The sequence below is a fragment of the Pleurodeles waltl genome, chromosome 3_1, assembly GCF_031143425.1.
Source record: "Pleurodeles waltl isolate 20211129_DDA chromosome 3_1, aPleWal1.hap1.20221129, whole genome shotgun sequence".
NCBI lineage: Eukaryota > Metazoa > Chordata > Amphibia > Caudata > Salamandridae > Pleurodeles > Pleurodeles waltl.
This window is the reverse complement of record NC_090440.1, coordinates 526,863,452-527,151,809: the sequence shown is the minus strand read 5'-3', so window position 1 is coordinate 527,151,809 and position 288,358 is coordinate 526,863,452. Positions and strand designations below refer to the sequence as shown.

At 44.6% G+C, this 288,358-nt stretch overlaps 1 protein-coding gene across 2 annotated transcripts; it reads right to left on the bottom strand.

Moving 5' to 3' along the window:
• Positions 1 to 71,402: 71,402 nt before the first annotated feature.
• On the bottom strand, positions 71,403 to 178,472 carry PLEKHO2 (pleckstrin homology domain containing O2). Of its 2 annotated transcripts, none has more exons than XM_069222810.1 (6): positions 177,479 to 178,472; positions 94,810 to 94,953; positions 90,463 to 90,579; positions 88,851 to 88,955; positions 75,845 to 75,946; positions 71,403 to 73,324 (listed from the first exon to the last, which is right to left on the bottom strand). In XM_069222810.1, exons 1-6 carry the CDS (start codon positions 177,485 to 177,487, stop codon positions 72,083 to 72,085), a joined length of 1,719 nt encoding a protein of 572 aa, XP_069078911.1. In that variant the 5' UTR covers positions 177,488 to 178,472; the 3' UTR covers positions 71,403 to 72,082. The 2 variants fall into 2 exon arrangements, with proteins under 2 accessions (XP_069078911.1, XP_069078912.1); XM_069222811.1 differs by lacking the exon at positions 177,479 to 178,472 and adding an exon at positions 175,236 to 175,348 and having other exon boundaries at positions 71,946 to 73,324.
• Positions 178,473 to 288,358: the final 109,886 nt, after the last annotated feature.

Here is a 288,358-nt window from a genome sequence, read left to right as displayed (position 1 = left end):
ACATACCTGGGTGTAGGATTGCTCCTCGTCTCCTGGCACCTCCTATCACACATCCACTCAGGCCTCTGAATCTTTTGCCAGCAACTGATGATGACTTTGCCCCACCTTGATCAGCCCAGGGGAGGAGTTCAAGCTGTACAGTGAGTGATTGTCCCATTGTATACACTCAAATTTTAAGAAGAGTGAACACTGAAGGGAACCAGAACGTAAAGCGTGATAGTAAGGCAAGTTATGTGAGAAATACTACAACCTTATGCATTCTTGAATAATTATTACATTTAACTCAAAATAAGTGTAATCCCTGCAGATTAATGCTATCATGGCTGGCATAATGAATACAGAGACAATGCCCAGCACCTTTTTGGATGTGCCAGGACCACCTACAGAAAGTTGGATACAATGGATAAGATGCTTTGAAAAACATTTGGAAGCTATCAATGGAACCAAATATGATCCAGCTAGGAAACAAGCTATGATGTATAATGTAGATTTTCCTAGTTCTTTGACGGAAAGTCTTAATTTTATGAAAGACACGGAGGGGAGTATTATGCGTTTCTTTTCTTACTTTATTAAATAGCAGCAGTCAAGAAACTACAGTTCCCATAAGGCCAAGTGAAAAGGGCCAATGGGAACTAAAAGGTGTACAACTACAATAAACCAATGAACATGTACATAGGGTATTATGACATCACTTGACTGTGAACAGCCCTCTTTTCTTGCGAGTGGTCAGTCAGAATTAAACAAAGGAAAAATGGCATAAATAATAAGAATAGCCATAATGCAGGCCAACAGTTCAGAACAAAAGTTCAATACTCCAGAATATGGAGAACGGTCGGTGCGAGAAGGATCCATGCCTCGAAGAACACTAGCGGGAGAAAGCGAAGATAGGAGACTGGAGCGCCAGGACACAGCAGAAGTCCTATGATGATGGTGGTATCGCCAGTGCTGAGGCTAGAAGATGGGGGGGGGGAAGATAACAAGAGTTATATCCAAGTGGAGGGATAGTACTCGCCTCAGTGACTTTAATAAAATTAAGACTTTCCATCAAAGAACTAGGAAAATCTACATTTTATGGCAAGACCAGAGGCTCCTATTATGTGAGTTCAAAGCATATTAATTACATTCAATGATACATTATCAACAGGTTTGCAATAAAAAACTCTAAAAACATTATTGTTAGACCAATCTGCAGATTTAAGAATATCCTCGATGCAAGACCCCGCCCAGAAGGCTTTAGAAGCCATAGGTCCCCTAGAGGAATGAGCACCAAACATGGAAGTATCGATGCCCGCAAGGGACATAATCCATTTGACCCAACGTGCTAAAGTAGCTGCAGATACTGGATTAAAAGGTTTCCTGAAAGAAATCAGAAGTAGAGAAGCAGAGGAGGTTCTTAAATCTGCAGTTTTTTGTTCATAAACGTTTAAACATTGTGCAACACATAGTTTAGGGTGATCTGGAAATAAAGGATAAAAAACAGAAGTTAAATTAGTCTTGGTATGGCGAGTCACTGTGAACAAAACACCAGAATGGGTAAACTGACGATTAGAAATATCTAAAGCTCTAATATCCGAAATACGTTTGATAGAAACAAGACATAAAAGCATAGTTAACTTAGCGGACAACATTTTTAGAGTAAGCATACTATTATCAGGCCATGACAATAGAAACTTTAAGACAATATTAACATCCCATAACTGTCTGTATTTTGGCATTGGAGGATTACAAAATGTTTACTCCCTTCAATAAACGACAAACAAGTGGGTGTTCACCAACTGGCTTTACATTATCATATATGTGATTAGAAGAGATCGCAGACCTATATAGGTTAATGGTACGAAAAGCTTTGCCTTTACTAGCTTCAGCCGCCAAAAAATTTGCAATGAAGATTACATCTGCTGAAGAGGGATCGATATGTCTTCCCAAATACCAGCTATGCCATAAGACCCATGCAGATTTGTATGCTTTCTTGGTGCCCGGAGCCCAAGATTGTGATAAATATTGGGAAGCTTCTGTCGAAATGAAAGGGCAAGATTGGGAATACCCGAGATCTTCCATGCTGAAAGGGTAAGCAGGTTTTCTAAGATGAGAAGATGAGGACGATGCATGGGATCTGACAAAAGATTCGGGAAGGATGGAAGGAGGTAAGGAATATCTATTGCCAGTTCCAACAGAGTTGGGAACCAAATTTGGGACTGCCAAAAGGGTGCTATGAGAATCACTGAGGCTTGCTGGCGCCTGATCTCAGCTAGTACCCTGCTGATCATGAGAAAAGGAGGGAAGGCATAGTTAAAAAAACCTGACCAATCCTGAAAGAAAGCGTCGGCTGCTAATGCTAATGGATCCGGAAGCCAACTGTGGAATAAGAGAAGTTGAGTGTTGAGACGGGAAGCAAAAAGATCGATCTGAAATGGACCCCACATATTCTGAATTTACTGAAAAATCTTTGGATGAAGTTTCCAGTCGCTGGCATCTTGGAGATAACGTGAGTGCCAATCTGCGACGGAATTCAGAGTTCCTGGAAGATATTCTGCATGAACCGATAGATAGTTTGAAAGGCAAAATTCACAAAAGCTCTTGGCTAATTCCACAAGAGGTTTGGATTTTGTGCCTCCAAGGTGATTTATATATCTTACTGTCGAAATATTGTCCATTCTGAGTGGAATAGCGCAACGAACCCTGTTCTTTGCCAGGCTTCTGATTGCAAAGGAGCCGGCAAGCATCTCTAAACAATTTATATGCAATTTGGACTCCTATAAAGACCATGAACCTCCAGTCGGGATGGGTCCACAACGGGCCCCCCAACCTGAGCGGCTTGCATCTGATTCTAACACAAGATCTGGGGCTGATGCAAAGATAGTTCTTCCGTTCCATGCGTCCAAATGGTCTATCCACCATTGAAGTTCTGTGCGAGAATCGTGATCTAGAGGAATGGTGTCTGAATACGAAAGACCTTTCCTGAGGTGCCGGATCTTTAGTCTTTGAAGAGCCCTGTATTGGAGGGGACCTGGGAAAATCGCTTGAATGGAGGAAGAGAGAAGACCCACGATATGGGCCAGAGATCTTAGAGAAATTAGAGATTTGCATAGGACCTGTGAAATTTCTGATTTGATCGATTTGATCTTTGAGGAAGGAAGAAGAAGAATGGCTGAGACCGAATTTATTTGATAACCTAAGAATTCTATAACCTGAGTAGGAGTGAGAAGAGACTTCTCGCTGTTGACGATAAATCCTAGATCCGATAGAAGGGAACACGTGAGAGTTAAATGGGACAAAAGCAACTGAGGAGATTGGTTCAATAAGAGTATATCATCCAGATATATGATGAGTCTCACACCTTGAGCTCTGAGAAAAGCCACTACGGGTTTCATTAGTTTGGTGAAGCACCAAGGGGCAGAAGAGAGACCGAAGGGTAGAGAGGTAAAGTGATAGAGATGGTCTAGCCATTGAAATTGAAGAAACCTCCTGGATTCTGGATGAATTAGAACGACCAGATATGCATCTTGAAGGTCCAGACACACCATCCAATCGTTTTGAAGAAGAATGTCTCTGAGGTGGAAGATGGTTTCCATTTTGAAATGTTGGTATTCTACAAAATGATTGAAATGCTTGAGGTTTATAACAGGACGCATCTTCTTGTTTTTCTTTTGAACAAGAAAGATGGAGCTGATAAAACCTGTTGGATCTGGAGTGGTAAGAGTGATGGCCTTTTTCTGAATAAGGGACTGAACTTCTTTTGAAATAAGGTCTGACATTTCTGCAGAGAAATGTCGAATCGGAGGAGGACGAGGTTGAACTGGGGTAGAATAAAGTTCGATGGTGTAACCTTGCACAGTAATGAGAACCCAATGATCTGATGTAATTTCTGACCAATTTGGAAGAAAATGGCGAAGACGCCCACCGATAGGGATATAACCACAAGAAAGGCTTACCTGTCTGGCTGGAGGATCTGGCACCCCTGTAGCCTCTGGAGCGGAACCCTCTGCCTCTCTGAGGGTAAAATTGCGGTCTGTAGTCTTGGTAAGATGAACCATTGAAGGCTCTGGAACCTTGGTTATGGAAGATACGGCCGGCAAATCGGTTCCTCCCTCTGCCGGCCCTGCCAAAAACACGCTGGCTAAACATCTTCTTTAAAGATTGTTGGGCTTTGTCCAACGATGTGAAGGTTGCTACATATTTTACTAGATCCTGGATGAAGGATTCTCTAAACAGTAAACCTTCGGTATGAAAATTCGGTTGAACAGTTGCCAAGTTAACCAGTTTGGAGTCAAGTTTCAATAGAAGACCCTTTCTGCGCTCATGAGTTAAGGCCGCATTGGCATTCCCCAGGAGACAGACAGAGCATTGTACCCACAGTGAAAGTTCCTCCGGATCTATATAAGAACCATCCAGTCTGGCCGCTTCGGCAATATCGAATATACGGGAAAGGGGACCAAGAATATCTAAAAGTTTATCTTGGCAGCCAGACCACGCCTTTTTAACTCCCTTGCGTGGGTCTTTGCCAAGCTTTGTAAAAAAAGGTGAGCAAGGGTTGGTCAATCGAAGGGGTTAAGGAGGACTTATGGGGAAGGGAAAAGCGAGGGCATTCGGATTTTAGTTTCGCTCTGGTTTGCTTTTCTAAGGGACAATTTATTTTATCGGAAATATATTCAGCTACCTAGTCTGCCGGGGCACAGGGTGGAGAATTAAAGAAGGGTCAAACATCGGTAAATCCTCAGGACCCAACAAAGGATGGGATTTGGAATTATCTACAGAGGATAATTTAGGTTTTTTGGAAGGGTGAGGAGAGAGGGAAATGTTGTCATCTTTGTCAGAAACAATAGAGTCTGAATCCGCATCAGGCATGTCATCATCCGTATCCTGAACAGAAGAAATTCTCAAAGGGGGTACAATATTGTTTGATTTCCGTTTATGTTTCAAGTATGATTGGGTATTTTCCACGTTTTTATACTCCTTGGAGGGAGCCTTTTGAGGAACCGCGTCCTCCGCCATATGTGAGGAAACCTCACCATCCTTTTGCGCCAATTTCTGTGATTTTTTATGAGTAGAAGGGGACAGGCGCTGACTGCATTCCCCCGCAGCCTGGGCCGATAGAGTCTTGGATATCATATTTGTAAAAGAAGACTCAAGGTTCTTGGATAATTTGTTTATGGATGAAGCAACAGCCTGCTGTACAGAGGATTTTATAAAAGAATTTAATTATTGTCTGATATCATTCACATCCTCCAAATTAGCTTGTCTGGAAGGAGAAATATCTCTTTCCATAATGAAATCAGCAAACTAGGGGTTAATTATGCTAGGGAAAACCAAACCCCGCCTGTGGGCATGTAATACCAAGTTTTCTCCACACAAGAGTCGCCGGAGTTGTGGCCAGGGAAGAAAGAGGAAGTAGGGTCGAAGGAAATATCTCTCACGTTGCTATGCCGGAAGCGTGTGCTGGAAACGACTCTGCGAGGTGTTGATACAAGGTCCAGGCAAGTATAGTTCTTTGTGTAAATAGCCGGTGCAATTCTTTGAAAATATCTGGCAATAATCCAAATATACGCACCGAGCAACAGAGACGTCCGTTGCTCGAGTGCGCTGTGAGAAATGGCAAAGTTTCCTCAGACGCGCTGAAAAAGAACGCACAAGTCTGAGGAGACGATACCGGGGACATAAGAGAGCGCGCTGAGCGGCGCTCGAGCTAGAATTGCGGCAACCTGCCGACTGGAAGGGAAAAACTAACTTTAAAACACACAATATAGATAATAAAGTGAAAATCAGTACACATAATAAGTTTTAAGCAAATACAAAGATATACACGATAGAGCAAATAATTAAGGTACTTAACTTGACTGCGAGCAGCAAGAAAAGAGGGCTGTTCGCAGTCAAGTGATGTCATAATACCCTATGTACATGTTCATTGGTGTATTGTAGTTGTACACCTTTTAGTTCCCATTGGCCCTTTTCACTTGGCCTTATGGGAACTGTAGTTTCTTGACTGCTGCTATTTAATAAAGTAAGAAAAGAAACGCATAATAGGAGCCTCCGGTCTTGCCATAAAATTGTTTGGGGGTAGAAGGAAGAAGGGTATTTGATCATATAAGCCCTGTTGAAAAAGAGGAGGAGGAGGGTCAAGAATGGGATGTATTAATTGAAGCCAAAACTAGGGTGAAAAATTATTTTGATACAACAATGAGTGTCATTATGGAAAGATACAACTTCTACTACTGCTATCATGCACCTGGAGAATCAATTGATTCTTATGTTGCAACTCTAAGGATGTTTGCCACAACATGTTCATTCAGGGACATGGATAAAATGATCCACAATCAGGTGATAATGTGCACCACTTGTGTCAAAGCACAAGAAAAACTATTGTGTCATCGCGACCTGAGCCTGGAGAAGGTTATATCAACTATAAAGAGTACTGAAAGGTCTGCCAAGGGAGTGAAGTTGCTGCGCAAAGCTGACAACCATCATGCGGATGTCAATCTAGTTTACAAAGATGGGGAAGCATCTACAAATCAATTTAAAAAGAACAACAAAAAGAGCAATTCAAATTCATGCAACTACAAATTGGCATACTATTGTTGTGGGTCCAGCACACATTTGGCATCTAGCAAAGGATGTCTTGCTATAGACATAATTTGCAAGGGATGTGGAAAGACAAGACATTTCCTTAAGGTTTGCAAAACTTCTTACATAAAGAAGGTCTTCAAAGTGTAAGAACCAAAATCAGAAGAATTCTAACATGACAGTGAAATGATGGAAAATGTAGTAGTATCTGTGGCCATCATCAACAAGGAAGACTTACAGAATCAACCTAAATGCAATGTTCATGTGAATGGGGAGAATATGGAGATGCTAGTTGACACTGGATCCAGAATCATTATTTTGTCAAAGGACACCTACAAAAACATAGAATGCAAATCACCATTACATGCAAGTAGAATCATTCCATGAGCCTAAGGAGACCACAAAATACAACTGGAAGGGGTATTTAATGTGGATTTGATTTTTAAGAAGAAAAGTACATCATCAAAGGTATTCGCAGTAGACTACAAAGTCGACATCTTCGATTGGTTAGAGCAACAGAAGATGAGAATGTTGATTAATCCATGCCAACCTCCTTATGTGTTCAGTATCCAAGAAGATAACTTAGAAGCCATTCTCAAAGAATACAAGAAGTTGTTCAATGGAAAACATGGACGCTTAAAGAATTTCAAACATGAAATAATTCTGAAGAAAAACATGCAGCCTGTCAAGCAACGTGTGAGAAACATACTCTTGTCAGTCTGCACTGAAGTCAAAGCTATTTTAAAGGATTGGTGTGAGAATGGAATAATAGAATTAATCAAAGCATCAGAGTGGTTATCACATACTGTCATAGCTAAGAATGGCTAAATCCATCTATGCATTGACCTCCGCCAACTCAACCGCCATGTAGTAGCTGATTGTCAACCATTATCACAAATAAATGAAATGGTACTAACATTGGACCAAGCAAAGATCTTTCCAACTCTTGACTTCTGTTCAGCTTACTATCAGGTACAATTGGAGGAAAGTTCAAAGATTATACAGCCTTCATCACTCCCGAATGAGCTTATCACTTTTGCAGATTACCTTTCGGGCTATATTCTGCGTCTGCTGTCTTCCCACGTATAATGAACCAACTGTTCTTGGACCTGCAAGGTGTAGCGAAACTACAAGATGACATACTAATTTACAGCAAAACAAAGGAAAAACACATGCCTATTTTATGGAAGGGTCTACAAAGAATTCAAGACAGCAGTCTAACTTTACAAAAAGACAAATGTGAATTTTTCAAAGGAACAGTAGAGTACCTTAGTCACCTCATTGACAAACATGGTGTTCAAACAAAGCCATCCTTGATATCTGCAATTTCAAAGTCTCCATCCCCAAATAACAAGGAAGAACTTCATCATTTTTGGGCATGTGTGAATGTCATTCTGAATTCATACAAAATTATGCTATAAAAATTGAACCACTTAAAAAATTGATAAAGAAGAATGCTGAGTTTATATGGGATGGAAAGTGTGAGTAGAGCATGAAGGACATAAAAAAGAACTTGAGTTGGCACCATCCCTGCAGTCCTTCAGCAAGAAATTACAAAGCATAGTAACCACTGACGCTAGCCCGATAGGGTTGGAAGCACTGGAGTATCAGGACTAGTATTAGAAACATCATTCGCCGATAGCTTTGGCACTGGCTCTGCCTCCCGTAGCTCCATCTCATAAATATAGCCCTCATCCCTCGCTCCTAAACTCCTGACCCCTGTCATGAGTTCGAGGCCCTCTTCCACCCGCAGGCTTCTGCCTGCGCCTCATCCCCTGGTGTCTAGTAGGAGAGCTCTGCTTTCCTGCTAGGCTGCCTCTCCCCTCCTTTTTTCTACTCCTCTCTCCGTGTGCTCTCTCTCTCTCTCTCTCTCTGTCTGCCTCCTGTGCCCCTGCTGCCGTTTGCTCTCCTGTGTGCCCTTTCTGACTCGCTTTCACATTTGCCTTTTACTCTTTTCTGCACTTTTTCTGCCTTTCCCTCCACTCTTTCTCTCATTTTTTTTTGTTTCGCCCCCGCTCCAGCCTCCTAGCTGTCCTTTGTCCTTTGCTCTCCCCCTACTTAATGGCAGCTGGGAGCAGCAGGCGCTCCAAAGGCAAGCCCGTCTTTGCCCATCTAGGCCTGGATTGTGCCCAGCGCTGGAACCCCTGGCTTGCGTCCCTCCCTCCGCTGCCACACACGTCTTCATTACGACGACGCCACCCTCCGCACCCTAAACACCGGCCGCTCTTCTGCCTGCCTTCAAGCCTCCCCGCAGACCACCCGTGGACCCTTCTTCTGCTGGAACTTCACCTTAACCAGCCTCCACGCAACGACCTACCCACCAAGGAAGGACGCAACAATCTCAGATGTATCCTTCTCAATGCCTGCTCCATCCACAAACATGCAGTAGAACTATGGAATCTTATCGTTTCAGCTTCCCCAGACGTCGCCCTCCTGACCGAGACCTCTATGAACCCCTCCTCAGGACCTGACATCGCCATAGCCATCCCGGACGGCTACAAGATCACCTGCAGGGACCGCTCCAACAAACCAGGAAGAGGCATTGCCATCGTCCACAAGAACACCCTCAGGATCACGACGACCACCGAACACACCCTCAGCACTGCCGAACACCTGCACTTCCAGATCTACACTGACCCAAACACCACCCTCTGAGGGACCCTCGTCTACAGGCCCCCCAACCCCCAACAACAGTTCAGCGACTCCATCATCGACATCATCAGCACGCACGCTCAAGCATCCACTGACTACATACTCCTTGGGGACTTAAACTTCCACCTCGAGAACACCAACGACAACAACAGCACCACCCTGCTCGACAACCTCTCCAACCTCGGCCTCAAACAGCTCATCATGACACTGAACCACTCCGCAGGACAAAAACATGACCCTATTTTCTCCACTAGCAAACACGTCTCCTTCAGCCACACCACCGAACTCCACTGGACAGATCACTGCTGCATCCACTTCTCCTTCAAGAAACCCACAACACACCATCACCCACAACGGATTCCCCAACGCAGATGGAACAAGGTCACTGAAGAGCAACTTATCACTACCTTCTCCCAGAACCCACCCATCGACACCACCAACATGGACACAGCTGCCCGCAACTTCAGGCAATGGATCTACACCAGTGCCAACACTCTCACCCCGATCAAAAATCCCTCCAGCAGACGCACCGACAGAAAGGCCTTCTGGTTTACCGCCGACCTCCACGAATCTAAGCAGACAAAGACTCGAAAAGAAGTGGCGCCAAGATCAGACACTGGACAACCACACAGCCTTCAAAAACGCCATCCGCAGACACCACCAACTCATCCGAAGCGTCAAGAGAACCGGCTTCAAATAACGCATCAACAACGCACACAGCCACAAGGAGCTTTTCAACATTGTGAAGGAACTCTCCAACCGCAGCTCCAATGCCAACATCCTGTCATCGCAAGACCTCTGCGACTCCCTAGCCTCCTACTTCCACCGCAAGATCGCAGAAATCCACAACAGCTTCAGCAGTCAGTCCTCCCCGGCAACCACCAACACCACAGACTCTCCACCGACCAGCCTCCTGCTCTCCTAGACCCCCGTCAACGACATCACCACCATCAAAATCATGAACACCATTCACTCCGGCTCACCATCCGGCCCCTGCTCTCACCACATCCTCAACAAAACAAGCTCCGTCATCACACCCCAACTCCGGAAGATCATCAACAGCTCCTTCGAGGCCGCCACCTTCTCGGAGAGCTGGAAACACGCCAAGATCAACGTCCTCTTAAAAAAAAACAAGGCAGACCCAAAGTACATCAAGAACTTCCAGCCTATCTTCCTGCTCCCCTTCCGGCAAAAGTAATCGAGAAGGCTGTCAACAGACAACTGACCAGCTTCCTCGAGGAGAACAGCACTCTGGACCCTTCCTAATCTGGATTCCGCAGCAACCACGGTACCGACACTGCCCTCACTGCAGCCACCGATGACATCAGAACCCTACTGGACAATGGCGAAACCGAGGCCCTAACCCTCCTGGACCTCTCAGGCGTGTTCGACACCATCTGCCACCACACCCTACACACACGCCTCAGCAATGCAGGAATCCGCGACAGAGCCCTGGACAGGGTCACCTCCTTTCTCACCAGCAGAACGCAGAGTCTGCCTCCCTCCATTCCGCTCTGAAGCCACCAAAATCATATGCAGTGTACCCCAGGGTACGTCCCTCAGCGCGACCCTCTTCAACATCAACATGGCTCCGCTCACTAACATCGACCGATCTCACAACCTCAACATCATCTCATACGCCAACGACACCCAGCTGATCCTTTCCATCGCCAAGACCAACCTCCATGAAGGAATGCAGGCCGTTGCCGAACGGATGAAGAACAGCTGCCTCAAACTCAATTCCGACAAGACAGAGGTCCTCATCTTCAGCTCCACCCCCTCCGCATGGGATGACTCCTGGTGGCCTGTCACTCTCGGATCCGCTCCGACTCCCACCGACCACGCACGCAACCTAGGATTTATCCTGGAATCTTCACTATCCATGACACAGCAAGTCAACGCCATCGCCTCCTCCTGCTTCAACACCCTCTGCATGCTCTGAAAGATCTATAAATGGATCCCCACGGAAACTAGAAGAACAGTCACTCAAGCCCTCATAAGCAGCAAACTGGACTACGGCAATGCCCTCTACGCAGGAACCACGGCCAAACTCTGGCTGTTCGAGTAGTAGCAGCACCCCCTCTTTCTCCCTCCTCACCAGAGCCTTGAGACCTTCCCGGGTGAGTAGTGCGCTTTACAAATTCCTTGATTGAGTGATAGTAATACTCATCAATGGGTCGAAGTCGAGCTCCAGTGATCTGTAGGAAACACTTAGGTCACATAGACAAATCCTGGCAGGACTAACTTAACCTTTCATCATTCTGAAGCAGATAAAAGGAGTACTATTAACTTATTTAATAACAACACCGAATATCGAATTACAGCAGGCAATTCATTGTGTTGATGCGATTTGTATAAATATTCAATGTATTATTTCCAGCACCAACCTAAGGCATTGACCTGCTGTTGGACACGGGGGGTTGACACCATCCGACTGTCACTGGACTCAAAGGAAATTTACATTGTTACTAAAAGCGAGACTTAGTTTTTCAAAATTCTTACTCAGATGTACATCATCCTTCTTCAGGAGTAACCACCCCCTGACTCCGAGTCCTCCTCCGCGGAAAGATCGGAACACACTGTGACATTTATGGGCATAAAAGACAAACCACAAGCCGCAAGTAACACTGCTGATGCATTTTTGAACTTCGTAAATGCAACACTACTAGAGACCGGCTTGCTTGTCTTCCGCTTGCGTGTGTTTTTTTATTTATAATTCTGGCCCACGCTCTACTTCTAGTTTTGAAGGTCTTTTTTCTTTTTCTCTTTTTCATTTTGTGCAATTCCCCCCGATCATCTTTATTTCTTTATTGATTTCGCCCTTGTGCTCAGGCTTCAAAGCGCGCTTGCGGAAGCAGTCATGGAAGAGAGAAGCGCCTTTTCCGTTCGCGGTATAGTTCCCTTTTCTGCGAAGATGGTTGTTGGGGCCAGTGAGAAGTTCTGTGGTTCAGGAGAAGATCAGCTGACTTCAGTGGTTGGCGACTGTTTACTACAACACCGAAGTTTGTTCCCAAACCTGCCCTAAATCAGTGCTTTAAATGGGCCGGTACTCTCCGGTACTGAGTACCGGCACTTTTTTATTTTGCGAGGGAGAGTACCGGCATATCTCAAGAAAAACGTAATACTTTTAATTGGAGAGTACCGGCACTTCTCAGAAACAAGCAGGTACTCTGGTACAGAGTACCTGCACTTCTATTTTTCCATTTAAAGCACTGATCAGCACCGAAAAACGTCGAGTCCCACGCAGGGAATACGGAACAGGTTCTTTAACCCTGACAGTGCATTGTACAAGGCGCATGAGTCCTCCGCCCTGGGACGAGCATCTGGTTGGCTTCTACAAGTTCTTAGGCTGCTAGGACGGGGTCAAGGCCGGACTTGTGCTCACAACGCAGCCCTGTCCCATTTTGTCAGACCAGCCCCACAGGGTGCATAGGGAGCCTGTCTGACCACTACAATGGGGCTTGGAGGGTTCAAAGAACGTTTGGAAAAAGTATATACATTCAATTGTATTCGTTTTTAAAGCATAGTAAACGATGACCTTCCAGTGCACCAGGATACAGCAATCTTTATTGGGGCTCTTCAATGAGTTCCCTCACCATCATCTACTAACAGTGCGTTTCTCCCATGTATTTCATTTGTTTTATAGCGCCTCGCTTACCATCGTATATAAGGGAGCACTTTACATCACACGCACGGAGACATTGAATCAAATCAGTGTATCGAAAATGTTAGATAAGACAAAGGGGGCTACAAGGTGTAGCATTCACTTCTCATCCATACTGGTAGGCATTTTTTTAAAGAGCTTGGTCTGACAAGCATAAACTCAGGATTCAGAGGGTAACACGGTGGTTAGAGTAGACTACACTAATAACAATTTATTTCTACCCAGTCAACCCCTTTTTAGCAAAATTAGGATAACCAAAGACTGGGAAAAAACATAACTTTCTAACCTGTACCTTGCACGTTCATAGCTCATTGTGCTAGATTATGACTGTGGCTTCTAAACTGCACAGTAACACAAGGATCTCTATGACAAAAGCAGTATCCCCTGAGCTTTGCACATAAAATAATGCTCTGTGATTTGCATAGTACACGTTTTTTTGCAGCAGCACATTAACCCTCTGTGCTGCCTTAGGTGAGTCAAAACCGCCACTAGACAAAACGCCAATCTGTCTCCAGTAGGTACATTAATCATCAGAGTTATCTTGGCACTTTTATTGTGAAAACTGTTGGACACACAAGGAACTCTGCAGTGCTTTTAAAAGTCCTGCAATGCTAGAAAACCGGCCCCCAGTAACAAAAGTGGCCCCTACCGTTCCAGCCTCCCGGGAAAACGACTGACACCCGGTACGGTCTGTCCAGCCTTGGATGGGGTGGGCTCCTGGGTCAGTGCAGGATTCTGATGCCCTCACTCATCATTGCAGTTGCCACCCTGTATCCTAGGATGAACTCCTGCTGGGTTAGGCCAGGAAGTGGGGGAGGGGGGTGTGGGGTCGTACTAGGACAGCACCAAAATAAAAGTGGCCTCTGTTTGCAAATTGTGTAATAAGAAAAGTGACCCACCTTTGTAAATTGAGCAACTCTGAACATTTTAATACGTTTTCTGGGTGGTCTGTGATGGTTGGGCGACCGAACATATTTGTATTCACTGCAATCATTTTTTGTAATATTCAGGAAATAAAAGCATCAGTGAAATTTGTTACGTTCACTCTCTATCAAAAAGATAAAAACATTGTCAGATACCTGCTCTTCTACTCGCAAAGTGCAATTGGTCTGTCAATGCTGCCTTCTATGACACAACAGCATCCACAATGCACCTTTCTCATTACTTTCATTTTATCCCCTCCTTCTTTCCCTCCCAGTCCAAGGTTTCCACCTTCACTGCCTCCCTCAGTGCTTTAAGTGACTATACCATTTAAGTCTGGATTTGAAACTAGGTTTCACACAGTGCTTTTAATCAGGCACGTTAATTAATGAAGATTCTAACTTGAGAGCATAACATTACATACCGATCTCGTTAATAAGTGCATTCATAACCTGAGCAATGTATTGGTAGCATTATATCAAGGGGTTTTGGATCATCTCTTAGGGAGGTGCCCTAAACTAGCTTACTGACAGCCCAACAGATATAACTGGTAAAATACATTGTTGGTCAGTGTTCCTGTTCTGGTTAACTGAGGGCCACCAGGAGATGACAGGTCAAATCGTCTGACTTCAAACTCAGCTTTTCTTTCTTTTTATGACAAAGGGAGTTGGAAAGTGCGATGTCACTTTCAGGTGGGCAGAGTTAAACCCGGGATTTATCTTGCACAAAGAGTGGCATTCCTACCCATGGCAAATTCGACAACACGGTGGAAATACTTCTAAAGTTGAGAGGTCTGCCGCATGGCCCTGCAGGCCTAGCACGTGGTTTGTTTCTATCTCCTATAATGGTGTTTGCAGTTGATGGCTGCCATTTTTAAAGATAGAAAGCAGAGGCACAGCACACTGGTGGATGGCAGAGGTCAGAACTTCTTCCTTTCACCACCCCTAAAAAATAACCCTCTCTCACATAAAGTATTATAAAAGAATTTCAACTCAGCAAAAGGGGCGGGCGGGTGTGGGGGGCGTTAACAATGGCATAATTACCTAGTGTAATTTTGTGAATTAGGTTTTTGGACTGACTGCATATGGGCCAGTTGCTGACCACTTGACTAAGGATAGAGTGGAAGAAGTCATTACCTTCTGTACATGATAGGCTTTGAAAAATTTCAGGCAGTTGATGCAGGGTGGTGTGGCAGTACTAAGGAGACAGGCATACCCAGAGATTGGGTGTCATGGTCTGGAGGTGACTTTATCGTCATAAAACATTGTGAAGGTTGAAGAAGGAAGTAGAGGCAATGGCAGAAGTACAGATTGCTGAGATGGTTGTGGCTGTGGGGAGATTCACCCACTGCCGCCCACATAATATGGCTGCTGATTGCTCCGCATCAACTCCCAAAGTGGAAGGCCGGCATTGAGCGCCGGCATTGAGCACTTCTTTCCCATCCTCTTGCTCCAATCTAGATTAGGACGGTGAGGCCTCAATTCCCCCAAGCCCTCCTCACTGTTGTGCTTTGCTGGAATTGCCGGCACTCTTCACACATGGCACACAGGGGGCTCCATCAGGCTCTGGGCCTCCAATTACACCCAGGTGAGGGACAGTTTAAAAAAAGGGAGAACATTTTACTTGCATCCTTCCACCATTGTCTCACACCTGTTAGACCGTATAGCCCTATGATTCATGTTCTTTATAACAACTGCTGAGATTGGAGAACCTAGCACCCATTATTATTGCGGGAAAGGCAGAGGGGGACCCATGGCATAATCCCCTATGGACCTCCTCGATCAAAGAGATGCTGGCTAGCACAAGTGCGCTACCTTGTCTGATCTCTCCTCACCAGCAATGAAGGGGGCTTCCAGTCATTCCTCTAAGAAGTGAGTAAAGACATAGCAGCTATTGACGCTAATTTCACAAAGGCTTTCACGGAACTGGACCAGTCGAAAATCACCTCGAACTGTAGAGACCACAGTGGCTCATCTTGATCAGGGACAGAATGCTCTTGCGGAGAGGGTTGCAGGTCTTGAGTCTCATCAACAAATTATGCTTGACACATTGGAAAACCATGAGAACCAAGCTTGTTGGAATAATTTACAGATCAGAGGAATAAGTGCCTTCATTGTGTATGCTGAATTACAAAGCTATGTGCAAGCTCTGTTCTGCCATATTCTCCAGGATGCAGAAGAAAAGGAGCTTGTCTTCGATTTCACTCATCATGTCTTCTCTTCTTCTCAACAACGAAATGGGCTCACACCCGATTTACTGACCAGAGTATACTTTTACCGAGACAAAGAGGAAATTCTAAATGCGTCCACGAAGCTAGATACCATCACTTTTCAAGACAATATCCCCACTTTCACCCAAGATATATCCTTTTATATTCTGGCCAGGCAATGCAAATTCAAAGATGTGCTGTCACACTTGTGCAAAAGGAAAATTGCTCTCCGGTGGGGATTCCCACTGTATCTCTTCTACACTATCAACAATAAACAAGTTGCAGCGCAAACAACGGACAAGGCCCAAGTTCTGCTGCCCTTGACTTCCCCATTGCCAAATGAAATTGGAGAACATTCAGTCACCCCAAGTTCTTCCAGGGTGCCTAAATGGCAGCAAATTCCACTGTCGACCACCCACAGGTCATCTAAACAGACCATTTGATGGCACAATCAAGGGCTCAACTTACCACAAGTGGATGGTGATTACCACCTGCTGTATTTTTGCCTCTTATGAGGTTGCCATGATGCCAACTAACCGATTCAATTGGACACTTGAGTCTACTGCCTGAGAACATTAGCGATGTGCAAGCTGGTTGCATGTTAGCCTTCACAAACTTGTTTTTATATCCTTTGAAACTGACTGTGGATTGGTGGGGGGGATGGGATTGTTTTGAGAGTTGCCCCCAACACACTGCTGATGGGCACTTACCAGCCACTTCCATCTGTTTATAATTTTGTTTTGATTTCACTTTCCCACTCCTCGGCCCAGAGTGACTTCAGGAATTGGAGAAACCTATTACACCTGAGTACATACAGCCGGCCATTCACCAATAAAAAGCTAGTAAGGACCCCAGAGTCAGACAGGTTCTCAGTATGTTTTAATAAAGCATATTGTGACTTATTAGTAAAGCGCCTGGCCAAGGTCTTTAATTCCCTCCTAACTACCAAAACAGTGATAGCAACTATGACAGAATCCATTTTTACACTTCTACTAAAGCCAGACAAAGATCCCACAGCCCACTTCTCTTATGGACCCATCGCATTGTTAAATTGAGATGTTAAAATCTTCACTTCCATCCTGGTCACCAGCTTAAACTCAATTTGGCCACTGTTGCTGTCCAGCTAGTAGTCCGGTTTAATGCAAAATAGGCAGGCACAAGACAATGGGGTGTATTTACAAGAAAGTGGCGCATCAGCCCTGATGTGCCACTTTTCTTGCGTTGCACTGCACCCCCCTAACGTCACCATGGTAGCACTGTACTTACTATACAATAAATTATGGCGCTGGTCCAGCAAAGCACAGGGATGCCCATGAGTTAATATGCGACCTTCACTTTAACACCTGCTCTGAGCAGGCATTAAAAATGATGAAAAAATGGCATAGTGAAATCTTGTAAATTTCACTGCCCCTTTCTTTGGGCCTTCCTGTGTGGGAACGCCCCTGTTGCATACATTATACCTGGTGCAGGTATGATGTGGCTCAAGGGGTTACAAAGTGTCACAATGCATGCATTGTGCTACTTTGTAAATATAGTGCATGGTTGGAGGCCTCCTTAACGCTTCCTGAGCGTAAAACAAAATCACACTAGGGTGGAGCAAGGAGGTGCAAAGGACTTGTAAATATGCTCCAATGTTTGCATGGTAGTGAATATAACCAGTGAATGTGATGGACCAACACCACAACCTTCCTTCTCTTGCTAGACATGGAGAAGGCCTTTGATTGAGTAGACTGGCAGTTCCTTTCAGCCATCCTCTCAAAGACTGGGATGATTGCCCACATGACAGTTTTAATACTAGCCAGTTACAATGCCCTGGTGTAATACATCAAAGTCAATGGTGTGGCCACTGTCCACTTTAATATTTGTACATAGGAACGGGCCCTTGACCCACTGCCTGGACACTAACCCAGAGGTCCGGGGGATTGAGGTTAATAGAGAGTACTACAAATTGGCTTTATTTGCGATGTTTTCTGACACGCTGCGGACACCGCTCTCCCACCTCTCTCCCACAATCTAAAAACCAACTTCACCAAAAGATACATTTTTAAATTATGACTTCAGAGACCCCAAACTCCAGCTCTCTATCTGCTCCCAATGGAAAATTACACTTAAAAGATATTTCAAGGCAATCACCACGTTAACCTATGGGAGAGATAGGCCCTGCAATAGTGAAAAACGAATGAAGCAGTATTTCACTATCAGGACATGTAAAACACACCAGTACCTGTTCTACCTACTAAATACACTGCACCCTCCCCAATAGGCTGCCTTGAGCCTACCTTAGGGGTGACTTACATGTAGTAAAAGGAAAGGTTTGGGCCTGGCAAGTGGGTGCTCTTGCATGGTCAAACTGGCAGTTTAAAACTGAACACACAGACACTGCAGTGGCAGGTCTGAGACATGTTTACAGGGCTACTCGTGTGGGTGGCACAATCAGTGCTGCAGGCCCACTAGTAGCGTTTGATTTACAGGCCCTGGGCACACATAGTGCACGTTACTAGGGACTTACTAATACACCAAATATGACAATCATGGGTAAACCAATGCACTCTGTGCTCCCATGTATGTCCCATGGCGATATTTACATCACTATTCTCATTTCTGTTTCTCTCTGTTTTCTCCCTATTGTACCAGAGTTCTAACGCTAGCAAAAACAAAATTCAGCACAGGATCAAAACAGGAGGTCAGAAGCCAAAAAGACAGGGGAAACCACACCAAGAGCTGACAGGTCTAACGTTCACCCACTGTCACCTTGCCTTTTTCTGGGAGCCAGTGGCTAGAGAACTGGCAGTCCACCACTAGGATGCAGATTTACAGACTTTTTGCCACATGACATACACCGATGCACTCTGTCCTCCCATGTATGTCCCATGGCGATATTTCTACCACTTTTCTCATTTCTGTTTCCCTCTGTTTCTCCCTATTGTACCATTGTGTTTTGTTGCTGATGTTCCTTGCTTCCCTTTGGAAGAGAGGTGTTTTGTTTTATTTTTTTTGTTGCCAGACTGTAACTGGATGTAATTTGGCAGGATGGTGCCCCACGTTATCTTACCCCTAACAACTTCTTTTTTTAACTCTTTATTTTTAGATTTTTACAATGAAAATCCAGGGTTTTTGCATTTCAAACAATGAACACAGATATCACATGGGCAATGCAGGGTTTGACGCAGGACCACAAAAAGGCAGCACAGAGAGCATAAAGTAATCTTGTAATGGAAACAGTTCAAATAAGTCCATTTTCAGTATTACCAGAGTCGTTCTCCGAAGAAGAAAGTCCCCCCAACTAGGCCCACTGCAAAACCACCAGCATAAGAATGATTGGGTTCACCTGGTCCCTGTCTCTTTTGACATAAGTCTGGAATGATAACCAAATTATTTCAAATTGTACATCTTATCATTAATTCAAGCCGTTATGCACCTCATAGTGTAAATATGCCACACCTTGGCCCACCACAACGCGAGGCTCGGGGGGGAGGGGATTTTTCAAGGTATGAACGATAGTTAACCTTGCTGCTAGAAGAAGGAAAGTGAGAAGCCTGCCCTTAGGGATGGTGTATGTGTAGACTGAATCCTTAGTCTCACCCAGCAGCAGCACAAACGGGTCCATGGGCAAGACTACAGAGTACACCTGATGGAACACCACAATCCAAAACTGGTTCACCTGTACACATTGCCACCACATATGCAAATGAATGCCCCAAATTAATGCTACAACCTCTCCAACTGACCTCAGATGTTCTGAACATAGCATGAACACATACTGGGATAAAATCTCATCTGGTAAATTTTTTATATGAGTTAGCCTTATCTTGCAAGCAAATGGAAGTCTTGGCTGCTTGGGACCAGAACTGTTGCCAAGCATCATCCGAAAGCCTAGTGCCTAGGCCCTGCTCTTATCACATCTGGTAGGAATGCCTATGTGGTTCAAGGAGATCACACAGGGACACACAAAAGTGGACTATACCCTTCCTCACACACCCCTCAATAAAGGTGTTCAAAGGATGCCTTATTTCTGATACCCTTATCCCAGTAGCAGAGAATTACAGTAGTATGTAGTGGTGTATGGTATTGTGGAAAGCAAACTCGTGGCCTCATCCACATAGCATGATGCAAAGGAGTGGGGATACATCCCAGTTCAAAAAGCACCCAAGGATTAGTTTATGGGAGTTGATGCCAGTCGAGTGTTGATTGTGTCTGGGGTGCATAGATGTCATGTGCAATGTTTGGGAACCCGAGTCCACCATCAAGCATTCTCTTATAAAGTGTGTATTGGGGTACACTGGGACTGGAATTATGCCAAACAAACATGACTAGTTGCTTTTGGGTTTTAACAATTACCTCCCTAGGAGTCCATATGGGCAAGCTGTGACTCAGTACAGCAGTCTGGGTAGATAATTAATTTGTGTTCAATTAATTCGACCTAACCTTGATATCTCAAGCTGGCCCCAATGGCAGAGATCTTTAAAAGGAGCACCAAACACAGGTGGTCATTATAGTCATACAATGTGAAAATGGTGTTAGTAAGGAAAATTCCCAAGTAGCTTAAGGAGGCAACTTTCCATGTCAGTCCAGAAGCAGAGAGACAGTTTTGAGATGCGTTAGTGGTATCCGCTACTCCTATGCCCGTGGACTTCTCATAATTAATGCAAAATCCTGAGATGGCCTCAAACTGTTGTCGTTCAGCCAGGAAATGTGGGAGAGAGGTGTCCACGGCGTGTCAGAAAACATCACAAATAGAGCCAATTTGTAGTACCTTCCATTTACCTCAATTTCCCCGGACCTCTGGGTTAGTGTCCAGGAAGTGGGACAGGGGCCCGTTCATAAGCACAAATATTAATGTGGACAGTGGGCACCAACCACCTGCCAATTCAGAGCAGGAGGGAGTTCTTAATATGTAATTACTCGATAAAAACATGGATCCAGTCTACTAAAAATACCTTGTCTTACCCTGGCATTTCACCTTTATTAGTGGGGAACACAGGTATTGTTATCCAGTAATTACTTATTAAGAATTCCTACTCTGAATTGGCAGGTGGTCGGGTCCGCCCAGGTGGCACTGTTCCTATAAGGGTGGGGAGAGGAAGCCGAGGATGAAGCATGACACTATTACTATTAAGTGATTGAGGCTTCCTCTTCCATAAAAGGAATACTCCCCACCCACACGGCCAGAAAAGAGCACAACTGATCCTCAAAAGGTGGGCTGGTGTTGAGAGAACCAGAATCAGGGTTCCTCTTTTGGAGCAGTCATACTAGATTGTGCTTATTTTTATATTAAAGGGGTGATGTGACTGCTCTCCATCCTCCCCTTCCTCTCCACCTTTGCATGATTGAAAGGCCCACTTATCGAACCTGTGTTGTAGACAAGGGGGTGGCGCAGTGGAGCTGCAGGGTATTAACATGCTCAGTGGGCACTCGGCCAACCTGCCCCCCAATATTTTTAAAATAGTTGTCAGTGATTTCAACTGCAAATTTGAACCATTATCAGATCTTAGGGACGACTCTAGTAATGATGAAGACATTGGTTGGGGGGTTCCAGGAGTGTCATTTCCCTCCATGAAAAAATGGACTGTGAGGTCCTGCAGTTAAATGCCATTACATTGAACAATGGACTCCGAGCATGTGATGGGCGATCCAAATCTAACAAGGGGGGAAGCCATATGTATAATCATTTACATCGCACCAGCTTAATAGGCTATATTTTGTTGCATATTAGGATGTGGCCCTTAATAGTGGCTATGGAGGTAATCCCAAGGCAGGACAGTGACTACAATGCGCTGTGTCTAACTTTGTTGCCGTTAGGAGTCCATCTTAGCAATATCCCCAATGGGGCCCTCAACAGGAGGCTAGTCCCTGCTAATAGGGAGTGAAGGCTGAAATGGAGTGTTGTGGTTTAGTCCGAAGAAACTCTCATAAAGATCTTAGATGTTATGATTGCAGGCCTGGCCAATGTGGGAGAAGCGACAGAGCAAAGAGGTTGTGCAGGCCCTGTACCATCCATTAGTGACATTCACCATGTCATGTTTGACTCTATAAGGTCTCTACTCACTAAGGAATCTGCAAGGGCTTTGCCCAGGGGGATGGTGGCTTTATGGTTCACAACGACTTGCAAGGATGCTAGGTCCAAGCAATTAAGGGCAGTCAAAGCTGGGGAGAAAGTTGCCATCCAAGGAGCTAGAAAATTGTGCAAAGATACTATTTCTCTTGCCAAGCGGAATTGGGAAGCTAACAAATGGGCCTCCATGCTCGCTGCTTTAAGATGTAAAGATTTTTGCAAGTTCTGGCAACTTGTAGGGTGGCGAAGAGGGGCCTCAGGCCACTCTTGATTCAAATATTGCGGGGAGGCCTGGGTTGATCATTTCTCCCTTTTGTATGCTGAGGCAGACGAAGTAGAACCGTTGACACTAGCTATGAGCTCGCCTGCTCAGGACGTGGAGTGTAGGGTCGCTGCATCCGACGAGGTGGCATCAACAGCTATGATGTCCCCTGCCCTTGTCCACCATCTGGCCGACCCTGTCTCAGCCGCTGATGTCCTTTCTGCTCTGGACATGATCGCTTCTAACAAAGCCCGCAGATTAGACAAGGTGTCCGGAGATTTGTTTAAAATGTTTAAGGATATATGGTGCCCCTATTTTCTATTAGTTTTTAATGCTCTACGGGCTGGTGCTCCCATCTCACCTACGTGGGCTGGGGTTTAATTAATCCCGATTTTTATGAAGGGCTGCAGCTCCTCTCCGGCTGGAGAGTCAGAGACTCCTCACAAAAGCTATACTGCCAAATCCTACTTAATAGGTTACATGATTGGATGGCTGACTCGAATGTCCTCACCCCGTTACAAGCAGGGTTCCGTGATGGCATGGGACCATCAATCAGGTCTTCCGATTTAAATTGCTGCACTGAAAGTACAAGACACTGAAGGGCAGCTGGCTCTTTGTAATTTTATAGATATCGAGCTGCCTTTGACCTCGTACCCAGAGAGTCCTTATGGACGGTCTAGGCGGAGTTAACAGTCCCTGCTTTTTTATTAGATATGATTGTCCGACAACATTCGAACACCTGTGTGCAGGTTAGGTGTGGCCCTCAGGGTGGGTTAAGAGAGCCCATTCCTGTCAACCGAGGTGTAAGGCAGGGTTGTGTGTTGGCCTCTACCCTTTTTCTACTTTACATCAACGACTTGGCCTCTCATCTTGTAAAGTGTGAGGACGATGTTCCGTCCCTTGCAGGGCTACAATTCCCGCACTCCTGTTCACGGACAAGACCCTGCTATTGTCCAGATCACCCATGGGCCCCCAGAAACCTTTAGCTGGATTTAGGTCTTTTGTTCAAAGCAGGTCTTTTGTTCAAAGCTCAGTAAAACTAAGTATATGATCCTTAATCCTTCTTCTACTTTGCACTCAAATTCGACCCCTAATGGGGAAAGGCTAGAACAGGGTCAAGTGTTTGATTATTTGAGATTTCAGAGATCTTCTGTCTTTCGGCCCATCTCCCCAACCCTCAAGATATATAAGTGCCAGGCGCTAGGAGCTTCTCTGTATGGTTGCAAACTATGGGGCCATTTAGATGTTAAGTCACTTGATCTAGTTGAAAATAGTTTTTCAAGGAGCCTAAATGATTGTCCCGTTAGTACACCTTTACTTCTGCTACGGCTTGACCATGTCCTGAGGAAAATCAGCAACTTGGTGAGATTGAAACCGTTGCTGTTTTGGTGGAGATTGTGGGCAGCTCCTGAGCTAATTTCACTTCAAAGGGCTTTAATTGAGGCGATGGGGTGGCAGGGGTCAATAAGGTTCCCTGGCTAAAGGCTGAGAGAGGCTGCCTAAGTCAAATATGGCGTGACTGTTTCCCATTTACTCCTGAAGATCCCAGTCTTATCTCTAAGTCTGCCCTAAAAAGACCCTACTGACAACTCGTAGACCAGCGTGATTTGACTCTGTACAGTGTGGGATCCATTACAGCATCCTTTCTGGACTTTAAAATGGGATATTCATTGGAACCCTCTCTGGATGAGTTTGAGCCCCCTCATGGTAGGATGCTGTATATAAGTTCTGCCTTAGGATTTTACACCTTAGTTTCTTCCCTGCTGCCTGGGAGCGCCCTAGTTCTGCTAATGTTAGAATTTGCCCCTTTTGCCCAGATGAGGTGGAGGTGGCTGAGCATGTTTTATTATTCTGCCCAGCATACCATGAGTACGGGAAGAAGTGGATTCTACCAGTGTGCCGCAATCTGGGGTTTAGGGAAAACAAATTTGCTTTCAGAATTCTTAGGATCAACACTAGGAGGTGTATAGTATTTGCCGTTTCTAGGTTTTTGTTGTGTATGTGGAGGTTAAGGGGGGAAAAGGTGGCTTTTGGATGACTTGAATTGTTTTTATGCTTTTTCCTACATTCTTTTTATGGAATTTGTATTTATTGTATGATGCATATTTGTAAGTTTTTTATGTTCTTTTATGGCCTTTGGCCGAAATAACGATTTTTGATTGATTGACTTTGTTGCTCTGTGCTAGGGTGGATCTTCTAGCAAGGTCAGCCCATTTCTTTGTGAAACATATCCACACTTCACATTACGGATATATTATTTTTGGTGCCTACTCATTCTTACATATGGTGAGGTTTCAAGTTACTCATTGTAAAGCTGTTCACTGCGAATTTTCCTAACAGCTATGGATCTATTGATTGCAACCTTCTGGTATCTAAGATAGGCTAGTTGGTTCAGCATGTACAGCTGATATGTGTTCATCATGCAACACAGGCTCAAATCCTGTTGGAGGTCGATAATGTGTACAATTTAGTTGAAATAAAAATAGCTCTGGTTGCTTTAATCGATTTGAAGTAGTTAGTCCGCAGCAATAATTGTCATGCAGGTAACCAGAGAGATGGGCTTGAAAATGATGCAGGTGCATCCCACTGTTAGTGATGCCCCCTGCTGAGAAGTACTGGGTCTCCCCTAGTAAATAAAAAAACTACAGGTGCACCAGTGCTTAATTTGTGCTTGCTGTTTCCGGTGTGGGCCGGCGCTTAGTTTTCTGTCTCAAGCATTTACTGCGACCAAAAAACACGTGGGAAAGACGAAGGAAGAGAAAGAAGAGAAAAACGAAAAAGCGTCAGAAAGGGGAAACGCAGTAAGCTGCAAGAGTGAGCTGAAGGGGCACGGATTGGCTGTAAATGGACTGAAGAGGCCCGAGGTGCCTTCAGGATTATGCTGCATCAGTATTATGTGCTCGCCCTTTTAATTGCAGCAGCCGCGTGTTTAGGAGGAGAGCTTTGAGCACCGGCACCTTTTTATTTACAAATTAAGCACTGAGATGCACTGAATCTAACTTTACCCACCAATTTAAAGTTAAAGCACTGTCAAACTCCTTTATCCTCTTAATAAACAGATCTCATGTTGTCCACAGTGGTATGGCATACTTTTCACGATTACAAGAAGTAATGTGCCAAGGGCTGTAACATTAAAGTCAGAAGGAAGCAAACATTAGGTATGTACTAGAGAAGGCAGTAGCCCTGATCTCATCCGGCACCTCGGTCTTGCAATTGTTCGGACCCTTACATCTAATACCTGGTAGCAGAGGTCGAGCAAACCTCTCCAAGTACGCTGGTGCTGTACTGGTAGATTTTTGTTTCTCTTCCATGGTCTCAGTGAGCAGTCTCTGCTCTCCATCCCTACTCTGACACCCCGTGATCCGGCTGCATCTGTCCCTACCACACCCATTTATTGTGCTTGCTGCATGGCACTTGGAAGATGCATCTGAAACAGAGCAGTCTAGGCGCAACTGGTCCCTCTGGCCTGCTCGTTCCAGGTCCTAATTCACAATTGTATTGTATTGCATTACATCATTTTTAGTTCTTATGTGGAGCGTTAAAGTGCTTATCCACTACACTATGTGTGACTAGAAGTGTGTTATGTTTGCTGCCAGATATGTGGAAAGTTCACTTTCTTGCATGATGACCTCCGATGTGCAGTTATCATGTTATAGGACTCAACGCTTAGTAACATGATGGATGAGGAAATGTGAGAAATAGAGCCACAATGTTGAGTGTGAGGGGCAGATATGAAAGGTAGTAGGGATACTAAGCTTTGTCTCACTTTGTTTTATGAGGCAATCCATTTTAGTGCATTTTCAGGTATTCCGAGATGATGGAGTCGACGTAGTAGCATTTGGTGGTAAACAGTATGAAATGCTGCAGATAAATCCAGAAGCAGTAAGACAGCAACTCCGTTGCTGTCCCCTGTGGGTTAAAAGTCATCCCATATGAATACTAGGACCGACTTTGTGCCTCTATCCGTTCTCAACATGATTGTTGATCCAACATCAAGTATTATTTTCCTCTGTAATATTGGAAAATTGAGTAAAAACTACATTTTCAAATAGTTTACCTAGGAATGGCCCAGTAGATATAGGCAAGAAGTTTGCTGGAATGGATGGATCCAGAATATTCTTTTTCAGGACTGGTCTAAGGTTAGAGGTTTTCAGGTCAGTGAGAAAGATATCACTTCCAATGACGTCTTTATATATGATTCTAGCTACTTCCTCTGGAAAGGTTGTATACAAAGAACATTTTTGAAGAATTTTTGGTGGGCTGGATCTGAAGGTGTTCCAAGTAGTCTGTTTCCATTGATAATGTTGTAGAATTGTTTTTCAGAGAAGCCGTTGAAGGTGGTGAGAGATGGAAGACTGGTGGTGTCCATTTTGTGCTGATTCTTTTATGTGTAGGAGAAGTGTTAGCTGATTTGTCCTTAAAAAATATTTCTATCTTTTGAGTTGTTCCATGGATATTTTGTGTAGAAGCCATGTGACTGAGGACTCTTTTGCATTTTGGCACTCTGGATTGCAGGATTCTGCTAGAATTTTCTTAAGTGCCTTTTGATGGTCAACCAGCATTAATTATGTGTGTGAAGTACTGTTGTCTTTTTGTGATTCTGATGGCTGCTTGTAGGTTCTGTTTTAACGGTGCAAAATTAGTTTGTCATTTTATTGCTTAATTTTCTTCACTTGTCTTGTAGTACGTTGAATTGCGTTCTCATTTTTTGGATCTTGTTATTAAGCTATGTGGCCTTCTTCTTGAGATAAACCCTGGTAGCGGTCTTTAGTGGTATCTGGATCGACTTCATGGCACTTTGCCATGTTTTAGTGATGAAAGTGTGATCCAGTGTTGCTTCTGATAGGTAAATATGTTGAGATGGTTTTTGTTCATGGATCTCGTGTCGAAGAGCAAGCAGTTGACATGCCTGTCTTTGTCCCCTAGTTGCATGGATGCTTCGTGGAGATGAGGCCTAGTGTTGGAGGAGGAAGGAAGGCATGGGGATATGTGTAGGGGTCAATATGGAGGGTGGTCTGTCTGTAACATCAGGTATGATTGAAGGCTGTGCTTGTACTTTAGAGAAGTCTGTTGTAGAATGAGGGGTATGGATTGGAGTTAATGTGGGGGGTAGTCTGGCTGGGGACTAGGGTGGGTTTGGAGGAAGGGCTTGCAAGTTAGAGAATCGAGGGGTTAGAGAGGTGTGTGTGATTGTTATGGAGGCTGTTTGTGGAAGGTGGCTTTGATACAACTGCAGATTGAATGGAGACGTCAGGTCTCAGGGAAGGTGAGAATTGCTCACTCCTTCTCTATATCTTTAAATTCCTTCAGGCAAGTGACATTGTGGGTGCTCGCAGTTTAGGGTGAGCCTTTGGTGATAAATACGAGCAGATCACTAGCTGATGCTCAGGGCACATCCACAATCTCCATTTGCTGTCATTGGCGGGAGTGCTAGGACTACAATTGTGCATTTCCTTAGTACTGTATATATAAATTAGGAGATGCTAGGAGCATCTCAGTATTAAATAATTCGTGGTGTATTCCTATAGATTAGCACTTAGGAAAAACAGGTGTCTGGATCATCTTTGAGATAATGGCAAGCAAAGTGAATTTGGCAAATACCAAGCAAATGGGACTCTGCCAGGATCTTCCACAAGAAAAATATGGTTATCTGGGTTGGCAGAACAGTTGTGAGGCATGGCAGTGGGAGCAGGGTTATCTACTAAAGATGGAAGCTGCAGACGATTCTAGTCTCCAAGCACGTACCACCTCAGTACTGCATCCGCCCCACTGAGAGAACTCAGCAAAACCCTCCCAGAACCAGCCGCAGCAATGGCTATTAATGAAGATGAACAAGTACCTCGACCACAACATTGCTACGGGCCACTTGCCATGCAACGAAAGTCCCATCATAGCTATCTGATGACATTTGTTTCCGGTTGTAGGAGGTCTTGAGCAGCATCCCCGTACTGTTTCTAGTTGTGAAACATACACCGAAACTATCAGAAAAGGCACTCCAGAAAGCAGTTATTGCAGTAAACTGAGCCTGCAAGTTTTTTTCTTTCACGGAAGTGATTTCATCGATGTTGTTTCTATTTTCGATAGCTCTGTTTAAATCAGATAACAGATCTGGAAATTGTTGGAAAAGTGTACATTTCAAGCCTGCTATCTTTCTCAAAATTTCACAATAGAACCACCTTGGCGCTAGCCCAGCACAGCTATGTAGACCAGAGTTTATCGATACCAGTAGCGAACTTCCGGCACAGTGCTCAGTGCTGGAAAGAATCGATGTTCTTTAAAGGTCACGTTGACATGCGACCCTGTGCGTTGACTCTGTATGAACATTGCATTAATAATTTTTTTTAAAAAGGGCAACCATCTGTCCCCGGTAACTCGAGTAGGCCTCTGCGCAGAGGCAGCCTGCTCCACAGTCCCCGTCTGGCCGGTGGCGAGAGGAGCCGGCTGGATTATTTCTTGTTTATTTACTCGGCCCCAGAGAGAGCCTTATCATCCGCTTCACAATAACAGCATCCAGCAGACATCCCGTGTGTCATGTTTCCGCTCGTTCACAATGAATGATAGCCAAAGCAGACGGACCTCCACTTACAGAGCGCCATAGGATGGCCAGGGCTGTGCTGCGCCCCTTCGGATGAGGTAAAGCGCATTCCTGCGGCCTGCAGAGCAGGTACGGGGATCCCAGCCACGGCGCCTGTCGTGTTTGGAGGCTCAGGCGAACACAAGGCCGACACTATACTTTAGGTGCTACATTTTGTGAGTTTATTCCCGAGTTGCATAACCTGCTCTCTCCAGGCTCCCTGGTAGGATGGAGGTGGCCTCTCTTCTTTACGCTCTCTACCTTGTCTTTAGCCAGGGCTTTAAGTAGGCGCGGCTCCACCGCTAGGGCGGAGAGCATCGCCCCCCGCCAGCAGCAGCTGCAAACCTTTTAATACAAACGTTTATTATCGTTTTGTATTAAAAGGGGTAGGGCCACGGACTGTGACGAGCACTGAGGGGGAGCGCATGAATGTTTGGCCCGGCATCTCTGGCAGGCCAAACACACATGCATGGTAGGCTCTATCCAGCCCGGCACTGTGTTGCCGGGCTGGAAAGAGCAAGCACAGGCTCCCAGTCTGCATGGGAGTTCCCTGGCTGGGCGCTCCCAGCTATTCCTAACGCTGCTCTGAGCAGCTTCAGGATTGGCCACAGGGCAGGCGAGGAGCCTGTTCCTGTAGTCAAGGACAGAGGAGCAAAGCAGCGCAGAGCAGCGCAGTGCGGAATTAAGGTAAGTTATTTTTTAAATTATTTAATTTTAATTCTCAACCCCCCCCCCCCCACCATGTGCTGCTCCGCCCGTTTTCCCTCACACAAGCCACCACTGGCTTTAAGTGAGATGAAAAAACTGGAGGGTCCCTCAAAGGGGTGTGGCTGATGTAATTAAGTGCGTGGTTTAAAAACACCTAAACTAAAAATGTTTGCTTCACACATTGTGCGCCTGACTGGTATTTTGCTGCTTCTTTCTGTCATTGCACCCAGATATATAATACAAGTATCATTACACCTATAACAAGACAGGACTATTGTCTTTATCAATGGTTGTTAGTTGCATAACATTTATAAGCAACAACAATGGCTTCTTTGTATACAATATTTAAGATGTTTCAAATCTGAAATGATGAGACTGTGAAAGAACCGTAACTAGCCACTTTGAGGGTACATCAAACACAGTGAAGGATGTCCCTGCTGCTGAGTTAAGATTTTATTTTTCTCCCTGAGGGTGAGGGCAATAATGGAGAGCCTGATAGGGACCTGTCTCAGCACCTGCTTTTTAGAACTGCCAGTGCTGAGCACCGGCAGGACCTGGCCCACATAAATCCCTGTTTATAGCACAGAGTGGCACATTTCTGTTTGGCAATGGTTACAATTTCACTGTAGATCTTTTGACACTCATTAAATCCATCTTCTGAGGGTAAGTGTTAGGAAGGAAGTGAGTGATCTGCTGGCTCTACACACTTGCAACTCAGCTGTGAGTCTCACCTGCAGTTTTCACCAGTATCCTGAGTTTTTGTGTTCAACATGCACAGGGCTTACTGAGAACCACTCAGAGCATGGCTGCATGGTCTGAAGAGGCACACAAATCATGCTTGCCAAAGACATTGGACTACTGTGTCACGGGACACGATCTTGGAGCAGTGCTGGAAATATATATATTTTTCTGATCCATAGTAAAGGGTAGACCTTTTTCCTGTCCATGATAATTGAGATGCCTACCTGCTTCACTCAGGTTAATTTCTACTACCATGATGTTCCCAGAGCCTATGCAGACATTCCAGAGTGAGTTGTGTGTTCACAGGGAGTATATCTGTTGACTCTATGTTAAATGTAAGTGTGTCACTAAGGCCTGTGGGATCCATGTTAAATCACCCCTTTGCTGGTATTATTGAGCTTAGGGTGTATTATCAAACAGTACAGTGTGGCAGGATGTTGAAAGGACAACTTTAATTATGCAACAATGCAATTTTTAGCAGAGTTCTGCTGCTTGTCTCTTCCGGCGCACCAGTATGACTTGATGGAGGGTGTGAGTAGGTGGGGATAGTGGTCTCCTTTATTGTGCAGAGGGAGTCATTCAGGCTCCCAGAGGGACTACTGCTGAAGGTTGATGACTGCCAGGTGCAAGGTTTTCACGTGTGATTGTGCTTATGATTTGGGTCCTGCAGTTTGAGGGACCCTTCATCACTACCTGCTTTGGAAACCATCACCTCAAACAAAAACTGCCTGTGCTCTACAGAGGGCAGATACACAAGAAGAGGGAACCACTTTCAAATGCTTCCAGGACTCTGCAAGTAGAATTAGCCTCCCCTGTCTGCAATTTTACTATATAAGTGAGACTGAAACTTCCTCACTACGATTCAGATTTCTTGCTGACCGATGAAATGGTATTATGCAGAGTAGCAGGGAAATTACTAAGGTCACTGACAGCCTGTCTCCAAGAGATAGCACCTGAAAATCTTTTAAGGAGCTACTGGAGAAGCTGTAGGACTATCTCCATACTGTAGCCTGCCAGGCCTACAGAGAGACAGGAGGGGAGGATACACCTGCAGGAGGAAACTGGCTAGAGGATTCCAGTTGCTACACTTAGAAGTGCAGACTGTGATAGGAGTGATGTAGGAGCTAACTCAGTTACTGGAGTGGACCTTCCTGAATCTCTAGTCACTGTTAAACCACTATCGATTAGCCATGCCTAAGAAGAAGAGGGAGCAACACAGAAGCTGGCCCAAGTGCTGGAGTGGGTTTCCTTGTCTCTGGATCCCTGCTCTGGTGTACTGCACCAGCCAAGGAGAGAGCAAGAGAGTGACCATAACCTCTAAAGACTGCACCAGACACTTGAAGTCCTGGGCTGGCACAGCCAGCAAGTGGAGGATCATCGAAGACTGAAGAATCATGGGCACTGGATGGCGGTCTCTTCACTTGTTAAAGAGGGAAGCATTTGCTTTGGGCTTGTACCTCCTCTGGAGCCTGCATCAGCACCCGCTGACCAGTCACATCTGCAGTAAGCTAACGAACATCATTGAAGGAAGGCGAGGCCAAGGCCCATGAAATTCGTAGTGAGAGTCGAGTGGTGGGAACGTCGCTGCCACTAATTTTAGGTAACTCCTGCACCACTGAATTTGTGCTCACCATGTTTGTGGCCCAATAAGAAACCACAAACAATACCAGGGTCTTTACACTGTCATGACATTTGTTGCCACTGAGTGAAAAACGACACAGTCTCTACCATTGTTGAAGATAAAGAAATTTCTGCCAGTAAAAAGATTTTAGGATGAAAACCCGTAACACCAAGCCAAGCCACTCTCTGGTCATTACTCGAAGTGAAGGGGCATTTCTGTGTGGTGACTATAAGGTATGTTGTTTCACTAGCCATGACACACATCTAGATTTAGGGCTCACAACACCACAGGAACTGAGGAAACTTAATATTTGCAATAGAGAGAAGGTGAGTTACTTGATCACATGTCCTTGTGGCTTTCTGTATGTAGGAATGACGATCAGGAATATTAGGGTTTGCATCACAGAACATTGAAGAACTATACAACGTCAGTGTGCCACTACAAGGTTAACCAGGCATTTTTTCGCACAATGAGTATAATTTTAAATGAACAATTTTGGACAAACCTAGAATACCTCCAACTGTATGTGAAATCACACAGTATATTTTTTTAATTAACAACACTGGATCTTCAGATTGGGCAGTCATGTGCGGGGTCTGAATGACAATTTTCCATGAACCAATCAATTTTGACAGCTAGACTGTCCTTACACGATAATATAATGCTCTTTATTTTTTACATTGAATACCATGGAGTGACATTGTTTGAACACTAGGGGGGTCATTATGACCCCGGCGGATGGCGGAACTCTGGCTGTAGTACCGCCAACAGGTTGGCGGTGTTCTGCTGGCGTATTATGACCATGGTGCATTCGCCACAGTTTTACCGCTGGTCCCACCAGGACACCGTCGGGCTGCAGCCGGGTGGTCGTAATCCACCAGAGCAGCGCTGCAAGCAGCGCTGCTCTGGGGATTATGAGTCCCCAACCGCCAGCCTGTCCATGGCGGCAAACATGTCCATGGTGGTAAGGGGGACTCGGGGTGCCCCTTGGGGCCCCTGCACTGCCCAATGCGCTTGGCATGAGCAATGCAGGGACCCCCAGGCACAGCCCCATTGCGCATTTTACTGCCCGGATTACGGGCAGTGAAATGCACGACGGGTGCTGCTGCATCCCACTGGACATCAACATTGCCGCCGGCTCTATTATGAGCCGGCTTCAATGTTAATGTGACTTTTCTGCTGGGCCAGGGGGTGGAAACTCTGTTTCCATCAGTTGGCCCAGCGGAAAAGTCATAATAGGGTGCCACGCATACCGCCAGCACTTGCGGTATGTTGGCGCCCGCGGCTTCGGCAGTCTTTTGACAAGACTGCCGAAGTCATAATGAGGGCCTAAATTTTATATACACTATTATAGACATTATGCAATTAAGAAACAGTGTCTGATTGCGAATGAGAGGAATATTTCTATGGGTGACAATGATAGACCCTGGCAACTGCAGCATGGTCGGAGATTAATATGGAGCCGATATCTGAATGTGTAATATGCTGTGTAGGAGACTTGGAGATAAACAAATAGTTAACTTGAGCTGGGGAGGAATGTGCAGGGGACAAGAAAGTGTATTCTTGGAGGGTAGGATTACTTAGTCTCCAAGCATCAGATCTCTGTTGTGTAGTAGATGTGAATTGAGAATGCATGCGTGATGGGATAAGCTTAGCTTTAGAGTGTCGATCAATAAATGGGTAAATAACCATATTGCAGTCACCAACTACAATTACAAAAATATCATTAAAATACATCAATTTTGATAATACCCCAGGCCAGAAAGATGTATCTGGTGTAGAGTGTAGTGCTTTACTATGTGAGACATTATTGCTGTCATATGTCTCATAGTTAACAACTGTTGTCATGTATGTGTCTACAGCCGCAGCAAGATCCTCTTGGAAGACAGCTTCAAGTTGAGGCTAGTTACCCGATGAATGCAGGTGAGCATTTATTGTGTTTATACCCTTTGAGCTGGATCACATTTCACCAGTGACAGAGTGCCAGTGAGTGCAACAGAGTGAACATCCACTTCACGATAATAATGGTGCATATGATTCACATGCACATATAATCAAGTACCATGTGAGATACAGTATACCTTTGTTATAGAAATTTTTGTCTCAACATTTCTAGATATTCTACAATGGTGCAGCTTCATCATTTTTTCTACGATCACCACTTTATAATTTTATTTACACCAGTTACATTAGCAGTGTGACTTCTTGTTGGTCTTAGTGAATCCCCATACACCTCAATAAGAGTACTACTAGGGCAGTAACATGATGACCAGATCTCAAGTCTGGGGTTGAAATCTCCTCCCCATCTTGCTTAGTTGTTTTTAATCCTGTCCTTTGGGACAGAATAAAGTAGTGCAGTTTCACCAAGAGATAGTTTTCCCTGACTGTTTTCCCAATTTAAGTCTCCAAAGCTGACACTCATATAGGGACGTTTTTCATCTAGAATGGCTCTTTCTGTGCTCAGGAATCATAGCCCATACCACTGCAAATTGTTGTGGTGTGAGGATGAACCCTATGATAAAGCATGCCACCCAAGGGTGGGTGAGGGTTTTTTGTTCTAAAAACGTTTTACTTTCAGTAACCTCTGTACCTTCAACAATGTAAGAAACAGTACCATTTTTCACTGAGTGACAACAAAATCATGACTTTACAGACTCGCTTTTTTGTGGTTTCACACCTAACTTAAATGACCTCCATTACAGGAGACCTTGCCCTGAGACGTAGCCCACAGGTCCAATCAGAGCACATGAAACCTGCAGACTTTCAACTGGTCTTGGCCATCCAAAAAACAGGAGCGGGGAGTGCACCTGAACATTATAGCATGTGGGCCTCCCCCGCTTTCATTGGTTGTTAAAATGATAGCACTTCTAGTTAACACTCATGGTGGTTAAAGGAGCAGTAGAAAATTCATGAAAGAAACAAGAGTGCCTGTTGTTGGTCACAGATGTTAGGGAGCAGAGTGTGGAAACCTTCACGCTAAGTGGAGGAGTTTCTGGGGAGCTGGGACATGAAAGCTCTTCTTCGGATTTAGAGAAGTACTTTCTTGGACTCAAGATAACATGAGGTGAGTTGGAGAGAGGGTGAGTTCATGTTTGGTGGCCTCTGATGCAATGTACTATTATGTAACATACATTCACACATCACATTCTAATGGATCTAACCAGTGCAACATACGGAACTGAGCAAAAAGGCACCTAAAGTGCAGAAAGCAAAGAATGCCAGAGAATCAAGGGAATTCTTTAATTGTCTTTGGAAGACAACATCTTCACATAGGGGTGACTCAGTGGAGCCTTGCACTGCCAGTCTAACTGAGGGTGAGAGATTGATCAAACAGCCCTTTTGGACCCGCCTTGGTTCCCCCTCAATTTCGAAATGTTTTTGGCTCTTCCCTATCACAGGCATTTAGCCCACCTACACAAGTGAGGTATCATCTTTATCGGGAGACTGAGGAGAATGTTGGGTGGTAGGAAATGTGTGCTGGTGCGATGATCCCACACAGAAATGTGGGGAAAAAGTTTTGCTAAATTTAAGGTTTGCTGAGAATTCTGGGTAAGAAAACAAGGGGGGATCCGCACAAGTCACACCTCCCTGGACTTCCTCGGGGGTCTGGATTAAAAAAATGTCTGGGTTTGGTAGGTTTCCCTAGATGGCTGCTGAGCTCAGGAACAAAAACGCAGGTGCCCCCTCTCCGCAAAAACAGGTATTTTTTATTTGATCATTTTGATGTGTCCACGTAGTGTTTTGGGGCATTTCCTGGGGTTAAATTTTGAGGGTGGCAAAGGATTCTGGGTAACAGAACCTGGTGAGAGCCCCACAAGTCACCCCATTCTGAATTTCCCTAGGTGTCTAGTTTTAAAAAATACACTGGTTTGGTAGGTTTCCCAAGGTGCGGCTGAGCCAGAGGGCAAAATCCACAGCTAGGCACTTTCCAAAAAACACCTCAGTTGTCAATGTAAAAATGTGATGTGTCCATGTTGCGTTTTGGGGCATTTCCTGTTGTGGGCACTAGGCCTACCCACACAAGTGAGGTACCATTTATATCGAGAGACTTGGGGAATGCTGGGAAAGGAAATTTGTGGCTCCTCTCAGATTCCAGAACTTTCTTTCACAGAAATGTGAGGGAAAAGTGTTTTTTTCCCAGAGTTTGAGGTTTGCAAAGGATTCTGGGTAACAGAGCCTGGTGAGAGCCCCACAAGTCACCCCATTCTATTCTGAATTTCCCTAGGGTCTAGTTTTAAAAAATGTATAGGTTTGCTAGGTTTCCCTAGGTGCCAAATGAGCTAGAGGCCAAAATCCACAGCTAGACACTGCAAAAAACAGGCCAGTTTTCTTTGGGAAAATGTGATGTGTCCATGTTATGTTTTGGGGTATTTCCTGTCGCGGGCACTGGGCCTACCCACACAAGTGAGGTACCATTTTTATTGGGAGACTTGGGGAGTGCTGGGTAGAAGGACATTTGTGGCTCCTCTCAGATTCCAGAACTTTCTATCACTGAAAAGGAAAAAGTGTTTTTTTCAGCCAAATTGTGAGGTTTGCATAGGATTAAGGGTAACAGAACCTGATGAGAGCCCCACAAGTCACCCCATCCAGGATTCCTGTAGGTGTCTAGTTTTCACAAATGCACAGGTTTGGTAGGTTTCCCTAGGTGTCGGCCCAGCTAGAAGCCAAAATCCACAGCTAGCCACTTTCCAAAAAACACATCAGATTTCAATGGGGGCATTAGGCCTACCCACACAAGTGAGGTACCATTTTTGTCGGGAGACGTGGGGGAACACAGCATAGAAGAACAAGTGTTATTGCCCCTTGTCTTTCTCTACATTTTTTCCTTCCAAATGTAAGACAGTGTGCAAAAAAAGTTGTCTATTTGAGAAATGCCCTGTAGTTCACATGCTAGTATGGGGACCCCGAGAATTCAGAGACGTCCAAATAACCACTGCTTCTCAACACCTTATCTTATGCCCATTTTGGAAATACAAAGGTTTCCTGGATACCTATTTTTCACTCTTTATGTTTCACCGAATGTATTGCTGTATACAATGTAAACCCACTGCAAGGTGCAGCTCCTTTAATGTCTCTGGATACCCACGGTTCTTGATGAACCTACAAACCCTATATATTCCCGCAACCAGAAGAGTCCAGCAGACATACCGGTATATTGCTTGAAAAAAATCTGCCATAGATGGAAAATGTTATAGAAGAAAACGTGGACAGAAATGGCTCTTATTTTCACCTCCATTTCAATATTGTTTTTTATTTTAGCTGCTACTTTCTGTAGGAAAACCTTGAAGGATCTACACAAATGACCCCCTGCTGAATTCAGAATGTTGTCTACTTTTCAGAAATGGTTAGCTATCTGGGATATATTATTGGTTTCAAACCCATTTCTGTCACTAACTGGAAGGAGGCTGAAAGCACAACAATTAGTAAAAATGGGGTATGTCCCAGTAAAATTCCAAAATTGTGTTAAAAAATGTGTTTTTCTGATTCAAGTTTGCCTGTCCTTAAAGCTGGAAAGATGGTGATTTTTAGCACCGCAAACTCTTTGTTGATGCCATTTAACACAGGCTTTCATCTGCAGCCCTTGTTTCCCATTTTTTAAAGAAAACTACATTTTAGTTGTATTTTGGCTAAGTTCTTGGTCTCCTCCAGGGGAACCGACAAATTGGGTACCTCTAGAATCCCTAGGATGTTGGCAAAAAGGATGCACATTGGGCATGGGTAGCTTATGTGGACAAAACGTTATGAGGCCTAAGCGCGAACTGCCTCAAATAGCCAAAAAAAGGCTTTGCACCTGAGGGAAGTTGGCCTGGCAGCGAAGGGGTTAAGAAATTAGAGAAACCCACCTAGAGAAAAAGTATTTTTTGGCATCTGTCCATTGAATGTCATGTGCTCTGGGCAACATGCAGCGAACAGTGTTGCCCCTTTTGTAGATGTGGGCATGGGATTACTCTGTAATTGAACAGAGTTTCGATACTACACATGCTTCTCATTTACATTTTCTATCAGTAGAAGAGCTATGCAGGAGGCGCCCATTGTACTGAATCCACTCCTTATTCTACCGGTGTAAATAACAGGCTAAACCAATGTGTAAGACTGTAAGTCTCTCAGAAGGGATAATGGTATTAGTTGGCCCAGAAAGGCACCCTGAAGGGCAAGGGAGAAGAAAATAAGTCCTTCCTAACTGATTTTGTCTCTGTTCTCTTGCTTCTCTTCTTGATAAAGTGTCAGAGAGAAGGGATGTGGGAAAGTGCCAGAGTATTTATGAAGCTGACAGTAGCACTTGAATGGAAATATGCACTAGATGCAATGCAAGGAACATGTGGATGCTCGCCTCTGTGGCTAAACTCAACAAGCAACAGGATAGTGTACAGCCGTCCATGTGAAAATAGGACCAGGAACGCCATCAAACAGAATAAACAGACGTACATAGTCGCTCCCCCCCCCCCAAAGCTGAGTGGCTTCATCACCCAGAAGCAGTCCAAGCTATCACATGGCCGCCTTTGACATTTTGATGTATTTAAACCTCCCTCTTCAATTTATCCACATACCACAACCGCTAAACTGGATGTTAGATCTTCCACACAATTGCCTCCTATTATAGCCACTCTGGAGAAGAACAAAGCCACTAGCTACTGGCCATGCGTGAGTTGGACAGACACGTTCAAGCCCACACTTTAGCACCTGTTCAGGTCCAAGGAATATAGAAGCAAATACATGATTACCCAGCTTGCCAGCCTGTTGTAACAGTTAGAGGAAGAATCTGACTTGTGACATCTATGTCGAGTTGTTGGGGCCATGGCACTCTTCGAGGTCAATTCCTAAGCAGATAAACGGAGAGAATGCCTGTAGTTTCGCAGGAGTATAGAAGTAACTTATAGTATTTCAGTGGTAAAACCAAAAGCTCGTGGCTGACAGCTGTTAACCAAGCATGCTGTCAAACAGGCCATAACCAATATGTGCCTTTTATCAGATCAGAAAAACAACACCGACATTTTCAGGTATTCCTCGCATCAGGTTTAGCATCATGAGTGGGGTGAGTATCCTGAATAGGTATATATGTGTACTGAAGAACACATATTGTTATTAACCATATTTTTGAGTATGCGCTGTTAAGAGTACATTAATTTGTTTTTTTTAAAATGAGAAAAAAAAAAACATTATTTTTAAGGAAGATATACCTCTGTTTTTGTTCCTACAGAGTTCCTTATTACATAACAAGAGACAGGTACAAAAGCTTTTTGCCTCATATGGAATGCATGTATGAAATAACTAGGGAGTTCTTTAGCCCTGGAGAAGACCTTTGACCAGTTTTGGCATCGAAGCAGGCCGAAAGATGTTGGCAATTGCAAGTGGTTAGGTGATTAATTAATTTCCACCTTTACACCACGTATTCTGTTTTCAACAGGTACCAAGGAAACCCACCAATAGAGACATTTTCTTTGGGGATACCTATAGTTTATTTGAACTTGCCTTTATTGCATGATCATACATCTTATCATATATATCATATAGATCGGCATACAGAGTGTAGGTATTTCAAATACATGATGAGTACAGATCATGGCTACCAACGAGTCAGTTTGCAGCATAATAGTGAGTGAGTGTGGGAGCTTCCATAAGACCTCCCCATATAGCTTCAACCATATGTGCCATTCTTCAATCAATCTAACATGCACTCAAGGCGCAGTCTTGTGTCATAAACAGCTTTAAGATCAACATTACTATCCTGAAGTACCAGAACTTTTCAAGCATTTAATTAAACAGGTAACAATTAACAATTAACAAAATAAAACGTGGCAGTGGCCGGTCAGCGAGGGTTACCTAAAGTTAGCTTGTGTATAGAGGGAGGGATGTGTGAGATCAGAGGAGAGGGTGTTTGGCAGTAGCAACAACTGCTTTCCCATCATGTGGAGAACTCGGTGGTGATCAGTATGTGTCCCCCGGTGGCCGAAGCCGAAGCTAACGCTGTCCCCTCAGTTGTACCACCTCAGCCCAGGTGGCAGGGGGCTCGCGCCCCGCATGGGAAGTGCCATAGCATCGGTGGAGAGGGGCAAGGAAAGCAGGGCGCGAACATCGCCCACAGGGCATAACCTACAAGTCTCTAATGGATCCTCCCCCATTTCACTTCCACTCATACCAGACCCTGGCCCCCACCATCCGCCTGCACACTCCATAGCGGGTCCAGCCAGCTTCTCCGTCCACTCCCAGGGTCATCTCTGTATTTGTCACCTGCGAGTGTCTAGCGAGCAGGGTCGGTTGTAGCTCCCTTGCCTCTTGTTCATCTAACATATCACTCCATATTTCTAAGTCACGCTCCAAATTTTCATCTGTGCGGACCAGTTTTAGCCTCCTCTCCTCAGATGTCCCCCATTTCGTGTATGTCAGCTTTCCATTTTTACAGAGTGGGAGGACGCGGTTGGGTCCAATGTACCACAATGCGCTGTTTAGAGAACACCAGTCCCAGGGTGGCAAATCTATGTCGTAAATCTATGTCGCAAGTACACCAAGAAGACAGTACTTGATCAAATTCATATGTAGGAATGCCACCCATTCAAACCTGCAACGTGTACACCCAGATAAGAGTGTTGTGCAAATTGTTTGTAGCCTCTGGGGGGTAAGATAAGTATGGTGCAGGTAGTGGGACTGTGTGAGCTTGAACCCGGTGTTGCAAACTACCTCCTGCACCTGCGGAAACACCTGTCACTGCTTAGAATCCGTGAGAGGGAGCAGCAGGTCTCCAGACCACCTATCCCAAATCACAGTCATGTACACTCTGCAATCCGATTTCAGAGCTTTTTATATGTGAGCTATCACTCCATATTTCTAAGTCACGCTCCAAATTTTCATCTGTGCGGACCAGTTTTAGCCTCCTCTCCTCAGATGTCCCCCATTTCGTGTAGGTCAGCTTTCCATTTTTACAGAGTGGGAGGACGCGGTTGGGTCCAATGTACCACAATGTGCTGTTTAGAGAACACCAGTCCCAGGGTGGCAAATCTATGTCGTAAATCTATGTCGCAAGTACACCAAGAAGACAGTACTTGATCAAATTCATATGTAGGAATGCCACCCATTCAAACCTGCAAAGTGTACACCCAGATAAGAGTGTTGTGCAAATTGTTTGTAGCCTCTGGGGGGTAAGATAAGTATGGTGCAGGTAGTGGGACTGTGTGAGCTTGAACCCGGTGTTGCAAACTACCTCCTGCACCTGCGGAAACACCTGTCACTGCTTAGAATCCGTGAGAGGGAGCAGCAGGTCTCCAGACCACCTATCCCAAATCACAGTCATGTACACTCTGCAATCCGATTTCAGAGCTTTTTATATGTGAGATATCATTCCCCTAGGAGTGCCTGGGTCTAACAGAAGCTGCAGTGTATGGGACACCTCTGGTTCCGCAGGAAAGGCAGGCCATATTGCTCAAACAATATGGGAGCTCTTGGTGTACTATAGGAACTGGCAAGGAGGTAGATGGTAGCACTGCCAGGCCCCCTCCACCATGAGGAATACCCCATTTTGATACAGGTCTCCCACCGCCTCACATCACCCAGCGTACTATCGGGACAAGTCTATCACTGCCTGTATTTGCCAAAAGCACAGCAGCCACCTCAGTGGCAGCAGCCACACGTACGGAGTCCTCTGGAATACCAGTTTGATTGCACACTCCCACACCTCAGCAACCTGGTGTACCATAAATGGGTCCTCGACCTGAACTCTATTCCCCTTCATCAGATATCCCAGAAGATCTGCCACTCCTTGTCACCCAACTAGGAGGGTTTTGTCTCCTGTCTGGACCCTTGTACACCACTGCGCAGCATATCGTAGGATCCCCGCAAAGTAATACATCTGTAGGTCCGGAACACCCAGACCCCCAGTTCCATGTCCAGCTTCAGTTATTTTTCTCTACTCCAGCTGTGTGCTCGTATCAGGGGTATTAGGCTATTTAGTTTGGTAGATGTGGCCTGTGAATGTGATACATGGAATTCTGCAATACATAAAGGCAACTGGGGAACAGAACCATGCTACTCAGTGCACGCTCCCCATAATGAAGAGTGGGAGAAGGTTCTAGAATTGGACGGGGGGCCTCAATGCTAGGGTGATCACTACTACCATATTTAAGTCATAATTGGCTGCTTCCGCATGGGCCACCTGCGTGCCCAGATATTGAAAATGGCCACACTCCCAGTCAAGCCCCATCTGGGGCAGGACCGTGGCATCTAACCTCGCCAGGCTCGCCAAAGGAAACAGGAGCCATTTCCGGTGGTTGACGCGTAAGCCGGAGACTTTCTTGAAGGCAGCCATGAATTCCAGCTATGCAGGCATCGAACGCTCCAGATGACTGATGTAAAGTAACGCATCAACCACATAGAGGGAGACAACGAGGGTACGGCTCCCCATATCTATAGCCCATCAGGCTATGTTGCACCTCAGCGGCTGCCAGAAATGTTTCACAGCTAGAGCAAAGAGAACTGGGGACAGTGGGCACCCCTCTCTGGTTACCCTCTCTATGGATATACTTTCATAAACCATGGTGCCACTGCAGACACACGCCCTTGGGTGCGTGTAAATTAGACGGACACACAAGAGAAACCGAGGGCCCTATCCAATCGGTTTCAACACGACCTATGCGTATTTCCACCCTAGGGTGTCGAAAGCTTTTTCAATATCAAGCACGACCACCGCCAACCATGTCTCCGTGAGCACAATTGAGTGGAGTAGGTAGGAGAGTCTCTGAAGATTCATATGAGCCCTTCTTCCTGGCATAAAGCCACATTGGTCCTCGTGAACAAGATGGGTCACAATGTGACCCAGACGCATTGCAAGGACCATAGCCAGTATTTTGACGTCCACTTCAAGCATGGATAGAGGTCTGTACGAGCTGGCATTCTCACGGTATCTGCTCAGTTTTGGAAGCATTACAGTCTGGGCCTCTTGCATAAACTGTGGCAAGGAACCTATGCGTCTGGATTCCTGGAAGGTTTCCAGAAGGCGAGGCAGCAAGAGGTCTGCAAATGCCTGATAGTATTACACTGGCAGTCCTCCTGATGTGCCCGGGGCTCTACAGCGTGCCATAGCTCCAACTGCCTCCTGGATCTCTTCCAACCAGAGGTCCGCTTTGAGATCCTTGCTCTGTGACTCTGTGAGGCATGGGAGCTCTAGGTCCACCAGGAAGTGCAGAAGTGCTGCCGGGGATGCAAATGGGCCTTTACCATAAATGCTTGCCATGTGATCTTGCAGCCGCATGTTTACGGCAGTCTGGATGATCGTTCTTGATATGTCGGTGCACCGGAATGATAGGATCAGGGGGTGGACGCTCCAGCCACAGCAGCCATGCCTGAAGTCTACCCGATTTATCCCACCCACCATGCAGTGACTGCTGGTATTCACGTCTGGTCAAGCAACCAGTTCTATCCCAAATGTCTCCAACTTAGTGCTGTGCCTGTAGTAGAGGTTTCTGGCGCTCCTCTATCCCAGGGCCTGAGCATTGAAGGTCCCCCAGGACCCAACTCCACTTCCAACAGTTCTTTTTCTAAATGTAATCACTCGCCGCCAATTCTGGAGAGGCCTTTCCCATGGGTCATCACCTTTAAAGTGTCCTATTCCAGCTCTCTCTCTCTACTTTGACAGCCAGTTTGTATCGAAGAACCCAGCTGTCACTTCACGGAGTTCCTCTCGGAACAGCGCATTTTTTAGCATCTTGGGCTGTAGTTGCCATAGGGGGACCCATGGATACATCTCCACCCACTCCCCCACTCTAGCAGCACCGGAGCATAGTCCGAGAGGAAACGTTTTATGGTCTGGATACAAGGCACGACCTGCGCCATCTCATATGTTATTAGGAGCCTGTCAAGTCGGCAATAAGCCCAGGAGGCAGTGGTGCAACAGGTGTATTCTTGCACTCCGGGGTGTGTCGCACAGCACACGTCTATAGAATGCAGGTGGATCCTCACCACACTGAGGGCATCTGCCATATGTGGTTTGGTGCGTGGTCACTGAGGTTGTTTGTCAAGACCGCAGTCCAGCACAAAGTTAAAGTCTCCGGCCCACAGCAGGGCTATACCTATGTAAGGAATCGATTCTTTCTCAAGCCCAAGAAAAAAGGCCCCATCATCTACATTCGGGCCATAGACATTCAGCAGGCACACCTCCTCACCATCCAAGAGTCCATGCACCAGGAGGTACCTTCCAATTACGTCTGCCTGAAATACCCGAACCCAGAAGGGCTCTGTGGAGCGACCCAAATAATGACCTCTAGGGCATATGACGAATATGTGGCAGAATACAGTTGGCCTCTCCCTTTCCTGTGTAATTTGTTTACCTCATCATCTAACAAATGTGTTTCCTGGAGCAGACCCACATGTACTACATGTCTGCAGAGGTAAGTCTGTACCCTGTATCGTTTCACATAAGAATTCACCTCTGAACATTCCATGTTATGAATCTAAAGGCAAAGACAGTCCACATCCCAAGTCATATCTCCTTCCCTTTCCAGTACCCCTCTGTCCAAACGTATCCCTGCTGCCACTGTCACATACGAAGTGTAACTACAAATGTAACCCCCCCAATCACTGGGTAGACACAAAAAAACCAACATGTGAATCCTCAATTGTTATCAGCTCCCCCATCTCTCACCCCGCAATTAACAGTAAACTATTTCAAACCCCGATCCAAAATTAAAAGTGAAGAGCAAGTGTATCTCCAGCAGTCTCCAGAAACTAATATCAGCTCTAAAACGCAACAGTCATGCCTCATGCATTCGCACACACATCACGAATATAAGTAGCACTGACAAGGGGTAAGACGCTTGCCCCGCTGTACATATCAAGGCATGCAGCAGCCATCACCACCTCCAGCCGCCATCTCTCTCACTCACTCCTATTGGCTAGGCGCAAGTAGACATTGTCGCCAAACATATCAAACACACCAACTCAGCCAATATCTCACTCACATTAGTCATACTCAACCTCTAAAAAGGGGGGGACTGGTGGCCGGTCTAATAATTTGCATCTGTCTCTCGTCCATTCCTAACAGCACATTACCAACTGTATGAGATAGTCCCACTGGCCTTTTTTTTTACAGTCACAGGCATTATCTCATGTTGTGTGGCCAGTGTCTTGCATCCCCCGGCTGTCTTCTGCCAGGGTTCATCATTGAAGGAGCACTCTGAGGACCCATTGTATGCTAGGATCCCATCTGTGAGGCTGGCACTGCTGTCATCTGAGCTGGAGGCCCTTACCTCCTCCACCAATGCTCTTGCTTCCTCCTTTTCAGATATGTGTTGCTCGAGGTCCATGACATGCTTCCAGATTTCCCCATGCTATGATCCTGAGTGTTCCAAGGCCAGGGTACCACCTCGTCGGACCACCACACATTGGTAGGAGCGGGAGGCCAGGCCACCCCATCCCCTCTTCCCTCACGAGGATCGGGGGTCCATAGTCCTGTGAGGCTGGGTCTAGACATCTGAGGCACAGGGACCCAGCCATCCTCACACACCTCAAGCCAGTCCCAGGCTGCCTTCAGGGTAGTAAAGAAGTGGGCCAGGTCAGCAAGTAGGACTTTCTTCTTGGCTGGGTAGAGCTTCATGTACTGGAGTCCCATGGCCCTTAAGTTTTTGTTTCTCATCTCCTAAAGATGTTCGAAGTTACTACACTAGGCGAGTATAATCAGGGAAAATACGATCATATGATTTTCACACTTAGGGGTCGCCTGTCTATCTCATAGCTCGAAGAATAGGGTCCCTGTTGCTGTAGTTCAGGATATTTGCGACGATTATACAAGGTGTACCCCCCACTGGTGGCTTCAGGTGAGGAGACGATGTGCTCTCAATCAGAAACACTGGAGACAGTGTCGCGGTCATACTTTCATATCTGAGATATCGTTCAAGAAAAAGTTCTGGTGTGGGGCCCTCAACATCTCCCAGAAAGCCACCAAAACAGAGGTTGCACCTCCTGGATTGACCCTCTGCACCTTCTGCACTGCGTTTCAGTGTTTCAGTTTTGCCATTAAGTTGGTGAGGGAAGTTTTCAGACCGGTCACTTCATCCTGCAGTGAGTTTACATGCTGCTCCGTGGCCAGAGGTCTTTCCGCCACTGTGCGGAGATCCACCTTCAGTAATCCAATATATAGGGAGACAGTGTCAATTTTGGCTTCCACAGCAGTGCTCTATGCTTCTTTTGCTGCCAGAATTGGTGCTACGGCGGGATCACCTGGCACATCCTGGTTCACTGACATCTCCTTGCGAGGGGGCTTCCCTTTCTCAAGCATTCCATCGCCCATGTATTGATCTATTTTAGTCTGCTGTGCTCCTCATTGGGGTCTATCTTTTCCCATAATGTGGGGCTTCCGTGAGGGCAGTGTGGGCTGACCAGATAGAGGGGAATCGAGCAGCTCAACTCTGTAGACCTCCCATCCATGATAGCAATTGTTCTGGGTAGTCGGTGGCACAGCCCCTTGGCTGTGGAGGTCAGGGGGTGAGGACTTCAGAGCCTCAGTGTCAATATAGGCAGTCATGCACCAGAAGGGCTCTGCTCCTACCGAAAGTGTACCAGGCCTCATCAGCCTCCACTGTGGCCCTAGAGTGTGTGGTAGGTCTGGAGAGCAATGTTACATGCAATGAAATTGTTAAGGCCACAAGTATAGGCAAGGACACTGTAACTACTGTCAGGGGGTTAGAGGGCTACACAGTGGGCCAGATCCATACCTGCTGCAGAGCATAGGGGTTGCCCATGTATCTCAGTCTCCCCTCAGGAGCTGCAAGGATGTGGAGGGGGAGAGTGTTCCACCGCCGGGTAGACAAGTGTTTAATGTAGATGTCGTGAGTCTAAATAGTGCCCTGCTCCATCCTCTTCAAATCTTTTATCCTGCAGGCACCATTAAGTCATATATGGCCCCAAGGCACCTCGGGCGCATCTCCCAGGGTCCACCTGACCTCTGAACGGGTGCCGTGCGATAGCCACATCAGCAGAAAGGCCCCTAGGTCCTGGGGGAGCAATGCTGCATGCCTCCTCCACAGATTGGATCATGTGAACTGCCCGGGTTGTTTTGCAGTTGTTGCCCATCAGGCAGAGCGGCAGAGCCCAGGATTGTGGTTGAGGGATCCCCGTGTGCCGAGGCTCCAGTCTGCAGCTCACTACCCTGCCGAAGCTGTTTTACACCGACTGAAGTCCTCCCAACCGCAGGAGACAGGCAGGGTGGGTCGGAGCGTCTCCGCTGAAGCAGCAGCCGCAGCTTCAATTGCCCACCAGCAGTGCCACACGCAGCATCGTAGAGTCTCCCACTGCTGCGCTCCCCACAGCATCACTGGGGCCAGGCAGCGTGTCTCGCTAGTGTCTTGTGGTGAATCCAATTTAGTTTTTAATGGAACTCAGAAGATTAGATTAGCGTTTGGTTTGCAGGCCTGTGCCCCCGTCACCTAGTGATTTTTAACCTACTTAGCTTGCTCTGTTTTAATCAATTTATTTTATTATTTCTTTTAAGATGGCTGCCATTTTTTTATAGTTATAGAAATGTTTTGATTTCCATTATCAGTGCCATTCTGTGAAGGCGTCATTATCAGCGCCATGATCAAGTGATGTACGTAGGTATTAACACCATGCCCCTTTCTCACTTACGTGTGACAAGAACATAATGTACACTTGTTGGGGATTGTTTATATAATTGGTGCCACCGGTCTGCCTCCTAAAAATTGTTTGCCAACATACCTGCATCAGGGGTCCTACATAATCTGTATAAATACATTCCACATGGACAAGGTCAGATGCCATCTACACTGCACGGCACCTTGCTGCAGAACTCGGCCTTTGTGTCACAACAGAGTCTGACCTAGAGACCTAATTCCAAGGTAACAAGAGTTGGGGGGAAAGGCGCTTCTTATGGACAAGGTACTGGCAGGTTAGGTTTATCTTACCTAGTTCTCATTAGGTTAGAGATCAAGGGCCAGATGTAGCAAGCCTTTTGCGCCTCGCAAACGGCGAAAAACGCAGTTTGCGAGGCGCAAAAGGCTTGTCGCGATGCACAACCTCAAATTGCGAGTCGGTACCGACTCGCAATTTGAGGCTGCGACTCGCAAATAGGAAGGGGTGTTCCCTTCCTATTTGCGACCGCATCGCCATGCTGAGTTGGTTTGTGACCGCGAATGCGGTGGCAAACCAACTCGCAGTTACCATCCACTTGAAGTGGATGGTAACTCATTCGCAAAAGGGCTTCCCCTTTGTGAATGCCAAAAACAATCTTTTTTCAGAGCAGGCAGTGGTCCTGTGGACCACTGCCTGCTCTGAAAAAAACGAAACTAAATTGTTTCGTTATTTTTTCTTTTTGCAGCTCGTTTTCCTTTAAGGAAAACGGGCTGCAAAAAGAAAAAAAAACTGCTTTATTAAAAAAGCAGTCACGGACATGGTGGTCTGCTGTCTCCAGCAGGCCACCATCCCTGTGAGTCCCTAGACTCGCTATGGGGTCGCAAACTGCGACCCACCTCATAAATATTCATGAGGTGGGTCTTTGCGACCCCATAGCGAGTCGCAAAGGTGTCTGAGACACCTTTCTGCATCTCGTATTGCGAGTTGCAATTTGCGAGTCGCTATGACTCACAAATTGCAAGTCGCAATTTGATACATACCTACATCTGGCCCTAAGTTCTCTTTGCTAGGGATTTTACATCTCATGATTATTGTAAGATGGTGAGGGTTTTGCATTCACAAATCTCATTTTCACAAATATGCTTCTTTTACTCCTTGTTATCCTAATCATTGCAGCTCATGCATTTTACCATAGATTAAAGTATTTTCAATAAACCTATTGAAACTTTCCTGCCTCTTCTTCGTTGCCCGAGTGTGACTGAGACTTGTTGCTAGCGTGAGAAAAGGATAACTTCCATTCCAACAGGACTTTCCTGAGACGTTGCAATCTAGAGTCCATGCATAAGGCTGCCAGAAATCACCTTTCACTGTTTGGGTTTTTGGTGAGGTACTGCTTGTCAGCTGGAAGGGTTGGGCCAACAGTTGAGACTTGTAGGAGTGACTTAGTCTCCTACAAACAAAAGTACTAATATCACTAAACCAGCATTCTCGCCTAGGAATGAGTCCAACTACAATAGTCTCTGTATCTTCGATTGTCATGGTCTCTGCTCCATCAGGAGGCCCCCCAATCAGTCTCCTGCATAGGGTGCGTCAGGTTGAGGCTTCCAGTCGGACGATTGGAGTCAAATGCTAAAGAAATTTACGGATTATTGGCAGGCTAGTAGTGGAGCACACTAAAGTGTTACCGTTGTGGCCACCATCTTGGCCACACCCCAACCTTTAGTTATTTTTAACCCAAAAACTGGACCACTGAAATTGTCCTTTGATAATAGAATATCTAAGAACTCCCAATTTTGGTTGAGTCCACTGGAGTGGTATCATCTTACTCCAGTGAGGCATGCCATGATAAGCTGTGGGTGAGGCAACATTTCAAATATCTCTAGATTAGCCTGTAGGTCAGGACTGTTTCCCCTCCTTATAAAGGAACTTGTTTATATTTAATTCCTTGAGCACTCAAGTACCTTGTGTGCTAGTATAGTGCACAGCTAATGTACTCTCAGAACATTTTTGTTTTTTAGAGGTAAAGGTAGGTTTCGTTTGTCCTTTCATCATATGTAGAATGCTGTCTGTGGTAAATTCAACAGTGTAGTCAGAATGCATTTTCGGACCCCTTTGTGTCAGTTCTACACCAAGCAAATGATCATCGTCATGTATCTTCAGCCACCATGCCACACTTCCATGCATGCTACCATTCTAGGAAGAGCCTGCACTTCACATTTCAAAGCAATGGAAAGAAAGGTGGTGGTGAAACATGCCCCATCAGCCATTAGTATTGGCTTATTATGTGAATCATTCATTATGCCTATACCCCATTCCCACAGTGGTGCAGGTGTGTGCATGGGCCCTAGGAATCCCCCAAAACATGTGACTAATGTCTAGGGCTTTTGTTAGCTGATCTCTCCAATGTATTCTTGAATTACAGTGTGTAAAACAGCCCAGACATCTGACTAGCCATAAGCTCTCTTTCTCTGAGATATTTCTTCTAATGACATAGAGTTGTAATACTCCTTTACCATTCACTTTCCCACCGCCATCTCGTACACTATTCTCCCCATCAACCAGTCTGAGGAAAGTACAATTGTTCAGGATGCCTTTCACTATTACTTAAGATTCAAGAGCTCCTATAGTCTGTCTTTCAACGGACTGCCTGATGGCCACAAGGAGGCTAACACAGATAGTCTTAAATATTTGTCATAGATAAGGGTGCTTGTAGGCGGCATTTTCTTTTAATCTCAGTATTCCATTTCATAGAGATCTCCTAGCCACCATACTAACCTGACCCCAAACACATGTCGTAGCTCACCTCATCAAGGGCCTGAATAAATAGGACCACATCACCCCTACTGTGATGAAATTACACTGGTTCCTCTTGGCAGTCTAAACCATCTTTAAAACGATCTGCATCATCTACAAATACTTCACCACAGGTACACTGACCATCTGCTGACAAGCTTACCATCTCCAGTGACTTTCGGCATGCATGCAGCAAGAACACCAAGACAAGGGATGAAGAAGTGCTTAAAATAAAAAACAAGGCAATGGGACTTCTCCATTTATGTGCACAGGATCAGGAACATCTCCTTATCCACCAGGACTGGCCCAACCCTGCTCCACTATGGGAAAATATAGAAGTAAGGACATGTTAACATTGAATTTCTATGTGTCCTACTTTGAAATAGCATGAACCCTGCCTTGTGGAATACATAGGGGTAACTTCTTAGAATTTAAAAGGGAGGTTTTGACATGTCAATACAGTTTACTTTGATAGGATGAATTGCAGTGTTTCAACAGGTTGTCCCACAAGGGGGAGACCCATTCGAGTGTAGTGTTCGGGAGCTAAGGATTAGCCCCATGCAACTGCCCAGCCTAAAAATTGTCTCCCACAAATTCTGTCCCATGGTTCATTTTGAACATTTGAAGAAGTTCCAGCTTTATGCCTACATGTGACGGTTATGTGAGTATTAATAGGGTTTTGTGCTTAGAGTGCTTTTGGCTTGAAGAATGCAGTAAAGTGTGAGGTTGTGAAGTATTTTGCGGAATTGTCGTTCTTGAAGTGATTTTGGGGCTTTTTGCAAAAAAAATTCAGAGGTTGTTGTTGATGGGTTCGTTGTGGCCTAAGATCCCGGAATAATGCACAAGTGTAGAAGACACTTGGTTAATTTATTGTCTGAAGTGAAATACGTGTCATGAAGCATAGTTGACAGTGCCAATAGTTTTCCTTGAGTGAGTGTGAGTTAGTGGTTGGTAGTAAGTAAATCCTGAGTGCACATGGAAGATCTGTATCAACCAGAGTGAGAATTGGTATTAAGTTTCACTCCTTGTGTAACAGTGAAATTTACAGCTGGAAAGTGTAACCAGTACAGCTTTGAAATGTTTGAGCTCCTACCCTTAGTGTACAAACTGGTTGTTGGTTTTGGCTTGCAATATTTTGTATTAGGTGTGTATGAGCGATTGTTTGAGAGACAATTGTGAAGTGACTGCAGCTGCTAAAAGAAGTGAGTGTGATGTCATTTTGTGCGTCACTAGTATAGGTCGGGTGTTTGTAAAACTGCGCTGTTATTGGTGGTGAATGCCGCACTGCTATTGGTTGAGAACATCAAGAGGAAAGGATTTTGGGATTGAAGTTACTTCCTGATTTGATTGAAACTTATTGTAATTAATTTAATTTGACTGAAAATGTAGATTTTCCTAGTTTTAATGACGGAAAGTCTTAATTTTATTAAAGACACAGAGGTGAGTATTATGCGTTCTTTTCTTGCTTTAATAAAACAGCAGCAAGTGAAGAAAAACTACAAATCCCATGGGCGTAGAGAAGACCAGCCAATGGGAAACAATTTGTAGTCCAATAAACAATAACCAATTAACATCAATGTATGGTATTATGACGTAACTGGACTGCGAACAGCCCTCTTTTCTTGCGCTTAACACTCAGCTGGTGCGAAATAAAGGAAAAATAGAAGCAAAAATGAGAACAGCCATAAAAAAAGATAACAACTCGGAGCAAAAGTTCATAAGTCCAGGAAACTGATGGTGGAGAGAAGCACACTGGTGATCCGCCAGACAAAGAAGTGGATAAGGTGAGAGGGAAGATGTTGATGGAGCATCCACACCATGACTCGATGCTTTAGGTAGCAGGTTGAACAGACGATGTTGACACTAAAGGGATGGGAGAAATAAAACAGACAATAGATACTACAACAAGGGAGGGATAATACTCGCCTCTGTGTCTTTAATAAAATTAAGACTTTCCGTCATTAAAACTAGGAAAATCTACATTTTATGACAAGACCGGAGGCTCCTATTATGCGAGTTTAAAGCAAATTAATGGCATTCGAAGAAACATTATCTAGTGGTTTACAGTAAAATACTCTAAATACATTGTCATTAGACCAATCTGCAGATCTAAGAATGTCCTCAAGACGAGAACCAGTCCAAAAGGCTTTGGAAGCCATAGCACCTCTGGAAGAGTGAGCTCCAAATTTGGAGGTGTCAATACCGGCAAAAGACATGATCCACTTAACCCAGCGGGCCAAAGTAGCCGAAGACACAGGCTTGTAAGGTTTCCTGAAGGAAATAAGCAACTGATGAGTTGAGGACGTTCTTATCTGAACAGTCATGAGTTCATAAGCTTTTAAACATTGTGCAACGCATAATTTAGGACGATCCGGAAAGTATGGATGAAAAACAGACTGTAAATTTGTTTTTGTTCTTCGAGACACAGTAAATAACACACCGGAAGGAGTAAACTGTCTCGCGTAAGTATCTAGAGCTTTGACATCAGAAAGTCTTTTAATAGAAATAAGGCACAACAACATAGTGAGTTTGGCCGACAACATCGTCAGAGTAAGGAAAGAATTGTCGGGCCATGAGAGGAAAAAATTCAGAACTACATTAACATCCCACAACAATCTGTATTTAGGTAACGGAGGATTGGCAAATTTTACTCCCTTTAAAAGACGACAAATAAGCGGGTGTTCACCCACCGGTTTTCCGTTGACGAACTGGTGATTAGAAGAAATGGCTGACCTGTACAAATTAATAGTACGATATGCTTTGCCCTTACTAGCCTCAGCGGCAAGGAAATTCACTATAAAGGTGACATCTGCTGAAAGGGAATCAATGTGTTTTCCCAGACACCAGCTATGCCATAAAGCCCAAGCTGACTTATAAGCTTTTGTTGTTCCAGGAGCCCAGGACTGTCTTATGTATTCCGAAGCTTGTGACGAAATGATAGGGAAATGTTGGGAATTCCCGAAATTTTCCATGCTGAAAGAGACAGGATGTTGTCCAGAATGGGGTTGTGCGGACGTTGCAGAGGATCCAAAAGGAGGTCTGGGAAAGAAGGGATGAGAAAAGGAAAATCTATGGCTAGTTCCAGAAGAGTTGGGAACCAAATCTGGGATTGCCAGAATGGGGCAATAAGAATTAAAGTAGCTTGCTGACGGCGAACCTGAGCTAACACCCTGCTGATCATAACAAAGGGGGGAAAAGCGTATGAAAGGAATTTGGACCAATCTTGAAGGAATGCGTCGGAGGCCAGGGCCAAAGGATCCGGACGCCAGCTGAAGAATTGAGGGAGTTGTGAGTTGAGACGAGATGCGAACAAATCGATCGTCATGGGCCCCCATTTGTTCTGAAGAAAATGAAAGATCGTGGGATGGAGCTTCCAATCGCTTGAGTCGTGGAGATGACGAGAGTGCCAATCGGCAACTGAGTTGAGAGTTCCCGGAAGATACTCTGCATGAACCGAAATTTGGTTTGTAAGGCAAAACTCCCAAAGGCTCTTTGCTAATTCTGCTAGAGGTTTGAATCTTGTACCTCCGAGATGGTTTATGTAACGGACCGCCAAAATATTCTCCATCCTGAGAAGGATAGCACAACAGACCATGGGCCTGATTCTAACTTTGGAGGACGGTGTTAAACCGTCCCAAAAGTGGCGGATATACCACCTACCGTATTACGAGTCCATTATATCCTATGGAACTCGTAATACGGTAGGTGGTATATCCGCCACTTTTGGGACGGTTTAACACCGTCCTCCAAAGTTAGAATCAGGCCCCATGTTCTTTGCGAGGCTTCTGATTGCAAAGGAGCCTGCAAGCATCTCTAAACAATTGATATGCAATTTGGACTCCTCTAACGACCATGAACCTCCAGTCGAGATTGTGCATACGAAAGCCCTTTGCATAAATGTTGAATCTTTAAACGCTGAAGGGCCCGGTAATGCAAGGGACCTGGAAATATGGCCTGTATGGAAGAAGAAAGAAGACCGACGACACGAGCGAGAGTTCGTAGGGAAATGGACGAATGACGTAATACTTGAAGAATCTCTGACTTTATTTTATTTTTGCAGAAGGGAGAAGTAGGGTGGCCGAAACTGAGTTTATAACAAAAAACCTAAGAATTCTATACTTTGGGTAGGAAGAAGAAGAGATTTCTCCTTGTTGATAATGAAATCCAAGCCCGATAGGAGAGTACAGGTTAGATTGAGGTGCGTTGTGAGTAATTGTGGTGATTGACTCATGAGGAGAACATCGTCTAGATAGATGAGGAGTCTTACACCCTGAGCTCTGAGGTGTGCTACCACTGGCTTCATGAGTTTGGTGAAACACCATGGCGCTGAGGAAAGACCGAAAGGTAGAGATATAAAGTGGAAGAAATGATCAAGCCATTGGAATTGTAGACACTTCCTGTGTTCTGGATGTATTGGGACGACCAAGTAAGCGCCCTGCAAATCCAAACGAACCATCCAATCGTTCTGCAATAGGGAGTCTCTGAGATGAAGGATGGTTTCCATCTTGAAGTGGCGGTAAACAACAAACTGGCTGAAAAACTTGAGGTTGATAACAGGTCACATCTTCTTGTTCTTCTTTTGAACCAAGAAAATGGAGCTGGTGAAACCTGCAGGATCTGGAGGAGTGAGAGCAATAGCCTGCTTCTGCAGAAGGGACTGAACTTCCGAAGAAATAAGAGTGGACATGTCTGTAGAGAAACGAGGAAGAGGAGGGGCGATGGTTTGCACTGGGATTGAGTAGAATTCTATCATATAACCCTGAACAGTGCTTAGAACCCAAGGATCTGAGGTGATTAATAACCAATTTGGGAAAAAATTACAAAGACGACTGCCCACGGAGACATGAGAAAGGAAAGGATTTACCTGTTTGGTTGGTATTTCTGGTATTTTTGAAGCCTCTGGAGCAAAACCCCCTGGTCCTTTGCGGATAAAACTGAATTCTTGGTATCCTGTGTTGTAATTGCCACGGGAGCCTTGATTGTAGTAGGAGCGACCGGCAAAGCGGCTCCTGCCTCTGCCGGCCCTGACAAAAACCCGCTGATGAAATACCTTCTTTAAAGACTGTTGAGCCTTGTCCAGCGAGGTGAAAGTGGCTACGTATTTGCCTATTTCTTTAATAAAATTGTCACAAAATAGAAAACCCTCTGTTTTTACCTGAGGTTGGAGAGTGGCCAGGTGTACAAGTTTAGGGTCTAGTTTGAGTAGAATGCCTTTGCGCCTTTCCTGAGAAATAGCAGAGTTAGAGTTTCCCAGAAGGCAAACCGACCTCTGGACCCATAAGGACAGTTCTTCGGGATTAATAAAAGACCCATAAATCCTGGCGGATTCAGCCATGTCAAAAATCTGAGTGAGAGGACCAATGATATCCAATAATTTGTCCTGGCATGAGGACCAGGCTTTATCAATTCCTTTTCTAGGATCTTGGCCGAATTTGGTGAAGAATGTTAAAATGGGTTGGTCAATGATAGGGGTAGTGGAAGACTTATGCACAAGAGAGGGACGAGGACACTCTGATCTGAGCTTGGCCCGTGTTTGTTTGTCCAGTGAACTAAATAATTTGGCTGACACATATTCCCCCACATGAGCAGCTGGGAACCATTCCGTCGAATTGGGGTGTAAAATAAAGGAGGGATCAAACATAGGCACACAGTCGCAATCCAGAAGTGGATTTGAGGTGCCTGCATCAGAGGAGGAGAGTTTAGACTTCTTAGAGATGGGCGAGGAACAAAAATCATCATGGTCAGATGGATCAGCATCTGAATCTGCATCAGGTACATCGTCATCAGTGTCAGGTATAGAGGAAATTATTAAGGGAGATATAACATGTTTAGTTTTGGCCTTGCGTTTTTGAGCTGTACCTTCTGGAATTTTATTCTCCTTACTTGGAGCCTTTTGAGGAACCGCGTCCTCTGCCATGGGTGAGGAAACCTCACAAATCTTTAGCGCCGATTTTTGTACATTTTTTGACCTGGGGGAAGGGCGCTGTCTGCAATCCCCTGCAGACTGGGCAGATAAAGACTTGTTGAGCATCTTTAAAACCGAAGATTCCAGATTTTTTGATAGTTTATTAATAGAAGTATTGACAGCTTGTTGTACAGAGTTTTGTATAAACATATTTATGTCTTGTTTAATAGCAGACACTTCCTCCTGGTCAACCTGAAGGGAAGTGGAACTGCCAGACTCCATATTTGCTATGAAGTACTGAAGGAAAAAGTAAAATGATTCAAACCAGTCAAACTAGGTGCTTAAGGGTTAATGTAAAAAAGAGGGGAGTTGCAAACTCCAATAAGCCCCGCCCCGGGGTGTGGAACCGAAATGTCTTACAGCCAGACGACAGAAGGCAGGGGAGTACGTCTGAAAGAGGAGACCAGCCGGTAGGTGCAGCGCTAGGAACGCGCTAAAACAACCTGAGGGAGACACGAGGAATCTGGAAAACACCTTGCTCCTCAAGCGCAAACCGAAATAACGGCTCGATGTCTGAGGAGCGGCTGAAACCGTTCCTCGAACGCAGCGCACGCGAAGGAAGCGCGCGAGACACCAGATGAAAAAATCAATAAAATAAACATGCGGCAACTTGCCGACTGGGCAGTAAAATGAAAGGAAACACCAGAGTCAAACAGTGCGCGTAAGCACACCAGACAATATAAAGTCAAGACAGCATTTACAATATAATATACAAATAACACGGAGTAATGAAGAAAAAAATGACTTAACTGGCTGCGAGCAGCAAAAAAAGAGGGCTGTTCGCAGTCCAGTTACGTCATAATACCATACATTGATGTTCATTGGTTATTGTTTATTGGACTACAAATTGTTTCCCATTGGCTGGTCTTCTCTACGCCCATGAGATTTGTAGTTTTTCTTCACTTGCTGCTGTTTTATTAAAGCAAGAAAAGAACGCATAATAGGAGCCTCCGGTCTTGTCATAAAATTAAGTTTTTCAAACCATTAAAGTGTGCGTTAAGAGGAGATGCATTCATTCCAGTTAGAGAAGGTATACCAGTCCCACCGGAGGGAACTCCAGGTCATTATGAGTCATCTGTCAAAGAACTTTATGCATGTATATGGCTTGAACAGTGGTACAAGATCACTGAGAAAAAAGTGCATTAGCATTTCCCCGTTATAGAACATTCAATTTGAAAATTATAGATAACTTGAGGCAAATAATGTATGAGATGAAATCGCCTCCAAGAGTGGCGCAGTTTGAAGCCCTTAGACTTTGGGAACTCGTAGCAAGTATGAGAAGAGAATGCAGAAAGCAATTAAGACACTTTAGATGGGATGCAGAACAGAAAATGTGGAGAGCAGATATATTTGAGGGAGTTAGAATGTTTCCAGCTATTTCAGATGAAGAAGGTGAAAGCACTAAACCTAGGACTAAATAGAAAACAGAAAGAGCAGAACAGGCAACAGAAACAGACTAAAAAGACAGTACCATATGACAGTGACTCCGATGATGAGCTTATAAATCAAATCTTGATAAATAGTCCACCTCCGTATCACTCAGTTGAGATGGGAGCGAGAAGTGAAGCAGCACAAAATGTAACCCCCAAATATACCAACTGCTACAGTGGCACAGACCCTGAATCAGATAGTCCCAGGTACACCTACACATTCAGTGACACTAATTCCAGTAGTGTATCTACCAGTTCTGACTGTTAGTACAATTCAGCCCGTACAAAGTACAGTTGTAAATCACGTCATACAAAGTCCTAATGTGAGTGAAAGGTGCAGTCACCTTATGTGAATCCAATGGTGCAAAATTGAACCACAAATCAACCTGTGCTAATAATTAGTCTAGTTCAGTCAATGTCAAATGTTACCCAGAGTCAAACAGGACAAAGTTTCAGTAGTGTCTTAACAGGACAGAGTGCAGGAATGACAATTCCTCAGAGTTACACAAAACGTATGGGTCCCGATACATTAACAGTTTCAGTGACTATAGGTCCAGTCGTTCCCATGTATGCTTTAGGTACGTCTGGAAGTAATGCCCATTCAATAAACATCCCAACTGTTCCTGATACACCAGTTACATCTGCTGGGATATCACCAATTGGTATGCAGGGATCAGTTTATTCAAACAATTTGGAGATGGTGAGAACCAACCTTGACCCCCACACAAATCGCAGAACCTAACTCGATGTTAAATAAAGCAGGACTTATTCCTGATGTGAGGTTTCTTCAGGGAACCCCACCTCATTTTGTGCCCAGACCGGATTAGATCCTGAATGTTCATTACACACTCCACAAGGAGACGTACCACAGAGAAATATCAGTTTACAAGGTTTCACAGCACAACAGTTGATCGACTGGTTAAATAATTTGAGTCCTCAAGGTGCAACTAGTACAACAAATTGCAATGCCCGAACAGAAGGTTCACCCCAGAGAGATAGATCAGAGAATGTGCCCAGATTGAAATTGGAATTAAATTAAATGATTTTTAGGAATGTTAGACACAGCTCAATTGGGAACTTACACAGAAGACAAATTACGGTTCATGTGCAAAGATGTTACACAACGTGCAGGACAGGCTTGTGAGAGATTTGCTGAAGTAGGTGAGAAATATGATGTGGATTTAGAAAAATCAAAGACCTTAAAGAGAAGTTATAGATTAGTGATAAGCTCGAAAGACATAGGGCCTGATTTAGATCTGGGCAGAGGGGAATACTCTGTCGGAAATGTAACGGCTATCTCATCCGCCATATTATGAGCCCATTCTCTCCTATGGGGATCGTAATGTGGCAGACAAGATACCCGTCATGTTTGTGACAGAGTATTCCCTTTGCCATCTTCAAAATCAGGCCCATAGTTAGCATGAGATCTCCCAGAATGAAATTGCACATTGAGAAATTGATTACATACATACAGACATTGGTAGCCCTAGAGTGGGAAGGTAGATGGGCGAAGAAACAAGATCAGAAGAAAGCAAAGCCAAATATGCCTTCAGCAGGAGCAAATCAAGCTGAGGAAATGATGTCCAGGAGAGAAATACCAGGTGGAGGTTATGCCCATGTACCCTGGAGTAGGAGTGATATAATGTAATTCATCAATGACTACCCAAGATTCAGAGAAAAGCCTGTGGAATAGTACAAGCAAATGGAGAGTTCTGTGAAACTTTCAAAATGCCTGTGGGAAGATTTAAATATGTTGTTTGACATTGTGGTTCCACTGATTTGTGGGCTGTATGTAAAGTGCATGTTGATTGGCCTGACAGTGAACCTCGAAGAGATCCGATAACAGGTGCACCATCTAAAAAAAAGTGATGAAAAAGTATTACAAGGCAATTGAATTACTGTAAAATAAAGTGTGTCCAAATATATTGGTTGGCAGAAGATTGATATAATGAGTCAATTCATGTTTATTATGAAAGATTGTTGCAGGCTTTCAAACCTCATTGCGGTACTGAGACTATAGAAGCTAAAGATATGGGTCATTTTGTGTACAGATCTGTGCAGGGATGGAAGCCAGACATAAGTGAAATGATTCAGCAGCACTTGATTTGTTGGCAGATTAATCCGATTGATGAAATCTTGCGTTCCGCAAAGTACTGCAGTAATGAACTAGAATCAAAACAGAAGAAATCAAAAGAAAAGGTAATGGTCAGGATGCAGGCTATGTGCATCCTTAGAAGTATATAAACATGGTCCCTATGTAAATGCAAACATTAAGGGCCATGATGTGTCATTTTTGGTTGACACAGGAACTACACGTTCCACAGTCAGAACAGCTGAAGTGCCAAACTTGCCCCTTTCCGGAAAAAGAAACCAAGTTGTAGGAATCATAAATAAGAAATTGACTAATCCTGTAATGGGGTATGTCCCTGTAAAAACAGGTTCATTTGAAGATGAGCACCAATTTGTGGTCTGTGAGTCAAGTACCGTAAACTTGCTAGGATGCAATCTGTTGTGTAAGTTAAGCTGCAAACCCCGAGGAATAGCAATTCAGAAAAATGAGGAAGATGTATCCTGTAAAACTGTAGAGCAGTACCCGAGTGTCACAGTGCACCCAATGATGACATGTAATGAATTCCAGAAGATTTAAAAGAAACAGTGACATCAGAGGTTTGGTGGTTTTCAGGAAATAAATAAAACTCATCAAAGGAGTTGGGCCTATTAAAATAGCAGTGAAGCCAAATGCAGGGTATCCAAAAACATCCCTGTATAATATGTCACCAGAGACAATTGCTGGAATTACCACTTTGATAAATTGTCTGATTGAGCACGGCATCCTGAAAGAGAATTTGTGAACTCCATGTAACTCACTCGTTTTAGGATTGCAAAAGCCTATTGGAAAATACCTCATAGTTTAAGACCTGAGAAAAGTGAACAAGATTGTAGTTCCTTGTTGCCCTGTGGTACCAAATCCAGCAAAGAATGTATTTCAAATTTCCTGTGACACAGAATGGTTTAGTTTGATTGATCTTTGCCAATCCTTCTTTTCCATACCATTGCATGAGGAAAGCAAATTCTTCTTTGCGTTCAAATTTGGCAGTCATGTTTTGCATGGTTCTGAACTCCATAAGGGTATACTGAGTCATGATCCATTTTTAACCAGATCTTGAAAAACAACTGGAGTCCCTTAACATGCCCTATCATTCAGTCTTGGTGCAGTACATATATGATTTGTGAGTTGCAACAAACACCCAAGAAGCATGCAGAAGAGATACAATTGCTCTTTTGAGTCATTTAGGAGAAAACGGTCATAAAGAGTCCCCAGAAAAATTACAGTATTACAAGAAAGAAGTTCTGTATTTAGGTCACCACATTGAAAAAGGTGTGAGGAAAGTGTCACACAAGAGAATCTCAACAATCATGAAAATGAATCCCCCTGCCACACAGGAAAAGGTTTGGATTTTTTGGGAATGGTTGGCTACTGTCATCAGTGGACTCTCGACTCTTCCCTTGTGGCCAAGTCTTTACAGAGGCTGACACAAAAGGATGGGTCTGATCCGGTACCTTTGGAAGACAACTGCATACATGCCTTCACAGAGCTGAGAGAAAGCATATGCTGAGCCCCAGCTCTGGAAATGCCTGATTATAACAAATGTTTTTCTTTATTTAGCTGTGTGAAGGGTGGATGTGCTTTCTCAGTTTTGACACAGCTGCATGGAAATGCGAACATGCCTATGGCTTGTTTTTCTGCTACACTTGATCCTGTAGCATCAGCGCTGCCTGGTTGCTTAAAGGCCGTTGTGGCACTCAGTGTCAGCACTGAACAGTGCAAAGGCATTGTTATGGGCCACCCACCGAACGTTTGTATTCCACAATTAGTGGAAACGTTATTGACCCATACAAAGACACAGTACCTTAGAAGTGTGTGTTTAACCTATTATGAGACGGTTAAACTTGCCTCCTCTAATGTGAATATTAGATGATGTACGTTCCTGAACCCTGCTACCCAGATGCCTAACCCTGTGGAAAGTGCAAGAGACCGCGAATATGAGGTTGAGCATAACTGTCTTGATGTGATTGAATTGTGCCCCAAACCTAACATTCAAGATATTTCCTTAGATGAAAATGACTATGTCATGTTTGTTGATGGCTCCTGTTTAATAGTTTACTGTTCCCTATGGCAAGACATAACCACAAGCTCACATAGGTAGAGATGCAATGATCAGAACATTCAGACAAACATGGCTTAATCCTAGATTCATAGTAATTGCCAAAGCCACAAGCCACATATGTGTCACATGCCAACAGATGAATGTAGGAAAACACACAGTTGTTACACCGAGTCATATTGGTAGATCAGGAGGACTGTTCAACAGAATGAAGCTGGATTTTATTGAGCTGAGTGTGCAAATAACAGAGATATGTCTTAGTCATTGTATGCATTTTCTCACACTGGTTCGAACAATACCCCACTAGGAGAAATTACAGTCTCACAGAAGCTAAGCTGTTACTTAGAGAGATGATGCCTCGTTTCGGCTTTCTGACTTCTCTAGAATCCGACTTAGGAACTCATTTGACCAGTGAGGTCCTAAAAATCTTGTGAGTGGCATTACCAGTTGAGCAAAGACTGCACTGCATTGCAGCAACAGACCTGAGGCTTCAGGACTTGTAGAGCAGATTAATAGAACACTGAAGTACAGAATGGTGAAAGTATGTACATTTGACCTCCATTCTTAGTTCAAGACAAAAGGAATTAATTAGACAAGTTGAGAAGAGAAGGGGATAGAAAAAGGAATAGTTTTATAGAATAAGGACGAAAGATGCAACACGCTCAGTAGCTGGAAATCAAGGATTCCTTACTATAAATTGGCAACATGTAGAGAAGTTATGTGTATATTGACCTAGATCATGACTGACACACATTTTGTAGGAACTAGTGAATGTAGGCATGCATTTTTGTTTAAGGGTGTTTGAACTTTTATGTTAAATGGGCAAAACGCTGCCATTCCTGATGTTTATTTCATATGTGGAAAAAATGCCTATTACAAGCTGTAAAAAGACTGTTATGGTACATGTTAACTGGGAGTGGATTTTCCAAAGATTTATCATGTGGAGCATTTTAATAATCCAGTATGGCGTGAGAAAGCAAACTCCAAAGTCAAAAAGGACCAAGTACTTCAGAAGTTGTAGGAGATATTTTTTGTGCCATAATGCCCTCAGTAGGTGTGATCTTGAATGATCTCAGCACTAGAAAGCGGTCAACAATAGTAGATAAGTTATCTAAAGACACTGCAGGTTCCATATTAGGTTCCATATTGTTAATGGACACAGAAATGGTTGCTGTGAGATTAATGGTTTTGCAAAATCACCTTGCATTAGACATCCTCCTCACAAAAGAAGGCAGAGTTTGCAAACTTTTACATGAGCAACAATGCTGCACTTAAATACCTGACAACAGTAAGGAGATAAGAAAGTACATTTCAAACATGACTGACTTGAAACAGGACCTGAAAGGATTAACAGCATCAGGTGCATGGGAAGCAGTAGGTAGTGATTTTTCAGCCATTGGAAAGTAGTTTGGAAATCTAGAAGGAGGTATTGTGGGAACCATTTTGAGACCTCTATTAATCGTGGTCCTTTGTGCCCTAGTTGCACTTGGATTTTACAAGCTATACAAGAAGCTGAAGGAGAAAGGAGCAAAGAGCAGACAGAGAAGAAAAGAAACTGAAGCAGAGACTAGGAGAAGTTTATATTATAGTAACACCAAGCAGTTAGAGAACTTCAGAAGACCTTACCTGAAATGAACCTCTAAAGTTTTGAGCTGTCTCACTGAAAATGAGCATTGGAGTACTTTGTGATGCCTTAATTCACCATCAAAGGGGGGACTTATGTAGTCTAAACTTTAGTGGTATCCCTCACATCACAAACATCATCAAAATGTAGCAGTTTATGCCTTATGTTAATTAAATCACTAGTGGTTTAAATATAAAAGCTGCACTGACACATCTTTATTAATGTGCATTTGTTTAAACTGCAGAGTTTGACATAGATGGTATTTGAATTTAACCAAATGTTAGAGTCACTAAACTGATATTATGATGTAACTTAGACTCTAGATTAATGGAATGTATTGAAAACATATCGAATTACTGTTGCTTAATTAATTTAAAATGCATGCAAAAATGAAAGAAATGTACTTCCCCGTTATATTTACTGAAATGCATTAACAAGGTCTGTCCCCATTTAAAGTGAATGTAACATGCATATTAATAAAGCATTTTTTAAGCTGATTTCATAAGTTTGTATATTAAATGTGTTTTATTAAAACAAATTAATTGAATGTATTGTTGTAATTTACTTGTGTTAGCCTACGTGAGGCCTGCTAAAGCTTGTATTTTGTGACTGTGCAGGAAATGCTGATTTGCTCCTTAATGCGAGCTTTCTTTCAGATTTCGTTCCCATGAAAAGACTAGCTTTTGGTAATAGGCTCAATTGTTTTAGACATAAAGGCCCATATTTATACTTTTTTAGCGCTGCATTTGCGTACTTGTTTGACGCAAAAGTGGCGCAAACTTACAAAATACAAAAGCGCAAATGCGGCGCTAAAAAAGTATAAATACGGACCAAATAGTGTTACAAATATGCCCTTGAGTACAGAGCATCATGGAACACAGATTGCCATTGTACACAATTGTTTCAGATTTTTGTGGAGTCACACAGATGGAAGATGTTCCCATGACACACTTGGGAAAAGAGGTGGATGTTTCAGTTTGGAGCCTTGAGATCGATTTCTGTTGGATGATAACCCTTCAACGTGAATTGGACTGATACCTTTGGCGAATCAGAATGCTTTATGAACGTTGATATATCGATGACCAGTTGGCCTTTGGTGAGATGCTGTCACATGCTTTCCAGATTTCCCACTCAGCTGCTGTCAGTTCTTCAGAGATCTCCAGATGCTTTGCTGATAAAGAACTCCACATGCTGTGTCCCTTGGAAAGGTATCTTCCTCTCTGCTTTGTCCCTTTGTGATGCCCCTTTTAGACTTAGAAACCTTTTTCCAGTCACTTTCAGAAGACTCTTGATCGAGCTTCTGATATGCTGATGCTTTCCCTTTTTATTTATTTTGTTTTCACCGTAGCTAGTAGCTTGCAATCTAAGATGATTTGTTCCAGTTTTTCTTTTACCTTTTTGTATTTTTTGTCTTTTGCTCACATATGTTCTGCCCCACACACGTACTTCCCTGATTTGGTCAATTGTAGGGTTTTCCCTGTGCGCAGCTAAAGTCTGACTGTGTAAAACTGAATTGACTGATGATTGCTAAACCTGAGGAACACTTCATTTCTGGATCACTGATATTTATTTTAATATGTATTAGTTTTCTTGAATGCTTAGTATTGTTAATGCTAGTCCGCCTGAACTTATTTTGTCACCTTGGTCAACTCTTGGTGAGTATGTATCTTTATAATCTGGTCTTGCGAATTGTATACATGACTCTGAGCTTGAGTTTGCAATAAATCCCTTAACTCTATCCCTGACTGAAGTTTTCCTTCCGTGGCCACATTGGTCATGTTGTGTAACTTAATTGGGTTTGTATTGAAATTGTGCTACTGATACCACCTTCAACTTCGAAGGGCATTGATTCCTGAAAAGGATGAAATTGCTCCAGCAAGTGCAACAGTCAGGCCACAATGACAGGCATGAAGCCATGTTTTACACTGTCACTGTAGAGGATAGCATGATAGGTACTGCAAACCACTAGTGACATTTAACGTACAGGCCCTAGGTATATTTTGTACCAATTACTACGGACATGTATGCAAGTGAAGTATACCAGTTACAAGTTTACCGATTTGATCATGTTGAAAGGCGGACAGACACTTTCCCACTGGTTATCAGGAGTAAATTGTTCATAGTTCTACAGTAGGCGAAACAGTTAAGGGAAAAATTCAGATGTACACCATGCAAAAGATGCTAATTTCCTACATTAACCATCTAAAATAATGTTCTTTTTTTTAGTGGCAGTCAACTAAACCTTTAAAATATATCTTTAGAAGAAGCAACTTCGGAAATGTTTTAACTTTTTCAATATAAAATACATAAAAATAAGTGTCAGATATGCAGCCCTTCTTCCAGAGAGGCAGGGTCTGGAGTACGGGGAGATATGGATAGTGCATTGGAGATGTCATAGGAGAATTGTTGTATGGGGGATGGGGTATCGAAATCTGGTTACTTTGCTATATCACATCCACACTAGCTTGCCACCATGAAGGACTATGATGGCTTTTCCTTGTCAGGGTTCACTCTTATCCATGCATCTGACCTTTTTGCCCTCTTACACTCAGGCTTCATTTAATTCTGTAAATGGGGTGTGTATGTATCGTTAGGTGTGAGTCCTGAGGTCACCAATTATGCTTTACTGAAGAGTTTTTTTTTGTTTCGGTGGAGTTTTAACGCCAAGCGAGATTACACAAATAGTTTATGTGCATGAACTTTGATTAAGCAAGGATTTACTGTCCTATCATTGATGCATGGTCGTTAGTATACCGATTAATGAACACACCCGTTTCCCAGTGTGACTGTTACCGCGCACACAACATGACAGTAAAAACCAATCTGTGCAACAAAGTTTTTAAAACTACTCGTCTGTGGGTCTGTGCTCCATTAACTGCCGAAATCCGAACTACTATAAGAGTCCATATGGACCCATACTGACCAGCGTTTCCTGGCAGAATGGCTATAAATCATAAGGATGCATTTGGTCTTCTGCCAGTGGCAGAAGGGAAGTAGTTTTTTTTTTTCAGGCGGGGTACAACGTACTCCTTTTATTTGCCCATACCAACTCCGCACGTTGCACCACAAAGCATTACACGGTACCCAGCATTCTAGACAAATGGAACTAAAGAAGTTGACACTTTGTCTGCAAGAGTAAAGAAATGCAACGTACGTCAATTTTTTAAAATATCTGTTTATTAAATTTGACTCTGTTTCCAATAAAATACTGCTTATTTATATAAAATAGAACAACAAAGGCATTTATTTTCAATTTTATCAGCTAAATATCAAAAAGGGCAACAAGGTGGCAGACATGATAAGCATTAATTTACTTGTTTTTTTGTCACTGCGGCTACATGTAAATGAGAAGGCAGTTATGGTACATGATAATGTCAATGCATATTCTACATGAATGTCAAAGACATTTCTGGCCAGTCATGTTTCTGTAAGTGTAATGTAAATATCCCGATTTTACAATTAATACTAGAGGATCTCCTTCTCCTAACCCCGCCACGTTTTTGCTGATCATTGAGAGAAAGGGAATGAGAAACTCATTTGTCCACACAATTTGGTTAATTAGAGAAGCAGCGGTTATGATTCAGGCTTTCCAGGTAAGCAGGTGCCAACTTTGCCAACTTATGGCTGATCCTCCTTTTGTGCCCTTCAAATGTCCATATTTCCTTATAAATAATTACCTGGTAAATATGAATCTATTTATTTACACCATTTTGCCCGCTGTCATTCTCCTGCCTGCACCAAAACGAATCCCTTGACTGAGACACTATGAAAACATCTCAGTGGCCAGTTACATGCTATTTGGCGTGATCCTGCTCTACACTTCCCTAATTGGCTTAATAAATCAAAAAGAGTTCAGCATTCCACGTCATAATTAGCATACTATTAGATCACATGGCATTAACATATGTACACAACTTGGAAGGTTGCACTAATATTTAAGAGCATGGCAGTACTAAACGAAAATAAAGCAAACAATTTGCTTTGGGATGTGTTATTATTTGCAGAGGACAAAGGCTCGATGTCGTGTAATACTGCTAAGTATTTTGTGCACTTAGTATGATTTTCTATTCAACAGGATTGAATCTGGTATTTGCTACTATCATCTTAGAAATATCTGGATTTAGGCCACAGACAGAACCCACGCACTTTTTTCCATCAGCCTATTTTCCCCAACTTTGTGCAGCACTAAGTAAACTATGTATGAATCCCCCTCGATAGCTTACTATACCTACTTTACATAATCTGCAGCTTCATTATGTCATTTCTAACTACACAATTGTTACACCTGTCGCTAGAGCTGTGTATCTCACGGGTATCACAGGGTCCTGAAGGTATTTTACCAATCTGTGTAAAACATTACATGAGATACATTAATGGCACTTACTGGTTACACACTTACTTTAAATCCGTACATTTTACATGAGAGGCAGTATTCATTGCTGATAGTGCACCGCAGTTCTAACCACAGAAAGAACTGGGAGAACATTATTGTGGTTCAACAATTTCATGCTTCATCATTGTTATTCAAAGACTTCATAGTGTTAGAATGGAGAATATGCAACTACGAAGACCTTTACCAATCCAGAATTAAAAATCATTAAGAATGTCTACGCTTGTCAGTGTTTTCCCACCCCATCTTTCTGCACCCTAAAGATTGAAGGAAATCACTGGCCCTCGTTTATATTTTGCTTCTGCGCTAATTTGGGTACAATAACCGGAGCAGTTTGTTTCTCTCTACTCTTAGGTGACTTAGCCACATCAGAAAAATGTAGCTGGCCGTCAGTGATCTAGGGGGGCACTGCATCCACAGAAAAGGGTCACACTGATTATTCAGTGCCATATTTGGTGTCTTACCCAAAGCCATTAACTTATCTATGTCTCCAGGTACTACAGTTTAGTCAACATAGGCTGCTGTTTTGAATAATACAAAAATGTTAGGGGGATCAAATACTTTTTGGTCAGACTACGCTTTGCTTACCTAGTATGCACCAAATTCAAGCCTAGGATTTTTTCTGTTTATTAAGTATAACTCTTTAAATGAGAATAAATAAATAAATATTGTAATGTTATATTTTTGCAACACAATGGGACAGTTTTAGTATATATATAACATATTATTTCATGAGATGGAATGTGCCCTGTATGGCCAAATCCAGAGAATCTTTCCTAATGATTACATTTCTTCAATGTTTGTGGCACTGATTTTACAGAAACCAAAGTTAGCACTATGGGCCTCATTTAAGACCCTGTAGGACGATCTGCCAGGGGGCTAGAGTTCATAATCTCCGCCACCACAGCAGAGGATCCTCTGCCCTATTTGGTCACCTCCTCCAAACTGTGGGAGATCTCAGTGCAGTAAAGGGCGCTGTCAGCATGGTTTCTTCTTTTACAGCAATTAAAGTTTGCCAAGCGGGAGTCATGTTTAAAGTCCACAATTATTTTACATGGTGCAGTGGGAGCGACAAAGACTTACTAAACTAAAGCACAAAGTGGTGATATAAGATAGGTTGGCTGGTGAATGTCCTGCTCCACAGAAACCAATTTGATATTGATTAATTTATTGAACTGCTAGATATATACACATTACCTAAGTGTGTGCCGTAATTTAACTCAGTGAAATCCAATTCAAGAGAAAACAGCACTCTGTGTAATGAAATATTTTTTCAGAGTATGGTGATACAATAAATGTAGGCATCTCATGGAGATAAGACATTCCCAGGAAACACACATCAATGAAGCTATACGTAGTACGGAATCTGTTGAGTGAGACAGAATTAGCCAGCCATTAACACTTTACAACACTCACACTTGCCTTTGACTGACTGAAAAATCTAGGTAATAAATGCCTCATACCATACATCAATGTGTCCCAATTAATCAAAGGGTAATCAAAGAGGGTCTTCACAAGAAAATTAGTTCTAGAGGGATACGTGGTAGAACGAAGGAAAGATTCACACATTCGGGCATTAGATCATTTCTTTCAGTTGCATAGGTACTGCAGACGCAGTTGTATTTTTGATACATTCTTTAAACCAAAGGTGCTCATCTCTTTTCTTACCCTGTTACTATGTGCCTTGCTAGACCTATTTCTCAGGGAAACATTCATATTATTCATGGAAGCACAGGATGAGATAGAAGTTGGGCTTGGACAATGCCTCCAGTTTGCCAAACCAATGAAGACAGTCAGAGAGATCTAAACCAACTTCCTGCCAGATGGAGGTCTCTGCGACACTGCAGGTGTTGGTGGTAACAGGACAGTGTCATATATTGGTCTAAGGTATTAATAAAGCTCTACAAAACAAGAAACAATTGCAACTGAAAGCAAGACAGCTATGGGGTGATGATCTACAGGAACATTTGACATACATGGATTATAGGGATAAAGGCTGAGTGCAAGTAAAGGAGACTGGTAGTAATGCTAGTTTTAAATGAACACACTTCCAATTGTGTACATCACACCTAGATGACTCCCTCCACGCTGCTTAAGATATTGATGCACAGCTTGCCTGAGGAGTGGGGAGGCCACAAATGACTTGGACTTGCAACCCTGTGTCTAAATATTGGCAGAATGTACTGGCAAGATTACAACCAACAGCAGGTATCAATACAGAAGTCACAATTAGACACTGCCTATTAGGTATCATACCTAACGCCAGAAAAAAAAGTAACAATAGAGAGTTGCAACACTGGACCTACTGATGGCGAAATGCCGCATAGCCATAAAATGGCTCTCCCCTAAAAGCCTTATGAAAACATTACTGATTGGGGCCTGCCTAAAGAATTATAAATGTGAGATGTCAGAACGGATGAGGGAGAATCAGAGGATCTGGCTTTTGGGCTGAATTGTCAAATATATTAGCAGGGCCCCCGAATAATGCCCCTCTGCTGATTGATGAATGGGTAGAAGGTAACGTGATAGGTCATAAGGGAGTGATGGTTGGGGACCAGTATGAGAGCGGGAGAGCTGTAAGCGAGAAGAATAATTTGAAATCTTTAGTGGGTGGGAAGTCACAAATGTGTGGACGTGGTCACAGCACATGAATTAAGAAGTGATAATAATAGAATGCTGGCTTAGAATATAGGAGCACTAAGCAAATATTTTCATAATTTAAATGAAAGAAGCATCTTGATTAAATCAATGTGTACAATTCATTGATGTTTTGATATTTTATGTGTGCTGTTTCATTGTTAAACAGTGAAGTAAAATGATAAATAAAGATCTAAAAACAATAATGTTTCATGCTACCGCAGTGCCTCCTCATCGCTCTGTGCTTCACAGATCTCTAATTAGTAGGACCACATGTCCACCAAGAAATTGTTCTGGGGAATGGAGAGTTCATTCATTATGAATAGATCGGACCCTAGGATTAAGCACAGATTTTACTACACTGAGTAAGTAGCTTAGTAACTCTCTCTTATTAAAAGCTCTCTCTGTTCCCCATGTGACAGTTAAATGGCAGCCATTCAGTAAACTTTCCGTTTCTTTGGAGGAGCCACTATGACGGCAGCTCCTTTGAAGGCACAGAGATCTTCACTGGGCCAGCTATGATCTCCAAATTTGGTGGGCTGTAGTCTGGGCAGGAAGGCAGAAGAATTTACCTTTGCCACCCTGAAGGATGACAGTAGGGATGGCTCCTCCACAATGGCAGAAGAACGTCCCCCCACTGGCTAAGACCTGCAGCAAAAAAAATTAATTATATCTGAATATCATTTTATTTTTCTGCTGCTGGCTCAACCAGCAGGTGCAAGGAGGGACAGGGCTGGGCCTCGGAGGGTGGGAGGGGGGATGAGGACTTGTGTGCTTTAAGTGCGCATGTGTGTTTGGATGCCTAAGACGGCCGTCCAAACACACAGGCACACTTAGGTTTCTCCAGCCCAGTGGTGTACACAGCCCACATGGAAAAATTGTACAGGCCTCAGGGTTGTGTGTGAGTGGCAGTCACTGCCACTCAGACCAATCCTGCGCTGCTTACATGCTATGTTAAGCATGTAAGCAGCGCCAGGTTTGGTGGGGGGGGTCTCTTTTGGGACACCAGAACAGGAAAGGAAGACGAACGAGGCGGCAGTAGAGAACAGCAGCGGCAACAAACTGTAAGTTTTTTTTTTTTTTATTTATTCCCCTATCCTCCCGTCTCGTCCCCGTCGCCCCCCCCCCCCCTCCCCCACCCACACCCTGGACATCTGTGGCAGTCACTGCTGGACAGCAGGCCATCCGCCACAGTCTAAATGAGTCCCTTACTTTCTTGGTGTTCGCAGCCTACCCGAAAATACTGACTCAGACCATTCGCTCTAGTGGTTCTATCACCAGAATGCAGGTTCCTTATATTGGTACCTCATGCCCCCCCTTCATAAGAAAGAAAAGAAGAACAACTAAATTTTTCATGTTATGGACAGCATGAGAATTTGGTCAATTGTGGCTGAATAAATTGGAATAAAATGCCTCAAGGATGTTAAGTGCTAATGCCATCTTGAACCCAAAGTGCATTGTGGCAGCAACAGTTACAAACTTGACCCAAGGCAGCTGAGGTGAGTGATATTCATTCATGTGACATACCCTGCCCTGCAGCCTGCTCTAAGGCATACTTCTCCTGTGCAAAGCCAGAAGGTCCTTCTGCTTATCTTTCTGCATTAGAAGGTCAGGCTCCTGGCTCTGCTCCAAGTCCTTCATCTCTTGCAGCACCTGACTTGCTTGCCGGAGGTGCTGCACGGCCTCACTCAGGAGTGCCTCAGCACTGGCCTTTGGCCCATTCCCTTCAGAGTGTTTCCCCATGTCCCCCTGCAGGACTTGCTGTAAAAGCATCTCGGTTTTCTCCCTGCCAGAAGTGAGACGGATTTCCATCTCGTCCAGATGGTCCTTTTTCAAAAGCAAGGCAGGACCTTCTTTTCTAGTTTCCAGACTGTCTTTGGACAGGAGGTCTCCCAATGAGGAACACCTAGCTTTAGGAAAAGGGTGATCTTGCATGGCAGGAGATGATGGACTTTGTGATTCACCTAAAAAGGTAACGGTTATTTCAGGTTTTGTTTTACTGGCATTTGAGATTTCATTTGGCCTGGTGTCGTCCATTTTGTTCTCCTTTTCCTTCTTCACCTTTTCTCCATTAGCTTCCTTAGCCGTCTCGATTAGCAATGTCTCTTCATTCGGAAAACTCTTCTGGTACTTTTCTGGAGAATCATCTTGCTCGTTTGCTCGTTGATACCAAGAATCCTCAGCATCCTGAGCCATAACCTCTAAACTGCTTTGGCTGGAACTCAGTCCTTCCTCTTTCTTTTTCATACTTCCTGTCAAGATCTTGGGAGGTGGTAATGGAGGCTTGAGGACTTTATTTTCATCAACATCGAAGAGGTTTTCCTTGCTGGATTCCAAAGAACTGGAAACCCTCGCACTCTTGTATTCAGGTGCTGGTTCATCCCATTTTATCTTCATTTTATCTGACAGAACCTTTGGAGGAGGAGCTGGAGCCTTGATTGCATGCTTGGAGGGATCCTTGGTAAGATCTTCTTGACTAGTGCGAAGGAGTGTTTCAGCATCTCCTGTATCCTCAAGTGTTTCTTTTGATGCTGTCCGTTCTTTGAGGACCTTGGGTGGAGGACATGGAGCTTCAGATTCCAGGGTGGTTTCGGCAGGAACCTCATCCAAAGGTTCCTCTGCAGAAGACAAATGTTTTGGCTTTAAAGGTGGCACAGGTGGTTTGTAATTCTCCTTGGGAGACAATGGTGTTTCCTTCTCACCCGTATCAGGGATAATGCTTTGGGGGCCGTTATCCATCTCATCCAGATCAAGCCTCATTATACCATCTGAGGATCCATCGGCTACCTAAAAACAGAACAAAGAGACAGGTCATTGCCTCCTGTGTACTTTATGCAATGGTTCTGTAGAGCTGTATAATTTTGTAAACTATCTACTTGTCCAAGGGAACCAATGCTTCAGAAATCTGCTTGTTATTTCAACAAATCGACTTGTCCCTTTTGGTGCCATGCAGTGAAGTAACAAATTCTGACACAGTTCTCATTATCTCAGAGGTCTGTTAATAGCCTGTATGATTATACCCAGTCTCATGTTATATCCAGGATACAGAATCTAGAAAGGCACTGAAATTGTCATCTTTTGTAAATCTACATACATGAGCTAGAAGTAGGTGGGAAGAGGTAGTTCCAGACTGAAATGCCATGTGGGGATTGTGGTAGGGAATACTGAGGACAGAATATGGAATGAGCAGAATATCATGACCAAAATATTGAGGAGGTAAGTGCACAGAGGAACGTATGGCTTTACTATTCTTAACTTCACACCAATATATTCACTTAAAAAAACAAAGGTTACAGGGACATTAAAATAGGTTCACATTTCAAAGGTACAAAACCTTAGAAATTCAGCAATTACAGTCAAAGCTTTTTCGAGCAACTATAACTCTTGCCCCATTGACAAATGTAATTTCTTCTTACAAGATTGACAGACATCAACAGTCTCAATCAGGTAGAAACCAGCCCTTCATTTGTCAAATACACTCATCGACAGCCGGGGGCTCATCCCGGACAAGCTGATGAGTGTATTTCACAAATGAAGGACTGGTTTCTACCTGATTGAGACTGCTAGTGTCTGTCAACCTTGTAAGAAGAAATGGCATTCCCTTATTAAAAGACTGGACCAGTTTGGATTCTCTGTGACTTCTTTCTTGTGAATTACAATACATTGGAATTGCATTGACTGCTGTGGTTTTACCTTGATTTACTAAATCCTCACAACTGTAGGGTTTGTGCTGCAGGGCCTACTTGTCAACTAGACAAAATAAATGTAAAAAACTGTTGTTCTGGACACTAAGCAATATGTCCTAGGTGCAGGCTAGACAAACAGAATACGAAAACCTATTGTCATTGACTCCAAGCAATATGTCCAGGGTGACAGGCAACAGATAGGAAACAAATAGCTCCATAATCCGTTGAAGCCCTGGAGATATTGTTTAACTATTAAGATAACTGCATGATCCACTTGGGGCTTTCATGCTTTTTCGTCTAAATCCTGGTGACTGTAGGTGGTTTCAAAGTTAATAATTCTTGTTGAAATAAATGCCATTATAAGTCTCTTTCTGTCATTGTTTTTAGCCTCTTTTGGATGCTACTACGAATACATAGGTCTTCCTTCTCCAGATGAAGACCCACTTATTCAATATAAAGTGTTAAAATGGCAACTGTATCTGGACTGACCTTCAGGACATTTTGAGACTCCCTAGATTGGTAAAATATCTCAACTGCTATAACTTTCTGTATCAGCAAACTTACTTTCATTTTCACATATTTTCAAATCAGGTTAAATACCATCAATGAGCATTTCAATTGTATTGATTCTTTTCTAGAACTTTTTCCACAATCAATCAATACATAAAACCTTCAGTTATAATATTTGCACTGTTTTAAAGCCCTGTCATACAATTCACCATGTGTATATCTAACATATTGAGAATCCAGACTTCTTGGGTTCTAAACATGCATAATTGGTTGTAAAATTACTTCAAAGGAACAAGCATATCTTTTGAGTTGTATTTATCTAGGTTGCTTTTTTGGAATATTTGACAGCCCTGTTTTTTGTTTACCACATTGTAGGATTCTTGTGGGCCTTACATTAGCAGCACATTAGGAGTTAGATCATCTGTGCTCTTGCCTGCTTAGCAACTAAACGACTGCACTCTTTGGCTCTAAATTTCAGACCCCTTGAAATCACTTGCATCTTCAAGGTCATTCTCATGACATCCTGTAGATGTTATCTTGCAGTTGAGAAGGACTGAATTCTACTAATCAGACACAAAAGTGTTAGAACATGTTTCCCCTGAAGTGCCCAGAATACACCAACTTTCCACACCTCTTGAGAGAAAATTAAACAGCTCTTTTTTTAGATGTATTCATTGATCCTGTTCTATCTGCTCAGTCATCACCAATGGTTGAGACCAGTTGCCATGAGTTTCAAAAGCTGAGACATTGAGGCACAATAACTTAAACTGATTTGGCCTACATAGGACATCGTTTCTAAGAAACTGAACTGGAAATTAAACTTACAAGAACACCCTGACTGGAAACCCAGGACCCTAAACAATGTAGTAAAACAAAGGGAGCTGTTGCCCCCACCCAACTGTACTGTGCATTCCAGTTACCTTTTTGACACTGTTGTTTTTTTCATGTTTTTTAAAATTCTTTCAACAACATGATTAACCCATCGTAATACACGAGCACATGCCCTTTTACAATCAGATGCGTCATGTTTTAAATATTCAAGCATCAGAATCTCTGTATGATATTTACCAAATGTGCTTAACTCTGGGGATGCTGAAGCATGCGTACTGACCTCTTTTAGGTGTACCCTGGTTGGTGGTCTTCGGCGTCCTTGACCCATTTTCACTCTGTCTCGAGTCATATGCTCCAGGGAGCAGCTAGCATCCACCTTCACCTTTATTCAATAAGAAGAAAGCAATTAATTATTATTCCCATCTCAGACCCATTTTCTCTATCTCAAAAAAGGTTGTGATAGAATCTGGACATTTGTGAGTAGACATGGCATGAGGAAAAGAGATGCAATAAGAATACCTTACCAATTCCTGATCAACCACTCTTCGTGGCAACTGGCCGGCTTTTCAGTGGCAGCTGGGGAACTTAGAAAGTGGTGAAGTATAAATACTTGCCCCAAAATATACCAACCAAGTTAGCATGCCTGATTTTCTTCAGAAGTTGACAGAGGGGGTTTTATTAAAAAAATAAAATAAAAAAAACTTTAAATTAACTATAATTTCATGGTGTGCCACCCAAGACCCTACCTTACCAACTATGCTGTGGAGGACATGACAAGCATTGAATTTTTACCATGTTTCCCTAACTATGTGTTATAGCTGGTTTGAAAGGTCTGGCAATGGAATTCAAAAATGAATACAGCATCTTTCTTTACTTCAGCTTTCTTTTTTTCATGTTCTCACGCTCTGCTTCCAAGTAGATTATTAGGGCGTGATTTAGAGCTTGGCAGACAGGGTACTCCATCACAATGGTGAAGGAGTGTCCAGACCACCAAATTCTCAGCCCTATTTTGAGTCAGGCATACCATTAGTTTTATTCCGATGGAGGAAAATGTATTCAGTAGGTATAGACCTTCCTCTGGCGGCCCAAGGAAGTAATATGGGCCAAATGAGGTAAGCCATATAATCATCTGCCCTATTTAGAGTGGGTACCAGATGTTCTTTTGGTTTTTTTTTACTGTCCCTTAACACTAGGCATATCCTGGCAGTAAGGAACAGTAAAAATAAAAAATGATCACCGCACCATGCCAGAAAACTCCCAAGGCGTTGGGGGCCATTGTTTTTTCCTTTTCCAACAACAAACTCTCTCTTTGCATGTTTGTTTTTGAAAAAGAAAAAGCTTTTAAAAGACACATGCCAAACCTTTATATGGCTTTGTATGAAGTACCGTGGTGGCGATTCATACAAACCCATAGAGTTCACTGCAGGACCAGTGGTGAACTCTAAATCTGGCGGGCGGAGTAGAGGCAGGGAGGCGGACATAACGTCCTCAGCTACCCTTACGGCCTTTACTCTGTCAGCCAACTGCTAAATCAGGCCCTTGGTCATTTACTGAGGGAATGAGAATCTTCTTGCAAAAGGAGGGTTGAAAAAGAAAATCTCACAATTATGGGTAACAGATAGAGCTATGCACATGTAACATACCTCTGCAACAGTAATATTGCTCAATTTACAGAGACCTTACAGGATCAGAAAAGAGACAGGTCATAGCTTTCGGTTATGAACAGACCTGAGACAGTAGTAGTGATAATATGAAATGGCTTTAAGAATATACACCATAATACTACACGTATCAAATTAACAGCCTTGGCAGTAATTGCTATCTGGCACCAAAGACCAACGTCAGCAGTAAGCCTTTCAAAGAGAGCATTACTTATAACTAGGATATCTGTTTTAAATACCAGAAATGGAACGATATTGTCCCAAACATTATTTTAGCAGTTTCAGTTTTCTGAAAATACACATATTTTGCTATCAAATAGAGACTTTTCATTTTAGATAAGATCAATTCAGCAAACAAAAGCTTGCAATTTTCATTAAGACTATTTTTACCTTGAAACACGTTTTCATTTTTAGTAAATAAATATTTCTTCCAAAGACGTAGCCTGTTATTTTCACAAAGTGCTGTAATTTAATACTCTTACACATTGACAGATTTCTTTTCACTGTGTTATACCCTTTATAATCACCAAATACCAGGGATGTCACACATGGTAGGGACTTAAACTACTATTATGCAAGGAGAAGGAAGACCTATGTCAAGAATGCTCACAGTATGTTATGTATGGGTCCTCTACTATACCAGGGGTATTTAAAAGTGTTGAAGGAATGGCTACAACAATTGATGAAGCACTACTAAAAGAGTGAGATTGTTATTAATGCTGTCCACAACTTGTCGCTGATGGTCACTTTTATATGCCATTTAGCTCAAATGCAGTCAAGAATGTTCTCAATATAGCAAGTATAAGTCACAATTATAACAATGATAGTTATTAAGAGACTGCCAAAATCTTGTGAGGAGTGCATCAGTGTACCTAGAATCTGTCACTATTATGTGAAACTGCTGCCAAGGATGCCATTTGTAAGCACTGCAAATAAGAGGTGGTACTGTTCCTTTTTTTATATAAACTTTTTATTAGCTTTTCTCCTTCAGTTACATCTAGGCTCCTAAGCCCTTGACGGGCAGAGCAAGCAACAGTAAACATAGCAGCATAGGCAATCAATATCAGTACATAGCATCTCTCAGAAACAGGCAATAATATAGGCAACACTTGCAGAACTGCAGTCTTCCCCCACCCTCCCACTCATTTGATGTCCAGTTGAACCCCTCCTTAGGAGTTAGTCGTCCATGGTATATCAGGAATTGACTCCAGGAGAATACCTTGTGCCTCCGCCCAACCTGTCCATAGTTTCTGATACTTATTGGGGCACACCCTTGCTACATAAATGGGTCTTTCCAATCCCGTGCAGAAATCCATACCTCGAGCCCACCCCTCCACGAGGGAACATATGCATCCTTCCATGCCTTTGCGATATCCCTCTCAGCGAGCACCAGGCCTTTTATGATATCTTGTGTCTTCATGCCTGTTAGTGATGTGTAGAAGGATCAATTCGGGATATCTTGGAATTTCCCAGACTAAAACCTCCTCCAGCTGTTTGGATGCCCCCACCAAGAAACAGGCGAGAGCAGAACAGTACCAGAACACATGTGTCAAATTCCCTTGTGTATCCCCAAAATGCAGACAGGCGCAGTCGGTTAAATAGCCCATGCGATGTACTCGCGACTTGGTATAATAAGTGCGATGAAGCAATTTTAACTGAATGTGCCTGAATTGTGAAGCTACAGCTGTCTCTTTGGGTGCCTCCAATGCCTCCAGTCGGCGTCATCCAGATCTCCTAAATCTGCCTCCCAGGCCCTATACACCATCTCCACAGGATCAGGCATGTTCCAGAGAAGCATTTTATAAGTCAGTGATAGTTTATGCTCTGTCTTGTTTGTCAACAGAAGTTTGGCCTCTAGAGGCGAGAACTCCAATATCTCCAGGAGCAACTGAAGTATGTACCCTAAATTCGAGATCCCCATGAGGTCCCAAGCAGCTAATCCCAGTAGAGTCCAATCTGCGAATCACGGGAGACAGGTCCCCTGCCATAGTGGTGTTTCTAAGGTTAGTCTATTCTTCTAACCTGTAGCCTTTTTTGCCTCCTCCCACGTTTCCAGCACCACCTGAGTCGCCAGGGGCAATTCCCCTCTGAGGAGTACCCTGTATAGCATGTGAGGAAGCCCTAGAATTCCTATAATCGATCTCTTGAGAGGGTAGGGTAGGTCTGTGAACCAGCAAACCAACAATTATTGATGATAAGACGGTGCACCGCCCAATAATACAGTCGGATATCTGGCATGACCATGCCTCCGTCGAACACTAATCAACAAAACTAATCTAAAGAAATGCGGTGGATCCCACTCCCTCAAGGCAATGTACGCATTTGGGCTTTAATTTTCTGGAAAAAGGATTTAGCGATGGGAAACGATGATTCACTAAGAGATACAGGAGGTGTGGTAGTGTCACCATTTTGAATATGGCCAAGTGCCCTAGCAAAGACAGTGGGAAAGCCTTCCAGAACAAAATGTCTCTCTAGCTGCGAAGCCAAGTTCCTCTCAAAGAAATGTTTTAGGCTCCCTGTGACAAACACTCCTAGGTACGTAAATCCTTCAGGTTGGATCGATAGGCCAGTTGCCCATGGCATGTTGGTTGGACACTGGGTTATTGGGTAAATTATGGACTTCCATGGGTTAATACAGAGTCCTGAGTACTCACCAAATATCTCTAGGATTTGCAATGCTCTTGGGCCCAGATACCATAGGTTCACCCAAGTACAGGAGTACATCGTCGGCCCATAGAGATTTTCTGTTGCTCACTGCATCCTCCCTTTGCTAACCCCTATATAGTGGATCCACTCGCACCCAGGTGGCCAAAAGCTCTATCACGACCGCAAACAGCAGGGGAAATAGGGGGCAGTCCTGACGTATGCCCCTATCCACCGAAAACCAATCTGAGGCCTGTCCCCCCATGCGTACCCTAGCTCTGAGATCAGTTTACAAGAGTCTTACAAAGCTGATGAACCGGGGGCCGCAATCCAATCCTCTCGAGAAGGGCAAAACAATAAGCCCAGTCATCTGAGTCAAAGGCCTTCTGAAAATCAATGGATAACAAGGCCCTGTGTTCATCCACCGATGTGCTTAGGGCAACAGCGTTATGCACTTGCCGCAAATTATGTCTTGTAGCCTGCGTCGCCATATACCCAGACTGGTCTGTGGGTACCAGGTGGTCAATGATCTTTCCCAAGCAATTTGCCACCGCATTCGCCCACACCTTTACCTCCATGTTCAATAGCGAGATAGGTCGAAAATCTTCGCAGTGGTGGCCAGCAGTGCCCGGTTTGGGCAGTACTACAATATCTGCCGTCCAGAGATCAATGGGTAGTTTACCCTTTTCCATTTTCCACATTTCCAGCCTGTTGCCATACCAAACGCCAACACTTGGGTGGGAGACCATTCGGTCCGGGCACTTTCCCCAGGGTTTAGTGGGGTTTCCCTGATGCTGCCCTAATTCTTCAACCATAATGTCCACCTCTAAGGAGACTCTGTCTTCTGCTGAAAGACTCGGAATTGGCAGGTCTTGTACGAACTAGAGGTCTGGATGTAGGCACCCCAGATCCACCCAACAAAGGTCCTGATGATACTTGGCGAAAGCCTGAGCCAACGGCCCATGGCCCATGACCTTTGAGCCATCCACCAGCTGCAAATATGGTATAACCACCAGCCCTGTCCTAGGTGTGCACAGGCAGTGCAAGGTTATACTGTCCTTGTCGTCCCATTAGTAGATTCTGCTATGTGTGGCCTTCCAGGCTGCCTGTGCCTCTTGTGTTAGTTCCTGCCTCAACAGAGTCTGCGTGTGTGTTAGATCTCACAGGAGGTCCTCCTGAGCCGAAGATGCAAGGCAGCCCTCTAGATCTAAGATGCGCACCTCTAGGTCCCAAATCTTCTGCCTACTTTTATCTCTCTGGCTTTTCACATAACTGATGAGCTCACCCATCAAACAGGCCTTTTGTGCCTCCCAGACCATGTCCCGCGAGGTCAACGATCCCAGATTTTCAGGAAAGTATTGCCTGCTACGTTGGCGGCGCATGTCTCTGAATTCACCCTGTTGGAGGTACCACCTATCCAGCCTCCATCCCACCGTCACCCCTCCAATATCCCATGTCAAGGTCATCTCTATTGGTGAGTGGTCAGATAGTCCATCTTTAACGATGCCGCTAAGTGACGCGCCTCTATCACCCTATGGCACTCTTCCACGTGCATGAGAAAATAGTCAATTCTAGAGAAGGTTTGGTGCACCCCGGAGTAAAAGGTGTAGCCTCTCTCATTTGGATGTTGTAATCTCCATACATCTGCTAAATTCAGATTGTGTATGAAAGTTGCTAGATGTGTTGACCCATTCCCACTCGAGCAAGGATCGGTCCATATGGAGATTACACACCCCATTCATGTCATCTCCCAATATCCATTTGGCCTCCAGTAATTCCTTACGTAACCCTCCCAGTTGAGCCAGGAAACCCATTGTGAGTGGGGGATGATCGTAGACACTCAAAATCAATATGGGCTCTCCCCGAAGAATCCCAGTCACAGCCACATATCGACCCAGGTAGTCCGTCCATATGTGTTTAACGGCCAATGGGGTAGGCTTTCTTATTAATAGGGCCACTCCCCTAGAGCCTCTGAGAAATCCTGCATGATAAGCCTGTGAGTATCCTTTGTGGACCAAGAAAGGGCACTTATTACCCAGTAGGAGTATTTCTTGAAGAAGCACAATTCCTGCCTCAGTTGCTCTGTGAGGTTCTAGAATCCGTTGCATGTTTGATTTTATCTAAATTTCCATTCACATTCCAGGACAATATTTTGATTGTGCATACCATGGAGGGGGCTGGGTTATTGATCCCCATCATGGTGGTGTCCGTTATGAACAAGTGTGTCTGGGACCTGTGCACGCACTCCTTTGATGAAGACTACATTGTCATGCTGCCTTGGCCTCAGAAACTTACAAGAATTTAACAAGGAACTCACCCTTCTTCTGTCCCCACCCCTCCGTCCCAATTCCCACCCCATACTTCCCAAACTAGAAGTACCTGTTGTGTTGTGTCCAGGGACCTAGCCAACCAGGCTAAACTGTGACCTGTAGCACTCCCTGCACCAAATCCCCCCTCTCTAACATGAATGAGCACCCCAACAAGAATTTTGAACATTTACCTGTAGCTCCCTACCTAACCCCCCCCCCCATAATTCGTTTTACATGCATACTAAATCACAGGTTCACCATTCACGAAATAATCAGTCTTTCTGATGTGCAATCGACAGCGACTTCTGCGTTAGATCCACATCATCGGTGGATGTCTCCGACCTCGCCGGGGAAGTTGCCATGTGTTTCGTTTCCCTAACCGCCCCATGTTCTCGGGAGCGAGTACGGCACCCTCTTCTCCGAATACGCTGACACAGCGCTGTATGCCATTCCTGTCCTGTCGCCTTAATACCTTCATCTTGCATAATGAACTAGGAGTTCAGTGTCAGGGGTGTTCATTCCTCAATCCCACTCAAGACTGCCTCTTATGTGTCAAAGAATAAGGATTTTTCCAGATAGATTACTTTTAAGCGAGCTGGGAATAAGAGCATGCATTTGACCCCCATCGCTCTCAACTTAGATTTGGCTTCCAAAAATAATCAGCGTTGCTGTTTCAGTTTTAAGATATAGGGCCTCATTACAACCTCGGCGGTCTTTCAAAAAGACCGCCGAGGCTGCGGGAGCCAGAATACCGCCATTGCCGGCGGTATTCCTGGCTCCCTATTATGACTTTTCCGCTGGCCCAGCGGAAAAGTCACATCAACATTGCTGCCGGCTCGTAATAGAGCCGGCGGCAATGCTGATGTGCAGCGGGTGCAGTAGCACCCGTCGCGCATTTCACTGCCCGAATTTGCGCGACGGGGCTAGGCCTGGGGGCCCCTGCACTGCCCATGCCAAGTGCATGGGCAGTGCAGGGGCCCCCAGGGGCACCCCAAGTTCCCTTACCGCCAGCCTTTCCATGGCGGTGTTTACTGCCACAGACAGGCTGGCGGTCGGGGACTCATAATCCCCAGGGCAGCGGTGCTTGCACCGCTGCCCTGGGGATTATGACCGCCAGGCAGAAGCCTGGCGGTATGTTGGAGGGGCCGGCGGTATGGCCGTGGCTATTGCTCCACGGTCATAATAGCTGGCGGAACACCGCCAGCCTGTAGGCGGTGTTACCGCCAGCTTACTGCCGGCCACCAGGGTCGTAATGACCCCCATAGTCTGAGAAAAGCATTACTGTGGCAGATTGATACGTCAGGGGCTCCGCTCGTCTCACTGCCTTGAGGACTGCATCTCTGCCTGCGCAGTTAGGTAGCTGCACTATGAACGGCTGCGGCGTGGCCCCCACCAGGGGTCGAGTTGCTAATGTCCTGTGACATCCCACATGAATTTAGTAGGAGTATTGCCTTCCACACCTATGGGGATTCCCACCACACTGAGGTTATTCCATCTGGATCTGCCCTCCATGTCCACTGCCTTGGCCTCAAGTTGAGGTACCAAATGTTGTTATTTTGTCAGGCGTTCCTCTTGGGATTTCTCTACATCTTCCATTTCTGAGAGGCACCCCGCCACCTCTGCAACTCTATGCGTGGTGTTGCGGAGATCTTGTCTGATGAGGGCCAGATCTACCTTGAGTTCCCCCATTTTGCCCTCCATGGTTACTCTCAAGTCGTTAATTGCCTGCAGGATAACGGCTGTCTGGTCAATGCTACTGGGCTTAGGGGACCCACCAATCGCTCCTGCTTTGCTGCTGGGTGTGCTCTGCTTAGCATATTTATCGATTTTTTGTTGTTGTGCTGGTGTACCCACTGTTTTAGGACACACCATTGTGGCAACAAATGTGGCACCAGTTCTCTCCGTCCATCGGGCCTCTCTGTGCTGCAAGGGGGTCCCCGTCTGTCCTCAAGCGCAACTCTCCGCGGCATCACTAGCCCAACCGATATCCCTGGGTCTAGTTGCACATCAATGCTCAGCATCTAGTAAACAGCAAATGGGGATCCCGTCTGGCTTCCTACCCTTCCATGCGGTGTGATGGAGGTCCAGTCTCCACAAAAGGGGGTCACTCACCCGTTGTTCTGTACCCTACTCTCCCCACTAGCGCTGCACAGATAGGTAAAAGAGATCATTAAAGAGAGGCTCGATGTTAGACCCTAAGTGTCTGCCCCACCTTCGCCGGGTGGTCCCAGGGCACTCCTGCTGTGTCGGGCCCTCCTGTCATTGAAGCTTCCCGGGTCCTGCGGCCCCACAAATCGTCCACAGACAGATAGGCAGCAGCACATCGACTCACTTAGAATTTGGGCCCTTCCGCTCCAGGCTCATTTTCAGGCCCCTCCAGTGCGGCCCGCCAGGCCCCAATTGTCCTTCCTCTCGTCACTCCTCGCCGAGCCCTTCAGGATGCTCCCCTCGCTTCCATCTGTCAGGGGCATCCCGGCCCTTGACGTTCCAGGCTCCAGGCTCTCTTCTTCACTGCCGAGGCAGGCCACGTATGCGGCACCCAGCGCTCACCACCGCACCCCTCAAGTCACCGGTAGGACAGTGCCCCCATCTGGTCCAATCTTGGGCGGGCCTCCAGGCCGTCCACCCGGTCCATCATCAAGGCCTGTCTACTCTGAGCCCGAGCGCCTGTGGCCGCTCACGGCCCTCCACCTCACCTCGGTGCGCCTCGGGCCCTCCGCCCGGTGGTTCAAAGGGGGGGGGGGGTGCCGCGGCCCAGATCTTCTGCCAGCACTACTCACCATGTCTCGCCACTCTTGTCTGCCGTCCTTTACCCTCGGCGCCCCAAGCATTATGAACACCGCCACAGAAATTGGGTCCGCGGTTCTCTGTCCGCCACGGCCCCATCCGCTCCCGCGGCCTCCTCGGCAGCCGCGGGTCACCAACGAACACCACGGTGTGGTAGACTCCGCTCCCAGCCGGCCGCAAACCATGTTTGACTATTCCCGTTGTTCCGCGAGCTCTGCCGAATGTCAGGGATTAGATTTCGCCACCTGTAGGGGGATAATTAAACGGATAATGGGGGATACATTTAGACAGAGCACGGAGCTGCGGTACACTGCGGCCATCTTAATCGGCGTCCAGCCACACCCATCCGAGGTGGTATTATTCCTTAATTTATGGTATTCAATTTAACAACACCAAAAAGATGGAATGTTAAGTCTGCCTTACCAGGATTCAAATTTATGATATGCGGACCTCTGTATATTTCAGAGATGAGTGCACATATTATTGAGTTGACTTGTTGGCTATCACAATTACAAATAGGCCACTATAACGCTTAATTGATGCATTATGCATGGCCACAATATGCGGGGGTCAAGGTCAGTCGATCAGTCCCCCACAACCAAGAAACTATTTTCCTCATCACACACAAACTGAATGTGCCCTGTCTCCAGTCCATGCCCTACCATTTGAAGTTCGTGCAAGTGCTGAAAAGAGTGATGAAAATCGCTACACTGCACATCTTGTGGGTAGCCCCCTGACCTTCACAGAAGAGTGTGGTGTGACAGACTGAATAGAGAAGAAATAAAAGACATACTCTTTTTGATTTAAAATTTGAGTGACTTTTTTTGGAATGCTTGGCCAACATTTCACAAGCATTATTTAAAGCGATCACCCCATGAAGGGGACTGTAGCATTTTACATTCTTTGTAATGCCTTGGAATGAAGAAATCATTTGAAGGGTTACAACTGCAAAACAGACACGTTTAGTAAACAATCATTATTTCTTAGTGACGGCCCTCAAAGTATACCTTGAGACCAGTGCATCTGAAGGGAACGTTCCAGTAGGATCATCACTTTAACGCCCAAAAAGAGGACCTTTCTGAAAGCATTGTCAGGTTGAGAGCTTTGAGAGAGGCAGAGACACTTGTGCTGAGTTGAGTTAAGTAAGAAATTATTACCACACAGTCGCCGAAAATCATATTAGCACTACGAGAAACAGGTGTATTTTAACTGCCTTTTTCAAGCAAGATGATTAGCAATCTTGGAGCTACGATACGAAAGCATGACTAGGGAGGAGCAAAGTTTGAGATATGAAACCTACAAACTTTATATCGGCTCCTGATCACATAAAGAGGTACATTCAAATGCACATGAGGCACTCACAGTCCCCATTCAGAGGGCCTGAGTTCCTCTAGTTCCAGCTCCCCAAACATAAACATTCTCGATTTTGAGCTCCAACAGTGCTCATCTCGTGGAAACAGCATTGAAGGAGCAAAGGAAGGAAGGCTGCTGCTTCCCTGTCCTCGCCCTGCAATTGTTGAACTCTCAGCCCCTGACAACCTACTCTTCAGAGAGACTGGTTGTTTGAAAGCACATACAAAAACCTCTTCACCATTCACTTACTTAAATCAAACACATGACCCACAGAAAATAAGTCAACAAATCGCCTCACTCCCTACTAAATCACCTCTTGCCAATCCCTCGTTTTCCACATTGTTCTTTTCGTTCTCTTCCTAAACCAGACTCAAGTGGCCAGCCCAAGCAACTACAGAAAGATACACATCTGCACCCAAACCAAGACACACACGTGCTCTCGCGCACACACACACACACACACACACACAGGAAACCTGACATACATATTCCACTGTTAATCCGCATACTTAAAAACATTACACCTGCAACCCACAATCAGGAATACATTCCAACAATTAACATGATCCTCACACCCTCCATTTTTTACCACGCCCTCGTTTGCACTTCATAAGGCCATATATCCCCTTTCTAACTCAAAACCAACATCCATAATTGCAATACACACTGATCTGACATGTCTTTCACCACTGTTACATAACTTGCTTTCCTTTTCCCTCAACCTTCGCAGACAATCACACCCCTCCAGCTACCTACTCACTTTATTTGCAACACCAAACACGATCACAATGCACCACACGACAAAGCAATCTACAAAATACCAACACACTACATATCTCATCAAAAGGACCCCATACATCTCCGGCACTTCCCCGTACATCCCAATCCTAGAAGTTTAAAGCTCCCCTATTTACATACTTGCTAGTATCTCAGTCCCATTTCCCACATTTCTCACTACACAACTAACCATAACACCAAACTGCACCCGATAAAACATCTTGCCTTGCTCTTAAAAAAAAAACTTATCAATGACACTATTGCACCTACCCCTCCCAATATGGAACCCTCCAAGCAGTTTAGGTGAGGTACAATCTGAAACTAGACTAGACTCCTTCAACCACCGTCTACACTGGCCTTGGCTAGAATACTGGACAGTCCACTACCCTTACATCAGACTGTTAACCACCCAACAAATCATCCCTCGAAACTGTAGAACTCCCAGCACAAAGATATATAGGCTCTCATTACAACCCTGGCGGTCAAAGACCACCAGGGTTGTTTTGGCGATTGTACCGCCAACAGGCTGGCGGTACAATTTGCCATATTAGGACCGCAGCGATAGCGCCGCGGTCGCACCGCAGGGACCAGCGGTTTCCCGCCATCGTTGTCCCAGCGGTTATAATCCACCAGGGCAGCGCTGCCCTGGGGATTCTGACTCCCCTACCTGCCAGCCTGTCCATGGCGGTAGAGACCGCCATGGAAAGGCTGGCGGAAAGGGGAGTCGCGGGCCCCTGGGGTCCCCTGCACTGCCCCATGCAGGGGCCCCAAGGCACAGCCCCACCATGCTTTTCACTGTCTGCACAGCAGTGAAATGCGCGACGGGTGCAGCTGCACCCGTCGCACGACCACAACACTACCGGCTCCATTAGGAGCCGGCTCCAATGTTACAGCAGACATCCCGCTGGGCCGGTGGGTGGAAACTCTGTTTCCGCCCACCGGCCCAGCGGGGCTGTTGTAATGCGGCTGGCGGGATTGCGGCCGCATAGGCAGTGGGCGGAAGGTTGTAATGAGGGCCATAGTTCCCAAACACTAAACATATTGAGGCAGGACTTTGGGAGTCTTGTGAAGAGAATCTGGCACTCTGATGACCCATAAAAAAGGAAAACTCGGGAACCAGTGACAAGGAATAGCACGCAACAACACATGAATAATACTAAACAATCTGGACATAAAAGGATAGCCTAGAATTGGCGTAATGGCCACAAGTCAAGAAGACTAGATGCTAATCCTTTAACATGCTACTTCCCTTCCAGACTAGATAGAGCAGCAGAGCCACCACGGTAGTGCTACCCACGATAGCTGCACACAGCTACTAGAAGAATGCAACACTCATGGTCAAAAGAGGTCCATATGGAGCAAACTTGTGGCAGGTGAACACTGAATAACCATGATGAGACGACTCACAACACAGTCACACGGGTTAGGTTGAAAGGTGACAAGGCCCCCATTCGGTGGAATCAGGAATAATCTTTCCCAGTAGGAAACCTTTGCTGGATGAACCGCAAATGCACACCAGTCTGTATAAACACCGAAAGGCCAATACATTTGTAAACGCTGCAATATATAAATACCCAATAACATAAAATAATATTGCAGTGTTTTTCCCCTAGACATGCAGAGCTGACCTGTTTCTTAAGGTTGCGTCTTACTTTTACACAAATTGCCCTCTCTGTATTTCAAAGCCAAATCTACAGAGATAATTGTAAATTGACACAAATATGCAGATAAAACAAATAATCCCATCTATTCTCACCTCATCAAAGACTTTATTTTTTCCTTTATTGAGGCCTTCATTAAAGGCTTTAATCCAGGATTCCTTTTCTTCGAGATTTTTTGCTTGAAATTTGACGTCATGCACCTGCATTGGAAACAGCAACAGTGAGAATGGTCTCATGCCCTATACGTGGAACAGAGATGCATTAAGTGAACGAGACGGGGGACAGGTGGTGGATGGCATTTATTTTATCTAGACAATAGCTTTCGCTCCTCTAACCCAGGCTAAAGCGCCCCACTCTGCCGCACCTCAGTTGCAATTCTTCCAACAGAAAATGGCCATGTTATATCATCTTCCAGATTTCCGGGGTATTGAGGGAGTGAGAACAACCATCCAAGATTGGTTACACTATAGCCGTGTCCCCCAAAGTAAACAGTGGTGGTCTTCCTGCTTCTGTGACCTTCATTAAGACACTGTGCTAGTGTGTAATAGATTCAAAGTTGCTGTTTGTTAGTCCTCTTAACACTATGCGTTACTATTGCCCATCTCGGTGGTATTTAGTTTGGTGACCTCGGAAGGATGAGGATCTAGTTGAACCCCACAGAATCCATTGATCTGTCTTATCGACATTTAGCCTGTGTGCATTCATCTCTGATGTTATATATTAACAAGACTGCATCTCTGACTGTGTTCTGGACAGCAGTTTCCACTCCAAGGAAATAACGCGGACCTGCTCTGTGAAGTCACCGCACTTCGGACACAACAGTTCCTATTAGAGGAGGACCAAAGCTAGTTTGCATATGGGTGGCTCCTGTGGCACAGTGGGCAAAAAGAGTTGGCCTGTAATGACACGCAAACTACTTACAATTACCTAAGGTTGATTCAAGCATTCCAACCTTGACTTTTTGTTCTGTCTAACAGTACAGGGCAGGGCTATGTTTAAGCTCAGGGATGCTGTAAGTACAGGACTAGCTGCAGCATCTAGAAGGGCTCACCCTCTTAGGATTCTGGTTGTAAAGGGGATGCAGCAGGGAGGATCTGACAGCCGACAAGACTCAGTGGGTTAGGAAAGGGCCGGGATCCCCGAAAGGCATATTACCTCATTTAAGGCCAAAGTCGGAATATCTTGCTGCACCCTGCTTCTTATAATTATGTGCTATGTTACCTAAGATCACACTGGAAAGTTAATGTATTAAGGTGCATCTTCAGCAGAGTAAACTCTCAATCCACATTGTAGACAGCTGTGATGCTTCTATATAACCCAACAGGTCTCTGACATTAACAGTAGGCGTTGAGTCGATATTACATGATTGCTCATTGCATGTTGGCTGTTAACATTTTTCTTGTGGTTTTCCCTAACAAATCCTCCCATGTCCCCTAGACCTCAGGTATGCAGGCCTTAAAGGAGCTGGGAGCAGAAGTGGCCACTTAGTTTGTATTTCAGGAATCACCAAAACGACAAAGTGTGCTTCTCTCTCATTGCCCATGAGTATTACCTTATTTGGTCTTTGCCCCATTTCAATACACTGCGATGGTATATGTGCCGTATCCAACAAAACCAGTTAGGCACAGAGCTCCATTTTGCCTAATAATCATGTATGTTAATTGGATTTCCGACAATTAATGTTAATATAATATAGAAATGTCATACCTTTTTACCAGGGGATCGAATTAAGATAAACCGGTTCTTTTTTTTCAAGAGCGCATGTAAATCTTGACATCGGTCGTAATTCTCCAGGTCAACTGTCTCGAGGCAGTTCTGCTCATCCTGAGAAAAGAAATATATACTTACTAGACAGCATCTTTAAGATGATAACTAGCCATGGCAGCAGGCTCTATCACCAGACCAAAGGACACACGTATATGATTTGCTTTAGTGCAGATATTACTTACTTTTGCCAGAATAGATCCTAGCTGCGGCCATTCCTTCTATCCATCAAGCCATGAGTTACAGTGAACATCTTTTCTTGGAGTTATTTATTGATTAAATGTATAAGGTGCTCAAACTCAAAGACATGCGCTCATCAGACTGGTGGTTTTTCACAGAAGCAAACGTGAGGATTTCCGCAAGGGCTGTTTTTTCTAAAAGGCTGGTTTGGCTACAACAGTCACTCACATAGCGGCCTCTTTTGGTGAACAAGTAACATCATTAAGGTGTGCAATCTTAGGAGAGGAACTAATGCCACATGCATTATCGAGGGTCAATTGTCTTCTGACTGCCATATTGTTTTTATCTGCCCTTCGGAAAGCCCACAGCCATCTAATAATGGGACTCTCACTCAGCAAGAAGCCTCCTCTATTATGCATCAGGCAGGACAATGTCAGAATAATGTGATAGTTCAAGTTTCCTAAGCATCCCTCCCCCTCGCATCATACGTTCATTACAGCTAATCAGAAGAAAGGCGGATACAGTGCAACCCATCAAACAGACATATCAGTAAGTCCCACCTCATCCAAGGAGGTACCGGCTACATAAAAAAATCTCTGCAATCAGAAGCTTTTTAACATGAAGAATAACATCCATAAGGTTGAAATAAATGATGGATGTGTGGGAGGTCACAACGGTAGGATCAGTGCATCAGTGCAAATGGCTACATATACGACTTGCATCATCTACCGTCCTAACATTTCAGTTGATTTGTAAATACAACTAAGTTCGACTAAACCTCTTCCTGGTATTTCTAACCCCATCCTTTAGTCATTCTGCGCAAGGACAGCTTATATATATTTACCCCAAGTGCTATCAGTTTGCCAAGTGGCCTTTTATACTATGATTCATGTCTACCATTGTATCAGACCAACTCCATTTCTCTGTTACTAAAAGCCCTGCATTGACGTAGGCAATTGGGAACACCTCTTTCAGTTTAAGCCTACGTTTCACTTTAAAGATAACTATAACGTTTCTAGTGTGCCTTCTGTAGGGATTCTCTGATTTCAACCCCCATCTAATTTCCCAGCCAGGAGTTGTTGTTAAACATTTGTTTGCCACTGCATTTCTCACAGGGCTGGAGAGGGCTTTTCATTTGATCAAGAGGGTGGCAAACATGTTTTGGCTGTATTTGATATTATGGATCATGCAATCCATGCCAAGATGCCACAGAACACTTTAACCTGTTTTAGACACTCTTGCAGAAGGATAGTTAGTGTTTACATTAAATTATTTAAATAGCAAAACAAAAAGGAGGCACAAACCAAAGACTGCTTTTGTAAACTATACATTATGGTGACTAAAGTTATACTTAAGAGTCCAATACTGGCACTGGTGTAGCCTCCAGATGCCAAAGTTATCTAGTCTTAATTCCACCTTAAGCCTTTTCCTTCTGCCACCCTAAACTCCTTCTGTATCTTACTTTTACAGGTTATTTTTCATCCATACTCTCTCTTTTTTCATTGTTTCCTACTTTCGAATATGCATGCTTTCTCTCTTTTTTTATTTTCTTTCTCTAGCTCTTGATCAAAATCTGATGATGAAAAGTAAGTAATGGTCTGACGGGCAACAACCAGCAAAACGAGAGCACTGAGAACATTTGATTTTAGATCTTTACATGATTTGTATCAAGAGGCAGACTTTGGTAATCAAATGTGTGTGAATCAGGCAACTACAATGTGAAATTTGGTATTAAATGTCCCCACCACAATGTGGAAGGCATCTAGGGCCAGATGTAGCAAAGGGTTTTACCCATTCTGTGTCTATGGGAAAATGTGTTCGTACATATGGCCCTTAATTCGGTATGTCCGTGTTCCTTAATGACCTATGCCTTATTTAAAGTTTGAAAACAAACATATTCAAGAAATTAAACAGAAACCTTTTGGCGAACATCAGGCACTCACAATTTACAACTAGTATATCACAATGCGTATGGGTGAGCGGTGTTGAATTAGAATCGTAGTAATAACTACATCAAATGGCACAGCTGTAGTGGATTGCGATTCTAATAAACTTAATCAAATCTTTGAAATGAAATCAATCAAACAGAATGTATGAAATAAGGTACAATCATAGCATAGCAGGCACAAGATCTGCTATGAAAACATTCCTGAAGGAGCACCTAAACATTGATATTTGCATCCACACCAAAGGGACCACAACAAAACGAATGTGTTGGTAAACCTGAATTAATTCTACGGTCTCTTGTTAATTTGGTACATGTTATTGATAAGGTCAAAAGGCGTACTGCTGAAAAGAAGCTGAATTATTTTTATACACAGCAATTGTCCCCCTGTTCTCTTTTACTTATTTTCCCCCATCAAATGGCCCTTACATTTTGTCATACCCCTGAGAGACAAAGTTTACAAATTCTTAGGTTTAACGGCTGAAAGCCACTGTGTTGGAAAGTAGGCCTTCTTGTATCATAGTGTATAACCTACCAGACTGGATATTCTTCCAAAATATTGTCCTTTCCGTTTCAGATGTGAGATAAGGGGGTGTGCAGAAGCTCTGATCTAATGACTGTGCCATCCCATGCAGACTGTCCCACCTTCCAAAATGGCAGGCGGCAGTCATCATCACCTGACCAATGTTGTTCAAATACTTTTAACTCTTCTGTGATGCATCACTAAAATGAGGAGGTCATTACCCCACTGTTTACTGGAGTCTTTCTCCAGAGAACAAAACTTTGAAAATATTCTGTTTAAATTGTTCTAAGGAGCTTTCCTTCCTCTGAACATACTTAACATATTAAGTTAATTGCAACAGTTTAACCATTAGCCCCCTGCCTCCATCACCATGTGATAATGTGTACTCTCTCCAAATTATGCAGCGGTATAGAACTGCAGCACATTAATTAAATAGCAGGGTTTAGACACAGAGGATGTGGAATGCTGAGTATTGCATTTAACAAAGAGAAACTAATCATGCATTACTGAGTTGCCTATAATTTACCACACAATGGCTTCCAGCTATCTAGTGTGTCTTGGATCATTCCGCAGCGTGTATGCAAAATAGTATTATGTATAAATCGTAAGATGAAATTAAATTAAAGGGTGTCCCCCACTGCCCTAAGGTACACCAAGGGTACACCAAGAAAGCAGTACAGGTCAGCGGTTAAACCTCCCTTGAGCTGTTTTACTTCGCAAGGACTGTATTTATATCGCCTCCAGTGAAGGAAGCCAGAGACAATTTCATAACCACATACAACAAGGCTATCTATGTAGGTAGCGATCATGTACAGTCCTGATGAAAGCATGTGACCTTATAGCGAAAAGGCGCTGAAGTATGTAATTGAAACCACCAGCGTGCTATACAGTTTTAATCAACTAAATAGATTAAAATTGTACTGCCCATCCCTATGCAATTTAACACTTTTAGCATTTGTTACTCCTACTCTTGAGACTTCAGAAGATTTGGTAGAAAAATCTTTCTCAGTGCCTACACTCAATGCCAGCAAACAGAAGGCAAACCAGTGGTTTGCTGCACTAGGATGCACATGGATAATAGCTGGCATTAAGGATACGACCATGATCACTCCCCTCAAGTATTGTTTTAAGGTAATATGGATTTGAGACACCAATGGTCATGTCATTCATAAACTTTTGTTAAGCTGATCGGCCTGGCACTTGATCCCATCAATTCTCAACATTACCAGGGAAATTGAAATTGATGAATATTGGTTAATGACAGTAAGTATATGAGGTATTCTGACTCAGAATACCTATCGCTTGGTTGAATCGAAATTGAAGATTTAATAAGAGATCGAAATTTGTTGATGAGCAATAGGACAAGGGTCTAATTCCTGATTCTTTGTGAGACACCAACCTATATCCAAAAGCTCTTAAAATAGATGAATGCCATGATGCTTCTTATCATAATAGTTACTGGGCTAGAGCTCCAGTTTAAGCCAATCATTTCTCCTAGTGATGTATAGAGAGGTATAGGCCACCTAGCTCAGCTGTAGAGTTCTGATTGAATATCCACCAGACTATGCCTTCACGGTCAGATGAACCTATGGTAAAAAAGGTAACACCTCTGCTTCACGGAGATCAATGCCCGCGGACTCACCTCATTTTCATAGATGAGCAACTGGGCTCTACACAGCTGGATGTAGCGGTCCTTCCAGTATCCCAGGAGGCCTCCACTGCTCTTTTTAAGCCAGCCTGCTTTGTCCACAGTCTTATTCGATTTCTTACTACTGTTGTTTGCTCCCTAGAAAAAAGAGCACATGGAAGGATTAAGGTGTAAAAATAGCAGAAATGTTACTTTATAATTTAAGTTTGGTCATAAAGAATTGAAGTTGAGATCTCAGAATGGCATTACATGGATTAAGCTTTCAGAATGTGTAGGAGGCTGGACTGGCTTGTAGTGAGTACCTAGGGGTACTTGCACCTTGCACCAGGCCCAGTTATCCCTTATTAGTGTATAGGGTGTCTAGCAGCATAGGCTGATAGATAATGGTAGCTTAGCAGAGCAGCTTAGGCTGAACTAGGAGACGAGTGAAGCTCCTACAGTACCACTAGTGCCATATGCACAATATCATAAGAAAACACAATACACAGATATACTAAAAATAAAGGTACTTTATTTTTATGACAATATGCCAAAAGTATCTCAGTGAGTACCCTCAGTATGAGGATAGCAAATATACACAAGATATATGTACACAATACCAAAATATGCAGTAATAGTATTAGAAAACAGTGCAAACAATGTATAGTTACAATAGGATGCAATGGGGACACATAGGGATAGGGGCACCACAAACCATATACTCCAAAAGTGGAATGCGAACCACGAATGGACCCCAAACCTATGTGACCTTGTAGAGGGTCGCTGGGACTATTAGAAAATAGTAAGGGTTAGAAAAATAGCCCACCCCAAGACCCTGAAAAGTGAGTGCAAAGTGCACTAAAGTTCCCCAAAGGACATAGAAGTTGTGATAGGGGAATTCTGCAGGAAAGACACAATGCAACAACGATGGATTTCCAGTCGAGGGTACCTGTGGAACAAGGGGACCAAGTCCAAAAGTCACAAGCAAGTCGGAGATGGGCAGATGCCCAGGAAATGCCAGCTGTGGGTGCAAAGAAGCTGCTACTGGACAGTAGAAGCTTAGGTTTCTGCAGGAACGACAAGGGCTAGAGACTTCCCCTTTGGAGGACGGATCCCTCACGCCGTGGAGAGTCGTGCAGAAGTGTTTTCCTGCCGAAAGACCGCCAACAAGCCTTGCTAGCTGCAAATCGTGCGGTTAGTGTTTTTGGATGCTGCTGTGGCCCAGGAGGGACCAGGATGTCGCCAATTGCGTCAGGGGACAGAGGGGGCGTCGAGCAAGACAAGGAGCACTCTCAGCAGCAGGCAGCACCCGCAGAAGTGCCAGAAACAGGCACTACGAGGATGCGTGAAACAGTGCTCACCCGAAGTCGCACAAAGGAGTCCCACGTCGCCGGAGAACAACTTAGAAGGTCGTGCAATGCAGGTTAGAGTGCTGTGGACCCAGGCTGGACTGTGCACAAAGGATTTCTGCCGGAAGTGCACGGAGGCCAGAGTAGCTGCAAAAGTCGCGGTTCCCAGCAATGCAGTCTGGCGTGGGGAGGCAAGGACTTACCTCCACCAAACTTGGACTGAAGAGTCACTGGACTGTGGGAGTCACTTGGACAGAGTTGCTGGATTCAAGGGACCTCGCTCGTCGTGCTGAGAGGAGACCCAAGGTACCGGTGATGCAGTTCTTTGGTGCCTGCGGTTGCGGGGGGACGATTCCGTCGACCCACGGGAGATTTCTTCGGAGCTTCTAGTGCAGAGAGGAGGCAGACTACCCCCACAGCATGCACCACCAGGAAAACAGTCGAGAAGGCGGCAGGATCAGCGTTACAGAGTTGCAGTAGTCGTCTTCGCTACTATGTTGCAGTTTTGCAGTTTTGCAGGCTTCCAGCGCGGTCAGCAGTCGATTCCTTGGCAGAAGGTGAAGAGAGAGATGCAGAGGAACTCGGATGAGCTCTTGCATTCGTTATCTAAGGAATCCTAAGAGACAGAGACCCTAAATAGCCAGAAAAGAGGGTTTGGCTACCTAGGAGAGAGGATAGGCTAGCAACACCTGAAGGAGCCTATCAGCAGGAGTCTCTGACGTCACCTGATGGCACTGGCCACTCAGAGCAGTCCAGTGTGCCAGCAGCACCTCTGTTTCCAAGATGGCAGAGGTCTGGAGCACACTGGAGGAGCTCTGGGCACCTCCCAGGGGAGGTACAGGTCAGGGGAGTGGTCACTCCCCTTCCCTTTGTCCAGTTTCGCGCCAGAGCAGGGCTAAGGGGTCCCTAAACCAGTGTAGACTGGCTTATGCAGAAATGGGCACCATGTGTGCCCATGAAAGCATTTCCAGAGGCTGGGGGAGGCTACTCCTCCCCTGCCTTCACACCATTTTCCAAAGGGAGAGGGTGTAACACCCTCTCTCAGAGGAAGTCCTTTGTTCTGCCATCCTGGGCCAGGCCTGGCTGGACCCCAGGAGGGCAGAAGCCTCTCTGAGGGGTTGGCAGCAGCAGCAGCTGCAGTGAAACCCCGGGAAAGGCAGTTTGGCAGTACCAGGGTCTGTGCTACAGACCACTGGGATCATGGGATTGTGCCAACTATGCCAGGATGGTATAGAGGGGGCAATTCCATGATCATAGACATGTTACATGGCCATATTCGGAGTTACCATTGTGAAGCTACATATAGGTAGTGACCTATATGTAGTGCACGCGTGTAATGGTGTCCCCGCACTCACAAAGTCCGGGGAATTGGCCCTGAACAATGTGGGGGCACCTTGGCTAGTGCCAGGGTGCCCACACACTAAGTAACTTAGCACCCAACCTTTACCAGGTAAAGGTTAGACATATAGGTGACTTATAAGTTACTTAAGTGTAGTGTAAAATGGCTGTGAAATAACGTGGACGTTATTTCACTCAGGCTGCAGTGGCAGGCCTGTGTAAGAATTGTCAGAGCTCCCTATGGGTGGCAAAAGAAATGCTGCAGCCCATAGGGATCTCCTGGAACCCCAATACCCTGGGTACCTTAGTACCATATACTAGGGAATTATAAGGGTGTTCCAGTAAGCCAATGTTAATTGGTAAAATTGGTCACTAGCCTGTTAGTGACACTTTGAAAGAAATGAGAGAGCATAACCACTGAGGTTCTGGTTAGCAGAGCCTCAGTGAGACAGTTAGGCATCACACAGGGAACACATACCTATAGGTCACAAACTTATGAGCATTGGGGTCCTGACTAGCAGGGTCCCAGTGACACATAACAAACATACTGAAAACATAGGGTTTTCACTATGAGCACTGGGCCCTGGCTAGCAGGATCCCAGTGAGACAGTGAAAACACCCTGACATACACTCACAAACAGGCCAAAAGTGGGGGTAACAAGGCTAGAAAGAGGCTACTTTCTCACAGAATGTAACAAACACCTCACCCAAAATGGCACCTCCACTTCTACTTAAGTGAATTTCTCAGTATAGGGCATGTGCCGAGTGTAAGGTTTGGATGCAGTGATTAAGCTTGTGAGTGCGCCATCTGGGGGACTCCAGAGCAACATGTCTACTCAACTTTTGGATTATGCTAAACATTTCTTAGCCTCTGAACGGCCAATGACGCCAGGCAGCAGAATATTCCCAAGCACATATAACACATACATGGAGTCTTGAGGTGAGACAACTGCCAGGCACTGCAGAGCCATAAATGTGCACATCAACAACAAAGAACTCTGCATTGCAATCAAATTTTCGTTTTGATATTCAAATACGAGCAGGCGTCACAGACCTAGCGAAATGAATGATAATCCACTCACCTAAACTCAACACAAAAAACGGATGTCCGCCATCACAGATGGGAATTTATGCCCCTTCACCATACAGAGATGTCCTCTGAAAACTTCTCGGACAGCAAGAAAAGCAAAATCTACCAATTTTCTAGTAATCAACGCCTAAACTACCCGTGCCCGCTCTGCCAACTGCTGCTGTTCTGGAAAGTGAACAACATTTTACCATAGACCATATAAGACACAGAAGTCCCAGCACTCATCCTGGGGAATCTCCTCGTAAGCCTGCGTGAAATAGTATTAGTCCCAATGAAAGCAGCAGAGACAAAGAAACCAGGTTATATCACCCAGCCCCTTGCTGGCTACACTAGTTCTAGTCTTTTCCTGAAGGATGCTAGGGAAGATTATATTGTGTTGTACCATCTATATAGCGCATCATATCGCAGTGGGGTACATAAGTACCCCACACCGTGGGCAAGTGTGGGGTGGCAGAGTGTTGTATTTATTATTACATTATGTGGGAAGCATTATGTTGGTATACATAAGTGACCAGGGATGTCATTTTATCTTGTTTTAGGGCACAGTGCCTAGCAGTGTTATACAGGAGGTGTGAGAGACATGCACGGATATTATGGTTAAGACTAAAACATCTAGGCAGCTACATAGCACAAGCCTAGCCAAAGGCACAAAGGGGTGCTATGTGAGTGTACACCAAATAGGAGGACGCGGTGGGGGGGCATAAAATAGAGAAGTCCTAGTAATCTTCATGGCAACATGCACAAGGTAGAGATGCTATCAAATGAGTAAAACAATGCCACATGGATAGAAATGAGAGTTGCAGTAGCAGTACTGAACACAGCCTGCCACTGTACAAACACGCCTCATGAACAAGGAAATAGGTGGGAATAGAATCAAGCTTAGAAACATGAGACAAAACAATACAATCCTCAAAGGCCCAGATTAAACTACTCGTGTTTGGCAGTAAGAGGCAAAATATTTTGAACAGCATTTTGTACACCAAGCTACTGTGATGCTCTGAAAGCCTGCCTTTATGGATGATCCCTCCTCAAGTCCTGGATTAGACCCTTTCCAAATATGCATGCTGCAAATGCAGAATGAGAGATGAAGTGCTTGGTAGGTTGCTGCATTGACAACACAAGAAAGAATTGGTTGGCCTGAGTGGCCTCTCTGTATTAACTCTTCTTTTTGAGCCCTTTACTGTTTCTTAAATCCCAGAGACCCTTGCTCTTTCTATTTGTGTCTGATGAGGCATATTCCACTCATTCTAGAACTGCCTCCCAGATAATTTCTACTTTCATTATTACAGAATGTCCCTTCAGTAAAATTTGTGTTAAAAAAGACAATGTAGTGAAACAAGAGACCCTCCTTGCATGTCTCACCTAAGACAGCAGCATAAAGTAGACAAAATGAAGTCGATTTAAATTCGCACACTGTCCAGGCACAAGTTGTAAAAATGAAGTTGACATGTATATCAGCACACAGTATAAGCACAAGTTGTGGGCAAAATAAAGCTGATTTAAATATCCCATTGCGAGACACAATATGTCACAGGTTGTTAGCAAAAATGTAGTTGATTCAACCATGCACACAGTGTAAGGCACACGTTGTGAGCAAAACGAAGGATGGTTTAAGGATGCACTCACTGCGAGACACACATGTTGGCAAAAAATTCGCACTCATTGCTCAGCTCGGGTTGACAAAAATGGATCGATTTAAATAAGGACCATGTGGGAGATGTCAGGATAGCCTGTGCTGAGGGCTCCCAATTTTCAAGATCACAATGTGGATGCTATCTGCATAGAGCTGTGAAGACCGCCAGTGAAAGAAAGTTTTCTTGGAAATAGTGAACTGCAAAGCAAAGATGGCTAGTGGCTTTGGTCACAAGTTATTCGGTCTAAAGTTCACTTTAGGAAGGGGACTTTGGGTTATCTCAATTTCTGAAAATTCTGTAAAGGACCCATTATTCATTTTAAAGCGTTCAGTGCCAGTAACATTGGTCAGAACTGGATTTGGCTTATAGAGAACTTGACATATAAGTTAAAGGGCCTCATTCATAGAATGTTTTAAAACGTGCATTTTTATTAGCCAGTAATAATGAGTGCAGCGTGTTCTGACTATAAAGACATACATTCAGACTTGAAATAAGGAGCAACTCCAAATAAACAAATAGCTGGGTAATTTCATGGTAAATTGTGTTTTAAAGCATACTGGCGTTGCAGCGGTACTCCATCTTTTATTCCTTCAAATATATGGATTTACTTACTTTGGCACCACAAGGTATAGGCTGCTGAACCTTGGAGTTGGTGCTGTTTACCAATTTCACCTTGACTAAACTCAGCCTCCCCATCTCAATTTAACCCACCTCCCCTCTCAGTTCTGCACCCTCCCAACAGCAGAGCAGCTACCACACTTCACTGTAGCTTTGCCCCAGCCCTTCCATCCTGTCCTGCCTGAGATGGTCTCTTCCTGCCTCCCTCATCGTAGCTCTTGCACACCTTCCTTCAGCCCTGACAGAGCAGCCATTATTCTCTCCTCCTTCCCTCCAGACCTGTTATTCACCTGCTTCCTTTTCATGGCCTCCTATCTTAGATCTTTCCTCCATCCTTCACCCCACAATCGTCTCCCTCTTTCACACACGCTCCTGTCTCCTCATCCAGCTTTACTTCCTCTCTTGTGAACACTTCTCACCCGCCTACTCCTCATTTCTCCTCTCCCTTCTTTATCTGAAGCTCTTCTCCCCCTCCTGTCCTCCAGCTGCTGCTCTTAACTCCTGCTCTTCTACTCCTGTAGCCCCAAACCAGCCGCCCTCACCCCCCTCCAGACATTACTTTTCCCTCTTTCAGCTCACGCCTCTTTCTCTATTTTCAGCGCCCCCTTCGCCTAAGTCATCTTCAGTCCCGACTATTTCTTATTATTGATGATCCAGGGAACGAATAATATGCAGTGCAGTGTAGGTGATAAGGAGGATGACTACAATGCCCTAAAATTGCAGGTGAAAAAAGGTTAATTTGAGGGTGTGCAGCTGTGTAACTCCAAACAGCGGCAGAACGGTGATTACAAATATTTGTCTTCTAACACGATGGACATAGGCTGGCTCTAGTGCAGTTTGCGGTTATAGTTGCTTTGATTACAGGACCTCCCCCCGGCCCCAGTGCAGGGACTCCACTGTAATTGCCTTGTGGGTACACGGGTGAAGTTCAGGTTGGCACTCAACCATTATCCCGGGCGGGCCTCAACATTTTGAACTGGTGCAGCACTGAGGGTGCAATTGGCAGCGCCGGACGCACGTGTAGTCAAAACCTTTTCGAAGGGATTGGCGCCTGGGTGCCGTGGACATCAATTCACCAAAATGCCAGGGGTAGCAGAGGTGACCACCTATCATTTAAACTTTACGTTCACTCACACACGCATGCTTACGCATACACTCCCACTTACACACACTCACACTTACACACACTCTTTCTTACATAACAACACTCTCACCCGCAAACAAGCACACAACATACATTTAAAATATTTCTTTACTTATCTCAGCTGCCAGGGAGGGTCATATTCCGGCAAATTGTAATTCATTGTTTATTACTCAAATTGTAAAAAATAACATATTATTCATTAATAGTGTAATAAAGAATTGTGAAAAAACAAGGAAGGAGGGACTGCCATTGTGTCCCTGGCACAGATTTTGCCACCTCTGAGGCCAAGGGTCGCAAAGGCAGACGAGGGGTCACAAGGAGGCAAGCCAGAGGTCGCAGCTGCGACCCCTGGCGACCCGTAAATGACCTCCATGCTGTCTGCCTGTTTGAACAGAGTTGCATGGCGCAGGCTGCAGCTGGGATGCTTCACGTGACAATAACTTTGGAGACTGCTGCTCTCAATATGTCAGTCAAAATGGGGAGCACCCTGTCTTCCATTCCAGCATTTGTGACCCCAAGGCATCATGGTAAATGCAGTCATTAGCACGAATTTGAACAGAGTTTTAAAAGTTTTTCACCATAAGTTGGTGCGGCGAGTGCCGTATCTTCGGACACGTGTTTCTGGCTATTTGGCCGTCGTCAGCGAAGAGCAACGTGTAGCTGGCGGGGTTGCTTGAAATGCCGCCTTGAAAGTATTCACAGGTTTAAGTACCACTCAAGAAGGCGCACAGGTGCTTCACCCGAGCTCGTCAGCTCAGAGGCTCACGGGAGCCTTAATTACAACAGTCAAAATGGGGAGCACCCTGTCTTCCATTCCAGCATTTGTGACCCCAAGGCATCATGGTAAATGCAGTCATTAGCACGAATTTGAACAGAGTTTTAAAAGTTTTTCACCATAAGATGGTGCGGCGAGTGCCGTATCTTCGGACACGTGTTTCTGGCTATTTGGCCGTCGTCAGCGAAGAGCAACGTGTAGCTGGCGGGGTTGCTTGAAATGCCGCCTTGAAAGTATTCACAGGTTTAAGTACCACTCAAGAAGGCGCACAGGTGCTTCACCCGAGCTCGTCAGCTCAGAGGCTCACGGGAGCCTTAATTACAACAGTCAAAATGGGGAGCACCCTGTCTTCCATTCCAGCATTTGTGACCCCAAGGCACCATGGTAAATGCAGTCATTAGCACGAATTTGAACAGAGTTTTAAAAGTTTTTCACCATAAGTTGGTGCGGCGAGTGCCGTATCTTCGGACACGTGTTTCTGGCTATTTGGCCGTCGTCAGCGAAGAGCAACGTGTAGCTGGCGGGGTTGCTTGAAATGCCGCCTTGAAAGTATTCACAGGTTTAAGTACCACTCAAGAAGGCGCACAGGTGCTTCACCCGAGCTCGTCAGCTCAGAGGCTCACGGGAGCCTTAATTACAACAGTCAAAATGGGGAGCACCCTGTCTTCCATTCCAGCATTTGTGACCCCAAGGCATCATGGTAAATGCAGTCATTAGCACGAATTTGAACAGAGTTTTAAAAGTTTTTCACCATAAGTTGGTGCGGCGAGTGCCGTATCTTCGGACACGTGTTTCTGGCTATTTGGCCGTCGTCAGCGAAGAGCAACGTGTAGCTGGCGGGGTTGCTTGAAATGCCGCCTTGAAAGTATTCACAGGTTTAAGTACCACTCAAGAAGGCGCACAGGTGCTTCACCCGAGCTCGTCAGCTCAGAGGCTCACGGGAGCCTTAATTACAACAGTCAAAATGGGGAGCACCCTGTCTTCCATTCCAGCATTTGTGACCCCAAGGCATCATGGTAAATGCAGTCATTAGCACGAATTTGAACAGAGTTTTAAAAGTTTTTCACAATAAGTTGGTGCGGCGAGTGCCGTATCTTCGGACACGTGTTTCTGGCTATTTGGCCGTCGTCAGAGAAGAGCAACGTGTAGCTGGCGGGGTTGCTTGAAATGCCGCCTTGAAAGTATTCACAGGTTTAAGTACCACTCAAGAAGGCGCACAGGTGCTTCACCCGAGCTCGTCAGCTCAGAGGCTCACGGGAGCCTTAATTACAACAGTCAAAATGGGGAGCACCCTGTCTTCCATTCCAGCATTTGTGACCCCAAGGCATCATGGTAAATGCAGTCATTAGCACGAATTTGAACAGAGTTTTAAAAGTTTTTCACCATAAGTTGGTGCGGCGAGTGCCGTATCTTCGGACACGTGTTTCTGGCTATTTGGCCGTCGTCAGCGAAGAGCAACGTGTAGCTGGCGGGGTTGCTTGAAATGCCGCCTTGAAAGTATTCACAGGTTTAAGTACCACTCAAGAAGGCGCACAGGTGCTTCACCCGAGCTCGTCAGCTCAGAGGCTCACGGGAGCCTTAATTACAACAGTCAAAATGGGGAGCACCCTGTCTTCCATTCCAGCATTTGTGACCCCAAGGAATCATGGTAAATGCAGTCATTAGCACGAATTTGAACAGAGTTTTAAAAGTTTTTCACCATAAGTTGGTGCGGCGAGTGCCGCTATCTTCGGACACGTGTTTCTGGCTATTTGGCCGTCGTCAGCGAAGAGCAACGTGTAGCTGGCGGGGTTGCTTGAAATGCCGCCTTGAAAGTATTCACAGGTTTAAGTACCACTCAAGAAGGCGCACAGGTGCTTCACCCGAGCTCGTCAGCTCAGAGGCTCACGGGAGCCTTAATTACAACAGTCAAAATGGGGAGCACCCTGTCTTCCATTCCAGCATTTGTGACCCCAAGGCATCATGGTAAATGCAGTCATTAGCACGAATTTGAACAGAGTTTTAAAAGTTTTTCACCATAAGTTGGTGCGGCGAGTGCCGTATCTTCGGACACGTGTTTCTGGCTATTTGGCCGTCGTCAGCGAAGAGCAACGTGTAGCTGGCGGGGTTGCTTGAAATGCCGCCTTGAAAGTATTCACAGGTTTAAGTACCACTCAAGAAGGCGCACAGGTGCTTCACCCGAGCTCGTCAGCTCAGAAGCTCACGGGAGCCTTAATTACAACAGTCAAAATGGGGAGCACCCTGTCTTCCATTCCAGCATTTGTGACCCCAAGGCATCATGGTAAATGCAGTCATTAGCACGAATTTGAACAGAGTTTTAAACGTTTTTCACCATAAGTTGGTGCGGCGAGTGCCGTATCTTCGGACACGTGTTTCTGGCTATTTGGCCGTCGTCAGCGAAGAGCAACGTGTAGCTGGCGGGGTTGCTTGAAATGCCGCCTTGAAAGTATTCACAGGTTTAAGTACCACTCAAGAAGGCGCACAGGTGCTTCACCCGAGCTCGTCAGCTCAGAGGCTCACGGGAGCCTTAATTACAACAGTCAAAATGGGGAGCACCCTGTCTTCCATTCCAGCATTTGTGACCCCAAGGCATCATGGTAAATGCAGTCATTAGCACGAATTTGAACAGAGTTTTAAAAGTTTTTCACCATAAGTTGGTGCGGCGAGTGCCGTATCTTCGGACACGTGTTTCTGGCTATTTGGCCGTCGTCAGCGAAGAGCAACGTGTAGCTGGCGGGGTTGCTTGAAATGCCGCCTTGAAAGTATTCACAGGTTTAAGTACCACTCAAGAAGGCGCACAGGTGCTTCACCCGAGCTCGTCAGCTCAGAGGCTCACGGGAGCCTTAATTACAACAGTCAAAATGGGGAGCACCCTGTCTTCCATTCCAGCATTTGTGACCCCAAGGCATCATGGTAAATGCAGTCATTAGCACGAATTTGAACAGAGTTTTAAAAGTTTTTCACCATAAGTTGGTGCGGCGAGTGCCGTATCTTCGGACACGTGTTTCTGGCTATTTGGCCGTCGTCAGCGAAGAGCAACGTGTAGCTGGCGGGGTTGCTTGAAATGCCGCCTTGAAAGTATTCACAGGTTTAAGTACCACTCAAGAAGGCGCACAGGTGCTTCACCCGAGCTCGTCAGCTCAGAGGCTCACGGGAGCCTTAATTACAACAGTCAAAATGGGGAGCACCCTGTCTTCCATTCCAGCATTTGTGACCCCAAGGCATCATGGTAAATACAGTCATTAGCACGAATTTGAACAGAGTTTTAAAAGTTTTTCACCATAAGTTGGTGCGGCGAGTGCCGTATCTTCGGACACGTGTTTCTGGCTATTTGGCCGTCATCAGCGAAGAGCAACGTGTAGCTGGCGGGGTTGCTTGAAATGCCGCCTTGAAAGTATTCACAGGTTTAAGTACCACTCAAGAAGGCGCACAGGTGCTTCACCCGAGCTCGTCAGCTCAGAGGCTCACGGGAGCCTTAATTACAACAGTCAAAATGGGGAGCACCCTGTCTTCCATTCCAGCATTTGTGACCCCAAGGCATCATGGTAAATGCAGTCATTAGCACGAATTTGAACAGCGTTTTAAAAGTTTTTCACCATAAGTTGGTGCGGCGAGTGCCGTATCTTCGGACACGTGTTTCTGGCTATTTGGCCGTCGTCAGCGAAGAGCAACGTGTAGCTGGCGGGGTTGCTTGAAATGCCGCCTTGAAAGTATTCACAGGTTTAAGTACCACTCAAGAAGGCGCACAGGTGCTTCACCCGAGCTCGTCAGCTCAGAGGCTCACGGGAGCCTTAATTACAACAGTCAAAATGGGGAGCACCCTGTCTTCCATTCCAGCATTTGTGACCCCAAGGCATCATGGTAAATGCAGTCATTAGCACGAATTTGAACAGAGTTTTAAAAGTTTTTCACCATAAGTTGGTGCGGCGAGTGCCGTATCTTCTGACACGTGTTTCTGGCTATTTGGCCGTCGTCAGCGAAGAGCAACGTGTAGCTGGCGGGGTTGCTTGAAATGCCGCCTTGAAAGTATTCACAGGTTTAAGTACCACTCAAGAAGGCGCACAGGTGCTTCACCCGAGCTCGTCAGCTCAGAGGCTCACGGGAGCCTTAATTACAACAGTCAAAATGGGGAGCACCCTGTCTTCCATTCCAGCATTTGTGACCCCAAGGCATCATGGTAAATGCAGTCATTAGCACGAATTTGAACAGAGTTTTAAAAGTTTTTCACCATAAGTTGGTGCGGCGAGTGCCGTATCTTCGGACACGTGTTTCTGGCTATTTGGCCGTCGTCAGCGAAGAGCAACGTGTAGCTGGCGGGGTTGCTTGAAATGCCGCCTTGAAAGTATTCACAGGTTTAAGTACCACTCAAGAAGGCGCACAGGTGCTTCACCCGAGCTCGTCAGCTCAGAGGCTCACGGGAGCCTTAATTACAACAGTCAAAATGGGGAGCACCCTGTCTTCCATTCCAGCATTTGTGACCCCAAGGCATCATGGTAAATGCAGTCATTAGCACGAATTTGAACAGAGTTTTTTAAAAGTTTTTCACCATAAGTTGGTGCGGCGAGTGCCGTATCTTCGGACACGTGTTTCTGGCTATTTGGCCGTCGTCAGCGAAGAGCAACGTGTAGCTGGCGGGGTTGCTTGAAATGCCGCCTTGAAAGTATTCACAGGTTTAAGTACCACTCAAGAAGGCGCACAGGTGCTTCACCCGAGCTCGTCAGCTCAGAGGCTCACGGGAGCCTTAATTACAACAGTCAAAATGGGGAGCACCCTGTCTTCCATTCCAGCATTTGTGACCCCAAGGCATCATGGTAAATGCAGTCATTAGCACGAATTTGAACAGAGTTTTTTAAAAGTTTTTCACCATAAGTTGGTGCGGCGAGTGCCGTATCTTCGGACACGTGTATCTGGCTATTTGGCCGTCGTCAGCGAAGAGCAACGTGTAGCTGGCGGGGTTGCTTGAAATGCCGCCTTGAAAGTATTCACAGGTTTAAGTACCACTCAAGAAGGCGCACAGGTGCTTCACCCGAGCTCGTCAGCTCAGAGGCTCACGGGAGCCTTAATTACACGTTGCTCTTCGCTGACGACGGCCAAATAGCCAGAAACACGTATCCGAAGATACGGCACTCGCCGCACCAACTTATGGTGAAAAACTTTTAAAACTCTGTTCAAATTCGTGCTAATGACTGCATTTACCATGATGCCTTGGGGTCACAAATGCTGGAATGGAAGACAGGGTGCTCCCCATTTTGACTGTTGTAATTAAGGCTCCCGTGAGCCTCTGAGCTGACGAGCTCGGGTGAAGCACCTGTGCGCCTTCTTGAGTGGTACTTAAACCTGTGAATACTTTCAAGGCGGCATTTCAAGCAACCCCGCCAGCTACACGTTGCTCTTCGCTGACGACGGCCAAATAGCCAGAAACACGTGTCCGAAGATACGGCACTCGCCGCACCAACTTATGGTGAAAAACGTTTAAAACTCTGTTCAAATTCGTGCTAATGACTGCATTTACCATGATGCCTTGGGGTCACAAATGCTGGAATGGAAGACAGGGTGCTCCCCATTTTGACTGTTGTAATTAAGGCTCCCGTGAGCCTCTGAGCTGACGAGCTCGGGTGAAGCACCTGTGCGCCTTCTTGAGTGGTACTTAAACCTGTGAATACTTTCAAGGCGGCATTTCAAGCAACCCCGCCAGCTACACGTTGCTCTTCGCTGACGACGGCCAAATAGCCAGAAACACGTGTCCGAAGATACGGCACTCGCCGCACCAACTTATGGTGAAAAACTTTTAAAACTCTGTTCAAATTCGTGCTAATGACTGCATTTACCATGATGCCTTGGGGTCACAAATGCTGGAATGGAAGACAGGGTGCTCCCCATTTTGACTGTTGCTCTCAATATGTGTAAAACCAAAGAATCAACCCAAACTTCAGTAATTGGTAAATTGGCCGAAGCATTCATTTTGCTCCAATTTCCCAGCTATGGAAGTCAGCTTTGTTTTCATAAGTGCTATTTTCAAAAACGATCACTTCACTTTCAAACTCGCGACATGGGACCATAAAAACCACAGCCGTCCTCCATTGTGAATCCATGTGTGAAACAGAGAGCAAACAAGTGAAACTGCTTGTGAGAAACAGGAGCTGAGAAAGAGAATGATGTGACCAAGGAAGGCTCGGTGCAAGGGAGCTTCCGTTTGTGAAAAGGACAAGTAAATGGGGTTTGCGAGGATTTAAAAGGGAATGGATTGTGTGCATGTGTTTGTGACAGGAGCATTGTGAGAGGAGCATATCATTTAGAGGTAAGGGTGTCAATGAAAAGGGGATGGTAAGAGGAGCGTGTGGGGCAGAAAAGATGGTCTTTGAGCGATAGGTGCGAGAAAAAATGAAACTAAAGGGATGTGAAAAGACGATGTGAGAAAGGAGTGCACGAGACACAATAATGATATTAGTGTCTGGAAAAGTAGCATGTCAGGAGTCTGAAGGAAATGGGAAGATTAGAGAGAGAAGGTTATTAGGTGATGGCCAAAATCCGATGTGTGAATGAAAAGTGTGATGGAGGAGGGCCTCTGAGATTGAGAAAGGGAGGTGGAGGGCGAAGAAGAGAAAATGTGAGGCTCAGGCATTTAAGAAAATACACAAGTGCATGATAGAGGAAAATCTTAAAGAGAGTAACTGTGAGAATAGAAAACCATGTATGACGGGGGAGGAAGGACAATGTTTGAGAAAGAAGATAGTAAGTACTAGGTGGATGATGTGGCTGCCACCAGCAGGGGGTGTCACACTTTCAGTACAAGCAACAAATGTTTCACAATTGCCTGGATGGATGGTACAGAAAAAATTTCCTTAGATTAAAGATAGCAAAATTCCTTCTGCTGGTCCTAGCTGGTGCAGACAGGGACAGACGCAGTAGAGACAATTAAGAAAGAGAGGGGCAATATCAGATAGGGTGCATAAAAGAGTGAGAAAAGATGAGGAGAATGTGAAAGAGGCATATACAAAAGATTCTTTGGCATTTAAGAAGGCATGAGAGAAGCAGATGTGAATGAAGAGTTTGGAACAGATTAGGGTAAGAGAAAAGGATGAAAATACAAATGAAGGTGACAAGAGAAAATAGGAAGAGACTGAAAGAGACAGAAATGTAAGTCTATGACGTGCTCAGGAGGGAGAGAGAATGAGAAAGAGAGCAATCTACTTGAGATAGGAAGAATATAGAAACAAAAGGGGCAATAGTGTGAAACATAGGATCATAAGAGAAATTTTTCTGTTCTTGCTATTTTTCGTTTAAACAGGCTACATTCATACTAGGCACAGGTCACTTTCTTTATCCACTTTCACATTACGATCAGCCTGTGTATTGGTATAGCAAGGGCCTACATTTTGACAAATGTGCATGTAAAAGACAAGTCAAATCAAAAAGAAGTGACAGCAGCAGGGCTGCAGGATATGACACTATGAGTTAAAGCAGAAGCAGGGACAGCAGGATTTTCAGGGTGCTGACGTGGAATATCACCTTAGTGAGGATGGCATCAGAACTTTCACATGATCACCTATGCATTCCTCTGTGTGAGTTAAGACCCCGCTCCAGAGATCTGTATGTAATCTACATGACACTCTTGCCTTAACGGTACACAGTCTGTGAGCAGTAAAGACTTGCACTAGTCTATCTTCTGAATCTGTTCTGCAGGGAAAATAAAATTGCACTTGCTACCCTTTGTGGGAGAAGGAATCTTACTTTGCCATCCTGTGCCGGTTCTACGAGGACGCAAGGCTTCCACTGTTCCTAAGTGATGGGTGTGTGTCCTGTGAGGGGGGAAGCTCGCACTGCTGATGCTCTCGCTCTACCTGTCCTTTGGTGGATGATGGACAGATGCATATGCTGCTTCTGCCCAGAGTGTGCCAGGTTTACAAAGAAGGGCCGTTTCCACTGCTGATGCCCCATCTTTTAGAAACCAAAAGATATACTGAATGCAATTGAATAACATGCACTATGAAATGGACAGTTTTGTAATATTTAATGGGAGATACCAAGACCTGTAGTCTGAGGAAGGTGCCCGACCATGTAGGGGCATTATTCAAGTGCCAAAACATAGTGACAGAAAAGAAACATAGTATACATTGCCCTCCTATTTTGAATTTTGTACTACGGAGACACCAGTGAAAACGTTTTAGCTCACTCACGCAGCTTTAATATAGGTCTGAGTTTAACAAAAGGACATAAATGTTGACTTGAGGGACATAAACTCATCTAAACCAGGCGACCCATAACTAGGAAACTGTACAACCAGTGAACAGTAGTAATTTCAGACAATTCTATTGCTAGATGTGGAACCCACCTTTGAAGCAATACACACTAGGTAGGTGAGGGTTCATCATACTATGTGAGGACAAAATGTATGGTAATTCCATTGGAGGTTTGTCTGTTTGTGGACTATTGTATGTTTAAGTCTGTTCACGGAGAGATTACAACAGTGGTTAAACTGCTCTCATTCCATCAGTTTTTGTGTTAGCTATATTCTACCTGTTCTGTATGTGTGAAAACTGTGTGATGTCCGTCCTGCGAAATGCGTTTTAATTCTTCTCTGTTTTGTAGAAGGTTGGGTAGCTGCTGTCCATGCTGTAGCTTTGTTGTGACGTGAAGCTCAGTATTTAAATTATAGAAGTGGGTGAGCTACTGAAAGCTGAAGCCAGCCTTGAGCCTTGAGCCTTGAGCCTGACTTTGGTTCAGTTTTGAGGCTCTCTTGGAACCTCGAGCCGATAACGAACCAAGCTTTCATTTGTGTCTCCTACATGCCACCCTCGATCTTCTAATCTCATGCACAAAGAGGTCAAATCAAAGCATTATCATTTGAGGTAAACAATAGACACTAATAGATACGTATATATTGTGGCTGATTCGTACAAAGTGAAACTAGAAAAGCTGAATGAATCGTTTCCCATGTTAACCAGATTGTGTGATCTTGCGCAAAGATTTTATTTTACTGAGCCTCCTTTTTCTTCACTATCACAAATGAAAGTACCTGCAAACACATGAGCTCCAAATACTAGCTGTACAAAACATATTGTGTTTGATTTAATAGACTGTGATGTTGCTCTATCTACAAGAATTTGGATTTGGGCCACATTCAGGGTTTATGTAACAACTGTCTTGCCTTGTAGTTCACTAATGGGACTGTCGCCAGGGTGGAGGCAGGTGCTTCTCAGTGCAGTGTTATACCAGATATATTATTGTTAAAGTTTCCATTCAATAAAGAAATACACTTTTTGAATCTTGATTTGACTTAATCATATTTTATTTGATGTTTGTTGTATAATTCACATGACAAACATTTTCAGGGCTTGACTCATGCACTAGCTGTAAGAGCTTGCCCTGTTAATTTAAATGCTCAAACAATGATTTGCATTGCCAAATGCTCGTTTTAATGCGTAATGTGGATAGAAGAGTGAACCCTCATGAAATATGCAAGGAGAGTTTGCTTTGGGTTTTATGTGTCAACCAAGCAGCATTGTGGAATGGACTACATGACTTTGTGAAAGTTAAAAGCATGCTTCGTAAGTGGCTCAATGCTGTGTATAAAACTTGAGACCAATTCTGGCACTGTACCTACCAGCACTTTGCATGCTGGAGTTTTCAGCCCATCCTGGCAGCATTCAAAGCAAAACTATAGGCCCTACAATGTAACATGCTGTCTACAGAGAAGCCAGGAATGGAAGATGGTATTGTGTGCTGGGCCACTGGAATTATGCAACAGGGTTTATAAAAGTATGTATCTAGGAAACCCAAATTATGAGGCATAATGCAACACAATCTGTTGCAGTATAATTTATTTATTTGGTCAGTTCAGCAACTAAACAAAGCTGCACCACATTATTACCAATTTACCATCATAATATAGCAATCATCAACTGGAAGGTGACCAGTTAAACTTTGCAAAATATTTGCTACTGCTCAGAATTATTGTTAGATTTGTCAGCCTAAGGGTGGTTTTCCACCATACTCTTTGCCTGCTTCCTCCATTTTCGCTGATCTCGTTTTTGCTGTCCTTAGGACTCTGGACACTTTACCACTGCTAACCAGTGGCAAAGGAAATGGGCTCACTCCTTAAAACATGGTAACACTGGCTTAACTCAATTGGCATATTTAATGCACTTATTTGTCCCTAGTAATGTGGTACTATGTGTGCCTACGACCTGTAATTTAAATCCTACTACTGCGGCTGCAGCACTAACTGCCCCACCCACTTAAGCAGCCCTTTAAACATATCTCAGGCCTGCCATTACAGCCTGTGTGTGCAGTTTCAAAAAGTGTTTTTGACCTGACAAGATTACCATTTTGCCAGCCCCAAACCTTTCTTTTTTATATATGCAAGTTACCCCTAGGGTAGACCATGGACAGCCCACAGGGTAGAGTGCAATGTATTTAAAATGTAGTACATGTACTTTTAAGTTCTACATGTCCTGACAGTGAAAAGTCCTTACATTCTTTTTCACTGTTGCATGGCCTACCTCTCTCACCCATAGGATAGCACTGGGTCTTCCTTATTACATTTAATAAGATGTAACTTTCTAATGGGAACAGGTCTAGAGCTCGCCCCCCACGTCCGCAGCACCAACCTGCTGTCTCCTGCCTCTGACCCCCGCCCACTCTGCTGCTAGCGTGTTCGAGGCCCTCCTCCACCCGCAGGCATCCTCCTGCGCCTCATCCCTGGTGTCTAGTGGGCTCTAGTAAGCTTCACTTGACCCGTGTGCCGCTTTCCGCCGTCCTGTAAGTGTTTTTCTATATTTTCAGCGCCTTGCCTCCTTGCGCTTCTGCCCCCGTCGTGCCCCTTCTGATTGTACCACTTTTCACCGTCCTGTAAGTGGTTTTCTATTGTTTTTTCAAGCGCCTTGCCTCCTGCGCATCTGCCCCCGTTGTGCCCCTCTGATTGCTGTACCCCGATTGTATTTTGTGCCATTAGTGTATTTTTGTGACTGTTTCTCAAATTGTGCCCGACTTTTTTGTGCCTGGTTTTTCTTGTTTTCGCCCCTTGGGCGCTCCCCCTTGCAGTTCTCTCCCTGCCGCTGCCTCCCTGCGGCCCCGCCCCCCCTCGCGCCCCCATTCGCCGCTCCCTCCCACCTCCCAGCTGCTCCTCCCATCCACCCTCCCTTCTTAATGTCTGGCGCTGCGCGTCCGTGCAGCGGACGCGTGCACGCCAGAGGCGCGCCAGAGGCAAGCCCGTCTGCGCCCGTCCGCACCTGGACCGCGCCCAGCGCCACCCCCCCTGGTCCTCACGCCCCCTGCGCCCCATGCCTTCGTTACTCGGCCAGCGAACTCCTCGCCTTCAACCCTGGCCCCTTCACAGAGTGCTTCCAGGCCAGCCCGAAGCACACCAAAGGACCTTTTTCCTGCCGCACCTGCAACTTCACCTGCAACAGAACAACGAAGCCAGCAACAACCAACACAAACCACCTGCACTGCATCCTCCTCAACACACGCTCCGCACGAAAGCACGCCATCGAACTCTGGGACCTGCTCGACAGCACCGCCCCAGACGTAGCCTTCCTGACCGAAACCTGGTGGAACGACTCCTCGGCCCCTGACATTGCCATCGCCATCCCTGACGGCTACAAGATCACCAGAAGAGATCGCACCAACGGAATCGGCAGAGGAATAGCCATCGCCCACAAAGCTACCCTCAAGATCCATACCCACACGGATGACACCCTCAAAACAGCCGAACACCTCCACTTCCAGATTCACACGGACCCCAACACTACCCTCAGAGGAACCCTCATATACCGTCCTCCAGGACCAAGAGCCCTCTTTAGCGACACCGTCTCCGACCTCGCAAGCACCCACGCCCTCGCCTCTTCAGACTACATCCTCCTGGGAGACCTAAACTTCCACCTGGAGAACAACAATGACGTCAACACCGCATCACTGACCACCAACCTCTCCAACCTCGGACTCTGTCAACTGGTCAACACTCCCACCTACATCGCCGGCCACACCCTTGACCCACTCTTCACTTCAAGCAACCACATCTCTTTCAGCCACACCTCCGAACTCCACTGGACCGACCATCACTGCGTCCATTTCCCCTTCAAGAAAAACACCGAACACCACCGCACCCCTCTGCCGGCTCACCGCCGCTGGGGAAAAAGTCACCGAAGACCAACTCACCAACACCCTCGCCAAAAACCCACCACCCGACCCCACCGACCCGGACTCCGCCACCATCAACCTCCAACAATGGATCCTCAACTGCGCCAACATCCTAGCCCCACTCAAGAGACCCACCGCCAACCAAGAAAAGAAAAAAACAGCCTGGTTCACAGACGAACTAACCACCTCCAAACGCACCTGCCAGAAACTCAAGAAAAAATGGATCCTCGAGCGCACACCCGAGAACCTTGCTACCCTCAAGGAAGCCAACCGTAAACACCACCAACTGATCCGACTCGCCAAGCGCTCCCACTTCACAGAACGCCTTAACAACAACGCTCACGACTGCAAGGAACTCTTCAGCATCGTGAAGGAACTCTCCAACCCCAATGCCAACGTCAACGACATCCCTCCATCCCAGAAACTCTGCAACGATCTCTCCACCTTCTTCTACCAGAAAATCGCAGCCATCCACGACAGCTTCAACACCTCACCTCCGCGAGACCCCACCCCCAACAACTCCTCCCACGCCGACCACATCACCACCTGGACCCAAGTAGATGACGCTAAAACCCTAAAAACCATGAACTCCATCCACTCAGGATCTCCCTCTGACCCCTGCCCACATCACGTTTTCAACAAAGCCGACGTCGCCATCGCCCCCATACTCCGCAAGATCATCAACCTTTCCTTCAACACAGCTACCTTCCCGCACGCAGAAATCCAACCTCTCTTCAAGAAACCTAAGGCCGACCTCAATGATCTCAAAAACTTCCGACCAATCTCCCTCCTCCCAATCCCAGCGAAAGTCATCGAGAAGATCGTCAACACACAGCTCGCCCACTACCTTGAAGACAACTCCATCCTAGACCCCTCCCAATCCGGGTTCAGACGAAACCACAGCACAGAGACTGCACTCCTCGCCGCCACAGATGACATCAGACTACAAATGGACAACGGCGAAACCTCAGCCCTGATCCTCTTAGACCTATCAGCCGCCTTCGATACAGTCTGCCACCGCACCCTACTAACCCGTCTACACGAAGCCGGCATCTAAGACAAAGCCCTCAACTGGATCTCCTCCTTTCTCTCCGGCAGAACCCAGAGGGTCCGACTCTCACCTTTCCACTCCAAAGCCACCAACCTCATCTGCGGCGTCCCCCAAGGCTCCTCACTAAGCCCAACGCTATTCAACGTCTACATGGCCCCCCTCGCACAACTGGCCCGCCAGCACAACCTCAGCATCCTCTCCTACGCCGACGACACCCAGCTCGTCCTCTCCCTGACCAAAGATCCTCACACCGCCAAAGCCAACCTTCACGAGGGACTGAAATCCATCGCCGAATGGATGAGCAACAGCCGCCTAAAACTTAACTCCGACAAGACGGAAGTCCTCATCCTCGGGCGCACCCCCTCGGCCTGGAACGACTCTTGGTGGCCCACCGCCCTGGGCCCTCCACCCACCCCAGCCAACCACGCACAAAATCTCGGCTTCATCCTCGACTCCGCCCTCACCATGTCCAAACAGGTCAACGCAGTCTCATCCTCCTGTTTTAACACCCTCCGTATGCTCCGCAGGATCTTCAAGTGGATTCCAACAGGAACCAGAAAGACGGTAACCCAAGCCCTCGTCAGTAGCAGACTCGACTACGGCAACGCACTCTACACAGGCATCCCAACAAAAGACATCAAACGACTCCAATGCATCCAGAACGCATCCGCCCGCCTGATCCTCAACATCTCCCCTCACCTGAGGGACCTCCACTGGCTCCCCGTGGACAAGAGGATCACCTTTAAACTCCTCACCCACGCACACCATGCTCTACACGACACCGGGTCCCACCTACCTGAACACCAGACTCAACTTCTACGTTCCCTCACGTCAACTACGCTCTGCCAACCTTGCCCTCGCCATCGTCCCCCGAATCCAGCGCAAGACCTCTGGTGGCAGATCCTTCTTCTACCTCGCCGCCAAGACCTGGAACGCACTCCCAACCTCACTACGCCAGACCCAGGACCTCCTCACCTTCAGGAGACTCATCAAGACATGGCTCTTCGAACGATAGCAGCACCCCCCCGCGCCTCGAAACCCTAACGGGTACATAGTGCGCTTTATAAATTATTGATTGATTGATTGATTGATAACCAGTTAATGTTTGGTGTCTTTGGAATTGTAATGAGAAATCCACTTTTAAGGTGAAGTTGGATTTTTGATTGCGATTTTGAAAATGGCACTTTTGGAAAGTTGGCATTTCGTGGCTTAACCATTCAATGCCTGCTGCCTATCTCTGGGTTCACATGACGTGCTGTAGTTGGCAGTTGGACTATGTGTATTCCTCCTAGACAGCCACACACAATAGAGTGCCTGGATGGGCCATCACTGGCAGGATGGAAGGACAGAGTTAGGTGCAGCCCCACTTGCACCTGAATAGTCTGTGCCCTGGCTTCCTATAAAGTACTGCATGCCTCCTATAGTTAGTCTGTAATCAGGACAGTGGAGGCAGGAAACCTGTGCACTTCAAGGGGAAACCTCTGAAAGCTTCTCCCACTTCAAAGGAAGCACCAGGTATAAATATTGGACCTCAGACACCAACTCTTCAGTACACTGCTGGACCTGAGGATACGCAGAAGCAGGACTGCTGTGCTGGTTTGCTGTCAGAAGGACTGCCACTCTGCTGCCCTGCCACTCTACTGCTCTGCTTGCTGAGAAGGAAGACTGGACCTGCACTCTTCATCCCAGGGTGAAGTGACTCCAAGTGTCAGCCAGCTGACCTCCTGTTCTGTGCTACAAGGACATAACAAGCTCCAGCGCCTCCCTGCAACTGCCCAGTTGACCTGCTGTCTAGAACTGCAAATGGATCTGCCTGAGTCCTGCTGGGGTGAGTGCTTGACTCCCAAGTGGTGCCCCTTAGGTCCTAGACCTTTGATGCGGCTCAGTTAAGTTCCCCTGAGATTTTAGGCTCTTCACGACTGCCAAAGCTTTGCCGCCACCGTTCATCACCAATGCAAACGTCCGGTGAACCAACTCCATGCTCTACAGCATTGCCTGCTGAGGTGGCTGCCAAAGTTAAACTCAAGACCCGACCGTCCGTGACACTGACATGATCTTTGTGCTACTGCAATGACTGTCAGAGACACTGGCCAGCTTTTTGCGATACTTTGACAGACACCAGAGACACTCTCCCTGCTCCTTGCAGCCCCTACCAATGTAACAGAACTCTTGCCGCTGGACTGAGAAAGCAACTCTTTCAGCGGCACTAACCTGGTCCCTGTATCCAACCCGTGCTCCATCGCAGTTGGCCTGAACTTGTAACTTTCTCTCGGTCTTGCATGACCATATAGCCGTAAAGCCATAAATCTTTAAAAATGCATAACTCTGATTCCAATGATTGGATTTCTGTTGTTTTGGTGTCAAATTATTTATGAAATTTTGCTCTATGTTCTCTAAATTCTTGTGCGGTTTTTCTAGTGTTGTGTTTTCCCTTTATTACTGTTTGAAGTGCTGCATAGATACTTTGCCAACTGCCTCTAAGTTACGCCTGACTGCTCTGTGCCCAGATACCAGAAGGTTGAGCATAGCTTAATTTGGGGTCTACTTGTGACTTCACCCTGACAAGAATTGTGGCTGCTCTTTGAGAAGCCCCTCGCACCAGTAACCCAACTACTTACAATTATGTATAACACTTTTTGTTTATTAACGTTTGATTTGTACATGATTCATTTGAGTTAGAAACACAATTTCTTTATGGGTAAAATATTCAAATTATGCATCAGATGATGCATTATATTGTCACTCTTTGCAACAAGATGGAGGGTGTGCTGGAAAGAGGAAGTCAACTACCCTTGGAAGGTAGGACTGGGGAGAGGGGCAAGGGCATGTTCAGCAGTCTTTGCTGTGGATGTGTAGTATTACTTGCAGATCAGGAGAATGAATCCCAGCTGTGCTGACTTAGCTTTTTATCCTTCCAAAGTAAAAAAATAAAGGCTAACTAATTTGGGTAACAAACACTCGTATGGAGACAGTCTGACACTACTGAACATACTTGCTAATCCCTCTGATTTGGAGCAAGGCTGCTGCTTTGGCTGCAAAGTTACAGCCAACAGATTTGATCCTACTACTTCATGGGGATGGTCTGTACTGAAACTGTTAAAAGGGTCAATTTCAGCTCAGTGAGCAGGAAGAGAAGAGAAGTACCAGGTAAATCTCAGCTCCGTTACCAGGAAGAGAAAAGAAGTACCAAAAAGGTTCTGAAATTCGTATAATTTTCTAATTGCTTCCTGGTAATTCTGTTACTCTGAGTCCTTACTTCCTTTTTCTGATAATTTCAAATGAGGCATGTATGCCTCCACCTGATAACTTTTTACAAGTTGCAGTCCTCATCAAAAAATGTTTGACATTAATGCTAATCATCTCCTGCACAACTACCAGTCTGACTTCAGATCATGCTGCAGCATGGAGACCGTGACTTTAAAAATCCTAGATGATGCCCTTCTGACCATAGATGAAGATGACCCCTATCTCCAGATATTGCTGGACTTCTCAGCTGCCTTGAGCCTTGAATAAGATTAATCAGCAATGACTTGCACTCATTCTCCTACCTTTGCAATCGACACATGACACCTCCAGGTCCCAAAAGATCAATTTTACCTGTGGAGTTCCCTAAGGTTCCATATTGTGCCCTGCCACCTTTAACCTCTACATGCAACCTCTACTCTCAGATAACAGCATCAATATGCTGGTGGTTCACAACTCTACTTGAAAGCCTCCTCTGCTTCTGACATCCAATGAGTCAAACAGGGTCTGTACATCATCCAGCCTAACGTCTACCTGAAGCTTAACCCAAATAATATAGAATTCCTGTTATTTGCTAACAACAACAAACAAGAAACACTACAAACATGGATCATTTGACATAACTCTTGACTGCGTCAAACCCCAACTTTCACTGAATGCCAAGTCACTTGGATTCACCCTGGACACCAACCTCATCCTCATGGAAAGCACTGCCAAAAAACAAAAACAGACTGATACCACCTCTCTCTTCTAACTAAAGTAAAACCATTTCTTCCAGAAAGAGACTTTTTCTACTCTTGGTTATGGATGGTGTTAATGCCCTGCGCCATGATCTTCCAGACTCCGTTCTAGCATTTCTCAAGGCCATCCTACATGCTGCAGCACATCTCATTCAAGGCCTGAAGAAATATGAACACCTCACCCCTTCTTGATGGAATTCTACTGGCTGTCCCTGCTGGTCTGGACCAGCATCATTTACAGAGCCATTATGATCAGAAAACCAATCATCTTCCAGACAAGCTCATCATCTTAGGTGGTTTGTAGCCGACCCACACCCTCAACACCATCAGACTAAGTGTAAACAAAAAAAAGGCATCAGGCCTTTTGCATCTATGCACTCAGGTTCTGGAACATCCCTATATCTAGCGGACCACCCAAAAATTGCTCCAGTTTAGAAAACAGTTGAAGATGTACCTCTTTAAAGAACACTACATCACAATACATTAACTTTATGCTTGTCTTTGATTCTGCATAGGACTCCGCTTCCATTCAGCTAGGTTTGCACGACAGAAACACAATGCAAATATACACATACAAACTCCACCCTCATAACACAGAGATATGAAGGACACATCCACCCTCAGCACATCCTGACACAAAAACCTATATAAGACCCTTTCTTCCATCCCAATTGGCCTAGAAAACCAAAAAACTGGGAGGGATGGAGAGAGGGATGTTATGATCAGGACAAATAAGTATGTACTCATAGTAATGGAATTACATGTTAGTAGTTAAAAAATTATCTATTTTTTCCTTACTTGTTCTTCTCGTTATGATATGAGGACTACCCAAGCTACATATCAGGATGATTAGAAAAAAGTCTACCCAGAAAACTAATAATTGTTGCCAACATATGTGTATTTATTCAAGTATATATATTTATTTGTTTGAACAACTCCTCTCTATTTGACTGTACAGCAGAGGGTCCTTCATACCAACTATGTCTTCTAAATTACCATCATGTGAAAGGCTGCAAAGAAGTGCTTAACAGTCGTGAGCCGTTTTCTAATGGGTCGCAAAAGTCTAAGCGATAAATAGAGATGCCTATAAATTCTGTACTTACCTTGTCACATTTGCTGCACGTCAAAGACAGAGGTAAAATGTCAGGTTATTTCTTCTGACAAATTGCTGCTTATTCTTTTCAGTATGGGGATTAGTGTTACAAACTCTTGCATTGCAGTCATAGAAAGAAAAGTAAAGAGAATTATGTGGCAATCTTGCTGGGGTATAGGAAGTGTGAAAGGAAAGGCTCTAGGATGTCGTTTTTTGTAATACACAATGAAATGTAAATACCTGTAACTGAACTGCACACATTCAGTAATTTGGAAAGAAAATGTAATAGGATCAAATACATCAAAACACTTTACTTTATGGTTATCATTTGTGTGCAACATAGTTTTATAAGCAAAGCTGAATGTGTGTGCAAATTTAGAGGCCATCTCAATGGAGAATGTGTTGTCTGTAAATGACAGTGTGTTAACACACAATGCTTTAGTAATATTAAAAAATCGCTGGCCTCATGTCCATTAAAATTATGTGGGTCACTAAAGTTTGTTGTTCTAAAAGGTTTGGGAAGCAATGCATAATGTTTAAATACGGCTAAATAAGGGGAGGACCAGGTTGCTGCTTTAGAGGACACTTTAAGAAGATTCAAAGCAAAAGATTTTCTCCAATCTTCTTTGAAAGTCTTTGAGGCTCATGAGATTTTCAAGGTAGCCACCTTCAAACCCAACATAAATCAATCCCGAAAAAAAGACAACACATTAATGCTTCCACAGGGTCGGACTAGGACACAAAATTGCCCTGGCACCAAAATAACTTGATATCTAAAAAAGTGCCCCACATTTGCAAATCAGGCCAGTTTGTAAAGACACGGTGTATGGGTATTTTGGAAAGTATGGGAGACTGCATGCATTGGTGTTTTCTGCAGGCAATGTTTGTGGTAATATCACAAAAACCAACAGTAAAAACTGGCCCACCTGACCATAAAACCGGCCCATAAACTGCTAAAAATCAGCCCACACATAGATCTGTCAGACTAACCCATCGGGCACTGCCTTATCACAAGGTATGGAATAAAAACCTTGTCTTACACCTCAGTTACTGAATGACTCCCAGTGACGTGAAAGGTATTTAGCGCCTCATTACAACATTCGCAGTATTTCGGCAACACCGCCATGCTGGTGGCAGCTGAAATAACGCGAGTGATGGCGGTCTCCTGACTGCCGTATTATGAGGCACACACAGGAGACTGCCAAAATACGGTCACATTATAGCCACCTCCAGGCCGACCGACGCCGAGAGAGAGGCGGTCCCAACACCTGCACCGCCACAATTTGAAGACTCCACCCGCCATATCACGTGCCACACTTCAGTACGACAGTCAATGCATGGCGGTAAACCCTTGGCAGTTCGCACCGCCGTGCACCATCCAATCGGAACTCGTTGCTGTCAATGGGGGACTGGGCCCATGGGCGGTGGCGTTATGTGGCGGCCATCACCGCTGACATCTCCCCACCCCAGACGACCTCCTCAACGTGCACTGCAGTGTGGCCTTGTCATATAGGTGGGTCGACTGTTTTGAGGGGGTTGGTGTGTGCCTGACGTGCATGTATGTGGGGTGTGCGTGTGTGCGTGTCTATGTAGGTGTGTGGTGGTGTGGGGGTGCATTTAGGGGTGACAGGAATGATTATTCCTGTTGCCGGGTACGTTACCGCCAGGGTTTTCGTGGCGGGGCGACCGTCCCGAAAACCCTGGCGGTAAGCACCCTCGCAATATGGCCTGTATGAGGCATGCCACCGGCCCGGAGGAGGCCACCGCCGGCCGTGGCTATTCACCCGCATTGGCTGGCCTGGGAGTGATGTGGCTGTTTTCCGTTGGCCACGCCGGCTTTACCCAGGATATGGCAGTCTACCGCCACCTCCACCCCAACAGTCCTCGTACCGCCATGGTCATAATGAGGGCCCTAATAATGAAGTGTTTCCTCAAGACATGGACAGCAAAAACTAACTTTCTTGACAAAACCCTTCTCCTGAAGACCAATGTCCTCAACTTCCACACTGTTCATTAGAGTCAAAGAAGAGCTTCCTTAGACAGAAAAAAACACTATTTGAGACAGAATTATCGGTATAACTCTGCAACCTTCATCTGAATCACAAGAAGAAACCAGGATGAACACACCTAAACATTAGCAATCAAATGGTCTTTGGCCTCCTTTTTCTTCACCCTGGTCAGAAACCTCAGGATCAGAGGAAATGGCACAAAAGCATAAAGGTTTTTTTGAGGCCCAGGGCAAGAGTAAAAATTTCCTAGGTATCGTAATGGAAAGTTTCAATTCTATTAAGGACACGAGGCGAGGATTATGCTTATCTTTCTCCACTTTAATAAACAGCAGCCAATACAGATAACAATAACAAACTACTGATCCCATGAACCCTAGGGATCAGGAAGTAAAAACAGGCATATCCAATAACATGAAGCAGAATGGTAAAAGGCAATCAGAATGAATGAGTCTCAATGTAGTCCATCAATAGTGTCTGCAACTCCTCTTTCTTTGCTGCTCGTGGCCGAGATAAGTGTCATGTCCTACATTCTCTTGTATTTTAACTGCTTTTACTATATATATTTACACTTTTTATTGATATTTGATGCCTCATTTCTATTTTCCCTATTACATTTCATTATACAGTCGCAAGGATGTTTCTTTCCGCTCCTTCCCGACTGCTTTCATTCGGTGAGACTCGTTGCATGTCGGGCTCTCCAGGGGGTGGTTCTCTGCTGATGCGCTCAAACTTGGGCACTTAGCTTAGAATGCTTCCCTCAGAATCGAGCCGTTTCGCGCACGGAGTCTGTTGTTGCCTGCAGTTGACACCCCCTTTTAGGGGTCTGTACTATTTATTTACTTTGTTTCCTCAACACTCAGTACCACAAGGTCAGTATTTTAGATATTTATTGTTCCTATGCCCTTCTCAGGGTCCGTAATTCCCAACAGTTAATATTAATTTTGGGACATTTTCTGAGGCACTTTTTTCCCAGGATAAGCATAATCCTCGCCTCCGTTACTGACATAGAATTGCCTCCAGCTACTTCCAGTTGAAGGAATGACTATTATCTTGAAGAGTCTGCTCTGCCTATTTAGTTTTTTACCCTTCCAGGCTTCCCAAGCTGTGCTATTGGCACCTTTTATTATAAATGCCCACGCAGGATAAACTAAAGGTACACCTCTCAGGAGGTGTGAGGTATCCAGTCACTGTTGTATTCCCCTTTGATGCAATGATTCATCTTCATTCTAGTTTCATAATCTTGGACCTGGGGTCTATAAACAAAGGAAATTATTCTATAGGATTCCTGGATAACACCTGGACCAGGGAATTGGACTGAGGGTTGATGACACGTTTCCTACTATTTGTAGCCATGATCTCGCTGGTGGTGCTGTCTGAGTCAGGATGTTCAACAAATGCCCCGTCATTTTCAGAAACCTGTGCCCCCATATGTCCCAAACTCGGCTTCTGTAAACTACAGATGCTGATCTGGCAGCAATTGACACTTTTCCCAATTTACCTGGAACCCATAATTCAACAATAACCTTAGAACTACTTACTCCTCCATCCAGAACTACCTGATCGTTGCTTTGAGAGTGAAGCAGCCAGTTGGCTAGGTACAGGTGAAGAGCCACTGCCCCCCTGTGAAATCAACCACATAAGAAACTTACATTCTTCTGAACACTCTGGGGACTGACTTACATGGTGTATTTTAGAAATTTCTGCAGATCATGGAATATATGAAAGAATAGATAGGCATCCCATAGGTTCAGTTTGATAAGAAAGTCCCTCAACAAATTCCTTGGGATAGTTTTCTGTAGACAGTTCATCTTGAACTGAATGGTCTTTGCCCAAACAATAAAATGTTTTCAGCTCGAGCACAGGTCTTATTCTTCCTGAAGCCCTTTCTACCAAGAAAAGTACTGAGTAAAAATCTTGACTTTGTTCCACCAAAAGTACTGTTGCAGGGGTCTTCGTTGCCAGCAAAGATGACATTCCTTCCATAAAGCATCTGCTTTGGGATTGTTCTTTTGGAACACAATTAAGGATGCTCCCTAAATCTGGAGGTCTTGAGTTGATTTCAATGACATTACTTCTCTGAATGATACCCAAAACCCATTACTCTGTGACATCATTCTCCCAGACTCTGAGAAATGTTGAGTATACTCTCCTAACATATGCATTTTCTCTCCTTTTCCATGGTAGTCAGGACTTTAGATTTTCCTGATGTCTGCTGTGAGACAGAATCTAAGTTCTTTCTTGGGGTTGCAAACGCTTTTAAGTATGAATATTGTGTGGAATCCCCACATGATTGAGATGATGATTAGGATTTGTACTTGTAAGGCATTTTGTATTTTCTGTCTTTGAAAGCTTTTGTTACCATCTGAGCATGCTGTTGCCCAAAAAGCTTATTTCCTAGAAATAGGAGTTTCAACAGAGCTGACTTTTTGGGTGTTTCAGCCTTCCACTCGCTTAGTCACATTAGGCATTTGGCCAGAATCAATGCTCTTAATCAAATGCATATGCTCTGGTGGTATTACAAGAACTGTCTGAAAGAAATCTGGCCAGCTATTCCATGGGGACCAACAATTCAAAACAGATTCCCCCCTCTTGCATGGCACTGACCACGTGTTTGAAATCTTTAACAAGAAATAAAGCTGATATAAGTACTTACTCTGAGCACCAAATTGTTTTCAGCAAAGGATTTTTCATGGCATTTTCAATCCTTTTATTTGCTGGAACTGTGGGGGAATTTTCTTCTGGATTCCCTGAAGTGTGACCAATAAGAGGGCAAGAATTTAGTTAGACCTGACAGAATGACGAAGAACATCTTCAGCATTGTCAAACAGATACATCCCAGGAAAAAACTTATGAGATGTCCAGGTCTTTCCATTCCCTGAGAATGAAGTCCTTATTTTGTTATGTGGAGGAAGAGATAAACTGGTGTTTGTCGCACTGCAGGAAAGATAATGTGAGACACCTAGAGAAGGACTTTCTGGAAAACTGATGCATTACCTATTTCCCTCCTCTTCTACTAGCCAGAATTTGAGGTACTAAGTTCTGGATAAGAAGAGGATGAAGAGCCATCTCCTATATGCTTAGAAGGACTAGGATATCTTCTATGTTTACTAAATCGTTCTGCAGACAAAGTGTTGATAAGGGCTTCTTCAAGTATTATTTTAATTTGATGGGTTGACAAAATCAGTGGTGTAAAAATGGCCACCGTAGTGGGGGGAGCCCCGAGCTTCAGGGGGGCCCTCAGCACAGTGCCCTACTTATAGGAGGAATCTGAGTTCTTAACTTACTACACAGCTCCTGACTGATGGATCTACTAACTTATGCAGAGGACACCATATGCTGACTGCCTTATGCACGCACCCTCCATACCATGTCATCCCTGAAGCAAACAATCAAAGTTTGTTGGAGAAGTGCCACCCCATTGGCTCTACTGTAGTACGCTGCCCTACTCTTATCCAAAAGTGGATGCTCAACTGCAGATCAAGTAAGCCAGAGGTGATGTGAGCAAACCAAAAACGTGTCTTGTTTGAGCTTGTCAATCTGTGAGACATAAAACAAAACATGATGTGCTGAAGGTAGGTGTGCCATTCATATCCCTGTGATTTAGGGGTGGTGTTTGTTAAACGTTTGTTTTTGTGGGGACTGCAGCTTGCAAACAAAACTGTCTGGCAGAGGTATGCCCCCCTCATCTCGTAATGAGAAGAACAAGGGATGGACGAAGAGGTACTGTGATTTCCTGTGACATCAGCATCAATTGGATGACCAAATTTTGAAAACCAAATACCAGGATATTCTACAAACATAGAAGCATAGCTACAATTTTGGATCAACTGAAGGGCACTTAATTGACAATACTCACCAAATTAGAGGATACAAGCAGTGAGACACTAATAGGGCAATCAAATGAACCTGTTACACACAATACCAACTGAGTTAATTGAATGGCTTTCTAATAAGGGCAATTAACTAATCCTGCACTGGGACATTGAGCAGTTGTCCCTTTTTGTGCTCATTCGACCCTCTGGCAAACTTGGACCTCTGCTCAATTTACTGAAATCAGCTGGGACAGATGAAGAAAATAAGTGACTGTGTTGGAAAAACTAACTGGGGTGCCAGCTTACCCTAATTATATGGTTAAAGTTCATGTGATTTTCTTTAGCATTCACAGGTATTCTAATGAGTGGCATTAAAATTGAAACAGTCCTAACGCTTATTATTCAGAGAATGCTGCCAAGTATGTTTGAAGGGTGAAAGGAGGAATCATCTTCTGGACCAGGCTTTCGAATCCAGCAGATAAGCGTGCAAACCCCGTCTATGATTAGCAGGTTCCTTTTTCACCAGGGACAGTGGATTTACACAACTCTTCTGTTGTAGTATTTTCCACATAACAATAGATTTACTCGGTTTGCCACATATTCCATAATCTGTTGTAAAATTGGGACAGGTCAAATGTGCAGCATTAGACAAAGTAAAAAAAAATTGCGATGATGCAGTAAGTATGTGCATGCATGATGACATGTGCATACATGAGGCATCGTGCATGCATTACCAGGCATGCGCATGCTTTGGAAAAGAAGCAATTTCTCAGTTTTTTACTTTACCTATCTGAGATAGATCGGTAATTTGAAAAACAAATACTAAATTTAGCTATAGCAAAGGAGGTTTATTAAGATGGAAGAAGCAGCAGCAATTTGCAGCCTGGCCTTCCAAAACAAATAGACTACGTAAAAAAGGACTGAGGAGTGAAATGATAGTGGAGAAGTGTGAGGGGGAAATAGCATGGGGAAACAACAGTGGGGGAAGGGGGAGGAGTATAAATATAAAGCCAGGGGAAGGAGGGGAAAAGCAGCACATGAGGGGGAGAGCAACACGGGCTGGGGGGAGAAGCACACGAGAGAGAGAGAGAGAGAGAGAGAGAGAGAGAGAGAGAGAGAGAGAGAGAGAGAGAGAGAGAGAGAGAGAGAGAGAGAGAGAGAGAGAGAGAGAGAGAGAGAGAGAGAGAGAGAGAGAGAGAGAGAGAGAGAGAGAGAGAGAGAGAGAGAGAGAGAGAGAGATATGTGGTGGGGAGAGTTTGGCAGGGGAGTAGAACAGACTAAAGAGAGAGCTGCACAGGAGGAATAGACTGAAATGGAGTGCGGGTTGGTTTTTAGTGAGTAAGAAGCAAGCACACGAGGGAGAGAGCTTGATACACTATCATTAAGGACCTCATCAAGAAAAAAAGTTTTAAAACGGGTTGTACCGGGTTGATGTGTTAGAAAATAATGGCAGAATATTACTGGGAAAATAACAAGGCCCCGAGGTAACTGTCAGTCTATAATGATCCCTTGATCGTTATGCCAATGCTAACGCTTAATTAATGTGCCAGAAGTAAAGCCCCATTCTTCTATACCAGGGAGTAATGCGTCATTATTGTTATGCCAATGTAGAATGCACATACTGCAATTCTGAGCTCCCCGCCGGAATAACTGTACGTAGTGGGTGTGTGCAGACGTGCCCCCATGTAAAATCGTCATGCAATAAACACATGCATCTCCTGGCGCTGAGCCGGCGGTATGTGCGAGCAGCGTCTCGAGCTGTGGAGCACGTGACCAGAGCCCACTCGCACCATCTGCTGCCACCCGGCTCCCTCGCAGCGGGTGCGGGAACATCATTATTAGAGCTATAATTTGATAGTGACTAAAGATGTATCTTTATCTGAAGCGTGTACTTTGGCCCAATGACACACTGCACCCTTACTCATAATTGTCACAGCACGATAACGAAAGAAATAATCCCAGCAGTGTACACAACGCAGGCTTCGCCGTGACACAAGGTGTCTGTGCGAACAAACAAAATGATCAGAGAATCAAAGCCATGTAAGTGACAACAATGATAAAATCCACGGGCCCCACGGTATTCCATATCCTTTCATGTCACTTTCCAAAAACAACTGAAAGCTCCACTATTGAATTCCCACTTCACTTGAATCAGCACCTACAACATAGCGTGTATTTGTAAAGCGCGCATTGACTCCTTGTGGCATCTTGGCACTGGATGGCAGTTGCTGGGCCAGTCCAGCCCTCTGATACTCTGTGCCCAGCACCAGGAGACCCAGTGCGCTTCATAAGAATGTTATAGCATCAGAGGGGGATTGGGACAAACTCCTAGAAACCCATGACAGAGGGCTTCGAGGGGCGTGGCTTAAACTGAGTTTTTTCAAGCTCCTACAGGATTGGCATTGGTCCCTGCACAGACTGCACCGAGCCAGCTTGGCCCCACACTCAGCTTGCTGGCGATGCACACAAACCCAGGAGATATCTTATACCTTGTTCATTCCTGTAATTCTCTCCATGGATATTGGATCCAAGTCCTTGACTTTGCAGCTCTCCATGGAACTGGTCTTCCCCGCGACATGTTGAACGTACCGAAAATCACATGACACATAAAACACAGAATAGGCATGACTCTTTCACAATGGCTGTTCTGAGAGGTGGGGGCACCGCCTACCGCCGACGCACACGGGCTGGGTGTGTGACATGGCTGCTTTTGCCTCCCACGGCCAGCTCATCCATCGTCTACAGGAGCAATGGGACATTTTTGAAAACATATGGTCCCCCTTTCTCCAAGGGCAACCTTGACATGCGATCAACACCATTCCCTTCATGCCCCTGTCGCCCATTTGACACCGAGCCCCGCTTGCTAGGTCAGATTGTCCTATGTTTGTTGTATAGAGTGTATTTCTTTGTACTTAATGAAAGCATGGCTAACATGCATACGACACAAGATATCTAATACCATAACCTTTGTGCACTATTCTCATACATTTCTTTAGATGGCGAAGACTCCACGCCTCCCAATGATGCAGCCGTATTACGAGTTCCATAGGATATAATGGACTCGTAATACGGCTGGTGGTATATCTGTCACTTTACCGTCACTTTTGGGACGGATTAACACCTCCTCCAAAGTTGTAATAACCCCCAATGTCTCTTACCCATGTGTTATGGAGTGGATTTATATGGTGTGGACTGGAATTATGTGGGTTGGATTGGAATTGCTAGTTGGGGAATTGTGTGGCATGAAATTGCATGGTGTGGAGTGGGTTTGTGTAGTGGAATCATGTGGCATGGTGTGCAGTGAAGTGAGATTGTGAGTCATGGAGTGCAAATGTATGGAATGGTATTTTGTGTTGCAGAGTGGTATGTAGTGGAGTTTAATTATGTGGTGTGCTGTTGGATTTTGTGGCATGATGTGGAGTTCTGTGGTGTGGATTGGACATATGTGGTGCATTGTGTAATTGTGTTGAGTTGAATGATGTGGTCTTGGTGTTGACTTATGTGGTGTGGAATGGAAATGTGTGGAGATGAATTGTGTGGTGTGAAACTGTGTGGTATTGAGTGGGATTATGCTGATTAGAATTATATGGCATGGTCTGGAGTGTATCTATGTGAATTGTTGCTATGTGACAGAGTGGTTTTACATGGGATGCATTTAAGTGGTATTGAGCAGACAGAGCAACCAAAAATAATAATAATAATAAAAGTATACTGGCACGGTAACATATATATACATACTACTACAGTCACGTGCATTATGGCAACTGAGCGAGCTAAAATTTGTGAAAATTTCGATGGCTAACTGGCTCTAGAATTAAGCTGTTTGACAGGGTTTCCTTTTACCACAGCCAACCTACATGCCATCCCCAGCACAAGTGTAGGTCTATCAAGTATTACCACTGACATCAAACTGACATCATACGCGGAGGCATTGTTGGTCCATGTTGGCAGCATGATGCCAATGGAACAGAGGCATGCATAACCAATTTGTAGTTTGTATGTGCGCAACAAGAGTCATGGGAAACACTGAACACGTTATGTTGCGGACCTCACTAGCATAAACATCACAGTGGGTTAGTTGGTATTTGTAGCAATACCAGGTAATATAGGTGCATCGTTTACTGAAGCTTCCTGCATAGTCTTTCCAAGTATGGTGAAATAATGAAAACGGCTTCCATGTGGCTGTGAATGGCTTTCGTCGCTTACTTTACTCCACTATGACGCTGATCAGTGTTTGCTACAGATTAGTGGAACCGTTATCAATAATGTACCTATCCTAATAAAATCCAAATCAAAGCTAACACTGTCCTACAGGGACTGGAACCACACTAGCGATTTAGGATGACCATTGGCTTTTTAAAATATATTTTACAGGGCCGGGCAGGCCTTTTACTCCACTGGGCACTTCCCCAATGGGTTGGAAACCTTGGAGCCTGTTTTTTAGGGAAGGGTCTGCTCTTGGTGCTTTTGTCACTTTCCCCTGTTCCCCAAGGTTAATCGGGGGAGGTGGGGGAGGCTTCAAAAAGAGAGAGGGAGGGAGGAGGGCAGTAGGGAGAAAGCATGGAATGGATGAAAGGAAAGAGAGGTAAAGCACAGTGACATCAGGGGACTAGACTGGTTTGAGCATGTTTTGGTTCCCTGGTCTCCCATGATCATTTATATCAACTGTATGCACATTTCTCTTGTTGGATATCTTGAAAGTAAAGAATGGCACTGCTCCTTCATTTAGTTGAAGTCTTCAGCTTAAGAGATTCTTGCCCAGTATATGCACAGACCTGGGATGGTCAGTGTTTAGAACAAAAAGTACATAATGTTCATAAGCACGGATTCCTGCGTTAGTGACACTCACTTTCATATCATCAACCTTCTGCTTTAATTACTGCCCACCTTTCAATAGTACGTAATGTGTATGGTTGATTTTTGAAGATTCAGTGCTATTCCAGTCAAAATATAAATACCCAAGATGGACAGAATAGAGGTGGGCACCTGTGTGGTGGGAATCCGTGAGTTTGGCTTCCTTAGACTGAGGGGCGTGTTGGCCAATGCTAGTAATGATGTGGAGTCGGGTGAAGTCGCCATAGTGGCAACTAAGGATGCTGCAAGCACGATGGACACAGAGGTATCTTACAATGGTTCCAAAATAATGAGAAGTCAAGAAATGAGGCAAAGCGGTCCCTGTTCGAGCTGCAAGGTCCTAGAATGAACTCTCCTTGGTATAAGAGGCGTATAAGATCGTCTTCTCTCCCGAAGATGTCTTAAAACACATTAGTTCCCCGATTAATCATTTCAACCAACAGGCCTGGATTAAGTGGGAGCCATTTCCTTGTCAACAGAGTTGTATAAAGCCTTTGATAGTTTATCTTAATGACATAAGACTCCACTGTCCGTGTATTGCCCTTTACACAACCATTAATATTCATATTTTTATGTGTGATTTTAAAAGTTGCAATACCTTTACTATATTTAACAATATCACCAGTATTAAATATGTATGTGGGTGAACAATCTACACAAATATTGAAATTCAAAAAATCTAATCACAGTTTCATGCAGCACCTATTTAACACTGGCGAGAAGCATTTCTATCTCAAAGTTTCCAACGTCACAGGAGTGCCTTTCGGTCAGTCCTGGTTTTCCAGCCACATCACTAAGTATGATGGTACTTGCAGTTTCTTCTTTTCCTGTATATGCATGGGTCTGAGCCCCAGCATTTTTTGTGTTGGTTGACCCTCATATGGAGCTAGTAGAAAGCAATGCTGCACGCACTGTTGAGACAAGTATTACAATCTATGACAGTTGCACTAGAATGCAAGTAACATTTTGGGCGTACTCTTGAAACCTGCGAGCAGTGCATTTGCTCCTTTTCACCATTTGAATGTTACTTATATGAAAATGTGTCTCCTAATATGAAGCGTGGAAAGCATTTGATCTTCAGTCATATTTTTTTAAAAATTTAGAGTTTAGAGACCCTGCACAGGCAAGCAGAGTTCGGTTGTCTCATAAGTGGCAATATCTGGGCAATTTCATAGAAGGGATACAGAGGAAAGCACATAAAATGTATCTTGTAAGTGATGACAAGGGACTTGAATACACAAGTTGCTCAGCCCTTCATTAAAAAACAGCGTCAAAAGTTAAAAAAGACCAAACCCTGCCCGTTGACGCAAAACTCGACGGAAGAGAGATTGCAGAGTTTCAATGATACTGAAGGGAGCCACTTTTCAACGATATTCTGCTCTGAAACAGACGCAACATTAATAAATATCACATGACATTTTCAGAGATGCAGCCAATGGAAGATGATGTGTCATGGCTCCGTTGTCCCGAGACTTGAGATGGCTGACGTCAGGCACCAAACAGTTATGGTGTCTCAGCTTACCGAAAGCTGCAAGCAGGGCTTGCAAAGCATCGGCCCAAATCGATTTCCCTTTCTCAGGCAAAGACGGACATAGAAAGGTCTTCGGTCCTAAATCTCGGGGATTAACATTGTGAGCGACTCTTTTTATTATTTGTTGTAATTTTTAATATGAATGTTTTCTAGTGTCAATCATAGATAGCCAAAACAACGTTGTTTATTTAAATGTTAAATCCCTCAAAAAAGTGAGTCACATTAGTATTCCAACCCTTCAGATTACTCAGAACCTCACTTACATCTCAAACAGTTATAGGTTGAAACCATAGAGAAAGACTCTACTACTCTTCAGTAATCTTCGTACCATAATATCCTGTCAAAAAGACACGTCAAAAGTCACGTCATTCCCTAAATTGTTACCAGCCACAATTGCAGATCTGAACATACTGACTGTTGTGTGTGCCAGGCCTTTTTTTAATACTTCAGACAAAAATATAGCCATCAATACTACATCAACTGAAATGGCATCCAGATCCCTTATCATACCCCAGTGTGATCATTTTGAATTGGCAGCCTATGAGCTTTCTTTGCTCCTGGTGTCCAAGTTTCTTCAATAAGCCTTGAAGCCTCCCTAGAAAAGCCTGGTTTCCTTAATATTCTCCTGAAAATGTCCATGCCACTAGACTCAAGAGCCCTCAGCTCACTAGATCGTGCACCTCCCCTTGCGAACTGAAAATCTCCTGAACCATTGGGAGGAGTACTGAGAAGCCACACACATCTCCAACTTCATTGGATACCATGACTGCAATCTCCAAAGGGGAATCGGTATCACAAATGTTTCCTTCAATTTGAGTACCATCAATGCCACATTGGCAATCACTGCGAAAGGGAGAAATGCATTTGAATGGAGACCTCTCTGATTCTGGATCCAGCCGCCAACTGAAAAAACTGCTCACTTGAGTATTCAACCTGATTGCAAAATTGTCTACATAAAATGGACCTCACATCATCTGTAACTCTGGAAATATTCCTTCTCTAGCCTCAAATTGCTTAAGTCATTGAAGTTCCTTAAAAAAACAATCCACTGCTCAAATCCAAAATGAGTTTTGTCTGCCCATAAACATTGCTCTTCGGACAATAATCACAAAACACTTTTGCCAAGTCCACTAGACCCTTAGATCACGGACCCCCCCATTCTCTTAGGAGAAATGTTTCCCTGTGTAACGTCATTGTTGCATGAAAACTGTGAGGCAGTAAAAATTATTTTTGGGGTCAACGTTGCTGCATTATGTAATAAACTTGAATTTGATATTTTCTCTGTAGTAACAAACATGTGAATGTGCGCTTATTAGTGCAGTTCCTCTAAATAACATGTTATTGGGCCACAGTTATTTTCACTGCCATGGGCCATAACATATGTATGTATGTACATATGAAAATGTACACACAGACACACACAAAATAGTTATTACCACAAGTCTGGAAGGGAAACATCCTTTACCACGCAGTCTTTACAATGCAATATCATTATCACAAATAATTTACCACACCTGCCTTTAACACGGATATGCCTTTACCAGGCATATACCTTTACCATGCAAGATAAGTATAGATATACATAAATATATATATATATATATATATATATATATATATATATATATATATATATATATATATATATATATATAATATATATTCAAACCAATTCAGTCCTTTCACAGCGCACTCTCCAGCTGGTGCTTGCGCCAGGGACGGACCATATCCCTGTAATAAATTAACTTCAAATAAACGTGCAGCACTCCAAAAGCCTTTCTTTTTCTCTTTAATGGTCACCAGAGCATTCCATCACCATCACCAATGCATTTGGCTCTCACAGTCTTGATCACTGTAAGTGAGTGCATTTTCTATTTTGCCTATATATATTATCCCACTCTTTGCCATAATATAGCATTCTGGGAAATGTAGTACAAGTTTAGAATATGATACAAACACAAAACGACACAATACTTAACAGACCACTACTGAGGAGCCAAATATATGTTGACAGACATTGTATTCCATCTACCAACAGTTCTACAATATAATGTTTTTTTTCAGATCATATATATATGTTTGTTGTATACATTATAGAGTATTTTGGAAAATAAAAAAGAATGTCCCCCTGGCCATTTGAGTTATTGCCCATGGTGAAGGGGGCATTGGCCAGTTTTCACAACCCTTTACTGCCAGGGTTTTTCTGGAGGTGACAGGAAGTGAAAACTGACCTGTATGTCGGCCCATCTCGATTAGGTGGGTGAACATAGAGGTCAACCTCTGAAGGCCCTTGTGACGTTGTACTGTGGAAGGGGTGTAACCATGGAGGAGACAGAGTCGTTTCTGCTGTGGTTACTCCTAAGGTCCACCCGCATTTAAATCGGGCAGGTGGACTATTATGTTGGCAGTAAGGACACTCTGTCACTGTTGTGATGTATTATCCTTACTCCCAACAAATAAAACAGCCCCTCTGCTATTTGTATGTCTAAATCAACCCCTTTTGCCAGTTTTCACTGGCCATTAAATAATGGATGAGTCACAATTCTTAAAATTTAATTCACTTAGCATGCAGTTCATTATTGGTTCTACATCACTTTGGCTCTGCAAAATTTGGCCCCTTTTTGGTAGAATTTACAGCCCCTGTCTCGTAGTTCGAAAACTTGTTTCATGTTTGCCTAGCCAGTGCAAGCAATATGTTGACTTCATTGTGGTTTCATCAACTCTTTTTACTTAGAAAGTTTCTCGTTTTTTCACATGGTCAGCCAGTGCCTTTGTCTCTACCAGGTTTGAAGTGTTTTATATCTGGGATTTGGGTCCCACGCTTTTAACAATTTGCTGCAGCTCAAAGACTTTCCCATCCAATTAGTACACAGTCTATACAAAATTGATGACATCACAGAAGTCTTTTGATGCCCACACTGGCTGCTCTTTCTTGGGTTTCCTATTTTTTCACTAGATCTCTCTGCTCGAACTTGATTCTTTTGATGAAAGCATCATGGTTTAACTACATGTGTTGCAGGTGCCATGCCTTCTCGATATTAGACCCCAAATTTTGAATACTGATTTGTTTCATTGATCGCAACATTTTACCACCATCAATTCAAAAAGACTTTAAAAATTCACCATTTATGACAGCTTTTCTCTTTTTTTCTACCATCCAGTGATCTCTTCTTGGTCGGCACACCTTAAATCCTCTGGGTATATGACTGTTATAAAATCAAACTAAATCAAATCAAATTTTACCGCTTTTCGGCACAATCTCAAGAAGAAACAGTAAAGACTCTTTAATTTCTTGCATTTGGTGGGCCTGACCATACCCCTCATTGGGAGACATATCGCTGTTGACAAGTCAGAGATGTATTGAAGATTTTGTTTTTTTTACAGACAAGACTAATGGTGACTGGATGTAATTTTAGCAGACAGGTGGATGGTAGCAGACCAGAAATACCTAGAAATGTCATGCGCCCTGCATCAGACAACTGAGAGGAATAATAAAGAATGTTTAGTAGAAATGTAGGAAATTGGAGAGAAAAAATGAGACAGAAATTCAAGCACACACAGGATGCCATACCTATTGGAAGCGGAACGCGGTGCTGCACACTCATCAGAGACAACAGCATCTTCCTGTTGAGTTAGGGAAAGGGGGAAAACATAAAAAACTGACGTAGGAATCAGTTTGTCGATGGAATTAAAACCTATATATATTCATCTAAGCTTCAAAGCGCAGTACCTCACAGAGTAATGTTTGAGATGCCATCTGAGGTTACAAACCACTATATTCATAATGTAAATGAGGCCACCTGAGGCTACAAAATCCATGTCGACCCATGACGCAACATCTAAACTTCATGATGTCCACTGGATACTACACCCAACTCTCAAGATGTACTGAGCGCGCCTTCTTCTTAAACCAAACCAGCACATGGGCCGCAGTAACTTCTGAACAGTGTGCTTAGTTTATTGTTGAACATATGGACTTCCGGGTTGTACAGTGTGGTGACAGTCTCACAGCGGATCCCAGGACAAACATGGCTCTTAACCAACACATTCAAAAGCATTTTTTATTTTGCATGCTGTTTCTGCTTTTGTAAATCTTCAGAAAACATCAGGGCCTCCCTCAACGGGAAGGTGTTAAACGGAAATCCTTATGCAATGGATTGCAAAGTCTTACAAATTGGTAAAACAGAGGATTGACCTAGTTCCTTAAAAAGAAACACAGCTTTAATTCCACATCATGTGGCTTCCTGTTTATCCTCGTTTTCATAAAAGCCGAAAGCAGTGTTTATTTGCACCACTTGTTGGTGCTTTTCTGTTCCACCCAATAAACAGCCTCTCTGGGGGGGGGTTGGTCTTTACCAAGATCCGTCTGAGTGAATAGTGCGGGTTCAAGTCTCCCCTAGGCCCAGGAGGTATTTCATTCGTAGTAATTACTTTATTCCTAGGTGAGAAAAAGGTGAACAGAACCAGAGCCCTAAAATTAGACAGCACAAGGCTGGAAGAGAGCGAACAGCGTGAGGACCGAAGAGCCATGCCACGTGGCCTAAGCCTGTGGGGGCTGCGCGCTCCTGCCTCGGCAGCAGTGTAGGAAAGTACCATCTTGCCTGGCATGTTACCCCCATATTTCACTGTATATATGTTGTTTTAGTTGTATGTGTCACTGGGACCCTGCCAGCCAGGGCCCCAGTGCTCATAAGTGTGCCCTGTATGTGTTACCTGTGTTATGACTAACTGTCTCACTGAGGCTCTGCTAATCAGAACCTCAGTGGTTATGCTCTCTCATTTCTTTCAAATTGTCACTACCAGGCTAATGACCAATTTTACCAATTTACATTGGCATACTGGTACACCCTTATAATTCCCTAGTATATGGTACTGAGGTACCCAGGGTATTGGGGTTCCAGGAGATCCCTATGGGCTGCAGCATTTCTTTTGCCACCCATAGGGAGCTCTGACAATTCTTACACAGGCCTGCCACTGCAGCCTGAGTGAAATAACGTCCACGTTATTTCACAGCCATTTACCACTGCACTTAAGTAACTTATAAGTCACCTATATGTCTAACCTTTACCTGGTAAAGGTTGGGTGCTAAGTTACTTAGTGTGTGGGCACCCTGGCACTAGCCAAGGTGCCCCCACATTGTTCAGGGCCAATTCCCCGGACTTTGTGAGTGCGGGGACACCATTACACGCGTGCACTACATATAGGTCACTACCTATATGTAGCTTCACAATGGTAACTCCGAATATGGCCATGTAACATGGCTATGATCATGGAATTGCCCCTTCTATACCATCCTGGCATAGTTGGCACAATCCCATGATCCCACGGGTCTCTAGCACAGACCCGGGTACTGCCAAACTGCCTTTTCAGGGGTTTCACTGCAGCTGCTGCTGCTGCCAACCCCTCAGACAGGTTTCTGCCCTCCTGGGGTCCAGCCAGGCTTGGCCCAGGAAGGCAGAACAAAGGACTTCCTCAGAGAGAGGGTGTTACACCCTCTCCCTTTGGAAAATGGTGTGAAGGCAGGGGAGGAGTAGCTTCCCCCAGCCTCTGGAAATGCTTTCATGGGCACACATGGTGCCCATTTCTGCATAAGCCAGTCTACACCGGTTCAGGGACCCCTCAGCCCTGCTCTGGCGCGAGACTGGACAAAGGAAAGGGGAGTGACCACTCCCCTGACCTGCACCTCCCCTGGGAGGTGCCCAGAGCTCCTCCAGTGTGCTCCAGACCTCTGCCATCTTGGAAACAGAGATGCTGCTGGCACACTGGACTGCTCTGAGTGGCCAGGACCAGCAGGTGACGTCAGAGACTCCTTCTGATAGGCTCCTTCAGGTGTTGCTAGCCTATCTTCTCTCCTAAGTAGCCAAACCCTCTTTTCTGGCTATTTAGGGTCTCTGCTTTGGGGAATTCCTTAGATAACGAATGCAAGAGCTCATCAGAGTTCCTCCGCATCTCTCTCTTCACCTTCTGCCAAGGAATCGACTGCTGACCGCGCTGGAAGCCTGCAAAACTGCAACAAAGTAGCGAAGACGACTACTGCAACTCTGTAACGCTGATCCTGCTGCCTTCTCGACTGTTTGCCTGGTGGTGCATGCTGTGGGGGTAGTCTGCCTCCTCTCTGCACTAGAAGCTCTGAAGAAATCTCCCGTGGGTCGACGGAATCTTCCCCCTGCTACCGCAGGCACCAAAGAACTGCATCACCGGTACCCTGGGTCTCCTCTCAGCACGACGAGCGAGGTCCCTTGAATCCAGCAACTCTGTCCAAGTGACTCCAACTCAGTCCAAGTTTGGTGGAGGTAAGTCCTTGCCTCCCCAAGCCAGACTGCATTGCTGGGAACCGCGTCTTTTGCAGCTACTCCGGCCTCTGTGCACTTCCGGCGGAAATCCTTTGTGCACAGCCAAGCCTGGGTCCACGGCACTCTAACCTGCATTGCACGACCTCCTGAGTTGTCTTCCGGCGGCGTGGGACTCCTTTGTGCAACTTCGGGTGAGCACAGTTTCACTCCTCTTCGTAGTGCCTGTTCTGGCACTTCTGCGGGTGCTGCCTGCTTCTGAGAGGGCTCCTTGTCTTGCTGGGCGCCCCCTCTGTCCCCTGACGCACTTGGCGACATCCTGGTCCCTCCTGGGCCACAGCAGCATCCAAAAACCCTAACAGCATGACTTGCAGCTAGCAAGGCTTGTTTGCGGTCTTTCTTCAGGAAAACACTTCTGCACGACTCTCCACGGCGTGGGGCATCCATCCTCCAAAGGGGAAGTTTCTAGCCCTTGTCGTTCCTGCAGAATCCTCAGCTTCTACTGTCCAGTAGCAGCTTCTTTGCACCCACAGCTGGCATTTCCTGGGCATCTGCCCATCTTCGACTTGCTTGTGACTTTTGGACTTGGTCCCCTTGTTCCACAGGTACCCTCGTTTGGAAATCCATCGTTGTTGCATTGCTGATTTGTGTCTTTCCTGCAGAATTCCCCTATCACGACTTCTGTGCTCTTTGGGGAACTTTAGTGCACTTTGCACTCATTTTTCAGGGTCTTGGGGTGGGCTATTTTTCTAACCCTCACTGTTTTCTTACAGTCCCAGCGACCCTCTACAAGGTCACATAGGTTTGGGGTCCATTCGTGGTTCGCATTCCACTTTTGGAGTATATGGTTTGTGTTGCCCCTATCCCTATGTGTCCCCATTGCATCCTATTGTAACTATACATTGTTTGCACTGTTTTCTAATACTATACTGCATATTTTTGGTATTGTGTACATATATCTTGTGTATATTTGCTATCCTCATACTGAGGGTACTCACTGAGATACTTTTGGCATATTGTCATAAAAATAAAGTACCTTTATTTTTAGTATATCTGTGTATTGTGTTTTCTTATGATATTGTGCATATGACACTAGTGGTACTGTATGAGCTTCACACGTCTCCTAGTTCAGCCTAAGCTGCTCTGCTAAGCTACCATTATCTATCAGCCTAAGCTGCTAGACACCCTATACACTAATAAGGGATACCTGGGCCTGGTGCAAGGTGTAAGTACCCCTTGGTACTCACTACAAGCCAGTCTAGCCTCCTACTTTGGTTGTGCAGCGGTGAGGATAAGTGCTTGCAACTACTTACCACTTTTGTCATTGTACTTTTCATAAGAGAAAAATATACAAAACAACTTCAGTGTATGTACACCTAACCAAAAAGTTTTGCATTTCGTTTCTCACTCCTTTTCTAAAGTGCTGAAAAGTACCTCTAACTTTCTAAAAAGTTCTTTAAAAGTTTTAAAAGTTTTTTCTCTGTCTTTCCAAAAGTTCTAAAAAACTTTTTCTCACTTTTTCTATCACTTAAACACTTTCTAAAATGTCTGGCGCAGGCCAAACTGTTGATCTGTCCAAACTTGCTTATGATCACCTTAGCTGGAAAGGAGCAAGGAGTCTCTGCATAGAAAGAGGTATAAGTGTAGGGAAGAATCCCCCTAGAGAACTGTTGGTGAATATGCTTGTTGAACAGGATAAGGCCAGAGCTGGCACTCCTGTTGAAAAGTTAGCTGATGGTTCTCACTCTGATTCTGGGGCACCCCTAGCAAAAGATGTGGGAGGGAAACTTCCAAGCCTGCCCCCTAGCAAGCCACCTAGCATTGCTGGTACTGAGGTAGAGTCACACCATACTGATAGTGTTGTCTCACATCACAGTAAGAGTATCCCTTCTCATCATAGTAGAAGTGCTGTTTCTGTTAGTCAAGCTATTAGGGTGCCATCTGTTAGGGCCAGGTCTCCTTCTGTTCATTCTCACCATACTTCTGTTTCAAGGAATGTCCCACCCACCCACCCTGATGACAGAGTGTTAGAAAGGGAGCTCAATAGATTGAGAGTGGAACAAACCAGACTGAAGCTCAAGAAGCAACAGCTGGATTTGGATAGGCAGTCCTTAAAGGTGGAAAGGGAAAGACAGAAATTGGGTTTAGAAACCCATGGTGGCAGCAGCAGTATTCCCCATAGTCATCCTGCAAAAGAGCATGATTCTAGGAATCTGCACAAGATAGTTCCCCCTTATAAGGAGGGGGATGACATTAACAAGTGGTTTGCTGCACTTGAGAGGGCCTGTGTTGTACAGGATGTCCCTCAAAGGCAGTGGGCTGCTATCCTATGGCTATCATTTAGTGGAAAGTGTAGGGATAGGCTCCTTACTGTGAAAGAAAGTGATGCCAATAATTTTGCAGTTCTTAAGAATGCACCCCTAGATGGTTATGGCTTAACCACTGAACAGTACAGGATGAAGTTCAGAGAAACCAAAAAGGAGTCTTCACAAGACTGGGTAGACGTTGTTGACCATTCAGTGAAGGCCTTGGAGGGGTGGTTACATGGCAGTAAAGTTACTGATTATGAAAGCCTGTATAACTTAATCCTGAGAGAGCATATACTTAATAACTGTGTGTCTGATTTGTTGCACCAGTACCTGGTGGACTCTGATCTGACCTCTCCCCAAGAATTGGGAAAGAAGGCAGACAAATGGGTCAGAACAAGGGTGAACAGAAAAGTTCATACAGGGGGTGACAAAGATGGCAATAAGAACAAGGATGTTAAGTCTTCTGACAAGGGTGGGGACAAATCTAAAAATGAGTCTTCATCAGGCCCACAAAAACACTCTGGTGGGGGTGGTGGGTCCAAATCCTCTTCAAATCAAAACAAACAAAAGAAACCATGGTGCTATTTATGTAAAATAAAAGGCCATTGGACAACAGATCCCAGTTGTCCAAAGAAAAGCACCAAGCCTCCTACCACTACAACCCCTACTGCTACACCTAGTGTCCCAACTAATAGCAGTGGTGGTGGGAGCAAACCTACTAATAGCCAATCCAAGGGAGTAGCTGGGCTCACTTTTGGTAATTTAGTTGGGGTTGGTCTTGTTAGGGAGACCACAGAGGCTGTGTTAGTCTCTGAGGGGGCTATTGATTTAGCCACCTTAGTTGCTTGTCCCCTTAACATGGATAAGTACAAGCAACTACCCCTAATAAATGGTGTTGAGGTTCAGGCCTACAGGGACACAGGTGCCAGTGTTACAATGGTAATAGAGAAACTGGTCCACCCTGAACAACACCTACTTGGTCACCAGTACCAAGTAACCGATGCTCACAACAACACACTTAGCCACCCCATGGCTGTTGTAAATCTCAACTGGGGGGGGGGGGGGTTACTGGTCCAAAGAAAGTTGTGGTTGCCTCAGATTTACCTGTAGACTGTCTACTTGGAAATGATTTAGAGACATCAGCTTGGTCAGATGTGGAGTTGGAGGCCCATGCAGCAATGCTGGGCATTCCAGGGCATATTTTTGCTTTAACCAGGGCTCAGGCCAAAAAGCAAAAAGGACAGGGTGACTTGGATCCTGGAACAATGGACCAAGTGCTCCCTAAAGCTAGGGCTAGTAGAAGTAAAGCACTACCTACTATCCCTCCCTCTACAGTGGATTCTTCTTCTGAGGAAGAAGAATTTCCACCCTGTGCAGAACCTACAACAGAGGAGCTGGAAGCAGACACTGCTGAGCTTTTGGGTGAAGGGGGGCCTGCCAGGGAGGAGCTGAGTGTGGCACAGCAAACCTGTCCCACACTAGAGGGTCTAAGGCAGCAAGCTGGGATGTCAGTGACTCTCACAGAGTTTACTGGGAGGACAACCTCTTGTACACTGAAGCAAGGGATCCAAAACCTGGAGCTGCCAGGAGATTGGTGATTCCTCAGGAGTACAGAAAGTTCCTCCTAACTCTAGCCCACAACATTCCCCTAGCTGGACATTTGGGGCAAATGAAAACTTGGGACAGGCTTGTTCCCTTGTTTCATTGGCCTAGAAATTCAGAGGACACAAAAGAATTTTGTAAGTCCTGTGAAACCTGTCAAGCCAGTGGCAAGACAGGTGGCACTCCAAAGGCACCCCTTATCCCACTGCCTGTGGTTGGGGTTCCCTTTGAAAGGGTAGGGGTTGACATAGTTGCCCCCCTTGACCCTCCTACTGCTTCAGGCAATAGGTTTATTTTGGTGGTAGTGGACCATGCCACCAGATATACTGAAGCAATTCCTCTAAGGACCACTACAGCCCCTGCAGTGGCAAAGGCCCTCCTGGGAATCTTTTCCAGGGTGGGCTTCCCAAAAGAGGTGGTATCAGACAGGGGAAGCAATTTCATGTCTGCTTACTTAAAGGCCATGTGGAAGGAGTGTGGTGTTACATACAAGTTCACTACACCCTATCATCCACAAACAAATGGACTGGTGGAGAGATTTAACAAAACTCTCAAAGGCATGATTATGGGACTCCCTGAAAAACTCCGCAGGAGATGGGATATCCTTTTACCATGCCTCCTTTTTGCTTACAGGGAGGTACCCCAGAAAGGAGTGGGCCACCCTGTAAGAGGTCCTCTAACACTTGTTAAGGAGGGTTGGGAGCAATCTTTAAAAGCTCCAAAGCAAGAAATAGTGGACTATGTACTTGGCCTCAGATCAAGGATGGCTGAGTACATGAAAAAGGCCAGTAAAAACCTTCAGGCCAGCCAAGAGCTCCAAAAGCAATGGCATGACCAGAAGGCTGTTTTGGTTCAGTACCAACCAGGGCAGAAAGTGTGGGTCTTGGAGCCTGTGGCCCCAAGAGAACTCAAAGATAAATGGAGTGGACCCCACACAATTGTTGAGAAAAAGGGTGAAGTCACCTACTTAGTTGACTTGACTTAGGCACTGCCAGGAGTCCCCTTAGGGTGCTCCATGTCAATCAACTGAAACCCTACTATGACAGGGCTGATCTCACCCTGCTCATGGCAACAGATGAGGGACAGGAAGAAGAGAGTGACCCTCTCCCTGATCTCTTCTCTTCCACAGAACAAGATGCTCTAGTGGAAGGGGTTGTACTGGCAGATTGTCTTACTGCTGAGCAGAAAGACCACTGCATAAATCTCCTGGGTCAGTTTTCTGAACTCTTTTCTACTGTGCCAGGCACCACTTCTTGGTGTGAGCACACTATAGATACTGGAGACAGCTTGCCTGTCAAAAGTAAGATCTATAGGCAGCCTGACCATGTCAGAGACTGCATAAAACAAGAGGTGCAGAAAATGTTAGAACTGGGAGTGGTTGAGCACTCTGAAAGTCCATGGGCCTCTCCTGTGGTACTTGTACCAAAACCTCATTCCAAGGATGGAAAGAAGGAAATGCGGTTTTGTGTAGACTATAGAGGTCTCAACCAAGTAACCAAAACTGATGCTCACCCTATACCCAGGGCAGATGAGCTCATAGATACACTGGCATCTGCCAAGTATCTAAGCACTTTTGACTTGACTGCAGGGTATTGGCAGATCAAATTATCAGAAGATGCAAAAGCAAAAACTGCATTTTCAACCATTGGAGGCCATTACCAATTCACAGTAATGCCTTTTGGATTGAAAAATGCACCTGCCACTTTTCAGAGGTTGGTGAATACAGTCCTGCAAGGGCTGGAGGCTTTTAGTGCAGCATATCTGGACGATATAGCCCAGTCTTGACGTTTCACCTTGTGTGTCTTGTTCAGTGGTGGTCGTCTTTCAGCCTTTCTTACCTTGGCCATGTCTCTGATTATTGCACACCTTGTGCTTTTGGGCACTCCAGTGATGTTGCAGCTCTGAAATATGGCCAAACTGGTGGCAAGTGGCATCGTGGCAGCTGCACGCTTGACTTTTCTCAGTTCATGGGCAGTTATTTTGCGCCTTGGTTTTTCCACACGCTTCTTGCGACCCTGTTGACTATTTTGAATGAAACGCTTGATTGTTCGATGATCACGCTTCAGAAGCTTTGCAATTTTAAGAGTGCTGCATCCCTCTGCAAGATATCTCACTATTTTTGACTTTTCTGAGCCTGTCAAGTCCTTCTTTTGACCCATTTTGCCAAAGGAAAGGAAGTTGCCTAATAATTATGCACACCTGATATAGGGTGTTGATGTCATTAGACCACACCCCTTCTCATTACAGAGATGCACATCACCTAATATGCTTAATTGGTAGTAGGCTTTCGAGCCTATACAGCTTGGAGTAAGACAACATGCATAAAGAGGATGATGTGGTCAAAATATTGCCTAATAATTCTGCACTCCCTGTATGGTTTGTGTTGCCCCTATCCCTATGTGTCCCCATTGCATCCTATTGTAACTATACATTGTTTGCACTGTTTTCTAATACTATACTGCATATTTTTGGTATTGTGTACATATATCTTGTGTATATTTGCTATCCTCATACTGAGGGTACTCACTGAGATACTTTTGGCATACTGTCAAAAAAATAAAGTACCTTTATTTTTAGTATATCTGTGTATTGTGTTTTCTTATGATATTGTGCATATGACACTAGTGGTACTGTATGAGCTTCACACGTCTCCTAGTTCAGCCTAAGCTGCTCTGCTAAGCTACCATTATCTATCAGCCTAAGCTGCTAGACACCCTATACACTAATAAGGGATACCTGGGCCTGGTGCAAGGTGTAAGTACCCCTTGGTACTCACTACAAGCCAGTCCAGCCTCCTACAAGCAGTATCCTTATGTTCTTGACACCCCTGATGTTATTACTGTACTGAGACAAGCAAGGCCCCCTTGCACGGTAGTTCCCTTTGTGTCACTGCTACACGATACTTTCAGCCCTGGCTCCTATATGTTAGTAGTCCAGCTCGGACACTTACAATACAATTTAATATAATATTGGTGTGGGTCCAGTCTGCGTTCAGCTACGGCACAGCTGCAACATGGTGCTGATTCTGGCTCTATTGTGGGGTGGTACAAGTTCTCACTTACCTGTCCGTACACTACAGTTAATGCAGACCTGTCTCAGTTACAACATGACCCAGTGTCTCTGTTAACAGTATACTTACAGCTCTGCTTTGTTTTGCACTTTCTCTATTATAATTCTTTAAAAAACACTTTTTAATAGGGTTAATACAGAATCACAATGAAGACGACAGTGCGACGTTGAAGAAACCAGGTTTATACGTGTAATAAAGCCAAGGAGTAATGGAGCAGACATGGGTATATGTAATGGGATTGTACATCAGGGGAAGGCGGGAGACTGCAGAGGTGGAGCATGGGGAGTGGAGGGAAGTAAAACAGATATTGGCCATACATCTCCCAGTACACCAGATCCCCATCCAGGTAATTGTCTCTCCAGACTTTTTTACATGCATCTCCTCAACAGTTTACCATTTTCAACATCTTCCAACCACCTGTCTCCACTTAGCCACTTACTGGCTATTCTCCTGTCAGCTGCTAGAGACCATTTTTAGCGCAGCCAGTCAATACAAGTGTTAGGTCTGTGAACAGTGACAGTTAGTGAGACAACATATGTCAGTAAGAGACAATACTGGGCAAATCCAAATCAGGTGCAGAAGGGTTACTTCTGGAATAGTAGGACGGGTGTTCTTTGGTTGATGTGCTGTGTTAGGTTTGCACCAAAATTGATGCTTTGCATTTCAGCCAAAGAGTTCCATTTTAGCTTAACCAGATCACAAAGCTTTTTGGCACATAATTATAGAAGGCCTGCTGTGGTGTGTTTTTTTTGCATGCTTCAAAAAGGAAAGTTAAAGCAGGTGTTATGAAAAATCCTTTACTTCAGGCCACCCAAGCACACGGTCCAGATTTACGAAGGATTTGGAAAATTACTGTAACACCTTCACCAATCTGGCCTGTAGAAGGCGGTGGCGCCTTCATTGTGGCCACTGAGTTCTTGGTAGCCTCTCTGCCTCCTCCTCTCTCTTCCAGTTTGGAGGAATGGCATGATGTAAGCATGGTCTTGCTCTGTGCCTCCCACTTCTTTTATTTAGCTTGGCTCTGCCACAAGGATCAGTGGAATGTTTTCATCCCCAACCCCTGAGCTGCAACTTTCCAAACTGTCTTGGTTCACGTTCAAGTTTGAGGCTTTGCTCTTAAATTCAGTACCTTGCAGGAAACGTAAAGGAATGCCTGCTATACTTGTGTCAGTGAATGACTACAATGTAACAAAGGCGGAAGCCAATTACTTCATGGGCGATTTGGAAAGTGATTACTTGCACATGAATGCATTGAGTACTGCTACTTCAACGTCGATGATACTATTTCAGTTTTTATTCTTAACTCATTTTCTAAAAAAAAGAAATCTTGAAAATAGTTTTCACTTTGTCGTTGTGAGGTAAACTGCGTGGATGACTGAAAAAAAACTATTTTACTGGATTTTAATTCTATGATGGTAAGAGGGCATGAACAAGTCGGTGCAGGCTTTCTGTAACCCCTGTAGTTGCTGCTCTGTCGCTGTCACAGTAATTTCCTGTTCTGTTACAGTGCGGTTCCACCTCTGGCAGTGTTTCAATTACGTTTCAGGTCCGGTTTTGAAGTAATGTTACCTCTGTCTCTCCTAAAGTGCACTTTAAAATGTTTCCGTGTTACAGTAAAGCCCTAATACATTCACGTGTTCTGTTCGTTCTGCTACAGCAAAGTTCCTGCTAGGACTCAGTCACAAGTACATTTCAGCTGCAGACTTGTTAAAGCTGTACCTCTGGGGGTTACTTCAATATAATTCCAGATTTAACTCAGATACAATTTCATCCATCCTCAGCCTCTGTTAAAGTAAAGGTATAGAACTGACAAAGCTACAATGGGTTCAGGTAATTTCAGATATCTTAGGTCTGGAAAACCACCACAGAACGTGTGGATCTGTAGAAAAAAAAAAAGTGCGTCCACCCCACTACTTGCATTAGCATTTAAGAGCTAAAATCGTATTCTGGCCTTAGTCTGCCTGTTTCCTATGTTTGCTTATCTTGCAGCCGCAGCCCGTCCTTTGGGGCTGAGGGGCCACCCCCCCACACCTTTGCCCCGCAAGAAGAGTGCCTGTCAGGCTGAGCAAAGGTCAGTCTGACAGACACTCTTCATTTTTAGGTCAGGCAGCCAGGAGCTAGACACCTGCTATTTGCAGGCACCCGGCTGCCTGAGCTAAATTTTGCAGGGCTTAAGAAGTTACAGCCCTGTGGGCATGATCCATTCAGCCTAGCAAAGGTGCCTCGAGGCCCTCCCGCTCATGATGAGGGGAAAGTCACTGATTGCTTCAGACATGGGCACTTCAGTTTTAAGCCCTGAAGCACCCAGGGCCGAATGCCAACCAGTGTCACCTCGTCACAGACTGAGGTGGGGTCAGCAGTCTCACTGACCCCACCCCCCTCTGTGGCGAGTTGGGACTGCTACCTTCCTCATTGGCTGACCTTGGGTTAGCAAGTGAGGGAAGGCATCAGTCCCAGCCCTCATCTTACCTCCAAGGCAGGGCTGAAGGTAAGTGTGTGGTTTTTTAAATTAATGTTTGATGCATGCATGCATGCGTGTATGTTTGAATATTTGATAATGAGTGGTGTGAATGGATGTGTGTGTGCCACATGTGTGAATGAAAGAGTGTGACTGTGCATGTGTGCATGTGTCCCCCCCACCCACCTCCCTCCTAAAATTACTGACCGCCACTGTTATCTTGTCCTGCTCATTGTCATTGTAACTGTACTTGCTTTGCATGTATGTTGTCCTTAGTCTGTTTGCCTCTCGTATTGGTTTCTTGTTTTTTAGTCTATTTAGTCAATTTTGGTTTTTGCCGCCTCCTAAGTTCCTGCCCTGCACATGCTCCCACCCTCCTGCTTCCCTGCTAGCTCCTCCCACATCCCAGGACTACCTATGGAGGCTACTGCATGGCTCCAACAGTAGCCCCTTGACCCCCTGGTCTGGCACGCTGCTCCCTGCCTCTGGCTATCAGCCTTAGGGACTGCTGCTCAGTCTCACTCTGAGCCCAAGAGAGCCTCACATTCGATTACGCTGCCAGCGACAGCGAGTCCTTCCTGCATTTGCCTTCTGTGGTCTGTTTAGTATTTCCGCATATCATTGTCCTGCTCATTGCAGCTGTTACTTGCATTGTACGTATATTGGCCTTAGTCTGCCTGTTTCGTATTTCTGCTTATCTTGTCCTGATCACTGTAAATGTAACTGTACTTGCTTTGCACATATTTTGGCCTTAGTCTGTTTGTCTCTCTTGTTGGTTACTTTGTTTTTTAGTCTATTCAGTCAATTTCGGTTTCTGTGTGTTCCACTTGTTTGCCACCTCTGAAGTTCTTTCGTCCCCTCGTGCCCTCCTGTCCCCCCAGCCAGCCCCTCCCACCTCCCGGGACTAGGTATGGGCGTGCAGTAGGTGCGACGCTGGCGCGACAAAGGTGTGACAAAGGCAAACCTTTCTATGCCCATCTGCCCCTGGCCTGTGCTCAGCCCCAGAAACCCTGAATCTTCCACTACTCACTGCTGCACCAGAGCAGAACCCACTGCCATCAACACCCAACCGCCCAAGGAGAACTGCTGCAGCATCTCCCCACAGATCACTGTAGGCACCTTCAGCTGCCGGCACTGCCGGTTCACCTGCCTCACGACTCTCCTGAACACACACCCAAACTACCTCCCCGGACACCTCGAACATCCACCAACTGGACTGTACACTGCTCAAAGTCTGCTCTTCAGGCACTCAACTGACATATGGGACCTCATCACTACCCTAGCACATGAACTCGTCTTCCTCTCAGAGGCCTGGTTCAACAACTCTTCTGCACCTCCCAATGGATACTTGATCACCCACTGCTACCACATCAGCAAACCTGGAGGAGGCATCACCATAATACACAAGGAATCCATACACTGCACAAGCTCGGTAGACAGTGACACACCAATCATGAAGCACCTCAATTTTCAACTCTGCAACGACAATAACACTACCATCAAAGGAACTCTTGCCCACAGACCCACACCCACACACCCCCAGACACCACCCCAGCTTTTACCATGCCATTCCACAAGTCATCAACCACCAAGCCATCAACACCAAACACTAAATCTTACTCGGAAACCTCAGCTTTCACCTGGATGACCCAAGCAATGCCAATACCACCAATCTCATAGAAAACATGGAAATCATCGGTCTCAGACAGCTAGTTACCAATGCCACCCACATTGCTGGGCACACACACTAGATTTTATTTTCACCTCATGCAACAGGATCAAATACAGCCACACCACAGAGCTCACCTGGACCGACCACTCCATAGTCCACTTCAACTGCCTCCTCACATCTGACAGAGCACCCAGGCCACGGGCACCCCAGACAGTAGTAGGAGCAAGATATCCAAGGACCAATGTACCAACGCCCTCAACAGCACCCACCCAGACTCCTCGGACCAGGCACCCGACACCACCCTGGACATCAACAGAGACGTTAAAAACGTCACCTCCTAGATAACCAACTGCGCTGACCTAGTCACCCCCATCAAAACCTCAAAACCCAACAGACCCGCCAAGCAAGCAAGCTCGTACTCACAAGATCTGCACACTGCAAATTGAAAGTGCAAACAACTAGAGAGGAAGTGGTGCAGCTTTAAAGGCCCCAACGACCGAATAGCCTTCAAGCACACACTCTGCCAGTACCACAGACTCCTAAAGAACGCCAGGAAAAAATCCCTAGCCACTCGCAGCCAGGCCAGCACCAACTGCAGCAAAGAACTCTCAACATCGTCAAGGAGTTTGCCAAGCCAGTAGCAGGAAAAAACACCATACCCTTACCCAGGAACTTCGCGACTCCCTCACCACCTTCTTCCATGATAAAATCTCTGCCATCTATGAACACTTTGCACCCTAGCCCACCCCTTCAACCTCCTCAACCACTCTGATTCCCTCTACAAGAAGATACTCTACAAATGGAATACCACAGATATCATGAAGACCATCCACACAGGATCACCCACCGGCCCCTGCCCACACCACATTTTCAACCTCCGCATCAGCAGCAGACTCACAGACATCCTCAACTCATCCATCAACTCAGCCACCTTCACGACGAATGGAAACATGGGAGCGTCAAGCCCCTCCTCAAAAAACCCTCCACCAACACCAACGACCTCAACAACTACCAGCCGATCTCTCTGCTCCCCTTTCCATCAAAAATAATGGAGAAAGCCATCAACCAGCAACTTGCAAATCACCTAGAAGACAACAACCCCCTGGACCCTTCTCAGTCCGGACTCCACTCCAAACACAGCACAGAGACCACCCTGATCGCATCAATGGATGACATCAGAACCCTCCTAGACCAAGGAGACTCGGACGGCCTCATCCTCCTCGGTATCTCAGTGACCTTCGACTCAGTCTCCACCACACCCTGCTCAAGACACTCCATCATATCGGCATTCAAGGCAACAACCTGAAATGGATTGCATCATTTCTCTCTGGATAAAACCTAAAAAGTACTCCTACCACCTTTCACCTCTCAACCCAAGCCCATCATCTGCGGAGTCCCTCAAGGATCCTCCCTCAGCCCCACCCTCTATAATGCCTACATGCCCCCTCGACAGCATCGCTCAGGACCACGGACTAAATATCATCTCTGCGCAGATGACACACAGCTGATCCTCACGCTATCCAACGACTCAGCAAAAGCCAACTTCCACCAATGCATGACTTACATTGCCAACTGGATGAGAGACAACTGCCTCAAACTGAACACCAACAAAACCGAAGTTCTACTGTTTGGCAACGCCTCCTCTCAGAACATGCGCGCAACCTAGAAGTTATCATCAACAACTAATTAAACACGAAGAACCAAGTCAACGCAGTATCCTCCTCTTGCAACCTCTGACTGCTATGTAAGATTTTCAAACGGCTTCCCACGGACACCAGGTGCACTGTCACACAAGCCCTCGTCACCAGCTGCCTGGACCACGGAAACTCTCTCTACACTGGAACCACCACACACCTCACAAAAAGACTCCAAGTCATCCAGAACACAGCAGCGAGGCTAATCCTCGACCTCCCAAGGCAGACCCACATATCCTCACACCTCAGGAACCTGCACTGGCTCCCGGTGCACAAACTATGCCAATTCAAGCTGCCCTACAAAACCAGGCGCCTGCCTGCCTCAATCACCAACTTAACTTTCACCAACCCCCCACCCAGACACATGCACTCCTCCTCCCTCTACCTGGCCCACACACCCCGCATTCACAAGAGCAACTACAGAGGATGGGCCTTCTCCTACCTGGTAGAAAAATCCTGGAACTATCTCCCCATCCACCTAAGGACATCTCCCTCCATCCAGGACTTCAGAAAGCAACTCAAGTCCTGGCTCTTCGAGTGAGCTCTGTCTGAGACCTACGCAGTGGACAAGGCACCTGGATACCTTCACGGGTGATAAGTGTGCCATACAAATAACTGATTGATCTTCAGCAGCACCAGCAACTACTGACAGTCTGATTTTGTAATCATTGATTTTGTAAACCTTTTGAAGTTAAAATTGGCATCACTTGAAGACTTCTCTTTAGGCAATGGTTAAGGGCTTGAGCTGAATATACTCTCCACCACAGGCAGCCAGTGCAACCAAGCTCTTTTAGGGAAGAAGTAGACCTCTCTGCTGTGTTTTACCTGGATTGAAAAGCCAGCAGGTGAGTTGGCTTAGCGCACCAAGATAGTACTGGAAGCCGCATCTATGCTGCGTATTTAAGTGAGAGTAATGTTTTAACCAAATGGATTGATCCTTTGCTACCTCTAAAGACCAACCATGGAGAAACAGTTTTTGACCATCAGGAATGTTGGCCATCAGGAACCCAATGTTTGATCTGCAGTACAAGTGGGGAGTGCTGATCTCATCATAATTGGTGAGAAAAGTGTGTCCTATCCTGGCAAACAAATGTCAGTTAGGCACTCCTGCACAACCTATTGAACCTTCATCTGTACTGCCATCTACCATCAACACACTAGAGACTGAACCCACTTCCTTTCTGCCTTAGCCCAATCACCCTGTCACCACACTCTGTGACCATGTGCTGCTCTAGTGGGTTTAAGGCAGCCAACATGCTCTAAGAATTAACACTAAGAGGCACATTGTAATGTCAATAACGGAATCTTGTTCAGATTTAGGGTCCAGATTGACATGTCTGGTAATCCATTTTACTCCACCCTACTGATTATGGTCAGATTTCAAATGGGTAAACAATCTAAAAGTTTCAAAACAATTACAGTCATCTCTACAATTGCTGGGCCACAATCGTCACTGATATCAGACAAGTGTCAGGGGTTGAGGGGGGCTTCACCAACTCCTGAGTAATCATGTGCACCAAAGCTTCCCTTCATTTAACCATATTAGATGACTCAGCTCAACCACAGACTTTAGTAATGTCATTGCATCAGCTGATCATGGAGTTTTATTACTAAAAACAATGATCTTATTTGTAAGAAAGAAGGTAAGTCTTTATCAGGGACCATGTGATGCCTTTGTGGAATGCTGGCTCAGTTGTAGCATTTGTAACTTGTCGCTCTAGGCTGGAGTGCAGCAGCGCCCACCGCAAATCTCAACGGGAGGGGTGGGCGGGAATTGGAAATAAAATAATAATTTAAAAAAAAAAAACATACCTTTGCTGCTGCCGTCACCGTCTCACATCCCTTCCCTCAATGGTGTCGGTGTCCCAGCAAATCCTGGGACACGAGCACAGGCTCCCAATGCAATCCTGACACTGCTCTCATGCTATAACTAGCATGAGAGCAGTGTTGGGATTGGTCTGAGAGGCTTGGTCTGCCGCTCAGACAGTCAATGGGAATCTGTGCAGTTTCTCCAACCTAGCTGTGCATCACAGCCGGGTTGGAGAAACTTAAGTGCGCATGTCAGTTTGGCCAGCCTAAGATGGCCGGCCAAACTAACATGCCCTCTTAGGTTCACTCCCCTATCCCCCCTCCCATGGTCCAGCCCTGCCCCTCCCTGAACATGCTGGCTGAGCCAGCAGCTGAAAAATAAAACAAAAGTGAAATATCTTTTTATTTTTCAGCTGTTAGCTCACCCTGTGGGGCGCTACTCCTTCGCCGTTGCAAAGGAGCCGCCCCTTCTGGTGTGCTATAACAGCCATAAAAGTAACAGTGCAATGCACTAAGACACCAGAAAATGTAAATACAGAGTATAATGTGCCTTATTATAAATGTAAATGCCTGGCTATTCACATTCTGTCACACATGCACATAGGCTATTCATTTGTGTGCCCAGTGTGTGGCAGGTATGGTCATTGAGGCACACAAGCCTAAAATGATCTGCCTACATACGGTAACTGAGGTAAAGTTGGTTAACCCAATTTGGAAGTTCAGGACTTGGATTTAAGAGCAGCATCTTAACTACTTCATTGTTTCTCCCCTATACTGCTCTCTTACAGACTATAAGTGCATTGCCTCGTTGAATGAAAACAAAACTGCAACAGCCGCTCTTCTCTCTTTAATTAAATCAATGGTGCCAAAAGTAAGATGTTGAAAGGAAGGAAATTGTGGTCAGTGCCCAGAAACATGTAAACCTATGTCTGCAGTCCTTGAGTCTGAGGCTCAGATTAACAAAATCTTTACAAAACGCAGCGCAGCACCCAGAGTTGATGAGCTATGTTATAGAGAGTGAGCAGGAAAGCATCATGTCTACAGAGATATGGCACTATCCTTCTCTCTCCCTAGCGCTGGCACACAATTTGGTTGCCAAGTGCATTGCACACACATTTGCGCCATAATGAAAACGTGTCTGGGTGAGTCTAGTATAGGTTTTGTAGTGGGAGGATGACCCTCCAATACAAAATACTATGGGCCTGATTCAGACCTTGGCGGACGGCGGAGGCCGTCCGCCAAGGTCCCGCCGACAAATGACCGCAGGCGGCCATTCAAACATTTCCACTGGGCCGGCGGGCGCTCTCCAAAAGAGCGCCCGCCGGCCCAGCGGAAATGCCCCTGCAACGTGGACGCCGGCTCAGAATTGAGCCGGCGTAGTTGCAGGGGTGCGACGGGTGCAGTTGCACCCGTCGCGTATTTCAGTGTCTGCAAAGCAGACACTGAAATACTTTGTGGGGCCCTCTTACGGGGGCCCCTGCAGTGCCCATGCCATTGGCATGGGCACTGCAGGGGCCCCCAGGGGCCCCGCGGCACCCCCTACCGCCATCCTGTTCATGGCGGGTTTCCCGCCATGAACAGGATGGCGGTAGGGGGTGTCTGAATCCCCATGGCGGCGGAGCGCGCTCCGCCGCCATGGAGGATTCAATCGGGCAGCGGTAAACCGGCGGGAGACCGCCGGTTTACCCTTTCTGACCGCGGCTGAACCGCCGCGGTCAGAATGCCCTTGGGAGCACCGCCAGCCTGTTGGCGGTGCTCCCGTGGTCGGTGACCCTGGCGGTCACCGGCCGCCAGGGTCAGAATGACCCCCTATGTCTAAACAAACGTTAAAACTTGTCCCACTTCGGATATGTGCTCTACAGTGCAGCACACATGCAAAGGAGATGAAGTTAGGAGAAATAAAAGCATTTCTACTTTTTAACGCCTACTTCAAAGTTGTGTTATTTTCTGGCGCAAGTCCCTGTCTACTAGTGTTAGTAACTAGGGTTTTGCATCAAAATCCATGGGTGGTGGCATGGGAATGTTCATGTACTACCTTGATTTTTTTTGCATTGCTTTGCGTTACTTTCAGGCAACTTTTTATTGCAAAACAAGTTTTGCGCTGGAAACTAAATTAAACACGTTTTTGAAGATTTGTGTCACTTTTGTGATGCAACCCAACGGAAAATGTTTGTTAATCTGGGCCTCAGAATTTGTGATGAGTGGTAGATGACTCTAAAACTACGTGTTCAATTTGTAGTTTGCAGAACTGCAGACTTCCTGAAAAGAAGGCACACCTTGTGTTTAAGAAGGATGGGATGCCCTATGTAAGTAATCGTCATAGGGGTTTGCCACTAGTTTGAAGGTCTCTCTTGCTTCCACTATACTCTGGCCGGGAGCAAATGCTCTCCAGAAAGAGCGTAAAACTAGTCTCAGGTTTGACATTGGCTCCGACTGAGACTGCTGTCATGTAGAAGTGCCTATGGATGCACCAAGCTGACCTCTCTGCTCAATCGCCTTCAGGGGTAAGAGTGGAATGGCGTGTACACACCTGGCACAACCACCAAGCTAACATCCTCTTCACCCATAACAACAAGCTTACGAGGTGTATGGGAGGGTTGAATGAGATTAGTCAAGCTAACTGGGACTGAAGCATGACTAGGGTTCTTCGGTACAGTAGGGAATTGGATTCGGACAGAAGAATTGCACTACTGCTTTTTTTTTTCCTCTTGAGAGCAGAAAAATGCCAAGCTCCTATTTAGTGGCTCACATAACTTTAGCCTGTTCAAATTCATTCATTAAGGGGGTGAAAAACACCCTGAAACCACTACTCCATCACAGAGTGAACAACATGACCATCTGTTGAAGGACCAGCCCCACCATTCGGGGGAATGCTCCTCGCTTGACATAACTCCCAACTCTTTAACGCCCACCGAGTGGTCTACCGCTCTGAAAAGGTACAAAGGTTGACAAGACTCTACAAACTTCTCAGCTAAATAAATAATAAAAAAATAAATATAGAAGGGCACTTGCACCTCTAACCCGGTTATAATATAATTCCAGGGCTGTCTGGGTACTCTGTGGCTCCACCTCTGGTTATGTTAAGGTTTCCCTGACCATGTTGTCATCCTCTGGTAGGGTGAGATGCAGTTCCCTGGCACCACCTCTGCTTACAATAACGCCACAGGTCTAGCCCTGATGCTGCTGCGGTGAGTTGCAGGGCAACTGAGAAGACTGTGGCAGAAGAATAGCGTGTCATGCGGACTTCAAAGCTTCAAAGGCCCAAATAAGGAAAGATGTAGCATCTGTAAATGATATTTCGAAATAATACTGGGTGTTCGCACTTGTGGAAATGCTGTGTGGGGGAGGAAGTTAACAGACATAATTAGCTCTGCGGAGCACCGGCAGGAAGCTGCCTACCTCCTCCCAAACTCGGACTACTGCCACCAACACAGTTCAATGTCAACAGGATCTGGACTCTCACAGGGGCATGAATTCATCCTTTGTTACCCCAAGCCACGACTCCCTGGCTCCCTCCCTCTCAAGTCCACTGTTTAGTTTACTTTTGCAGGATGGGGCGAAGTGACAAATCGGAAGTAAAACCATACAACGTTACACCAGGTGTGACCTTAGGTCCTGGAGGGCGAGCTACTATGCCACATTTTCATGATAATCACTCATTATGTTAAGTAGCTACATTTAGATTCATGGTTTGTAGGGTAATCACATGTGGATGTTCAGAAACTCTGACTACTGTAGAGTAACTGCACCACCTAACCACTGTACGTAATATGTGCAGCAACAATAAGGAAACAAAAGTGTTTTGGCAATAAAGTGAATTCTCTTCTAAAAACACTTTCAAATGAGCTTTAATAATATTTGAACTATCGCAGGTGCGTTTTATGCAATCAAGGCTGGAGCGGCAGAAGTCTAAGAATAATTTATGAAGAATCAGGGCTTCAACCTCGTGAGAAATTGGATTATTATTTGGTGTGCGTGACTATCCACCTCAAGGAATAATCACAACCGCTGTCATGGTGAACCCTCCATCTCACTAAATTAACCTGAGATCACCCCCAGGTAGACATGGCACAGAGTAGACAGGCTTGACTTAGGGCAATGTGTAAAGTATTTATACAGGACCGAAATAATAAAGTCATAATGGAAAACAATAAAAATCCCAAACATAACTAGAAAAATAAAGTAACATTTAGTAAACAAATTTACACCAAAATGATAAAGCACCAATAAAGGGAAGCAGAGATATGTTTTTTTTTACTTTTTAAGCAGAAATAGCTCAAAAACCACAAAGTGCCTGATGATAGTACGACCTAGATGCAATTTGTGCTGACCTCCATGGAGCACCCGACTAGTCCCAATCCACACTTGTAAAACCCCCCAAAACACCAAGGGCAGGCATTTGGAGACTCACATGGACTTAGGCAGAAGCCAACAGCAGGCTCCAGTCCAGGTCCAGTTGCCAGTGGTCAGCTGACCAGTTGCAGGAAAGACCTCTTGTAGCTCGATGTATCCCTGTAGCATCAACAAGAAGTTAGCCTTATGACCCTGGGTGTCCACTTCTTTGTCCTAGGTACAAGAGGGAGCAACACCAGTCCTTCAAGGCTCCTCTTAAGTCACAGACAGAAAGTTCAGTCCTCTTCTGTTCTTCCTCAAGTTCACAACGTGTTCTGAAGAGGTTGCCGGGAGATGTCATATTTATTCCTGACACAAGCTAGTGAGTGGGAATGGCTCATAGGCATGCCCTAACTAATGGAGCAAAAGTTCCAAGAGCCAACTCTATCACTTTGGGCATTTTCAAGATGGTAACATTCTTCGGCCACACTAAACTTCAGCTCTGAGGTCTGTGGGTGTGTGCGGGTGTGTACTATAGTAATTCAAGTGTTCTACCACAGATAAAACTAAACTTTTGTTTGGGGCAGGTTTATATAAACCCAGAGAGGGAAGTCTAGTAGAACAAAAGCAGGGTTTTCACCAACCAGTGAGTGGATACACATAAATTGTCTTGGCAACCTATTCCTGTTCATTTCAATTGTTGTGAACATTGTGACAGAGCTAACACTTATTCTGTTTTCATTCTGTGCTTGTTGTCAGTTTTTTCTTTATCTTTGTCGCTTATTGTTGAAGTTCTTAGAGCAGACACAAAAATGCTGATATCATCATGTCCAACAAATCTGTAAACTGACATGTTTTTTATTAATGGGCGCAACCATTATAATATGGCCCTTTGAAGTGTACGTTTATTGTTTACAAAAATGAATGCTTAATATCAACATGTGGATCAAGTTGATGCATTTTGTGCTACGTTAGTTTAGTGCGATAGTCCGGTCTGTCTTTCCAAAACCTGTCTTATTATGAAATTATGAGATAAAATCAGTGGTCAAAGGTATAAAAACCTCAGAATGTGGCCACTGATACAGACAGGTCTTTGTGCCATAGTTATCAGCAGAAGCCAAACTAAATTGCCAAGCCCCTGCTCCGACTGGGAGAGTTAATTCCAGAAGCTGTGTAGAAGGTGTCCTTCATGCAGAGGCATATTCTGAATCTGCGGCAGAACTCTGATAAGGAATAGCTGAACCAGCTATTCAAAATCATGCTGTGCAATCCATACTATGAAAATCAAAGGCAGATTTTGCTATTTAATGCTTTAGTTAAGGTTTAGCATAGCTCTTAGAAATAGCTTTAGGGTGATGGGATGTAAGGAATTTACTAACAATGTTAGAAACATTTATCTTGTTTTTGCTGATCGTGACTTGTTTATTTTCTTTAATTTTTGCAATCTCTGTGGTTACCGTATGCATCTTATGCCCTAGACTGAGGATTTTAAAAGAAAAAATTTAAACTAAATGTCCCTGTTTCATAGTGCTATCTTTGAGTGTGATATTCATAAATGAAAGATTTTCTGGATTGCCAGTATGTTCCTGAACTCATCTAGCATGATTGGCAGTAACCTGAAAAGACTGCCTGCACAGGATTGCTGAAGGGGCTTGTGCTAGGGCCGTGGTCCGACTGCCTTTCTAATTCACTGTTGATGCATTGAACTAAGTCCTTGCACCCAAGGGTTAGAACTCTTACCTCTGAGGCTCAGGGGACCCCCCCCCCACCAGGTTTTGTATCACAAGTGCACCTCCAGTATTATATGTAAAACAAGCACATCTGTCAAGCAGGATTTGACACTCCATCATTATTTGACACTGTAATATTAAGAAAGATGCTCACCGCTCCCACCCTTCTGTGGACTTCCAAGGAGTTATCACTGCCCGTTCAGTTTAACTCACAGTGACCAACTGTGTAGCTCCTGGGAGGGATTTCACAACTCATTCACACCTATTCAAATGTTAATTACTGGCTAGGAGAGGGTTGGGAGTAAATGCAAATTAGCCAGCAGGAATGTTAGGCAGGTCCTACTTTTAAATACCATGCACCTTTTCTTGCGGACTACAAGGACTATGTAGGGGTGAATTTTTAATATTGAAAAGAAAGGTGTTAACCCATCAAAAGGGTTCATTTTGACAGGTCATACTGCAGTTTTCATACTGCTACAGACAGGCTACAAGGACAGCCATGTTTGCATTGCCACTATGGTTATTGGCATAATATGGGCTTCAGACCACTAGTGGCATTTACCTTACAAGCCCTGGGTACATTACATAACATATAATAGGGATTTAGTCAATTAGGAATACACCAATTCAATCAGTCTCAAAGGGGGAGCACAAGCACTTTACCTCTGGGTACAAGGGGTAAGGTGCAGAGTTCTAAAACGAGGAAGCAAAAAATAGGGTCCAGCAAAGGCGAATAATTAGTGGTGACCACACAAAATATATTTATATGTATATTTCCTACAAACCTGATAGAGCCCAAATGAAAAACATAACCTACAAGGAGAACCCTGGGCCAGTGTAAGGATCTGGTAAGAGTTAACATAAATTGTTACCTCAAAGACCATCAAAAGAGGTTCCCAGACCTCACATCCTACCGGGAAGAACTGCTGATAACATCTGCCTGGAGAAGACAGAAGAAAAAATGCCGAATTGAGATATAGATGAAGTGGATCTTCTCGAAGCAGCAGTAAGCTGGAAGGGTTCCAGAAAACTCCATCTCAACAAGACACCTTGTTTCAATTTTAGGGCTTTTATTTGAGAACAAAAGCACTTTGGTAATTGTAGGCTTTTCCCATTTCAGCTAAACGATTTGGACCAACTCGTGAACAAAAACGTTTTTAGAAGGAAAGAACAGACCTGGAAAATGGAGTCCTTCTCGAATGGAGTGATTTAGCAACAATAAAAGCTGGTGACCAAGCATAAGATAACTGGGGAAAAGGATACAGGATAAGGACACCCTAAAATGCTCCAATGCGAATAGACCTCTTGGAGACCCTACGAAGATCTTGGTAGAGATTTTGGGCCTAATTAGGAGTTTGGCGGTCTGACAAACTTCCAACGGGGAGGTTGCCGCCACACTGGCTGCCTACCCACCAGACCCATTAAGACTTTCCCCCTAGGCTAACTGGTGGAAATCTTGCAGTCTAGCCGGAAAGTGGTAATCGAGCCGGCGGCAATGCTGTCACCTGCAGTGTGCACCAGCACCCTCGCAATGTTCGCTGGCTGCACAGCAGACAGTGAACATTGCGAGGGTGCTGGGCAGAGGGACCCCTGCACTTCCCATGACAAGTGCATGGGCAGTGCAGGGAACTGCCTGTCGCCCCCTGCACCTGTTCTCCACCAGCCTTTTCATGGCAGTAAAACCATCACGAAAAGGCTGGCAGAGAACCAGGTCATAACAGCAGGGCAGCGCTGCATGCAGCGCTGCCCTGGCTGATTCCGACCTCTGCCACCGTCAGCCCATCGAGATTACTAATCCAGGTGGACACAGTGGTACAAATCAAAAAATAAAATCACAGTTTATAAAGCACAACTACTCATCCATAAGGGTTTCAAGGCGCTAAGGGGGGGAGTGGGTTTGTCCTCTGAGCTTTAGTGAAAGAGCCAGGTTTTAAGGTCTTTCCTGAATTGGGGTAGCGATGGTAACTGCCTGAAGTGCAGGGGGAGGTGTTCCAGCTCTTTGCCATGAGGTAGACGAAGGATCTCCCACCAGCTGAGGTCTTCCATATGCGGGGTATGGTGGCTAGTGCTTGTTGAGCAGAGCGGACTGGTGAGGGAGTAGAAGGTGATGCGGTGGTTGAGGCAGGCGGGCCCTATGTTGTGGAGAGCTTTGCAAGCATGAACAAGGAGCTTGAAGTTAATTCTTTTCTCGCTAGGGAGCCATTGGAGGTTTCTTAGGTGATTGGAGATATGTTTGTGGCGGGGAATGTCCAGGATGAGTATAGCAGAGGTGTTTTGGATAAGCTATAATTTCTTGAGTTTCTTCTAGGTGGTACCGGCATAGTGGGTGCTGCCATAGTAGAGTCTGCTGGTAACCAGGGCATGGGTTACGGTTTTGCGGAAGTCCTTTGGGAACCATTTGTAGATCTTCCAGAGAAGTCAGAGTGTGTGAAAGCACGAGGATGTGACTGAGTTGCCTTGGTGGGTCATGGTGGGCTATGAGTCCAGAATGACGCTGAGGTTGCATGCGTAGTTTGTTCAGGTGTGGGGGGTGCTGAGGGTCGATGGCCACCAGAAGTCATCCCATGCTGATGTGGATGGTCTTTTCGTAGTTGAGCTTGAGGCAGCTGTTTTTCATCCAGACGGCTACGGCTTCCATCCTGTTGTGGAAATTCTTCTTGGCAGTAGTGGAGTTTTCGGTCAGTGAGATGATCAGCTGGTTATAGTTGGCGTAGGAGACAGTGTTTATTCGGCGGTGGTCTGACTGAAAGGGTCTTAATGTGGCGGTCGGACTGCCACACCATTGGCGGTCCTGACCGCCACGCTCAGGCTGGGACTCTCAAGACCACCAGCCTCGTAATGAGGCCCTTTGTATGGTAAACTCAGTATTTCCAGTACAAGTGAGTTAATCTTCAGCTGAGGCCCTTGAAATGCTAAACCAAGACAACACTCTGAAACCTCAATACCAGCCATCTGAGAGGCCCGCCTCATGAGTTTCAGAAAATGAAACCGACAAGTGCCCAGAGGCACAGAAGCCAGATGGAAGAACAGGCGTGGCCTTCGTCCAAGCAGTCACTCTCTTTTTCTCTCTTTCTCCCCCTTTCCATACTAGTGAATAAAATTAGCTAACTACAATGCACTGCTGGTCTGTCTGGTAACATACACACATTTGGCAGAAGATCATGCCATACACAAGACCACATCCTCGTTCTCTCTCTTCTATTCCGTCCTTTCCATCACTCCTGTATCACTCAACATTTTGAGGCACCCTTAGAGCTTCAGGAATTGCTATGTTTTCAACCCGAATTCACAAACATAACTAAGACAGAGTAACATTCACACAGGGAAAGCACTGACTGTTCCCTATGAAAATGATTGGAGTGTGGGACGGATCGATGAACTTCAGAGAGATCTGAAAGGAGGATGACACAGCAATCAGACACCAGCAGAAAGGGGACTAGGTCTCCATTCAAAACTTTGGCCAGGGAAGATAAGTGAACAAAGACAATGAGGATAAAAAACTAAGGTACAGGAAGAAGGAACGACCAAAAGAGGATGAGAAACCACGTCTCATGGGGAGGCAGTTATTCATTCAGAAAATGAAGTTACTGTTAGTCACTTGCGGGCAGTCTTTCTACATGTGTCAGTGGTTATCACGAAACATAACCCTGCATTTGTGAAATAAAGACACCAGAAGCAAAAAAACTGAATACCGTTTGCACCCCACTAAACAATAAATGTCCGACTAGGCAACCTAGGGAATATTCTTTACCATTTCTTGTAAGCAGATTGTCGCAAGCCTATTCAAAGAGTTAGTTTTCGCAAGTTGGGTACGTTTTAGTATTTGCTACGGCAGGAATGGCTCATTCCTGAGGCAGGGTGTGCTGGTTCTTGTCTGCGTGATTACTCAAGTTACCTTACAGTCCTCTTTTTGATACTTATGTGGGGCCTCTTTCTAGACTTCATCTTGAGTCATCTTTACTGGCTACGTGTTATGGTTGTTTTTATAAACACTGAAATACCTATTGCAGTTTCTGCTGCGTTGGCTCCTTTATTTTTACAATGCCCTTATCTATAATAGCATTTCCTGGTAACACGTGATTTTCTGTATTTTCTTCTATGCACGGGAAACTGATACAACAGTTTCACTATACCCCGAGGCACAAAAATACAAGATCCTCTGTGACCCCGTATAGTACTCCGCTGCCCTTTAGTGAGGTTCACGCTATGGATATGCCACACACATACTAACTTACAAGAGCAGTCCGAGCAACTACCAGATGCAACACTCTAAGACCCAAGCATACCTATGGAGTAACATGGTACTCCTCGCACGCTTAATGGGGCAGCATGCAACTCCTCACCAAATGTGCTCCTGTGCTCTTCAGTGGTATGAAGCGCTATGTAAATACAACTAAAATACACTGATGGACTGCAGATGTGCGTAAAAGTGCCAAGAAGCGAAATGTAATAGTAATATTTGAACCAGACAGTCGTCATCTATCTGGAACAGCACTTGAGCCTGCACAATACATTTAAAAATCAGATGTGCAAACCGGAGTTTCAGAAGTTTAATATTTTACGGTTTGCTCGCAGACTCTGAAGCCCTGAAGTGTGTGTTCGCCATCAAAAAGTTCAGAATCACAGCTGTTGAGGGTGCCTTTACTCTCGTTGAAAAACTCTTAACGAGATTTAAAAAAGAGTCGAGGGCTCGCAGATGACGACAACCAGACAGACAGCCATTATCTTCAATGGAACATTACCTCAGAAGGGTTTTCTTCACACATTGTTCCACTCACTGTGTAATTAAAGTCAGTGGATAGGGAGGGTTTAGTTAAAATATGGAAAGCACAAATGCTTCCAGCTACTGAGTTTTTAGATGGTGCAGACACACATCAGAATGTTTTCTGTACCGTCCATACTATGTTTTCTGTCTTTGGCCTTTATTTACAAATATTGTGCATTCTGGGAAATGCAATCTTGAGTAGTTTAATCAAGTGGACTAAGAACGGGTTACAGCGGTTTGTAAAAAGGAAACCCAGGAATGAAGTATGGTGTCAAGGTGGCATAAAGCCTGGAGTGAAACAAGATAAAGTCCCCAAAACGTCTCTTGGTTACTCATTTAACAGTTTTTCCGGGAATACATCACACTATATACAAGCCTGATGTGATTTAGTTCAGGAAATCGTTGCGTCATGACATTGGTAGCCTGCTGTCTACCAGGCTGGTTGGAAATACCAGTCAGACACTTGGAGGTATATGCGTGTGTGTGTGTCGTTGGTAGCAGGCAGCCATAACATTACAGACCACGGGGTCACGTGCAGCTAGTTCTGTTCAATTGTCAACAGCACTGGGGATGCTGGGAGTTGTAGTCCCATGCTTAAAATAGGAGCAGAGAAACTCCAAGGTCTAGAATCCAAAGAGAGGTTGGCGGCTTAAAGCCAGGAATGACTGAAGATGAACCTCGTGGCCAGGGGGCCGCTTAGAAGCAGTGGCATTAATTTTGCCATCTTCCAGACAAGAGCAGTGGCTAGTACCCATCAGGAGAAACCCAGGTTTCAGAGGATGTCAAATTGCTGCCAGGCAGCCAAAGCCTCTGGTGGGTTGGTGTGGCAGGGTAAGTAAGCCAGATCTGAGGCTCTGCATGGTGACAGCCCAAGAGTTCCTAGAAACAGGTACCTTCCTTTATAATGTGCTATGAAGCACACAACACTCACGCCAGTATTTAGTTCAAGTATTCATTGATGAAGCTACAGTGATTTTACACATGGCATGAGTAAGAATGCAGACGTTTGATGATGGCATATGCTACAGCAAGTGGTACCTGGCTATTCCAAATTGTTGTTTGGAGCTACCCAGGAGAGTCAGGCAGACGCCTATGCATGTGGCTCATTTAATAAACATCTTCAAATTTATATCTTTGCAGAAAATATTCTTTCACCACAGCTTCTACTATAAAAAATGGAGAAGCTGTGGCAGAAAATGACATTCTGCAAAGCTGAACAAAACAGCATGGAAATAGTGTGTAATGAGAGAGAAATAGAGACTGACACTGTCATATGTTAGGCCAGAACCTAATTCACAGAGTATTTGTGGGATGATGAGTTTATTTTGACATCTAACTATAAGTCGCTTTTGGGTGTTGGAGTCTGAGGTGCCAATGATGTTTCCCAGTGGTTTATGCAGGTTGATGCGAAACCTCAAGAGCACCAATGAAAATTAGAATATGTACCTGAGTGCCAGAATCCGCTGGCTGCCCGTCGCTCATTCCTCTAGGAAGAAGTACTGAAGGTTCACACCTGATGAGTTATGAGTTTGCATTTGGAAATATTCGTGGTCATCTGGAAGATGTGAAGGGTCTTAACGCACAGGAAGATGTGTGGATGTTTAGGAAAGATAAACGCTGAGCAAAATCTAGTGAGAGACATAGCAGCAAAAGGATGGCCAATAGGTTGAGTTTAGTTTACAAGAATTTTGGAAGGCCATGAAGGAGTTGTCAGTGGTGCCTGGTTTCTGCTTGAGAGTGCAATGATTTAAGGTTGCAGTGACTATTAGGTATAATTTATTAAATACAGCCTATGGGAAGTGGGCACTTGAGAAAGTTCAGGAAGAAGAGAATGAGAGGAGAGTATCTGTGGCCAGGAATGGATCTAGAAGTAGAAGACCGAGTATGATCATAAGTTGTAAGAAAAGATTGATCACTTGCACACACCCAATGAAGGCTATTGAGGAGTGATGTAATGTGTTGGAAGAAGCAGCATTGGGCTTTTGTGTCAAATGTATGATCTACCATGTTACAGATGATATGACTATCTTTCCAAACAGGTTGAAATTGCGTTTCTGACTGAGATTAACTATAAGCACAAAAAGGGTGTTGAGTGAGACTGTTGTAGGAATGTGTTACTTGAGAAATATATTGATAATGATTCAGCTATTGATAAGGGAAATTAATTTATTAATGGGTTCCCATGGCCTGTAGCCATTTAGGGCGATTCCATGGTATTCTCAGGCAAATTAACACGTGAAATGCATAAACAGTAAACAGTGTGATAAAGTGGACTATTTGTGTAATAGGAGGTATGGTGTTAATTTTTGGTGAACGTCTCTCCAAATGGGCCCAATAAAGATTGTAAAAAAATTCAAACAAACTAAGTGCATTGAGTGAGATATTTGTAGGTACAGAAACCTGCGGAAACGGTGACTTCTAATCTTTATAACTGGCTGTGATAAAGTTATAAAGTTAATTCTATGGTGGCTGGAAGTTTAGAAATAAATGAGGTAAAGACACAAATCTGATCGAAGTCAATAGCAAGAGAGAAAGGTTACAAAGGGGAAAATCCACGGAATACAGTGAGAGGGTAAAGAAGTGGTAAACACTGGTGTACATGATGTGGCCAATGGCAGGCGACATGTAGCCTGTAAAATTGAATTGTTCCAGTTTGGGCCACCGGTAGTGAACAAGTGACATCTTTATGAAAGAGCAGGTAGTAGATGTAAGAGCATGGAGGGTATGTGTGGAGGGGAGAAGGTTTAAGGGGGAAAATTGCCCTGGCAGCCGGGAGCACTGTATGCTCCCCTCTTGCTGTAGAAGGCGTTACGGAGGGGACGGGGACAGAGGCTTGGCTGCTATTGCAGCCGAAAGCTTAAGCGATTTTACTGGCTGATGATTTCTGCCACTACATTCAGGTTCAGTGTTGCCACAACCAATAAATGTGGGTGCAGGAACACCGGGGCAACTGTGACCGGGTGGAGCGGAACAGCACATGTGAAATCTTCCCTGCCTGGCTTGTAACCAGACCCAATGTGAACACTGAGGCATGTTATGCCTCTAAGGCAAGAGACCCTGTAATGGCTTCATGATGATAAGTGATGAAGAGATGTAGCGAGCAAGTGTCAGCGGGGTAGGAACGATATGACAGCGTTTGAGAGAGTTGGAAGAGGGAATAGTGTAAGTAGTCAGGATGAATGTGGAGAGAGTGAAGTGGAAGATTCAGAAGGCCTCCTGCGTGGATGGAAGATTAGCTTCCTGGGTGACCCTGCCTCAGTTTCCTTGTGATTCTTATAAACTTTATGGAACTTTTTTAAAGTGTTTACCTTTGTACAGTTGGTGGTCTGCTTGTCGTTTACTGTAACACATCCTATTTCCAGCATGGTCAATACCATCGTTAGACGATTCCAATATTGTATTATAAAGGGTGAGTTTATACTTATTATTACTGTTTTCGTTGTTTGTTCCACCATTCCAATGGGCTATAAAGGCACCTTGGAATGGTGCTTTTATTTTCCAGATACCTCTCAGGAGTAATGGTGCAATTCTGGTAATTTAGAAAGCTGGCTAGCCGGGGTGGACCATGCCCAGGTTGTTGTGTACATAAACTTTCAATATTGCATCTTTGTGACTGCGAGTGGTTAATACAACAAAACACACATTCCCTTCCCTGGAGTACCATCAGAAACTACAGTTCATTCTCACCACAGCTTGTACCATGAAGTCTTCTTACTACTAAGATGATCAAGAATCTAAAACACTGGAGCAGGACTGCTACTACACCTCCATCTATGAGAATGCATGACATCGGTGCACCAGGCACTTCAGTGGTTGCTGATAGCCAGACATTTTGCATTTAAGGCACTCTGCATCATCCGTGGAGCCACCCAAGGGAAAAGCCTGAGATTCCTACTAGCAAAATTCTAACGATACTCCCAGAACATTCATAGCACAGTATTTTCAGTAAGAGCGTCAAAACTCTTCAACGCCTTGTCACCCCATATGCAATATGCAAGACCATCTGTAATTCAGGAAGGAAGTAAAACACAATATCCTTTCTCAAGACAAAGACGCAGAACTGACCAGGCACACTGGCATCAAAAGATGAGTAACATTCGAGGTCAGAAGTGAAAATGTTTCCCAAGCCTGCCCTTGATGTCACAGAACCACCAGAACTAACTACGTCGCACCCGGCCTGTAATCAAACTGAACAACATTTACACTATCTCGGTGGCCCTACTGAACATTTTTTAGCCTAGACTGAAGCTTTGCTCTCTAGCTCAGGTTTGGATCTGCAGAACGACCACAACATGCAACTGGCTACCTATATCCCATAGGATGAAATTATACTATCAGGCAACCATCATCAACCCACCTAAAACGATGCCACTCCCAAATAATAAGTCAGACACCCAATACACAAAGAGATCTTCAACTCACGTCTGGCCACTTGAAGGTCAATCCCTACAGGTTCCACTCTCACCCCTCACTCTATTCAAAATTGGAATACCTACAGAATTACAAATCCTTTAAGAATTACAAGAACTCAGATAAGGGATGCCAGCAATGTAATCCATTGAGGTGGATCGCTCTTTCCTCTCTCTTTAGACACTAAAAGATTTACAGAGTGGATGTCCTTGCTGCTATACCCAGCACTGGAGATGGTGGTAAGTTTCCGGTAGCCACCATAAAGTAAACATGGGACCGCAGGGTAAACTGTATCAGCCGGCTGATATAATAATGAAAATGCGCCCTGTCTTAAAAGTGCTGTGACCCAAGGTGCTATAAAAGAACCACTGTTTTACTACGTCTAACACCACACTGGTACACAGCAAACATGAAATCCTTCCAACCAAGCACTGGCTACCCCCACATTACCATCCAATAACCTCCTTCGCCACCTCTTAATAGCGTACGAAGTGCTACACAAATAGAATTCTACAGGGTCCATTTTAATGGGTGAAGTGGAACCTGAGGCAGAAGCCACCAGACACCAGGGATTTTTTTTTTTAATTGGCATAAGTGGAGTGACCCATTTGGCAAGGGTCGCTCCCCAAGGGGGGCATTTTTCCTAAGGCCATTTTTGCCCCCCCCCCAGGGGCAGATCGGCCTATATTAATGGAGCAACACCATAGACAAGGTTCACTCCCCTGGGGGGCAAATTTATTTTAGGCCATTTCTGCCCCCCTTTGGGGCATATATGCCTATTTTTTTAAGGCCCATCTGCCCCCAAGAGGGGCAGAAAGCCCAACAGAGACCAGGGAAGATTTTTTTCAAAAAAAGTGGGCAGGGGTATGGTCATACCACCACCTCAAATAAATGGAGACAAATTTGTTCTACCCACTGGTGGGAAGATGGAGCAATTACCCTAGATCCACTCCCTGGGGGGGCAGAAAGCCTACTAGATGCCAGGGAATTAAAAAAACATAGTGGGTGGTGGCTACGAGCCAGTATGGGCATGGTTATGCCCCCAGCCCAACTGAAGGGGGTAACAGTCTTTCATCTATCCCTCTGCACACTAAAACATCTTATCCCACGGCAAGCAGGAGGACATTTAATTATTTTGGGTTTTGCTTTTACATTTGGGCTATGAGAGATTGTCTAGCTCTCAAAATCATACCACTTGGAGTGGTGAGGGCTGCACTTTTTGGAATTTGGGACGCTGCCATGTAGGAAAATCTACGAGACCTAGACACATCTGGGTGAGTCCTGGGTGGTGTGGTTCACATGCACCCTGCCCCATTTTCTTGCACCCTGCACCATTTTCTTACCCACAATGCTCTGCAAACCTCCAACTCTGCTTGAAGTCACACATTTTTCCCACAATATTTGTGAGAGAACCTTCCGGAATTTGCAGGAATCCCCAAAATTCGTATCACCCAGCACTGTCGCCTTCTATACCGATAAAAATTGTACCCCACTTGTCAGCCTAAAAACAATTTTTTTCTTCAAACTGCCCTTTTGGACCTGCTTTGGTTCCTCCTCATTTTCAACCTGGTTTTGGCTCTTTCCTGTCACAGGCACTTGGCCCACCGACAAGTGAGGTATAATTTTTATCTGGAGACTGAGGGGAACGTTGGGCGGTAGGAAATTGTGCCGGTGTGGTGAGATCACACAGAAATGTGGGAAACATGTGATTGTTTTAGCTAAATGTGAGGTTTGCTGAGGATTCTGGGTAAGAAACCACTGGGGGATCCATGCAAGTCACGCCTCCCTGGACTCCCTCAGGTGTTTCGTTTTCAGAACTGTCTGGGTTTTGTAGGCATCCCTAGATGGCTGCTGAGCCTAGGACTAAAAACGCAGGTGCCCCTCCCGCAAAAAAAAATAGTTTTGTATTTGATCATTTTGATGTGTCAACGTAATGTTTTGGGGCATTGCCTGTCGCGGGCACTAGGCCTAGCCACACAAGTGAGGTACCATTTTTATCGGAGGACCTGGGGGAATGCTGGGTGGAAGGAGATTCCCACCTGGTGAGAGTCCCACAAGTTACCCCATCTTGGATTCTCCTAGTTGTCTAGTTTTCAAAATTGCACAGGTTTGGTAGGTTTCCCTAGGTGCCAGCTGAGCTAGAGGCCAAAATCCACCGCTAGGCACTTTGCAAAAAACAGGTCTGTTTGATTTGGGAAAATGTAATGTGTCCATGTTGTGTTTTGGGGCATTTCCTGGTGCAGGCATTAGGCCTAACCACACAAGTGAGGTACCATTTTTATTGGGAGACTTGGGGGAATGCTGGGTGGGAGGAAATTTGTGGCTCCTCTCACACTCCAGAACTTTCCATCACTGAAATTTGAGGAAAAAGTGTTTTGTTTTTGCCACATTTTGGGGTTTGCAAAGGATTCTGGGTAACATAACCTGGTGAGAGCCTCATAAGTCACCCAATTATGAATTCCCTTAGGTATCTAGTTTACAAAAAGGTATAGGATTGCTAGGTTTCCCTAGGTGCCGGCTGAGCTAAAATCCAAAATTCACAGCTAGGAACTTTGCAAAAAACACGTCAGATTTCAATGTAAAAATGGTATGTGTCCATGTTGCATTTCCTGTTGCGGGCACTAGGCCTACCCATACAAGTGAGGTACCATTTTTACCGGGAGACTTGGGGGAACACAGAATAGATCAACAAGTGTTATTGCCCCTTGTCTTTCTCTACATTTTTTCCTTCCAAATGTAAGACACTGTGTAAAAAAGAAGTCTATTTGAGAAATGCCCTGTAATTCACATGCTAATATGGGGACCCCGGAATTCAGAGATGTGCAAATAACCACTGTTTCTCAACACCTTATCTTGTGCCCATTTAGGAAATACAATGGTTTCCTTGATACCCATTTTTGACTCATTATATTTCACCAAATGAATTGCTGTATACCCAGCATACAATGAAATCCCATTGCAATGTGCAGCTCCTTTATTGTCTCCGGGTACCAAGGGTCTTGATAAACCTACAAGCCCTATATATCCCCACAACCAGAATAGTTCAGCAGACGTAACGGTATATTGCTTTTGAAAATAGGACACTGAAGGAAAAAGTTACAGAGTAAAGTTACAGAGTAAAACGTGGGAAAAAAATGGCTGTTTTTTTTCACCTTAATTTCAATATGTTTTTATTTTAGCTGTTATTTTCTGTAGGAAAACCTTGTAGGATCTACACAAATGACCCCTTGCTGAATTCAGAATAGTGTTTACTTCTCATAACTGTTTAGCTGTCCGGGAACCAGCACTGATTTCACACCCATTTCTGTCACTGACTCGAGGGAGGCTAAAAGCACGAAAAATAGTTTAAATGGGGTATGTCCCAGTAAAATGCCAAAATTATGTTGAAAATTTGGTTTTCTGATTCAAGTCTGCCTGTTCCTGATAGCTGGGAAGACAGTGATTTTAGCACTGCAAACCCTTTGTTGATGCCATTTTCAGAGAAAAAAAACAAGCCTTCTTCTGCAGTGCTTTTTTTCCCTTTTTTTAAAAAAAAACACATTTTTGCTGTATTTTGGCTGATTTCTTGGTCTCCTCCAGGGGAATCATCAAAACACGAAAGAGAGTGGCAGGAGTCCTGCCACCCCACACGTACTCCCAAAGCAAAAAATACACATCCATAAACCACTGGAAGTGTGGGGTCGGAGAGGAGGGTGCAACTGGATTAGTGCGTCCTCAACTACTGATACCGGTTAGGTGTGGATAAATTCTAGATGGAGGTGTGGGTAAAAAAGTAGCTATGAAGATGGTTGTGTCTCACAAGAGGGAGGTCCGTTTACGGACTAGGTGGTCTCACACACATTATAGTGTCATGCTTCATCATTTGACCATCTAGCCCCACCCAGGTAAGATAGTACTACCTGGGCAGACTCAACCTCGTTGTTAAAGGAACAGTCGAGGGAGTGCTGAAATAATTCTTACTGGATAAATAACAGGGATCCAGATGAGGTTAGGGATAAAAATACCGTACGTATTACCAGTCCTGTTTGGGTATTTTTAATACAGGTGTACGCAGGTAGGGTTAAAATGGAATGGGGACTCAGTTGAGTATTAATGTCTCGTAGAGTCTAAAAAACAGGGACCAACATGTTTCTGCCCTCTCTATGTGATGGAAGGTCAGGGGCATTCGTCAGGGTCTAGGATCCCCTAGATAGGGCCGCTGTTAGGCATGCTCACTAGGTGTAAGGAGAAGGGTAAAAGGCCTACCTGAACAGGTGGTTCATACTATGGTAGGTCTACAGGATAAATGAATAAACTAGAATCAGAAATTGGTGAACTCGTGTGGCAAACCACAGCACAAAACACAGCACTCACAGTGGTAGGTAAAGTGCAAAAAAGACACACACACACACACTCACATGCAGTGGTAACTTACCCCAGGGTAAAAGGCGACTAGCCTCTGGTCTGAGAAATGCCAGGGGAGGTATCCCTTGTAGTCACACTCTAAGGCAGGGATTAAAACAATGACAAAGACCAGGCAGTGGTGATGAAAATCAATAAATAAACAGTAAGTTTAGGAGGTAATGCCCAGCTGAGCAAAGGGTTAAGAGGCGAAGCTCAAGAGGAGTATCCTACTGGGCTGCGAGGTGGGGGAAGGAACCTCCAACCAAGAATATGTAGCGCAACAGGTGCAAATTGCAGACAATACCCATGAAAAAGCTTAAAAAACGTACCACTCCAGAGGGAAATACCGGTGGGTGTACCTACATGTCGGCGCCCAGCCGCTCTGGTGCCGGGATGTGGGGGCGTCCACTATTTAAGGGAGTGGTAATTAGTGGGGAATGTCGTAGATGCAGCGCCTGAAGCATCTGGCGTTAAGGGAACGTATGCGGTGTTTCCGGAAGTATGGGCTCTAACCCGACTCGAGTCTCACAGGAGGAGACACGGTCGGGCGCGCATAGGTGACGCGTCACGTGCCCCTCGGCGCGCCACTCCGCTCCCCGAGGGTTGTACCTCCAGCGCTCCCGTGACCCGTCCCTCGTGTGAGGAGACATGGCCGGCGCGCTGGTGTGACGTGCCGTGCTCCAGGGGAAGACAGGAATTGTAGTCTCCCCGGGGGCGCGGCTCAAGGCACTCCAGAGTAGTGAAAACTCTGAGCGGCAGCTAAAAAAATGGGGAAGAAAAGTGATTAAATTAAGAAAGAAAAAAGGGTGCAGGAAGAAAAGTGTAGACTAGCAGGAGGGGGTGGGGGGGCCAGGGGAACCCACAAACTCTGGATACCGCTAGAATCCCTAGGATGCTGGGAAAAAAGGACGCAAATTTGGCATGGGTAGCTTATGTGGACAAATAGTTAAGGCCTAAGCGCGAACTGCCCCATATAGCCAAAAAAAGGATCGGCTTAGGAGGGGAAAAGGCCTGGCAGCGAAGGGGTTAAAGCCCTGCCCTTAGTGTCCAGCCGGCAGTACTGCGCACAATACTGTGACCATCGCTGATCCAATGCAGCAGCCACTGGTAGTATAGCTGGAAACCTGAGGCTGCTGCAGCTTTCCAAACCTACTACTGCCAAGTTTGTGAATTGCAAAAAGTAATAAATGTGCACCCATTCAGATGGAGATTTACTATTTTTTGGCAAACTAGTCACTATAAAAAAAAATGAACAAGTTAAATGTTCTTAGTGAAAGGAGAATGACAAGAAAAACAAACACAGATATGTCAGATCCGACTCAGGGACCCCAGTACCAACTACCAGGCCAAAAGTGCATTTGGGGAGTGCATACCCCAAACACCTCCCTGAAGCTACTCTCCTGCCCATTGATCCTGGGACTGGCAGTTATCCCTTGAAATTCATAACTACAGTCACATACACCATGGCCTGGAGCCCCTGCCTCGGAGCACTTACTTTAGACATATTTTCACTGCATGCACTCGTCTTCCCTGCTATGAGAAGCCTCGATGGAAGAGTGGTCAAATCAGAGTACGGGGGCAGGGCTCCATGTTTCCATCCTCGCCTTGTAGATATCATTTTATCAAGTAACTGACGGCCCCGTGCACTAATCACAAATTACATACATGGATGGGCACACCAGCAAGTTAATAGGGCGAACTCAGCCAGAGCTAAGCGAGAGTCTAAGAGCCCAAACATGAGCCAAGCCAGATAAAACTTGATCATGTGTATCGTGCACCAATGTAAAAATATGACAGTCTCTTCAACGTTCAAAAAAGTGTACTTCTTTAACAAGCAGAAGTGTTTCACATTAGTCAGATTATATCACTCTGTAAACAGCCATTTATTAAAAGTGATAGTTTTTAAACGTTACCTTAAAACATTAATAACTCGCACTCAACTGACAAAGGCATTAGTGAACTAATAGGCAAAGCAATAGTCATGCAAACCCTTTACGTGACCTGGATTCTTATTATAGATGGAGCAACATTATAGTCTATTAAACCACACATAAGAGGTGCTTGTACAGTGCATTCCCTGAAAGCAGGTATTTAAATGTGTGTGATAATAAAGAAAAATGGAACTCTGTGTAATAAAATGTTTACTTAGCATCACACTGTGGACAAGCAGGTTATATGGTTTCACATTTTGAAATTCAGTCACCAGATGTATATCTCTGTCTTGCTCACTCCCCTGTTTTACATCAAAGGTCACTGCTTAGCCTCATATTCTTGGCAGAAACGTGTACACAGACACAGCAGACCCGACTCTGAGCCGCCACACCCAACTACAAAGCCAAAAATGCATTTATCTTGGGATAGAGTGTCACTCCCCAAACACCTCTGCTGAAGCTACACCTCTGGAGGTGCCCCTGAGGTCTCGTAGGATTAGGATTAATGCACTGGAAGTGGCATTGAGCGTTGACCATGTCAGTACACTGGAGGTCAAGTACAACCACTGCCAGTGCACTGAAGTTGTGACTGAAGATGGGGGTGGCGGTGACAGTATACAGGGGGTACCTAGAGGTTGAGGGTGAGCAGAACCAATGTGTTGCCCTGGTAGTGGAGGGCCACTATGTGTGCCTGATCTGGCGGGTGAGGAGGGCCAATTCCCGGGGGTATTTCTGGGGTTGAGATTGAGGACGGTCAGAGCTCTAGATGGAGGATGAACAAAGCCAGTCCTCGGGGTGGGGGGCTCTGATGTGGTGGGAGAGTAGTGTCAGTACCCTGGAGGCGCTTCTGAGGTTGAGTTGTAAGGTTGTTGAGGTGGAGGGTGAGTAGGGTCAGTAACCTGAGGGGACCTTTGATGTGAGGGTGAATAGCGTCAGTACCCTGGGGGTACCGCTAAGCTTGAGAGTGAGGAGGGCCAGTAGGGTGAGTAGTGTCCGTACACTGATCCATGGGCCTCTACACTTGAGCTGGACATGCCACCACGGTGGAGGAGGGCTAGTACACTGAGCTGCTCCGCAGTATGACTATAACACTGCCCTTTGTTCTGAACTTGGAGCAGAACCTTGAGATGGAATTTACCTGAGAGTGAGGGTGCAGGGATGTAAATCTGAGATGCCCCAGGGGTGGAGGAGCTGGGTGGGGAACCCTGGAGTTCGCTCCTAGGGTGGAGAGGAGGTCCTGTACATGAGAGGTCACGCTGTAGGTTGGGGGGGGTGTTAGGCCAACATGACAGACAGTGGCTTAGGAAGGGTGCTATCATGGGCACTAATTCAAGCAAGGGAAACGGGTCCCACTGCATCTGGCTGGTTAATAAAATCTAAGTATCATTGGGGTTAAATGGTCCTCACAACCCAAGTCCTACTGCATCTGCTGCAGTATCGAAAGGTACCAGAGCTGTCCTCGTGGCGGATGGATAGAGCGGGACCAGTGCGGCGGTGACCTCCCTGCAGTGGAAGAAAAGCCACTGAAATGAGCTACCCCTGGCAGGCAGTGTAGGGGAATCAGGGAATGCACACTGCCCTAGAGGGGAGGCCAAAGGCAGTACACCGGAGCTCTATCAGTGGAAGAGGAGTCCGGCAAACTGGGTGTCCCAGATGTGGTGAAGTGGGAGGGAGGCAGGGCCACTACACTGCAAGACCCCTCTGCTAGACGTTCTCTGCTGCCATAAAATATCTCCCTGCCTCAACCCAACTCTCGAAAGTGTTCAAGGGCAGAGCAGGAAACAGAAACACCAGTCCCAGTACTCACATCCTCCATGATCCTGCGACCAGCTCTCACTCGTCCAGGCTCACAGATCTCACTGGCCCGGGGTTACTGATCTCACTGGTGCAGCGCTCCAGAATTCATCCCTCCAGGGCGCAAGTGTCAGTCGTACAAAGATGCGGGTATCACTAATCCGTGGTTGCCGATGTAACCCACCCAGCGCTGCAGTTGTACCGCATTAAGCGCTGCAGATATCTCGCCGTAGGGGCTGCAGTTAGACCTCACCAGCCTTGGGCGCCAGGTCTCACTCACCCGTCTCACCTCTACGGGACTTAAGATCCAAAGCGGCAGGTCTCACCCACCGAGACTGCCGATCTCACCCTTCTAGGGCTGAAGATCTTGCTGCCGGTCCACAGTTACAAATCCCATGGTCCGAGCAGATTTCGCCGTCTGCCACAGGGGTGCAGATTTATCGCCTCTGGGCTGTAGATTTCAGCGGTCCGGGGCTTCAGAGCTCAGCCATCTCAGGCTTCAGCTCCCGCTGTACGCGGCCTCGGATCCGCTATTCCGCTGCAGAGCCGGAACCAGAGTAAATAGTGACGTTCACAGGAGCCACCAGCATCTGCCGGGCGTCTCCCTGCCGGCTGTAGCGGCTGCTGTCTCTGGCGAGCCTCTGCCTCTGCCGCAAGTCTCTTCTGTGAGCCCGGACCCTGCCTTCCCTGTCTCACCGAGCCCGCTCCTTTCTCTGCACAGAGCCGCACTTCCTCTTGACCGGAGCCCCCTCGCTCTACTCACAGCTGCAGCGACTGTAAACTTTTGCAAAACAGAAAAAAAGTTGGGTTTCCGGTTGCTTGCGGCAGAGTCTCCGAGTAGCCTGGGACCTACGCCAGGCGCGGACAGTGGTGCGCAGGGGCAAGGCAGGCCACCCACGAGGCGTGGGGGTGGTGACACTAGTGGACAGAAAGTCCCCGAGGGGACAGGCAATGGTGTACAGAGAGATGAACGAGGGTAGAGGCTGTGGTGACCAGAGAGGTACACTGGGGGAGGGACACCGGTGGATGGAGAGATATATGGGACAGCCTTACATGGAGGCATCGACAGTGCAGGATAGAGAAATCCAGAGGGAGACGCCGGGAGACAACGATGCTTGTGTGGACAGAGATAATGGTGGACGTGGAGAGAGCTAAGGACAGGACTGTGGCAGAGAGAGCTAGTTGGAGGATACAGAAGTCCTTGGGGGGACGCCGGTAGACAAAGCTACTTGTGAGGGAGTTGGGTCCCCACAGGACATCGAGGCACTTAAAAAGCAGGGGCAGTAGTGGCCAGAGATGTATAGTGGGACAAAGACGCCAGTGGATGGAGAGATATGTGGGACAGCCATACATGGAGACAGGCTGGAGGAGGCCTTTGGACAAGTGTATTTGGGTAGGAACTGAGACCCTGGCGGACACTGAGACATATAATAGGCAAGGGCAGTAGCAGAGAGCGCTACATAGAGGCAGGGGCAATTATGGATATAGAAATACACGAGGGACACTAGTAGCCAAAGCTAATTGTGTGGACAGAGATAATGGTGGGCACAGCACTGGGTCGGAAAAGTCCCTGAATCACACTGATTGTGCTTGGGTAATCAAAGCGGACACTTAATATGGTCCAAGGTCAACTGCAGGTATGCAAAAGATATGGATAGGGCACCTCACCCACTTCCTGTGGCATGCTTCATCATAGGCGCTCTATCCACACCAAGGTAGGTAGGTACCACCCTGGCGAACTCAACCGATATCCAGAAGCTCAGATAAAAATAACTGGATAATATGCAAGGATCCAAATAAATAAAAAATATGTTAGGGTATACTCCAGTGGGAAGTTCCCTATGTTAGGGGGAGTCCCCCAGATATGGTTAAAAAGGGTAGTCACATGGGCCGTTGAAAGATTCTAATGAGCCATTTATCCACTTATATCTTGCCTACACGTTTCAGCCATTTCTCATGTCCATGCGGGTCAACAGTCTTCTTCAGGGCTATTATGATGATGGTGTCCCTGTCTAAAGTCCACTCCTTCCATACAACACATTAAGGAATACAAATCACAAATGCCATTGTCTGACCTGTTTGGCTATATTATGGGAACCTTGCTATGGGTTCTTTTTTGCATCAAGGACTAGACACACACTTGTCAAGGCTATGGAGCCAAAACCAACCGATGGCTCCCACATCCAGATGTGGGATCGGTATGTTGGCTGTGGCTCCCTAACCTTAACAAGTGTGTGACTACAGGGCAGATGGCCTGTCTAGTCCTTGATGCAAAAGAAATCTATAGTAAGGGTCCCATAATACAACCAAATAGGTGAGAGAATGCTATTTGCTATTTCGATTACTTATTGTGTTGTAACTCCTACTGATCACTACACTGTATGCTGCTACCACCTCACTCATGCTGCTTAACTTCTGGTGAAGGCAGTAACCTTTCATCACTATGATGGTAGCGCTTTGGGTGCCTCCAGGTCGAACAAGACTGCAATCTGTGAGACAGGTCTTTGTCATAGCTCACACGCATGACCCATGTTTGCCTATGACAACAAAAATCAGCATTAGGGATCCAGGCAACAGTAGAGTTGGGCACTCAGGACCGGGGCACATGCCCATCACTATACAGAGGACTTTTCTATCCCAACGTGTGCTAGGACATATGTGTGCCTGCATGAAGGTGCAACATATAGGAAAAAAGGTTGCATGAGCATGCTAGAGTGTATGTGTGTCCAGGAAGAGGTACAGCATATTGGAGATTGAGCATGTGTGTGCAGGGGCCTCCTCCTCCACAATAATCCTTGGATTGCTCGACCCACACTATCATTGAGAGTCAATTGCCGAAGGCATACTCACGGGGTGCTCACATCGCAAAGTAGGTCAGGAATCGGGATACGAGGAGTAAAAAGCCTCAACCACAGTTGGGCACTAGTAATTCCTGCTAGCCCCTGGCCCTGTGAACGAGGGTTGTGACACGTCGAAAGCTATAGGGATAGTGGTGAAGAGCTATATGGAGGAAGGGACAGTGGTGGATACATAAATCCATGGGGGAACTCCAGTAGACAAAGGTACGTGTACAGGGTTTGAGTACCGGAGGACATTGGCACATGTTAGAGTCAGGGGCAGTGGTGGACAGAGTTGAATGGAGGCAGGGACAGTGATGGATAGAGAAATCCATGGGGAGGGACCTCAGGAGGCAAAAACACTTGTGTGGACAGAGACACCGACCGGTGAACATGGAGAGATATAGGATGCAGTGTCAAGTGGTGTCCATGTCCATTGGTGGACATGGGCATATATAAGGGACAGAAGCAGTGGTAGATATGGAGAGATATAAGGGGCAGTGGTGGAAAAGGCGGGATGCAAGGGACAGGGACAGTGGTGCTTGGAGATTACATGGTTATGGGCACATGTAGACAGATGCATGAGTTTGGGACACTTGCAGCCCAAGAGACAGATGGAGACAGAAGTGGCTAAAAAGATACAGGGGAAAGGGCACTGGTGGAAAGAAAGATACACGAGTCAGGGACTCTTGTGCACAAAGAGATAAAGCAGATGAGGACTGTGGCTGGCAGAGGACCATGAAACACAAAGAGAAGCAGAAGTGGAAGGGACATTGATGGCTGGAGAAATTCATTGGGAGAAGGGCACTAGAAGGAAAAGATAATGCCAGTTGATAGGTGCTCTAGGGTACAATGATCCTAGGGTGAGAGACCCAAGTGAAGAGCGCCCAGTTAAGTCTTTTTGGGGCCCTGGTGTGCGGTCACAACATTTTAGGGATCTTGATTATAGATTTTTTTATTTACAATTTGAAAAAGACGGGCCAGTGAATAATTGTGTCGATATAATGATTTAGGGGGTCATTCTGACCCCGGCCGGCGGCGGAAGCCGCCGGCCTGGCTGGAACCGCCAGAATACCGCTGCGCGGTCAAAGGACCGCCGCGGGTATTCTGGGTTTCCCGCTGGGCTGGCGGGCGACCGCCAGAAGGCCGCCCGCCAGCCCAGCGGGAAACACCCTTCCATGAGGATGCCGGCTCCGAATGGAGCCGGCGGAGTGGAAGGGGTGCGACGGGTGCAGTTGCACCCGTCGCGATTTTCAGTGTCTGCATGGCAGACACTGAAAATCTTGGTGGGGCCCTGTTACGGGGGCCCCTGCAGTGCCCATGCCATTGGAATGGGCACTGCAGGGGTCCCCAGGGGCCTCACGACACCCCATACCGCCATCCTGTGCCTGGCGGCCAAAACCGCCAGGTACAGGATGGCGGTCGGAATCCCCATGGCGGCGCAGCAAGCTGCGCCGCCATGGAGGATTCCCCAGGGCAGCGGAAAACCGGCGGTACACCGCCGGTTTTCCGTTTCTGACCGCGGCTGTACCGCCACGGTCAGAATGCCCAAGGGAGCAACGCCAGCCTGTTGGCGGTGCTCCCGCGGTCGTTGGCCCTGGCGGATTTTACCGCCATGGTCAGAATGACCCCCTTAGTGTGATGTAGATGAAAAGCTATTCAGACGCATGGGCTTTTACTTATCTGTATTTTTGTTTTCAAAACCATGGCAAAATAATAACATTTTAACATTTCACCGGGCCTCACTTTTCAGATGTGTAAGTAGATTTATCTGCTGCAATTTTAAAGGCTTAAAAAATTATACAAACGTACAATTCATAAAATATAGCTTTCAGTAACAATCAATCATTTACTTATTTTTCAGTCGGGAGAACGCGTTTTCTTGAACATGGCGCCATCTTTCACGGAGAAATCATTTTCCGCCTTGCATCACAAACTAAAAGGCTCCTTCACTGACCTCATCCTAATTAACGGAAATGCGATCTCAACGGAGAAAGTCTTAACTCAATTAACGCAAATGAGATTAATAATATATGCTTAGAAGATTTGAGTCTAGCACAAGCGTATTCTCCCTCTATTGACAAATGCTGGCTGCTTATGTAAGGCACCTTTTACCGTCTTACTAAGGTAATATTTAGGGTCTAGCGCCAAGAAGACATCACCATATGCTAATGTCCCCGACCATCAAACTTGCCTTTCCTCCGCGCCCTGTACGTGGATTCTGAAAGCAAAGACTCACCTGGTTCCGCCTGCTGGCTTCTCTGCATTGGAAGGGCCGGCCACACAAACCCATATTTATCAGTCTCTTAACAACCATACAAACCATGACTGATGCAAGCATGAAACACAATGCAGAAATGTCTGATGTGCAGTGAAAAATCCTTTGCTTGTCAAGGATGTCTCTTTTATGTTTTTGAGAAATAAATCCAGAAAGCAGAGGTTTGTTTCTAATCACTTACAAAATGCTGATCTGTCATTTATCTAGGGCCAGCCCAGAACTGCATTTTACCAATAAGTGTTCCTGTCATGCTGGCGGGAGAACTTTAGGGAAAAATTATCTTCTGACAGCGGGGAACTCTTATTTTTGCAGATGGGCTGACGGCCCTCTTATATATTATTGGGGCCCAAGGCAACACATATTTGGGGGGTCCATTTTCAGATCAACTTTAAATTTATAAACCATTTCCAGCTAATTCCTGCCTCTGTGATCCCAAACAATATTGAATTACATGATAAGCATTCAGAATTGGGGACGAGCAAAAACAGCCAAAGCTCAAGCTGTCTAGCGTCCTCCAGCCAAAAATAACGTTTGAACAAGCACTGATAAAGCACACGATCAATCAATCAAGTAATTTATAGAGCACAATACTCACCCGTCAGGGTCTCAAGGCGCTGGGGGGGGGACTACTGATCGAATAGCCATGTTTTGAGGCGTTTCCTGAATGTCAGGAGGTCCTGGGTCTGGTGTAGCTAGAGCGGTAGGGAGAGGTGCAGGTCTTGGTGGCGATGTGAGGGAAGGATCTTCTCCGCCAGTGGTGCAGCGGATGTGGGGGATGGAGGCGAGGGCGAGGCTGGTGGAGTGGAGATGGCGGGTGGGAGTGTGGAAGGTGAGTTTGTCATTGAGGTTGGCCGGGCCAGTGTTGTGGAGGGCTTTGTGTGCGTGGGTGAGGAGCTTGAAGGTGATCCTCTTCGTTATAGGTAGCCAGTGTAGGTCTATGAGGCGGGGTGAGATGTGGTCGCGGCGTGGCACGTCGAAGATGAGATGGGCGGATGCGTTTTGGATTCGTTGCATTTTCGTTTGGAGTTTGGCCGTGGTTCCTACGTAGAGTGTGTTTCCGTAGTCTAGTCGGCTGCTGATAAGAGCGTGGGTGACTGTTTTCCTGGTTTCAACGGTAATCCATTTGAAGATCTTGCGGAGCATGCTGGAGGGTGTTGTAGCAGGAAGAGGAGATTGCATTGACCGCTGAGTCATGCTGAGTGCTGAGTCCAGGATGAATCCTAGGTTTCGTGCTTGAGTGGTGGGTGTGGGTGCGGTTCCTAGGGAGGTAGGTCACCAGGAGTCGTTCCAAGCTGAGAGGTCGTGCCGACGATGAGGATCTCTGTTTTGTCAGTGTTTAACTTGAGGCGGCTTGATTCCATCCAGTTGGCGATGGCATAAACTCCATTGTGGGGGTTGTTTTTTGCGGTTGCAGGGTCTTTCGTGAGGGAGAGGATCAGCTGGGTGTCGTCTGCGTAGGATACTATGTTGATGTGGTGGGTTCGTGCGATGTTGGCGAGTGGGGCCATATGGACGTTGAAGAGCGTTGGGCTGAGGGGGATCCTTGGTGGATGCCACAGATGGTCTTGGAGGATTCGGACAAAAACGGCGGAAGGCGGACTCTCTGGGTTCTGCCGGTGAGGAATGAAGAGATCCAGTCGAGAGCCTTGCCGCAGATCCCGGCGTTGTGGAGGCGTGTGCGAAGGGTATGGTGACTAACGGTGTCGAGGGCTGCAGAGAGGTCCAGGAGGATGAGCGCTGCGGTTTCGCCTTCGTCTAGCTTGGTCCTGATGTCATCTGTAGCAGCGATGAGTGCGGTCTCAGTGCTGGGGTTCTTGCGGAATCCGGATTGGGAGGTGTCGAGCGCCTTGTTGTCTTCCAGGAAGCGAGATAGTTGGTCGTTCACGATTTTCTCGATGACCTTTGCTGGGAAGGTGAGGAGGGAGATGGGCCAGTAGTTCTTGGGGTCATCTGGGTCCTTCTTGGGTTTCTTCAACAGGGCGTTGACATCAGCGTGTTTCCAGCTCTCCGGGAAGGTGGCTGTCTCGAAGGCGCTGTTGATGATGGCGCAGAGGTGGGGGATAATGATATTGCTGGCTTTATTGAAGATATGGCGTGGGCATGGGTCCGAGGGGGAGCCGGAGTGGATGGAGGCCATGGTGTTGACAGTGTCTTCATTGTTGACGTGGGTCCAGGCGCATAGGAGGTTGGTGTCGCTTGGTGTGTTGGGGTCGTGGGTGTCTGTGGTTGGCTGGGTCTGGGGGTTGAAGCTGTTGTGGATGTTTTCGATCTTTCGATGGAGATAGGTGGCAAGGGAGTTGCAGAGCTCCTGTGATGGCGGGGGTTCGTTGGAGCAGGGCCTGGGATTGGAGAGCTCTTTGTTGATGCCAAAGAGCTCTTTGCTGTTGTGAGCGTTGGTGTCTATGCAGCTTTTGTAGTAGGTTCTTTTGGTGGTGTGGAGCAGCTGGTGATGTTTGCGGATGGCAGTCTTGATGGCGATGTAGTTGGATTCGGTAGGTTCATGGCGCCAGGTTTTCTCGATTCTTCTGCATTCCCGTTTGGAGGCCTGTAGGTCGGGGGTGAACCAGCTCGCCTTGGTTCTGTAGTGGATGTCTGAGGGTTGTTTGAGTGGTGTGAGGGTGTTGGCGCAGTCGTCTATCCATTGATGCAGGTTGGTGGCGGCTGTGTTGGAGTCTGGGATCCTAGGGGGTGGTGCCTGGGCGAGTGTGGAGACCAGCTGTTCTAATGAGATTTTGCTCCAGTAGCAGCGGGGGGGTTGTGTAGGGTGGTGGTGAGTGACTAGCTTCTGGAAGGAAAAATGGATGCAGCGATGGTCGGTCCAGTGGAGTACGGTGGTGTGGCTGAAGGAGACGTGGCTGCTGGCTGAGAAGATGGGGTCGAGTTTGTGGCCTGCAGTGTGAGTGGGCGACGTGACGAGTTGCTTAAGGCAGAGGTTGGCGAGGTTATCAAGCAGGTTGATGGTTTTGATATCGTTGTTGTTTTCTAAGTAAAAGTTCTGGTCACCGAGGAGGATGTAGTCTGTTGAGGCGAGGACTTGGGCGTGGATGATGTCGGCGATGGCATCGCAGAAGTGAGGTCGGGGGCCCGGGGGCCTGTAGACGAGTGTTCCTCTGAGGGTGGTGTTGACGTGAATTTTGAAATGGAGGTGCTCGGCGGGGTTGAGGGTGTCATGGGTGCTAGTTGAGACTCTGATGGTGCTTTTGTGGACTATGGCGATTCCTCCTCCTGGTTTGTTGGTGCGGTCTCTTCTTGTGTTTTTGTAGCCTTCAGGGATGGCTTTGGCTATGTCTGGTTCCGAGGCCGAGTTCATCCAGGTTTCGGTGAGGAAAGCAACGTCAGGTGATGAGGAGGTCAGTAGGTCCCAGAGTTCGATTGCATGTTTGTGGACGGAGCGGGTGTTGAGGAGAATGCAGCTGAGGTGGTTGTCGGCGGGTCTGTTGCGGTGCTTGGTAGTTATGGTGCAGGTGAATCTGCAGGCTCTGCAGGAGAAGGGTCCCTTGGTGTGCTTCGGAGTGGACTGGAAGCAGACGGAGGAGTGTCCTGGATAGAGGGCGTGGAGGTCACTGGCTGTGTAGCAGCATCTGGTGGTGCGGGGGCCCAGTGGGCCAGGGGGACTGGCACTGAGCGCGGTCCAGGTGACGACGGGCGCAGACGGGCTTGCCTCTGGCGTGCCAGCTGCGGCCATTAAGAAAGGGGGGTGGGAGGGAGGAGCAGCTGGGAGGCGGGAGGGAAGAGCGAATGGGGGCGCGAGGGGGGCGGGCTGCAGGGATGCAGCGGCGGGAGGCAGAAACGGCTCAGGAGAGCCGAAAACGGAGCGCAAGGGGCGCAGGGCACAAAGGGGCACAAAATGGCACAGAAGAGGTACAAGCAAGAATAAAAGGCACAATAAGGCAAAAAGCACAGAAAATAAGGCACAATACTAGGAATGCTTACCAGAGCAGCCCACTAGACACCAGAGATGAGGTGCAGGCGGGTGTCTGCAGGTGGTGGAGGGCCTCGAACACGGGACAGCAGCGTGGGAGGGGTGAAGGACGCGGGCACATCTTGATGGAGCTGTGTGTGTGGGGAGCGAACTCTAGACCCTAAAAGCAGGTCACAGGTCACTCACTGCTTCACGCAGCGGCCGCCATTGTGAAGGGGAGGTGGGAGGGAGGAGCAGCTGGGATGCGGGAGGGAATCTACATTTTTAGACCTGGTCTTAGAGATGCCAGACTATTGGTTTGCCAAAACATCACGTACAATATTTATACAAAGAGGTTCTTTTGGTCAGCAGACTTCAGCAATTGGTCTGTTTAGTGGTTATTCACATTTCGCTTCCACCCACAACAACATACAACATGGGGAAAGGATCAGCCCCTTTACCAACTGGCTTCCTTCCCTTTGAGTAACTGCATAAAGTTTGTGCACATTGTTCACACCTACCTACAAATTGATACTTTCTCTTCACTGACAAATCTGGTTCAAAGCGTGAACTTTATTTTATTTACAGCACCTTTAAAATCTTTATTCTGTCTGCGCTTCGGAGGCCTAGTTGGATGATGATTTATTTTCCATCACTTTTAAAAGTTTGGTGTTCAAAATGACATTATAACATTGCAGCTGCCTGCAGTATGAATTCTTGACTAGGTTATTTACTCTTATCTGCTTCACAAAGAATATATTAGGCGCTGTTAGAAATGCAGTCTCTAGTTGGCAGTCGGTTTGCACCCTGTCCAAGTAGGGACCCTCACTCTAGTCAGGATAAGGGAGATACCCGCTCAGATAACCCCTGCTCACCCCCTTGGTAGCTTGGCACGAGCAGTCAGGCTTATCTCAGAAGCAATGTGTAAAGCATTTGCACATAACACACAGTAGTAAGTTAAAACACTACAAACGGACACCACACCAGCTTTAGAAAAATATCCAATATATATCTATAGAAAACAAGACCAAATACGCTAAAAATCCAACATACAGTAATAAAAATATGAATTCTGCAAGATTTACTCAAAAATACAGTTCCTTGAAGTCGATAGCTCCACCTGGGGCTATCACAGCATCATGACCAGCAAAACTAACAGTTCTGGCCGGCCATGGTGTTGCGGGCCAGCTATGGTGTCGGGAAGACCAACAAACAGTACCTTGGATTTTCAGGGTGTCATGATCCTCGTGGTGAGTTCCGGAGAGTGGCGTCGCTGATGTTGTGGTGTCGGTTCCGGAGTCGGTGTAGGAGTCGTCGGGCTATGAGGTCACACCTGTTGCGGATCGAACTCCAGGCTGATGAAGTCAGGTGCGTCGGTGTGGATGGCGTTTGGGCTGCGGTGTGAAGCGGGATGATGTGACGTGCGGTGCCCACAGGTCAAGGTGCAGGCAGCGGGTCGGTGACAGCATCCAGTGGCGTCGGTGAGACCAGGACTGCGGTGTGAAGCGGGGCAGTGCAACGTGGGTGTCCACAGGTCACGATGCAGGCAGCGGCATCGTCGTTACTGAAACGCAGTCATCAGTAGGCCCAAGCCAGCAGTGTGGGACGGGACAGTGCTTTGTGACCCTCACGAGTGGTGTCCAAAGGCCACGGTGCAGGCAGAATGCCTGGTGACGACACAGAAGTCGATGGTTCTGGCGTAGGTGGACCGGGGCTGCAGTGTTGGACGGTGCTTCGTGTACCTCACGAGCGGTGTCCACAGGCCACGGTGCAGGCGGCGGCGCCGGTGTTAGCAGAAGCGTTGGCATCGGCAATGCCCAGGCTGCTGTGTGAGCAGGCGATGCTGGAGTGCGGGGCCCACAGGCCGCGGTGCGAGCAGCGGCTCGGTAAAGTTGTCCGATGACGGCGTCGGTGAGACCAGGGTCGCAGTGTGAAGCGGGGCAATGCGACTCCATGCAGCGTTGGCAGGTCACGGTGCAAGTCAGCAGCGTCGTTGGCGGCGTCGCAGTGGTCTCTCATCTTGAGCAGCACAAAACACACAGTTCCTAGTGCTGCCGGTCGAGGAAACTGAAGTCTTTGGTGTCCCTGAGACTTCCAACAGGAGGCAAGATCAACTCCAAGCCCTTGGAGATTTTTCTCAAGCACAACACACAGCAAAATTCACCCTTTGCACTCTTTTCAGTCAGAAGCAGCAACTGCAGGCCAGTCCAGCAAAGCAGCACAGCAAAGCAACAGTACTCCTCCTTCGGCTCTTCAGCTCTTCTCCTTGCAGAGGTTCCTCTTGATTCCAGAAAGATTCTAAAAGTCTGGGGTTTTGGGTCTTCTTGCTATACCCAGTTCTGCATTTGAAGTTGGCAAACTTCAAAGCAAAGTCTCAAGTGTTTGCAAGATCCTTCCTTGTCCAGGCCAGGTCTCAGACACACACCAGGGGGTTGGAGACTGCATTGTGTGAGGGCAAGCACAGTCCTTTCAGGTGTGAACGACCACTCCTCCTTCCTCTCTAGCTCAGATGGCTCATCAGGATATGCAGGCTACACCCCATCCCCTTTCGTGTCACTGTCTACAGAGGTGCAAAACAGCCCAACTGTCAAACTGACCCAGACAGACAATCCACAAACAGGCAGAGTCACAGAATGGTATAAGCAAGAAAATGCCTACTTTCTAAAAGTGGCATTTTCATACACACAATTTAAAAACCAACTTCACTAAAAGATGTATTTTTAAATTGTGAGTGCGGAGACCCTAAACTCCAAAGTTTTATCTGCTCTCAAATGGAATCTGGGCTTTAAGGATATTTAAAGGAAGCCCCCATGTTTACCCATGAGAGAGATAGACCTTACACAGTGAAAACCGAATTTGGCTGTATTTCACTGTTAGGACATATAAAATACACTAGTATATGTCCTACCTTAAACATACACTGCACCCTGCCCATGGGGCTACCTAGGGCCTACCTTAGGGGTTACGTACCTGTGGTAAAAGGGAAGGTTTAGGGCTGGCAAGTGGGTACACTTGCCAAGTCAAATTAGCAGTTTAAAACTGCGCACACAGACACTGCAGTGGCAGGTCTGAGCCATGTTTACAGGGTTACTAACGTGGGTGGTACAACCAGCGCTGCAGGCCCCCTAGTAGCATTTGATTTACAGGCCCTGTGCACCTCTAGTGCACTTTACTAGGGACTTACCAATAAATCAAATATGCCAGTCATGGATAAACCAATCAACAGTACACTTTACACAGAGAGCATATGCACTTTAGCACTGGTTAGCAGTGGTAAAGTGCCCAGAGTCCTAAAGCCTACAAAAACAGGTCAGAAAAAATAGGAGGAAGGAGGCAAAAAGACTGGAGATGACCCTGCAAAAAGGGCCATTTCCAATAGGCACTATGACTGAAAGGGTTGTTATTTAAATAAAAACATCACTAGCAAAACAGCCACATCACTGATTTTTTTCATTTTTCTTTTCAAGCATATAGCAATAATGTTAAGGAGGTGGTTTATTTTTGTGCCACATCTTTTCAATAAACAAACATTGGCAAAGCCAATGGGTCTTGCCTATGAGAACTATTGGCTTTGGCAATGATTTGTAGCTGGGGTCGGAATAGGACAATAAATAGGCCCAGTCACCAAATTGAAAGTGGCCCGCATTTGTGAAGCAGACAGCTTAAATGTCGTAATATCAGACAAGTCAACTCTAAAACCTCACCCACCTGTCCATAAAACAGGCCCACAGCTGCTAAAATACCAGCCCACACGATGATCTTCCTATAGGCCAGTCCGACCCTGTTTGTAGCCATGCTGCAGCTGCTGTGCAGCATGGCTAAAAATAATAATTTTAAAAAAGTTCAATGACCAAGCCAATGCTAATTAATTTTTCTTTTAAAAAGTGCAATAGCACTGTCCACATCATAGTGATTTCTTTTACTTATAAACATGTGCTCTAACATCTTCTCTTGCCTGTGCTCTGTCCTCTACCGGCATTCTTCTAACAGTGTTGTCTCTTCCTCAAACCCAATCTCCCATTTGTTGAAAAAACAAACAACAATAAATGGGGAGTAGATTGGGGTGAGGCAATGAGGAGGGTGGGTAATTTGAGAAGGATGTGGGTGGAAGAGAGGATAGGTAAAAGAGATGGGGCGCACATAGAAATGGAGGGAGGGTAGTAAGGTTTGGGGAAACACATACACAAGGGAGAGCTGGTCGGATGGGGTAAGCACACGAAGAACAGAGGGTATGCTGAAGGAGGTGCGGAAGCAAATGGACAAACATAGGCAATGACAGGTGGGCAGGCTGGCTTGGGGTAAGCACATGGACAGGGGAGGGTGAGTGTCAGGGGTTGCGGGAAGTACACAGACAGTGGAGGGTGGGCAGAGGGGGCTGAGGAAAGCACATGGACAATGGAGAGTGTGCAGGGGGGTCAGGGAATGTACATTGACAAAAAGGCTGGGCTGGAGGGACTTTTAAGCACACAAACAACAAAGGGTATGCAGGAGGAGCTGGTGAAGACAATGACAAGCACAGACAATGGGGGGTGGTCAGAATGGTATGGTGGAAGCACATGGACAATGGAGTGTGGGCAGGAGAGGCTGGAGGAAGCACATGGACAACAGAAGGTGAATATTAGGGGCAGAGGGAAGCACACATACAACTGTGGGTGGGCAAGTGGGGAGTGCGATAAGAATATGGAGGGGAAGAAGTGCACGATGGAGACAGACACACTCACTTTCTCAGAGCGCATAAACAAAAAGAAAAAGTAGCACCTGAAAAAGCAAGCAGTGGAAGGACACAGTAATCTGTCCATGCTCCAGGGAAGGGACAGCCACGATGAGGAAGAAAAGCCTATGGAAGCTGGTGAATAAGAAGCAAGCAAATGAGAGTGAAAATGAAGCCAACCAATGTTAAGCAATGAGTGCCCTTAAAGCCCACAGTAGGGTAAGAAAAGATCTCTCAAGAAAAAGCACATGGGCTGTCTTAGGCAAGAAGTAAAAAAGGAGTGGTAGATTTCTAGGTCTTGCCAAGAGAGAGCTTGACATAGTAAAAGAAAATCATAAATATAGAGGGGCTTTGAGTTAACAATTTTCATTGATTGGTCAGGTCACATTTTGCTTCAGCCTAAAACATCATACAGTGTGGAGCAATGGGTCAGAACCACCCCCCTCCCATCCCCCCCACCGCCTTGAGACCCTAACGGGTGAGTAGTGCGCTTAAGAAATTATTTGATTGATTGATTGAATCATTGGCTTTTTTGCACTGTAACAGCACTTTTCCTGATCACATGTGCACACATGCCTTCAGAGCCAGAGTTGGTGGAGCATTATTTTACTTTGCCAATGGTTTCTTCTTTCATTTTTTTGTTTTTATAGTCATACACGTGTCTTTAAACTAGCTTACAATTACAGTAATTCAAAGCTTAAAGTACCTGTTTTTACACAACAAATAATTTGTTCTGTGATGAACATTAATAATAAAAAGGCTTTCTGTACTTGTACTATTCCAATAAAATTATCTGCACTTTTTGTGTAGCATATGGGCAACATGTTTAGGCAGTGGTATATTTTTTTCTTCCTATATCTTTTGTCACAAGCTTTCAATAAAATATAAAAATAAATTAAACTTTTCACCAGCATGTCAAGGTCATACCTATTGGCTCTGCCAATGATAGTTCAACTTCCTGGGCTAACAGTGGTTTCTACAAATGCACTGAATTACAGTATGCAAAAAATTATTTCCTCCCTACAGTACGCCATAATGAGACACCCTATGCCAGATTACATGTGGAGAACATAGATGTTCTGCATGGCTTCTGTAGGAAGTCTCTGTCATTTACCCCACATTCTAAATCTAGTAACTCCTTGCTATAAAATAGCAACAGTTGATAACAAAACGCGTTATCCACTGTTGCTATGTCATAAAGGCCAGGCTGAGAAGACTTCCTAAGAGTCAATCATCACTGCACCGTGTGTCTGCTTTGACTGAAAGCATAAACAAAGCTGCAGAAGGGGAGAGAAAGGCAGGGAACGTGGTTGGGTTGGATAAGGATGGCGGGTAAGTCTAATTTTTCACACTTTGGCCAGGGAGGAGAGACCATGTAATCCATGACTCTCTCATTACTCCTTTGCCTCTGCATAGCAGCTGAAAACAGGGGAAGATGATTTTGGGGGGCATACATAACATAAAATTAAAGACGGGTAGAAAGTTAATTATGGGGATGTTTTCAACTCACGGTTTTGAGTGACATCATAGACAACTCAAGTTTCGCTCCCACTGTGATGTCACTCAGAGCCCCTTGGTCAAAAACATCCCATAAATTCACTGTTACCCATCTATAATTCTATATGTTGTTATATGATCGCTCAATTGATGTAGTGATTCCTTCAGGCTGCTGGAGATGGTTGTTATTTATTTTGCAGTAAACCTTGGCTCTCTAAACTATAAAAATATCTGCATGAATGAGAATTCTTTGACTGTCCTTTATTGCAAACAAGATGCACAATGCACATTATAAAATGTTACAAATAATTTTGTACTGTGCTTTCAGTTACAGGCTTACATTTTGACTGTCTTTTCTATCAAGAATCTTTTGTCAGTAACTTACACTTTGCAGTTATAAATCTCAACCTGACAGCATAACCAATGAGCAATCACATTCAGTTTATGCTGGATTCATACATACAGCAAGTGGGATTGCTACCAGACCATTGAATCTATAGAAAAACTCTTCAAGTAAAATTGCTGCAAATATTTAATAAAAACATGTTGCAGATCCTGAGAAACATCTTCAAAGCTGACACGAGTCTGCATTTAAACACACATTAGTAAGCGGTAGAGCAAACCAGAAAGAATCATTCCAATAGAAGTCTGGCAAAATGCACAGAAATCTTAAAGAGCAAGCAGCAAAAAAACAGGTTGTAATCCCGGCATGGATTCAACATCCAATAGTTCTGGACACATCACTTGTTTGCCCCGTGCACATGAGAAAGAGCAATACAGGAGCCAGTGGGGGAAGAGTTCAGTTCACATGGCTAAAACAGTAACGTTGAACGTGGGGGTTGAGGGGAGAGAAGCATACAAGGGAGACAGCTGGATATAAGGGTGCAAGCACTCTCTTGAAGTGTTTCAGGAAAAAAGAAAAAATTGTTCCTGAATAGCAAGTACTCATGGAAGAAACAAAGAAGCCAATCAGAGAAGTGAAAGAGGCTATGCTCCAAGGGAAGCACAAAGACATGTTTGACAGGGTAAATCAAGTAGAGCCAGTAAATAGAAAGAAGGCCCCTGTGAATGGCAAAATAAAAAAGCCGAAGTTAAGCGATGGTGGATTGCATCCCGAGCAGTGGCGGCTCCTCCGCTTGGGCGGAGGAGCGTTGCCCCCCGCCAGCAGCAGAAGCTGCAAACCTTTCACAAGGGAGGAACAATAAACTACGTTTATTGTCTCTTCCTTGTGAAAGGGGCGGAGACAAGGGGTGATGAGCAGTGAGGGGAGAGCACTGCGCACTCCCCTCACTGCGCATGTATGTTTGGCTGCCGTCTCCGGCTGTTGCCAGGCTGGAGAGAGCCTGAGCAGCATCAGGATAGGCCGCAGCCTGTGCCTACCTGCAGCCTGAGGAGACGGAGGAGAGGAGCAGCGCAGAGCTAAGTTTATTTTTTATTTACATTTATTTACTCCCCCAACCTCCACCCCTGCGCGCTACCCCACCCCGCCCCCTGTAACCATGGCGAGCTGCGACTGATTCCTAGGTAATCTTTCAAAATGTCTACAATATGTCTATGCAACCAGACAGGTACACTGTATTGTAGGCGTCAACCTACACATTTTTCTATCAGCACCAACCTGCCAAGGCAAGACCTATATGCTTTTTAAATTCTTGATTTGATCTGCAACAAAAATATTTTACATGGTATTCAGCGTGTAAGCAGTTTGTTCCTCCCATTGTAGGAACAATACAGTAAGTGTGATTTGTTGACTGTTTAGTAGACAAGTGTATAATATGAACATATGACATATACATATAGCCTTTGCAATTGTACCTTTACGTAGCAGGTGTTAGACCTGGCATCCTAGGCATGCTTTCCCCTAATCTTTTGTCCTCTGACCTCCTGTTTTCTGACTTCATTGTTGCTGGCTTTTAGGATTCTGGACACTTTATCAGTGCTGACCAGTGCTAAAGCGCATGTGCTCTGTACTCTAAACATGGTAACATTGACTTATCCACAACTGACATATTTAATTTACTTGTATCACCCTAGTAAAGTGCACTATATGTCCTCCGGGCCTGTAAATCAAGAGCTACTAGCAGGCCTGCAGCACTGATTGTGCCACATACTATAGTAGCCCTGCAAACATGCCTTAGGCCTGCCACTGCAGAACCTGAGTGTTCAGTTTTATACTGCCGTTTTGACCTGACAAGTATGCCTATTGGACAGGCCAAAAGCGTCCTTTTTATTACATATAAGTCACCCATAGTGTAGGCCCTAGTCAGCTCCAGGGCAGGGTGCAGTATATGTTAAAAATTGGACATGTACTTTTAAGTTTAACATGTCCAGGTAATGAAAACTGTTACATTCAGTTTTCACTACTGCAAGGCCTGTCTTTCCCACAAGTTAACGTTGGGGTTACCTTGAATGGTCCTTTAAATGTAACTTCCACTTCGGGCAAGGTAGTAATGTGGAGTTTGGTGTCTCTAGACTCACAATTTAAAATCACAACTTATGATGAAATGGGATTTTAAATTGTAAGTCTGAAAATGGCACTTTTAGAAAGTTGGCATTTTCTTATTTTGACCATTCTGTGCCTCTGCCTTTCCCCAAATACACATCTGGGGTAGATGACATCTGGGCTTTGTGCATGTCCCTCTGGACAGTCACACACAAAGGGAGCTTGGGTGTGACATTTGCATCCTGATGGCCCATCACTTGGGCTAGATGGGAGTAGCTGACACCTAAATCTGAATAGGGCTGTGCCTCATCCCTCACAAATGGCTGCATACCCCCACTGTAGGGTGTCTGGGACCAGGGAAGGAAGGAAAGGGATCTTGTGATCTTCCAAGGCCTCTTTTGAAGTCTCCCCCAACTCAAAGACACATTTTATTATAAGTACTGGACCCCAAACCCTACCAAATCAGTCCACTTTCTGGTCTTGTGGAGATTCTGCCAAGAAGAGGAGCTGTGCTGCCAAGGGGGACTGTCACTTTGCTACTTGCTTTGCTGTGTTGGCCTGCTGCCTGCTCATTGCTGTGCTGCTAGGAGGGACTACCACTCTGCAACTTGCTTTGCTGTGTTGGCCTGCTGCCTCTAGCAGTGAGGGAGGTTTGAACCTGCCCTCTACAGCCTTTTTGCTACCCAAGAAATCCAAGGGCTTGGTGGCTTGCCTCCTGTTGTCGAAGTCTCAGGGTCATCAAAGACTTTGTTTCCACCAGATCATGTAATACGCTCTGCAAAGTTCCAAATATTTGCTGTTTGACCTCCAAGTACAAACTACAATGACCCGTGCTCTGTCCCGATCATACCGCTTACCCTGTGCATGAGCCAAAACCGTAGCAAAGAGAGAAACCTTCATGTGTGGATCCCAGCGTCACCTTGACATGCAGAGATTCCCTCAGTGAAGGAGTGCCCGCCGACACAGCGCTCAGGAGAGCAGGGTCAACTGTGAGTGAGATCGCTGCATTGGGATCCTGCAACCCGCTCGGGCCACCCGACTTTCCTGACTTCCGTCTGTCAGCCTGCTCAACTGCTGTCAGGCCGTTGCTCAGCTCAGGGGATTGCATGTGTTCAAAGGCAGTGGTTCCCAATCTTTTGACTTCTGTGGACCCCCACTTTATCATTACTAGAACCCGGGGACCCCTACTGAATCATTATTGGAATCAGGGACCTCCCCCCATTAATCATTACTGAAAGCTGGGGACCGAATCTATTAATATTATTTAATTTTCTAAGCATTACGGGCCTCCTGAGGAGGCTTAGCGGACCCCCAGGGGTCCCCGGACCACAGGTTGGGAACCACTGTTCTAAGGCACTACAATTGCATACTTGCTTTTCATTAAGTGTCACTTGTGAAACATTGATTGGATTTTTGTCATTTTGATTGTATTCTAACCAGATAAAGAAACTTTATTTTCCTACACGGGTGTGGAGATTTTTTGTGGTGTTTTCACTGTGTTACTGTACTTAAGTGTTGCACAAATACTTCACACATTGCCTGCCAAATTAAGCCTGACTGCTCCGTGCCAAGCCACCAGTGGGCGAGCACAGGTTAATTTAGAGTGTGTATCTAACTTACCCTGACTAGGATTGTGGCCCATACTTGGACAGAGTGCATACCTCTGCCAACTAGAGACCTCAATGTCTAACAACATGCATTCATAATCACAAACAACCCTCCTCTCCTTTATAAAAGGAATTCTCACAGCAATAGCTCCAAGTTATTTTCACCATTACACTGAGTCAAATTTGCTAATTTGATCTTTAGTTGTTACCCCTCTCCTCTTCTCTTTCTATGTATACATTTATTCGCACAGCAACAGCTCCAAGTTATTTTCACCATTACACTGAGTCAAATTTGCTAAATTGATCTTTAGTTGCCCCCCCTCTCCTTTTCTCTTTCTATGTATACATTTAAACTCTGTTTATTATCGTTTTCTTGTAAAGGAGCGGGGCATTGGGGGTGACAAGCAGTGAGGAAAGTGCACAGACCACACCCCTTAGTGCATATGTACGTTTGGCCGGCCGGACGTCGGGGCTGGCAAAATACACATGCGCACAGGGCTCTCCCCAGCCCGGCACTGTGTTGCTGGGCTGGGGAGAGCAGGCACAGGCTTCCAGTCTGCCTGGGGCACCCTGGCTGGGTGCTCCCAGCCAATCCTAATGCTGCTTTGAGCAGCGTCAGGATTGGCCACAGGGCAGGCTGGGAGCCTGTGCCTGCAGCCTGGAGTGACATGGGAAAGAGGAGCAGCGGATTCGGCAGCAATCGAAGAGGTACGTTTTTAGTTCTTTTATTTTTTTATTTAAATGTCCCCCCTCCTCACGTGCCGCACCCACCCAGCCCCTTCAGAGGGCAGCAAGCCACAACTGTATATATATATATATATATATATAAATATATATATATAAATATATAAAAGATGCTCACTATCGGGCTGCTGAAGGCCCGTGAGGGGGGGTGCGTCGAGAACCGGCAGAGCACTCCGGATTTTCAAAGGAGAAAGAAAACAACACTAGGACAGTGTTGCCTAGTGAAGACGCACACTCAGGAATTTGCAAACTAATAGTATTTATTCACACAACGTGTTTCGGCTGTCTAGCAGCCTTGTTCACGTGTATAGCTCCAACAATGTAAACCAGATTTAAATACACATCTACAGATAAACAAAGAAACAGGACTGCATATACTATAAAAATAGAAACAGGACTACATTACTTCAGATATTCAAGTATTGGTATTTGGTGATAACATCTATGGAAAACAGGAACAATAAGGGATAAATCAACCTTATTCTCAATACATAAATACATACATAAATAAATAAATATCTATCCATCTGTGAAACAATAATAATAATACATATTAAATATTAAACATTACATATTAAATATTAAATATTTATGCATCTATAAAAACTCATTGATGGCATCATATTGCGATATATCCTAAAATCATAATTATACTAGATGGTAATAAATAATTAACCCATTGTAGGTATATAAATAGGTATAAATATCAATACAAATACGGCTCATATATATATATTTTCTGTCATAAACAATTCACTATTTAATACAGTCTTATTTTTTACTTTTTATATATATATACAATACAGAGACCAATATTTGATCTTTCTCCTACTTACAACGTAATAATTTCCATGTATCTTTTTCATAACCTGATTTCTCCTCAATATCGCTAATATTTTCCCATCTTCATATCATAGAGGGACAAAAAAAAAACTTTTCCCCTGTTCCAATTCATACTACCAAAACGTAATCAGTACTGTTTCTCTATAGCTCCTGTTAACGTCACCCAAGACCAATTATAAGTTGGAATCAGGAATCCATCCGGACCCCTCCATTCTAAAGAAAACATAAAAGTAAATAGAACTCCATCCATTGCAGTGTGATCATTAATAGAAGGAACATTCGGACCAATCTATCAATACTAACCAATAAAAATTGATAATAAAACTAAAAACTAAAATTCCTTATATCCTAATCAATTCTCCAACTTAATCATCAAATAAGTGAGTATTCAGCTCCTCCCCAATATTCAAACCCCCCGGTGTCTTAGTTTCTAAATCTAAAATGTATTTGGATTCTTTTGTACGTAAAATCAACTCTCTATTCCCACCTCTATGGTGTACTGGCACATGTTCAATACCAAAATAAGACAATAAGGTAACATCAGAATTATGAAAGTCCTGAGAGTGTCTGGCTCCTGGGTAGTGAGGATCTTTCAGTTTGATAGCACGCATATGTTCAAGAATACGTTTTTATAGTATATGCAGTCCTGTTTCTTTGTTTATATGTAGATGTGTATTTAAATCTGGTTTACATTGTTGGAGCTATACACGTGAACAAGGCTGCTAGACAGCCGAAACACGTTGTGTGAATAAATACTATTAGTTTGCAAATTCCTGAGTGTGCGTCTTCACTAGGCAACACTGTCCTAGTGTTGATTTCTTTCTCATATATATATATATATATATATACACATAGAGAGAGAGAGAGAGAGAGAGAGAGAGAGAGAGAGAGGGAAAGAGAGAGAGTACGGGGATAGTAGAAAGAAATGTGAGTTAGAAAGTCAGAGAGAGGTAGGGCAGACAGAGCGGTGAATTAGTGAAAGCAGTATAGAGAGATGTGTGAGAGACGTTTTATTAATTAGAAACAATGCTTACTTTAGATGTGGTTCTGTTAGCATGATTAGGCTTCAGTTAGTTTGCAGTAATAACTGTTTTCATTTTCAGAATAATAGTTCATGTTTCCTTTTTAACAGGCCTCGCTCTGTAAGCCTGTGTTCGTTTCACTTTCAGTAAAATCATCTAAAAGAAGCAGTGTTTAGGATGTTTCTTAAGTCAGTAAATTTTCAAGGTTTCCTACAGAAGCTCTATGTCTGGTACTAATTTAGCTAAACAGACCATTGCAATGCTGCTCTTTTTAAACATGTCTCAATCATTCTTTTAATTTGCTGTGCACAACCCAAGCAAGCACCTGTGTTAGTTCTCTTTCAGAAAATAATTTGAACTCAGGAGCAAATCATGGTGTATGTGTGTATACTAGTTAAATTGCGCTTTGCTGGCCTCCTTTCAATAGAATGGAAACTATCAGTTTACAAGGTTATGTCCCCTGTTATGCATGTGCAAAAGAGGCACATTGATCAATGTCTCATTTCATGTTTATTTTCTCCTGGTAGCTATATCATGCGCCGTTGGAAGTAGGCAGTTTTTAGTTAATGGTAAACAATAATGTATTGGTTGTTTTGTAAATATATCATATTAGTACAGTCTGTTTAAGTAATGTCATTCTATGAATTTATGTGTTTCTATTTTGTGAAAACCATATAAGACATGCTGTATTTTGGAGATCTAAAAGAGCAGACTGCACTAATCTATCAACTTGATTAATATTGAATGTCTTCTTCGGTCTTTAAACTGAGCAGACTTTGTGCCAGTCTGTCTATTTGCTTTATTCTTTGTTCTGGCTATTTATTTTCATTATCAACTGATGTTATGTTAGTGCTCTAGCAGATTATGACTATTTTGTTTGGGCTAATTCATGATTAACTAATTTGTTACTTTTTGCGTTCTTTCATGATCCTTGTTCATAAGTTTGTTTATTAGCATTTGGCTAGTCTTACCAGGAGGACGCACAACGGGTCTTGCAAAGACTCATACAGACCCGATCTTGTGCATCCGCCCTCCTTATTAGTTAATTAGAGCATAAACAAATGCAAGGTAGAGAAAGAGAAACAATGAACAGAAGAAGAGAAAGTTATGTAAGGATAACAGTGAGGCCAGGAGTAAGGGAGAAAGAAGGGGGTCATGGGTAGAAAGAGCAGGTGATGTAAAGAGACAAGGGTGAGCTAAACACAGAGAGCTGAACTTGACTCCGAGCTATAGACAGTATTAGAGAAGTGGCTGTGGGGTAGAGAAAGGAGCAAGTTAGTGAAGGAGGTGAGATGGAGAAAAAAGTGGTAGAAAGGATAACAGGGGAGGTAGAGTGGTGATGTATCAAATTTAATGACAAGATAAATCGTGATGACCGGAAGTAAGAGAGAATGCGAGGTGGGGAGAGAGAGAGAGAATGAGTAAGAGGGATGAGAGGTACAAAGAAAAATGTGGTAGAGGGAGAGATGACATAGAGTGGTGATGTAGAGAGAAGGTGGGGTGAGGTAGACAGAGGTGAGGTTGATAGAGAAGTGAAGCTGAAAAGGAGAGATACAGAGAGGTCAAATGGTAATAGAGTACAGTGGTACAGAGGCACGTGGGAAGGTGAGGTAGATATGTAGAGGTGGTCACATATAGAGGTAAAAAGGGAGGTGAGGTTGTGAGAGAGAGATGGTGTTCAAAGTGGTGCCTTGATAATGATTTGAGGTAAGAATAGGAGAGACCTCGGTTATAGGGGTAGATACTTAGACATGCAGAGATAGAGAGGGGTAAAGTAAAAGGTGTGAGGTAGAAGAGCTCAGGTGAAGTAAGGAAAGTGACAGAGCCATAATATGCATGACGTAACACTACCAAGTGTCTGAGAGTGCTAAGTTTGATGTTGGGCAAGCTGGGTATGTCCAGTTGTAAAAAGGGGGCCAACTTTGCTTATGCCTTAAAACAGCTCTAGATGAACTGGCTTCAAGGTCTACTCCCTGATTGGTTTGACAGCCTATCCATCAAACTGAAAGTGACTGCCTGAGTCATTTAGTACCATAATCTGCTTGGTGTCCTATTTGGGCCTGAAGTGTAGGAAACAGCAGATACACCTAAATCCATCACGTTTCATCGGGCCTTCTATGCATTCTATGCATTCCCCTGCCCTATTCTGAAACCAGAGTTCGCAATTGATCCTGAAGGCAGAGCCCTTTCGGCTTTGCTAATTGGGAAACCCAAGGGGTGGCCGTGAAACTGCCAAAAACGCTGTACAACTGATTACACGATTGAGGGTACCGGGTCCACCAATATTCTCAGCTGCTTCTGCCGTGCGATAGGCCACCTCTAAAAAGTGGCCATCATTGACAGATGTAAAGCACACAGACCCCCTGAAGCTACAGATTAAAACACCCATTCATGAGGGGCACTGTCACCCATGGTACACTAGGGGCACCTTTCCGAGACTCACATTTTTTCGGAGTGAAAGCTGACAAGTGATAGAGTCACAATAGGGAGCAAGGGGTTGGAGCCAGTGACAAAGGGGAGAAGTAGTGTCAAGTGGCTAAATGAAGCAAGGAGTGCACCTCCAATCAGTTATGGATCCTCGTATATTTTAATAGTCGAGGAGCTTAAGTCTTTATTAATTTATCCCTCATGTATTTCTCAAAGACAGAATAGTCACCCACAATCACTCCGGGCTGCCGACCTGAGCTCAAGTACAAGGCCATTAGTCTTGATTAAGGAAATTTTTGTTAGTTAAAGTAAACTAATTAAGCTTTAATTAAAAAATATATATACTAAATACGTATAACTGTTGTCTTGTGTTTTAAAAAGAGTGCCACCTCCATGAAAGCTATTTAAACAAGTAAGCAAATTGTGCTTGTTCGGCATCAAAAGGGCAACACTGTAATATCATTCTAACTCATTGAGGGTGTACTAAATAGAACTGTACCATCCTTCTGGACTTATGGCTTTCGGGTGCTTAAGTGTCAATTTAGTTTTAAACAAGCATGGGCAAAGCAATTAGGTAGCCTTCTTACTTTGGCAATGCTTTCTGAAGCAGTGGTTCAGAACCGGTAAACACAAAAATGGTTATTGCTGATGCTAATATGTGATGATGTCATCAAACGGATGTACGTATGCATCATGACCCCTTGATGGCTCCAGCATAATGACATATATGTGCACATAGATAATTAAGTATGTGAGGTCATACGCCATGACGCCACAGCCATTTTGTGTTTTTATTTTACCGTTCCAAGATAGCGGATGCTCTTGGAGCAGCAAACTAAACAAGTAAATAAATAAAAGGTGACCAAAATCCGTTTTTTACAAACAGGTGTCCTAGAATTGAGTAACAGCCAAGCCTCCAAAACGTTGAATACAAAATTAAATTACAAAAAGGATGGAAGCAACAAAGGGGCGGAAGGCGTACATATCACCGACAAATGGTGCGCGCTCAGGGACAGAAGCCTATAAAAAAGCAGAAAGGAATTGGGAGAGATGAACAATGCAATTAAAAGCTGAAGGCAGAGAGCAATATGGAGAGCACATGTGTGAAGGAGGAAGTATCACACGAAAAGAGAAGTGGGGAGAGCAAGAAAACAAATATAAATCATTCAGCCAAAGGTATGGTAAAGAAACTATGCTCCACATGAGGAACAAATGCAAGAAGAGGAATAAAAGCAAGCAAATGAGACTGATAAGAAAGCCAATACATAAGTATTGGAATCGTCCATATTAGATCTTTCGATAACAGACAACTGAAGCTGTCTAGGTTAGACCTAACAAGAAGGACACAATTATCTAGATATCTCAGGCTTATCTTGTTCACTTCAGATCTCTCTAAAAACATGGGTACACATTTTGGTAGGAATCCAAACAACATCTCTGTATCATTGAGAGCCATTCTCATGCTTAACTTTCAGTGGTGTGTGTGATCATGTTTCACTTCCAATTTGTTTAACCTTAATTTGTCATTTCTGTAAATTAATTGATAAATTCAATCAATAGCGTGAGGGAGAAGCAAGGAGCTCAGCGATTCAATACCAATATCAGCTCAGATGTGCACCTCTTTAATATCTGGAAGTTCTTCAATCTGTCATGCAGATTTTTCAGGTGTGTCTTGTCCACAATTATCCATGATGACGTGGAACAACTTTTCACTCTTTATGTATGCGAGCATGCAGGCCACAACATTCTTCATCATGTCATCATGGCATCTGGAAAACTGTGGAGAACCAGCAAATTACTGTCATGAGAATGTAGTCTTTGTTCAATAATCACAGCCTTGTTCACTCTATGTCTGCTGTGGGAGTGGACATCCTTTAATAACAGATACATATGGGGATTTTCAATAAAGTCCCTCGGTGGGAATGGATGGTAAATTTTAGTGTATAGAATGCAATGACCAGTTATTCTTTAGCCTTTTTCAATGTAGAAAGGTAGATAGGATTCATTAGAGTGGTTAAGTGAGAATTATCTGGAAGCACACGAAAATCATGGCATCAAGCACTATGGACCATATGTATCAACCGATTTTTCATTCACAAATGGCTAAATTAGGCTGTTTGTGAATGCAAAATAGCCTTTCTTTATCTATGAAAGGCATTCGCAGCCCGATTTTAGAGAATCGCAAAAATAGCAATTCCCTAAAATTGGGACTGCAATTTGCGACTTGCAAATTGCTAGTGCCAATAGGTAATTGCAAAATCAATGTATGAACCATTTGCAAATTGCAAAAGGTCGCAAAATGATTTTGCATGTGCAATTAATCACCAACTCATATCAGGTGGTAATCAAGTGCAACCTCTATATAGGGTCCCAGAGTGCATCAGCATTTCCCACAATGGCTGCTCTCTATGTCATGGCGAGTAGGATGAGGATCTTGGCAGGTTTGCGGAGAAGGAGGAGGAGACAGAATGCGCATAACATTGTTTTGATCAGACTGAGGAGGAGATCTATGAGAAGTATAGACTGAATTCTGCCATGATATCAGATTTAATAGATGAACTCCAACCATAACTGCAGTGAATAACTCACAGGACAGTTCCCACCCATGTGCGGGTGCTATGTTCCCTGCACCTCTTGGGCACAGGAAGCTACCAGGGGCTAATAGCAGCACCTGGAGGTGTGTCCCAAAAGTGAGCTGTCACACTTTTTTAATACGTTTCTGAATGCAATGTTGTTGAAAATCAAATATAATTTAAGATTCCCTGCCACCACACAGAAATTGAGGCTCACCAAATTGAAATACTACCAGGAAGGCCAATTCCCACACATAATGGGTTGCATTGATGGGCCACATGTTGTAACTGTCCACCATCTGAAAATGAGTACATCTACAGAAATACGAAATGAAACCATTCTTTGAACACACAAGTTATATGCAATGCTTCAAATAGTATAACTGATTTAGGGCCAGATTCCCTGGTAGTACACATGATTCCTATACTTTTAGGTATAGTGGAATGTACACACTTCTCAATGGTGAGGTTTGAAAAGGATTTCTGGTTGGTAATGTTCCACTATACTATCTAGCACAAAGATACGTTTGGGCATAGTGGAAATACTGATGACAATGGCTCATTATTTTATCTTGTCACTGTAGGAGACAATGCATGCGAAGTGTGCTCATTCATGCTCACGCCATATTGCAACCCAGCCACTCCAATTGAACACCGTTATAATGCAACTAATAGGAGAACCCAAAACATGATAGAGAGGACCTTGGGCCTGCTCAAGAGTCGCTTCAGATGTCTACACAAAAGCGGCGGGAACATTACAGTACAGTCTCAAAACCGGCAGCAAAATCGTGGCTACATGTGCCAGGTTGCATAGCATAGCAACATCAAGAGGCATACCCCTGAACCTCTTAGCTTCAGATTCGGATGATGATGATGAGCCATGTCCACCCCGTCAACCTGCAGATGGATGAAGATCAGCAGAAGGAACACAAAGACATGCTGAAATAACGCACAATTATTTTTAATGTACGTAATGATGAGACCAAAAATTTCATAATTTTGCTGCAGGTATCATATTTATTGCCTTAACGTTAGGTCAAATATGCAATCACACAAAAACACTTTTTCAAATGCACAATTTGTGCTTAAATCAAATGTGTCACCACAAACACAGCAAATGTTTTGCAATGACCGAAAACAACAAGCACAGATAGATGCCTGTATCACATTTTCCATCCACACACTCTAATAGGCCATTCAGTGAGCTCAGCGGCATGTCCTGGTGAGGCCTCTGAAGCTCCACTGTGTCTGGAACTGTGACGCCTATTCTCCATCATAGGGGGCAGTAACGCTAATGAGGCTGGAGAGCTCCTCACTGTCTCCAGCTGAGGCTGGAGAGCTCCTTACTATCTCCATCTAAGTCACTGTTGTCTGCAATCCAGGCTGTCTGCATGTTCTCAATTGCACTGGTGACTTGCACCCAACCTAGTGCAATGTCTCCACTACAATGTGTCATCTCTACCTGCATGGTCTCAGCATGTTGCGACAATAATGCCGTTGCATTCGTCAGGTGATGGACAGATCTGGTAAACCCCCCCAATCTGCACGTTAATTGGTGATGACACCTACGAAGCTTGACATGGTCCTGCTGCATTACAGTGCAAAGTTCCTTGATGGCATTTGTCATTTCCTTCAAATTGCATGCTATGACTTTTTGCCCTTCCTCCACTGTTGTATTCAGCCGCTTGATACCATCTTTGTTATCACTAATGTTGTTATTTAGTGTCACCAACTGTGTGTGCATTGACTTCATGTGCTTACACTGTAAACACTGCACCTTCAACATTGAGTGCTCCAGACCTCCAAATACAGCTGAGGCTTCACCTTCTTCTGATGTCCATCTTCCAGCCACTCTACCATCATGAGGGTATTGTATTGGTGCTGGACAAGGGACTGACATCTATGAGATGGTCTTTCCTCAGAAGGTGGTGTAGGCATGTCTGTTGGAATATCATCAGCCTCTATGTCAAAATCAGGGAGTGGAGCCACTGCTGTCCTGTGTCTGATTAGTGCAGGTGTAGTGGGTAGTGGGGGCACAATATTTTGACACTCTGACAGTGGCACAGTTTCCTCACATTTCTCTATTTCGGTTTCTGCAGCATGTGGTGCATGTATTTCTGTGACATTAATTAGAAGTAGTTTAGTTCAAGAAAGCATTTGTGTGCCTCAGTTTACATTTATTGTTTGAAATAAAATGTATTCCTTGACATGATGTTTCTACTTGTCATTTGCTACGTCAATTTGTAGGGGGATACACAGTGCAGCATTATTTGCCATATTTTCACTGTTGTATTACAACATACTACTCCCATAATGCATTGTTGGGTTGCAAATAATGTGAACATCTTACCTTTGCTGTTACTGGGTGTGGCTTAGGTGTCAATGTCTGTGACCCAGACAATGGCTTCAGGCTACAAAGTTGCCTCTACCATTTCCTCCAAAGGGGTGGACACTGTCTGTGTGCATGGTCCTCCACCAGTTTGCCTCGCCTCTACAAGCCTGCTTGCTACTTTCTCCTTGGCCCGTGTCCGTAAGTCATACCAGCTCTTGCAGATTTCCTCGACTGAGCACTGCGCGACACCCACCGTGCTGATCTTGGCCTCAATGGCCTTCCATATTTTCCTTTTTTTTTTAAGTCTGGTTCTTGTAGTAAGCTCTTCCCAAAGAGCTTATCATGGCTCTTCACAGCCTCCTCTGTGAGCATCTCCAGTTCTTAGTCACTACATTTTAATTTTCTTTTGTGCCCGCTAGCCTCCATGCTATTCCCATTAGTGACCATGATGAGTTAGGTGTGCAAAAAAACCACTCTAAATAGGCTGCAAAGTACTGCGCTCCAGTAGTCTGCCTCTTCCTTTGGCTATGGGTTCAGGAAACAGCATGGATTGACTCACTTCCTCATTGGGATGTTATAAAGCTGCTCCTAAATTCCACATTCGCAATTTTGCGATTGCCTTATTGCGATTTCCTATTTTGGTAATCGCTATTTGGTAATCGCAAATTGCGATTGCGACTCCTAAAAAGTCACAAAAAGCATTAGCGATTCATGTAATACATTGCAAATTGCAAATTACCAAATAGAAATTCAGTGAAATTTGCTATTTGGTAATCCCAAATTCAATTCTTGATACATATGGCCACTTGTCTTCATGGCTCAAACCACAGTTTATTTTCATACATGGCGTGGTGTTGCAGATGCTCCAGTATACATGAGATAAATCAGTGGTAATTCCACAAGAGGAGCAAGGTTGGATGTCAAAATAGGATGCTTCTGGATTCAGACATTTTATTCATGACCCTCCTCATGGTTTTCGAATTTTAAGATCACACAGGCTAGGAACCTGCAGCCGCCAGGCGTCTCTAACACAACCACCAGCTGTGCTGCATCAGAAGACTCATTCTATTTGGTATGATCCGTCTAATGCTTGTTTTTTATGCCTATCATTATCATATAAATCATGGTGGCTGTGAACATGAACAATGCAGAAATGTTCTTAGTGCGCTGAGGAAAGATTACACGTGTTCCAAAGGTATTGCATTTGTTTTTCAGAAGCAAACCTGAAAAGTGCGAGTGATAGATGAAAGAAAGAATGTCATCAAGAGACTGAAGTCAGCAAGGGAGAGGAAACATCAGGGGGCATAAAGAGATGGTGCCCTAGGGTCGGAGAGGAAAAAGGGAGTGGAGTTTTGAGAAGGGGAGAAATGGGCACAAGGTCCAGTGACTAGTCGATGCACACATTTTCACCTGCAGCAGCTCCCAGCATGATGGCAAAATATCAACTGTGGAAACATTCCTGTTAACTTCCTAGGAAACTTAAAATGTAGCAGCCATTTTCGCGCCTATGTACTAAAGGTGTTTTTTATACAATACTGGCGGAACAATGGCCAATACATTAAGGCATATTTGAACTGAACTCTGTTGCTTGTGTTGTAGAAACAACAGAAGAAAATATCTATTAGCCATTACTTTTTACTGGGCCTCTAGTATTCAAACAAATGAAGAACTATTCTTTGGATAAAATGTAATTCTCAATTTCTCAGGCCGGAGTTGAAGAAGTACAAGAAAAGGTGTGAGTGAGCATTCAACTTGCAAGCTGCAATTTAACCAGCACAAGGTAACAATGGCCCTGATTACAAAAATACCCAGTAGGGACCTGCGAACACTACAATCATAAACGCATATTTAAAAAGGTGGAAGGGACCTTGCAAAACAATCCACTACTCTAACAATCATATAATTAAATGAACATATTTAATTTAAGTTCATTAATGTGTGTCAGAGGTATTTAAATCCTGACTTGACAGTCCAGGCTGGACTGTTCCTACTGGAGCAGGGTCAAGACTGGTTTGCATATCCAAGCTGGGTCTAAACTGAGGTGGCATGGTGTGCAGAGTAACAATGGATTGGGATGCAGCCTGAGTGATTACATGTGGCTGGGATTAATTCAAGCATTCCATCCATCAATGTTATGTACATTTATAACGTTGGCATTTTTCCTGTCCTAAACTATTTGGTGCGTGCATCCTATCATAGGTTACATGATTGGGTGCAGCTGGGAGTTGAATTTTGTTTATTCCTTCCAGACTGCCACACAATAGAGGGATTAGATGTGCCTTGATGGGCCATCAACTGGCAGGATGGAGTGGAGGAGCTGGGCACATCTCCACTTGCAAATGAATAAGCTGTGCTCTGCCTTTACACAAAATACTTCTCACTCCTGCATTGTTCATGGAAGCAGCTTGAAGCCAGGTAATGAGAAGCAGGAAACTTCAAACACTTCAAAGGGAAAGCTTTAGAAACTTCTCCAACTTCAAAAAAGGTACCTTGTATAAAAAGGGGACCCTTAGACCCACACTTCTGTTCACTTTTTGGGCCTACAGAAGAACTCTCAGTGGACTGCCTGCTGCCGTGGCCTGCTGAGTAATCCACAATACTGATTTGCTGCACCTTGAAAGATTGCCTTGCTGTCTGAAGCCTGCCTTGAATCCTCATAGGCCTGCCCTGCTGCTTGAGCCCTGTTTCACCACTTCAACCGAGGACTACCAGAATGACTCCCAGGGCTAGTTGGCTGGCCTTCTGATCAGAGTATCAGGGACAGAAAACGCTCCAACCATCTTGAACACACACCTGGACCCAGGCTGAGTGAGTTCTAACCCTACAAGTGTTACCCCTCCAGTCCTGAACCCTTGTTGCTGCTGTTAAAGGAGCCCAGACAGTCAAAATCCAAAATTAAAATGTGGGACTTAAATTTTTTTTGGCTAAGAACTGCCCTAGGAACCGAAAGAAGACCAGGACCAACTTGCTCACCTATCTTCCCAAAGTACATCTCCACTCAGCTTGACTTAGCAGCAGCTCCTGCTCCGTTCTTCTCCACAGCAGCATCCCCTTTACAGGAGTCCTTCCTAAAAGAGGCATCTGACCTTGTGGAACACTCATCAGCTACAGCGTCCTGCCTCATCCTGTTGGAGATTTTCAACTTAAAAAAAGAGACTAAGTATGAGTGTAGAACTCTTCACTGTGACTTCGTCCACCAGCTCCCCAACTATGACACTCCCTCCTATGGACACTTCCTACAGCCTTCCTTGCTGAACCTTACCTTCTTAGAACATTTTCTTTAAAATTTCTTCTAAGTCCAAAGGTGTTAGACCTGCCAGCCTTAGGGTGGTCTTCTCCCCAACTTTTTGCCTGGCTCCTTCCGTTCTCTGACCTCATTTTTGCTGCCTTTAGGACTCTATGCACTTTACAACTGCTAACCAGTGCTAGAGTGCTTGTGCTGTCTCTTCTAAAAGATGGTGACATTGGCTCATGATCAACTGGTTTCTTTAATTTACTTATAAGTCCCTAGTAAAGGGCACTGCATGTGCCACGGGCCTGAAAATTAAATGCTACTAGTGGACCCGCAGCATTGATAACGCCACTCACTTAAGTAGCCCCTTTACCGTGTCTCAGGTCTGCCATTGCAGAGCCTATGTGTATAGTTTTAAATTGCCATGTCTACCTGGCAAGTTAAACCTCTTGCCATACCTAAGCCTGTCTCAATCTTTCACTGGCATCAGGGGTTGTCCCAAAGAAATGTAAGCATGCAATAATTAGACCTCTCATAAAGAAATCCCACCATGACCCATTAGTATTGAGTAACCATTGGCCCATTTCTCTCCTATCAGTGATGGGGAAGACTTTAGAAAAGCAGGCTAATCAAACATATTAATCAAACATTGTCCAGCTATTTGGAAGGCAATCAGCTATAACCTGATATTAATTAGGCCTCTCCTAAAGAAACCCAACCTTGATCCATTAGTTTCGGGTAACAATTGGCCTATTTCTCTCCTACCAGTGAGGGGAAGATTTTAGAGAAGCATGTTAATCAAACATATTAATCAAACATCGTCCAGCTAGTTGGAAGACAATCAGCCATTACACACCATGCAAATGGACTTCCATGCACCGCATAGCATGGAGTCAGCTTTGCTGGCAGTCACGGAGGAGGTTAAATATATTTTGGACCAGGGAGGTACTGCGGCAATTATCTTATTAGACCTTAGTGCAGCTTTTGGAACTGTCGACCATACGATTATGATCGAGAAGTTAAAGGAAGTAGAAGTTCAAGGTAAGGTGCTGGACTAGATAGCCTCCTTTGTAAATGACCAGACGTCCCAAATTATGGAAATCCCATGCCTATCGGATATCATGTCTTTTAAGTGTGGAGTGTCACAGGGCTCGGTCCTTAGCCCCACCTATTTTAATATAAATGAGACCTTTGGTTTACATTGCTAAGGAATTCGGCCTGACTGTAGTTTCCTATGCTGATGATACCCAATTGGTGGTATCCTTGGCTAAGGATCAGAACTGGGAGTATCATCAGTTAGCCCGATGTCTGGAAAAAGTCACCAGGTGGATGGCTAACTGTCACCTAAAATTAAATGGTGATACAATGGATATAATGCTCTTGGGGAATAACATAAACCCAATGTTAGGCTTAAAGCAGGCAGGCTGCTTGGGGAATTCTGCTATCCCTTCCTCTCCCATAAAAAAACTTGGGAATGTGGCTAGATAAAGCTTTAATCACGGATGCCCAAGCAACCAAAGTGTTGGCCACTTGTTTCAGACTACTAAGAGTTATCTGGAAAATCCTGGACCTTATTCCAGAGCATTCCAGACGGACAGTAGTACAATCCTTTGTGAATGTAGGAGGCTGGACTGGCTTGTAGTGAGTACCAAGGGGTACGTACACCTTGCACCAGGCCCATTTATCCCTTATTAGTGTACAGGGTGTCTAGCATCTTAGGCTGATAGATAATGGTAGCTTAGCAGAGCAGCTTAGGCTGAACTAGGAGACGAGTGAAGCTCCCACAGTACCACTAGTGTCATATGCACAATACCATAAGAAAACACAATACACAGATATACTAAAAATAAAGGTACTTTATTTTTATGACAATATGCCAAAAGTATCTCAGTGAGTACCCTCAGTATGAGGATAGCAAATATACACAAGATATATGTACACAATACCAAAATATGCAGTAATAGTATTAGAAAACAGTGCGAACAATGTATAGTTACAATAGGATGCAATGGGGACACATAGGGATAGGGGCAACACAAACCATATACTCCAAAAGTGGAATGCGAACCACGAATGGACCCCAAACCTATGTGACCTTGTAGAGGGTCGCTGGGACTGTAAGAAAACAGTTAGGGTTAGAAAAATAGCCCACCCCAAGACCCTGAAAAGTGAGTGCAAAGTGCACTAAAGTTCCCCAAAGGACATAGAAGTCGTGATAGGGGAATTCTGCAGGAAAGACACAAACCAGCAATGCAACAACAATGGATTTCCAGTCGAGGGTACCTGTGGAACAAGGGGACCAAGTCCAAAAGTCACAAGCAAGTCGGAGATGGGCAGATGCCCAGGAAATGCCAGCTGTGGATGCAAAGAAGCTGCTACTGGACAGTAGAAGCTGAAGGTTCTGCAGGAACGACAAGGGCTAGAGACTTCCCCTTTGGAGGATGGATCCCACACGCCGTGGAGAGTCGTGCAGAAGTGTTTTCCTGAAGAAAGACCGCCAACAAGCCTTGCTAGCTGCAAATCGTGCGGTTAGGGTTTTTGGATGCTGCTGTGGCCCAGGAGGGACCAGGATGTCGCCAATTGCGTCTGGGGACGGAGGGGCGTCGAGCAAGACAAGGAGCCCTCTCAGAAGCAGGCAGCACCCGCAGAAGTGCCGGAACAGGCACTACGAAGAGGAGTGAAATGGTGCTCACCCGAAGTTGCACAAAGGAGTCCCACGCCGCCGAAGGACAACTTAGGAGGTCGTGCAATGCAGGTTAGAGTGCCGTGGACCCAGGCTGGACTGTGCACAAAGGATTTCCACCGGAAGTGCACGGAGGCCGGAGTAGCTGCAAAAGTCACGGTTCCCAGCAATGCAGTCTGGCGTGGGGAGGCAAGGACTTACCTCCACCAAACTTGGACTGAAGAGTCACTGGACTGTGGGAGTCACTTGGACAGAGTTGCTGGATTCAAGGGACCTCGCTCGTCGTGCTGAGAGGAGACCCAGGTACCGGTGATGCAGTTCTTTGGTGCCTGCGGTTGCAGGGGGACGATTCCGTCGAACCACGGGAGATTTCTTCAGAGCTTCTAGTGCAGAGAGGAGGCAGACTACCCCCACAGCATGCACCACCAGGAAAACAGTCGAGAAGGCAGCAGGATCAGCGTTACAGAGTTGCAGTAGTCGTCTTTGCTACTTGGTTGCAGTTTTGCAGGCTTCCAGCACGGTCAGCAGTCGATTCCTTGGCAGAAGGTGAAGAGAGAGATGCAGAGGAACTCGGATGAGCTCTTGCATTCGTTATCTAAGGAATCCCCAAAGACAGAGACCCTAAATAGCCAGAAAAGAGGGTTTGGCTACCTAGGAGAGAGGATAGGCTAGCAACACCTGAAGGAGCCTATCAGAAGGAGTCTCTGACGTCACCTGCTGGCACTGGCCACTCAGAGCAGTCCAGTGTGCCAGCAGCACCTCTGTTTCCAAGATGGCAGAGGTCTGGAGCACACTGGAGGAGCTCTGGGCACCTCCCAGGGGAGGTGCAGGTCAGGGGAGTGGTCACTCCCCTTTCCTTTGTCCAGTTTCACGCCAGAGCAGGGCTGAGGGGTCCCTGAACCGGTGTAGACTGGCTTATGCAGAAATGGGCACCATCTGTGCCCATGAAAGCATTTCCAGAGGCTGGGGGAGGCTACTCCTCCCTGCCTTCACACCATTTTCCAAAGGGAGAGGGTGTAACACCCTCTCTCTGAGGAAGTCCTTTGTTCTGCCTTCCTGGGCCAAGCCTGGCTGGACCCCAGGAGGGCAGAAACCTGTCTGAGGGGTTGGCAGCAGCAGCAGCTGCAGTGAAACCCCGGGAAAGGCAGTTTGGCAGTACCCAGGTCTGAGCTATAGACCTGTGGGATCATGGGATTGTGCCAACTATGCCAGGATGGCATAGAGGGGGCAATTCCATGATCATAGACATGTTACATGGCCATATTCGGAGTTACCATTGTGAAGCTACATATAGGTAGTGACCTATATGTAGTGCACGCGTGTAATTGGCCCTGAACAATGTGGGGGCACCTTGGCTAGTGCCAGGGTGCCCACACACTAAGTAACTTAGCACCCAACCTTTACCAGGTAAAGGTTAGACATATAGGTGACTTATAAGTTACTTAAGTGTAGTGTAAAATGGCTGTGAAATAACGTGGACGTTATTTCACTCAGGCTGCAGTGGCAGGCCTGTGTAAGAATTGTCAGAGCTCCCTATGGGTGGCAAAAGAATTGCTGCAGCCCATAGGAATCTCCTGGAACCCCAATACCCTGGGTACCTCAGTACCATATACTAGGGAATTATAAGGGTGTTCCAGTATGCCAATGTAAATTGGTAAAATTGGTCACTAGCCTGTTAGTGACAATTTGTAAAGAGAGAGCATAACCACTGAGGTTCTGGTTAGCAGAGCCTCAGTGAGACAGTTAGGCATCACACAGGGAACACATACCTATAGGTCACAAACTTATGAGCACTGGGGTCCTGACTAGCAGGGTCCCAGTGACACATAACAAACATACTGAAAACATAGGGTTTTCACTATGAGCACTGGGCCCTGGCTAGCAGGATCCCAGTGAGACAGTGAAAACACCCTGACATACACTCACAAACAGGCCAAAAGTGGGGGTAACAAGGCAAGAAAGAGGCTACTTTCTCACACAACCTCCCCCCAAACGAAGGACAATAAGGCTAACCTTGGCCAGTTGAGACTTTATTGTCTAAGTGGTGATAAGTAGAGAGTAGCTCTGCAATAGACTGGTTACTCTCTTTATCATCCACTATATGGTTACTTCCCTGTGGGGATGTAAACCACCCTGTTTGAAGTTTTTTAGCTAAGCAACAATGTGAAGATGTATTTTCAGAGTTTCTATCAGTAAGTTTTAGTTTAGAGAAGTGGGAATTGTCCACTGAACCTATTTGTAGTGATGGAAATGCCAGACAGGGATGCTGTCTCAGAAAAGCCATGGCTGGGCAAAAACTTTGTCCATATGGCTGGAAGAGAGAACAGGGATGCTGTTTCTCTTGATTTGGAGCAGGGCAGGGATGCTGTCCTATGAGCTCCACACTAGGGCAGCGATGCTGTCCTAAGTGTTGTGAGGCAGTTCAGGGTTTCTGCACTAAAGTTTCTCTGGGAGGGTTGGAGGGATGCTCCATGTTAACTAAAATGGTGCTCTTTTTCTCACCAATGTTAGTTATCACACAGAGAGGTACTTCTACCTCAGGGAGTACAGCTTTGCCAGCTGATGATTCCCTTGGAACAGGTGCCACCCCAGGAGAGGTTTCTCCCACCACAGGAATGATATCCTGATTGGCAGGGTGGTTAGGGGATACTGTGATACCCTTTTTACCTGTTGTTGGAGAGGGATCCTGAGTTTTCAGGCCTTCTCTCCTTTGCTTTTTCATTTCAGTAGAAATGAGAGGGAACAATTCCTCTGGGATGCCCAGCATGGCTGCATGGGCATAACACTCTACATCAGCCCAACCTGAGGCCTCTAGGTCATTACCTAAGAGACAATCTACAGGTAAGCTAGGTGATACCACCACCTGCTTAGGGCCAGTAACTCCACCCCAACTAAACTGAATTATAGCTAAGGGAAGAAACTTAGTGGAGTTATGGACATCAATAATTTTATACTGTTGTCCAATGATGTGTTGTTCAGGTGCCACTAGGTTTTCAGTCACCAAAGTGATACTGGCACCTGTGTCCCTGTAGGCCAAGGCCTCAACACCATTTATTGAAACTGTCTGCCTGTACTTATCCATTGTAAGGGGACAAGCAGCCAGTGTGGCAAGGCCAATGCCACTAGGTGTGACAGAAACTGTCTTGGGACTGACTACCCCAGTTTCTATTATGGACCCATAAGTGAACCCAACTACACCCTTAACTTGACTGTTGCCAGCAGTCCCACCACTAGTACCACTACTGCTAGGGGCACTAGAGCTTGATGTATTAGTGGTGGTAGGCTCAGGGGGTTTACCTGGACAGGACTTATCCCCTGGCCTATGGCCTCTGTTTTTACACACAAAGCACCAAGGCTTTTTAATGTGTGCAGGTTGAGAAGAAGAGGAAGAATTTGTTTTATCCCCACCCTCTGAAGAGTGTTTAAGATTTGAAGTGGGATCTTTGGTTTTACCCTTATCCCCATGCTTATCTTGAGATTTTTCACCATCTTTCTTCTTGCCATCCTTGTCACCACCTGTATGAACTTTTCTGTTCACTCTTGTTCTGACCCATATGTCTGCCTTCTTTCCCAATTCTTGGGGAGAGGTCAGATCTGAGTCCACTAGATACTGGTGCAACAAATCAGACACACAATTATTAAGTATATGCTCTCTCAGGATTATGTTATATAGGTTTTCATAGTCAGTCACTTTACTGCCATGTAACCACCCCTCCAAGGCCTTCACTGAATGGTCAACAAAATCAACCCAGTCTTGTGAAGACTCCTTTTTGGTCTCTCTGAACTTCATCCTGTACTGTTCAGTGGTTAAGCCATAACCATCTAGGAGTTCATTCTTAAGAACTGCAAAATTATTGGCATCACTTTCTTTCACAGTAAGGAGCCTATCCCTACCCTTTCCACTAAATGATAGCCATAGGATAGCAGCGCACTGCCTTTGAGGGACATCCTGTACAACACAGGCCCTCTCAAGTGCAGCAAACCACTTGTTAATGTCATCCCCCTCCTTATAAGGGGGAACTATCTTGTGCAGATTCCTGGAATCATGCTCTTTTGTAGGATGACTATGGGGAATACTGCTGCTGCCACCATGGGTTTCTAAACCCAATTTCTGTCTTTCTCTTTCTACTTCTAAGGACTGCCTATCCAAATCCAGCTGTTGCTTCTTGAGCTTCAGTCTGGTTTGTTCCACTCTCAATCTATTGAGCTCCCTTTCAAACACTCTGTCATCAGGGTGGGTGGGTGGGACATTCCTTGAAACAGAAGTATGTTGAGAATGAACAGAAGGAGACCTGGCCCTAACAGATGGCATCCTAACAGCTTGGTTAACAGAAACATCACTTCTACTATGATGTGAAGGAATACTCTTGCTATGATGTGAGGCAACACTATCTGTATGGTGTGACTCTACATCAGTACCAACTATGCTAGGCTGTCTGGTAATGGGCAGGCTAGGAAGTTTCTTTCCTGAATCTTTTTCTAGGGGAGTCCCTGGATCAGGTTGTGAACCATTAGCTACTTTTTCAACAGAAGGGGCACCTCTGGCCTTATCCTGTTCTATAAGCTTGTTAACCAACAGTTCTCTGGGGGGATTCTTCCCTACACTTAAACCTCTTTCTATGCAGAGACTACTTGCTCCTTTCCAGCTAAGGTGATCATAAGCAAGTTTGGACAGATCAACAGTTTGGCCTGTGCCAGACATTTTAGAAAGTGTTTAAGTGACAGAAAAAGTGAGAAAAAGTTTTTAGAACTTTTTAAAGAACAGGAAAAAAACTTTTTAAACTTTTAAGAACTTTTTAGAAAGTTAGAAGTACTTTTCAGCACTTTAGAAAAGAAGTGAGAAAAGAAATGCAAAACTTTTTGGTTAGGTGTACATACACTGAACTTGTTTTGTATATTTTTCTCTTATGAAAAGTACAATGACAAAAGTGGTAAGTAGTTACAGAGCACTTATCCCACCACTGCACAACCAATGTAGGAGGCTGGACTGGCTTGTAGTGAGTACCAAGGGGTACTTACACCTTGCACCAGGCCCAGTTATCCCTTATTAGTGTATAGGGTGTCTAGCAGCTTAGGCTGATAGATAATGGTAGCTTAGTAGAGCAGCTTAGGCTGAGCTAGGAGACGAGTGAAGCTCCCACAGTACCACTAGTGTCATATGCACAATATCATAAGAAAACACAATACACAGATATACTAAAAATAAAGGTACTTTATTTTTATGACAATATGCCAAAAGTATCTCAGTGAGTACCCTCAGTATGAGGATAGCAAATATACACAAGATATATGTACACAATACCAAAATATGCAGTAATAGTATTAGAAAACAGTGCAAACAATGTATAGTTACAATAGGATGCAATGGGGACACATAGGGATAGGGGCAACACAAACCATATACTCCAAAAGTGGAATGCGAACCACGAATGGACCCCAAACCTATGTGACCTTGTAGAGGGTCGCTGGGACTGTAAGAAAACAGTTAGGGTTAGAAAAATAGCCCACCCCAAGACCCTGAAAAGTGAGTGCAAAGTGCACTAAAGTTCCCCAAAGGACATAGAAGTCGTGATAGGGGAATTCTGCAGGAAAGACACAAACCAGCAATGCAACAACGATGGATTTCCAGTCGAGGGTACCTGTGGAACAAGGGGACCAAGTCCAAAAGTCACAAGCAAGTCGGAGATGGGCAGATGCCCAGGAAATGCCAGCTGTGGATGCAAAGAAGCTGCTACTGGACAGTAGAAGCTGAAGGTTCTGCAGGAATGACAAGGGCTAGAGACTTCCCCTTTGGAGGATGGATCCCCCACGCTGTGGAGAGTCGTGCAGAAGTGTTTTCCTGAAGAAAGACCGCCAACAAGCCTTGCTAGTTGCAAATCGTGCATTTAAGGTTTTTGGATGCTGCTGTGGCCCAGGAGGGACCAGGATGTCGCCAGTTGCGTCTGAGGACAGAGGGGGCGTCGAGCAAGAAAAGGAGCCCTCTCAAAAGCAGGCAGCTCCTGCAGAAGTGCTGGAACAGGCACTACAAAGAGGAGTGAAACGGTGCTCACCCGAAGTTGCACAAAGGAGTCCCACGCCGCCGGAGGACAACTTAGGAGGTCGTGCAATGCAGGTTAGAGTGCCGTGGACCCAGGCTGGACTGTGCACAAAGGATTTCCGCCGGAAGTGCACGGAGGCCGGAGTAGCTGCAAAAGTCGCCGTTCCAAGCAATGCAGTCTGGCGTGGGGAGGCAAGGACTTACCTCCACCAAACTTGGACTGAAGAGTCACTGGACTGTGGGAGTCACTTGGACAGAGTTGCTGGATTCAAGGGACCTCGCTCGTCGTGCTGAGAGGAGACCCAGGGTACCGGTGATGCAGTTCTTTGGTGCCTGCGGTTGCAGGGGGACGATTCTGTCGACCCACGGGAGATTTCTTTGGAGCTTCTAGTGCAGAGAGGAGGCAGACTACCCCCACAGCATGCACCACCTGGAAAACAGTCGAGAAGGCAGCAGGATCAGCGTTACAGAGTTGCAGTAGTCGTCTTTGCTACTTTGTTGCAGTTTTGCAGGCTTCCAGCGCGGTCAGCAGTCGATTCCTTGGCAGAAGGTGAAGAGAGAGATGCAGAGGAACTCAGATGAGCTCTTGCATTCGTTATCTAAGGAATCCCCAAAGACAGAGACCCTAAATAGTCAGAAAAGAGGGTTTGGCTACCTAGGAGAGAGGATAGGCTAGCAACACCTGAAGGAGCCTATCAGAAGGAGTCTCTGACGTCACCTGCTGGCACTGGCCACTCAGAGTAGTCCAGTGTGCCAGCAGCACCTCTGTTTCCAAGATGGCAGAGGTCTGGAGCACACTGGAGGAGCTCTGGGCACTTCCCAGGGGAGGTGCAGGTCAGGGGAGTGGTCACTCCCCTTTCCTTTGTCCAGTTTCGCGCCAGAGCAGGGCTGAGGGGTCCCTGAACTGGTGTAGACTGGCTTATGCAGAAATGGGCACCAGCTGTGCCCATGAAAGCATTTCCAGAGGCTGGGGGAGGCTACTCCTCCCCTGCCTTCACACCATTTTCCAAAGGGAGAGGGTGTAACACCCTCTCTCTGAGGAAGTCCTTTGTTCTGCCTTTCTGGGCCAAGCCTGGCTGGACCCCAGAAGGCAGAAACCTGTCTGAGGGGTTGGCAGCAGCAGCAGCTGTAGTGAAACCCCAGGAAAGGCAGTTTGGCAGTACCCAGGTCTGAGCTACAGACCTGTGGGATCATGGGATTGTGCCAACTATGCCAGGATGCCATAGAGGGGGCAATTCCATGATCATAGACATGTTACATGGCCATATTCGGAGTTACCATTGTGAAGCTACATATAGGTAGTGACCTATATGTAGTGCACGTGTGTAATGGTGTCCCCGCACTCACAAAGTCCGGGGAATTGGCCCTGAACAATGTGGGGGCACCTTGGCTAGTGCCAGGGTGCCCACACACTAAGTAACTTAGCACCCAACCTTTACCAGGTAAAGGTTAGACATATAGGTGACTTATAAGTTACTTAAGTGCAGTGTAAAATGGCTGTGAAATAACGTGGACGTTATTTCACTCAGGCTGCAGTGGCAGGCCTGTGTAAGAATTGTCAGAGCTCCCTATGGGTGGCAAAAGAAATGCTGCAGCCCATAGGGATCTCCTGGAACCCCAATACCCTGGGTACCTCAGTACCATATACTAGGGAATTATAAGGGTGTTCCAGTATGCCAATGTAAATTGGTAAAATTGGTCACTAGCCTGTTAGTGACAATTTGTAAAGAGAGAGCATAACCACTGAGGTTCTGGTTAGCAGAGCCTCATTGAGACAGTTAGGCATCACACAGGGAACACATACCTATAGGTCACAAACTTATGAGCTCTGGGGTCCTGACTAGCAGGGTCCCAGTGACACATAACAAACATACTGAAAACATAGGGTTTTCACTATGAGCACTGGGCCCTGGCTAACAGGATCCCAGTGAGACAGTGAAAACACCCTGACATACACTCACAAACAGGCCAAAAGTGGGGGTAACAAGGCTAGAAAGAGGCTACTTTCTCACAGTATCCCATCTAGATTATGGGAATTTCCTTTATCTAGGCTCACAAACTACATCATTAAAAAACTACAGGTAGTGCAAAATGCTGCAGCCAGAACCCTTCTAAAAATACCTAAATTGGAACCAGTATAGGACGCTTTCAGAATGCTGCATTGGCTGCCCATTGAGTTAAGAATCTAATTTAAATCACTATGTTCGGCACACAAAATACTCAAATGCAAGGGCCCCCTGAAACTGAGAGTCCTTCTTTTTACGTATCTACCAACCAGATCTCTACAATCAGCACAATGCAACCTATTGAAGATCCCTTGAATACGAAGGGCCAGATTGGGGTGTAGATCATTTGCCTATCTGGTCCCCAAGCTCTGGAATGAACTGTCCAAAGAGTTAAGGCACCTGAAAGAGGAATTTACATTCAGGAAGCTGAATAAAGCCTGGTGTTTTCCACAGTGAGCTTCAATTTCCATCTGATAACCCTTTCCCAGCAATGTCATGGTGCTCCGCATTCCTAACATACTTCCTTACCTAGCACTGTAATGCCTAAACATAAACATAAGCCTTCCCTTTTTATTTATATGTCATCCCTAGGTAGACCCTACATGACCCACAGAGAAGGATGCAAAGTATGTGAAAGGCAGAACATGCACTTGTAAGTTTTACATGCCCTGGTAGTGAGAAACACCCCATTTAGTTTTCACTACGGAAAGGCCTACCTCTCCCACAGGCTAACATTGGGAGTACCTTACTACATTTTATAGGTGTAATTTCCAATCTGGAAGAGAAATGTTTGTCACATTCAGTGTCTCTGAACTCATAATTTAAAATTACAACCTATGGTGAAGTTGGATTTTGAATTGCAGTTCTGAAAATGCAGCTTTCACAAAGTTGGCATTTTCTTACTTTAGCCATTTGTTGCCTACTGCCTGTCTCCAATACACATCTGAGGTGTGGTGACAGCTGGGCTTGTGCATTCCCTCTAGACAGCCACACGCAAAGGAAGTTTAGGTGTAACTGGCAGGCCATCAACATCCTGATGGACCATCCTGAGTAGGATAAGAGGGATGGGCTGACACTTACACTTGAATGGGCTCTGTCCTGACACACACAAAGGGCTGCATACGCACCTACAGTGAGTGAGCCTAGAGCCAGGTCAGGGAGGGAGGACCTCTCTGCACTTTAAAGACCTTTCTTTGAAGTCTCCTCTACTTCAAAGGCATAACTGGGTATAAGTAATGGACCTCTGATACCACCAACTAAGTACACTTATGTACCTGAGGATACTCTGCCATGAAGAAGGACTGCTGTGTTGCTGAAAGGACTGCCACTCTGCTGAACTCTGCTAGACTCCTGCTCTGCTGACCTGCTTCCATCCTTGACTAATAGTGAGAAGGACTGGATCTGAATCGCTCCAACCCAGAACTGAAGTGACTCCAAGGACTTGCTGGCTTGCCTTCTGTTCTTACTTCTCAGCGACAGCAAAGATTTCTCTTCAATCTACAAACATCACCAGGATTTTGCTTGCTGCAAGTCTTGCTCTACCCAATGATGCCAACCAAGTCCAGGGCCATTGGAATATAGTATAAAGTGCTGCAACTACCATAACCCACGCATCTTCATCGGAACCAGTGCATCTTTGCTGTTGCATGGTAACAACCGCATCACCACTACTGCAGGGAGACGATTGACACATCCCCTCAACTGCGTGAAGAAATCCAGCGCATTAGCTTCAGACCTGATGCTTCTCGGAACCGGTACTTTGTTTTCAGAACCGATGCGTCACTGTTGTTGCATGGAGAAAATTGATGCACCACCTCAAATGCAGGATCGACACAGACAAATCACCCGGTTGCACCCCGCATCTCGTGTTGTGACCAGGATTAAGGTACTTCTTCTCAGTGGATCAAGCATAGGTCCTGTATATGCTCCAGCTCCATCATAGTTGGCATGAGCACTTGACTTTCTCCCGGTCCAGCACAACCAGATACCCAAATAGGCGCTTATAGCTTTTAAGCAATATTATCATATTTACTCTTAAAAAAATCATATGTTGACTTTTACTTTTTGGATTTTTGTTGTTTTTTGGTCTTGTTTTCTTTATTAAATGAAGGTATATTTTTCTAACCTAGTGTGGATTACGTTTGTATGGTGGTTTTACTACTTTACAGTTTGAAGTGTTGCACAAATACTTTATAAATTGCCTCTTAAGTTAAGCCTGACAGCTCTGTGCCAAACTACCAGAGAGTGAGTACAGGCTAACCTAGGGTGTGTTTGTGACTTACCCTGACTAAGATTGTGGCTCCTGTTTGGACTGGGTATATACCTCTGCCAACGAGCAACCCAATTTCTAGAAGAAGGTAAGCAACAACTGTGACTAATACACTTTTTGTATCTGACTTGCATTCCATCGCGGTCAGCTAAATTTTTCGGCTTTGACCCAGTCTCGCACGACTAGATGTCCACAGCTGGGACTTTATCTTTTAGGTGCTAGTTATTACATTAATCTTTAGCAATTCATAACTCCGGTTTTACTGGTTGGAATTTTGTCATTTTGTATCAAATACGTCATTAAAACTACCTCTATTTTTTTAAAACTGGTTTTGTATTTTTCTTGTGTTCTATTTTTACTTTACTGTTGTTTGTGTGCTGCATAAAAGGTAACTCCAATACACACTATATATTAACGGCGCAAGATATAAGGATCGCAGTCCTTTCTGTACTTTTCACGAAGTGACAGATAGGCGTGTACACACACCGATAAGAGCACATACGCGGTAACTTGAACTGCTATTTCGGGATTTGACTTTTTTGGGAATTTCAGGAGAGGGAATATAATGTCCATGTAACCGTGGACCCTTACGCTTATTGTGAAGCCCTGATGAAGTCTCTGAGAGCAATTTTCTCACAGGACGAAACACGTGTTGGCTGTTGCTGTAATGAACACTTCATAATAAATTGAACTTTTGAGTATTATCCTGGTGGGATTTATGTTTGATGATCGTGAACAAGACACCAAGACACGAAACACATGGATGATTGATCTTGCATTTCACGAGTGCCTTGACATCTGTTTGCCGCTGCTGTGTTTCTATTACAGAAACTTAGGAGGAGTTGGGAGGATCCTCCTGCCAGGAGCACTGTGTTTACATTAACTTGTCATACTACTATTTTGGTGATTCCCTGTGAGCGCTGATTCCTATGACTATCCTCCTTTTCGTTTCCCTTTTCTATAAAAGGTAACCCTGACTGCTTTTTTGCCAGGCTACTAGAGTGTTAAGCATACATTGATTTAGTGACTCTTATGGTTCACTCTGACAGAAACTATGGCTGTTACTTGAACAGGGGTCACCTCCCCTTTCAACCAACACACCAATTTCTCTCAAGGTCTACAATTAATCAAATTACACCAGTTAGTTCCCCAATGGCTGCAATAAAAAATCCTTTCTAGATCTTGAAACCAGGAATAGGCAATAAAACCTACATATGTTTATTATGCCTGAGAATGGAGAAGAAGTTTGAAATAAACAGAGAGCATCACATACCTTCTCAACACAAAGTTAATCAGTCTAAACCTAGACAAGTGGTCTTCAATGTTCTTTGTCATATCACTCAATCAAGATGAGAAAATATGTCAGAGAAATAGCATTATTAATGGTTGAATGGGCTGGAATAAAATACATATTCATCAGGATTTTGCGAAGGAAACTAGCAATTTGAAGGGCACTTTCTGTATAAATGCCTAAAGAGAAAGACGCAACTGACAAATTTGGCCTATTTCACTATCATCAAAGAGAATTTGAAACAAATATATATTTAAATCTTCAATTCTTCTTAGGATTTTATTGCCTATCTTGACCTGCTTGATCCTCTAATGATTGATTTATAAAATGCAAAATATTTATAAATATTACCATATAAATCCCCTTTGAGCCCATATACATAATCAGCATACCCATTTTATTTAGTGGCCAAGATACGGGAGCTGTAGAGTTGGGCTTTCTTAGTTTGCTTCTCTGTATCTCAATTGTGGCTGTTTGTGTCTTGTTCCTGTCATGGTCTGTGTTTTTATCTTGTTTGTGTATACTATCTTTTTACATGAGCTACGTGATATGTTCCATAACTGTTTCTTTGGCAACCGTTTTCTTTTTTTTGCTACAAGGTTTTTCATTTACCAGTTATAAATAGTGTAGGTAACATTAAAATTACTCCCCTTGATGTTAAAGGATTACGACGTACTTTTGAAAGGAAAAAATGTAGATTATTTAGCTAGGTATAGGTCAACCATATGTTTCTTGCAAGAGACTCATATTAACAATAAGAGATTATTAACCATGGTCAAATGGTGGGTTAGTAACTTTGTTTCATCACAGGCTATAAGAAGGAAAATTAGGTGATGACCAACTTTGCTAAAAACTTAATGACAGGACATTATATAAACTTGGGGATTCTGAGAATAGGTTTATATGGAGTAAGGTTACACTTAATAAATATGTTCTTCATTTCATCTATATCAGATCCTAGTTCAGATGATCCCAGTATCCAAGATTACTTATCTAGGTAATGTTCACCTTGCAGTTGAAGGCTCTTTTAATCTCATTACTGATCCGCTACTAAATAGATTGCATTCTGTTAAATTAAGGCCTTAAAACTACTTTACACTGTTTAAAGCTTTTTGTAATGCACATAACTCATAGATCATCAGTGTCTTAACCTTCTGACTGATAAAGAATTTATATTTGTCTCTAATCCACATTTTACTCATTCAGAGATTGATTACCTATTATGTTCCAGAAATGTGTGACTCTCTATCATGAGTCCTAAGGTAGAACAATTAGATATTTCTGAGAATGTACTTAGCTTGATAAAGTTGTGTGACAAAATATTGGTTGCAACAATATTGTGTCAAAAATATTGGCTACAAAAATAATGAGTTTACACACTTTGGGCCTGATTAGAGCCTTGGCGGAGGGTATTACTCCGTCACAAATGTGACGGATTTCTGGTCTGCTGTATTACAAGTTCCATAAGATATAATGGAACTTGTAATATGGAAGGTGGGATAGCCGTCACGTTTGTGACAGAGTAATCTCCTCTGCCAAGGTCATAATCAGGCCCTTCGTATGTAAGCTCCCAAAATATTGTGTCAAAAAAATTGAGAAGCAGAATATCATACAATGGTAAGTCTATCAAAATAATGTCAGAGATGCAGCATTAAATGTAATTTATTTGACATGTTAATTCTACAAAATAATGATATAATTAAAAATAAGTAGTTTGATTTACTAATATAAAATAAACACCTACATATATAAATCAATATATTTTTTCAAATAGTTTATATATATAAAACAATTTTAAACACATATTAAATGAATTAAACAATAATTATAATAATAAAAAGATGAATAAACATATAGTAAGATATGTATCTAACTTTTTTACAAAAAAAAGAATACAAAAATGTTCCAGTTATTAATGTAAAATAAACACATATATGAAACTATAGCTTGCGCCCCAGCCATGCACGCTGTTGTTATCAATTATGTAACTTCAGATATTGAAGCAATGTTATCAATGATATCATAGAACCTGTTATCAATAATGTAACATCTGAGGTATTGAGCACTGCAAACTGAGTGATGAGCTATAGTTACTTTAGGGCATGAATTACAATTACTTGAAATAGTTACTTCAGATAGATGTAACAATTGAATTATAACTGATATTTTTACCTAAGTATAATGCCCTTTAACCTTTGGTTTTTATAGTGAATTTACAAGTAAAAAAAAAATGTAAAGTAAGATAATATTACAATTTCTAATTACAACGTCACTTTAACCTTCATTTTACCAGTGAATTTCACAGTTTTTTTAACATCAAGTAAGACCCAAGCCCCCAAGTGCGCTCACCCACCCCTCCTTGCATGGCTGACTACATCATCTAACAGTTTAAAGGGTGCAATTGTAAGTAAGGCAGACCTATTGGCTTTGTCAAAAGATCAGCTGGACTATTGGCTTTATCTGTGCAGAAGCCTCCTCCTTACACCTCATTACAGAGATCCAGCGACAGGATCCCCAACTGGTCTTTGCTCCCTCCAAAGCTTTCCTCTTCTTCACAGGGCATACCGGTGTAGGTAGGCACTGGTGCTCTAAGCTCCAAGGGCAAGTGGTCTTGCAGTCCCTGGGTAATGTCTTCTTACTCAGATGGGAGACTGGCAGGCCTTGATCCCCAGTCCTTGTCAGAGGCAGAAGTCTTGCAGAGCTTCTCCTCCTTCTCTCACAGCTCAACTAGCTGCTTGACTGTTGACAATTTTGGGGCCTTGTGCTCCCCTTATTATAGTCTGTTTCCAGACTTATGAGTCTAGGAATGGACTATAATAAGGGGAGGCCGCTTGCCAAACTCTTTGGGTCAGAAAACCACCACTCCTGTTTTCCGCCCGTTGGCCCTATCACAAGTTTCCTGCTGGGCCAGTGGGGAAAAGGCCACAACATTTACGCCGGCTCGTAATCGAGCCGGTGGCAATCTTGCGGTGCGTTGGGTGTGACAGCACCTGCCGCACTTTCCACTGCCTGTAATTCAGGCAGTGAAAAGTGCAACGGGGCTGTTCATGGAGGCCCCTGCACTGCCCATGCCAAGTGAATGGCCAGTGAGGTGCCCCATGGGACCCCCAGCGTCTGGAACCACCATGAGAAAGCCGGCAGAGAGGGGACTCGTAATCCTCAGTGCCTCACTGCTTGCAGCACTGCCCTAGCTGATGAAGACCACCGGCACCACCAGGCTGTCGACCAGAAGCAACCTGGCAGTGCTGGCGGTCCGACCATGGCAGCTCCACCACGGTCATAATATGGCAGTCATACCTCCACTTTGTCGCTGGTTCAAACGTCACCGTGAGTATGGCGGTCTCAAGACCTTCACACTCGTAATAAGCGCTTAGGAGTCTGAGTCCTTGAAGTTTGTGACTTAGGTCTGATGCCTGTTGTAGTGCCCTCTCTTCTGCCCTGCCCATCCTCCAGAAAGCAGTCTTTCACAACAGGAACAACTCAAAATCTGATAGCCCCACAACACAGGCCATGGGAGTGATTAGAGTTTCACATCTGGATGTCAGCCACAGTGATATGTGCATCAAAAGGTAACCCCAGGGCCACATCCTAATTGACATGTGCCAGGCTTCTTCCCATTGACTTTCTCTGAATCAAAGTGCACCCTTTGAAGTGTACTGAAGAGCATGGCTCTCCTTTCCTCCAGTATATCCCACCCAGCTCACAGGAATGCTGCCATTCACAAATCCATCTACCTCTTCAAGCTGCTCCATTTTGTCTACCAAAATGGAACCCACTGCATTATCCCTGTACTGTACCATTCACAGGCAGACATACACCCAGGACATGTATAACACACACACACACACACACACATTGTGCAGCACTCCCCACCAAATCAATGTAGACCAAGGGTGAGTTAAGCACACAGCAGCAGAACTTAAACTTAGTGAGTCCCTCCAGAGACACAGGTTAATAAAAGAGGACAAAGGTAAAAAAGGACCTGTTCACATCTACTGATCATTACATGGTATGCTGCCACCGCTGCACTTGTGCTGCTTAACTCCAGACAAGTGCAGTAGCCTTTCACTATTTTGAGGGTAGAACTTTCTGTACCTCTCCTGGTCCAAAAAGATTGCAATCCATGAGACAGGCCTCTGTCTTGGTTTACACGCATGGTTCTTGTTCACCCATGACATACAAAATCAGCATCAGGGATCCACACATAATTAAAGTTGGGGCACTGAGGGAAGGGGAGCACATCCATCACCATGCGAAGGACTTGATAGTAGCTTTTCGCCTTGTCTGTAACAATACAGCTATTGTGATTAGCAAGATTATAGAGGCTGGGTTTCTTTTTGGTGTTATCAAAATAGATGAAATATCTTTATCTCAATTCGCAGTTACCATTTTAATTGAGGAAGAAAATAATCCTGAAGCTGTTTATTTAATTTGAGCACTCTGGATTAATTTGAGAATCTCTGGATCAGCTAGCGAGCCCTTAATATAAGAACCTAGTAAGATTTGTGACTCATTGTCTCACAAGTTCTCCAGTTTTAGTATAAGTTGCTAACTATGAAAAAGAAAAATCACATTATTGTAACTTTAACTTGCTTCAGCCATGTTTTGTTCAACGGGCTAACATTGCCCACAGGCAGTGATCATCTTTGACAAGGAGCTACTTTTACATCTTGACTCTCCATGCCTGAAAAACCTAAAGGATTACTCAGACAAAACTGTTTACATATCTGATTCTGGTTGAATTTCATCTTCTCTCATCCATTATCTCAGGATAAACACCTGCCAGTGCTTATTGCAGGAGAAAGAAATGTGACTACTACTGGAAACATATGTACAATAGGGTATACCAGAGGCGGCTCTTCGCTATGGAGGTGGAGCGTCGCCCCCCACCAGCAGCTGTAAAACATTTAAAATTAAATGATAATGAACAATATTTTAAAGGGGCGGGCCATGGGGGATGACAGCCAGGGAGAGGGAGTGGTGTGCGCTCCCCTCAGTGCGCATGTGTTTGGCTAGTCATCTCAGGGTGGCCACACACACATGCGCACTGGGTTGCTAGGTTAGAGACAGCAGACCCAGGCTCCCAGTCTGCCTGGGAGCGCAAAGCCAGGGCACTCAGACCAATCCTAACACTGCTCTCATGCTGCCAGAAGCATGAAAGCAGCATTAGGATTGGCCGCAGGGCAGGCTGGGAGCCTGTGCTTGGGAACCTGCAGTCCAGCCGGAGACCTGAAGAGCGGCGGAGAGGCGGTGGCAAGGTAAGTTCTTTTTTCAATTATTATTTTGCTTTGTTCACCCTCCCTCTTTCCCTTTCCCCACCACTTTGCCCCGCTGCCAGCCACGACTGGGGTATATAGTTGTGTTTTGCTATCTGTTAATTAGGTTTCTCCATTAACATGTAGCTGGAGGAAACTCTGGCCATTTCATTCTGTGACTCGCAAATTAATTTTTGTTTTTTGTCAATAAAGTCTTTCAGACTCGATTTGATGTGAGTCGATTTGTTTGACATATCGTTGACCCTGAGAGTCAGTTCCTGGGAGTTTCTATGTTAATATAGAAAATCCAAATAATGGTTGTTAAGCCTCGATTAAGGGCATGTCTGACGTCCACGATAGTATATTGCTTACTTCGCACCACAATAAGCAATTACTGGTCACTGGAGTAACATTAATTGTTGGGCCCTTCTACAGAATGAGATGAGGGACCCGTGAATCTCCAGTATATCACAGATATACATTGGCCTTGGGCTGAATGAGGCCCTCCTGAAAGGTTGGGGCCACCTGAAGAGTTGGGGTTCCTCTGATCTGCAGGGGCTGCTGAGGCCTACCTTAAGTACCTGTAACTGGTGAAAGATAAACAATATTTCTTGTGTTTTGGACCAAAGTTATCACGTTTGTACATCAGTGGTTTCAGAACATATATGAACGTATAAGTTACAGGAATTACATCATATCAATAATGTGTTTATTTTCTATAATTTACAGCAAGTTCAATTGAATGCCCGGGATAATTATTTTAAGTTTGTTATATGCTATGGCACTGTTAATAAAACGGATAAGAGATCCATCACATTTGTGATGAAGTTCATGTCTGCCAAACTCTAAATCAGTGCCTCTGTCTTATACATATGATTTCTTACGCAACTGCAAAATCTCCTCTACTTCAGCATTTCAGTTACCACGCTCCTGTGAAAATCTTGCTTCCCCATGTTAAATGCTCTTGAACAGGTGACCGCTTCCTCCAACTGCTTGGTCCTGAACTTTGAAACAATCTTCATCTGCACATTAAAAACATTCACTTGTACTTTTCCTTCAGAAAAACCTTAAAACGTTCCTCTTTCGCTAACTCCCTCCACTGACTGTCAGTTTTCTTTGTGCCTTATGAAGTAAGCTCCTTGTTATTCAAGATATCCACAGCAGGTGATTTACTTGCATTTCTGTTTTATTGATACATTCTCAGGATGAGAAACTGCATCCACAGCAGGTCCAGTCTTCTCACCACTCCAACTGTCATCCCCATGGAACTCTCCGTCCAGAAGAGACAAAGATGCTCTCAGTTGGAGGGGAAGACGGACTATACCATCTATTACTATGCGAACTGTAATATACAAACTACAACATATATACAACTAAAGGATATATTATAATTATAGCTAATACATTTTCATGACATACTACACCTTATCATTCCATAGTACCAAGAAACCTATGCTGGTGAACAAGTGTTTTTCACATTTTTAATATAAAAAAAGTGACCAGACCATAAAATAAATACATAAAATAAAAAAGTGAGCAGACCATAGAAGTAGTTTTAAGGCCAGAAAATGATATCACATGTACATTTCCTCTGCCAAACAAACTTGGAAAGAATACAGATCAGAATGAACAACTCCATACTCTGCGACACCACATAACTCCACTTAGTCACTGTCATTCACTCAATACAAAGTTTCAGTGGGAATCAAGGGAGGGATAATTACAACCTACAACACTTAATGATATATCACAAATGTAAAGAGATACATAATTGAAGGTGCTTTTGAAAAACCCTTAACCCTTAACAATTGTTTTTTAAATATTAACACTACTCTACCACCTAACTCCCTACATTATATAGGGATAATACATTGATTTGTATGGTACCACAGTGCGTATTTTTTAAAAGTGCCTTAACGTGTCCATAGTTTTGAGATATGAGATTGAGTTCCGAGAATGTATGAAAATGCATTCTATGTAATGTACATGCAACGTTATATTACAAGCAAACATAATATACGTTATCTGGCATGGAAAGATTACATTTGTGCAGCGAAGGACACACTGTGCAGCATGTTATGCAATTAAAGGAGAGATTTTGCAGAATGTGTGGCTTTATTATCTAGATAGTTTTACTTGTTAACGTTTTAACACACTGATGCAAATGAGATTGCAGTTCTATAAAATGACGTATAATGTTAATTACCAATAGTTTAGTCACACATTGAAGCACTTAAATGACACTCTACTGACGAATGCATGTCAGAACAACGCTTGCTAAAACAACGTATGCCTGAACAACGAGGTCGGAACAACAACCGCGTTGTTACCACTAATGCCTTTACCACGAATGCCTTTACAACGATTTTTCATTTTAAGGCATTCCTGGTAAAGGCATTACTGATCGGCATGCAAGGTTCCAGCATGCGTTCCCCCTGGCCCCCCACCCACACCCCTAAAAATTACCACGGCCCCCAACCCCCCACCCTTGCCCCTAAAACTACCCCAACCCCCCACCTCGTCCCTAAAATTACCGCGACCCCCACCCTGCCCCTAAAACCACCCCGCCCCTAAAACAACCCCAACCCCCACCCCATCCCTAAAACCTAAACTACATCCAACCCCCACCCCTAAAACCACCCCAACCCATAAAACAACCCTAACCCCCACCCCATCCCTAAAACCTAAACTACCCCAACCCCCACCCCTAAAATCTATAACCACCCCAACACCCCTGTCCCTAAAACTACCCGAGCTCCCACCCTGCCACTAAAACCTAAAACCCCCCCAACCCCCCTCCCCGCCCCTAAAATTACCCACCCCTAAAACCTAAAACCACCCCAACCCCCATCCCTAAAACAAGCCCAACCCCCACCCCATCCCTAAAACCTAAACTACCCCAACCCCCACCCCTAAAACCTAAAACCATCCCAAAACCCCACCTCTAAAACTACCCCGAGCCCCACACCCCGCCCCTAAAACCTAAAACCCCCCAACCCCCACCCCTCCCCTAAAATTACCCGATCCCCCAACCCACCCCTAAAACCTAAAACCATCCCAACCCCCACCCCTAAAATTACCGCAACCCCTCACCCCACCCCTAAAACCTAAACCACACCAATCCCCCATCCCTAAAAACCTAAACCACCCCGACCCCCCACCCCAAATACTAAAAATACCCGACCCCCCCACCCCGCCCCTAAAACAAAAAATGACCTGACCCCCCCTCCCCGCCCCTAAACCTAAACCACAAAGACCCCCCACCCCTAATACTAAAAATACCCCGACCCACCACCCTCGCCCCTAAAACAAAAAATACCCCTCCCCCAAACCTAAACCAAACAACCCCCACCCATAAACTAAAAATACCTCGACCCCCCACCCCGCCCCTAAAACTAAAAATACCCCACCCCTCCCTCCCTCCCCGCCCCTAAACCTAAACCACCCCGACGGCCCTCCCCTAAAACTAAAAATACCTCGATCCCCCACCCCGCCCATAAAACTAAAAATACCCCGACCCCCCCTTCCCCACCCCTAAACTTAAACCGCCCCTAAAACAAAAAATAACCCGACCCCCTCCCCTAAACCACCCTGACCCCCCAAAACTAAAAATACCCCAACCCCCCATCCCTGCCTCACAAACTAAAAATACCCCGACCCCCCAGCCCCTAAAACAACCACACTCACCTGACTGATCGCGTCGTCCTCCTCAACCGACTCTCTTCTTCTGTGCCTTAACCACGCATGTGCGTGGTTCAGCATATGCCTGGTTAAGGCACCAAACAACGAAGTCGTGGTTAACAAAAGCATTGTTCTGCTTTCGTTGTCCATGCCTTCGTTGTTACGGAGTCGTGGTTAAGGCCACTTCCCCTCTACTGACACTTTCTTTTCTTTCTCTCAGAGTAAAATATATTGGGTAACGCATGCATAACATGTAAAACAAAGAGTGCCTCATGTATTCAGTGCATTCTACTTACATTCTAAAACATGTCTTTAGATTCAAGTCTACCTTTCTGTTTGATAAACCTGTTTTTTTTCCATAAAAGTATTGTTTTTACTTTACCACAGAATGAAACATTAAGGGCCTGATTTAGATATCGGTGAATGAGTAACTCAGTCGCAACGGTGAAGGATATCCCATCCGCCGGTAACTAAATCTCATAGGACATAATGGGATTTCGATTTTGGCAGACGGGATTTCAATCACTATTGTGACGGAGTAACTCGGCCACCAATATCTGAATCAGGCCCTTACGGTCAAACCTTTGGAAGCTGCACATCAGTGAAGAATTACATATTAGGTAAGATGCCCCATTTATTTTGTTTATGTTTAGGTTAATGTAATTTTCAAATACAGTGACATGCTAGGAAAAGCCTCAAAGCTACTGCAATATATGTTTATATTTAATGAGCATTTTTATTTTCTTGGGAAGGCTAATTCCTTCAGATTGTTTGCCTTTGTTTGTTTAATTATCTTGTGAGGGGAGACTGCATTAGGTGCAGTTGTTTTAGTGGGTGTGTCTGAGAACAATCCTGTTATTCATTTGTGGATGAACGTTTTATAGCATAGCCCAAGTCATTATCAAGAAAAAGTAATTACCATGTAATTGAAGCATTTAAGCAGAGATAGTGGAAGGTGTTAATGGGACAGATCTGTACCTATTTAAATAAAGCCCAACACAACAAAGTGCCAGGGAGCAAGTTTGATCCATTAGATGAGATGATCTTTTGGTAGCAGCTTGATGGTTAGCTTCCTTGGAGAACTAGTTATGTGGTAACCAATGGTTATGGTGGTAGTTTAGATCAGGGTTAGTTCTTCATTATTATTGTGTTTTGGATTTTGTTTTTCATAATGGCAATTGTAGCAAGAAGGATGTTCCCTTAAGCCTAGAAATGACTTTTCCAGATCCTGGATCCTGCAAGTAGAGTTGGGTTTGTTCTCGGTGTTCTTGTGATAGTGTGAAAGTGGCAGATTGCGCTTGCAAAGGCTTATGCAATTTGCAGATGAATTGTGATGTATGTGAGGAAAGTAGGGAGTCTGCGTACTCCAGTTGAAGTTTAGTAGGAGTGTGCGCACCCCACAGTATGAGAGTAGGGAAGGTGAACTTCATATGTGTATGGCGCTTTGTGCAAAAAAATTGGCCACGTGGTTGTTGGTGATGTACAGACCCTGCGTGGTCTAAGACTCCGGAGTATATTGACAAGTGTAGGAGACACTTGGTTTTATTTTGTAATCTGTCTGGTTTAGTAGGTTGATCGAGCATGGTCAACAAGTCGGTGTGTGAGTTAAGTGGGTAAGAGAAATTTTTGACTGAGATTTGGCGAGTCCTATGTGCACCAGGACAGATCAGTTCAGAGTAAATTTGCGAGTTGAATTTTGCTTGCGAATGTGGGAGGCTGAGAAAGAGGAATAGCTGCATGAGTGTACCTTCCTGTAGTAAACCAGCTGATTTGTTTTGGTAATTGTTTTTTGGTTAGTGCTCGCAACAAATTGAATTAGTGTTAATCGGAGAATAAGAGGACGACCCGCAAGACTGTGTCAGCCGCAGTGTGTGAGTGTGACGTCGAGTCGTGAGCGGATTGGCAGCTGTCTGTGGTAGACAATTGGTTGTGAAAGCGGGTGAAGGGAATCCTGGGAGTAATAGTCATTTCCTTATTGAATTGAATAAAAACAACAGAGAAAGATTACGTTTTTCAAAGCATTTAGGAGTGCCATGAAGGGTAATACATACATTAAGGCGACAGTGGGGGAAAATTCTCCGGCTTATATTGTGATAGTGGAGCGAGGTGTCGCGCCATGTCTTTGGTTAAAGCAGTGGTGCAAATTGACAGAGAAACAATGAGCTTTGGTGTTTCCAGAGCATGGAACGTTAAATTTGAGAATTTTGGATCAGTTGCGAATGACACTGTATGAGACAAAGCCTCTTCTGAGACCAGCACAGTTTGAGGCATTAGCAGTTTGGGAACTCATAGCGAGACAGCAACAAGAAATCAAATTTCATAGGAGAATAAGGAAGGTAGAGAAGTCTCTAGCAGAGGCAAGATGGGATTGGGAACAGATGAGATGGAGAACGGCGACATTGCAGGATGTTAAGTTGTTTCCTGCTATCACAGAGGAAGATGAGTCGGAAGGGAAAGAGGAGACTAGCAAGAGTGATAAGAGTTCATCAGGGAGTAAGAAGAAGAAAAAGACCTACTTAGAAGAGGAAGATTCAGAGGTTGAAGATCTTATTACTCAGATGCTGAGAGACCGACCTCCACCATATGCGGTGCATGAGGGGGCCCCAAATACTAGTTTTGGTCCAACTGCCCCAGCTCAAGTGTCCAGGACAGCAGGATAAATGCAAACAGATAATGGACAGGTACAAGGGGTAGTGCAGAGTACTCCTAATGCACTGACTACTTTGATAGTCCAGGTGCAGATGCACCCTCCACCAATACAGAGAATTTACCCAGAGATACTGATTCTTGAGACACCCTTGAACTTAGTGGTACATACGGAGCAAGTGGTTCCGAGGCCGATGTTAGTTCAGACCGAGCCAACTCTAATGTTGATGCCTCAGGCACAGCCACAAGGTTTGCCGAAGTTCACACCGATGACAGGGACACAGTCAGATGTGACACCAGTGATGAATCAGAGCATGGGAGTAGCCCTTCCACAAAATGCAGGTGTCAGAGCAGCACCAGATGCAATGTCGCTACCAATTACTGTTGGTCCAGCGGTACCATTATTTGCGCAGAAGAAGCCGATTGCAGGAGAACAGGGTGAAATGTCACAAAGCCTCATAAGAAAGGGGGTGAGAGAGCATGTGCAGGTGGTTTCATCTATGGGTCAAACCTTTGATGGATCTAGGCCATTAATGGACCTTAGTCCACTTGTTGCGCTTCCAGACGCAGTAAATGACCCGAGTGTAAGTCAGAGGTTGAAGCTTTTGACCCCACAAACTCCAGGTGCAGTGGTACAATAGGTGCCATTGCCGAACGCAAGTAATGTTTCATTACAGGGATTGACAGCACAGCAGTTAAATGAGTGGTTAGATGGTCTCAGTACCCCACAAAACACATCCAAGGGTAAAGAGCAAATTGATCGCGTAAGGCTGGCTACAGAAATGACCAAACTAGTTGAGGGATCAATGGGAGTGAATAGGTTAGAATCCTATACCGAAGAAGAGCTGATATATTTATGTCCAATTATTATGAAAGAAAGTGGGCAAGATACATCAGAATTGGCAGACTTGGCAGAGAAGCATGACATATAAATTGAGAAAACGAAGCATTTGAAATTAAGTAACAGGTTAGATTTTGAAGCAAAAGATTTTGAACACATGAGGTCAGCTGGAATGAAAGAGCATCTTAAAGAACTATTGCAGAGTGCTCAGATCTGGGGAGCATTAGAGAAATGGGAAGGCAGATGGTCAAAGAAGAAGGATAAATGGAGATGAGATTCACAAGAAGGGTCTGAAAGTGCTCAGAAAGAAAAGGATCCAGTGAAAATTTTACAAATGAGGGATATCTCAGTAGGGCAGTTTGTTCATGTTCCTTGGCACAGAAGTGATATTCTGTCATTCACAAATGATTGTCCAAAGTTGGGGGACAAACCAGTCGAATGGTACCAGCAGACATATAGATTTGTGAAACTTTCGAAATGTCTGTTGGAAGACCTGAATACTCTGTTGGAGATAGTAGTGCCAGCTGATTTGTGGGTTGAATGAAAAAAAGCAGTAGATTGGCCGATGAGTGAACCTGGAAAGAGATAGAGTTATAGGTGCCCCATCACCGAAGTGATGAAACATTATTATAAGGTGATTGAGTTCCTGAAAATATTGACTTGCAGAGAACTGACAGAACAGTGCAGGAGGCAAAAGAGTCGATACATGCATACTATGAGAGGTTGTTCAAGGAGTACAGTGGCAAGAAAGCGATTGGGCCGAAAGACATGCTACACTTTGTGTTCAGGTTCGTGGAAGGATCGAGACCTGAAATAGGTCAGATGATTAAGAGTCATTTGATTTGTTGGCAAGCAAAACCAATTGATGAGGTGTTGCAGTATGCAAAATACAGTAGTGACGAGATTGAGTTGAAGCAGAAAAAGCTGAAGGTGAAAGCAATGTTGATGCAAATCAAGGCATCTCAGACAGGAATGCAGGGAGCCTTAGTGCAGCACATACCGCAGCAGCAGGGAACTGTTATGTTCCAACCCCAGGTGAAAGGCAGAGGTTGTGGAACTAATATAAATCGTGGTCCAGATTTGAATACGGTAGTAGTTCAAAATGATGTGAAAGGGATGAAAAAGATGTTGCCGTGTCATCTTTGCGTAAAAGTGGGACACTGGAAGCGGGAGTATCGGATGATAGTGCAGGTTGGTGTTGTTCAGCAAAGTGGTGATACCAATACATTTCAAACTGTAAAAGTATGAGAGGACTTTGGGCCTCATTACAACATTGGCAGTATTGACCGCCTACTGCCATAGCGACAGCCACCAACATACCGCCATGGCTACCAGCCGTCTACGTGTATCATGACCACCGACGGTATTCCGCCAGAATGCTGGCGGAACACTGCCGACGGTCATGGCGGCAGACGGTGGTAAGGCGGCCACGCCAGCAAAACACCGCCAACCGTATCATGAGCAATGATACGGCCTGGTGGTGTTTTGCTGGCAGACGCTGCTGCAGCCGCGGACCGCCTCCAGCCGGAGGACCCCCTGCAAGCAGGTGAGTTGGGTTCTCCAACCGGAGAAGGGGGTGGGGGTGTTGTGTGTATTTAGGGGGATGTGTGTGTATGTTTTGGTATGCATGCATGCAGGTGTGAGTTGCGTAGGATGCATGCGTGAATGAGTGATTGTGAATGTTGTGTGTTGTGAATACATGTGTGTGACAAGGAATGTTGGTGTGTGTTGTGGTGTGTGGGTATGCATGTGTACATGCGAGGGTGGTGGTGGGTATGCGTGTGTGCATGTGTGAATATGGGTGCGCGTGTGGGTGTGTATATGTTCTGGGGGCAGGAGAGGGAGGGGTAGGGTGGGGAGGACTCTGGGGAGGCAGAGGGGGCGGGGGACACCCCTATCAGTGCCAGGGAAGGGAACTGATAGTGCCTACCGCCATGGTTTTTGTGGCGGTAAGCTTGCCACGAAAACCATGGCGGTAGGCCGGGTCGTAATCCTGAGGTGGGATTGTGACGGCTGCCGGGCTGGAGACCGAAGTCTCCAGCCCAGTGGCCGTTACCATCCTGGCTGTCGGTGTGTTAAAGTGGCGGTCTTGGATGGTGGTAACCGCCATGGTCAAAATCCCATTTTGTTTACCGCCGGCCTGTTGGCTGTATTACCACCGATTTAACACCAACCGCCAGGGTTGTAATGAGGGCCTTAATCCAAATTTCCAGAATCACATGAATCAAGTGCAGAATTTTCAAACCATGCAGCAGATGCAAATACCTCGTTCACAAATGACACAGATGCAACCAATGTAGCAGCAGGTTCCTATGGTACCTAGACAGCAAATGCAGATACCTCAAGCCCCGAAGTAACAGTAACAGGTAATGCTTACTCAGCAGATCCCAGGTCAGAGACAAGACAGAAGTAGTGACACAGTGCACCAATTCCCATTGCATATTGAGAATGAAATAAACGACAAATGGATGTGTGATAGTTTGGATGAAGAGCCATGCGTGCTTGCAGCGTCCCTAGAGGTAGATCAGAGATGACCCTTTGTGCGAAGAAAGGTGATGGGTCATAGGGTCTCATTTCTGGTGGACACAGGTGCTACGCACTCTACAGTAAGAAGTGCAGAGGTTCCAAACTTACCTCTTTCAGGCAGGACAGTTCAGGTTGTAGGGGTAGTGAATAGACAGTTGATAAATCCGATCACAGATCCAGTACAGGTTGAGATTGGCAATTTTCAGGGACTGCATCAGTTTGTAGTCTGTGATTCAAGTCCATTATCCCTACTGAGTAGGGACTTGTTGTGCAAAACCAGATGTTCGATTAATTGTTCAACTGCTGGAATAGAGGTTTAAACCAATAGTGATGACGAGGAAGAACAGACTCCTTAAACTGAGAATGAAACCACTAAAGAAGAGTACCAGTTGATCGAGTTAGTTTTTCCCATTGTTTACTTTGAAAGAATTACATGCAGACTTGCAGGGAAGAGTGCAGGAAATTGTGTGGGACCTGACAGGTGAAGAAGTGGGTTTGATTAAGGGAGTGGAGTCGATTAAGATCACTTTGAAGCCGAATGTAGTGTTTCCGCAGCTTCCACAGTATAACATGGAACAAGATGTTCTGATGAAAGTGGCGCAGATATTTGGAGATTTTCTGAAACAAGGGGTTTTGAAGGAAGTGTTGAGCAGTCCATGTAATTCACCAATAATGGGCTTGAAGAAGCCTTGTGGTAAAGTACGAATTGTGCAAGATTTGAAAAAAGTGAATGACATGGTGGTCAAGTGTTGTCCTGTGGTGCCAAATCCAGCTGTAATATTGTTTGAAATGCCATGCGATTCAGAATGGTTCACAGTGGTTGATTTGTCGCAAGCTTTCTTTTCTGTGCCTCTTCATGAGGATAGTCAGTTTCTTTTTAGTTTCAAATTCCTAGACAGAGTCGGTGCAGGCTTCCTCAAGGGTACACAGAGTCACCGTCCTTGTTCAATCAGATTTTGAAAAAGAATTTGGAGTCATTGGAATTGCCATACCAATCGGCTCTGGTGCAGTACATTGACGACTTACTGATTGCATCCAAAACGAGAGATGAGTGTAAGTACGACTCAATTGCCCTGTTAAATCATTTGGGAAAACTTGGACAAAAGTGTCACCATTGAAATTGCAGTACTGTCAGAAGTCAGTGAAATATTTGGGACACCAAATTGAGAAGGGGTCGAGGAGAATTTCCAGAGAAAGGATTACAATGATATTGCAGGGAAGTCCCCCGACTTCACAGAGAGATGTCAGAATGTTTCTGGGAATGGTAGATTATTGTCATCAATGGATTCCAAATTTTGCTGAGATTGCCAAACTATTGCAGCAGCTGACATATAAGGATGTTACAGATCCCATTACCTTAGATCAGGATCAGATGAAGGCGTTCACTGAGTTGAGATAGAGTTTGTGCAGGGCTCCAGCGTTGGGAATGCCTGATTACCTGAAGCCATTCATATTGTTTTGTCACGAACATGATGCTTGTTCTTTGTCTGTCTTGACACAGGTCCATGAAAGTGCTTATCACCCAGTAGTCTATTTTTCAGCTACCTTGGACCCAGTTGCAGCAGCCTTACAAGGTTGTTTGCGTGCAGTTGGAGCAGTTGGTCAAAGCCTTTCACAATGTGAGGGACTAGTTATGGGATACCCTCTAACGGTGATGGTACCTCACTCTGTTGGGATCTTATTGACAAGGACAAAAACACAGTATTTGACGGGTGCCAGACTGACAAGGTATGAAACGAGCATTCTAGGTGCTCCAAATGTAACATTGAAAAGATGTACAGTGCTGAACACAGCAACATTACTTCCAAGTGGTACTGTTGAAATTAAAAAGGAAGAAGACATTGAGCATGATTGTCTTGAGGTAATTGAGTTGTGCACGAAAACCAGACCTGGTATCAGAGATACCCGATTGGAAGAAAATGACCAAATTGTCTTTGTTGATGGCTCATGTCTCAGAGATGGTACAGGAACATTGAGAGCAGGATATGCTGTGTGCACAATTACAGGTACATTAGAAGGTTCTTGGCTTCGAGGTGTATATTCTGCACAAGTAGCAGAATTGGTAGCTCTTACTAGAGCATGCCACATATCTGCAAGATTGAGAGTTACTATCTATACAGATAGCCAATATGGATTTGGGATTGTCCATGATTTTGGTCAGTTGTGGTCGCAAAGAGGTTTCCTAACCTCTACTTGTACACCAGTAAGAAATAGCGACACAAAAAAGGAGTTACTGTATGCAATACAGTTACCTGAAGAAATTGCCGTGGTGAAATGCAGTGCACATCTAAAGTCACAAGACTACACATCTCACTAGGAAATGGATATGCAGATCAAGTTGTAAGGTTTTGAGCATTGAACTGTATATCGTTCAAAGACAAGTGGGAACTGATGTCAGAAGAAGATAATACATGTCCAAATTTTGCATTGAAAATGATCGATACTTTGGAAGAGTTGAAAACACTGCAAAATAATGTTGACAAAGAGGAGAAACGACTTTGGCCCAAACTAAAATGTGTTCAAAGGCCTGATGAGATATGGGTTTCTGAGGAAGGTCAGATGGTCCCGCAAATGGCCCAGTATTACCATGTTCAGGCACACATTGGAAGGGATGCCATGGTGCGTCTGTTTAAAACTGACTGGTTCAATCCTAAGTTTAGGCAGGCAGCAGAAGCAGTATGTCTTCGCTGTATAATCTGTCAGCAGCTAAAAGTGGGAAAAGGGACAGTGGTGAATTTGAGCCACATTGGAAGAACAGGAGGTCCATTCAGCAGAATGCAATTGGATTTCAGTGAGATGCCTGCGTGTGGAGGTTTGAAGTATGTGTTGGTGATTGTGTGCATTTTTAGTCACTGGATTGAAGCATACCCCACAAGAAGGAATGACAGTCTCACTGTAGCAAAGCTGTTGCTTAGGGAGTTGATAGCACATTTCGGGTTTCCGATCTCTTTAAAATCAGATAGGGGAACTCACTTCAACAACGAGGTGATTAAACTCTTATGTGAGCACTAAACATTGAGCAGAAGTTGCATTGTAGCTACCGCCCGAAGCATCAGGTCTAGTGGAACAGATGAATGGTACTTTGAAATCGAGAATTGCTAAGATGTGTGCAGCCACGAATCTGAAATGGCCAGATGCATTGCCTTTGGTGTTGATGTCAATGAGAAATATACGTGACAGGAAGACTGGGCTGTTGCGCCACAAGATCCTCATGGGCAGAGCAATGAGATTACCAGCAGTTCCAGCAAATGCACTTGTAAACATTACAGATGATATGGTGTTGGACTACTACAAGGGTCTTAGTGATGTGGTTCGCTCTTTCTCTCAGCAGGTGCAGACTACTACCCAGCCACCCATCCATGATCCAGGGCACCCTCTGAGAGCCGGTGACTGGGTCGTTGTCTGAAAACATGTTCAAGACGTGTTTAGAGCCATGCTGGAGAGGGCCTTACCAGGTGGTCTTAACAACGACAGCTGTGAAGTGTCAAGGACTCCCGAACTGGATTCACGCGGGTCATACGAAGAAGGTGGCATGTCCACTGGATCATGAAGAAGCGTTGTTGAGAGCACCAACAACAGTGAAACACGTTGTCGCACCTGAGCCAGAAAAAGAACCGAGAGCCTGAAATTGAACAAGAGCTTGTGGAAGATAGTTCTATTACCCCTGTAAGAGACGAAAGCTAAGAATTACAGGAGGGCACAGAAGAAACAATCTCCACGGGTACAGCAGGAGAGCCTAGCTCAACAGGGGTTCTCCCAGAAGCAGACAGTGACGAAAAGCAGGTCCATCAAGAGAAAACACCTTAGAGAAAGAGAAGGAGAAGAGTCCAATCTTGAAAAGAATATTACCAGAAGGATTGAGAAAAGGAGATAATTGGCCTGAATCGCAAGTAGAAAAAAGAAACGAAGTGGTCATAAATTAAACAATAGAGGAAGAAGTAGATACTACGAGAAAAGAAGAATTGAGTGAAGGAAAAATAAGTGGTGATCGAAAGTTGAAAAGAAAGAGAATAGCAAGTCGGTGTTACGCAGGTCCTGAATGGGCATATGCAACTACTAATGAATGGCAACATGAGTTTATGTCCTTTTGCTTTGATAGAGAGGTTCGGAGTCAGTAGTTTGATTTAACCTGAAGGTGAAGAAGAAGCTGAATTGTTGAATCCATCTGAAATACTTAAAAGAGACTGTTGAAAATAAACCGGACTAGACATTGATAACCTGATTTGACATTAGGAACCCAGATGTGAACAACTGCTAATCGACTTTGACAAAGGAAAAGGGTTCCTGATTGTGAGACTGAACTGTGAGAGAATAATTTTTTCCCTTATTTTTGGTTTTGCTTTCTGATTCTTTACAGATCATGGCTGAGTTAAATAATCAAGTTAGGGATGATAGGCGCTGTAAATATATGAGCATTGGATTGGTGATTATGTGTGGGATTTTGTTTATTGTACTGATTGTGGGTATGTCGGTTCTTTATGCGAAAGGAGCCAATCGTACTTCCGCTCCTGAAACTACTACACTAACGGCTTTAGAGAGAGACTATACTAATGCTCAAGGAGAGCTTTCTCCTAATGTCTTCCATTGTTTATTCAGTGAATATGTTGAGACGATGGATGCAAGGGATTGTCTTGTGTCTACGCAAATTCCTTCGTCAGTAGAGGAAGGACTTATGTACCACAGCCTTCCATTAACCTATGGAATAAGCTGTAGTCTGCTACTAACAGGGTTCTATAATCAAGAGTATATACAATATTTTTATTCTAACTATGATTTGGTGATTTCGTTTGTTCCTATTATTAGGTATTTGAGTAGAGTAGCTAAGGATCATGACATAGTACTAGTTAGAGGATTCATTGAACCTACACTAACATTTGGAACTGCTTACATGCATAAAAATAACCTCACATGCTTGCTTACACCTTTAGAAAAGAGCTTTATAGAGCATACTGATGACAGGAGAAAAGCACTAAAGGAGAAATTAGAAAAAGATTTAGAGAAAAAGGACTTACAAGAATGATGATATTTCACTGCAATAAAGACGGAAGGGAAATTAGCTTTTGATGCACTACATGTAGGGAAGCTTTGTATATAAAGGCCAACATCACGCACTGACACTTTATTTGTGGGAAAGAGTGAATGTAGGCATGTGTTTTTGTTTCAGAGTAAATGGACTTTTATGTTGAATGGTCAGGACCCTGCGATTCCTGGTATCTATGATATTTGTGGACTTAATGCTTATTACCGTCTTCCAAGAGGATGGTATGTGACATGTTATTTGGGGATAGTTTTCCCAAAGATTTATCAGATAGATGACTTAAAGAAGTTTCCGAAATTTACTGAATTACATCATAAGTGACAGAGGAGGGAATCCTCTTCTGCTATTGTGGGAGATATATTTGGTGCAGTGATTCCTTCAGTGGGAATCATCCTGAACTCAATCAAGATACGAAAGTTGTCTACTATTGTGGATAACATGCTGATAAATTTTACAGGGGCAATACTCCTGATGGATACTGAATTGGCTGCGGATAGAGCTATGACGCTTCAAAATCGCCTTCCTTTAGACATCCTTCTAGCGAAGTACGGCGGGGTCTATAAAATGATTAACTCTAGGCATTGCTGTTCTTATGTACCTAACAATAGTAAAGAGATAAGGGACTTAGGGCCAGATGTACCATACACTTTTGCCCATTCTGTGTCTATGGGAAAATATGTTCGCACATATGGCCCTTACTTATTAACTTGACTAACTCAGGTAAGGATTTGAAAGAATTGAAGGAACTAGGTGTTTAGGAAAAGGTTGGAAAGGGATTTGCTTCAGTGAGAAATTGGCTTAGTAACATTTGGAATGGGGTATTATTAAAAATCATACAGGGAATATTAATTGTGATTGCTTGCATATTAGGATTATGGGGTGCATGTAAATTGTGTCAAAAGATTAAATTGAGAAGGTCTAAAAATAATCAGAGGAGGGAAGAACAAAACAGTGAAAGAATTTATAGGGAAGATTTGAGAAGGAGACAAAATACTGAAGAAATTGAGTTATGAAAATGTTAATGGTAAAAGTAGTGTGATGACATATTTAGTCATCAGAGGAGGGATTGCTAGAGCGGATATGTTAATTAGAGAAATTAATAAGTGTTCATGCATGTCGAATAATAAAAAAAAATGTAGAAATAAATAATGTAGAGAATCAATGTGCACGTTTGAAAATGTGCCCTTTGAGAGTGATCACCTAGATTCACGAATGTACTAATACAATGAATAACGCATATGAAATATAGAAAAACGTATTGAATAATGTAGTAGTATGTCATATTACGAGATATATAACGTGTGTTGTGCATTATATTGTAGAGTTAACTTAGCTAAAGTTGTGGCCTAGTTTTGCCAGGCCCCATGCGGAAGCTGAATTATTAGCACAATGTAGAAGAAGCTAATGTGCTGAACTGACCATGAACCATCATTGTTTAATAAGACAGCTTAGCTAACATTCTCTGCAATGAACCGACGAACAGGAGATGACGGGGAAAAAGATGTATCCAAATTGGTGTAAAGCAGATGGGATGTTCTTTCCCAGGACTCGAACAATGGAGACACTGACTGGAGAAGAAGATGCAACATTTTTGATACCTGACGAGCCGGATGATGAGGACATCGTACAGTGATCCAATTGACACCTCGAGAACTGTGTAATATTAGAATTAATAGATGTGAAGAACTGAAATTATTGGATAGAGTCATAACTGGAGATTAACTGACCAATTAGGAATTGGGGGATAATCTGGGTGATTTGATATAATGCTGTGACAAAGGGGGAAAACTTCAGAACTGATTGATGAGAGAGATGTTAGATGCAGATGTCCAGAAAGAGACCTTATTCCGAAATTGATGCGATATTGGGGGAGGAGAAATTCAAGATTCTGTCATTGGGCTCAAGCTCTTGAGAGCCTGATGCAATGCTGATCGATTGATGACCTGAACACGAAGACTGACTTTGTTGCTGATCCATACCATGGATAGGTAGCTATGACAATGTGACTGATTGACTTTTTGTGCCTTTTCTTTCTAGGTACCAACTGCGCTGTCTAAATAGTTTTTATTTTCTTGTCTTAAGTTAGATGTTTTTCCAAATTCATGATCTAAACTGTTTTTCGTGTGAAGTCCCACATGCTAATGCTAATCTGGGTTAGGTAGGGTTCCTATTCAGAGACATTGACATAAACAGTGACAAATGATTGACAGACTGATTTGTTGAACTACTCATGTTGGCATATTCGTCGTTATTGGTTTATGTTGACTCATTAGAATGCATGTTTTCTCAAGTTCTGATTAGATTATATTATTGGTGGTCACTAATGAATTCATCTTGAGTGGATTTGAATAAAGTTGAATTAACCTCATGACTTAGTATTGTAACCAATAGGGAAATAAAATTGCTAAAACATATATTGAGCTGTGGTTATTCATGAATGTTGACATTAATAGGTACTGATCAATGTTTTGCTTAATGGTTATTGGGTTGTGTATTAATTATTGATGAACATTGGTTACACCGTAGCTAGGATACTCCATGCGAATCAAAAGGTTCATCAACCTATACGCGTCCCCTTGTAAGTTTACTTACTAAGGACCAGGCGCGCTAGCAATCTCAAAAGAAGAGGTTATTAAGATGATCAGGAAACTGCGACTTATGAAGGCCACAAACCTGGAAAGCTTTACTCCAAAATTCATCAAAATGTTCTATCCGACTTTCCTGGGCTTTCTAACAAGATTCTTTAATGACTTCACCTCCTCATTGAGATTCAAGACTTTACCTCCTTAGTGAGCTTCAAGGGTGACAGGAGGCCACTATCTTATTATCACTCAAATCTGTGATCGACTCATAATTTGTAAGTCCTACAGGCCCATTTTGTTACTAAGCATAAATATGTAGTTCTTTACTAAAATATATACCATGGGCCGCCATGCCCCAATTGACCCACCTGGATCAAGCAGTCATTAGCCAATAATTAGTGAAGAATAATACTTCAAAAGAAGGGCATATTATAGGTGCATCAGGTAGGGTTGCATGGGGATGATGCTCCTATATTTAGACAAGGAAAAGGTCTTTAGGAAGTTGAACTGGGCTTTCCTTAATGAAACCTTTGAAAAGATGGAATTTGGTCTAAGGCTTCTCTTTGTTATCTTACAAAGCTATGATAATCATGGTAAAGTATGAGTAAAACAGGTTCTCAGGCTGATGATGTTCAGGGATGACAACTTGGTCTCCCTCTTTAATCTATACTTATCAGTCACAAAACTTCCTGCTCTTCCAAACAGTCTCAGGGTAAAAGATGAATATGGCCAAGTCAGATGCTTTGAACCGCACTGTCCCACCACAAAAGATGAGGGACCTTGTGGGACACCTTCAATTTCGATGGCGCAAGGTCTCCAATATGTATTTGAGGTGCACTTGATGCCAACTATTGAAGGATTATGTGTAGCTACATTTCTCCCCACTCAAAGAAAATAAGTATAGAATTACAAAAATGGCAGAACTCCTCCGTCTTCTGGGTGATGCTGATATCAACAGTTAACACAGTGGTCCTTCCAAGCTTTCTATTCGTGTTCCAGGCTTTGTCTGTGCATACTGAGCAGCACATCTTGATCTAGTATAGAGGCTATGCTCCAACCTTGTAGGGTGGAAAAGGAAAGAGGCCTAAAAACGGAATGAAATAGGGAGTCCAGCAACCAAAAGGACGTGGTCTGGGCATTCCAGACCTTACCTTCTATTATCAAGTGGCAAAGCTGTTTTCCTTTTGGAATAGTCCCAAAGGTGCAACAGAAAGACACTGCTGTTACATAGAGCACATGCTTGCTGTGCCCGTGAAAAGGGAGTAGGAGCAAATCCCTGTATTTCTATAAGTACATGTAGTACCTCAAGGGCTGGCACAGGATGGGGTTAAGATTGGCGTAACCAGTTTCCTATATACCATTCACCCAGTTGCTCAGGAATTCTAAATATCAAAAAGGGCACAGCAGAGAGGCTGTTTGTCATTGGAGTAAGGGAACTTGTGGAGAAATAAGAGATACGTTTTCAAATAGACATGTAGAGCAAATTGAACAGCACAAGAAGATGTTTGGGCTGAGAGAAGAAGATAATCTTCAACATACACAAGCTCACCGTATGTCCTTTACCCTTCTGAAAAGGATAGTGCAAGAAAAGGCATATAAACCTTTTTTTTTAAAACATAAAGCTACAGTAGGCTGAGGATGAGCATGTAGTGTCCAAAGTCTATAAGGTCCCACTTCAAGTTTGTGTTTCCAGTGAGTGTTGGAAGAGGAGTCGGGTGTAACTCTGGACAAGAACCAGTGGTGAATTGTCTTTTTAAATGCATTCATGTTCCCTATGGGTATAATCTATCCAGAAGCCCTTATATTGCTAGCACCTTATGTCGATACTCTTCCATGCTGTTAACTACAGAAGACCAGAAGCATGCTGATAGGGGTATGGATGTCAAGACACGATTTCTCATGTTTCAATTGGCTGTATGTATTGTCACATCTTCTGGTGAGAGATTGGCACATAATGAGATAGCTACTGGGTTTGAAAAGGCCCAGCTAACCTGGTAACCATTTGTAAGGATGGATACCTGAGGTGGGGTGGGGCCTAGGAGGAGCACTCAGAAATTCGTACACACAATGTTACTATCAGCAAATCAGAATTTGTAAGCAAATGGGAGCACCGCAGCCCAATTTCTAATCTGATGTCACTAGGTGTGGCATTTAGTGGTCAGTGATGGCAAATACAGGTTTTTTTAACCTTTGGGACAGGGATAGATAACAGAGGCCATGTTATGTATGGCTCCCCCATTATTCCTCTGACAATGCTTAGCAGTTGAAAGCGGGAGCAGATGATTTTAGGGGCCATACATAAAATAAAATTATAGATGTGTAAAAAGTGAATCTCAGGGTTGTTTTTCACCTCTGGGTTCTGAGTGATATCATAGACAACTCAGACTTTGCTCTTGTTTGTATCTCATGTCACGCAGAACTCCTTGGTGAAAATCATCCTCATAAATCACTGTTACCCATCTATAATTCTATTCAGTGAAAACACCAAGGGTTACAGGGACCTTATAGTTGGGAAATAGGATTAGAAGAATCTTAGAAAACCACTAAAACTCATGTCCTCGCCATGCACTGCTAATTATCCCACACCAGTCATGACATCTTCTATGACATCATTGATAATATCACTGTAACATTTCCAATGACCTTGTTGATGAGGAAACTGTGTATGGCACGGGCACGAGTTATAGTTACTTTAGGGCACAAGTTAGAGTTATTTGAGATTTGTATAACTATAACTGCTGAATTTCTATGGTTTTGTCTGTGTAAAATCTGAACCTAACTATAAGCCCCCTGTATATACATATATATATATATATATATGTATATATATATACATATATATATATATAAATATATACATATATATATTTTCACCAAAAAATAAAACTTGCACCCCGCTATTCACAGTTTTCTCATCAATAATAATTTTATTGCAAATCTTGCAGTTATAGTATAAAAAATGTCATAGAAGATGTCATTACTGATGTAATATGTGGGAAAAGTAGCAGTGCATGGCGGGGGTGAGTTATAGTTATCTTAGGACATAAGTTATAGTGTCTTGAGATAAGTATAACTATAACTGTTGAATTTGTAAGGTTTTGTGCATGTAAATATGAACCTAACACCTAACTATGACATCCCTCTAAACTTTAGTTTTGTAGTGATTTTTTAAGGTTTCTTTAATTCTATTTCTTAACTATAACATCTCTATAGCCTTTTTATTTTCAGTGAATGTCTAGGCTTTTGTAACGTTAAGTAATATTTAATTACCTTACCTTAAACCAACCCCTGCCACACGCAGCTGAAGCGGAGGCTGGCTGCAGGGTCTAGCCTGCAGCTAGGCTCTGCGGCCAACTATCCCGTAGGCACCCAACCACACGCCAAGCACAACCTTTGGCAGTGTGCTGCGGGGATTGGCCGCAGGGCCTAGTTAGCAGCCAGGTCCTCTGGCCTACGCCCTGCAGGCACCTAACCCCACTCCACACATGGCCTTTGGCAATGTGCAGAGGTGGGTCAGCTTCAGTACCTGGCAAGTAGTCATGCCTTGAGGCCAACCCACTGCAGATCCTAATCCGTCTCCACGCACAGCTTCGGCTGTGTGCAGAGGTGGGTCTGCTGCAAGGCCTTGACTGAGCCAGGTCCTGCAGTCAAGCCCCTGTAAGGGCCCACCCCCGCACCTTGCATAGCCTTGGGCCCACCACCCATATGTAGGCAACCTAGGAGGGGGGCACACAGCACCCGTCCCTGAGCCACTTATGGCCCCGGGGACCCCATTCCCCAGGGACACCCAATTACTAAAAGGGGAGGGCGCCATGTGGTCCATCTCCAAGGGCAAATTTCAGCCCAAGGGGGCCCCATCCTCTAGGGCCCATTACTAAAAGGGGAGGGGGGGGTGCGCCCTCCCTCTCAGGGCCAATTTTGGCCCCGGGGACCCCATCCCCTGTGGCCTGGCCAATTAGGAAAGGGTAAGAGGATGTGTGGCACTCCTCCCTGGGCTGATTTTGGCCACATGGGCCCCATTCTCTGGGGTCCAGAAAATTAGTAAAAGAGAAGGGGGCCACATGGCTCCTCTACCTGGGACGATTTTGGCCCCTGGGTTCCCGTCCCACGAGGCATGGGCAATTAGTGCAAGGGGAGAGGAGCCACATGGCTTTCCTCCCTGTGCTGATTTTGGTCCCTAGGGCCCCAGCCCCCGGGGCCTGGCCACTTGATGCTGGGTGCCGTGGCCCCACCCAGGGCACTCAATGTGCGCTGTTGGGGACCGCAGGGGAGCCTCAATGCCCTGCGGTCAGCTCCCCAACTCCTGCAGAATCTGGCATTGCTCTTGCACGCAAAAAATGATGCTCCCTGCGTGCAGGAGCAATTTTCCTGCTCACACCCACTGGGAGCGGACTCACTGTTTGCTCTCATTTGGTGGGAGCTGTCAATGCTCCCACCAAGCAAAAGCAAACATCTGTGTCCCACGGGTGGGCACCTTGGGACATACGTAGCCCGCCCTAGGGGGACGGCGATCACTAGGGCCATTACTGGCTCCAGGAGGGAGTGGGTGGGGGGATTTATATTTGCATAGCCTGTCCTGGGGAGGTATTGCTCCCTATGGCTATAAGGGGCCCAAAAGTGGGGTCCACTCAGGCTGCGTATCCCTTAATTTGCATTGGCATGCCCCAGAGAGGTGTCAGTCCACGGGGATGAAATCGGCATGGGAAGGGGGACTGTGTGCCTCCTCCTCCCTAACATAATTATTTGAATTTGCCCCCAGGACCTGGCCAACCCGAGGACTGAGGTTTAAACAAGAGCAAAAGACCACACAAGTTTTTTTAACATTTTTGCCTAGATTTTTGGATCCTCTGCAATTTTTGCTGCAACATTTTTAAACCAAAAATGCTTTTTGGCCCAGGTAGGGTGTCTGGGGGACCCCACCACTAGGCCTAAGGAGTCAGGGTATTCCAACCCTTCCCCCTTCTCTTTTTTTTACTTTTTATTTTGGACTCAGCTGAGTCCGAGCCCTAAAATGGCTGCCAACACTGTCTGGTTGAAGTACTGGCAGTTGGATCTGTGGATGATCCACGTCCCTATACATACAAATGTGTTTTTCTTTGATAACTCCAAAACTGCTGAACGGATTTACACCAAATAAAAAAAGGCTCTCTCTGGACCAAGAGCTAGCTTTCTGCCAAATGTGGTGTAATTCCATCCAGTGGTTCAGGCTGTAGTCATGTCTAAAATCCCTATGGGAAACTGCGTGGGGAAAACACATTTTGGGACCTCCCTCCCCCCCTTTTGTCAGCCCCAGCTAGACGAATCACCCAAAACTTTCAGTACAGCAGCTGAATTCAGGTGAGTGCTAGTTTTGAAAATATTGTAAACTTTTGTCAAACAGTGCCAAAGTTATTGGCAAAACAAAAAAATATTTTCCAATTGAAACTAGGTCCTAACTATAACTACCTACTGGTGAACACCAGTAATATGTTCTAAATAGAGAAAGGGCCCCCTTTTTAGGTTTCCACTCTAATCATCCATATCTCGTAGATGAAAGTAATCTTCATGCAAAGACACCTGACCAGCTTTGCCTCTATCTCACAAATGCTCTAACGTCTTCAGTGGAATTCTGAGAAACCAAGAATATGTTACACACACAGATAGCTCAGAAATAGGAAAATAGAAAAAAATGGAAGAGACGGGGAGAAGGAATTAAATAGGAACGGGGAATGAAAAGAAGGAATCAGAATAGGATACATCGGCTCCTTTAGAAAACAGAAAAAATGTAAAACAGAGAAATTAGGAGTATAGAAAGAAACCAATCGAAGTGTAAACTGATAATTTACACAATATTAGTGCCGACTCTAGAAAAGTGCAATGATACAACTAGAGTGGATAGCCGAATGAAAGTGTCAGTCTTGATTCACTCTCCTCAAAGGCTTTCAAATCCTTTGAGAGCTTGTAACACATCCTCATCATACGTTGTTTCCTACTCAGTCCAGGTCCTTCTATCAACATCTGCATGAGGGATATGTTCCTCATTCAGTGAACTGGATTTGGAAAACGTTATGTCCTAGTTATTACGTCACAAAGTATTACACTTCACTTCCACCAGCTCCTTGTCATTAGTGCTACCATTATCATTCTCCAGAGCATTCTTAATGACGTGCCTGGTGCATTCTGCCATCCTTCTCATATTCCAACACTTTCTATCCTATGTGATGACACTCTCTTGGTTAACCTTCACAACTTTAATAGACACACTGTACTTAGAAGTGCATTTATTATGGAATCCTAGAACCCTTACCCGAAACCAATCTCCTGCTGCAATGCCTGGAACCTGTACTTTGTGACTTTGTGACTGGTGACATGTCTATGCTTCATCACCGCTTGCTTGCCCTGTATAGATCTGCCAATCTGTCCTCTCCTATCTTGGGAAGAATGCTTGTTTCCTTAGCCACGAGAGACAAACTTGTGAAAAAGGAGATCTTTCTGGCAGAAGGTAAAAACGACTGGCTCCTATTGTGGTATGCAATGTTATCCTATATCACCACATCCCTTTCTCACTATTTGTACCCAAGAACCCTGGCTCTTCAACCCTAGGGGGACATTCTGTTTCAAGTAACAACTGAAACACACTGCCTGCCAATTGCACTGTGGTTCATACAGAGCCATGATAAGATGCTTTCCGTTATTACAGGAGTGGAAATCTCATATGCTCTGAGATATTAGTTGAACCCATGGCTTTAGGTGGGCCGGGTCCTGCCCGATCTCAGCACTGGCAGTTCTAAAAAGCAGATGCTGAGATGGGTCCCTATTGGGCTCTCCATTTTTGCCCTCATCCTCAGGGTGAAAAAAAATCTTAACTGCAGCAGTACCACCCTTCACTTCCTTTTATGTATCTTCAAAGAGACTTGTTATAGTTCTTTCACAGTTTCATCATTTTAGAACTGAAGCATTTTTAAAATGTTATACAGTGAAGCCATTTCTGATACCTATTTATCTTATTCAACTAAGAATCATTGACAAAGGCAATAGTCCTGGCATGTTGTAGGTGTAATATTACTTATATACCTTGATGCAATGACAGAAAGAAGCAGCAAAATATCAGTCGGGCGGCACACTATGCTAAGCACAGATTTTTAGCTTATGTGTTTTTAAGCCAAGCCGTTAACTACATTGGCCACTCCCCTTTGAGAGAGCCTCCAGTTTCTTCATCTCACTTAAAGCCCTGGTTGATCCCCATTGTCAGAGGCAAGGATCTTTGGAAACCCTTCTTCACTAAAGGTTTCCAGGAGAAAATGCAAAACGTTAGGTTGTAGTTTTTTCAAAAAACGTAACCTCTGCCCATTTTGAGTAGTCATCACTCAGGACAAGGGCATGCTGCATGTGGTCCGGCAATATCTTGAGTGGTCCAGAATCCAGTTGTGGCCATGGAACAGGATGCATGGATTTCAGAAAATACCTGAAATTCGTATTATTAGCAGAACATACTTCACATGATCTGACTGGACGATCAGCTTCACACTCCATGCCCGGCTACCAGAAAAATGATTTCAAAACGCTCTTAAGGGCCAACATAGTAATGTGTCCTTGGTGCCCTTTTCTATGTATCACTTCCCAAACACCCTCTGGAGGTACACACCAATCATTTCTCATCAACAAATATTCAGGGGGGTAGCTTCAGCGGAGGTATTTGGGGTGTGACAGCCGTAAATAAATGCATTCTTGCCTGGATAGTTGGGTATGAGGGCCCTGCGTCGGGTCTGCTGTGTTTTTGTTGGTTTTTCTCTTTGTGAGCCCAAAATGAAAGACAAAACAGTGACCTTTGATGTAAACGCAGATAAACTGGAATCAATACTGGCTTCACTGCTTGTACAAATTGTGTGATCCTTGGCAAATATTTTATTTCAGAACCTCAAACAGACTTCAGAAGGACATCCAAATGAAATCATGTATCCTTTGTAAATATCAAGGTGTCATCTTGAAAACATTTCAGACAATTGTCCAAGTATTTGAACAAGTGAAACACAGGTATTTGTAAAACAAACCCTACAAAAGACAACCCAAAGGGTATTTATTGGAAATGGGAAAAGTAAAAGGGAATAATAAAGGCAGTGAAAGGTCTGGAATATTGGGCTTGCTCAATGTGGTGGGGCGGCATATATGAATCAAGTGTGGAAAACACGTTAGTCCCTTCCAGCATGGATAAAGTCTTATTTCTACTGAAGGGTGGCTGTCTGTCACAATGGTGTACAACACTCTCAATTCTATGCATAGACACGTGTTTCCATTGTTTTACCTCACCAGTACAACTTCCCTAAGTCACTCTTTCTTTGGTTATGTCTTTCTGAACCATATTCTCCAATAACACCTGCAAACAGTTGTGGAACTCCCCTCAACATTTGTTCAGGTGCCGATACACGGCACACACTTGCCTTTATGGGCTATACCTGTGCGGAGATGCATTACTTTGAACCTCTTGAGCATAGAATGTCTTCAGAAGTATAAGAGGGTGGCAAAGTGCACAGGAAGGTGTTGGCGTGCTGGGCCCTGGGAAGAATTTCTATTCACTCCGAATTCAATAGCCACCAATGCGCAGGTGAGACACCATTACTATTCTCACCTATTGAGGTCGACTGAATCTTTAGACTCGGTGAAGAGTGTAGTAGTCAGAATCATTCAATCACAAATCAATAACATTATACCATAAACCATTCTAGACACCATGAACAATTTAGCACTAAATCAAACTCCAAACTGAATCAAGATTCAAAGCTTTATTACAATCCCAAAATCAATGTCACATATATGGTGAGCAAAACTAAATTATAAACATACATGAAAACCATAGACTGACCAAAGCGTCTGAAAAGATTTAGCCTACTAAACATCAATACTTTTAGACACTCTAAAAGAAAAATATAAATTAGCAACAACACAATATGCACATTATTTTTAGAATTCAAAGCAGATCATGGTGACATCAGTAAATCATCAAAATACAATTTAACGTTTAATTTCAGATTTCAGGTTTCAGAGCTGGGCCATTCCTAACACTAACATGAATTTTGACTTGCATGTGTGGGAGCTGACTATCACATGGGGGCAAAAGCAAAAATAAAAAAAGACAAAAATAATGTGGAAAAACATCTAACTAGGGCAACTCACTAAAAAATAAGGTGGTGTAAGTACCCTAACTGAAAAGGAAAAAATACCCACATTTAATTATACCTCTCCTCATTGGACAGCATACAGTAATGATTCATCAAGACAGGACGGTCACCTTCTTTCAGTGTCAGTTGACAGCTGCATCCGGACAGTGCAGAACATGGGCTGCACATAAAACAGATCAGCAGGTCAGAATTAGTTGGACTTACTAGTACTGAACCACATAACAGAATAGAGCAGTTAAGACTAACGTGACAAAACTCATCTGGAGACTTAAAATAACAGTGTGTCAGCAGACTCGAACAGGGTTCTGGTCAGCTTCGAGGCAGGAGAAAAACTAACTAAGACTGACTTCAGCAACTCAAGACTCTCCCAAGACTGACTGACTCCAGTTTCAAAGTTCCTCCCTAATTAGTAGTATGCACGATCCATTCATTGGTCCTTCAGGTGGGCTCACTTCGAACGTCAGATTCATCATCCAATGGCTGAAGATGGCACCATCAAATTTGCAACTATTCCAAATCTTCTCAGCAAAAGTGCATTGTCATCTGTGTGATTTTACACATTTCCGACAAAATATTACAATCTCTAGATATTTGAAATCCTTTCTCACAACACACAATAAACTAAACTAATACATTTCACAGGAGAACTAGTAATTTCATGTCTTGTTCGGCAGCTAGAACAGTGCAACCCTGTTAATCCTAAAACATGTTAATAAAACTATTGAGCACCTTACAATTCAAATATGCAAAGCAAAATATGTATTTGCAAACATTATTTAGAACAGATTTAAATGTGCATTCATTTTTCTGCACACATGTAACACATTAAAAAAATCAATTTAATTCAATATAAATTTGATTAATTCAGATTAATTTAATACTTCAATTCAAATCTACATTTTACTAAAACATTCTTTATCATTAGCTCACTTAAGTACTTTCATTTAATATAAATGCAAACTATCATGTTAAAACGTAGTGTTTAGTACGAATAGCGGCCAAATGGTCCACCATAATTCAAAAGTGCACATTTCACAACACATGTTGTTTTCTCTTTTAGGTCCTCAAATGTAATTAATTATTATATGCTAACTTCTATGCCACTAATACATTATTAACATTTGATCTCTCTCAGAGGAAAGAGGCTTTGTGTCACTGATTGATGCCCTACTCAAAGCACAGGAGCAAAGGCAAGGAGGGCTATATGTCCCATGAAAACCACAAGACTTGCAGCCACCTTGATTGCTTAGTGTGTATGTTCCTTATGGTCTATAGCACCCTGCAAGGCAATTGTTTGAATCCCTGGCAGACTACTACTCTCAGATATCGACAAATTACATAACAGAATCAGTGAAGTTGTCTACTACAGCATTCGTGTTAAATGAATACATCTTGTACGTGAACATTATTTCAGGACCCCTTTATTAAGGGTTGTGAACATCTATATTGCACTTGCTATTTACACAATAAGTCATCAAACTCTATTTTGTACATGGCTTATTTCTACAAGAAGAGCCAAATGAACCTCATCATGCATAGACCATTTTGTTCTTTGGAACAAATATGGGTTTGTGGTACTGCTTTAGATAAGCATATGATTACTGGTTGTTTAGATTAACTATACAATATTAATGGACACAGTTGATGTTACTGTTTACCAACCGGTTGTGCAGAAAATAATTAGAACCACAGAATGTTATCACTTAACCTTGAAAGTAGTTATCTTTGGCAAACAATCTATAATAGCTCTGAATATTAATTGCAAACATTATAAACTTTAATTGTGTTTCAGCTTTAGGAAAACATTGGCTTTCATTCAACCTTAGAGAGTTCAAAATACAGAGATTGTTACACCATATATTTTACACTATATCAGACATCAGATGCCAAAGTCAATACAACAGCAGTACTAAAAGTCTTTTAAGCACACATTTATGGAAGGTTAGAGTCTCCTTAGCGTCATGAATTTTGACACTAAAGCAGCGCTAACTTAACTCCATATTTATATTTTGATGCTAGACCCATCTAGCATCAAAATATTGAGCTTAGTGCCATTTCTAGGAAGTGCCAACCCACCTTTCGTCAATGAGATGCAAGGTAGGCGTTCCCTTCCTACAAATGACGCAAGCCCTCCAGAGCCATATTTAACACCTGACGCAGAAACGACGCACAAGTGGGAGGCGGACCTAAAAAATGGCACTAAGCCTGTTTAGTGCCATTATTCAACGCCTAGTCAGACCAGGCGTTAAAGTGCAGGTAGGCCATTTCCATGGAAGAACACAATGGAATGGGTACAAAGATGCCCACCCCAATCCCTAGCAACACCACTACACACACCACAGTGACACTACAGGGGGAGGGAGCCAATCCCAGGTAAGTTGCAGGTAAGTGTATGTGTATGATGTGCCATTGGGGACCCCTTACTAGGGGCCAGGGCCTGGCACTGGATATGTAGCATGTTTGTTGATTTTGTGCACGAAGCCTTTGAGTCTTTCTAGGTTGTCTCCAGACACCTCTGGTAAGGAACTGAAGATCTTCCTTACTACGATGAACGGCTAAGGAGTGCATGGAATGAAGACTACCTTCAGGAGCCTTTGATCCCTCCAACGTAATCGATAAACACCCTGTAGAGTCTCATATATTTCAATGCAAACTGATTTCCCTTCACATAGTACATTTTTTGCAAAATATCTACAAAACTGACGGCCCTGCAGTCACATCGGGTTTCAGTACCTCATTGATTCTGTCTCCCAATACTCTCTCAAACTTTTCTTTACTAATAATCTTGTAGGGTGAACCCATTAACCATAGAACAGTTCCAAGGACCAGTAAAGATGTAATAGGTGGGCCTTAATTTCCTCATCCCTTGATGCAGTTACCAGTGCTTACAATGTACAGAATATGATTGGATATTTTCTTCACTCACATCATTAGCCGCACCGTCGCTAATTAACGCCACCGTGCGCTTAGTGTTCTTCCTTCTAGCTCTATAAACTTTTCCTAATGCTGCACAACCCTTCAGTGGTGTAAGATGAACTGCCACAGTGGAAATAATTATTTTTTTCGTTTCCTTAATGATATACGATGTTTATTGGTAATGTTACACACTTCATTGAATTTGTTATCACCTTTCCCCTAATTAACTTTGATCACCCAACTTACAGACTGCACAATAGGCTTAGCCATAGTAATCACTGGGCTCACCCATAACTAATCGTCTTACATGAATCTTCTTAATGTTTGTAGTTACCGTGAGATGGTCCCCTACCTTTTAATTTGTACTTGCTGCCTCAGAGCTGGTAAAACATCATCAAAGATTTCATTGTATCCCTGATGCCTAGCATAGAAGTGACAACTTTCTAATATGAGGCCTAAAATACATTTCTAACCCTACCATGCACTCATCAAAGTCGTTCCAATTTCCTTACTGATGGAATAGCCTACGTAAGGGTTCTGCAGATTTCTTGGATCTATGATCCTAATCGGTGTGGTAAAACCCCCTTTCTCCTATCCATTAGCATGTTCTTAGCATCAGTATTCATTAAATAGGTCACCAATACCTCTTTCCGTCACTCCCATGCTCGGGGAAGTTCATCTTTGTTTTGAAAGAACTGTTGAGGAGCCTCAAATGTCATACAAATGGATGGGGAAAACTCTGTGCTTAGATGAAACTGGTGGTTACCGGTGGGGGGCATTAGCACATATTGTTAGGGCCCGGCACTTATTTTTCTGTATAAGATATTTATCGAAAGCAGGAACCTGCAAGGGTTAGAAAAGGGGCAAGGAGTGTCTGCTAGTGGATTAAAGACTACCAGCCTTGGTATTTGGTGTGCCAATGTTTAACTGCACTGGCACTGTTTTTTGTGCAGAGCTTCGTGCACTAGGGCACTTTAATTCACAAATTAAGCACTGGAAAACCAAAATAGCAAAGATTGCAGTAAAATACAGAGACAAATTTCAACATCCTTGTAGGTTGACAATCAATATAAGCTGGAGGTTTATGAAAACATGTCTTGAGGTGCATGAAAACACGAGTCTTGAAGAGCCAGGCAAACCCACTTTTTACAGTACTTTCAGGCCCTGCAAAACATGAGTGGCTCTGTGAAACATGGGCAGAGCCTACTGAATAAATGCCCAGTCGCTCTCCCAGCCATTTATGAGGGGCACAGCTGACAGCTGGCAGCTGGAACCATCGCTTCATCAAACGTACTGCTAGTGCCGCAGGAAAACGAACATTGTTGCTGGGCAGCAGAGTGGGCAGTGCGGCTTCCCAGAGGTGTACACAAAAGACGCCACTCACTGGGGAGCAGACGCAGTGTAGGGAGTCCAGGAGGAGATAAAGCGAGACTGCGCAGTCCGTGGCAGACATGCAAAAGCAAATGGCAATATATATTCCAATACAGATAGGGTGGCAGCTCTCTCGAAATGAGTCATCCTAATCAAAGGAGACTCTAGAAAGCTAGAACAGTTTATTTTATGAAAGGTAAAAGCAATCACTATATAAACACATTTGGTTATGTCCCCATCTTCCATTCACATGCCTGATAGTTCCTATGGAATCCCAAGAACCCACAGTTCTGGTCTTTGTCAAAGTGGATAGGAACTGGATATCCTTATAAAGAAATACAGAAAAGGAGGAAACATACAAGGGAATAACGGGACAAGGAAAATAAAAAAAGAAGCAAGAACATCATAGATAAGTATGTCATCCAGAGCCACTGAGATATGGGAGTCTGCATCTCAGTCTCACCCTTTCCCCTTGGATTGTGCTGTAATAGAATTAATTAGGCCTCCTTTCAAGTTCCAAAATGGATGATAGGTGGATAATAGGGTGGTGATGGGCAGTAACTTTCAAAGGTTCAATTCGCTATCAGACATCCATCAACAGGGGCACATGTCTAGGAAAACTATAGGTGGAAACAGAGAGCCCACATGTCCTCCTTTGCTATGGTGAAGGAGTGTCAGCACACTGGCTGTGCCAATAGCAGGAAATAAAATGATAGATAATTTTATTTGTCTGCTTCTGGCACAGCCAGCAGTGCAGGGAGTGGCGGGGCTGGCCACGGGAGTTGGGAGGGGGGGAGGGAAGAGTGCACCTAAGTGTGCTGGTGTTTGGCCGGCCGTCTGACACATATACACAGCCGGTCTGGAGAAACTGCACAGACCCCAGGGCCAATTCTAGCACTGCTTTCATGCAAGGTTTTGCATGAAAGCAGTGCCAGGATTGCTGGGGAGCCTGTGCCGGTGTCCCAGCAGTGGATGCTGGGACACCAGAGGGAGAGGAGCGTGAGGCAGCAGGATGCAGCAGGGACTGAGGCAAGGTAAGTTTTTTTATTTATTTTTTATTTTGACCTTTTCTCTGTCCCCCACCCTTGCGTTATGCGGCAGCCGCTGCTGTCCGATACATGATTCAATGGGACTGTCTCTCTGATGCTATGCCTTTTCAAAGTTCAAAAGGGTGGAAGGATACAGTTGCTCCTGAAAACTTGTGCAAAATGATGAGGTGTATGCTTCTTCATTTTTGTTCTTCATTCTCAAGAAAGTTCCAGAGAAGTTTTGCCGGCCTTGCTTAAAGTAAACAATGTTAGACTGAAAATGTCTGCACTACATTGCTGAACTGACTGAGCAACTTGTGAGTAGATATGTTTTGTGTACTGAATAAACATGAGGAAGAGAAACGGTGTTTAATGGACGTCTTCCTTGTGACTTGAGTTATACTCAAAGCATGCACTATGGTGACTTGGACTATGGGGACAGTACAACACTCCCCCTTACCAAGTCTAAGGACAGGGTAAGTAGAATGACATTTATGTGTTATGATTCATTGAGGAGATTTGATGTAAATTACAGCGGAATGCAGGCCGTCTAAAAAAAAAGTGAGGGAATTAGTTAGTATAAGTAATGTGAAGTGACATCATAGGAAGTGACATCACACCCCTATTGTACACTGACGTAATTGGGATGGTTTAATTTTCAGTCTATAACAAGAAACGAATCTTTGTATTCACGTGAAAATGCATCGCTTAGTCACCTCAGTGGCGTCGTCAACCACCCCCACATCTTTAGCAGCTAATGTGGTCACAAAGCCTGGGTAAACGTCCCTCTAAAACGTTTTGGGTTCTGGATACAAAAGTTCCGAATAACCCATTGATCTTAGATGAGGGGTAAAACAAGAGCTGCTAAGTGAGCCAAATTCATTTAAGGAGACAAAATAAAACATGGAAAGAATTAATGGTGAAAGGAAGACAGGAAATGTAAAAAGAAAAGGCAGGAAGGGGTTAGGAATGGATAGATGCATGGAAGGAAGGCAGAAAGAAGGAAACAATACATGAGATGGTAGATGGATGGATAGAATGACAATTGGATGGATGGAATGGTGGAAATATGGATGAATGGGTAATAGGATGGATAGAATAGTCAGTGAACGGATGGAATGGTGAAATGATGGAAGAAGTGTACATGGATTGAAAGGTAAACGGAAATGGGTGAACTGAGGTGGATGGAATGATAGGAGGATGAATGTGGGTGGATGAAAGAGTGAATGGAACAATTTTAGGAAGGACTGGATTTACTTGCTTCGCTCTCTCTGTGTCTTTGGAGATTTAGTTCTAAGTGGGGCATTTTAATTTTCTTGCATACTCCTTTGAGTTACCTAAGTAGAAATACATCTTGTATACAGACTTTACCTCATCTCTTAGTTCTTTGATCTTAGCAGTGAGATCATTTAGTCACGTTTTGATAAAGCTTAGTATGTTAAGCAATTACTAATGAAATATAGGTTTTTGTGTGTGCGTGCGCGCGCCCTGCTGACAGGTTAATGCTCCGGCATAGTAAATGAGCTTTTGATCCCTCCAAGGTGTAATAAAGTGATTTCATGCAAAATTGTTTCATGTGGAACACTTTGGATGGGAGTGCTAAATATTGTCTACAAATCTGGGTGAGCACTTTGTCTTCTTTACCTGTCAATGAATAAATCCTTCCAGGTAGAATTTTTGCTCCAGGGAAAAGATCAATTGTGGAATCATGTTCTCGATGAGGAGGAAGAGTGTCTGCTTCTCTCTTACTGAAGACATCAGCAAAGTCTACATATACTGAGAGAACCTGATCCCCCTTGGAATCCATTTCTTTCATTTTCAATGAGGGACATGTTTGGAGAGCAAAACATTTCGACTCCTGGGTTTGCGAGCTCTTAGGGGTACCATATCACTTCTTTGAGCAGTACTGCATGAAAAACAAAATGGATGGAGCCTGACATTCAATCACCAGATTGTGGGGCCACAGGCCATGGAAAAATAAATTGATGGAGCTACCAATCAAGTACCAGATTATGGGGTCTCAGCCAAGTGGTTCCCACTAAAATGACAAAAGTAGAATAGTTTATCATATCAAAATTAATGGTTTCCACATGGTGGCAAAAGTTATTCATTAAGCCATCTCCCTGGAAGTCAATCTATTATGTACTGAACACCGCAAACTGGTGGATTGTGTAGATGATTCAGAATCATCACTGACCTCCCTTCGCCCCACAGTACAAGAACTGCAAGCCCAGGTGAAATCTCTTAGTGTTGAGATGGCTACTTTACTTCAGTGCTCAGAAGACGCCAAGGGAAGATCACGACTCAACAATGTTCGTCTAATGGGATTCTCTGAGAAAGCTGAAGGTCCTAATACAGAACTCTTCATGGAGAATTGGCTGATCGAAACAGTGCTAGCTGGGAAGGTCCCAAGATTTTTCTCCATAGAGAGGGCACATCGGATCATGAGCAGACATCCACCGACGGGGCTCCACCGTGGTCAATCAATTCCAGAATTCTCAATTTCCGAGATCGAGACTTGGTGCTTCATGGCGCATGGCCCCATGAAATATGTGAAAGCTCTGATCATGGCCTAACAGGATTTCACGGATGAAGTACAACAACTCCGCAACTGCTACTACAAAGTGAAACGGAAACTCCAGGAACTTAATATCAAATATGCCCTCCTATTTCCGGCAAAGTTGAGAGTCATGTCAGACGAGACAACCCATGGGTTCTCCTCACCCCGGGATGTCTGTACCTGGCTCCATGCCAAGGGATTGGCGCTATGGACGACTGAAGACGCACCCATGGAGGATTGGCTGATTCCTCATAAGCACTGCCAAAAACTTGCCAAACTTGCCAAAAGACCTCTTGGCAAAAACCGACCTATATGTGATGAAGAAGCCAATGAACAGGCCAGGTTAGTGCAGGAGGCTTCACAGCTCAATGTCAACCCTTATGTCCCCCCTTTACATGACCACCCATTGGACTCCAACTTGGAGGTGGAGGAATCAGATCTCTCTGCAACGGCGTTGCTCTGTGGGCTGATGGAGACTCAAAGATCCACCAACGACCTGTAACGATGATGGCCCTTTGCCATCCTGTCAGACAACAATGGTTGGCGCACCAGGTACGATCACCACAGATCAGGCAGTTCAAACTCTCCTTCAATCTTTGGATGGGATGACACAAACTTACTGGTTCTCTACTTTCCATGCCCCCCAAGACTTTCAAAGAGAACTCATATTATTGTTTTTTATAGCTCATATTTTGTTGTTTTATTACTGGGATATTATGGCCGGAGACTGGTTTGTCAACTGACCAGGGAGAGATTGCATGTTTTTTTCTTGCTGATTTTCAGAGTTATTGTTCTGTTTCTGTACTGTTGTTTCATGTGCTTCTATACACAAGAGGCGCACACACATTAAGGTTCCTCCCATGTTCCGAACATAAGGGACAGACCATAATTCGCTCCTGCTCGCCATTAAGCTATGAAATCATACCCCACATGCCCACAGGGGTGCCCTAGGAAGTAAGGGACACCTTGTAGACCCAGGGGGTGCTATGTAATTGTGAAAGGCCGCTTTGATGGATCCCGCTTTACACTTTATGCCCTAAACTCCAATCAGTCTGCTTTCTTCGACACTCTCTCTCCAGCACAATCTACTGACCCTCACACCCCCAGCCTTTGGGGAGGAGACCTCAATTGCGTAGTGGATACAGATTTGGATCATTCCATACCTCCGCTATGCTTTGCTCCCTGCATCAAGACATACCAACATCTTAAAGCATGGTTGGAGTGCCAACATCTTCATGACATATGGCGCAAGAACCACCCAACTCACCAGAAGTTCTCATTTTACTCACCAGTCCATAACTTACATACACGGTTAGACTTAAAATTTGGCACAGGGCCAATGATCACATCACGTTCATCACCCAGACAAATATCCAGCCTGCACCTTATCAGACCACTGCCCCTTCCAGGTAGTGTTGCAATGAGGAAGACCCATTTTGTCTGTTCCTACGTGGCAGCTACAGCCCAAAGCATTACAGGATTCCCCATTCAAGGCAGACTTGTCTCAATGTATAATTCATTATTTTACACATAATAAGAGCTCTACTCCCTCTAGAGTTAAAGAATGGGACACCCTCAAAGTGGTTATAAGAGGTCACTGTATGTCTGCCACATGGGGCGTCTGTCGTACTCTTACCACAGAAGTGGAATCTTTAGAATGCACCTTACGTGCCTTGGAATAGGAAGCGCTTGGTAATTTGGAGGGCACTACACAACTCGCGACAAGCATATAGAGAAGCGGAGGCACACCTTAGGCATCATGGTTATAGACATTGTATTTCTATGATACATGCAAAAGGCGACTGGGCGGATATATCATTAGTCTGGCTAGTTAAAGAAGACCATCGAAATACACCAATAGGGGCCATCAAAAGTAACACACAGAGGGAGATCAATGCTGAATTTCATGACTATTATTGTACGCTATATGTGGCGGAGCCAGCCCCCACACTTGGCAGCACACTCGAGTTCCTACACAGCCTGCCACTTGTCCGCCTTGCCCCCATTCAAATGGCTCACTTGGACGCACCAATGCAATTGGAAGAAGTCAAACTAGCGTTGTCGGAAATCACCAGAAATAAAGCTCCTGGTTCCGATAGCCTGCCGGTTGAGTACTGTGTGGCTTATTCGGCAACATTTTCCCAACATCTATTGGAGGTGTTCCAGGAGGCTCACTCAGCCACCCGATTAACAGCCTCGGTGCGAGAAGCCAGAATAGCAATATTACACAAACAGGGTTGTGATCCACTAAACATCCACTCATACCGCCCTCTGTCCTTATTAAATTTGGACTGTAAAATATTGGGGAAAATATTCGCTAATACATTGCTTCTCCTTATCTCCACCCTCATACACCTGGACCAGTCAGGGTTTATACCTGGACAAAACACATTCCTGAATATCAGACGTCTACTATGACCGGTCCAAGACATACCTACTACGGCACATGGCAGTGTGGCAGTGTCTCTTGATATTAAAAAAAACATTCAACACCCTTGGCTGGGACTACTTAATAAGTACGCTGGAAAAAATGGGCTTTGGTCCTCAATTCATGGGATGGATATGCACCTTATATGCCAACCCTTCTGCCCGAGCTAAAACTGGACACACGGTCTTAGATAGTATCCCTTTCAATGTGGGATCCATGACCTGACAACCCATCACATTGTATCATTATACGCTGATGATGCATTGGTGTTCCTGCATGAGGCAGGGTCATCTGTACCGAAATTGATGACATTATTAGACGACTTTGGCCTGGTGTCCAGCCTCCGGATCAACTGAGGTAAATCTTGTTTGTTCCCACTAATGCCCACACCTGAACATAATAAAGGGGTGGTACCTAGCTCCCGACTTCAATTGTGCCGTGACACATTTAAATACCTCAGGGTACATAGTTACCATACTAAGAATGCCCCTCAGAAGGTTACTTGGGTCATGTTATTCACTCTATACGGGGCTCTCTGTCTTTCTGGCATTCACTGCCTCTGACACCACTGGGCCGTACTGATGAGCCTGCCCTACCTGGGGCGAGGTTACAACACTCACATCTGAACTGGTTGATCACAATTTATATCCCACTCCAGAATCTTGTTTGTTGGGAATCAGACGCAAGGCTAAAGGCTCCAAACACTGACATAGTTTTGTTGATCTTGCATTTGTCTTTTTCAATCGTCAAATCGCTATGACATGGAAAACCCCAGTAGCGCGAGACACAGCACAAAGGTCATAAACCCTGCTGTTGTAGGCCCGGCCCAAAGCCAATACACTACATGCACTGTAAAACAAGGGCTCACTTATGGTACATGTGGATTGACCCCTGAGATAGCTATGGCTCCCAAAAACCATGAAATAGCTTTTGCCCGTCTTTGCTGATGTTTGACTCTCCTTGGAGACATTATTCTACTCATATCCCCACTCAAGCTCCCCACAATATTAATTTCTTACTAACGTTCTGCGTGATTTGATATATTTCCAGTGCTTAACTGTCACAATGATTATGCACACCCAAAATGTATTTGGTTAGCACACCTTCAGATACACTGTATTCCAAAGCTGTCTAAGTGTAGATGTAGTGGTTTGATGTTATTCCGCATGATTATGTTGATGTATTATGTGTTAACCTTAATAAAAAGAAATGAAAAAAAACTCTAAGGTAGGCCATATATAACCCTCTTTTGATAATGAGGAAGAGGAAAGCTAACCTAACCAAAGGCAAAAGGGGGAAGGACCTTTTACCCTCAAATACTACCTCTATTTTTTGCTAATCATTTAATTACTATTATGGGGGTCATCAACTTCCCTCTTATCCGGTTGAAGTTACTGATTGTACTTCTTGGTATCAAATATTACTCTTAGCCAGGCAAGGCATGTTTGCTATTAAGCTTTTTTTTACTATTGCAATATTTTCAGGCATAGGTCCAAAGACCTACTTGATGATTCCATATCTAGGTTTATTGTGATTAGCAATAAACAATTTCTAATTATCTGGGTAGGTGATTTAACAATTCTTTATGTAAGTTTAGTAGCCAGCAGATATGTGGTTTACTGAACACGAGCTGAGAGGATATTACTCAGTCCAGGCTTACTCCCTATGGGGAAGCTCTGAATAAAATGTTATCAAAGAAACAACTTGATCTTTGCTTGTGACATAGATTTAATGCTTAGTAACCAAGTAGCTACCTTCAATGATAACAATGTGGGTAGTACTGTAGACTACACATTAACCTCAATAGACACTGCCCCTTTGTTAACTGATAAAGTGATCGCCAGTTGCACAAGTGATCCTGATCCTTCAGAGAAGGAATCTGTGAACCTAAATTTGAGGAATGACTCATAGAAATTCGAGACAGGTTGATCAAATACACTATTAATAAGGGATTGAAAATCAAACGGGAAAGCATTGACCCTGATCATTTTATTAGGGACTTAGTCAAATATAATGAGCCTGCTTTCCGGGACATTCACGCCTCTAACATGTTAAGCTGTTATATCTCATTATGTTGTAGTGTATATTAAAGTCTGTCATCGAATAAACATTTAAAGAGTGCCCCATCAGTGCAAATGGTTTAATGCTGCTTGCACAGATGCTTACAAACATCTAAAAACAGCACTGAATGTGTGTTCTGGGAGTACTGCAGACATTAAACTCACTAGACAACTTTACAGGGAAACAATAGAGGCTCCGAAATGAATAATTGAGATAAAAAGCGTAGGAAGATCTTGAAGCTACAAGCTGTGCGAGGAAGTAATAGTTTCTGGGAAGTAGTGAACTGCTCCTTTTTTCTAGAATTATGCAATCCCCTAAAGCTTTCTGTCACATAACTGCAGAGACACGGGCACATATTTTTCTAAGGTCTTTGAGGTAGATAATGTTACTAACTATACTACAGCAGATGAGCAAGGGAACATAATCCCTCACACCAGTGCTGCGTTTGCTTTATGCCAAATTATTAGTGTCAAGGAGCTAATAATGGCTATAAAAAGAGACGACAAAAAAAGGCACCAGGCAGCAGCTCAAAGGACACCTTTAAACACAACATCACACTGTGGGTGCTATTAAAAATTAAGGCCCTGATTTATACTTTTTTTGCGTCTCATTAGCGTCATTTTTTGATGCAAAAGTGGCGCAAACTTACAAAATACAGTTGTATTTTGTGAATTTTTGCAGCTTTTGCGTCAAAAAATTATGCTAATGCGGCGCAAACAAAAGTATAAATCAGGGCCTAAATGTTTTGTATGCTGCTATTCTGAGCCAAGTTATAGGGTACTGGGAGGAGGCTGTCATTGTCCTGATTTTTCAAAAAAGGGGACAGGAACCAAACAGGCCGTTATCGGCTCATCTCATTATGGGATTCAACAATTAAAATCCTAGTTTGTGTACTTTTTTCTAAATTGACGGCTTGGGTTGAAGAAAATAATATCCTGTCCAAAACCCAGTTCGGCTTTTGCCATGTATAGGCCCCGTTGAGCAATGCGTGAGCTTGCCCCTTATTTTGAGGAAGTATACCAAGACCAGAAGATATGCCATTCATATGGGATTCATAGACCTCTCCTCTATATGTGACAAGGTTAATCGTGCAAAGCTGTGGACCATAATGAGGAACAAGGGGGTAGAAACACTTGCTCAACTTGCATTGGGAAAAGTCTGTTAAGGTTCACTATGGCCAGGATGGAGAGTGTAGTTCCTTAATTAGCCCAAAACAAGGAGTTCGCAAAGGTTGTATCTTGGCAACCTTTTAATTTCTTATCTATATAAATGGCCTGGAGAACTATATATCTTTTATAGGTAATGATGGTGAAGCTCTCTAGTGCTCCATGCGGACGATGCTGTCATCATAGCGAGAAAAGCAAATGGGCTTGCTGGATGGATTTGCATCACTCCTAGATGACTTAGACTTTAAGTTAACTGTGCAACGTCCTTTATCATGGTATGTGGCCCTATAAAGACCAAGTTTAAGCCTCATTCAGTATGAGGGGTTCGGAGCCCCTGATCGATAGGGTAGAACACTTTCATTATGTAGGATTTCCTTTAGATGGCATGTTAAATTGTGGACACTTACCTAATTTAAGATCTTTGGATTATAGATTTTCCTTAAAGCTTCGTCTTCAAAGGGTGTAGGAACTCATACATAATCGTAAGAGCAAATGCATCTTGGTTGGGTTTTATAAGGGAGGACGTTTGGGATTATACCAATGCTAAAACCCTTCAGAGGGTTGAAAACAGTTTTATAAATCAATTACTTTCAGTCTCCCTGAATACACTCACCCTCGTCTGTCATGATGAGACTGGATAAGTTACCTAGAGAATGCTATAGGAGTGGCTCCCTGGATGTTGTAGTATAAAATATGCTGTACACCCGAAGCAGGTTCTTCCACATTAATTCATAGGGACTGTCTAGCCCTAAATAACATGGCTGAGATCCCACAACTCATCTATGTGAAGAGGATCTTTACTAAGATGATGATCCAGATCATTTCTACAGCCGGAGACTTCAGATTTGATTAGATGTGTGACTTTAGAGCTCTCCCCAAAGCGAGAGAAAAAAAGGTATTTTTTAGAAGCAGTTCACAGAAATGTAATGTTAAGGCACAGACTATGCAGACGGTTATCATGCACTCAGCCATTAGCAATTCTTTGACTCTGGAAACTATCTATTATACACAATCCACAGTATAGGTTCTATCTTACACACTTTCGATTAGGCACTGTGCACTCTATGTCTGCTTTCCCTTTACAATGTACTGGACCCAATGTATGCATTGGTGATATGTATATTCCATTGCAATGACAACGGAGTATACATACCACCAATATTAAGATCCGCCTGGCCAATTTAAATGCGGGCAAACCTTGAGTTTGGCCACAGAGTGAGATTACTCTGTCATAGCCATGGTCAAACTTCTCCAGCGGCCCTGGGGAGTAAAGGAAGTCAGTGAAATGGCTACGTATCATTCTTCCCAATTTAGAAGGACAGGCATGTAGTCATTTGTTACTGTTTTTCTGCCCCTAGGTAACACCTGGTGGAAAGGAACTGTAAACTTTTTATAATGGTCCCCCCGCCATGGGAGAAGCCTCCGATGATGAGGGAAGCATTTTATTTTATTTTTATTTCAAAAAGAAAAACCCATTTTGAGATTTTCGGTTTGAAAAGAAAAAAGGATTACTCTGAGCTACAGGGATACGTCCTGCTGAACCAGTCCTGCAACACAGAGTAATATGCATTGCTAGGAACCGCTATCATGGCTGTTGCTGGCAATGCTTTTATAAATAACCACCTGCTTGGTGGTCATTTATAAATCAGGTGGGCAGCCTCTCCACCAAGGGGACAGAGTAATCTACTTTGCCCCAAAAGTGCAATGGTGGTCATCTACCTAAATATAAATCAGGCCCTTAATTTGTGAACCTTCCTTGTTGCCCTTGTGGCAACTCATTGCAACAAAGAACAAGTCAGTTAAGGCATTTTTTAATGCCTTACAGCTCTAAGTGTATGCACTTTTTAGTTCCTTTTTAACGAACTACTAACATTATACAGCACAGGATTGGCTTGTTATTTTTACAACAGCTAGGGTCCCCTGAAATTTGTTATGCTGTAATTTATTACATTAGAGGACCCCTATCCATCAGGAGATGGAATGGTGAATAGACTGCTTTGTAAACTGGTCATGCAATTATATTGTTTATTTAGTCTGACAGTCTGTTAATAGAATTTAGGGCTCAGATTTACGAGGGCCTAGCACCATCTAATAACACATTAGCATCATTGTTCCGTTAGATGGCCAAAAATGCCGTGCCAGATGTTTTGCCATTTTTGACGCCTGCTCAGAGCAGGCGTTAAAAGGGGGTACACCATTATTTATAATGGGCCCCCATGTACTGTTCAGGGTTAGCACCAACATTTTGGCACTAACCCTGAACAGTGCCTCTATAGCATCAGACGTTTTGAAGCTATTGCCACCTACCCTGTACCTTGTTGCACCATATTTTTAATACGGTGCACCCATGGTGGCAGTAGTGAGGCGCTAAGGGGTGCAAGGAAAGTGATTCGGCACTGGGTGCAGCACCACTTTTCTTAAATCTGGCCCAAGATGTTTTACTTTATGCTGACATGAAATTATCTTGTACTTAACCAAAGTTAAGTTGTTGTTTCAGGCTCAGGAATGAATTATTGTATTATTTTAGCTGGTGAAGCATATTTTAAATGACATATTCTGTGTTTTATATTCATTTTATTTGTCTAGACCGTGTTTTTAATGTAAAAGTCAGGTAATTTTAATAATAATTAAATGAGTCACTCAGACCACTGGGGCATGTGGTGATTTGATTAATGCGGTGCAGCACAAATGCTCTTTCTGGCCTGTATCCTAGTAATGTCTTGAGCCATGTCCTGGATCCATGTCTCAACTGAATCCATGTTTAGATGTATGGCCTGGTAAACTGCTGAGCTTCGGGCAAATATTTAGATCCACTGAGAGTCCCAGCTATACCCAAGTCTTTCTGGAAGTATTGGCAGCTCGAATGCCTCACAAAAGAAGGTAAGGGAGCAGGGGGAAAGGAGAGAGAAGACACAGGATTTCTTGTTTTCGTAAGAAAGGGTTAGGATAACTTGGGATGGACTAACATCTGTTTCATAAGGGTAGGTTTTAGAGTGAATGTTGAATAAGTCTGAGATTCACTGAAAGGTCAATCAAGAGGTAATGCTAAAATACATCAGGTGCACTGACATATTACCTACAACAGGGTTGGCGGGCTTACACAGATACAGGATGGAGGTATGGTAATGAGACCAGGCGCCAATCAAGATACTGTCATTGATACCCAATATGGTTAGAAGCAGGAGGCCAATAAACAGCATCAAACCAAAGGTAACACTAGAGAAACAGAAAAACAAGGACAAGATAGTAGTGGCCGTGCAAGCTCGAATCCGAAAAAGGAAAAAACAAAAAAGATGCTGAAACACAAGGTCAAACTGAAGAACTAAGCAGGAGCAGAAACCCAGTTCAACTATAAATTTTTGCCAGGCAAAAAGATCTGTGTGTAATGCTGTTAAATATGCTCTGATAAAACGGAGGAGGATTCCTGATCTTTGAAGCTCCTACCCATGGAGTAGTTATGTGTACTTTATACACCTTGTTAAGGGCCTTGCCTAGCATATGACAATGTCATAAACGCACACAACTGTGTAAGAGAAATCTTATATTGTTCAAAATAATTAATCTTTCATTTTAATGTAGATGTGACCAATGATTATCACAAACTGGTTCCACCATGGCGGGCTCACTGTGGCTACGGCCTTGTACATAACCCCAGCTTGGTGTCCAATCTGTAGGTTCCACCATGTCACACTTTACTCAGAAATCACTTTTGGCACTGGCAGGAAATTTTACTTTGCAACCACGTTGTGTCCACTATAAGCACGATCTCTCTCATTTCACTAGCAAATTTACTGTTACTCTCACATATAAACTACCCAAGTTATATTAGTGTGGGATTGACAGAGATTAACACCTTGGTGTGGAAGTACAACTATGACATACGTTTGTGTTTATGTCTATTTTTTTATTACACTCATGGGCTTTCTAAGTATACAGTACAAATGTGTTCAGGATGTTACTGCACAGCCTGTCTGTCCAGTTACCTCTGGTTTTGCTTTCCTTTCCTCTCTTTCATAGGTGCCTTCTCCTGCCGGGATCCTCTGGGTCCACTTTGCGGGAATCACATCCGACCTTTGTTAGGCACGTCCCTCCTGGGACGTGGAGGGCATGTGAGTCTTGTAGCCACTCGTTGGCTAGTGGCATGTAACTCCTGCCGGCTTTCCCCTCTGGATGGTCCTGCAACTCACTCTCTGAAGTCCCATCGGAGTCAGCTTCGATTGGTCTTCTCAGCATCTCCCTCGCTCCTTCCCTGGTGTCTCTGCGCTTCCGTCTTCTGCCTTCATTTCATAGGGCGGGGTTGTGGTGACATCTAGTCCACCTTTCTTCTCCTGGCTGTGCCCCTGAGGGATGATTCAGGGATCACTACTTCGTTGGAACCCATATCGCCAGGATCACCACAATTAGAAATAAGAAAGTCTCTCTCATTCACGGCGCCCGGGGAAGAATGACATGAGGATGCTGCTAAGAGCGGGGATCACAATACACTCCCAGGGGAGAATCCACTACTTCTGCAAGAAGCCATCCCATCTACACACATCATAGAGAAACAAACAGATTGTTAGCCTAGTGCAGGATAACTCACCTACCACCATATCACCATATCACTCTTGGTCGCCAGTCTTCTTTGACAGGCTAACGTCTGGATTGCAAGCCCCTGGGCTTGCCCGGCTAAGGATAACTAACCCACCTACAACACCCAAAATGCAGTTATTCCAGATTAATCATCAGTACCATCCTGTCCGAGGTACAAATCCAATGTTCTCTAAGGCATCTACAGTTCAGGATTTCCCACGGGGGCAACTGGATTTGCCAATCCTACATTTACATCATACTTCAAGCTAGCCCATCAAATCCTGTAACACAAGCTGGCTGAGTGAGTATTCCTGGGGAAAGGACGAGGACTTATTTTTACGAGAAATACCCCATGCTACGTGATATCTCCAACATGGAGAGACTCATGTGTTCCATCACCGCCAACCTGGAGATTCTGAAATCAGCTCCATGACTGCACCCACGTCACAGGCAACAAATACTTGAAGGGAACCCACCTCACTTATCACCCTCTTTTGAATGAAGAACCAGATCTCAATTGCTGCCCAAGACTACTACTGATTAACCAGGGAAATGGACAACTTCCACTGTGGAAGTGGATGGCGTTCCTCATCACCCTAAACATATCAATGAACAATTGCAGGCAGTAACCTCTAGCGCACAGGCCCCGACCATATCTTGTGTGTGCATATCTCACCAAAATATATATATGGACACCTGGTCAAACTCACAATAACATTTTATACACAAAGGTACATGCTTCATATGCTGTGAACTGCTATCTCTACGTGGAATAATGTGGATTATGTGTGGGTATGCAAGTGAAATGTTTGATAATATCTTAAAAAATTAAAACACTCAAATTCTGTCTGTTGGTCTGTATAAAAGAAGTATGCATAGAACGGTAACCAAAACAAAATGTTTTACATGCCATTGGTATTTTATACAAAACAACGTAAATTGTTTCAGTAGGAAGACTATGAGTTGACTGAAAAGGGGATGTGAGGTAAATAGGGGTACTAAATCTGCTTTAGTCAATGGAGCGATGCTCAAACCAGAGGGGGTTTGTTTAACAAAAATAGATGCCCAAATCAAAGAGGTTCACAAAGTTTGAAGGCAAATGTCTAGTCCAAAAATCAAATGTCCAAACACAAAATCAAAAGCCATATCCAAATTACAAGAGAAATAAAATCAAAACTATCCTCCCTTATCCTGGTATTGTCTTGGTTTAGACAAATTAATTCCTTCTCATTCTCGAAATGGTCCATTTGAACTATGACGAACACCATTTACTCAGGCATGGCTTGTCAGCGGGGGAGCCGAGCCAGGCAGTTCTGGAGGGGGGTAGGGCACATGGGCAGAGACAATGGGGTTAGACTTTGGGGTGCTCATAGGGATGACAGGGTCTGTGAGAAGACATGGAGTGAATCCAGGAGGAGAGGAGACACCTTAAGTCCATGTGCTTGGAAATCTGTAGTACTTCAGAGCAGCAAATCTCTTGCCAATTTCTTGTGAATAATATTCTTCCCCACACCCTCCGGCCTAAACAATTTGTGGATTGTGCAGTCTGTATTGCAGTAAATCCCTTATTAATTTGGTGTTGGATGGAATTGTGATGGGCGCCACCTGCCTCCACACCTCATTGGCTGGCTCTATGGAGATAAGGCTGGGCTGGTGTGCAGGGATCATAAGAGAACTCAGAGATGGTTAGGGCAAAATGTACTCTCATTCACAGGTCTGCACGTGGGCAGGCACTGTTTGAGGGAGGAGAAGGGATGAGTGAGTTGGGCGCAGCCATGTTCATGAGGTATTCTGATTTCTAGATATCACTGGATCTTCCTGGCTAGAAGGACCACTCTCCTCATGGCATGCTTCAAGGTCACCACCGCTTCCTTCAGTGTGCGGCCTCCCTGAAACCTTTTTATGATGATCTTGCATGGACCTGACCATCTTGCAATAGGTAGCACTCCAAGTCCACATCTTATTTTTCTCTGTTACAGTGGTGGTCATAAGTGTTTGCGCTGTGACCAACCTCTTTCTTTCTTGCTCTGGGTTCTGCAGTCCTTCCATTGCTTGCATACTATTCTCTGTGAGAGAGGGAAAGGCCATAAGACCTGTTGTGTATGCTCTCATGTGATACAAATGATAGAGTACTGATGCATGTAGTGCACTTGTATTCAGAAGATTACAGCATTTCAGACAAAATTGCAAAAGTGGCAGTTACTCATGCCCCACTGTCAATGCAGACCATGCTGTGGTGAGGAGGCAGGTGTAAACTTCCACGCTGACAGTGTGGAGAAGATCAATCAATCAATCAATGCATTTGTAGAGCTTGCTATTCACCCGTGAGGGTCTCAAGGCGCTTAAGGAGGTGGGGGGAGCTGTTACTGCTCGAACAGCCAAGTCTTGAGGAGTCTCCTGAAGGTCAGTAGGTCCTTGGTCTGCCGTAGGTGGATGGGGAGGGAGTTCCAGGTCTTGGCCGTGAGGTAGGAGAAAGATCTGCCGCTGGTTGTTGTCCTGTGGATGCGTGGGACGGTGGTGAGGTCAGCAGAGTGGTGCTGACGGTTTGGGTGTAGAAGGTGTGACGATCGTTGAGGTATGCTGGTCCGGCGTTGTGGAGTGCTTTGTGGCCGTGGTTTAGGAGTTTGAATGGGATCCTTTTGTTGACGGGAAGCCAGTGTAGGTGTCTCAGGTGGGCTGTGATGTGGCTATGGCGGGGGATGTTGAGGATGAGGCATGCGGAGGCGTTTTGTCTCCGTTGCAGTCTTTTCTGGAGAGCTGCCGTGGTTCCCGCATAGAAAGCGTTGTCGTAGTCCAGTCTGCTGCTGACGAGGGCCTGGGTAACCATCCTTCTGGGTTTAGTAGGGATCCACCTGTAGATTTTGTGGAGCATGCGGAGGGTGTTGAAGCAGGAGGATGAGATGGCATTGACTTGTTGGGTCATGGAAAGCGATGAGTCAAGGATGAAACCCAGGTTGCAGGTGTGGTTGGTGGGCGTTGGTGCGGCTCCCAGCCTGGACGGCCACCAGGGGGCGTCCCAAGTGGACGGGGTGGGGCCAAGGATGAGGACCTCTGTCTTATCTGAGTTTAGTTTTAGTCAATTGTTCTTCATCCAGTTGGCGATGGCCTTCATACTCTCGTGGAGGTTGGTTTTGGCTGTGGCAGGGTCGTTGGTGGGGGAGAGGATCAGCTGGGTGTCGTCGGCGTAAGAGATGATTTTGAGGTTGTGAGATCGGACGATTTTGGCGAGCGGTGCCATGTAGACGTTGAAGCGTGTCGGGCTAAGGGAGGAGCCCTGGTACGCCGCAGATGGTCTTGGTGGCTTCAGATAGGAATTTAGGGAGGTGGACTCTGTGTTCTGTCGGAGAGGAATGAGGTGATCCAGTCCAGGGCCTTGTTGCGGATCCCTGCGTCATGGAGGCGTGTGCGTAGGGTGTAGTGGCAGACGGTGTCAAAGGTGGCTGAGAGGTCCAGGAGGATGAGGGCTGCGGTTTTGCCTTTGTCCAGGAGGGTCCGGATGTTGTCGGTGGCAGCGATGAGGGCGGTCTCGGTGCTGTGATTGCTGCGAAAGCCGGATTGGGACAGGTCCAGAGTATTGTTTTCCTCTAGATAGTGGGACAGTTGCCTGTTGACGATCTTCTTGAGGACCTTTGCTGAGAACGGAAGCAGGGAAATGGGCCGGTAGTTTTTGAGGTCCTGAGGGGCTGCCTGTGGTTTCTTGAGTAAGGCGTTGATCTCGGCGTGCTTCCAGCTTTCCGGGAAGGTGGCGGTCTTGAGGGAGCTATTGATGATCATACGGAGTTGGGGGGCGATGATGGAGCTCGCTCTGTTGTAGAAGTAGTGCGGGCAGGGGTCAGACGGAGAGTCGGAATGATTGGTGTTCATTACTTTGATGGTGTTAGCGTCGTTGACGTGCATCCAGGAGAGCAGGAGGTTGGTGTGATTGGGGGTGATGAGTCGGAGGTGTTGGTGGCTGCTGGTGGGGTCTTGTTGTTGAAGATGTTGTGGATGTCTGTGATCTTGCGGTGAAAGAAGGTGGTGAGGGAGTCGCAGAGGTCTTGCGAAGGTGGGATGTCGTTGGGGCTGGAGCTGGGGTTGGAGAGTTCCTTCACGATGTTTACGAGCTCTTTGTTGTTGTGCGTGTTGTTGTCGATACGTTCTTGAAGGAGCATCTCTTGGTGGCCTGGATGAGCTGGTGGTGCTTGCGGATGGCGTTCTTGAGGGCCATGTGGGTGGCTGGTGTCTGTTCCTGGCGCCACTTCCTCTCGAGTTTGCGGCAGGAATGTCCGGAGGTTGGAGGTGAACCAGGTAGCCTTTCTGATGGCGTGATTGTGAGAGTGTTTCTTGATCGGGGCGAGAGTGTTGGTGCAGTCATCGATCCATTGCCTGAGGTTGCGGGCGGCTGTGTCGGCGTCGGTGGAGTCAGCTGGTGGGGCTAGGGCAGAGATCAGCTGGTCGTTGGTGATCTTCTTCCAGCTGCGGCAGGGGATCGTTTGGGGTGGTAGTGGGTTTATTGAAGGTGAAGTGGACGCAGCGGTGGTCGGTCCAGTGGAGTACGGTGGTGTAGCTGAAGGCGATGTGTCTGCAGGCGGCGAAGATGGGGTCGAGCGTGTGTCCGGCGGAGTGGGTGGGAGATGTGACGAGTTGATTGAGTCCGAGGTTCGCGAGGTTGTCGAGCAGGGCGATTGAGTTGCTGTTGTTGGTGTTTTGGAGGTGGAAGTTTAGGTCCCCGAGGAGGATGTAGTCTGTAGATGCAAGGGCTTGAGTGCTGATGATGTCGGTGATGGAGTCACTGAACTGAGGTCGAGGTCCGGGGGGTCTGTAGATGAGGGTACACCTGAGGGTGGTCTTGGGGTCGATGTGGATTTGGAAGTGCATGTGTTCGGCGGTGCTGAGGGTGTCTTCGGTGTTGGTTGAGATTTTGATGGTGTTCCTGTGGACGATGGCGATCCCTCCTCCCCGTCTATTGGGGCAGCCTCTGCGGGTGATCTTATAACCATCTGGGATGGCTATGGCGATGTCGGGAGCTGAGGATGGGTTTATCCAGGTCTATGTCAGGAATGGGATGTCCGGGGAGGAGGAGATGAGAAGGTCCCAGAGATGATAGTACTAGCTTGATGACAGTTCAGTTGGGACTGTTTGTCAGAGGGTAACTAATGAGAGCTGGGATAGCTATGATAGTGAGTGTAACCACTTGCAACTAGAAGCACCTGTTTCACCGCCACACTCAGGAATAAGGAGTGAGTGGCTGCCATGGGGGGCAGAAGACTTGACAGCTTTTCTCCTGTCTTCAACCAGAGATAGCTAAGGGTCAGAGACTGACACCTGGGACAGTTGAAATATGGCAGCTCAGCCCGTAACTTCTTATGAGGAACAGATGTACAATATAGAGTCAATGATGCTGTTTTCACCTATGATTTTGACATCCTCAATTTTTGTGAAACTTATTGCAACCTCACCGTCATTGACACCTGAAGAAAACAAATGAAACTGCACACAACGTAGAATGCTTGGTCTTGACAAAGAATCGTCATGTCTAGAAAATACAAATTAATTTAAAATGGGACAGTTTGTACCATTTTATAACTATCCTTTTTAAATAAATTTTGTACCCAGGCCCATTAGTTACAATCAAAAATAATCGCCTTGCTTCTTTTATTTATCATTGTGCATTCAAACATATATACATTTATTACTCACATATACTTTGTTATCAATCTGGGGATGTTATAAATATAATATTTTCTCTTTCAGGTATCCCCTTTCTTGAATTATAAAAGTTTAATATTTAAGTAAGAATATTGGAATATACACTGCACATTTATCCATGCCAGTATTCATTTAAACGTCATAATACAAGTCTGCTTGAATTCATGTTCTTTTGTCTGAATCAAATTTTCTGTTTTTGTAACTATTTAAATAATGAAGAACATTTCATGGAAGCTGATAACGTTTCGTCTTGTCAGCTGTTTTTTAAATAAAAGGCATGGTTCTTTACAATGGAAGTGATTGAAAGGGTACCAAGGCCATTTCTGTTAACTGTTTATTCTAAAAGATTCAACAATGATCAGATATGTTAGAAAAGCCAAGAATAGCGTGTTAGAGATAGAGAGGAACTTCGCACAAGGCACTCCAGACAGAGACCATACAGAGCCGTATCTCTTGCCTTTGCTGAAGACTACCGAAGGCACAGTTAGCCTTCATTCGGTGGGCTTCTCTACTTACCTGCTGATGTTGATAGGAATAGCAGATTCTGCTACTTTACTGAATATTAGTTCTTTGTTCAGAAAAGGTATACAGGTGTGAACTTTCTTTGAAATTCCAATTTGGTTCTAAGTTCAGTTGAGTTTGCTGAAGAGAAAAGGGTGAGATTGTAAACATTGACATTAAGAAAGCTTTATCATTTTACCAATATGTTACAATAATATTTGCTATTCACACTTCTGGTGAATTGTATTGCTACTTCATTGTTTATATTCATAATAGTCACTATTTAAGGTGTATGCACTAGGATAGGGTTTTAATTTTAAAAATAAGTATTGAATCACTGGTTTCCCTGGAATCCCTGGTTTCCTAGTGTTCTTGAGTCTGACTTCCATAATGAAAATGGGTTTGAGTGCCACTAATTATCTCTGTGATATCTTATATCTCATACAATCGATGGTTATCAAAAATGCATCTCACTCAGATTGTGTTTGGGGAGGAGAGGTTGCAGTCCAGTTAACGGTATGTCATAATGACAAAGTGCAGGTGTTATAGAACGCCTATTCTGGGGCCATGTCCGGGAGGAACATCCAGAAAATCTATTACTAGCAAAGTCTGTTCCTCAGCTTTGAATGGAAATTCAACTTGTTCCTTTGAAGGAAATGATAGGGTTGAGAGTGCTCTTCCTGAGATAAGCAATATCACTGAAAGTCACCTATTTTAGGGCTTCTCCCAAAAGTTTAGATTGATGCTGGGGCAGATTTAGAGCATAGATCTTCTTGGTTGGTATTATATCAAAAGAATAAGTTAGTGACTTATGCATGATACAAGAAACTAACTATTATACCTATAATTCTTAGTGTGATCTTCCGCCATGTTTTTGCCTTCACCCCTTGTGTTTTCTAAATTTTGTTTATGATGGCATTAGAAGTGTGTGCTTTTTACCACTGCTAAGGAGTGCTACAGTGCTTGTGTTCTCTCCCTTAAATGTGGCAAAATGTGCCTAGACCTAGTTGGCACATTTATTTTACTTGAAAGTCACTAGTAAAGTGGTACTATATGTAACTCGGACCTTGTAAATAAAATGATACTGGTGGGTATGCAGCACTCATTGTGCTACCCACTACAGTAGCACTTTAAAGCATTGCTCAGCCTGCTATTGTAGCCTGTAGTACAGTTTTAAACTGTAATTTAACCTGACAAAATAAACCTTTTGCCAATTCTAAATCTTCCTTTTTAATACAGATAGGTCACCCCTAAGGTACGGCCTAAACAGCCCATAGGACTGGGTGCAGTGTATTTAAAAGCTGTTTTTAGGTTTTGCATAGCCTGGTAATAGAAAACTTCTATATTCGTTTTTAGCAACTGTAAGGCCTATCTCTCCCACTGGATAACATTGGGTTACCTTATTATGTTTAATAAGAGCAAACTTTTGATTAAGAACAGATATGAAAGTCAAGTTATCCCAACCATTTTGTGTCTGCATCCTGTGTCCTGGGTTACATGACTGTGAACAGCTTGGCAGTTGGTCTTTCTGTAGTCCCTCAAGACAGTGAGGCAAAGGGGGACGAGATGTTGGCAGGATGGGCCATCATGCCAGGTTGAGTGAGGTGGAGCTGTTCCCTGCTCCACTTGCATTTCAAAGGTCTGCCTCTAACACACTCTCAAAGGAACGAAACACAAGACTATTGTCATCTCAGACTACTTGGAGGTTGGCAGGGGAAGGTAAAAACATTCAAGAATGAAATGTGGGGCTGGCCAGGATGTCACCCCCACTTCCAAGGCTGGCAACAGGTATAAATATTGGACCTTCTGAACAACCTGTTCAGTACACTCCTGGACCTGTGGGCTACACATGAAGGTCGGCCTTGTTCTCCAGAGGACTGTAATGCTGCTTGAGGCTTGCCTTGTTCTTCAGAAGACTGCCTTGCTGGTAGCAGAGGACTGCCCTGCTGCTTGAGGCCTGCCTTGCTCCTTATGAAGGAACTCTGAACCTGCTCCCTTTATCCCAGGATAACCCGAGTGACTCCAAGGATCAGTTGGCTCACCTCCTGTTTTGAGCTACAGGGACACAACAAACTCTAGAGGCTTACATGCAACTGCCCTGCTGACATGCTGTAACTGGGCCTGCCTGGACCACCTTGAGTCCTACTGGCCTCAGGTAGACTGAGTCCCTGATCCCCAAGAGGTGCCTCCCCAGGTCCTGGACATTTGGATGACATCATGGTGCACTCCGCTGGAATAAAAGGAGAAATCCTGAAGGTTTGGGCTCTTTTTGACCATGAAATAGCCCTTTTGTGCTGAGGCTCTGCTGCTCGTGATGACTGCCAAGGTGGAACTCTGGTGAATCCGACTCTTTGCACTACTACCAGTGATGACTAGCAACCAGATATCTGCACTTCTCCCTACTGCAATGTCAGACAGCGGTGACAGCCAACGCGAAGTTCCATCAAGGCTCCCTGCGACACCGGACCAGATCTTCATGCTACACTGACGATCATCTGTGACACCAGGCCTGCTTGTTTTTTCTGAAGCGGTGACCGTCCGTGATGATTTCTCTGCTGCTTGCAGTCTCCTCCACTGCAACCTTGACTCTTCATGCCAATCTTTGAGAAGATAACTTTTTCAGCGGGGCTAACCCAGTCCCTGTATCCAGCCCGCGTTCCATAGAAGTTGGCATGAACTTGTAACTTTCTCCCGGTCTAGCACGACAAGATAACCATGAGTGGCGTTTATGCTTTTAGGTGCTATACTTACCTAAAACATTTACAATCAGTCTTTCTGGTTCTACTGAAAGCAATTTTGTCATTTTGATATGATTTTATTTACTAAAATGTACTCTATTTGTCTAAATTGGTTTGGCATTTTTCTTGTGTTGTGTGTATTTACCTTATCATTGTTTGCATGCTGCATATGTACTTTACACATTGCCTCTAAGTTAAACTTGATTGCTTTTGTGCCAAGCTTCTAGAAAGATAAGCAGAGGATAGTTTAATGACTTTTGTGATTCACCCTGACAAGGACTGTGGTTGTTGTATGGCAAGGGTCTTCACACCCCTCAATTAAAAACCCAATTTTCTACATATGCACTATGTGGTTGTTACAGGTCTGTTTCACTGGCTGTCAAGCTATTAAGTCAGTGCATCCCCTGAGCCACACAAGGTATTTGACTTTTCATGTAGCTCATATGTTATGGTATAGACCACTCCAATTATTTGGTGCGCCATGCTCATAGTGCAGAAAATAAAGTTGTGTATGCTCTTGATTGCCCAGCGAGGACCAGATGAAAAGAAACACTTGGTTACATAGTGGCTCATTGACAAAAAGGTAAATTAGCTGAAGCTTAGCACATCAGCTTTAAACCTTAGTGCATAGTTCACTAGGAACTACACAGGAATGCTCCACACTTCCTTCACTAAAACCTCATGTAGCATGAAGTAAGAAATCTGAGCTCAAGGCTGCCTCAACTACTGACTGTGCCTTACTTAAAAAAGAATACACCCTAGCAGAACCGCATCTTAATCCAGTCAACCAAACTCTGGAACGTAATGCCTGTTTGAACATGGAGACTTCTCAATAATCTCCAGCTGCAGAAAGCATTATAATCTGGTCTCTTGCCATCATTACATCAAATACAAAGTATGGACTATACAAACAGGTAATTCTGAACTATACAAAGTATGAACTGCCCAAACTGGTATACAGATATTCATGGCTTTGCCTATTCTCACACTCTTCACAAAACAACAGGCTTGTGTACTCTGCTGGATGCTGCACCATGTTTGGCTTATGCCCCTGAATGTCAGCCATCTCAATCAATATCTTTGATAAAGTATATGATGGGCCTAACCACAATGGAAAAATAACGTGTAGATTTATTCATGTATACATTTACTCTTGCGCATAGATTGTAGTCTACACTTGTTCTCTATTCAAAATTTCCGAGAGTAGACTTACACTTCAGTGCATGCTCACATAGGGAAGTATGGGAAAAAATAAAAATGTTTTTAAATTCTAAAAAAAAATATCAAACATATTTTGATGTAACATATAAATTAATTTAAAATACGTTTTAGTAATCTAGAACTGAAAAAATAAAATGTTACAGCACATTAACTCATCAAATTAAATATTTATTAACAAATTAGCTATTTCAAATATATTCATTTAATATATAAATATTACATGTTATTTTAAAATTATTGATATTTATTCGGTTCCATAGTTATGTGGTATTTTATTAATTTAAAATAATGTTTTACTGGTCAATTCTGTTTTCTTGAAATCAAAAGGTATGTAACAGACAGAAAGGAAGTGGCAAGATTACAATGGTATCCAGTAAAATAACGTTTTAGCAAAAGTATAATTCAATTATTTTTTCCAAATATGTGCATTATAGTTTTTACGTTATTTATAAATTTTTAATGATATAATATTTATTTTTTATTGCATTCTAACCTCATCACTAAAAACAATTTTATGTATAATTAACCCCTTGGCTAAAGAGGCTTTTCCACTCCCAGTGTTGAGCCCTTTTTAGGTCGGGCGTGCAAGCGCTTTGACATGTAGTAAGTATTGTGGGTTCTTAGCCACACCCATCCCACAGCCAGCACTTTCATTTGTTCGTGGGCTTGCCTTTAAAAAATGACCTGACGTCATTGGCAAATGCTTTACGTTTTTCCCACCTTGGGGCGGTTTGGTTACCGCCTTGGCCACAAACCCCGTCACAGGGATAATTGCACGATTGACAATATTCTTGAGCGCGGGCGAACAACTTTTTTCTGCGCTTCGTGGCTGCCATGAAGCCCACAGTGCTCAGAGCACAAACTCGATCAGTGGTATTGTTTTTACATTATATGCACTCTGATCTGCTTATTCGTGTTTTTTGCAGTGGGCATATTAACCCTGTGCACTACCTTATGATGACTCCAAGCTTTCACTCTACAAAAGTACGTTCTCTTTCCAGAAAGAACAAAAATTGCCAGAGTTATTTTGACATTTTTACACTGCATGCATTTTGTGATTTTCCTAGTACATGTTCTTTGCAGCAGGCACATTACCCATGTGCACTCCCTTATGATGACTCCAAGCTTCCACTAGACAAAAGTACATTCTCTTGGGCGCCATGGCAGTTGGAGCGTGAACTCGATCAACAGTATTGTTTTTACATTACATGCACTCTGATCTGCTTAGTGCACATTCTTTGTAGTGGGCATATTAACCATGTGCACTACCTTATAATGTCTCCAAGCTTAAGTACAATCTCTCTCCTGAAAGAACATAAATCGCCAGAGTTATTTTGACATTTTTATATTACATCTACTTTGTGACTTTTCTAGAACACATCACTTATGATGACTCCAAGCTTCCACTAGACAAAAGTACTTTCTCTTGGATGCCATGGCGCTCCCAGCTCTCAGAGTGCAAACTCGATTGGGGTATCGTTTTTACACTATATGCACTCTGATCTGCTCAGTACACGTTCTTTGCAGCAGGTTTATTAACCCTGTGCGCTACTTTATGATGACTCCAAGCTTCCACTAGACAAAAGTACGTTCTCTCTCTAGAAAGAACCTAAATCGCTAGACTTATTGTGACATTTTTACATTATGTGCACATTGTGATTTACCTAGCACACGTTTTTTGCAGCAGGCACATTAACCTTTTGTGCTACCCTATAATGAGTCAAGCTTCCACTAGACAAAAGTATGTTCTCTCTCCAGAAAGAACATTAACCCTCTGAGCTATCTTATGAGTCCAAACTTCCACTATACAAGAGTACGTTCTCAAAAAGAACATTAATCGCCAAAGTTATTTTGACATTTTTATATTATATGTACTCTGATCTGCTTAGTACACGTCCTTTGCAGCACACATATTCATTCTGGGACTTGTAATTTTGTTTTTTATAATGTGATACAACCTGGAAACCAGCCCTTGGAGTAGTATTTGTAGAGTTGTCCAGCTCCCTAGTTCGATGGGTGATTCGCTCATTTAGCTTATGTTTCAGCTTTGCATTCTGGGACTTGTATTTTTTTTTTAATATCCTGATACAAGCTGCGAATACAAAGCAGAAACCTGACTAGGTGAACTACACATGTTTGAGTCTGTGAAATCTGAGCTGTGTGTGAGTATATTTATAAAACTAACCTTGAGGAGAGCTTACAGTTGATTATACTGTACAATGGTCAATATTTTATAACTAATATTTCAGTACAAAACTGACTGAGGATCGTTAATATCATCTGAGCTGGCTCTCCTCAAGCGTGAGAAATACATGGGCATTTTGTTAGACTCCCCAGACTGCAGTAAAGGGAGAGTGATCCAGTAAGCACGCATTCTTTGGCTACAATTACTTATTCATTGCCCCGCGGGCAATGGCGCCTGTACCAACTACCAAGTAAATATGTTTTGTACCTGGGAGTAGTTTGTGTTTTAAGGGCCTTGTTTAAAAAAATATTACAGTACGCCTCCTAGCCCTTTAGTTATATGCAGGACCACTGGAATTATGTGGCAGAAAGGACCAAAATATGCACAAGGGTTGGGCAATTAATGTGGCAAAAAGTGCAGTTATGCACTTACAATGCCAATAGCTCCAACTCAAGTAAATGCAAGACCTATTTCATTGCAAATGCTTGTTATGAGGTTTGGGGAACTTCAATCTTAGGCTTTCATAACCTCTTCAACAAAAGGTATCCAGGTCACTTATGTGAACATTTTCCTCAAATCTTGGGGATTCGTAAAGTACCCAGTATTAGAGAATTCCTCTACAGAGAAGTGAGTAAATAGCCAAAATACAGCAACATTATATTTTTTGTTAGACAAATGGGGAAAAGTAATGTGCATGAAAGTGTATGTTTTCTTTCCTAGAAACTGCATTAACAAAATGTTTGCTGTTGTAAGATCACCATTTTCCCAGCTTTCAGGAAGAAGCAGAGATGTAAAAAAAAAATACAAAAAACTATTTTTCCATAGTTTTTGCATTTTTCTCACTGGTAGGTAATTTTTCCTATTTTTAAGGTTTCAACCTACGTGCAGTTTGTGGTGGAAATAGAAATGACACTCATGGGTGAACGCCAAAAGCCATACATATCTGAAAACTAGCCAAAATTTCAAATTCAACAAGTCGTCATTTGTGTACATTACTCATACGCTTCCAGGAGAAACTAATCATTGAAATCCAAGCATAATGAAAATAAGTAGGGTAAAAATAGCAATTGATGACAGCATTTCCCTATGTCATTTTTGCTCCTTTGGCCAATTAACAAAAGGCAAATATCATTACATCTGCCAGAACCTTTTGGTCGCATGGATATTATGGCCCTCAGATCTGCGGTGGCGGTCGGACTGCCGCGGTCGTTGTGGTCGGACATCCACATTACGACAGTGGCAGAGCCGCTGCGGTCGGACTGCCAACACAGCCAGGTTTCCGCCAGCCAACATCCTGGTGGTCTCGCAGTCTCAATCTTCCGGGGCAGCGCTGTTTAATTGCTTGCAGTGCTGCCCTGGGAATTACGAGTCCCCTTTCCGCCATCCCTTGCATGGCGGTAGCCCCTCCATGCAAAGGCTGGTGGAAAGGGGGCATGGGGCCCCGGCACTGCCCATGCACTTGCTGCTGCACCCACCCCACCTCCACATTGACGCTGGCTCGATTACGAGCCGGTGTCAATGTTAAGGCCCTGTTCACCACAGGGCCATTGGGCGGAAATGCTGTTTCCACCCACCTGGCCGCACTTGTGGTGAAGTGGTAGTATGAGTTTGGTGGGCGGCTTCCGCCACACGTCAAACTCGTAATGAGGGCCATAGTGTTTTTTGCTGGTCTAAAAACATGCAATATCCAAACCCACTAATTGAGCTGTAGCATGTAGTGATTGGTCAGTGAGTACCCACCATACAGCAATTCATATGCGAAAATCTGATGAATGAAAAATGTGCATAAAATACTGAATTTAGGACTAGTGGGTATATGTATACCTCTGAATTTCGGATTTACCAATATCATGCGATGCAGAGGGCAATTTGCAAAATGTGATCATTCTTGCACACTGGCTTACATTTGAAAGACAGTACTGGAGAGAAATGTGATTCTTAATTACAAACATTATATTATTCTGTATCCTCACACTTCCCGCAGTAAAACTCCTACCCCTA

Coding starts and splice junctions, on each gene's coding strand:
- PLEKHO2 (XM_069222810.1), bottom strand. Junction 90,580..94,809: donor TGCTCATCTATGAAAATGAG/GTGAGTCCGCGG, acceptor TTCTTTTCTCAG/GATGAGCAGAACTGCCTCGA. Junction 75,947..88,850: donor AAAATAAAGTCTTTGATGAG/GTGAGAATAGAT, acceptor TATTGAATAAAG/GTGAAGGTGGATGCTAGCTG.